This window comes from Mauremys reevesii, linkage group 4, assembly GCF_016161935.1.
Source record: "Mauremys reevesii isolate NIE-2019 linkage group 4, ASM1616193v1, whole genome shotgun sequence".
Taxonomy (NCBI): Eukaryota; Metazoa; Chordata; order Testudines; family Geoemydidae; genus Mauremys; species Mauremys reevesii.
The window spans coordinates 95,473,380-95,761,737 of NC_052626.1; the positions used below are offsets into that span (position 1 = coordinate 95,473,380).

At 42.1% G+C, this 288,358-nt stretch overlaps 2 protein-coding genes and 2 long non-coding RNA genes across 10 annotated transcripts in view; all 4 read right to left on the reverse strand.

The window, feature by feature from the left end:
• The window catches only part of LOC120404645 (alpha-1,3-mannosyl-glycoprotein 4-beta-N-acetylglucosaminyltransferase C-like), a 14,456-nt gene extending 5,960 nt beyond the window's left edge, over nt 1-8,496 (reverse strand). The window contains exons 1-2 of the mRNA XM_039537508.1: nt 8,301-8,496; nt 5,770-5,945 (exon numbers count right to left, since the gene is read on the reverse strand). Coding sequence (XP_039393442.1) covers nt 5,770-5,931 — 162 coding nt within the window. The 5' untranslated portion in view covers nt 5,932-5,945; nt 8,301-8,496. The remainder of the gene's footprint in view (nt 1-5,769; nt 5,946-8,300) is intronic.
• A 31,861-nt stretch (nt 8,497-40,357) lies between these two features.
• TEAD1 (TEA domain transcription factor 1) lies at nt 40,358-191,880 on the reverse strand. Of its 7 annotated transcripts, XM_039536324.1 has the most exons (15): nt 191,830-191,880; nt 185,548-185,801; nt 108,952-109,016; nt 105,757-105,819; nt 105,605-105,667; nt 94,962-94,973; nt 93,732-93,866; nt 93,484-93,530; nt 92,268-92,329; nt 90,132-90,256; nt 72,143-72,316; nt 48,859-48,999; nt 47,121-47,273; nt 46,266-46,367; nt 40,358-43,871 (listed from the first exon to the last, which is right to left on the reverse strand). In XM_039536324.1, the coding sequence occupies exons 1-15, from the start codon at nt 191,871-191,873 to the stop codon at nt 43,851-43,853; spliced, it is 1,461 nt and encodes a 486-aa protein (XP_039392258.1). In that variant the 5' UTR covers nt 191,874-191,880; the 3' UTR covers nt 40,358-43,850. The 7 variants fall into 7 exon arrangements, with proteins under 7 accessions (XP_039392258.1, XP_039392259.1, XP_039392261.1 ...); XM_039536325.1 differs by lacking the exon at nt 94,962-94,973; XM_039536327.1 differs by lacking the exons at nt 94,962-94,973; nt 105,757-105,819.
• LOC120404217 lies at nt 146,494-156,744 on the reverse strand. Its single transcript, XR_005597868.1, has 3 exons — nt 156,620-156,744; nt 155,459-155,550; nt 146,494-146,668 (listed from the first exon to the last, which is right to left on the reverse strand). It is a non-coding gene; the product is annotated as an uncharacterized LOC120404217 (long non-coding RNA).
• An 88,843-nt stretch (nt 191,881-280,723) lies between the features above and the next one.
• Nucleotides 280,724-282,795, reverse strand: LOC120402802. Its single transcript, XR_005597292.1, has 3 exons — nt 282,503-282,795; nt 282,016-282,082; nt 280,724-280,752 (listed from the first exon to the last, which is right to left on the reverse strand). It is a non-coding gene; the product is annotated as an uncharacterized LOC120402802 (long non-coding RNA).
• Between the last annotated feature and the right edge of the window lie 5,563 nt (nt 282,796-288,358).

Genomic DNA, 288,358 nt, shown 5'->3' on the forward strand with positions numbered 1-288,358 from the left:
AAGGCAGCCTTGTTCCGCCCACCATGGTAGGACACTTTACTTGCTACATGCATGGCGTGGTAATCAGGTATCATTGTGTGGCAAAGCATAGCAGCGTATGGTCCCGGTGACTGCTGGCATTCAAGAAGCATCCGCTCTTTATCTTGTTCTGTTATCCTCAGCAAAGTGATATCGTTCAGGATAACCTGGTTAAAAATCAGGAATTTAAGTAAGGGGGGTGGCTATTTTTCTACTGGGTTCGTGGACTGCAGCAGCTTAAAAAAAACACTTTCCTGCACGTAGCGAAGCGGGGGCAGGGGAGGAGTGAAATGCCGATGATCTTTTCTGTGTTTGGTCACGGCGATCTTCCCTAAGCTACCAGACACGCAGTGGGTGGGGGTGGGTGGGAAGGTTGTTGATTAGCAGGAGCTAGCGTGGTATTAGCCATGCGTTGGGGGTAAATCACTACAGAAGCCGAAAGACAGTGGCTTACCATGGCCGCATGCAAGCTGAATTCTGATGCCTGGACCTGTGTCTGTGAGATCTGTAACTCCAGAGCTGCAAGCACTCACTATTAAGATGAAAATGCGACCTTGTAGGAAATCACATGTGCTAGGTGAATAGTGCTGTTCACTGTGAAAGAGTATAACCATTGTTCTGTAAAATGTATCTTTCTAAATATTTATCTCCCTCATGCAGCTGCAAATTTTTCAACCATCCCTCCTCCATCCCAAAGGCTAGCACAGATAAGGCGGAGAAAAAAGAAGACGCGAGATGAGATGTTCTTGGATATTATGGAAGTTACACGCAATGAAAGAGCTCATCTGAATGAGTGGAAGGACGTGGTTTCAAATTACAGGAAAGAGGCCAGTGAACGTGAGGACAAGAGGGATGAACGTGAGGACAGGAGGGACAACCGAGATGAGAGGTGGCGGCAGGAAGACCGGCAGGAAAATCAGCGGTGGCGGCAGGAAGACCAGCGGTGGCGGGATGCAAGTCTGGGGCTGCTGCGTGATCAAACTAACATGCTCCGGCGTCTTGTGGAGCTTCAGGAACGGCAGCAGGATCACAGAGTGCCGCTGCAGCCCCTGTATAACCACCCTCAACCCTCACCATGTTCCACATCCTCCTCACCCAGATGTGTAAGAACGCGTGGGGGGAGGCTCCGTGCACCCGCCCACTCCACCCCCGTGGACAGCCCAACCAGAAGGATGTCGTTACTGTGAATTTTTTTTAATGGCCTTCTCCATCCCTCCTATCCTCCTCCCAAACCACACCCTTACTTCTCTCCCTCTTTTTATAATGAATCAATAAAGAATTCATGCTTTTTAAATGAGAGTGACTTTATTTGCATAAGTAAGCTGTACTCAAAGGGGGAGGGGGAGTTGCTTACAGGGACTGAGTCAATCAAGGGGGTTGGGTGTTCATCAACAAACACAGCAGTCACACTGTACCCTAGCCATTGATGAAGCTCGTTTTCAAAGCTTCTCTGATGCGCACCGCTTCCTGGTGTGCTCTTCTAATCTCCCTGGTGTCTGGCTGCGCGTAATCAGCGGCGAGGTGATTTGCCTCAGCCTCCCACCCCGCCATAAATGTCTCCCCCTTACTCTCACAGAGATTGTGGAGAATACAGCAAGCAGTAATAACATAGGGGACATTGGTTTGGCTGAGGTCTGAGAGAGTCAGTAATGTGCGCCAGCGCGCCTTTAAACGGCCAAATGCACATTCCACCACCATTCTGCACTTGCTCAGCCTGTAATTGAACAGATCCTGACCACTGTCCAGGCTGCCTGTGTATGGCTTCATGAGCCATGGCATCAAGGGGTAGGCTGGGTCCCCCAGGATAACGACAGGCATTTCAACATCCCCAACTGTTATTTTCTGGTCTGGGAAGTAATTCCCTTGCTGCAGCCGTTTAAACAGAGTAGTGCTTCTGAAGACGCGAGCGTCATGAACCCTCCCTGGCCATCCCACGTGGATGTTTGTGAAACGTCCCTTGTGATCTACCAGTGCTTGCAGCACCATTGAAAAGTACCCCTTCCGGTTTACGTACTGGGTGCCCTGGCGCTGCGGTGCCAAGATAGGGATATGGGTTCCATCTATCGCCCCCCCACAGTTAGGGAATCCCAGTGCAGCAAAGCCATCCACTATGGCCTGCATGTTTCCCAGAGTCACAACCTTTCGTAGCAGCAGCTTAGTGATTGCTTTGGCTACTTGCATCACAGCAGCCCCCACAGTAGATTTTCCAACTCCAAATTGATTCCCGACTGACCGGTAGCTGTCTGGCGTTGCAAGCTTCCACAGGGCTATCGCCACTCGCTTCTCTACTGTGAGGGCTGCTCTCATCTTGGTATTATGGCGTTTCAGGGCAGGGGCAAGCAAGTCACAAAGTTCCATGAAAGTGCCCTTATGCATGCGAAAGTTTCGCAGCCACTGGGAATCGTCCCACACCTGCAACACAATGCGGTCCCACCAGTCAGTGCTTGTTTCCCGGGCCCAAAATCGGCGTTCAATGGATAGAATCTGCCCCATTACCATCAGGATCTCCAAAGCGCAGGGGCCCGCGGTTTGAGAGAATTCTGTGTCTACGTCCTCATCACTGTCATCGCCGCGCTGCCGTATCCGCCTCCTCCTCGCCTCGGATTCAAGGTCCTGGTTCACCATAGACTGCACGAGAGTGCGCGAGGTGTTTAAAACATTCACGATTGCGGTATGGAGCTGAGCAGGGTCCATGCTTGCTGTGCTATGGCGTCTGCACAGTTCACCAAGCAAAAAAGGCGCGAAACGGTTGTCTGCTGCTCAGGGAGGGAGGGGTGAGGCTGTACCCAGAACCACCCGCGACAATGATTTTTGCCCCATCAGGCACTGGGATCTCAACCCGGAAATGCCAAGGGGCGGGGGAGGCTGCGGGAACTATGGGATAGCTACGGGATAGCTACCCACAGTGCAACGCTCCAGAAATCGACGCTAGCCTCGGACCATGGACGCACACCACCGATTTAATGTGTTTAGTGTGGCCGCGCGCACTCGATTTTATAAAATCTGTTTTACAAAACCGGTTTATGCAAATTCGGAATAGTCCCGTAGTGTAGACGTACCTCCAGTGATGAAGCTGAATCCTGAGCAATGTAGCTTTGTGGGGACCCCTGTGGCATGGGGCCCCAGGAAATTGCCCTGCTTGCTACCCCCTGATGCTGGCCCTGGCTTTTATATGAAAAAAAAAACAGTTATGATGCACAGCATATGGCACGGGGAGGGGAGCTCTACAAGAAAAAGGTTGAGAACCCCTGTGCTAGAGTGCATAGGGAGCAGTGATAGAAATGGGAATAGAACCCAGGAGACCTCTGCTGTAACTACTAGAGAAGACTCCTCTGCACATGTAGACCAAATTTTCATTCAGAGTTTTTGCTGCTTTATGCACTGTAATCTCATATCCAATTTGCTGTCTACAATCACCCCTAGGGCTGTGCATTACTGCTTTTCAGGTTTCTCCCCATTGAACACCTGTGTTTTGGATTATTTTTCCTCAAGTGCATTAACTCACTTCTCCAAGATGCCTCTCATTTTGGGGCACTACATAAAACTCACCGATGGACTCAGATAGCCAAATAAAAATTTATAGGTAGCTCAGCTCTGTATTTATATTATTTCCTATTTTGTGGATACAGGGAAATGCATGGGAATTATGCAGATACTGAGTAACTATATTTATTTTAGGTAAAAATCCAGCAAGGTTGTCAACAACACAACAGTATATTCTTTATTTTACCAAGACCTTTAACATTCTTTGTATTATTTCTCGCCCAGTAGCAACACTGCTGAATTTAGTATATCTAGGAAGTTTAACAATTTTCTGTTTATTCCCACTTTCAGATTATTAACAAAGATGTTAAATAAGACAGGGCATGATCTATCCCAGCAGCCCTCCCCCACGCCAATACTTTGCTTCCTATCATTAGCCTTTGTTTACAGAACTTCTGTGACTTTCCATCCCATTTGATAGTGTTTATATCCAAGCCAACTTGAATTAATGAATAAGATTATGAGAGTAGCTATGTCCAATGCTTTAATAAACTCCAAATGGATTATATCTATCTCATTCCCATCACCCACAAATTTTACAATTCTGTTGAAATAAATGTGGGTTTGTCTGACAAGATTTCTTTTTTATAACTTCGCATTTATTCCTCATGGTTCCATTCTCCTCTGGGTGTTTTGTGAGCTTTGGTTCTTGATACTAGTTCTGTTATTTCACTAGTGTTTGACGTTAAACATACTAGCTAAGAGTTGCCAGGTTCGCTCGTCTTTCTGTATTTGAAGACCAATACCATGTTTGCTTTTTTTCCTCCTTGGCAGCCACTGCAACTTTGAACATTTTCTCGCTGAACAGAGTCACATTGTCAGCCATAATACAGTGCACTATTTCACCCTGGTCTACAGGTGTGTGTGACAGGGTATATAGACTGCACACTGACAAGGAGGGTCCCAGACAGGTCCTGGGGACAGGGCTATCCCCACTCCTCCCCAGACCTGTCAGTCATGTATGCTTGGGAAGGAGCCTTTAAAAGAGAGGAAACTGCAGTCAGCTGGGGGAAAGGAGTAGGAGACTGCTGGAGCGTCTTCTGGAGCCACAGAAGGAACTTCCAGCTGGGAGCCCTTCATCTCGACCCTATGGAGAATGCAGCAAACTCCCGGGGTAAACCAGAAAGACTTAAGAAGACCAGCAAATGGCCAGGGCCCCTTGAAAATTGTAAGGAGCTGGGGCCTGACTGACTGAAGATATCCAGTATAAATAACTGGGTGTGGTCAGGTTCTCTCACCATCTGGGCAAGAAACCTCAGGGGACTCTTTTATAGTGTGTACAAACCGGATTTTTGGGCACAATTTTGACTTAGAAAGTTTCATATTTGGAGTGTGGACCTGAATGCAAACCCCTCTTTAACATACCCATGGCTCTAGCAGCACCTCTGATTCTGTGACAGATTAGAGTGGGCACTCTGATAGTGTCTGTTGGCAGTGCACACTGCACAGTCAAACAGAAATAAGGTAAGATTAATAGTGAAACACAAGCAAGACAAGGGCGGGGGGAGGACTGCTGTTATCCCATCAACTAGCAGTCAATCAAAGAACTTATTCGCACACATATAGCGCTTTTCATCTTCAAAGAGCTTTGCAAACATTAGCTAATTAATCCTCATTACTGGTAAGTAACCTAATTTTTCCTCTATTCCCCACTCTTCCACAGACACAAACACACTGTCATGCACAGATCAGCTCCCAAGACACTGCAAAACATCAGGACTGGCGTGGCTGAGGAGCCAAAATATATAAACCATGGTTTTGCAAATCTGATCAGCCTAAACAAATCTCAGTTTTTTGTTTTTTGTTTTTTTTTTAATTCAAGGAATAATGGTGACAAAAATCAGCCTGAGTTCTGTAATGATAAATTTCACAGATAGGAATCTATTTGGTAAACACTGCCAAAGCTCTCTTCCCTATAGTGGAAAGGGCCTTTTTCAGCATGAGTATTGCAAGCCACTACTGCCATTAAAGATCTGCATATTTTTTTAACTGCTGAAAAATGTTTGCATCATTGAAAAACTTACAGTGCAGTGTCTTGCCAAAGATTCAGAATTTTTCATTAGATAGATTTATATGCAATTTTTTTTCTGAAATAGCTGTTCAAAGGCTCCTCTTTTGGGAGATTTTATCAACTCATTGTATATATTCCACCAATAACAAATAACCTTATTTGAAATGAATTTGTGCCTCATCTCTTTTGTTACCTACATGAAATGTCGTTAATCCAGGCTTTCCCGTTTTTAAACACTCTTCTTTGTTCTGGCTCCAAATAATGGCAAACAATATGATGAAAAGAAATAAGAGAAAAAATAACCTCGGCAAGGTTCTCCAATACCAGGCTAGTGCCTTTGGTAAGTTCCGGGTTTTCATTGTTGCTTTTCCTCCTTTTAATACAAACAATGTATCAGGTAGGTAAGAAACCAAAATCTAGAACACAGTGGGCTAGTATGTACTGCATAATATTATTCAGTGTATGCCTATAAATTTTAGTACACAACATATATTTGATCATGCTGGATACATTCTGCTCTAGAAAGCAGAAACATATGAAATTCCTATTTTTTCCTCTTTGCACACAAAGCTATTACCTTTAACACAGCTAGATTTTGACAATAAATTAAGGATCCAGTCCTGCTCTCACATATGTGACTGCAATTCCACAGAAGTCAATGGGGCATATTCAAATCTGGTGTTAGCAGGTGCCACTCCATTGAATCAACAAGGGCTGAATTTGTACCTTTGCACATACATGTGGATTGTCCTCTCTGATTCTGAGCTCAGAAGAACTTAGATCTGTCAGTTCACTCGGAGTGGGGCATGGAAGGGGAAGAGCTGTAGATTTGTATTATTGTTCCTCCCACTGGGGCTCTGTGGAAGATCCTTTATAACAGTGGCTCTCAACCTTTCCAGACTACTGTACCCCTTTCAGGAGTCTGATTGGTCTTCTGTACCCCCAAGTTTCACCTCACTTAAAAACTACTTGCTTACAAAATCAGAAATAAAAATACAAAAATACTGTCATAGAACAGTATTACTGAAAATTTGCTTACTTTGACATGTTTACTATATAATTATAAAATAAATAATCTGGAATATAAATATTGTACTTACATTTCAGTGTATAGCATAGAGAAAAGTATAAACAAGTCATTGTATAACGTTTTAGTTTGTACTGACTTCACTAGTGCTTTTTATGTAGCCTGTTGTAAAACTAGGCAAAAATCTAGATGAGTTGATGTACCCCCTGGAAGACCTCTGTGTACCCTCAGGGGTACATGTACCCTGGGTTGAGAACCACTGCTTCATAAGAATACAATTAGTCTGTGTACCAATAGATTCCAGGGACATATGAGAGGGAAATGCAATGCACGGAGATAACTCCTTGTATTTAACAGACAGCACTGTCTGAGAACACTACTGAACCTTTCTACAGCAGTTCTTACAGCCAATCTTTTTCTCTACTGCAATAGCCCTGATCTTGGGGAATGAGGTGTATGATTTTTCAATGCTTGGGATTGGCAATACTGGAAAAGGAGTTGGTCTGATTGAAAAAATTCTGTCAAAACTGTTTTTCAATAGAAAATTGGGGATTTGACAAAACAAAACTTTGTCTGAAAAGTGTCTACTTGCTGTGAAAAATCTTTATTTTTCATCACAAAAACAAACATCCAAAAACTGAAATAGTTCATCAGAAATTATCTGCCACCAGACGTCATGGGTTTTGAAGTTCAGTTTCCTCATTTCCCCATTCTTTTCTATGGGCTGGACTTCTCAGTCAAACCATAGCTCTCATAATGCACCACAGCTGGAACTCCTATGATTCAATTGACTGCCTTCAGTATGAGGCGAGACCATGGCACATCATGGGAAATGTAATCCAACCAGGTAGCCCAACTTATAGAGGTGAATCAGAGCATGAGGCATCCAATATTCCATGAGACACCATAATGGCATGGCCTGACCATTATTTCAGTTCTTGACTTTTTGCTGTAAAATTAAAAAAATTTCCTTGGAAAAATTTAATGTTTTTATGCTTCCCCGCCCCCCCCCCCATATTTCAATATTTTCCAGCCAACACTACCTAAAACTCCTCTGAAAAATCCCAGCCTTCTGTCCTGTTTGCACTGTACAGGGAGATGTCAGAAATCCACTGGGAGCACATAGTCTCCTGAATGGGAACTACCAGGGGCAAGTTACAGTCAGTGCCCTGACGAGTGTTAGGCCACATTTAACTCTGGGTCAAAGTCACAACAAATAGGATCCCCTGTAGCTGGCAATATGTCTAGTGTTTCATCAGCCTCTGCCTAACACACTGGATTGGCACTGGGGCTCTATTGTCACTTAGTCCCTCAAGACAGCAATGCCCGGACTAACACACACTTAGCTGGCTGTGAAGTTAATCCTCTTGTTAAAAAAGCCAACGTGGGCCAGGGGGTGGCTTTTCCGCCTGAACAGGCGGCAGCCATGAGTACAGTCCTGGGGCTTTATTACTAGCCTTTGGGGCTAGTGCCGCTAGCCAGCTGCAAGGGCAGTGGGCACTGCCTGAGGAGCTGTAGCAGTCTGTGCACTCTCTCCCACATGCTGGGAGCTGCTCGGGGGGGCATTGTGCCTCCTGAGGAACAATGGCCCCCTGCACCACCTCCAAGGCTGGGTTGAGGTGGAAGCAGCTTCAGTCACTCCCTCGTCCCAGCTGTAGGTTTGACGGCCCATATGGGGAAACAGCATCAGCAGGCGCTTACTGGGCTGTCCAGGTTCCAGCTCCAGCAGGATGCTCTAGAGGTGATGCAGGCAGCCAGAGCAGCAGGACTAGGAAGGCACAGGGCAGTGGTTAGGCGCAGTCTATTTTCCTGAAGCAGCTTCCTTCAAGGCGCCATGGCATGGAGGCTCCCAACCGACAACACGTCTCTGCCCCAGACTGGCTGCCTCCAACTGCCACGGAACCTCCCACCCCTGAGCCTGGACATGGCTCCCTGACACACACCCTGCTAGCCTCCTCTGTTAGGGCTCTGCCTCTGTCCCTCCCTTTCTCAGTTTCCTCCCAAGACTTGCTCATAGACTCATAGACTTTAAGGTCAGAAGGGACCATTATGATCATCTAGTCTGACCTCCTGCACAATGCAGGCCACAGAATCTCACCCACCCACTCCTGTAACAAACCCCTAACCTATGTCTGAGTTATTGAAGTCCTCAAATTGTGGTTTGAAGACCTCAAGCTGCAGAGAATCCTCCCGAGTCTCATCTGCTGACAGACACTTCAGGTTTTCATGGGAAAAGATTTCTCCTCCCCCTGAAAGATATCCAGCCTGCTAAAGACCTGGTCTTCTCAATGCACCTTCCTTTTCCACTCAGAGCTGTCAGACCCCTACTCTCCTACCTTCTCCTTCAATAGGGGACCCAGAATGCAGGGAACAAGCCAGAACCCAGGAATAGGGGGAAGCCTACTGGTTGCATTAACAATATGGTGCTAATGGCCTCTGGGCGGCTACCCACTCCCCAGACGATGGGGAGTCTGTCACTTTCAGTGACATTGCTTGTGGAAAGGAGATTCCAGCCTCTGACTTTGTTGGACTGGGGGACGTTTTCTCACTGGAGAGGAGAATAGTGGCAAGATATTAATGGTTTGGGCTGAGTTGCAGATTGGTTCAAACCTGAAAAGGAGAGTGGAACATCGGGGGCAAAGACCAATGCAAACCAAAGCAAAACCAAAGAAATGTTGAATGACCCAAAACTGCTGAGCTTCGCAGTAGTCCTGTGCCCCTGCCATTAACCATTACAGCACAGCACCATACTGAAGAGGAAAGATACACATACACCAGGCTTGACTGCCCCAACAGCTGGCTTTTGGAAGCATTTCTTTATATGGCAGATCTCTTGATACACAGAAGTCACAGTAACATCTAGTGACTCCCAGGCATCATTACACCACAGTATATGCAGCTTGTAAACCTGTTTGCTGTGCCAATATATTATGCCCTCCGTTTCATGCCATTAGCTCGCACTGCCTCAGAAAAACACACTGCTATCACACCTGTTAACCAAAAATTCCTAATTACAAAAGCTTTACAATCACAACTAATTAGGGCTTTACATTGCCAATGGACTGTGCAACCATTAACTAATTAATCCTTCCAACACCCCTGTGAGATAGCAACGTTATTTCCATTTTAGAAATAGGGACACTGAGGTAGGCTGTGATTTGCCCAAGGCACACAGTGTAACCACAGCATGCTGGGATTACAAACTGGGGTTATCCTCACGCTTTCCTACCCCTCTGCCCATTTGTGTAAGGGCTAGGAGCCATTTACCTATGAAGCTCCGATCCAGCAAAACACATAAGGACGTGAGAATCAATGGGATTTAAGCACATGCTTCAGTGCTTTGCTTAATGGAGGCCTGAATGTACAGTAGCCAGCTCAGCCCCAGCATCAGACATGGCTGAACATATTACCAGGAGCTGGCTTTAGGATTTTTTGGTGGGCCAACCTTCCCCAACATAACTGAGTCCCATGCACCATGATCACAACACTCCGCACAAGGCTGACCTGAGGAGTTTGAAGAAGGTTAGCAAGGTGATTGTTTGGGCCATCCTTCACCCTTAGCCAGCTTGTTTTACATTAATAGCATGTGTACTTGGGTGTGAAGAATGATGATGATGATTTAGTTGGGTTTGGTCCTGCTTTGAGCAGAGGGGTTGGACTAGATGACCTCCTGAGGTCCCTTCCAACCCTGAGATTCTATGATTCTATGATCTCCACTCACCCATTCACAAGTCTCCTGCTGCAGCTGCTTATTCATTTCAGCCCTAGCACTCAATTCACAATACTTTCTATTTTCAGCATAGAGAAATGGTCTAGAAGCTCTTCTTTATAACAACAACAACAACAAAAACAACCCTAAGATCATCTGTGCTTTCAAGGACCCATATGAGATGCTTCTGCTCATCAGTGTCAGCCATAAGGTTTTATGCTGGGTTTTTCAGATCTTCTACTATATCAGAAATATAATGAGAGGGGGACGGGTGGAAACTTCATGGTTTCTGGGTTTTGACTGAAGCGTCTCCAAAGCGTTTCCAGAGGGTGACAGCTAATAAACCAAACTTTGATTCTAAATGCACAAATTTACCACACAGCTCCTGCTGAGTGCAGACTCTGGAATTTGGCATCACTGCCTGTGTCTCCCCAGGATTTAGACAGATGAAACACGTTGATTTAATGCTTAAAAAGGAACCCTGCTGTGGCTTCCCCAGCTTGTTCCAGGGCTTTTGGAGTTAGGCAGTAACATACAAACAATTTTGTCTTATAAACAACATCCAGTGTTTGGGAAATTGGGATTAAAATCAAAAAATCTTCATGACTTTTGGCATCCCCCCCATCCTCCATCTGGAGACCATTTCCCCTCTCTCTCTAGACTCTTTCCTTTTTGTTTGTGCTTGTCTCTCTTCTTATTTTCTGTAATATTTTCCCTATAACTTTATCTCTTAATCTTTGTCTTTTGCAATCTCTTAGCTTTGCATCCTGTTTTCTAAACACACACTCACCTTGACAGAATTCTTGCTGCATTGTGTGGAGTAAACTAGCTGGTGAAAGGGTAAACGCCACTTGGAATTAATAGATACTGTTATGGCCCCAATCCTATAATGTGCTTTGTGCAGAGAGACAAGGGCCTACAATAAAATCATTTCAGGATTAGGGCCTATGATTTTGTTTGTATGTTTGTGGGTCCTACACTTCCAAGGCCCACTCAGTTTGCCTACGTTAGGGGAAGAGGCTGAATCATAAAAGCTGGTAAAAATCTCTGGAAATATTTCAGCAAGCTAAAAGTATAAAGATTTGCCAAGCTCTCACTGTTTGCTTTCTACAGCTCTTGGAAGCACAGGCACACCCTCAATTGCAGGAATAACTAACTCCCCTTGCAGCTGTCTCTAAAACTGGGTTATTAGTATGATTTTTACTCAGACATCCCAAACTTTAATTTCATCCAGCTTCTTAGCTGCTTTTCCCTTTGCTTTCTGCAGTCTCTGCCACACTTTAGTTTTCCCTGCTACCAAGTCCAACCACTTTGTACCTTCATTATCCCTAGTAATATATAAAACCTGAATTCTCCTCTGTTTTTTAATTTCTCAGCTCCTTGTCAGGTTTAAAGGAAGGTTTAGAGGATCAAAATGTAGGCCTAAATTTTCAGAAGAGACTAGTGCTTTTGGAAAAAGAACAAGGAGTACTTGTGGCACATTAGAGACATGGGTAGCCAACTTAAGACACTTCAAAGAATGCTGAGCACCCAGCCTTTCAAAGTCAGGCCCACTTAAGATGTTTCAAGCCAACCTACGGTTGCCAATTTTAGTTGGGCATATTCCTAGAGGTTTCATCACATCACAGTGTTTAATTAAAAATTAATATTTAATTCCTCTATTTTACTTTCTTTCTTTTATTACAGAAATGGTGTACCACCTCCCTGTCTTTCCAATGTTAATTAATACTAATGGTGGACCAAAACAAGAACTTTGTCATATACTCTTCACGGTATATGAAGTATATGGAATGCAGAAGTATTTTATGTTAAAACATATTTTTTATGCTTCAAGATGTTGCAGAGGAATGGCTTTTGCAGAGATTAGATATACACTTTTGAGGGGTGATTTTTAAAAGTTAGGGGTTGAAGTTGCAATATTTTGGGGCAGTGAAGACTGAGTAATATTAGGTGGATATAAATGATTCTTCGGTTTTGTTTTGTCCATATCATCTATAGTTTATGAATTAGAAGACCAAGCTTTGGGTTCTGATGAAGTTATTGTTAGTAATAATTGTATTGCAATAGTGCCCTGAGGGCCAGGTCAGGTTGGTGGTTCACTTGTGCTATGTACTGTACAGACACACAGGCACAGTCCCAATGTGATGATAGAATCATAGAATCATGGGACTAGAAGGGACCTCGATAGGTCCTCTAGTCCAGTACCCTGCACTCAAGGCAGGACTAAGTATTACCTAGACCAGTGCTTCTCAAAGTCGGGCCACTGCTTGTTCAGGGAAAGCCCCTGGCAGGCCGGGCCGATTTATTTACCTGCCACATCCACACAGGGCTGGTGCAACCATTTAGGTGACCTTGGCAGTCGCCTAGGGTGCTGGGATTTGGAGGGCTGCATTTTCTTCGGCAGTGACCGCGGCCGCCGGATCTTCAGCCACCCCAGTCACCGCCGGCATTTAGGCGGAGGGAGCTGGGGCAAGGAAGTGCGGGGAGGGCCGCCTGCAGCAAGTAAGGGGGGGGGCGGGCAGCCTCAGGGCAGAGGGTGGGGTGGGGAGCTGCTGCAAGGGGGACGCCTCAGGGCGGAGCTGCTGCGGGGGGGGGGGCGCCTCAGGGCTGTGGGGGCACAAGGTGGAAGTTTCGCCTAGGGCGTGAAACATCCTTGCACCAGCCCCGCGTCCACAGGTTCGGCTGATTGCGGCTCCCACTGTCCGTGGTTCACCGCTCCAGGCCAATGGGGACTGTGGGAAGCAGTGCGGGCCGAGGGATGTGCTGGATGCCTGAGTTTTAAAGAGAGGGAAAGAGAAATTAATAACATCAAGTGAGGAAGTTCTTGGGAAGGGGGGGAAATAAAAAGAGATTGCTGCCCTAGGGCTATTTAACATTTTTAGCAATGACCTGGAAGAAAACATAAAATCATCTCTGATAAAATTTGCAGATGACACAAAAATTGGGCTAATTAAACAAAAACATAAGGAAAAATTATATGCAGACCAAAAGGAATTCCTTGAAAATGAAAGTATTGCAAAAAGGAAAAAAAGGAAAAGAAAAGAACGATTTAGAAAGCGAAATGAAAGGAAAAAGTAAGAGGAAAATAAACAACAAGCTGTTATTTTAAAAGTACAACACTCCTCTTTAGAAAAAATTCTCCTATACCCTAAACCATTGCCAGATCACCATTCAAATCTCAGTTCAGCAAAGCACTCAATCACATACTTAACTTTAAAGAGGAATGGATACACTCATGCGCTTAAAGTTAAGCATATGCTACAGTGGGGATGATAAGTCAGCTCTTGAAAAGAATTTATTTTTCCCCTAAACCAATCTCTTAATACTGACAGATCAGGATTCTATTATCTCCATGGCATTATCATTTGCCTACCCGCAGTAGCATTGCTAAAGCTACCTTCTTAGCTGATTGTAATATCATTTGAATTTCAGAGAAATCATCAGAGTATTAAGGAGACAGACTGATTCTTCCCGCTACAAGAACCATAACACCTTGTAACCTAGTCAAAACTTCACTTAGTACTTTGACATACTAATTATTTGGTACTGTCTAGATATAATGGTAGAAGGAGAAGGAGATGGTAGTCGAGCTACAAACTGGAGGCAATAATTGTTTTTCAGCCCAGTGAAATAATTACTTGGAGTATTTAATATATTTTCCCATGAAGACTTCACCTTTTGGTAGGAATGGGAAGACCAACAATTCTAATAGCTGCTTTGGACCACAAGCCAAAGATTTGTAGATGTGAGCTAAAGGAGCAATTAAGCTTCTTGGGCCTCCCAAGTTTTTGGCCGTATCTATCTATCTATCTATCTATCTATCTAGGGCAATGTCTACAGGACTAAGAGTTTGGGAGGTCTAAGAAGATTAATTTCTGTTTTGGAACATATCTGTACATATATATAACACACATGCATGTACATATATACATGCTGTGACATTATCTGATCAGAGTATGACCAGGCAAATCATTGTTCCTACCCGTTATATAATTGCAACGAATCTTACACAAAGTGTGAGACATGGCCAGAAAGGGTTAAGCAGCTTGCAGGCTAAATGACCCAGAGCCAACCTTTAAAGTCATGTTAGAAAAGTAGGCAAATGGTAATTTGGGCCATTCCATGGTAGATAGGCTAGAACTTTAAAATGCAAACCTATATTGTTAGAAACTAATTGTATATGTGTACTCATATCTTGTTAAATGTTAGCCATGTAAATAGACAGTTCCTGTCTGTCACTATAGCTATTGATTCAGAGATCAAAAGGGAATATTAACATTTAGATGAATCTTTGGTGAAATAATGTCATTGTCTATATGTCTCTTTAAAGAAGGGGTCTCAAACTCAATTTACCTTAGGGCTAGTGCCAGTCCTCAAATCCTCCCAGTGGGCCAATGTCACTCATACCACCCAGAACCCGCACCCCAAAAAACTCCCCCCCCACCTGCCTAAGGCTCTGGGAGGGAGTTTGGGTGCAGAAGGAGTGAGAGGTTGGGCTAAGGGAGGGAGTTTGGGTGGGGAAGGGAGTCTGGGGTGCAGGCTCTGGGAAGGAGTTTGGGGGCAGGAGAGGATATGTGGGGACAGAGTGGGGTGCAGGCTCTGGGAGGGGATTGGGGGTGTGGTGCTTACTTGGGGCTCCACGGCGGGGTGGGCTGGGGGGGGCCTGCGCACGCTTCTGCCCCCAGGCACCACCCCTGCAGCATCCCATTGGCCGCAGGAGCACTCAGGGTGGGGGCAGCGTGTGGAGGCACAGCCCTGCCCCGCCCCTGGCCTCAGGAGAAGCTTAAGTCACAAAGCTGAGATCTCCAGTCCTAACCTGGAATCACCCTAAATATAAACATTGGACTATAACCTATGAACTAATTCTAAAAGAATTCTTTGTATTTACAAAGCTCACCATCTCTGCTATGAATCTAATCTCAAGAATTGTACTCATGTCTGTATGTACACTGATATTTTAACCAATACTCTCTCTCTTTTCTTTTTTAATAAATTTTAGTTTAGTTAATAAGAATAGGCTGTAAGCATGTATTTGGGTAAGATCTGGAATATTCATTAACCTGGGAGGTAATGTGTCCAATCATTTGGGATTGGTAGAACTTCTTTATATGATGAATAAGATTTTCAGTAATCCTCATCATATTTGACTTGGGTGTCTGGGTGGATGCCTAAGTCTGGGTTAGTTTAAGGGAACTGTGTTGTTGGCATCTGAGTAACCAGTGAGGTATTATAAAAGCTGTTTTGGCTTTGGTAAATCTGTTTTGGCTTAGTAAATCTAAGTATTGAAATATCCGCCAGCTTTGGGGATTGTCTGCCCCATTCTTTGCAGGTCACCCTAATTGAGTGACCTCATTTGGCTCCCCTCGGACTCCGGTCACACATGTGTATTATATGCATACACATACTTGAAGCTGAAAGATGCTACATCTGAAAATTTCAAAAACTCATTCTCACCCCAGTTCAGTAAATCCTGTAATCCAGTGAAGGAGCAAATGTGGCTAGAGAGGACTGGCCATACGGGATAGCAACAGGGTTTTTTTTCCAAACAGACCAGGAATGGGGCTCTGGGTGCTCAGAAATCCCCTTGGTTCACCATTTCCAGAAATGGCCACTGTAGAGCAGGAAGTTCTTCTCTAATTTTTAGTGGTCCGCGCACATTTGTCAGAGACAAAAGGGAAAACGAAGGGACAAGAGCTGGAGAAAACAGTAAAATTGTGTTAAACTGTTTGCTTTGATTACTTGCTTTCAGATGTCACCAATCACTACTAGTTATTTCCCCAGCTCTCTCCTGCTAGCTGCACACTGAGGGTGGACTTCCACAGCATGGCATCTTCTGGGATGGTGTTACAGCGTACTGTTACTGTGGTGGGATAACCAAATCCACCAAAGACTCATCTGTGATATTTAGGTTAGATTGCCAAAATCAAAAAGGCCTAGCTTGATCTCCCTGGTATTTGCAAACCAAAGGCCAAATTCAGCTTGGACTCCAGGGATAAATTTCTCCTTATGGCTAGTCCTTGCTTCAACCTTAGTCAGAGGGACCATCTTGAAAGGTGAAAAGGTAGTTTGTGCAATTTTTCATGTCACGTTTTACTAATAAATGCTTTCTCAATGGGGAGGCACTGAAAAGGTGTCTTATATCTTTAGCCCAAGAGCAGTGTCAGCAGTTGAAGCATATATAAGAGAGGACCCGCAAAGGAATGAGGCATGTGGTTGTTAAGCCAATTTTCAATGCTGGTAAATCCAGCAAATAAAAAGATAAAGGTTGTGTTCAGGAAATAGTCTTTGGATTTTACCAACTGTAAGATTGTATTTCCTCAGGCAAAAAAAACTATTCATGCAAGGAGATGATAGTTTCTTTCATGGAAGGAAGATTTTTCTCCCTTTTCACTAGGAGGACTCAGTGTGCATTGTGTATTCAGAACCAGGAAATTACTTTTTGTATAATTTTTACACAGCTCAAGAGTTTCTGTATCTATGTATCCATCCATCCATCATTCAGAAATGGCTGTAGAGATAACCAGAAATGAAAATCTGCAAAAACAGAAAAACTAACTCACCATGGCCCTGCACATGCATCTTCCCAGGGTCTTCTGGAAATACAATTAGTCAATTAATTAAATACAATTGTTTTTCTTTTAAAAATATACGCTGCTATTACTGATGATAAATAGTGAACATGTCATTTCAGTTACTGTACTAACACTTCAGCTATATTTTATATTTTACTTATGATCTCTTTGGGATGATGCTTTATACTTGAAATGGGCATTCTCAGTGCTGCATGTGTGTGTCTGAACATCTTCCCTCACTGATCCAATAAAGACTGAGTTTGCTGACCGTCGGGGCATGTTTCAGGGTTTATCTACTTAGCTGGACTTTCAAGAGAAGGAGTGATGCCTAAACCAGGGTGAATGGAGAGAATCTCACTGTTGCTAACTCTCATGATTTTACTGGGAATCTCATGATATTTGACATTTAATGTAAAGCCCCAGTTCTTAGAAACAGGTGCTTCTTTCTCAGGAGGTGTAGACCTTGCCTTTCTCTGTCTGCTATGCTCGGTGGCCACTAATGCTTCCAACAAGCTGGGAGGCAGGTGAGAGACCAGATACTCTGACCCTTTCACAGGTATGGAACACCTCTTTTTAGCTCACTTGGATCCTGGTGGGATCCTGGTGGATATCTGCCAAAGAATCCTGGCAGATTTGAGGATTTCATCATTAATTGGAAGTGCTGCTCTTCTCAGGCCCAAACTATGCAAGATGTCCAGCATAGGCCAGTGTCCTTTGTTATTGTGAGGCTGGGCTGGGTTTGTCCCATATATGCCTTGATGAGGTGTGAACTGTCCCTCTGCTCCTGGGAAGTTTTATCCTGGGCTTGCTTAAAGCCATGAGGACACATTTTCAGCCTCATAACTATACACATGAAAATACAACCTATAACATCAATTACTATAACAACAATGCTTAGTACATCATGAGCCTTCTGAAGACACCTGACATGACAAACTTTGCATTAGATACCACACAATCATATTATAAAGATGAACATGGGGGTGTAGGGTGTTCCCACGAGGTACAGAATGTCACAGAGTGCTCAGGACTGAAAAAGAGGGACCACTCCTACCTATTTGAGGTTGATGTACGGGGGAGTCTCCCCAGTTAGAAGTTGTTCCTGTCTTTAAGGTTGCCTCCATGAGGAACTTTTGGAGCTGAAACTCCCTGGACTGATTTGTCCTACTTGGGAACAATCTACACCACACCCGGATGTGACATGCACACCCCCGCCCCCCAGGCAGTACAGACAGATGGTGTCATGGAAGTATGTGACTGGAGGAATTTATGGCAAGTATCATAGTTTGCCATAAATCACAGAAGCCAGGGTCCTTGGCGTACTCACCACAACTGTTGGAAGGCTGAGGCTTTCTGGGGTGTGTACAGAAAGGGCTGCTCACGCCAAGGGGGGAGGGGGAGGGTCCAAAAACAGGGAACCAAAACTTTATACTATCTCCTAATAGTGAAACTAGCTAGAAAACGTAAAGCCGTTTAAAAATATTTGTCGTCAGATGTTCAGCTGCGTGAGTGTGTGTGTTGTCCCAGCTCTGCGCAGACAGCTGACACAGCAGATCTCAAGCAAACCGCTCAATGACCACAAAATCCGTTAAGGTGCAAAGGTGCTTGGTTAGGTTTATTGTCAGCAAAACACGGTCCTAGCTCCCTGGACCAATGTTTACAGTTACACTAGCACATGTATGCCCGTGACAATGGATGCAGCTCAGTCAGTGGCAGGACTTTCCACTGCTGGCTGGACAAAGACATTCCCTCAGAGATACATCTTTATACAACAATACAACAAGTTACATATCACCCTTGACGTATCAGGGTGCCGCCTTCTGATGTATTAGGGTGCCATTATTCTTAAGATGGGGCCGCATGTTCCTGTTATCTTTGGGGAATGTATTTATCAGGGTGCTCTGGTACCACCTTTCTGGACTGTGCTTGCATGAGTCCTTTGTGCCTCGCATCTCTTAGGAATATGTGTTTTTGCACTATCAGCCCTATGCTTGCCAAATTCTGTGAGCAGGGCCTGCCTTTTGCTCACAATTGAACTTTGCTTTTTATCAGCAAGGTTTTGACTACTTTAGCCCAGGCCTCAGGCCTCATACCAGGCCTTTGATACATGGGCTTATGTTTCAGGCCCTCTTCCTACTACACTGTTTACATAGATAAGCTGAAGAAGTCAGCACAAACACTGAAACTCCTTCCTAGACCACAAGCAGTAAGAAGGAACTATAATGACAACAGTCCAGCAGCGCCCCTTTATTCCCTCACTGCAGAGCCTGAGGAGAGTGTGGGCATGTGAACAAATGACACGGACACTGATAGGGAACCTGAAGTGCACTACACATAGGGACAACCACTCAGAGCTGCTGCCTCAGTTTACCCTCACTGCGGCCCTGATCCCCCTGCCACACCCCACACCCCTCCTGCACCCCAACTCCCTGCCCTGAGCCCTCTGCCGCACCCCACACCCCTCCTGCACTCCAACTCCCTGCCCTGAGCCCCCTGCCACAGCCCACACCCCTCCTGCACCCCAACTCCCTGCCCTGAGCCCCCTGCTGCACCCCACACCCGTCCTGCACCCCAACTCCCTGCCCTGAGCCCCCTGCTGCACCCCACCCCCCACCTGCACTCCCTGCCCTGAGCCCTCTGCCGCACCCCACACCCCTCCTGCACCCCAACTCCCTGCCCTGAGCCCCCTGCCGCACCCCACACCCCTCCTGCACCCCAACTCCCTGCCCTGAGCCCCCTGCCGCACCCCACACCCCTCCTGCACCCCAACTCCCTGCCCTGAGCCCCCTGCCGCACCCCACACCCCTCCTGCACTCCAACTCCCTGCCCTGAGCCCCCTGCTGCACCCCACCCCCCTCCTGCACTCCCTGCCCTGAGCCCCCTGTTGCAGCCCACACCCCTCCTGCACTCCCTGCCCTGAGCCCTCTGCCGCACCCCACACCCCTCCTGCACTCCCTGCCCTGAGCCCCCTGCTGCAGCCCACACCCCTCCTGCACTCCAACTCCCTGCCCTGAGCCCCCTGCTGCACCCCACACCCCTCCTGCACTCCCTGCCCTGAGCCTTCTGCTGCACCCCACACCCCTGCTGCACCCCAACTCCATGCCCTGATGACAGGGAAGGGGCAGCGTTGGGTGGGGACTTTGGGGAAGGGGGTGGAAAGGGGCAGGGAAGGAGTGGGAAGGGGCAGGGCCTCATGGAAGGGGTGGAGTGAGGGCAGGGCCAGGGGCAGTGAGGGTGGGGGTGTTAGTGATGCGGCCCTTGGGCCAATGCACTAGATCTCATGTGGCCCGTTTGGTCATTTGAGTTTGAGACCCCTGCTCTAGGCTCTGTTCTTCTCTCAGAGTCTCCCTGGCTCCTTTGAGTCTCTACCAAGAATCAACTCCCAGGGCTCCCTACCCGGAATCTCTCTTTTGGCTCTCCACAGGCTTCTGTCTTAACCTGTCTGTCATGAGCCTTTGCTTGTTTTCTCTACCTCAGGAGATGAGCTAAGTGACACAGGTAGGACTGGACCCATTTCCCCTTCAAGGCCCAATCACCCTGGGACAGTGCTGTAATGAAACAGTTTGACATTTTGTAAAATGTAGAAATATAAAAATTAAAAACATCAAATAAAATTCAAAACAAAATTTCAACAATTTCCAAAGAAAACATTTTCTGACATTAAATTATTTTTGTTTAGAATATTTTTCCTGCAGTAATTTTAATCAAAATATGTACTTTTTTGGAAATGTTTCAATTTAGATGAAAATGGCATTTTTCCATTACGGACACTTTGACAAATGTTTCTGATCAGCTGAGCACTGGCAGAGCAGCAATGGTTCTCTCCATCCCCCATGGTAGGCAGGTACCAACTCCTTCTGCCACAGGGGGGAGATCGCTAGAGGTGGGACAACTCTTCTTTTTCCCTTTGCAAGACTTGGAGTTGGCCAGGGATCAGATACTTTATGGGATGAAGTCCCATTCCAACCCTTGTAACGGGGAAAATAAGGTCTTGGGGGCAGCATCCATTTTACTTATCAACTAAGCCATAAGATCAAGTTTCTGTGGTTCCCCAGCTATAGCTTATGCCCACATCTGAGGCAGGCTATCAGTGATAGCAAAGGCAGCATAGAGACCTCTGCACACAGGTCTTGGCTGCCTGTCAATTCACCTTCAGATTCCACTAGATGTCATCCTAGCACCATAGAAATGTGTGAAATATACTTGGGTACACTTGCTCTTAGAAACACACCACATAATTCAGAAATTATCCTGCCAGATCCACGTAATCACTAGCTCAAATATAAAACAGTTTGAATATGACCTTTTCAGTTATTGATGGCATTTTTTTTTAAATGGAACTTTCCATTACTATTTATTACTTGTTATTCAGTGACAGTTATATGTGCAGCTTCGTGCCATCTGAGCATGCGAGAAAAATGAACAAAACTAGGCAAACATTAAATTGCCATCAATAAAGAGCGCAAGCAAGTCTCCATAATTATTGCACCCCTAGACTCAAACTAGCTTCCCTTACCCAGGCAGCTAAACTTCCCCATTTAAACCGCTCTCATCTGGGCGATAGCTCACTTTCATTTTTCAACTAGGGAAACCCAAGCATGTGGTGGTCAAGTGACTGCCTAAGGCCACCGAGGAAGCCACTGGCACAGCCAGGACTAGAATCCAACCTCCTGAGTCCTCGTCATAGGTGCTGGAACTAGAGGTGCTGGGGGTGCTGCTGCACTTCCTGGCTTGAGGTGGTTTCTATTATATACAAGGTTTGTGGTTTGGTTCAATGTCTCTCAGCACACCCACTATACAAATTGTTACAGCACCTTTGGCAATGCCCTAGTCATGAGGCCAGACTGCCTCAAGGTAAACCTGCCCTGATAAACCTGCCACTACAATCAGCAGTGTTTGGCGCCTCTGTGGACAGTCTCAAGAGAGAATGGGGGGGACTGAATTATCTTTTCACCCTTACAGATGTTCCTTCCAGGACAGAAGTTATAGTGAAAGGACTGAGGGACCTAGTACGGCTCCTGTCCAGTTTGTATCTTTTGTGGCCAAACAGAGGTACCTGCCTCCATTGTCTGCTGTCACAGACACAAAATTCACTTTAAATTAACATAAGCAATTGGCTAACAAAGATAGTCTGAGTGGATTTCTGGAGAGTAACAGACAAATAAGTGGCTATTGGTAAATTAAATAATGTAATCAATGATAGCAGTAACTAAGTGAGAAATTGTTTAAAATATTATTTGACCTTTTTAAAAATGCTGTAAAAAGCTTTGCTGTTGTTACAATCTGAGCTATTATAAGTAGAAACCCAAACTGATCAACTGCATAGTAGTGCGTAAGAAGGTGAAACAGGATCACACCCTCCTCACCTTTGTGAACCTAACAGATTTCTCAGTGATGACACTACCAGTATTTGTAAGACTTTTTTTTGACAGAGAGGCGACTGAGCACTTTGCAACATGAAACTACCACTAGAAATATTCCTGGCAATAGGAATCAGTGTAGTCATGCAATCAAGTGAAAGTGTTTTAGCACAATCAAACTGCTCACCCACGAAAAGGGGAAAAGATAAACTGGATCTTCACCAGGCACTGGATCAAAACAAAGGCTTTCAACATCTGTGACGGGAATGTCACCAATTGCCATATGTTGCTCTGATATGGATATGCGAAGATGGACCCAACCAATCAAGTTTCTGCAGATTCTTATGTGACCTATGTGACCCATTGTCCTACACAATGAATGTCCTGTTGTCACCAGTGCTAATGCTATGCAATCTGTTTTGCCATACTGCAGCAAGTAACCCAGCTCTATGTAATGTAGCACATTTTGCCACAGAGTAACCCTACTACCACCGGATGCCTTGCAATCTGCTGCTCCACAGAGTGGAAACCCTGCTGTCACATTTGATGCAGCCTGTTGGGCCACAAAGGAGTAGCTTTATTGTAATTAATGCTATGCATTCTGTTTTGTAGTCATGTTGTCAGCTGCTGTCTCGGAGCTATACAGTGGCAGTCCTATACCATCCACCAACAACTTTGGCTGTTCAATATGAATAAACCACATAGCAGAACAGACCTTGTCTGTAGCAAACTTCCCAAATCTACTTTCCATGAGCGATCGTTCTCAACCTTCATCTTTTGAGTTCTGTTTTCTTCATATATAACAAGACTACCACAGATTCAGATAGCACACTCTGACTTGCACCATTGATTGAGGGGAAAATAGAGAAATAATCTGTCACCTGTTGTTACATGAGGTGAAGCTTCCCCTGCTGCATACAAATCTACTGTATGCAAACAGGAATCCAGTCGTACTCACACAAAAATCTTATTGGGCACTTAGACTTGGTGAGAACTGCTGGATCAGGCCCTTATACCTAACAGTTTATTATAGCCATGGATGATATCACCAACTTTTATTAAGGCTTTCTGACACATCCCTTTGTAAAATCCTGTTTTCAGTTGTTTATAACTTTGCCAAACTTCAACCATTTAGGTTGACATTTTACATGGCAGGCAACTGCCTCAGGTTGAATGATTTTTAGAAAATTTCAGTCAAACCAGCTGAGCCATTTCTGAGAATGAGGGTAGGGAAAAATACTTTGTTTTGTCCATTGTAAACATTTCGGACATTTTATTTGAACAACTCTAGCACCTCCATGCTTTGGTGCAGGGTCTTGAAATTTGGCAGGAAGGTGACCTTTATATCAGGGATGTGCCTTTTGCCCTCCCCAGGAAAACCTGCTCACATTTGTCTAGGCTATTAGTCTTTGAAAAATTGCAGTTCATACCTGCTCAGTAGAGATTTTGATTTTAGCAGATAAAAATCTCCACACATTCTGTCCTCACTGAACATGCGCCAGCCCCTCACAGTTCCTAGTGCTGCCAAGCCTGTGCATGTTCCATTGCCACAGAGTGACTTAGCATGCTTCCTCCAACCCAGACCTAAGCGGGGAAGCCGTACTTTCCCTGTAATGGCTGCTTCCAAATGCTTTGGGCCGGGGTGGGGCTGGGCAACAGAACTGAGAGCAGGCAGCCTGTCTCTCCTGTGCTCTCAATGACCCCTCCCCCTCGTCTGGGTCCAGTTAGCATGGAGTTCATCTGATTCAAATTAGAGGGGACAAAAGCCAGAGTGTGTGTGGGGGGGAGGGGAAGGAATAGATTGGGACAAGGCATCTGATGAGACTGGGAATGGAAGGGGTAGAAACTGGAACTGGGATCCAGGCAGGAGATTGGGACTGGGCGCCAGTGAGGAAATGAAGGGTGGGACTAGGAGTTAGTTGGCTGGGGATCAGGGGAGGAACACTGAGCTCAGACAAGGAGCTGGAGGGAGGGTGGGAGAGTAGGACTGGCTGGACAAGGAGATTGGGACTCAGAACCAGCGAGGGGGAGAGCAGGGGAGGGGAAACAGTTCTGACAAGGAACTGGGGTGCAGGACTAGGGAAAGTGAGACTGGCTGAGCAAAAAGACTGGGACAAGGAACTAGGGAGTCAGGAGCTAGGCTCTGGGGGACACAGACTGGCTGAGGAGCCGAAGGAAGAAGACTAGGACTGGGTGCCGGTGGAGAAGAAGAGACAAATTGGACAAGGAGCAGAGAGCGGAACTGTGACTGGCTGGTCAAGGTGGCTCAACCTGGGTGTAGGTAGGAGGAGATTGGGACTTGGACAGTAAACCAGGAGCAGGGGACTAGGATTGGCTGGGCAAGGAGACTGGCACAAGGATGAGAAATGTGATGAGGGGACTGGGACTGGGTAGCAAGAAGAATTGTACTGGAATGAGGTGATGGGTGGAGACAGGGCTAGGTTGGAGTGGATGTGGCAGAAGGGGTCATGCTTAGGAGGAATGGGCAAAGGAGTCTGGAGCCACCAGAGCACATTCCCCTTCAGAGCCTGGAATGGAGCCCAAGATTCCTGACTCTCACCATTCCTCTGCTGTCAGCAAATATCCATTAAACCAATGGGTACATTATTTGTCTCATCTTCCCTCCCCCCGACACACACCCCACCGCAGTGCTGGTGCATATAGAGAAGACAATCTATTACTGCTGTCAGCTACTCCAATTAGCTCAAGTGGCAGAGGGCTGTGTAGCTCATCGAAAGGTTCCAACTCCGCTTATGATGCACGTGGGTGTTAATCAGAAGCCACACAATGGAATTTCTCAGTCTGCTTTGTTAAGAACAGAGGACATTACATAAAAAGAAGTACATTTAAAGAACATTAAGGTTGCGAAGTCAAGCACTAAAAAGTGAGGAAATTCCAGAATTAGGGTTGCCCGTGCAATTTAGCCAATGACGCAGGGGAACCCTGTGGAAAAATAAATGTGATCATGTAATTAAAGGGTTGTATTATAATGCAGTGGTTCTCAACCTGTGGCCTGCAGACTACATCTAAGGGGTTCGTGAAAGACTTAGACTGAAAAGAATTCAACTATATATACAGATAATAGATTTCCAAAGAGGTCTGCACCACCATTCAAAAATTTTTAGGGATCCACAAATGAAAAAAGGTTGAGAACCATTGTTATAATGGATACGCACAACAGGGGACGAATTAAGCTTGCACAGAACACCATAGTTCTGACATTTCCTGACTTTTCAGTGCTTGACTTTGCAGCCTGACTAATCTCTTAACATTGTATATCATTACACACACAAAACTAGCTCTGCAAACCATTTGGGCCTGGTGACATAACACTTTGCATAAAATAGGAACACAAAGCCTGAGTTAACAACAGAGCTGTGTAGCATTCACGAGTCTCTTTATATTGAGGGATGTGGCATACCCTAAAATGCAAATTATCTGAAAAACAAGCAAAGGATCTTCTGCAAATTGTATGGCTAGTGCCCAGACCTGCCTGCATAGTTAAAATGGGCTGGAAAGACAGTGCTAGCAGCATGACTGAAGATCAGAAAAACACTACCTCATTTGGTGCAATTAGCTGAATTAGCTCAGGAACGGCAGCGAGATGGAAAAACCTTGATGCTGCAGGTCAGGGCTGAGGTGCCTGGGCAGAACCATTGGGGGAATTTCATACATGTGTCTGATTAAACAACTAACAATAGTTTGACGTCCTCCCCACTCCCCCCTCCGCTTTGTTCTTCCCCTTCCAGCATGGCCCAGCAGCACTAGGCTTGGGTACCTTTCAAGTTTCAGTTGCTATTAAAAAAAGCTAAATTGGGAGCTGTTTAATGAGAAGAGCCCTGCCAGGAAGGCACTTGAGAGAAAAACACAAAATGCCATTTTATTTCTTGTTTTTAAGTTTAGGACTCACAAAAGGTGCCATATTAAGAAGACTGGTGACCTGGAGGAAAAAAGCTCTCTAGTCCATTACCAAGCCCCAGCTAGCAACCCCTTGAAGGAAAAATAAATAAATAAAACCAAATGCTGTTTTAAAACTGACTACACAGGCTGGCCACTGCCACTTTGCACCCTACTTTTCTTTTAAACATAGCCTGCTAAATTCTGCTGTCAGTTACGTTACTCTGCATCCTTACTGCATTGCAACTGACAGCAGAAGCTGGCCCAGTGTCTCTTGGAAAATGAAATGAAAAACATTAATAAGCTTTCAGCCCTCAGGTCTATCAAAATGCTAGGTGCGAATTACAGACAATGGTTGTTTCTCATTGCTTAATTAAAACACACCTCTGGCAGGTGAAGGCATTGGTCTTTGATTGTGTGCCTCACAGTGTGCCTAAGGCATTTATTAATGGCTCCAGAATACATGCCCTGTCATGTCTTGTTATAAATTGTAAGGTATATCAGATACGTTCATCTATACAGGTAACAAAGGTAAGTGGGAGCCTGCTGTGCTGTTATTGTTTTAAATCCATCTTCCATCTGAGGGTCCACTGAGCATTAGGTGACACAAACAAGAGCATGCACAATTAAATAGATGTCGTTCTCACATTAACTGTTTTGCATTTCCGTGTCCTACAGACACATAGCACACCACATTAAGCAGGTGTTGCACCGCACTATATTCTGCACACAAGGGCTTAATACTGGTATTCAGCTGGGAGAAAAAGTGAGGGGAGGCCATTTTCTGGAAGTCAGAGATCATGCTATTGGATAACTGCAAAAGCCTGTTGAGTGAGAATTTATTTTTGGCTAGGTAGATAGCTGGCTGCATCAATGTGCAGTGGCCACATTTCACCCTGAGCTGTTCAGTTGTATAGAAACAAAAAGTTTCCACAAGATCGGTAAATATCTAGATGCCTTTAATTAGAGCCAACTAAAAACAATTCTGCTTTAAACCTCAGTAAGTTAAAGAATTTGATATTCACTTTGTAATGGCTAAGATTTATTTGCATGACACACTGTTGAGCCCAAACTTCTGTAAAAACAATTGCAGTTTCAAAGAAGATCTTAGATTGTTCTGAGCTGCTCACAAAATTATCCAAGCATAAGGCCATGCACTGGTGCACACCGTGTTCTAAATTCTCCTCTGAGACCTGCCCATTAAAGTGAGTAGGGGTGCAGTAGTGTGACCAAGAGGAGAATATGGCTCCGTGACAATAATTTGACCTGGTGCCTGCTGCAGAAAATGCATTCTACTACAGAGTAGCGGCTGACTACATCTGATAAGGGTTTGCTATAGACATTTCATTAGAGTAGCTTGTCTCAATCTGTTTAGCTGGAAATACTAGGTTTAATCAGGTTAGGCAAGCCCATTACTCCAGTATGTAACCTTTGGACTTTGGCTTGAGGCTCCTACTTTCCCTTCTGGGAAGAGCACATTCTTCTTCCTTGTATTACAGCTTTGTTCAGCTCTGAAAAGTGATTGTATCTTCTTGTTTGTGCCTCAGCAGAAATCGATATGGAGAAATTTTAAAGGGAACCATTTAAAATAGTGTTTAAATGAATAATAGGAATCAAGACAGCTAAGAAGTGCAAATGAATCGTGGACAGCACATTTCCCATACTGTGTATTTGTATGCTTAGAGTCAACAATTCTGAAATTCTCAAGAATGCATCAGGTTTCCCCTCTTTTATCTTTCTGGGTCTGCTCTTGATCCCACTGAGTCAATGGGAGTTTTGCCAGGATCTCAAATGAGAGAAGAACTGAGCTGTCTTTAGCCTATCGCCCCTATAGTTTATGCACATACATATGAGTTTAAGTGAGTCGAAGTTGATGGAAGAGGTGCATGTATTGCTAACCGCTAGGAGTTAAAGCAAAAGAAAAGGACTAGTGAGTTACAAAAGTTGCTGGTAAATGAGGATGTTTTCTTACCTTTCACGTTATTCTTCTGTTTTCCTGGTGGCCAGTGAATCCTCTTTGCTGCCCTATCATTTCTTGAAGGTTTGCTCCCTTCTGCTCTCTGGGTACCTGTCTAGAAAGAAAGGCTGTAGATTCCATTACAGTCACAAGGAAAGCAGCCCCCTTCTGATTCCTCTCTAGCACTGGGCCAAAACCTTCAGGATTTGGCCTGGAACTTTTTGACTTTTCTTCTCAGTCCCCAGTAGCTACAAAGTTTGAGTGAGCTCATATTGAAGAACCTGTCTCTCGACAGAGATCCATTTGATTAGACACGCACGTCTGAAAGATTTGGCTCAGTTGTTCAGCTACAAAAGAAATCCCCATTCTTCCTCCTCGCATGCTCTTCCCCTTCCTTGCTATGGTCTGTTTTAAACAATGGTTTAGACCAAAGGTTCTCAAGCTGCTGTTTGGCTGATGTAACAGTTAATATTAGTCTTCTTAACCTGTCCCTCTTTTTTATGGGACCTAGTATACTGGTGAACATAATACATCATCTTTACCGTGGTATTCAGAGCATACCCTGATACATGCAGAAAGCTGGCTCCTCCTCCTTATTGTCAGCTGCTTAATGCCTTAAACATCAGCTAAAATAGATTGACTACTACTCCCTACTTCAAGTAACTATTGTACCAATATGCATACTATGTTCATGTTTGGCTGTATTGCCTTTCACAGAGTGAGCAGCGTTAATGTCGCACCATGTTTTTTAAAACCATAATTGCAAACACCATTTTCACTTGGATGATTGCGCCACTGTATTATAGCTGCCAGTCCAGCAAAGCTTATATTAAGTGGTTTATTGGCTTGAGGCCACAGGGCCTAGCTTTTTCATAAGCAGTAACCAGCTGACATCCTATGTCACCTAGAACAGCACCTAGAATAACGGAGCCCCAATCCCTAACTGAGGCCTCTAGGTACTCCTATTTTAGTACAAAAATATTAATAATTTTAAAGTACAATTTGTTTATGAGCTTAACACTATTACTGTGGGCAAGCTGTGGAAATGATGTCTGGGCCATAGTGATGCATCTTTAGGATGCAAGATTTAGGATTTTGAGTAGCACAGGTGGCTTTTCATTGCAACTGGCTTGAGAAAATGGCCATTGTGGTCAGCCACAAAAGAGGTTCAACAGAAAAAAGCATCAGCATATCCCTGACATGCAATAGCATAGGTGCCAACTCCTTGGGTGCACCAGAGCTCAGCACCTGCCAGTCACAGCTGTTTGGCAGCTTGGGGAGGGGAGGGGGGGAGCACAAAGAGTGGTGGATGGGGGGCCTTGGGAAGAGGGTGGAGTGGGGGGGTGAGAAGAAGCAGAGTGAGGGTGGGACCTCAGGGAAAGGGGGTGGAGTGAGGGTGGGAAAAGGCAAAGTGAGGGCAGGGCCTTGGGAAAGGCAGAATGGGGGTGAAGCCTCAGGGCAGAGCAGGGGGTGGAGCACCCCCGGGGAAAACTAGAAGTTGGTGCCTGTGTGCAATAGCTTTCCATATGCCTTCTAAGTGTACATTGGAAGAGCATCCTCTCTGACTGACAAAAAAATAGGGGTGCTTCAGATAATACTGAGACCCTGATCAAAAGTGAGTGTTGTGAAGCATTGATCATGTAAGAAACATTCAGTGACTTACTCCATCATTACATCTTTTTTAACTGTCCCAGGAAAGTACTGGTCACTGAATCAACCGATTTGTATTTTAATCAGCCTTTCAAGATTATTTCCTCACTGGACAGCAGGGGAATCCAAGACCTTCTGAGTTGCCCTGAGACAGAGTGGTTGAAATCTCAAACACTGGGCACCTCTTGGCTCTATGGTTTCTATAAATACAATCACATTTCTCAATCAGTTTAGTTGTTATAAACTGGACACTCCACAACCGCCCCAGGCACAGAAGAGAGCGGTGAAAGACAGTTACCTAAACTAGTAAGTCAGCTAGGATACCTTTCGTACTAGAGGCAATACTTCTCAGACTTACTTTGCTTAGGAAAATTGTGCATTGATTTTGGTGCTGACTAGAGTGTTTTGGACAATTCTCATAGAACACTACAGTCCCGTCGGGGATGTTATTTATGGCTGAACCTATTATAGGGTGGTCAGTATCTTGAAATCAGCTGTTGCCTCCATGATCTGTTGTTTTGACAGTTACTGCATGTCTGGTATCCATCTATATATACACCTGGCATTTCTTGTGCCGTCCAGGCCAGACTAATACAGACTGAGTCCTGAGCACACAGTGTCAGCCTCTTCTGTACCCTCAGCATCTCAGACTACTGTTTTCTCATCTGGTTTAAGGCTTAAACAGTTTGGAAAGCTCTTTGCAGTTTAACCATTAACCAGCTTGTTTACATGCCATACAATGACGCCCCATTTTTCTGACTGTTAAAACAAGGCATTTCAACACACACTACAGGGGACAGGTTCGGCTCTGTCATTTGGTGCCCATGAGGGTAACACAAACCAATCACACTGTGCATAAACAATTGTGTATGTGTTATTAAATAGGCATCCCCAAATGAGCTCTAACTAATATAATCATATGGTGACTATATATGGCTGTTTAGTTGCTTGTTTCCTTCTTTCTGGAAACAAGAGCACCATGTTACAATGTTACTATAGAACCAGTTAGTCACTAGAGGTTGACAGAACATTTCAAAGTTCTTTATTGTCCTAGCTGCTCTAATTCCATCTCCTTGCTCATCGCTGACATTCCAGCTGCCTCCTGTTATCAGGAACCTGGGTCATCCCCTCCCCCGCACTTCTGTTAAAACCCTTATCCATGCACTCAGCTCCTCTGGCTTTGGCAACTGCCGATCCCTGCCTCTTTTACTCCCAGCTTCCTGAATGTGCAACGTGGTGCTCCTACTTCTTCATCGTATGCCTACGTTAAAGCTGTATCGCTGCACTCCCGTCCACTGGCGCCTCATTAATTTAATTTCACTGAGAAAAATTGCGTGCCATAGGCTTGCTCCAGCTTGGCTCTTAGGCCTTCTCTCGCTCGCTCTGTCTATCTCCAGTTGGTTAGCACAGGCCTTATCTCTGTTCCTTCATGCAATCTCACCTTTGATGGTGCAATAGCCTTCTTCTTTGAAACTCTTGCAGTCGGGAATAGCTTCCCCTATCAAGCTGCTTCATCAGCTCTCTTTTCAAATCACATCTAACTCTCCCCCCCCACACACTACCCTTTCTCCCCCATTTTGTCTCCCTTGCTTTTAACTCTTAGGGCTAGTTTGGGGAAAGGTGACTCGTCCTCTGATTCTGAGGTCTCCAGAAATCAAAATGTCTCCCACCACTGAGCTGCTCTAAATTATACCAACTGGAGCAGTTCTATAAAGGCCACTTCACCAGCCAAGGATCAGCTGAAATGCTGTCCACTATGGCTCCATGCTTACCTTCTACACCTTTCCCTACCCTGATACTAACCCTGAGTGGGGGGGAATGGGTGGTTGAAAGCAGCCCAAAGGGGCCTCAGGTAATATCTTGATATTAAGATATGACTGAGTTAGGGCTGTCAATTAATTGCAGTTAACTCAAGCGATTAACTCAAAAATTAATTTAAATTAAAATATATATATTGCAATTAATCACAGTTTTAATCACATTGTTAAAAAATAGAATACCAATTGAAATTTATAAAATATTTTGAAATTTTTTCTAAATTTTCAAATATATTAATATTAATTACATCACAGAATACAGAGTGTACAGTGCTCACATTATATTATTATTTTTATTACAAATATTCACACTGTAAAAATTATAAGCAAAAGAAATAGTATTTTTCAATTCCCCTCATACAAGTCCTGTAGTGCAATCTCTTTATCGTGAAAGTGCGACATATAAATGTAGTTTTTTGGTTACGTAACTGCATTCAAAAACAAAACAATGTAAAACTTTAGAGCCTACAAGTCCACTCAGTCCTACTTCTTGTTCAGCCAATTGCTGCCCACTTCTTATTTACAGTGTCACCTGAAAGTGAGAACAGGCATTTGCATAGCACTGTTGTAGCTGGCGTTGCAAGATATTTACATGCCAGATGTGCTAGAGATTCATATGCCTCTTCATGCTTCAGCCATCGTTCCAGACGACATGCTTCCATGCTGATGATGCTTGTTAAAAAATAATGAGCTAATTACATTTGTGTCTAAACTCCTTGGGGGAGAATTGTATGTCTCCTGTTCTGTTTTAACCACATTCTGCCATATATTTCATATTATAGCAGTCTCAGATGATGCTCCAGCACATGTTGTTCGTTTTAAGAACACTTTCACAGCAGATTTGACATAATGAAAAGAAGATACCACTGTGAGATTTCTAAAGACAGCTATAGCACTCGACCCAAGGTTTAAGACTCTGAAGTGCCTTCCAAAATCTGAGAGGGACGAGGTGTGGAGCATGCTTTCAGAAGTCTTAAAAGAGCAACACTCCAATGCAGAAACTACAGAACCTGAACCACCAAAAAAGAAAATCAACCTTCTGCTGGTGGCATCTGACTCAAATGATGAAAATGAACATACGTTGGTCCGCATTGTTTTGGATCGTTATCAAGCAGACCCCATCATCAGCATGGACGCATGTCCTCTGGAATGGTGGTTGAAGCATGAAGGGACACATGAATCTTTAGTGTACCTGGCATGTAAATATTTTGCAATGCCAGCTACAACAATATTTAAATAAATGGTATTCTATTATTGTTTGACAGTTTGATTAACTGCAATTAATATTTTTAATTGTGCAATTAATAGCAATTTTTTTTAATCGCTTGACAGCCCTAGACTGAATATCTCTAGTTCAGTTGGGCTTAAAAGTATTTATATTATTGCAGCACTTAGATGCTTCCTCTGAGCTCAGAGTCTTAGTGTGCTAGCACTGTACAACTGGAGGTGATCATTGTCCTGACATGCTACAATCTAAGCACACAAGGCAGATGGAAGGAAAAACTGAGGCACAGAGAGGTGAAGTGACTTGTCAAAGCAGCAGGTCATAGAAGAACTGCAAATGGAAACCATAGGTCCTGACTCCCAGTACAGTGATCTAACCATTAGACCTGCTGCCTCTCTATAAGTGAGTGCTTTCATTCTTATAGTTAATTCTTTTCTATCATTTATCTACAGTCTTGACATTTTTAACTGGCAAGCATGTTGGGATAAAGTTGTATGAGAAGCATGACACTAAACAGTTGTTTTCTTTAACTGCCTTCGCCCATTCCACCATCTGTTCTGCCATTGTTATCACTGCCTGGCCATCCTAAGGACTCAGGAAGGACCTTGCCACCCCTTTATCAGTCTCCATTAGCTCATCAGACTGTGGGTCAGCAAAATGTCTGCAAGAGTCAGCGCCATCAGTTAGTAGCATGATGCTCTTGTTCTTCATGGCACTTTTACTATTTTGTAACCACTCTAGCTGCCTGATCACCAGCTGTGCATTTTAATCCAGCTGTTACATCATCAGGGTTCCAGGCTTATGGTAGCACAGCCTCTTCCCTCCATGCCCCTGCTCAACCTACAACTGGAGAGGAGCCAGTGGAGCGGGAGCCCTGCGGATTAAGCAAGTGTAATAACGGGAGTAGGCAGGAACAAGGATTGGACCAGGGATTCATTAGGGTAGCAGCAGAGGGCTGGGTATGAAACAAAGCATGCAACATTGATGAGTGAAGCCTGGATAATACTGTAATTAGCCATATGCTTAGCGAGACCTTCCTGGGTCAGGGAAGTAGTAATGGAAAATACAGCCTGTCATATCTAAGGCACCTGGGCAAGTCTTAGTTCAGTTTCCAACTGAGAGACCCATTACCACAGCTGACACCTTTGTTGGCAGGCTCAGCAGCAAAATAAGTGGGCATGAGGACTGAAATAGCCTCCCATGCCTGTAAGTGGTTCCTGTGGGGAGGCTTACACATGCATTTCCCTGTGCCATACCTACTGTATTCGGGGGCTATGACTGCTTAGCTAGAGCCCATGAGCATCTCAAAGCGCCTTCCAACACCAATGAAGGCTCGCAATACCACCGTAGACAAGGACTTGCAATTAGTGTTGTTAGAGCTGGGTAAACTGTGAGCACAGGAGGATGGGTGACTTGCCTAAGAGCACCCAGCAAGTCCAAGGCAAGGCCACCTGCGTCCCAAAGTGTTGCTGTAATCCCTGGAGCAATGTGAACTTCAGCCTGCAGGTTTGTCAAACTGGCACCTTTCCTGGGATGCACGTGATAAAGCTTAACTAGCACATGGCTAATCTCAGGAAAAAGTATGGTAGTGCATAACTCTCTAATGAGCCATTCCGTACAGCATGCTAGAAGTCTGTGAGCTGCTATGCAAATCAGGCATGACACTTTGTTTCAAAATCTGGAATGAGGAAGAATCGTATATGTGAATGTATGTTCATACTCTTGCAAAGGGGAAGTATTGGAAACCATTTTATTATTCACAACGTAATCAATAGGAAGCATTGTCTATGCGAGAAGAAACATTAACGTGCAGAACATTGTTCGTGTATGGTTTATTATACAAGTGCACGTTATAAAATAGTCCAGCAGCTCAGGTGAAAAACTGAATTGAAAATGAATTTGCTACAAATGCTTTAGAAAAAATATGATTTCAGTTGAAAAGTATTAAACAAAATCAGAAAAAAATATTAACTACTTTGGTGACAGCCAAACAAAAGGAAGGAAACAAACATGTACATTTTTGTTTGTCAAAAGGCCAGCAAAGTGCAAACAGCCTCTCTTCTGAACAAAGTCACATCCACATATAACTTGGTTTTTCATGAAAAGAAAAATCTGCTGTGAGAATGGTGAGCGCCATTGTCAGATTCCCCTTTTACTGGAGTGCCTTAAAGCAAAGCAGTTACATGGGATTGTGAGGTGTTTAGCTATATCCTTTGCACCAGAGTTAGTTGGGAGCTACTCCAGTGTAAAACTGGTGTACGTGAGAGGAGAGCAAGTGAATCATGTCGCTGACATTCACGTCCTTGGTAGCCATGGGAAAGCCTCTGACCCTTTCTACCACCAGCTGTAAAATGGGATCACTGGAGACTAGTAGGAAGCCATCACACTCGTGTTCATATGCAGCTCAAGCTAAGGAGAAGTGTATCTAGCAGTCATGTTAAAGTGCTGCCTCCCCCGCCTTGATTTCTTAGTACGATATGGACACCCAGGTGTAATGTGTAGAGAAGACAGATATCAGGCCATTGCCCATTAGAGGCTAAATGATATTCTCTTGGAGAGAGGCGCGTATCATCAAGGGCAGCATCATGAGCATTTGCCAAACGAGTGGGGAAAGAGGAAATACCTGATGGTGTTTGAAGACTGGAGGAAGAATAGTAGAAGAGAAAAGAGCTATGAGGCAAAGGGCTCACAGCCTGCCCTTAATGTGTGTTCCCCATTGACTTTAATGGGTGGGTATAGGGCAAGAGCTGTCACAACTGACAATGGCATTTTGGCATGGGCTTGGGGAACAATGTGTTGGCTTCCTTTCCTGATCTCCTATAACTAACTCCTGCCTCGTCTGCGCAGACCACAATGCACAGGGCCAGCTCTAGGAATGCTGGGGAAAGCCATTAAGATCATTTTTTGTACCTAGCACATTAATTAAATCATTATGTAAAAGGATGTGTGTGAATGGGGGAGAGGGATGAATCTCTGGGACTCTGTCCCTTGAATTTTAGCAACTGTAGGGGCCCTAGCAAAGCTGCTGGGCTCTGGCAATGGAGTACAATAGCACCTGCTCAAATAAACTGAAGATACAAAGCTGTTAACTGTCTATCTGCCATAGGCTTGGGTGTTACATGCCGATGAATTTTAGGTCTTCTTCTCCCTTCAGCTATTTAGAAACCAGTGCAGAGAACAAGAACAATGCAACAGCTACCTAAACACCCCTCCAATTTCTTTATCGCCACCTTCACAGAGCTAGAGGTGGTTTCTGTAGGAAGTACAATAAAAGCAATAAAGGAGCATAAATTATATTAATTAAAAGTTGTGTTTCTTTTCCCATCTTCCAGTTCTTCGCTGCCCTTTTTCCCCCCCATTCCTTCCATTTTTGGCACATTCTCTCTCTCCACACCATTTTTCTTTCCCCTCATGTCTTACTACTGTACTTTTCTCCCCCCTCCTTTTTCTCTGCTTTCCCTCTTTCTTTGAAAAGCAACATCACCCTTATTCTCATCCTCTCTGTCATTTCAACCCAGGTTTTGCTCACCACCATTTTGCTATCGTTTTCCTTTCCAGTTGTTCCAAGTAGTCTCAGTTTCTTCCCCCCAGTATTGCAGTGTTTCTAGTGCTCTTAAAATGGTTCTTAATACTTCTATAGTGCTTTACAACCATCAACCAATTCATTGTCTCACCCCCTTATGAGCTAGGTAAAGTTATTTATGCACACAGCAAAGCTACCACCAATTGGTGTGACAGCTTGCTCCGCCCAGGGCCGCCCAGAGGATTCAGGGAGCCTGGGGCAAAATGGGGGCGCTGTGGCGCTTGTACTCACCTGGCAGCAGTCTGGGTCTTCGGCGGCATTTTGACAGCGGGGGGGGGCACTTCAGTCGCTCTGTGTCTTCAGCAGCACTGAAGGGCCCACCGCAGCTGAAGACCCGGAGTGACTGAAGGGCCCCCCGCCGCAGAAATGCCGCCAAAGACCCGGACCGCCGCCGGGCAAGGGCTTGAGGGGCCCCGGGCCTATTGCCCCACTTGCCCCCCCTCTGGGGGCAGCCCTGGCTCTGCTGATTCTGTTCCCTCAGACAATAACAATAAGGTTGCAGGTCAGGATTGAGGTGAATGGATAGAGCTGTATGTGGAAGCCATCAGCATCTGCCAGCACCATGCTTTGCTCTGAACAATATTCTGAGTCTCATTTTCATGAGCAGGAAGTTTTGTGTGATTTACATGCGATCTATGACAGGGGTGAGCAAACTTTTTGGCCCAATGGCCACATCTGGGTATGGAAATTGTATGGTGGGCCATGAATGCTCATGAAATTGGGGGTTGGGGTGCAGGAAGGGGTGAGGGCTCCAGCTGGGTTGTGGGCTCTGGGGTGGGGCCAGAAATGAGGCATTCAGGGTATGGGAGGGGGATCAGGACTGGGGCAAGGGGTTGGAGCTCAGGAGAGGTTCAGGGGTGCAGGCTCCAGGCGGCACTTACCTCAAGCAGCTCCTGGAAGCAGCGACATGTCCCTCCTCCAGCTCCTATGCGGAGGTATGGCCAGGTGGCTCTGCGCACTGCCCCATTCGCAGGCACTGTCCCTGAAGCTCCTATTGACCCTGTTTACTGGCCAATGGGAGCTGCGGGGGCAGTGCTTGGGGCAGGGGCAGCATATGGAGGCCCCTGGCTGCCCCTACATGTAGGAGCCGTAGTGAGGACATGCCCCTGCTTCTGGGAGCTGCACAGAGCAAGCCCCCACCCCACTCCCCAGCAGGAGCTCGAGGGCTGAATTAAAATATCTGAAGGGCTGGATGCGGCCCCCCGGCCTGTAGTTTGCTCACTCGTGATCTGTGAAAACTTTCCATAGCCCGCTAGTGTATTGTAACCCCTATTTTCATATATCTGCGTTGTAGTAACTTTTTCTTGCAATCATATTCACACGGAGAGAACTGAACTTTGTCCAATTAACTAAGTGCTTTGATAAGAAGCCAACTCCTTCGTCTTAAGTAACATGGGCATGGTGACTGATGTGCCTAGAATACCAACACTTAAAAGCTCAGGGAAATTTTTCAGAAATGTTGAAGATTGTATTTATTTGTTTTAAGTGGCATTTTAATTAGGGATCAGGTTGGTTTTGTGGTAACTGCTACACTTTCAGATACTGGACCCATATAACATGGTACAAAAGAGAGGCACACTAGATAAAAGCAGGTCATGTCTCTGGCTACAGCTTCCCACACAACTCCTCCTCCTTTTTCCTGCTTAGAAGTGTGCTGTGGCAGTATCTTACAAGCGGTAATAGAATGTCTATGAGACACAAAGACGAGTGCGGGGATGGCTTAGTGGGAAGCCAAAGGTCTACATTTAAAGCTGCAGCAGTGCCAGTTTTTCTATGCAGAAAGTGGGAGACTGAGGGAGAAATCCTGGTCCCATTGAAGTCACTGGGAGTTGTGCCATTAACTTTAATGAGCCAAGATTTCACCCTGAGTGTTGTTCACATATAGTATAGATTTCACATCATCATGGAGCCAGCAGAATCTTGTCTAGTCTCCACACCCTTCATCTCACCAGTTATTGCTACTAGTTTTTGGAAATCCCCATAATAGGATGAAAAAAAAGAGAGTCCTAAAATATTACTACATGTTTCCAGGAACTCACTTCAGCTCTTGGGAGAAGTAGCTCATCAACCCATAGAATAAACACCAAATTCTTGAGCTAACTAGCATGGCAGCATAAGCTGATAAGGGAACATAATTATTTATTTCAGATGCATTCATTACATTTGAATTTTGAACACATCACCATTCCTTTTGGGATCAGGGAGGCTTTTCCTTCATTGCCTAATGGCTTCAGTATTCTTTTCAAAAATTGCTCTGTTGCTTCAGGAAAACAAAATAGTTAAGGGGGTTTCCTTCTATTGCTACATCGCTGAAGTACTTGCTATTCCCTGCTGAATACTTATTTCCAGATGCATCAGCAGGGAATGCTTCAGGAGCTGATTTTCTAAGTTCCCAGTATACAGAAAGTTGGCTAGATTTGGGGAAGAGGAATTACACAAAATACATTTTTTGAATATTTTCAATGCAACAGCTGCAATTTAAGTGATACCAGGATTAGACAATAGGAGACTGTCTCCAAGCTATCAGCTGACAATCAGGCGATTTTAACCCTCTGCCCAAATAGCTTAGAGTTTTTGCTTTTAACTGTTAGATGTTTAATAGATTTATTGAGATTGGACCACTCCTGGGTTGAGATAATCAGACTTGATTATCTTCTATTTCTTATAGCCGCTCTTCAGTTTTTAGGTGCAAGAGGTCATTGTAAAACTGCATCTCGTTCCTGGGTTGCATTGGATGCTTCACACAGGCAGGCTTTGTCCCTTTTTATTATGGCACACAGTCATTTAGAACTGGGTCAAGCTGCTTCACTGGTGCAGTAGAGCATGGCAGATTGTAGATGAACGCAAGTTGAAATTTACCAAGGTTAGGCCATCAGTGGGTTATTAAGTATGTGTCAATGGAAAGCTGTTAACATCTGTTTCGGTTCAAAACAGCAGACAGAACCCCCCCTTCCCTCCCCAAGCACTTATGGCCTGCATATACATTCAATGTTTAAAAAACTTACCCATTCACCTGCAGCTGTGATCGGCGGGTAAGCGTTGAAATGGAGGATATAAATGGACAGAGAAACTATCTATGATTAATTAATATGGATTAAATGTGTTTATCAGCTCTTAAAAGAAGTAGGAGACAGAAACTGAAATACCTGATTAGATAAATAGTCCAGTATCCTGCATTAGTCACTGGCCAGTACCACATGCTTAAGAATAAAGTATTAACCCCACTCCCCACCCAACCAAGCAAACACATACAGAGACTGGACACAAAGTGCAGCTACAGTGGTTGCCATTAAAACTTGATATTTGCAAAATATTACTGCTGTGGAAAATGTAGACATTTTAATGGTAACAGATAGCCTTAATCAATTTTTCAGTTAAAATTTACAAAAACAGAGCACTAATGGTGCAGGAAAAGATTGCACAACAATAGACATTTCTTAATTGTAACCCTCAAAACTACAGATTAAGAAATAATCTCAATTTTTGCACACATAATTTTGTGCTCCGATGAATTGCAGGTGCAAATATTAAAACATTTAACTATTCATTTGTGTCCACACATCATTACTCATCTAACTGCTAAAAGTATACAACACATTTATTTTCTATCTGCGTAAATGGAGGTCGGGTTGAGGCCTGGCTGAAAACGAGGCTCAAAGGGGCAGATTTTCAAAGGCTCAAACAAATGTTAGGTGCCCAACTTCCACTGAGTTTGAGCAGGAGTAAGGTGCCAAAGTGCCATTTACACTTTTAAAATCCACTCCTAAGGGCCAGATTTTCAAAGGTAATTTATTTAAATAACCTACTTTCCTTTTTCTAAATTGCACTAGATGTCTATTAGCATCTTTAGGCCTGTAAATACCTTTCTAAATCTGTCCCTATGTTACTTTTGAAAATGGGTAGGCTTAGGCTACTAAGTCACTTAGGTACCTGGGCAATTTTACTTTCTAATTTCTAAAATATGTAAAAAGAGTGATTTCCATGCAGATTAAAATAATGCACCAAACACTTTCATTTTCTTTATTTTCAATCGATACTGTATGAATACAAAGTTTCTAGAAAGCTACAAAAATTCTACCACTTTATCAAGAAGGCATCAAAATGTGTCACGTTGCAAAGACATGAAAACACCTGCAGTAACCGACACAAAAATAGCATTTTTAGAGTGATGAAATAATTGCACTTAACTGTCATGGATATTAAAGTTATCACACATATGTACCGCAAAAGCTAGAATACATTTTTTTTTTACAAAGCACTTTATAAAAAAATTCTCTGCACACAAAACCTATAATTTTGATATTACTATCATACTAAAGATAAAGTCACTTTAAAGCCAACACTTAAAACATTTTTAAACAAAAAAGGTACCAGTACCTACACACAGACAATAACAAATACAAGATTACTGTACTGCCAAGAGGTTTGACTGAAACTCCTTTTGAAAGCTTCTGCAAATATGTTAAAAAAAAATCTGAGAACATTCACTTTTATCAGAGCTTTCCCTCCCTGTCTAATCAAGAGGTACTTTATCATCAAAAGGCAGGTTCTACATCAAAAGTTACCAGCAGCAGTACAATATTAAAGTAACCACTGACCATATATGAATATGCTTAAGTCACAAACCCAGTTTATACACATTACACAAATAAACATAAAGTGAGAATTCCATTAAGTCATTTACAAATGTGAACAAATGCACATGGCAAAAAAACCCAAAACTGTTTTACATAAAATGTACTGATATTGAAGAATTAAAGGCTATTCAGGTTTTTAATGTTATAAAATTCTTTTGTCTTTTTTTTTCAGGCACATATTGTATTTTTTGTCTGCAGTCAAGAGCCTGAAGCAAAGAGGCCCATTAAAAAAAACAAAAAGCAAACACACACATTTTGTAAGGAGGTAACAGGGACACATCTTTTCTTTGTCAGCTGAGTGCATTTAAGAGTTAATTTACACAGTAAAACTAATCACATGATCTCAGCAAGATTGACCTGAAAAGTTAGAGACCAAGATCTCCCAAGTATTTTTTGAACTCTGAATTACCTAGCCTCAATCTTTTCAAGGAGGTTAAAAAAAAACATGAAAGATAAGGGGAAAAAAATCATCCTGAGAAACTGGAATCTACTACCATGTATGTTGAGTGACTGGGTACTACACGTATTAATGTGGGTCATGCTAAACATTACATCAAACATTCCTGGGTCTGAATGATCCAGTAGAACTTGATGGAAAGCAAGCATGTCTAGCAATTAGAATGGGAAAATAAATAGAAACGAATCAGCTTGTCAAATGTTATATCTGACATCTATTTGTCAGTTACTTGCATTTAATGTTAACAGACACCCTTTTGTTCTTTCATTAAGAGCATATAAAACAGTGAGTTTGCTGAGTGTGGAGCTATTGCCAAACTGAATGGCTGTAGCTACAGCAGAAGGGGAAAGTGGGGAAACAAGCATAAGATGTGTAACTTCTTTAAAATAGTGGTACAGTACCTAAATAAATCATTTTGGAATTCAAGTAAGTAAAACTACATTTGTTAGTAGTAGTTTTTTGAACTGCCAAAAATGGTACCATTATTCTTATTTGAGCTTTTGTACAATGAGATAGTGAATAATAGGATTAAATTGACTTTGCAATAAACTATTGTTTATCACAATTGCTATCAAATCTTTCTCCCAGCAATTATATTTAATAACTGTAAACACATGTTGTACTTTTGGGGGCAAATCCTCTTTACCTTATCCCAGCCTCATTGAGTTCAACAGGGCTATTTGTGTGAGGAAGGTAAATGAGATTTAGACCTTGGGGTGGTGGTGGTGGTGGTGAGTTTTTTAGAGACAGGGCACTTGAATTATCACAATATTTACCACAGAGTGTCACAATATTTATATATAAAAAGTTAATCTTAGTTTTCATCAAATATTTAAAATTCACATTAAAATTGTATTCACAACTATATAATCCATTTGCCAGCTTTTGGTTTGGCTGATATTTGTTGTTCTTTTTATTTTTTTTTTAAATCTTGCTCCTCTTCCTGTCAATTTCACTTCTAGTGTACACTATGGCCCCAATTCACAGAATGTGTCAAAAGCAGACACATTATTTAAAGGAGCTGCCTTTCCTGCACTGAGACAGTGCTTGGAAAAAAACAGAGTTTGGAATGGTGCTGCACGCAGTTTTCCATACAGCACCTTCATCTCTCAGTGCTCATGCTTAACATTTTGATGCTAATAAGCACATGTCAAATTACATTTACTTCAATTAATTTTTCTTCTGTACTTTCATCTCAAATTTTATGCATCTGACTTTCAGAACACTTGACTTTGTAAACAAAATAAGTGCAAAATTAGGATACAGAAGAAACCTTCACAGACACTGAAATATTTATCAGAATAGAATAATAAAGTCACATTTATCCACTGTCTGAAATTCGGTCGTTTATATGGACGTCACATTACTCAGATGCAAGACTGGATGAAAAGATGAAAAAGGTGAATCACTGATCATTTTTATATTATAAACAAATCAGTCACTGGGTTACAATGTTGCAAATCTATGTCAAACAGTTAAATGGCATATAGATTATTTTCCAGCATTATGCAATCTGGTGATTTGCAAAATGACATTAGCATAAATGATGCTCTTTCGTGAATGGAGGCCTGTAGTTTTGACTTATTCCAATAAACCAAAGGCATTATGGTGATCACTTAATATTTTTGGTCTCTCTACAAATAGTCGTTATTATGGCAGCACTTTTCTAAGCTGGAATTTCAAACCAAAGGCACTTTCATGCTAGAGTGCAGAAGAGTCACAAATAGTTAAGTATTTGGTCATGAAATTTAAAAAGGCAGCGTTATTAGTACAATTCATTTTTCACAGAAAACTATGAAGTTGTAACCTTTCATTTTGGTATAGACATTTCATTGTGTAATAATGGGACTGACTTATGCTGAAGGTTTAGACCAAGTAGTCAAAGAGCTTCTTTGTGGAGGGGGAAAATATTTTTTTTAAAACGGAACCAATTAATAAAACAACATATAAAATTGATGTAAGAGGCTAAAGGTATTTCTAATACAACACTAAGGCACTGCATATTGTAATGCTTTGGCAGCTCTGAATTAAAAAGTTCCTAGAAAAAGTAACAGTAACAAGATAAATTCTTCCAGCTTACAAAAGAGCTCACAGTTTACAGGCAGCCTTTTGGACTACACACTCCACGATATACATTTGAAGGACTTAAGGCTTTTAAGAATGAACACGTGCAGGGTTTAGATAATTTACATAAGTGTAAAATAAAGACAATGGAAATCTTTCTCCTAACGTTACAAATGTGAACACCAATAAACACTGTGACTTTTTATACCCTATAGTTATGACATATGTAATGTGCCAGATTGTATAAAAAAATCTGTACCTGGTTTTGCAAATTGAATTCTATATTTTATACTCCTCAAAGAATTTGTTAGAAAAAAAATCCATCAAAACCACGATTCAAAAACCTAAATAAGAGACAAACTTTAGAACAAAACAAAAGAAGTAGTTTTTGACTTGTAACACCAAGTGCTTAGAATAAAGAGCTACCGTTAGGCTGTTACAATACAGTGCTTTTCTTGATGTGATTGTTAGTGTTATAAACGTATTAAGAGACCTTATGACATGGACATCAAATTTTATGCTTCACAGAATATAAACAACTAAAAGATTCATCAGCTCTAATATCCTCAAGTGGATAATATGACAGCTAGACATCACAGCAATCACCCACCTTTTATAGTTAGACAGATCAGATGTTTTATAGCCTAAGGAATTTCAAACCCCTCCCCCTAGATGCTGGCCCCTTCCTCTAATGTAAATCCTAACAGTATTAAAGATTAACACAATGAAAGGCAAACATTCAACAACTCATAACTTGCTGCACATTACAAATACTGATTGCTCTTCTAGCCAGTATACTGACTAAGAATATTAATCTATATTTATGCGGCTATAACTGAGGGCACTTTTTAGAATGACAGTGTCATAAAAATTAAAACTGTAACCAATATATTATACCTGGGGGCAAATTCAAGGTTCTAATTACACATAGGCACATGCCTGAAAACTGCAGCTGAGAAGAGAACTGTTGAACACATTTCTGTGCCCTACTCATGGCTCCCCAAGACTTACCGAGCCCCTGATAAATGTGGTTTTTGGATGTCTGCAGCAGCCATGCATCTTATCTTGTAACCTCTGTGTGATATGTCCTGTTAGGATCTGTGGTTTGCCAAATGGATTGCATTGTTTTAGCCTAATTATTTCCCATTATAACCCATTCCTCCTCCAAATACTTTTAATATCAATGTTGCATGGGGCAGTGAAAAGGTAGTGGTTGAATAGATGGCAGAGGGGAAGAATCTGAGTAATACTAAGGATAGGCTGTGCCAATAAGAATCAGAGAACATGGGACACGTGTGTATCCCAGAAAACTATTCACACCTACCACACTTTTAATCCTTATTAGTATTAAAATCTCTTCAATTCACTCTATAATAGAATCTTCTCTGAACTACCTACTTTTCAGTTTATTAATCAGAGGGATGAACACTGCACATCTGTGTATTCTGGATGTGAAAGGCAATCAGACCCTAAGTGGTATTGATGGCTGTCCTACATGCCCTGCCTACTAGTACTAAATGCACCATGTCTTGTTTGAGGCTGGAGACAGAACTGGGATAATACATGTGCCGGAACATCATGAAGAATGAGAAAAGGAAGAACATAACCCTTCAAATCTGTTTTGCCTGATGATGGTTGTGATTTTCTAGCATCCCTACGACATTAAAGCTGATGAGGCTTTTACTGGCCTATGTATTCTTCTCTCAACCACATTACTTTTTCTAGTTTGCAGTTTACAGATTATTTGCAATGCAGTAATAATGTCAATTGTTTCCCCCTATGTTTGTTAATTTCGGTATTGCAAATTTTTCGCTCAACAGAAAATATAGTTGTCCGTATAAAATATAACTGCACACACAAGACTACATACAATGTAAGTCTAAATTTTCAGTATTTACCTACTTATTGCAAAATGAGCCATCATTTTTTCATTAAATAATCAGATTTCCATATTAGTACAACAAAACTTTATATTTTTAAAAATACACTAGATACGTTAAGTATAAGGGTTGATGTTCTCTTTCTCTGCAATACCTGTTGGAAAGTTTAATGAATTAGAAGATTAGTTTTAACATTGAGAAAAAAAATACAAAATTTGCCTAATTTTAGGACCTGCTTGTTTCTATCAGGCATTTCTTAAGGCTATATTTATCATTTGGTTTCAAACAGAAAAAATGTTTCATTTTAAAAAATAATTTAGTGAATTACATTCGTCCATATCTTCCACTCTAATTAGTTACAAAGATAATTCTATAAAGATTATTAACTTTGTGTACTAATTTACAGTTATAGTTAAAGATTCATTTCAATTTCACTTGCATCGTAAAATAAGTATTTAATTTTGGAAAAAAACAAAACAAAACCCTAAATAAATTCTTATAAATGCTGTAAGTTTTCCCCATGGCAAATGCTCTGTCTTACATTTTTCTATCACAATTAAAAATAAGCCTCCACAGACAAAGGCATTAGGTTCTTAGATACAGTCTTCCCAAAGAACTGTCGTTTACAAATTTGAAGAACACTTAGTTTTAGACAGAATTTTTTACAACTGTACCAGAATTTCACAGCTACAATTATATATGAACACATTAAAAATGACTTCACTAAAACAGGATTTAGAAAAATGTGGGTGAAAGCCGGGCCAGAGGCACTGCCACTTAGTGTTGAGGTTTACAGTCTGTGTTTTTGATAAAGAAGTATAATGAAGTGTATATATAAATAACTGCTCAGTCCTTTACAAGCCTGTAGATGTGATGTTGTGCTCCATGTTCACTGTTCGAAACTTCAAATACACAAGCCATGCAGAGTAGGGTTTCTTGTGTATCCCTGTTTGTTACAACCTGGGGAGGTGGGGGGAGGGAAGGAGAGAAAAGGTAGACAGTCGTGTTATAAACTTGGAAAAAAGGATTTGCACTAAAAGATATTGTAGCTTGAAAAGAGAAGAAAATATAATTGTAACTTGGTGTTTCTCAAATTTTACAAAGCTGAGCCCCACTTTAGGAAAATGAAATTGACTATACCCTTTCCAATCTCAAAATGATCTTCATACTGTGCTACTCCTCTCCTTTCTTACATGCTTTCATGAGCACTGAAATAGTTAACAATATTGACATTTAAAGTATCACCACTGGCAACTAAATTAGCACCCACTGAAATGAACTGGAGACTTTACACTACAGAGCTTGTGTTTCAGGCTCTCTGCAAATTAAGGCAAACATCGCTGCACTGTTTATACCAGGGTTATACCTGTTTTGAGGGTTTTCTTTGTAATCATAACAGCTAAAAACATATGGAAAAAAGTAAGCTGGAAAACAACGGAGAGGTCTCACCCCAGCTAGCCTTTTGTGTCCTCCTACAGGACTGAGACCCCACTTTTGGGAAACAATGCATCCAGTTTTTAGACTAGACTCTATCACTCTTCCTCAGGTTGAATAGGACCTAACTCCATGAATAGTTCTACTGAAGTCAATAGGACCACTTGGCCTTGTATAAGTAAGCATTTCAGAGTCTGGTCCTTAATTTCAAAGTTAATTGACCCCTGCCAAAACAGAACATAGTTTAGATTCAGTCAGTAAAGAATAGTGAATGCTTACCAACAAAATTGTAAAATTTTCCAATACACTGTTCATCATATATTTCTCTGGTAAATGCTTGAGCTTGTGTATGAAGTTGATCATATATTCACACATTGGAGAGCGGTTTATTCTGTACACAAACCGGCCATTCTCAAACCTTGCATATTCTGTCTAAATAGAAAATGAAAAACATTTTAAGAATATTTACCAACAAACATATTTCTACAGTGATCAATAGAGAGAATGCAAAATGTTGGGTTGGTTCTCTTTGCTGGTTTGGACACAACAACATGTACGAAGTGGAGTTGTTGATCTGAAATGCTAGCCTTATCACACAAGTCTCCTTCCATAGCCTAATTTAGGGAATTATATATTGGGTATGCAATCTGGATTTATTTCCAAGTTTATAATTTTAAATCACAGAGGATGAGGCCTGTATAAGATAGCTCTCAAGTGAGAATAAATGCATTGAGAACGAAACTTCACAGCAAACTTGATCTTCAAGGATTTTAAAGCAGTTTAAAGATGACTGGGTACAAAGGAAGCAAGAGGGGGTAATTTTACCCACATCTTAATGTTATATTTTAATTACTATATGACTCGCTAAGCAGTTGTCTGCATCAGAGGAAAAGAGTCAACTGTGATGGAAGGAAGGAGAATAGACTAGTACCTGGCCCAACAGATCCCACTAAGGGGATGGGTCTGTGATTCAGTGCCTTCCTGCCCTCCACCCCACAACTATCTATTGTCATGATAAATAGTTCTCAATGGCTGGCTGGACTTCTTGGGCTGCTGACTTCAGCCAGGACTGGGATAGTGGAGGTGATGCCAGAAGTTGTTGTTCTTTGGTGGTCCCCATTTATGGGGACCACAATAGCAAAAGTAGGGCCTGCACAGCAGCCACTGCCTCTATAAATGCATAAATTACAGCTGTAAACTGGAAGTCACTGTGCAACAACTGCAATGTAGCTAACAAATGGTGGGGGGGGGTCGCTACATTAAACACAAGGTACATCATTGTAACATCACAATACAACCCGCTCACCCCCAATACCTAACCAACTAAACTATACAGTGCTGTGCCTTTAAAAAAAAAGAAAAAGCAGCCATTGTACCCCAAAGATAAAACAATGTTGCAAACTTATTTTTCATCCAAAGGCCAATGGTGTCTGTAGAAAGTGTGCATTTCACCAGGTTAAATGAATGTGGGCAGGGAAGAAACCCATCACACTACACATTTCTAACACCCAGAAATCTAGACAGTGGGAGCTGCTTGCCATCTTAATAGGGTTCCAAAGAGGTTACAGGTCTGGCCAAATGTGGGTATGAATCGTCATGAGAGTGATGCATCCAGCTGAAAATGGGAGAAAAATAAATTTCTGCTTCATCGCTCTTGCTGGGGAGATGCAGGAATCAGCACTGGCGTCAGTTCCAGGCTCCCCAGCTGAAGGTACATTGCTGTGTTGCCAGTGGTTGCCAGGGGAAGGATGGAAAAGGTACTCTAAGTCAGTAAGTAATTAGGATTTTACTTTCACTAGTGTCACCCTAAACACAGTAATTCAAACTAACCTAAGCACTATCAGGAAGGAAAACATTCCTTCAAGAAAGATTGGAGGAGGGTAGGAAAGTGAGATAAGAGGATTAAGTAAAATGAATCACAGTCAATTTTCCATTTTGTACTGCCATTACATTGGCAGAAATGTACTGTATAATAGCATGAGTCAGCAGAGTAACACCATCCAGAAGTACATCCTACCTCTACTTTTTCTACTACTTGCTTTCCAAATGAGCAGACTTTGGTGGAACAGGTGATTGTCATATTTTCTGAGCTCTCATATTGACTAGTTACTCCATAAAATGCTCCTGTATCATCTTGAATGTTGCAGTTTAAGTCAGCCTGTGGGGGAAAGTAACAGATGTTGAATATTATCTTTGTCATCTAGCAGAGCCATAGTAATGAGCAGTAAATAACTCTCAGCCTACCTCTTTTTCCCTACCAAAAGTGGGGAGGGAAAGAGGCAAGTCTATAAATATAACTACCACAGAGTTAAAGAGAGAGAAAGAAAAACTCAGGTGTTCTTTTTTAATAAGTAAAAATACATTTCTTTCATAGGTATAAGTTCAGTGTCACAGTAAAAACCTTAGGAAAGTGATTTCTTCAAACTATAAGCAGCAAAACAATTGCACACTTATCATTAAAAGACCCATTATGCCTCTTAACTCTAGGCCCACTAAGATCTTGTCTACCCTATGGGGGAGATCAAATCTACTGTACGCAATTTCAGCACACTTCAACAGTCCATCTGGCAGCCTGCTGGCAGTAGCTTACCCGAGACACATGAAGTCCAGCCCCCATGTGAGCACCTGCCCCTTCAGTTCGATTGGTGGATTCCCAGAGCATCTGACTGGCCCACTGGTCCTACTTAAGCTAGCAGCAGGAACAGGAAGCTGTGTGAACAACTGGACTTTAGCCTGCTCTGGACTGTGTGCTTTACACTTCCTACTGTCAGCTCCTGCTTCCCCAGCTTGATCTTCTGGCATTCTGACTCAGCTTGGCTCCTGGCATCTGACTTGTGGTTCCTCACCTCTGGTTTTTCCCCTGCTTCTGACCTTCCGGTATCTTGACCAGCCGACTCTTGACTTCTTTCCCAAGACAGTGGATTCTGGCTCTGACTACTAGGTCTGGCTGCACACAACTCAGCCATAGCAGCTTGTCTGGACCTCACTAACCCTGCGGGATCGAGCCCAGTGCAAGAAGGATGGACCTAGCAGCACATCTACGGCCACCAGAAGCACTAGACTTGCCCAAATGGACCTCTTGCCACTGGGCGGATGATCAAGCATTGCAGGCCCAAGGTGCACAGTTGACCTTGGACAACCAGCAGGTGCAGGACCAAGTGAGGCAGACCAGCACTGAGAACACTGGCCTGCAAACACAGCCTACAGCATCTTGCCTGAAAGGGGCCTGTGATACCCTTGCTCAAACAGCTCAATGGGAACAGCTGGTGGTTCCAGGGATTCACGAACCAGTGCCGCTGTCTGTTTCTGATAGGGCTCCAAATCTATCCCTCTGACCTGGCCAAGGTGGACTTGTAATCAGCCTGCTGGCAGGAGACCTATTACACTGGGCATCCCCCATGCTAAAAGGCCATAGCCCCATGCTGTCCAACGGGGAAGGCTTTCTCCAATTGATGTTAACTGTCTTCAGTTACCTGCACTGAGCCTGAATGGCTGAGGCCACCCTGAGCTAGGGGCAGTGGCCTCCTATGCAGTGCACTTTCACCATCTCATGACATATACAGAGTGGAACAAGAGTAGGTCACTTTCCTGTTGGAAGTCTACTGTCAGCATGGCCAGGGACCAGAGAACATTGCACCCAGACTCAAGAAGGTTCAAGTAGGTGTATGGAAGCACCCACTGGGGCAGTGGCTCTCGACCTCTCCAGACTACTGTACCCCTTTCAGGAGTCTGATTTGTCTTGTGTACCCCCAAGTTTCACCTCCGTTAAAATCTACTTGCTTAAAAATCAGACATAAAAATACAACAGTGTCACAGCACACGATTACTGAAACATTGCTTACTTTCTCATTTTTACCATATAATTATAAAATAAATCAATGGGAATATAAATATTGTACTTACATGTCAGTGTATAGTACATAGAGCAGTGTAAACAAGTCATTTATGAAATGTTGGTTTGTATTGACTTTGCCAGTGCTGTTTACGTAGCCTGTTGTAAAACTAGGCAACTCTCTAGATGAATTGATGTACCCACTGGAAGACTTCTCCGTACCCCCATGGGTGAACGTATCCCTGGTTGAGAACCACTGCACTGAGTGAACTATGGAACTCCCCCCGCAAGTATCACAACTAGGTTGACGTCTCTGAGAATAACAATGCGGAAAACTTCCACTCACATCAGGACTACGATTACCACACAGAACTACAGCGAGGGGCGAAGATACCATTTGGGCAGATATATGTAATGTCAGAAACCAAACTGTCAGTATGGGGAGAATGTCTCCAACAGAACCTGGTCTGGGGGGTTAATCTGCAAATCGACTTCACCGGCCGATGCCCTGGTCCTTTTCATAAAAAGGAAGGACGGCAGTCTCCACCTCTGTTTCAGTTATTAAGGCCTAAATCAGATAATCTGGAACTGTTCCCTGCTACCCTGATCCCTGAGTTCTTGGATTGCACGGAGCTGCCCACATATTCACTAAACTGGATCTTTAGGGAACTTACAACCTTGTTTGTATTCACAAGGGGGACGAATGGAAGTCTGCCTTTTTGACTTGCTATGGCCACTTTGAATATTTAGTTATGCCATTTGACTGACTAATGCCCAGAGATGTTCTAGCACTTCATTAACAATGTGCTACAATACCTACTGGACCAATTTGTAGCAGTGTACTTAGATGATGTATTGATTGTCACAGACGATCTGGACCAACACATCACTTATATTGGCACAGTCCTGGAGAGACTACAACACTGTGGTTTCTATGCTAAACTTGAGACGTGCACATTTGATCAGGCCTGAACTGAGTTCCTGGCATTTCATCCTGTCCCTGAAAGGAATCAAGATGGATCTGTGCAAGGTCCAGGCTGTTTGTGACTGGGCACCCCCACCCTCTCTGCAATGTGCGTGACATACAATGTTTTTTATGTTCTGCGAACTTCTACCAGATGTTATTTTCAATTTTTCTGAAAATGTCAAGCCCTTAAATGCCCAACTCTGGGAAAACACCCAGTTCCATTGCTCCCCCAAGGCCGAGCATGCATTCCAGCATGCATTCAAGCAGTTGAAGCTTACCTTCTCCACTGCTCCAGTACTGACCCACCCAGATGTGACACAAGCTATTGTTGTGGAAGCCGATGACTCTAGTTTGGCAATCATGGCAGTCCTCTCCCAAAGGCCTGGACCCAAGCAAATACTGTACCCCATCATCTACTACTCAAGGAAGCTCAAGCTGGCTAAGTGAAACTATGAGGTCTTGATAAGGAGCTGCTGGCAATTATCACTTCAAAGAGTGGTGACACTATTTGGACGAGGCCCACCATCTAGTCCAAGTGTTTACCAACCATAAGAACCTGGAGTACCTGTGCAGGGCCAGGCCCCAAGCCAGTGACAGCTGCAGTAGGCCCTATTCTTCTCCCAGATTAACTTTACCTTGACCTAACACCCTGGAACCAAAAATTGCACGGCTGACACCTCGTCTTGAAAAGACAGTAACTGGTGTTCTTCAAGATGTGTTGCTCATGCCCATTCAACTTAGGTGTGTGTGTGCTCACCACATGCACTGTGCTGGAAGTTTTTTTCTCAGCAGTATCTGTAGGGGACTGGTTCTGGCGTCCCATGGAGTGGCACACACATGCTGCGGTATATAGGGCGCTGCTGGTTCCCCCGACCCTCAGTTCCTTCTTGCCGGAAACTCCAACAGTGGGGAAGGAGGATGGGTTGTGGAATGGACATGAGCAACACATCCCAAAGAACACCAGTTACGGAAAAGGTAACTGTCTTTTCTTCTTTGAGGGCTTGCTCATGTCAATTCAACTTAGGGGACTCCCAAGCAGTACCCCTTGGAGGTGAGTAGGAGTTCACGGATGTGTAGATCACAACACAGCTTTGCAGAACCCAGCGTCATCTCTGGCCTGCTGAGTGATAGCATAGTGAGCCGTGAACGTGAGCACCGAGGACCACGTCGCGGCTCAACAGACATCCTGGATCGGGAAGTGTGCCAGGAAGGCTGCCAAAGATGCCTGCACTCTGATCGAGCGGGCGCGGATGATCAGTGGTGGAGGGACTCCCGCCAAATCATAGCAGGTCCAAATGCAAGAGGTGATCCAGTTAGAAATCCTCTGCGTGGACACTGGGAGGCTCTTCGTCTTATCAGATGTAGAGATCAAAAGCTGAGTCGACTTACGGAAAGGCTCTGTCTGATCTAGGTAGAAAGCCAGGACCCTTCTCATGTCCAAAGCGTGAAGGTGCCTCTCTTGACTAGTCTATGGGGCTTAGGGCAGAAGACTGGAAGGAAGATGACTTGGTTCATGTGGAAAGTAGACACCACCTTGGGGAGGAAGACTGGGTGGGGCCGGAGCTGGACCTTGTCCTTACAGAAGACAGTGTATGGCAATTCTGAGGTCATGGCTCACAGCTCAGAGACTTGCCTTGCTGACGTCACCGCCACCAGGAAAGCTACCTTCCACGTTAGGTCAGACAGGGAGCATAAAGCCAAAGGCTCAAAGGGTGGGCCCGTGAGCCTGGACAGAACCAAGTTGAGATCCTACTGAGAGGTCAGGGACCCAACTTGAGGAAAAAGTCTCTCAAGGTCTCTGAGGAACCTGACCGCCATGTCATGGGAGAACACCGTCTGCCCCTGGATTGGCAGATGAAAGGCGGAAATGGCCGCCAGATGCACCCTGATATAGGAGTGTGCCAGGCCATATATATATCTAGACGCGATATATCGAACTCCGAACGCGCTCCCGTCGACTCCGGAACTCCACCACCGCGAACGGGGGAGCCGCGGACTTCGATCCCGCGGCGTCTGGACGGGTGAGTACTTCGAACTAAGGTAGTTCGAGTTCAGCTATGCTATTTGCGTAGCTGAACTTGCGTACCTTAGTTCAACCCCCCCCCCCCTTAGTGTAGACCAGGCCTAAGATCAACTGCACTGAAGAATATGAAGGGGAGGTGCCCCATTCAGCCGCATAGCGGGAGAAGCTCATCCACTTTGCCAGGTAGGTCTGTGTAAACGGGTCGACTCACCCCTGCGGCGCCTCCTACTGGTTGCTCTGTGAAGTTTAGCTCAGTCCAGCCCTGGAGCACCCTCTGCAGGCTGGTGATCCACCTGTTCGTAGGCCCCCCGTGTCCCTCCCTGGACCCGGTGCCCTTTTACATGGGGTGCTGCCCCCTAGCAGCAACCCCTTTCTCTCTGGGTTTCCCCTTCTCTCTCAGGGAACCCCCACCCTCTATCCCTACCTTGCCTCAGTATTGGCTACTGCCAGTCACTGTCTAGCCCCACACTCTGGGGCAGACTGCAGTCTCAGCCTACTCATCACAGGCAAAGTTGGGTTTGGACCTGCTGCTTTGTCCTACCCCTAGGTTGCCCCCCTGCAGCCCCCAGTACCTTTGGCCCACTGCTAGGCCGCAGCTTGGGGCTTTCTAGGCCGGAGCTCCCCGGCTCCTCAGCCTTCCCCAGCCCTGCTGCACTCAGGTATCTAGTCTCAAGCCCTAAGCAGCCAGGCCCATCTCTCTCTATCGCCAGAGAGAGAGACTGTTTGGCTTCTGGCTTCCCTGCCTCCTTATAAGGCCCTGTTCTTCAGTTTGGGGCGTGGCCCCCAGCTGCAGCCACTTTCCCAATCAGCCCAGCTTTTTGGAGCAGCAGCTCTCAAGCCCTGATAGGCCACTTTTAAACCCCTTAAAAACCCCAGAGCAGGGAGTCCACCCTGCTACAGTTTGCCTAGTCGAGGGCTTTCTACTCTTGAGGAGGACCTTCTGGACCCCTTCTGAACAAGCCCGTTCCTCAGGGTTCAGCCACATAACATGCACGCCATGAGGTGGAGGGACAAGAGCTTGGGGTGCAAGAGTCACCATGATCCTGTGACAGCAGGTCTGGTCGGTTCGGCAGGGGCCACGAAGGGATCCCTGACAAGCTCTATAGCATCCCAAACTAGTGCTGGTGAGGCCACGCTGGGGCAATCATCATAACCTGAGCCTTGTCTCTCTTGATTTTCGCTAGGACCTTGCTGATGAGCGGAATTGGAGGGAACACATACATCAGGCTTGCTGCCCATGGCAGGAGGAAGGCATCGGAGAGGGAGCCCTTGCCCAGACCCCATCTGGAGCAAAACCTGTGGCACCTCCTGTTCTGCCTGGTGGTGAACAAATCCACTTGGGGAGTTCCCCACCTCTGGAAGATTGTGCCGGCTACCCACTCGTGGTGAGAGAAGTCCCTGCTTAGGTGATCTGCTAGCATGTTCTTGGCACCTGGAAGGTGACACGCTTCTAGGTGGATTCCATGGCCGATGCAGAAGTCCCAGAAACAGAATGTCCCAGCCGAGGTCTGAGGCATCTGAAACCACCTCGACTGAGTGTGGAGTACTGACGAAGGGAACTCCTTCCAGGACTTTCCCAGGGTCGGTCCACCATTGCAGCAAGGTAAGTACCGTCGAGCGAATGGTAACAACCTTTTTCAGGTGGTCCCTGGACTGGGAGTAGACCATCACCAGCCACTGCTGTGGGGGTCATATTTAGAGTCAGTGTGGTGCACCACATATGTACACGCTGCCATGTGACCTAGAAGGTGCAGGCCCTGGTCAGGGAAATGCGGTGACTTCCGCGATGTGGTCCGTCAGTCCCCTGAATCTCTCCAGTGGCAGGAATGCCCTGGTGCAGGTCGAGTCAAGCACTGCTCCGATGAACTCTATCCTCTGTACTGGAACTAATATGGAGTTTTTGTCTTTACCAATAGGCCCAGGCGATGGCAAGTGACTAACAGCATCATGACATCACTTTGGACCTGAAGCTGCCCTTGACTAGCCAGTCGTCCAGGTACTGGTAGATCTGGATACTCCGATGTCTGAGGTAAGTAACCACCACCGACATGCACTGGGTAAATACTCACTGTGCTGTCGTTAGGCCAAACAGGAGGACCGCAAACTGATAGTGGTTAGGACCTATCATAAACGGGAGGAAGCGTCTGTGTCCCTCAAAGATGGCGATGTGAAAGTATGCATCTTTCAGATCGAGGGTAGAGTATCAGTCTCCTGGATCCAGGGAGGGGATGATGGAGCCCAGGGAGACCATGTGGAACTTACAGCGTCGCTAGGAAGCGGTTAAAGTCTCGCAGGCCCAGGATCGGTCACAGACTGCTCTTGGCCTTTGGGATTAAAAAGTAGTGGGACTAGAACCTCTTGCTCCTGTACTCTGGAGTAACGACCTCCACCGTACCTAGCTGCAGTAACCCCTCTACCTCCTGAACGAGGAGACTCTTGGGAGAAGGGTCACTGAAGAGGGACGGGGAGGTGAGGGTGGGAAGGAGCGCTAAAAAGTAACTTAAGGGTGTAACCCTGCACCACCATACTGTGGACCCATCAGCTCGATGTTATAGATGCCCAGTCAGGGAGGAAAGGAGAAAGGCGGCTGGCAAAAATAGGGGAGGGAGGATCCTGGGAACAGTCCGGTAGGTTACTCTCGGGCGTACCCTCAAAATGAGCACTTGCCCACCTGCTTCTTGCAGGTTGGACTCAACTGAGAGGCCTGCAAAGGCTGTTGGCTAGGACACTGCACATAGCCTCTGGATTTCTTATGGGGAGGCTCCTGGCAAGGGTGGCTCCCCTGGCTCTGAGGCTGCTGCGGCTTGAACCACCTGCAGGCAGGGCCGGGAACATACAGGCATTTTAAGGGTTGTGCCGGAGTCCTTTAGGCCATGGAGTTATTGTCCATCTGTTCTGCAAATAGGGCTTTCCCATTGAAGGGAAGGTCTTGCATAGACTGCTGAGCCTCCGTGATCAAGCCGGAGAGGAGCAGCCAGGATGCCTGGCGCATGGTGATGGCCGAGGCCATGGTCTGGGCGGCAGTGCTCACTGCATCCGACGCTGCTTGGAGTGTCTCCCTGGCCACAGTCGTGCCCTCCTCCATGATTGCCTGGAACTCCTTCCTAGAAGCTTCAGGAAGAGAGCCTTTGAACTTGGCCATGGCTTGCCCCATGTTAAAATCATAGAGTCTCAGGAGGACTTGATGGTTGGTGACCCTCAACTGGAACTAGAGGATGAATAAACCTTATGCCCAAACAAGTCTAGTCTCTTAGAGTCTTTGTTCTTAGGGTTGACCTTGTTGCTCCCTGTGGTTAACCGCTTCTACCACTAGGGAGTTGGGAGCAGGGTGGGTGTACAGATACTCATGGCACTTGGCTGGCACAAAATACTTGTGCTCAGCCCTCTTGGAGATGGGTGGCAGGGAGGAGGGAGTTTGCCACAGGGCATTAGTGATCTTAGAGACCTCATCATGAAGGAGCAGAGCACCCTGGCTGGTGCTGTGGAGCAGAGGACATCCAAGAGAGAATCTGAGGGCTCCTCTAACTCCTCTGCCTAAAGACCCAGGTAGGCAGCGACCCTCTTCAGTAGTTCCTGGTGCGCTTTAGTGTCTTCCAGAGGAACTGGGGAAGGGGGCCCCATTATAGTCTTGTCAGGTGACAACAAGGAAGATATTGGTGCCATAGGGTCCTCCACAACCATTGGTGGCCCAGGGGCTTGTTCCCCTGCTCCCTCTTAGGGCAGGTCTACACTATGGGGGAAAATCGATCTAAGATACGCAACTTCAGCTACGTGAATAACGTAGCTGAAGTCGAAGTACCTGATATCGAATTACTTACCGTCCTCACGGCGCGGGATCGACGTCCGCGGCTCCCCATGTCGACTCCACTACCGCCGTTCGCGTTGGTGGAGTTACGGAGTCGACATGAGCGCATTCGGGGATCGATATATCGATCCCCGAGAAATCGATTGCTACCCGCCGATACGGCGGGTAGTGAAGACGTACCCTTAGACCTGCGGGGTCCTCATGTCCGAGGCTTCATGCACTGGAGGAGGGCAGGAGAGAGAGGCAGCTGGACTCTCCGAGGCTCTGGACAGCGAGTGGGCAGCCTCGGAGGGCTGGGTGAACCCCCAGGGGTTCCATGGGTACCATGGTGCCAGCCACTGTGCCTGAGGCCACAGGGACGGTTTCAGTGCTGATAATGTTCAGTGCCCGTACCAGAGCTTGTCCTGCCATCAGGGAACCTCGCTCCGAACCAGGGCTGGATCTCGAGTGGTTGCTCCCAGGTTACCAGGACAGAGCGGAACGGTGGTTCTGTCCTGACCAGTACTGGCCACTCTGCCTGGAGTCTGATCTGGAGTGGGGTCTTAGGACTGGTGACGCTCGATGGATCCATGATGGCTGGCGATCTACGACTCATGCTTGATGAGCAGTATCAGGATGACGAGCGGGCCCGGGAGTTGCAACGGGCCTTGGGCCAGGAAGTGCCCGTATGCAGTGATGCCCAGAGCTTGGGCTTGAGATCCCAACATGGGTGAAGAGTTGCCCGGCATGGGACCTTGTTCACACCCAGTCTTATCCTTTCCCTTGTGGGAGGTTGGAGACTGGCCTCACACCGCCTTCTTGGTTGGAGCCACGGATAGTGACCAGTGCCGGCCAGTGGACGGTCGCAGTGGGGTGCTGCATACTGAGGTTACGGTACTTGGTGCCGAGTCGGGGCGTTGCTCTGGTGCCGAGGTGAGGGCTGACTCCATAAGGAGTGCTCTTTAATGAATAACACACTCCTTCTTAGTCCTTGGCTTGAAGGACTTGCAAATTTTGCACTTTCGCTAATGTGCCCTTCACCCAAGCAATGCAGACAGCTGCTGTGTAGATCACTAATGGGCAAGGGCCTCTTGCAGCAATCACAGGGTTTAAAGCCTGGGGACCGGGGCATGCCCTGTCCTGAGATAAAGTCCCATTTGGGACCTACGAAGTCTATAACTATAGCTAAGGGATTTATAAACACTAACAGAAAACTATATACACTATAACACAAGAAATAACTAGTTCGTACGAACAAGCAGCAACAGCACTAGCTGAAGCAGCAACAATTACAGCACCCTGGCAAGAAGGAACTGAGGGTGGGGGGGGGGGGACCGGCAGCACCCTATATACCGTGGCATGTGCGTGCCACTCCAGGGGGTGCCAGAGCCAGTCCCCTATGGATACTGCTGAGGGAAAAACTTCCAGCATCGGTGCATGTGGCGAGCACACACACCTAAGTTGAACAGACATGAGCAAGCACTCGAAGAAGAAGATATGGCTCCGACCCACAAGGCCCCAGTTTAGAACCAGCCCACATTCTCAAGTCTCATCATTTACTTAATGTGACTTACTGCCAGCACCTGCTCCCATGCATCTGCTTTGTGTCTATCTCTGGAATTCTGTCTTATGAGATGGCTGTTACCAACAGAGACCTGTACGACACCTGGGAGCGGATCACGTTTGTAAAAAATCACACCTGTGTTCCCCAGGACCTGTGAGAGTGGCAGTTCTTCAACTGTGCCATGACTCCCACCTGCAAGATACTTAGTGTGATATAAAACCCGACAATTAACATCTCGTTTCTTCTGATGGCCCCATGTATGCCCAAGATAGAGACCTCTGTAGATTCCTGCAAGGTGCATGCCCACACCAAGATCTTATGCCAGAGAGCTTGCAGTCTTCTCCAATCTCTGGACACTCCTTCTCAGCCCAGTGAGGCAATTTCCTTGGACTTTGTGGTAAAACTACCAAAATCCAGTGGTTTCATCATCATCCTGATGGAGGTAGATTGCTTTTATAAAATGACTTACTTCATTCCAGCACGGGCTTATCCTCCACAGAGGAAACCACCTGGCTCTGGATAAACAACGTAGGCCATCTTGATGGACTTTCTGATCATGTCAGCTCTGACCAAGGGCCAAAGTTTACTGCCTGCTTCTGGCACGAGGCCCTATGTTTATTAGCAATCCATGCACAACTGTCCTCTGCCTACCATCCTCAGTAAAACAGCCCAACAGGAAGAATCAATTACATCCTCGAATAATACTTACAACATCAACCATCCCTAGGATGACTGGTCTTCACTACTACCCTATGCAGAATTCTTGTGTAATGATGTGGACCATGCATCCACAAGCCACAGTCTCTTCTTTATTAACTATGGGTACCACACCTGATTTCACCCAGAACTACCCACATCCTCCCCCAACCCATCTGCCTCAGACCTAGTACAACACATCCATCACGTCCAAGAGGTGGTGAAGGGACACCTTGAAAAGAGCAAGAACTCCAAAAGGTACGCAGACAAATGTAGACAACAGGATCCCACCTATTCTGTAGGAGAACAGATATGGCTTTCAACAGAACATCTCTGCATGGACAGACCCTCTCAAAAACTAGACTAATGGTTCCATGGCCCGTTACTGGATTCAGCAACAAATCTAACCAATCCATCTCCCTTGATCCTTTAGAGTGCACCCTATATTTAATGTCTCACTTCTAAAACCATACATTGGGAACACAGTTCCTCATAAAGCCCAATCACCGGCCCCACCAGTGCATGAACAGGGTCAGGAGAAATATGCTGTACACAAAATTCTCATCCGAAAAATTAAGCAGGGCAAATTATGGTACCTGTTTGATTGGGAAAGTTACGGCCTGGCAGAACACACTTGGGAGTCAGCTGCAAACATTCTCACTCCCATCCTGGTTTGGGCCTTCCACAGAAACCACAAGGGAAGGTGGCAGTGTCATGACTTATGGGTCTCGAATGCGGGCCAGCAAGGTTCATGAGAGCAGCTACCCTATGACCCTCCACCTTGCAGCCTGCTGGCAATAGCTAACCTAAGATCCATGAAGCCCAGATGTAGTGTGAGGCTCTGCCTCTGAGGTCTGATTGGCAAAGTCCCAGAGTGGCCGACTGGCCCTACTTAAGCCTGCAGCAGGAACCGGAAACTGTCTGAACAGCTGGGCTCACCCTGTTTGCCTTTGTGCTTTCTGCTCCCCTGACTTGATCTCCAGGCATTCCAAATCAGCTTGACTCCTGGCATTTGTCTGGTAGTTCCTGACCTCCAGTTTGTGTCCTGTCTCTGACTCCCTGGTCTCTTGACCCAGCCTAACTCTGGTTCCTGACTCGTTGTTCTGATCTCCAGTTTGTTTCCTACTTCTGACTGCCTGGTATCCTTACCCAGCTGACTCTTGACTCCTGTCTCAGGACTGATTTTGGCTCTGACTACTAGGTCTGGCCAGCCACAACAGCATGCAAGTACTAAGGGCAGAGGCTGGTCCGTGTGTTGACTGCTGTGAAGAAAAGGAGTAGAGTTTTCTTTTCCTCTTCATGAATACTGCACCGGAGGATTGGTACAATTATATTTCTTTTTCCTTTCTGAAAGCAATGACACCATCACTACAAAGGAAGACATTCGAGGTGACAGAAAAGAGGGGGTATCATAGAGAGAGGATTCCATCACTGATAATAAGAAATATGGCTTTGATTCAGCAAGATACTTAAATCCCCTTGATGGGATTGCTCCCTTGCTTAAAGTTAGGCGCATGCACCCTACTGAAATGGGGTCTACTGGAAGAAAACTATTTTAAAAAATAATTATATTTCTTTAGCTATTTCTACACAGAGTGAATATCTATCCAGCCACTCACAGTCTCTATCACCACACTATCTTAGTACAGACTGAGGCTCACAGGTTAAAGAGAAGAGAAGAGATCATGGTTCTGTTTGCCTCACTGCCAACTTTTCTTTACTTAAAGCCAAATCCTAGTCCGTGCACACAGCATGACTAAATATATTAGAAAAGGGTCATGGGTCAGAGGCTGAGTTCTCCCTCCCAATTCTTGCAGCAGCAGTGAAGCTGTTCTGCCACTGTGCACCTCATAATCTGGGAGCCACTCTTCAAGGTTTCCTCTTAATCAGCCCTAAAGCAGCTGATTCAGGGACTGAACACGTCCATGGAAGTCCTCACAGCTAGATTTGTTCGTTCTAGCAACGACACTGGCAAGGGTCACATATTTCGTGCCTGCAGGGAATGGGCAGGATTTGCCCCATTATGTATAAAGTTGTTTACTAAACCTCTCAGAAAATAATAATTTCCAGGTGTCACAACATATGGCCAACTATTGTAAAAAAAAAAAAAAAAAGCCCAAGAATCAGCTGAATCTTTGGTGGGAGTTTCAGTGGGCAGATGTACTTTCTGCCAGTTTAGCTGTTTAACTCTCAATTCCAGCTTTGTTTTTAATTGTTAACAGAGATTTAAGTAAACTACAACAAAAATCTCTCCTGGTACTTTCTGAACATGTTCAGGAAGATTGGGGACATCTTCCTTTTTACATGATTACTTTTTAAAACTCAGTTTACAAATATGTTTACATATTAGATCATGTGTAATCCACACTTCTGACAATATCAAGTCACTTGTGTCCACTATTTAATTTTTAACTAGGCAGCAACTCTTTAAATTCTACTTAGCAGCTACATTCCATTTCTGTGGAACAAACATTTGCGGGCAATATGCCGATAATGGCTCATATTGAGGTAATTAGTGGTGGGGAGAAGAAATCAGAGGTCTGATATTACTGCAGGCTTGCTTTGGTAAATTAATCAGTGGAAAAGTCACTTAAGAGTCACATAAGTAACACAAACAGTCCTTTAGTCATGTACTAACAGAAAAGAATTCTATCTTTATTCCTCCTTGTTTCTTGCACATTTTTCATTCGTTCACTGGTTAATGTTAGTGTTCGTGGTGATCTGTAAAAAATTGTTCTGAACTAAAAGTAATAACAAATTTGCCATCTTAGCTGGTCCGCAATTATATTTGAATATGAAAAATAGTGACAGCCATTCAACCATGCCAGGGCTGCTCTACTGGAATATCTTAAGAACAGGTATTTCTTAAAAAATAGTTATTTCATGGTGGATGATAGTAATAATCTCTCAAAAATAGTAATTTCTATTGCCCCCACAGTTACAGTTTTATTATCAGAGCATTTCCTTTCTCTGCTTCACTTATGTCCAAAGTAAATAAGAAGTCCTCTCTAAAATGCTCCTCACGTGTTCATATCGTCAAAAAGGTCATCCTTTTCAAGCCTAAATAACAAGTCTAGAGACACAAAATAAGGCAGAGTAATTTAGTATCTGCTGCTGTTTGGTCTGAAAACCAGCAAACAAAACAAAACAACCAAAACCTTTGATCACCATTTTTATACAATGATCTTCTGCTTAAAGTGTAAAAGCTGGATTTTTGGGTTTTAAAATGGTAAGATCAGTGAACTAAAAATATAACTTCACACATTTTCAAACTATTATTTTTAGGTTATATATAAAAAGGACACCGATGTGTTTCATTTTTGAGATTTTCTTTTATCACTGAACTGTAAAGTGCTGAACAAGTCTCAGGAGATGGACCTGCCCTGCTTGTAAGCACTTGTTTCTTTTGTACAGCAATGCACAGACAATATAACAGATTCACTTATCACTACAATTTTTTGCCAGCATCTAGCACTGAAAACGTTGTATATCAACAATATCAAGTGTTTGACATGCTGCATCACAGCACGTACGGAAACAGAACTGGCTTCAAACAAACAAACAACAACTTCACATGAATCATTGCTCTGTCTCTACAGCCAGAAGGGGATAGGTTGCTTGTGTCATAATGGGTTCGGCTAACCAAAAGGCAGCATTGGCAACAACTGCAGGGAAAGACTCTAAATTCTCCCCACCAAATGGAAAGAAAAAAGCACTGAGTAGTAACATAAGGTTATTTAGGGAGCAACCAGCATAATTTACACAAACATTCAGTAGTTAAAATTAATTGTATTGTTAACAACTTATAGGTTTAACTACTACTGACTGCAAAAAGGTGTCATTCATATGATCACATTATATCTCCCCTCTTTCTCTCGGAACAGTAATCAAAGGCAGAGATTCCAAATTGTGAAGCAATGTTTTCCAATGGTAGCATCTGGGTCCTTGGCACATAGTTACATTGCAGCTTTGGAATTGCTTCCAGGTCTGCCACATGGTTAGGCTTGTGATGGACAGGCCAAGCTGCTCCCTCCTCCCAGCTGCTCTTCCCTTTTGACTCATTATTGATTCTGAGGCACTAATGCCCTTGTATCAATTTGTGAAGAAGTCCTGCAAAAGCACCACATGAGATTGCTGTGCAGAGACGGTCCAGTTTTAAAAATAAAGGGGTGGGGGAGGGCGGGGAGGGAAAAGGAGGGGGACTGCTGCTTTCTTCCATTTCTAATTTCTTCTGAATACATTTGCATGCTGGTTGTAGACTAATCCACATCACAGATTACATTTGTGAACTGCAAATCGTTTGCCAATCGGAAGTGGTGAGTGAGCAGGGGAGATTCCAAACTTCACTTCTTTTGCCAAAAAAATAAAATAAAATAAAATAAAAAAATATCATATTTAAAAAGAAAAAACAGAAGCAACAACTTTTTTTGTGAATGAAGAACACAAAGCATTTCTATGTCCAGAAAGTCTGCTGCAAGCTCCTGGGGAGCAACTGTGGGGGGTGGGAGGCAACCATGTGGACAAGCCATTTTTGAACACTGACTACATGGGTAAATTGTTTGTTACAACATATTGCAAAGAGAAGCAGAATTATTTTTCACGCCACAGCTGTTTTAAATAAGAATAGGAATAAACTCAACAATCCTACTCATGTTACTTACCACTAATTATGGCATATATTTACATCTATAAAACAGTGATTTTTTTTTTGGACATAATTTAATGTCCCTTTATTGTGCAGATTCCTTTATTTCCATTCCACATTTGAATTTCAAAAATGTTTAGGACTTCAAAGCATCTTTAAAAGCTTGCCCTAATTATAATATGTATTACTTTCTAATAACGGCTTGTTTGCATTGCAGATTCCTGCAAATGGAGGCATTCATTAAAAAAAAAATCAATTAATATCGCCCAGACATCTTCAGATGAGTTTCATTCTCTGTTTCACAGAGTTGCACTGACATATGACCAAGCTTTCATCAGTTTGAAGCATAATGCAAACTACTGAAAGCATTTAAAATTAAGGTAGTTAATGTAGCAGAGTAAGAAAGCAATAAAGCCAGGCATTAATTTATAATGATTGTTCTTTCCTACTGTGTGACTATCCAGAGACCAGTCTTTCACTCACTTCAGATGTATTTACTCATAGGGGTTGTTCTTGTTCCTGCAGAAATTTCTGAGGGCTTGATTACTTGTTGGTATCATGTTGTATGTCAGATTAGATGTAATTCATATGAAAAAACAAACCCCTGCAGAGAAATATGGCAATTTGCTTTGTAGTTGACACTTTGCAAAGCCGAATTCCATGATGGCTAAGTGTCTTTTTATAGATCTCAACACTCCCCCCTCCCCCCCTTTTTTTTAGCAAGTCTTTATATCTTTCACAGAGAAAATTATAGCAAACCAATCTGATGTAAAGCCCAAACCCTAACTGGAGAGGTAAGATAAAAGAAACATTCCTTTATGTCCCCATGGCTAAACCACTTGTCTATGTCTTGGTCATCTATCAACTTGGTCATTCCTCTCTAGTCTTCCTGCCTTGCACCTCCCTGCCTTCCCCTGATTCAAAATACCACCACAGCTACCATCAAATACTTTTCCTCACCTGTTGCTTGGACCATGCCACCCTCTATTTGAATCCCTCCACTGGCTTCACTTCACCTTCCACAACAAGTTCAAGTTTCTGCTCTTCATCTCCTTAGGAGCACACACCAGCACCACTCCTGCCTGCCTACCTCCCCTAATGTTCTTCTATTTCCTCCCTCTTACTTTTTGCCCACAGTCCCTTGTTGTCTTTTGCCTTCACTACTCACCAGGCATTCTTCCATGCAGCCCTTATACATCTGGCTCCTAAGAAACAAACTGACCACCTTCTCTCCATTCAAATCCTGCTTTTAATTACATTAATTCAACCAAGCCTAAAAATAGCAATGGAAACGGGCAGCGTGATTACGCACCTGATCATTTAAAGTAGTGCAGCACTGACATCCTTCCTGTAGATATCCAGAGTTGTATCTGTATTGTCTTGTTGGCCTGTTTTGACTGTATACTCTCAATGGGCAAAAAACTAAGCATTCCCCCTGCATTTTGTACAGGACTGAGCAATCCGTGCTTTAATACTAAGGAGCAGGAGAGGGTGGGAGACAAAGAAATGATGGAAGGGGTGCAGCTGCTAAGAAAGGGAGAGAATGCGAAGAATAAGCAGAAATACACTGCATTAAGGGTACCTATGAAGAGTTGTATTTCTTAAAGTAGACAGAAATGGCTGATATTGACTCATAAATGAACATGGGTGTGTCTCTCTTTGTACATAAACTCACGTGTTGAAAAATAGGGAAAAAAAGAACAGGAGCATAGGAGAACATTTTTTTTTAATTCATTAACTCAAAATTCCACAAGTGTTCTGGGAAGTCAGGGTTGCCCAGCATTTACTGATGATAACCCAGACCTTGCTGGCATTTTAGTGGTAATACTTGTGAATGGGCCAACAGTTTTAGAGCAACTTCTGTATGGTTCCCATTTAAAAAAAAAAAAAGACATTAAAATAATTTTTTCTGTAGTATCATCATATCATGATCAAAATTGAGAAAAGAGATCTGCCTGTTTGGGATCTAATTCTCATGACTAATTACCTAGCTTTGTATCGTTCATTTTACATACATTTCTAGCCGAAAAGGACTGATGCAAAGTCTATTCTTACAGGAACATGCATCAAGGCTTTTGTTACACACATAACGCTGTTCTAACACTGGCACATTCCCTTCTGCCTTAGCTAAACCCAGGAAAAAGTAAATCCTCTAACCTATTAGAAGTTCATGATTCAAAAACATATCCTCATCAATATTTTTAATATATAACCAACAAGAATTTTGGTATTACATGTTCTCTAATCTGTATATTATTACACACAAAAAACTATGTTAAAATACCATTTAAGTTTGCTTAATTCAGCCCCCTTTTGCTTAAGCAGTCTTTAATTATATGATCACATATTTTTGCCACAGGTTCCTGCCGCCTCTTGTGCACAGTTAATGAGCAGCTATTCAACATTCAATGTGTCCCCCTAGGCTTTATTTACTGCATACTATTCAAATCCTGTCTCAAAGACACAATTATTATTAATTTCCTTATGGGAAAAAATGGTGCTGTCATTGTACAATCTTGGTTCTTTACAAACATTAATTAATTTATTTTCACAACACCACTGTGAAGTGAGGTGGTATTATTCCCATTTAGCAGATAGGGAACTGAGACTCAGAGAGATTAAAGCTAATTCACACTAGATGATCACAGTGGTCCCCTGGCTGCATAATCTATGAACCTATGAAAACTGCCCACTAATTTTGGTTGCCCCATCTGAGATGCCTAGGACCTGTATACTTTCAAGTGTATACTTTCAAAGCACAGCTCCCATTGACTTCAGCTGCAGCTGTGGGTGCTCAGTAACTCTGCAACTCAGATCAGATCTCAAATCAGTCATCCAAAAAATGAGGAACACACAATTAGTGGCCACCAGTAAAAAGTATGATTTAAGTGAGTCGCCCAGCATCAGGAGCACTGGCACAGGCAGGGATAGGTTCCAGTGCTCCAGGGCAGTAATCATTTGCCTTAATCATGAGACCATCCTTTATTGTTCTCCAGTTCCCTGCCTCATCCACTACACACATTCCAGCTTCTGCAACAAATGAGGCAGGTGTCATACAGACAACATTCTCCTTCATTACACCATCCCAAGAGCAGGTTCACCCTGTGCACTTAGTGAGGCATCAGTTCTGTGGAAAAATAGGATGTGATCATGTAATTAATGTCTGTTTCATAATGGATATACACAAAGGGGCTCAATTAAAGTTGCATAGGTTCCTCCCACTGTGGTCAGCGGGCAACCTTAATTCTGGTATTTACTAACTTTTCAGTGTTCAATGTTGCAACCATGAACTTCTTTTACCTGAGTTTTTTTAAATTGAATTTTAGCATTAAAAGAAAACAAACAAAAAACAAACCACCCTGAAACCCCCCCAGAAATTTCATCATGTGGAACCATATTTTCAGCTAGATGGTTCATCATAGGTGCTGGATCCTCTAGATGCACAGCACAGACCTCTGCCACCTGCGCTAACAGAGAAATTGATAGTAGTAGTAGGTTGTCATCCTCTTTGAGGACCAGCACTAGAGGGAGACGAGAGACATATTTTGCCTGTAAATTTCACAGATATCTTCTGACTGCAGTGGAATGTTGAGACCCAGGAATCTTGGGTTCCATTCTAGTTTCTGGAGGGGACTATGCGGGGGGGGGGGGGTGTCACAGACTCTCCTGTCCCTATTCCCTCAAGCCTGATCGCTTTTGCCCATGCCCCAGTCATGTCTCTACTCTGGTTCCTTGTCCTAGTCACATAGGTAGTCACAGTCAGTCCCCCCACTCCTCGGGCTCCTCATTCCAATCCCAGTTTCCCTCCTTGGGCTCCTCATCCCAGTTTCCCCTCCAGACTCCTTGACCAATTCTACTTGCCTGGCCATTCCCAGTCTCCCCATCCTGGCTTCTCCTCTGATTTCAGTTCCTCATCCATCCACATTTCCCCACCAGCTTCTGCTCTTGGTCTCTTTGCTAGCCAGCCCCTGTCTACTCATCACAGCCGCCCCCCCACAGGCTCCATGTTCCAATCTACCACTCCCACCCTTCAGGTTTGGCTCTTGTCCCCTCTGCATGCTAGTCACGCTGCGCTGGCAAGAGGGGCAGTCTTCCTGCTCTCACTTCCTGCACCTGGTGACACAGCAAAAAAACTCATCCTGAGACAGACACCTGGCATGGACAATTTCAGCCTGAATAGTTAAAGTCTAGCAAAGATATTAGCAACTGAAAACAGGGTCTTTTAATGGCAAATGTTGGGGAACCTTAACTATACGTGCACTACCATCTCCATCTATAATGATTTCACACCAACTTCTCCTCAACTGTAATTAGGACTTTAAAACTAGCCCAGTTCCTCTGGGGGTTTAAAGGTTCTTTTTGGAAAATGCCTATTAAAATATTTAAATTGTCACTGTTTGGGATAATGGGTGTATACTTCATGTACCCATAAAACCCCACATGTGTGAGTACAGAAGTGTAACTGTAAGCATAAGGTCCAACCTGCATAAGCTATGACTCTCTTGTACAAGCATGTGTTAGCACAAAGGTGGGGTTTGGTAAGTGCAATAGGGGGACCTATATTGTTGAGGGACTGTAAGTTACACTCTCTTTTGAAAGTTTGATCCTTAGAGACAATTACTCACTCAAAAAGGAGGCAGCAGAAGCAGAAGTGCTGCTGAAACCTAAGATTTAGCTGAGTAATGCTTGAAATCCTGGCAATTAACACTTCGTTTTGAAGGTGCTGACTGGGTAGTTTTATCACCCATGAATCTATCCTAGGAGGTACACACATTACTTAACATAAAAAATAGCATTGGAATTCAATTGGAATTTAATACCAATTTTCAAGACAATAAAAATCCAACCCCTCTTCAGCAAACTCTGCCCAAAACATGGCTCCATTGAAGTCAATGAAAGTTTTATCATTTACTTTAATGAGTCCAGGATTTCAGCCCTGATCTCTGCAAGCCCTAGACATTGGCAAAGAGTAGGGCACATTGTGTTCAATGCATTTTCTGGGTAAGTCTCCAATCTGAGGCATGAATGCAGGTTGTGGAGCCATATCCAAGCTAGTTTTATCCATACAGCATGGCTAAAAATAGTCATGTAGATAGGATGGTATGGGCTTTAGTATGGGCTGCACAAGCACCCTGGAGACCCAGGGCACCTATTCTTGTTTTACTGAAGCCCAAGTTACCACATCTACAATGCTATTTTTAGCCAGGCCAAAGCTGGCACGGATATGTCCATCCAAGCAACTATCACACCTTGGATTGCCAGGCAAACAATACCCTTAAGTGAAATAGTTGGGTAAAGGCCAGAATGGTCCATCAGTTTGGCAGAGCAAGACTCCCACTGGTGGAGCAGGATGAAGTCTCAGGTAAGAGCAGCAGCAGTAGCAAGAGCTATGAGGGAGAAAATAATCCTTCTCTCAGAGACATTATTTCATGCACGTTTTGCTTCCCTTTACATGACTTACATTCAATGAAGTTCTTAGCAAGTTCATTTCTGAAGCTCAGGCTCTGCTTTAAGTGGGAATGTTAATGAAAACCAAGCAGCCCTAATTTATATCTATGGACATGTTTTTAAAAACTGACATTAAATACTACACTAGCTTTTCAGACCCTGTTGATACAGAATTTCTGAAACTCACTACGGGTCTGATTTTCCAAATGCTTCCACAACTGTAGTGGTAGAAAACCTTATTTTTAAAACATTACATTTTAATTCGTAGAGCAACATGCACATGTGAAGCAGCAGGAAATGTCTAACAGGCCACTGAGGGCCTGATGCTCGGAATGACAGACCACATAAGCCACATTTGTTCATGGACAAACTTCACACGTTCAGATCTCATGATAGAGCCACTTGATGACCTCACAGTATATTTATTTACATATGCAAACCACAATATAACCATGGCAATACAATTTTTATAGGACTGTAAGATCTTAGTGGCAGGGCTCTTGTCTGTACATGCTTAACATGCTCTTGATGCTAACCAACCACAAACGATCACAACAATTAATGTCTGCCAAGTTTATACTTTCAGGGAGTATTTTCCTGGCTTAAAACATGGTTTTGTTTTGGTATCAAGAGAATGCTAGAGCAGAACACCTTTCCCTGCCCCTAATCCCCCGTCCTCCTGAGGGCAAAAGCTTCAACATAAATTATATAAAGCTAAAGCAAACCTTTTATTTCCTGTAATATGCAAATCTTGATATGACGATTTCAGATTAATGCACCTTTTAAAAACTATTGCTAAGAAATAAATGGGAACAATCTTCTTTACTTATACTTTTCAACACAGTAGTAGTAGTAGTATTGAAAGGTAACATGTTATGCTTCTGTAGAACCACATTAATTGGCACTAATGAATGACTGGGAGTCCCATTGTGAATTACTAAACTTGGCAAATTATCAGGGAAGTGGAACACACACAAACAAAACAAAAGCAAATGTTTTACATCACAAAATGCATTTTTAGAATTCAGGCTGACAATTATTTTTTAGGATTTCCCCACTTTATAATAGTTCATAAAAGAGAAAAGAACAGTGAGAAAAGAATCTTCAAATATGTTAAAGGATTTTACAAAGAAGACAGTGATCTGAAGTAGAAGAACAAGTAATTGGCATAATCTGCAGCCCAGAATATTTAGGATAGATAGTAGGAAAAACTTTTTCATCTAAGGGTAATTAAGTACTGCAGTAGGTTACCATGGAGGTTGTGGAGCCCCCATCACTGGAGGTTTTAAAGAACAGGTTGGACAAGGCCGGTCTAGATATACCTGGTCCTATCTCAGGGCAGGGGCCTGCAATAGATGCCCTCTTGAGGTCCCTTTCAGCCCTACACTTATGATTCTATGTATTAGTAAATGTTCTATGGTAGATACTGTAAAACAAATGGTGTCTTGCTAAAATGAAATATCATTATAACGTCTGCTGTTAAATCTTTTAGAAAAGCTTGGGGAATTACTGCCATTTATGTGTGTGTCTTATAGAGTGGGTGATCGATTGAAGTGTCCATTGAAATCCAACCGTATATGTACAGTGATGCACATGGATAAAGTGACACCAATATTTTAGGTATCTTTCAACATTTCTGATATCTAGCTTTTATCTTTCCTTCATTCTAATCCTCCTTCAGCCCCTCCTCACAGCTCTTTGGGCAGGTATAATTCCTCTGCAAACAGAATTCCATGCCAATGTCCCCACTGAAGACAGGTCTGCTTCAACAATGAAGCAGAAATTAAAGCAACCAAAACCATTATACAACAACACTGGAAATATCACAAACTCTTAGAAAGTTTTTTTAATACTAATTTTAAATATAACGGTGTTGTGAAAACATTGGCTGATCTCAAGGCTAAAAACTATATTACCAGCCTTCAGCAGAGTCCAACATACATAACACTCAAAAATATATACAGAAGTCTTAAAGTTGCTGATATTGCTCTTCAATCAAACCACTAGATGGCAGTTCACCATTTATAAACTTATTACCTGTTTAAACAAAACTTATTACCTGTTTGTCACTGGCAAAGGATCATGTATAACAAAGTGCTGGCAGGCACTACAATTACTACAGTTGTTTTCTAGGAACACAGACATGTTGTGGGAAACATCAATAGAAGTGGCTTTGTGCTAGTGTCCCACATGAAGGATATACACAAATGATGGAGACTCAGCTTCACGTGTTTAAGTGATGACAAAATAAATTCCTGTGTACGTGAACATTTAGAAAGAGTAGGGAAGCACATAATGTGAACACACAGTCTAAATTAACTTCTATGGTATGTTTTACTCACCCAGAATTTTACTAGGAAGAAGGCATTTTGGGGACCCTTCCCAAACAGTTCCTTTAAACCACCTTTCTTTTCAGGAAATTTGTCATAAATCTGACGAATGTCCACCGATTCAAGCAACGGGTCACTGTAAGAATGGTTGGCATGTCCAATGTGCACAAAGAGGTGTTTGTTGTACTGTAAGAAAATAAGAAAAAGAAAAAATCACTATTGTACAAGAAAAACAGAGGTTTATTTAAGCTGAACAGTATGTCTGTGTGTTCATGCTAAGATTAGGATGCTTTGGTGGATTAGAAAAACCTGCCCTCATTTACCTTTGGGACTACGGTTTATTTGCAACATGATTTCCATGAAGTAACTTTGGTGGTCTTGGCACAGTCCCTAGTGAACAAGAGTCAATATCATAAAACCAGTTCCCCTACTGTAAACCTGCTAAGCATGATTAACTGCCGGCAGGTGTTTACCTAAAAAACCAGAACAGCCAGCAAAGTGATGATCTGCCCATCCTGAGCACAGTAAGATCAAGGTCATTAAAAAGAGTGGTGATGTCTGCACCATGCAGTTTAATGTCTTAGGTACAGAGATCTTTAGTTTCTGCTAGTGCAACAGCTCCCTTAATCGTTACATTACTAAAATTTCTTTCTTTTTTTTTAAAAAGTGTGCTAATGTCAGTTGCCTAAAGGAGAGGGAAGAGATTTTTCTTTAATTCCTAGAATTATAGTAATAAGAAGGAACTAATAGGTCAGCTAGTCCATCTCCCTCCCAGTGTAGGATTTTTCCCTTTGGTATATTCCCCAATGCTTTGTTGAATCCACTTTCAAATAACCCAAGCTTCTACCACTTACTGTGGGAGGTAGTTTCACAGTTTCGCTGCCAGAATGTATAACCTGATGTTTAACCTGAATTTCCCCCTTTCTAGTTTCATTCCACTATAATTAGTTATAGCCTCCGGTACCACCCAAAACAATTCCTCTCCCTTCTCCAAGTGAAATCCTGGCTCCAGTGAAGTCTATCATTAAACCCTCTATTGACTTCAATGGGGCAAGGATTTTACCTATATTGTTTACACCCTGCATATTTGTCTGAGACTATAGCACATTGTAAAATCTGAAATGAAAAAGAAGAGGACCTGATACTGCATGACGCTAAGTCCCTCCCAGGGGAGTGCTCCACACCTCACAAGACCACATGAAAAGATGAAAGGAGCATGGTTGGTTTTTAACCACATAGATCACAAACAACATTTTGCTAACTCAGTTAAAGGGAAACCAATGTGCAGTCACTGAACAGCCAAAAACTTTGCAATAGTGGATAGCTACTGGCTACAAGGTGGCAATTTCTAACAGGTAAGCATAAAATAATGTTGAAAATGCAGAGTTGACATCTGCCTGGCTATTTTGTTCACAATATATCTGCAGACAAAACAGATTAAAATAACACTGTCATACCTAAATAAACTGAACATCCAACGATTCAGCTGGCCTATCATGCTAAACCATATTATCTCACAGTTTCTTTGTATTCCCCTGTTTCCATCTCTTGTCACTCATCTTACACTTTGACCGTAAGCCCCTGGGAGCAGGGTCTGTCTTTTTCTTCTGTGTTTGTACAGCACCTAGCACAATGGGGTCCTGGTCCGTGTCTGGGGCTTGGGATAAAAATAAATAATAATAATTGAATACAACTTTCCCTAACGAATGTGCAAAATCCAAAGGAAAAGAAAGGAGACTGACTAGATTTTTACCAACTGTACTTGGACAAGTAAACTAATAAAACTATTAAAATAATCTAGAGCAATGAAATCTGAATTTAGAATACACTTATCTGTTATAATGGGCAAATATAATCAGATACATTCCAGTCTCTTCCTGACATATTGTATTTAGTGTGTGTGTGGAGGGGAAAGAGTGTTAATACTTCAGGCTTTAATAAACCTAAGCTCAATTCGTAAGGTGTGAACATCAGTTACACAGATTTTTCCTTGGAGCACTCTTTCAAAATAGCCCCCACCATATTTCCTCAGTGTGCACGTAGAAAACTTTCCCAATCTTTGCTTATAGATGCAACAAGCCCCAAAGGGGCAGCGTAGTCAAAATAGGGTGTTTCTACTCTAAAGAGCAAAGCTCATAGGTCAGAAAAATAAACAAGTTAACGGAAGGGACTGAGTGCATGAATGAATGAATGCATGAATGAAAGTTTATCAGCAAGGCCTTACCATGAGCAGGTTTAAGTCACATACCAATCATTTACACAAGAATTAGAGTAATTATCATACTATTCAGTTACAATGAGGGATTATCATAACAATATCTGCAGAGTCGCTAGATTTGTCATTTTACTTGATAACTGAATAACTGCAGATGAAACATCCTTGCTATACACACAAAATACACACACACACTACTTCACTTACATGCGATCTATATACAGTTACACATCACTGTATTATCTTGGTGCATCAAGCACATACAAAAAATTAATATATGATATTGTTGGGAACCACTGCTATTCTAGGTTTACCTTTTAAATGTCTGGCGATCAGGGAAAGCAAGCAAGCAAGAACACTGGATTCTAGGTGGTGACTATAATGCGAGATAAATTCACAACTGTGTGAAGATAACACATGAGAATTTGGGGCACATAACTGTAGGCATAGATCTTGCTGGACATGAGTAAAATCTGAGTGCAAGGTTCAACTGTAAACAATGATTTGACAGGCTGTGTGCCCGAGACAGTGTTTCCAGGGCTAGTTGAGATAAGTGGGAACAACCTGAACTGATTAACTTGAAATGCAGATAAAGGGAGGAAATAAGCAATTGGTCCTTACACAATCTCCAAAGTGATTGGCCCTTACATGATCTGCACAATGTCCAACCCAATTAGATTCAACAAGTATAGATGTTATGGCTGGGAAAAATGTATATAAACTGTCTAGCATGTGACATGCTTGAACTAGAACTGGAATTGGTATCACACAGTACCTAAACCCCTGCATCTGGGTGGCCTCATCCACGTGGGCATAGAGCTGTCACATGCCTATTAAAGTAACCTGTGTGATGAGCAGGAGTCAAATTGAGTTGTTTGGGATCCTGAGAATGGGATAAAGTGTTCTCCCAGAACTGGGAGAGGTATTCTGGATAAGCCAAGTGGAAGAGGTCCTGGAAGGAATCCCAACATTATTATCTTGCAAAATAATCTGGTAAAACATTTCTTTGGACATTATACTATTTTATGGTCTGGAAAATAATGTAGTAGAGTCCTCAGACTCCAAACTGCAATCAAAGAGACGTTATGTATATAGGAATACAGAGCAGATCACAGTGCCTTTATGCTGCTTAAATATAAAAGCAAAGTTAAAGGCAGCTGTAAAGTTACTACAGTTGCCTGCAGATCTTGCCAAAGTACCAGATGCTGCTGCAGCAAAAATTCTGACAGGATATAGTGGGACAGATGGTGTGACATCACCTGAGAATATTCTTAGGACATAAATGTTTATTTTGACATTGCGTGTGTGATTATTTCTGCTTATGTTGCTGTAATTCATATATGAAATAAAATCATTACTAATCTAATTAGCTAAGGCATATTTCTACAGGCTCATAAATTACAACACAATATTAGGCACAAGACAAATTTGTTATATGGGCAGTCTCCATGAAAAGTGTGTATATATGAAAGCGATGAGGTTAAGTTACATGGCTATATCTTCTGAGCCTATTAGTGTCTGAAAAGCTGAAGAATATCCTCATTATAAGCAAACTTCACTATTATTTCAGGCTGCATATTCCAGAGTTATTGAAGTACATTAGTACTGAGGAATTTGCCCATGCCACAGTATTTAAAGGATTTACATTTGACATGTACATAATTATATGCTTTAAATACTGTAAACCACAGTGGGTCAAATCCCGTGCTTTTTTTAAGCATAACAACTACATCAAAGTTTACAGAATACATTCCTGAGCTATTGCATCTGCAGAGTTTGCATTACACTACATGCCCTGGAGATGGCTGCCTCTTACTGAACTCCTTCCCTTAAAAAATTCTAAATATCTGAGGAATGCAGTAAAGCCATGAAAAATGACTGTTGTCAACTAATTCCACGAGAAAAATTATAATCCACTTAGGAATTTAAAGGAACCAAGACAAATCGCCACTGTCAGAGGATGCTAACATACAAGCTGCAGCAGAACAAAGACAAATCACTTACATTTGTTCTACCATTCAATACATATACTGGCTCTTGCAAAATTATGTCCTTATGTTCTATGGTTTTGCTCTTACATTCCACAAAACTAGGTGATGAGAGCTGCTACAGCTCTCTCTGATGCATTCTTGTGCTCCACAGTACCAGGGAAGTGCACCCTGAATCTCGTGCAACACAAATACACATCTATTAAGCAAAGTTCTTTCAATTTCAGTGGCAAGATGCAGGCTGCACTGTAACTTGACATACACATGCTCTCAAAGCATAGAGTTGCAACCTGCAGCCTTCTACCATAGAACCAGTTGCTCCAACTATATCTTACAAGGCTAGATTGTGCCAGTTAGGCACAGCCCATAGAGAAAAGAAATGTGGAGACAGCACTGTCCTAGAGGATGTACTGGAGAGCATTCTGTTTACCTGAATTCCCTGGTCACAGGTGAAGCAAGCTCATTACAAAAGCCCTTCGTAGGATACAGCCTGCTCCCTCCTGATGCTAGAGCCATAGTTCCACCTCCTCTATGCCCATTTGAAATACCATGCACCTTTGGGGGAGTAGGGAGGACACAATCCCTGCACTTCCTTGAACGCAGGGTCTGCAAAAATGCCTGATCCTTAAAGGGGCCACACAAAGAGATGGCTCCTTGCACCTTCCTCCCACCGCAGACCCACATAAAGACCAGGCAGAATATAGTCCTTAACCATCAGTTGTGCAGAGGCAGCATCCCGTGATCTTGCCTCACCCCACCTGGGACAATTAGAAATATCTCACAAGCCAGGCTACTCCAGGAGATCTACAGGCTCTTGCAAGTGTTCCAGCTGCAGTGGCCCCGATGAAAGTGAAGCTCCAAGTTTTCAGGAGGAAACGGTCATGCTTGCAGCAATGTCACCAGGGAGATTGTCTATCGTTTCAGTCACAGCAACAAGGCACTCGGTGATGCTGCCATCACTAGCAGTAAGGAAGGGAGAGAACTGGATTAACTGGTTCTGTGTCTTATGGATCCAAAACAAAAACCCAACAAAGCAGCACACTCAAATGGCCCTGTACTGCATGTCTTCTATCCCCGCTGAAATAAAGAGAGGCCCTCTCTGTTCACTTTGGGTTGAATGTACTCTACATCAAAGTGAGCAATGGACTAAAATGGAAGCTCAGAGAGAAAGGGTGGGTGAAAGGCTAGTGGTCTCGCTAGGCTCTGCCTAAGACACTTGGGGTATGTCTACACTGTGATAAAAGACTCACAGCACAACGGCGGGTGGTTTGGGTCAACTGACTCAGGCTCGCGGGGCTTGGGCTGTGGGGCTATAAAATTGTGGTGTAGTTGTTCGGATTTGGGCTGGAGCATGGGCTCTGGGACCGCCCCTCTCCCCCCCGCACCAAGGGGTCTCAGAGCCTGAGCTCCAGCCCAAATGTCTATACTGCAGGTGTTTTATTGCAGTGTAGACATACTCTTGATGAGGCAGCAAACAACCTTGCTCTAGTGGCTGGGTTCTATAGATGTTTAGTGATATGCTGTAGCTGAGATAGCTATCTACAAGGTACTACTGCTTGTGTTAGGTTAACAAACTGTACTATCGGAGGAAAAAGGAACCAAGTGGGATGAACTGATTAAAAAATAATTAACTATACAACAAGAGTCTGTGTGCTACTGTAACCTGTATTGCCTTGGCTCTGCTTCACTGCCTTATCTGTAAATCTGACACCCTTTTATTTCCTGCTGATGTGAGAAAATGGCTCACCCTGCCAAGAATTCTCTTTATTTCTAATAAAATTTTAGTGACTAAAATGCTCATTCCCATAGATTTAGCTTTCCACGGAAAGGGATCAAGATAGAGTTGGCCTAGCAGTATTTTAACATAGCATTGGGAGCTGGCAGCACTGCCTATTGTTAAGGTTGCCTAGCCCTTCCCATTCTAAGAACCTGGTTTCCATTGCTTATAACTTTTTCAAACTAACTATTTGGGCTGAAATTTTCAATGTCGGGGTGTCTGGTCAGGATAAATTGTTCTGGAAAATTTCAGCCGCAGCCGGACAGCCATTGCTGATAATAGGACTAAGGAAAAATACAGTGTTTTGCCCATGTTAAAAATATCCCCCCAACCTTCTTCAGAGGAGCTCTAGCACCCCCATGCTTTAAAGCAGGGACTTGAAATTTGGCAAGAGATGGCCTTTGTGTTAAGCACATGCCCTTTGCCATCCCAGGGAAAATCTGCCAACATTTGACCAAGTTACAAATCTCTGAAAAAACGCAGTTTGCACATGCTCAGTAGAGACTTAGATTTTTAGCAGATGAGGAAGACTTTCCCTGACATTCCAGCTCTGGGCTGCTGCAGGCCATGCCAGGTTAGGGTCTGGGCACCTGAACTGAGAGCAGGGAGCCTCTCTCTCCTTTGCTGTCATTGGCTCGTTTCCTGGCAGGGGGAGGAGAGATTTGCCTGTTTTGAAAGCAAAGGGGGTGAGAGCCGGATCTGCAGAGTGGACAGGAACAGGGGAACAGAGTGGGACAGGAAGCCTGGGGGTAGGACACAAACTGGAAATGAGTGGGATAAAGAGTAGGAACCAGTTAGCGGGATGGGGTGGGGGTGTGGAGGCCTGACTAGGAAACAGGGTAGAGGGGAGAACGGGGACTGGCTAGAGACAGGGCCTGGGACGGGGAGGCAAGGGAGTACGGAGATTAGATGGGGAACTGGGGAGGGAGATTGTGACTGAGAGCTAGTGGAGACTGGGAAGGCAGATGTGGGAGGCGGTGATTGGAGGCCAGGGTAGGGGAGAGAGAGAGAGACTGAATGAGGAACTGTTTGGGGTGGTAGAGAAATTTGGACTGGCTGGGCAAGGAGACGGAGAAGGAAAAGCTGGGGGAAATGGAATGACTGTGGAAGGAGATTGGGACTGTGATGGGGAGTTAGGAGGGATGAAACTAGAACTTGCTAGGCATGGAGATTGTGGAATGAAGACAGAGACTGGCTATATGAGGACAATGGGCCTGGGGCCTGGTACCAGGGTTAGAGAAGAGACAGGACAGGGAGGAGGTGAGGGACAGAAGGGGTCCTGTTTGGTGAAAACAGGAAGAAGAGTCTGTGCCCACTAGATCACATTCCCCTCCAAATCCTGGAATAACCCCAAGATCCCTGATCCACTATTCCTCTGCCCCCTCTAGCGCTGGTCCACAAAAAAGATGACAACCTACTATTGCTACCAATTATTCCAATAGCTCAAATGACAGATCTGTGGATTTAAAGGTTCCAAGCGCACTGAAGAACCATGGCGTTAAGACGATAGCACCTGATGGAATTTCTGTTATTTCAGGTTTTCTTTTTTAAAAAACTAGGGAATTACACACAAAAAACCTCTCCTTAAGTTAAAAGAACATTATTAACTTTGAAAAGTCAAACAACTGCAATTTAAGAAACAAACTAGATCCTACTGCTGTGTTTGGCAGGCTTAGTGCATGATATAGTGCTCCCAGCTGGCTACCGAGGTATAATTTATATGCATTTACCCTCATACTGATACACTTCCCAATTCACTTCTTGACCATTAGTGAGAATCAACAAGGGTTCATTGTGATTTTACATCTCCAAAACCCACTTCCAGTATTTGCAATGCTCTCTTAGGAGTTTTTTAAATAAAATCTCTCTGCTGATTCCACTTTCCACTTGTCAACCGTCATCCCCTATGCATCTAATAAAGTCAAAATTAATATGGTTATTTTTACTCCCTGGGTTTTGCACAAGCACCAATAACGATCTCAGCAGAGCTCTGGGAGCAGTGTTTGCTCACTAATTGTGACTGCAGAGCCAGCAGGGGGAGCCAACAAAATTGATTTTTTTTTTTTTGGTGAGTTCTGCAAAAATAATTGTGATTATCATTTTATTTTGAAAATTTTAAGCAACAGTGACAGATTTTGAACAAGAATGATGTGGATGACCTTTCACACCTGGTCACACTAACTTTAAGGAAAGCCAACTTTGGAGAATTAGTTACTGCCAAATGTCTTTCTACTTATTGCCACCAATATTTGCATACTGGACACCTAATTTTTGGCACCTATGGTTGCAATCCTGCCACAGGAACTATGCAGGTAGACGACCTAGACTTGCATAGGTCCCCCTTGAAGCCAATGAGGCTCCAGGCAGCCACAGGGGGCTGCTATCAAATAGCCAGTTTCAGGATTATATCAATACTAAACCAATGGGAACTGTCGTTCTGAGCACCTCTGAAAAATCAGGGCACTTTAATTTAGGTGTCTAAATACAGACACCTAAGTTTGAAAATTTTACAGAGTATGACATATGTTCATTCCACAGTGTAGATGCATAATCACTATACACATCAACAGAAGTGAACTCCATATTTTTGGGTACTTAATTCAACTTTCTATTAAAATAACATTGAATCTAGAGTCCACCGCACTAAATTAATTCTTTTCAAAAAATGGATCCATCTAAATTTAAGTTTATTTGCTCTTCTTTTTATGTAAGAAGGAGGCTAGACAAGGAGTTTAGTATAACCAAAATGTTGACATCTTTGATATGCTGCCTATCAAGAGAACAAGAAGATAAACTTCTAAACACAGCTTAAGATGTGTTGATAATATAACATAAGAAAACTCCTGAGCCTATGTAATATTTTACACAGTTAAAATGGAGAGAATTTTAAAATGTAATTTTTTCCCCCATTTGGTTTGGTTAATTTTTTATATTTTATTGCATTTGCACAATGAGACCAGGCTAGAAGTTTCACTTTTATGATCCATTTCTAGTCAGCTTCACTTTGTGGCTCTCCTTCACAATGCTCTCTGGACTCACAATACTGCAGGGTAATATTTAAATACAAAAGCCTTGTTTAAAACAAACAAACAAACCCGGAAATAAAAAATAAGGAACATTTCCATTAAGATTTATACTTCCCCACCACAGTTTCTTTTTAAAACAAATTCTGAATTTTGTACCTAATGCTATTACCCCACATTATGGGTAGGTGGGTTAATTTGGAAAATTTGCTCTTCGTGCCATTCTTTGTAGCTGTAAGGAACTTTAGACGTAAAACTGTTTCAAGTGCTGGAGGTTGCTGTGAAAGCAGTAGTCACAGTTGAATGCTCAGAAGAGAGGGAAGAAAAAAATTTTTTTTGGAGGTAGACTAACAGATACCATATCAGATCAGTTTGGGTTGCAACTGGAGAATCCGACAGGTAAAATATATTGAGGAGAAGGTCTACTATATTGAAATTATAATAATTTAACTTTTTGAGTCTTTGCATTTTAGAAACACCTGTATGGAAGACAACAGTTTAGGTTCTCTCTAATCTGCTTGAGGATTCAACTTCTACGTGTTAGAAAACACATTTACTTGGTTTAACCATGAATAGAAATTTGTTCTGAACTTCCCAGGAACTCTTATAGTGAAATCACAAAAATCTAAGTAAAGAGATCTTAGACTGACAGTGAGAGACTGCTAAATATGATCATTTAATATGGTGAGGTTCCACATATACAGAGTTGGAATACAATTAAAGAGAGGTACTTTTTCTCTTACAAAGTGACTGATGTTTGAAGACTGGAGGTGAAATTCTATAGTTTGTTTGTAAGTAGAAAGCACCACCGAACTAATGAACGACCAGAGAATTTGGAAGAAAATGCAACAGGAATTTGGCACATGTATGTTTAGTTGTTTTTCACATTAAAGAGAGTCATTTTACTCATCCAGAGCTGCAGAGTCAATATTCAGAGATGTTCTAAGTGTGGCATCCTACGTCCTACCTTGCAATTTCCAAAAATACCAAAAGTTAAAGTGAGGCTAATTATTTCCAGTCTATAATTTTAGGAAGGTTTTTGCTATTTAAAATTTCGCCTTTAAATGGATTAATTCTGTGATTAAGAAAGAGAGTCCTCCAAAGGACAGGATTCTATGGAGCAGATTTGAAATCCACTAGAATACTGACTGATAGTTACAGGCTCTTGTACTTTTACAGGTTCATTACCAATGGAAGGGTGCAAGAAATCTTTAATGCCCCAATCCTGCAATGAGTTCTGTGTGGATACACCTTTAAAACCACAGAGAGTCGCACTGAAGTCAAGGGTATGCTGCTCAGGCAAATAAGGCCTAAGTAAGTAATTATTTATGTGAGGGTTTCTGTTTTCTGCTAATAAATGTTGGTAATCCATTTGGTTAAAAATAGTACTTCGTTTTATTTACTGCAAAATGTTACTTGTAAAAAGGTACTAAAAGACTATTTCAGGGGTGGCCAAACCACCCCACACCTTCCCTCGCCCATTCTCCACCTACCAGACTGGGGTTGGGAGGAGCTCAGATCTCGCGTTGCAGCAGGGTGGTGGGGTAGGGGCTTCTGCCCAGCAGGGAGGAGGGTCTCGGGGCTTCAGCCATTTGGAGCACACCTGCCAGGGCTCGGGGCTTTAGCAGGAGCAGGGCTGAAGCCCTCAGCCCTGCAGGTGCCTCCCGTGGGGCAGAAGCCTCCAACCCCAGCAGGCGTGCCCTGGCTCTCGAACTTCTGAAGATCGTCATATATGGTGCGGAGGATCAGTAAGTTTGGCCACCCTTGGACTGTTTCAAGGACAGAGTAAATTGTTACTTGATTCTGGTTTAAAAGCTTCTGCAGATTCTTGTTTAAAAGCTTACATATATCCATTTATTAGGTCAGAAGAGGAACAAAGGAGTTCAACAACCTAAAACTTCATGGCTTAAAATGTACATAACTGCTGTGCATTTCTTGTTTGTAAATTATTTCTATATTAGGAAAAAAAATTAACACTGATTTCCATACTAGCAGAGTCCCATAGCAGAGATAAAGAGCCACAACTATAGACACAATCAGAATGTTGTGAAGCAAAGCTAAATGAGATCAGGGTGTACGTCTAGCATCTTATTTCTAGGGGTGGCTTTGGAGTTTGTTGGAAAATTCTCTGTCACTTAAAAAACAAAATCAGAGGTGCCCAAGATAAATCTAGACTAAGTTTTATCAGTTGTATTTCTTGCAAAATCCAAAAAGAGTTCTCGGGTCAGTATGTTGCCAAGGCAAAGTGCTCCCTAAAATATGTATTTTTAGTGCTTTGTTCATTCTCCTTTTCAATGTTCTGAGCGAGAAAGCTTCCACTTTTGCCCTTGGGATCCAGTAGGATCCAGATAATCAAACCATATTAACCATACAAACCATAATCACTTCTTCGGATGCATAGAATGGAACACACAGACAGGAGATATTTATACATACAGAGAACATGAAAAGGTGGAAGTATGCATACCAACAGGCAGAGTCTAATCAATTGATAATCAAACCATATCTAATCAATTGATAATCAAACCATATTAATAGTAAACTATCAGCCACCCTCAATTGATTAGACTCTGCCTGTTGGTATGCATACTTCCACCTTTTCATGTTCTCTGTATGTATAAATATCTCCTGTCTGTGTGTTCCATTCTATGCATCCGAAGAAGTGAGCTTTAGCTCACGAAAGCTCATGCTAAAATAAATTTGTTAGTCTTTAAGGTGCCACAAGTACTCCTGTTTTTTTTGCGGATACAGACTAACACGGCTGCTACTCTGAAACCTCTAGGAACAAATGACATAGGCTGTATCTTACAGAATGGGGGACTCTATTCTGGGAGCCAGTGATTCTGAAAAAGATTCTGGAGTTACGTGAGCTCCCAGTGTGACGCTGCGGCCAGGAGAGCTATAATGCGATCCTTGGATGTATCAACAGGGGAATCTGAGTAGGAGTAGGGAGTCCTGTATTTAGCATTGATGCAGCTGCACCTCAAGTACTGTGTTCAGTTTTGGTGTCCACAATTTAAGGAGTATGTTAATAAATTGGAGAGAGTTCAGGGAAGAGCCATGAGAATGATTAAAGGAATAGTAACCATGCTTTAAAATGGCAGACTCAAGGAGCTCAATCTATTTAGCTTAACAAAGGAAGGTTAAGTGGTGACTAGATCACAGTTTATAAGTGTCTACATGGGGAACAGATATTTTATAATGGCCTCTTCCATCTAGCAGACAAAAGTATAACAAGATCCAGTGGCTGAAGTTGAAGCTAGACAAATTTACACTAGAAATACAGTCCAAATTGTTCACAGTGAGGATAATTAACCATTAGAACAACTTAATAAGGGTTGTGGTGAATTTTCTATCATTGGCAATTTTAAAATCAAGAATGGATGTTTTTCTAAAAGATGCTCTAGTTCAAATAGGAATTACTTCAGGGAATCCCTCGGGCCTGTGTTATATAAGAGGTCAGCGTAGATTATCACAGTGGTCCCTTCTGACCTTAGAGACTATGAACTCAGTGGAATTATCCTGCAGTATATTTACACTGAATATTTTATTTTTCTTAAATGTATAGAGATACAATATCTGTAGGCCCCCATCCTGTGCTCTGAGCACGTATACCATAATTTAAAAACATTCAAGAGGACTACCGATAAATATAACAACTTACTCCCCTCGTCAAGAGCCTGGGAAAAGAGATGCACCTGGCAGCATGCACAAATCCAGGCTCTGGAACACCAAGGGTGAAAATGAGTTCCAAAGTCATTGACCCTTCTCAGACAATGTATTGTCAGCAGCTTCCTGTCTTTTATATCAAGGGAGCGCCCACCCAAGTGCCTTTGCTGATCTCATTGGTGGCTGTATGTCATGAGGAGAAAGGTGGACTTTCAGGTAATAAGGTCCCTAATCATCTAGGGTTTTGTAGATTAAAACCAAATTATGTAGAATTCCATCTGGAAACTTAATGGGAGCCCCAGAGCAGATCACAGAACACTGCTTATAAAGTGCTCCTGCTCCCAATGTATAAGTGGGATGCAGCATTCTGTACTAGCTTCAGCTTCTACAACTCTCTTGGCTGCAGCAGCTACCAGGGCATCCAAGGTCCAACACCACTCCCGACTTGCAAGCCTGTTTTGCAAGTGGCAGTCACACTTCCTCAATGAAGGGTGCTGACAGCAGTGCAGCCAATGTTTCCAGCCGTTTCCCTCAACTCACCAACTTCATGTCAGCTTCATGTAGACAGACTCACAGAGAGAAGTCTCTCATTCAAGCCCCAGTTCCATCTAAACAGGTAATTTGCTCCACTGTTCTGGCTGGCTCAGATGTGATGGAGTCATAAAGCGGGGTGTCATACTGAAAGCAGCGCAGACATGGTCTCTTCATCAGTCCTTCCAGGGGCTTCATATTCACGCAACACCCACGCAAGAGAACCTTTGGCACAAAGGACAATTGCTCACAACTCTTAGTGAGATAGGAGTAGGGCCACTCCGGAGCAGCTCCAGCCACCCTTTCTAGGGTTTTCAAATGAACCAACAAAATCTCATGGTTAATGATGTCAATAGGGACTATTGTATCCCTAGCAGAGGCCAAAATTTACCGTGATGTGCTACCAACCCATAGAGTGATCTGTCAGAGCAGTCTTATCTCTCAGGACTGCCTGATAACTCATTAGTTCCATCAATCTCCAAAAGCACACCAGCAAACTAGTTCCATTTCCCTGACATTGCAAATCAAAGGAGACAGTGGTCTGTGCATGACAGAGAGGTAAACCTATCCCTCCAACATCCACACCCTTCCCAGAAATGCGAGCCAGTGTGTGGAGAAAATAAAGTCAGAATATGGGTATGTCCAGACTACCCGCCGCATTGGCGGGTAGTGATCGATCTATTAGGGATCAATATATCGCGTCTCGTCTAGATGCGATATATCGATCCCTGAACACGCTCCCATCGACTCTGGAACTCCACCAGGGCGAGCGACGGTATCAGAGTTGACGGGGAAGCCACGTCCATCGATCTCGTGCCGTGAGGATGGGAGGTAAGTCGAAATAAGATATGTCGACTTCAGCTACGTTGTTCCCGTAGCTGAAGTTGCGTATCTTACATTGACACCCCCTCCAGTGTAGACCAGGCCTATGTCACTTGTTGACCTAATTGTTTTACATTTCTGCAAGTATTTATGGAGGTTCTCAAGAAAGCCTCCTCTTAAGAAATTCCTAATAAAGAAGTATACCATCATGTAGGTTTTGTCTTCATGCGGCCTTGTAAGATGTACAGCATAGAAGTCCTTGGCTTAGTCACTGTATACCTAGTATATTAGTGACTTATGGGCTCTGGTGTACACAGAATGCTACACAGGAATAGAAGATGTTGCACATGTGTCTCCCAAAGTTGTAGGGAAAATGTATGTTTGGAAAATAGTATGTGATTGTGTAACTAAAAACAGCATCCTGATGCGCACACAGAGGGTGGCAAAGTTAAATAAATGAATTTTCTTTCCTAACTTCTGAATGGTTAAAACCATGTCATTGAAACATCCTCTTTATATTGTTTTCATAATGGAATTATTATTATTCTACATTCATGTGTAAAATTTAGTTTAATAGATATGTATCACAGTTTGGAAAACTTGTACAGCGTACAGCATTTGTATCTCTAGGCCATCTCACAGTTTCAAAAAATGAATAATAGAGCAGTACACTGACTAAGTAAACTTTGTCCTCCATCTGCGGAATAGAACGGCTTTAACCAAATATGTTTTTGCCAGATTATATGTGCTCTGCAGTCACACCACTGGAATTAATAATATGAAACCAGCTGAGTGAAGTGAATAGATTTGCAACATAATCGACCACTAATGGTCAAAACATACTGCTTTGGCAACTGTGGGTATCAAAAAGTCATGTCCTAAGTATTATTTTTACATGCAGTAGCTCAGCATGCAACCCATTGCACTAGTACAGTACATGCGAGACTAAGGCTCAGCAGAGGCCTCTGAGCTCTCATTTTCCAGGCAGGTGCAGACTCTCTGGGGAATGTAACACATACACTTGTATTGCAGAGCAAAGTTAGAGACTTGAATTGAAAAACAGTGGTGAAGAAAGCCTGGTTAAATACCACAAAGCCCTCTTTGGAGTAGCCTAATATCTTCTAGAGTTCCTGCCATGTAGGGGTGAGAACCCCACAAGCATTTGCCTTTGATTGGGAGTGCACTGCTAGGAGAGCCTACGTTTTCAATGCACTACATTGACATGAATGGTTAACTAGAGTACCAATAATATGAAACTACTTGAATCTTTCTTTTTAAAAAAATACCAGCTGCTTTAGTATTTGTATTGTACAAAAATAAGGCACGAAAAAAGTAAATTTATTGTCAGTTATAAACCAAAACTCATGTAAGTCTTTAGTCCCACTGTGGCAATTTCCTTACATGTCTACCCTAGTCAAACATTAACCCTTCATACCAGAGTTTGAATGCTCAACCATTTGTGTATTGGGCAGGGAGTCAGTGGCAATGGGAGAGGGTTTGGAAGGCAAGTGGGTAGAAGCACTAGGACAAAAATCTGTGAGGTGGAGTAATGGTAGAAGGCTGAAAAGAGAGAAGATAGAAGGGAGCCAAAGATGCAAGTTGAAGGCAGAAGAGTGGGAGCATCAAACGATCTGGGAGAAGCTGTGTAGGAGAATGACAGGAGCAGTGGGGGGGGGGAGAGCAGGGCAGATTGGCTGAGCACAAGCCACAGCTAGCTGATCGGCCTGTCAGCAGAATGTTAGGAGCTGCAGCTCTTCTAACCAGCAGAGGAGAAGGGTGAAGAGCCATCCATAAGAGGTTGGCGAGGAACCGCAAAGCCAGCCAGGGAGGGCAGGCTCTATGTAATAAAAGGGGTTTGTGCTGTGCTTCTTTGCTCATCCGGCTATTCCTGAAGCTTCACTAAATTTGTCCTGTTCTCACAGGGAATACGTGAGAGCTCCCACTTTGTTACTTGCAGTTTTGAGGGTGGCTGATAGTTACTATTAATATGGTTTGATTATCAATTGATTAATATGGTTTGATTATCAATTGATTAGACTCTGCCTGTTGGTATGCATACTTCCACCTTTTCATGTTCTCTGTATGTATAAATATCTCCTGTCTGTGTGTTGTTCCTAGAGGTATACAGTTGGCCACATTAAAACACATATTGTTTGCTTGCGGCCAGCTTACCCTGCAACCCAGATCACTCTGTATCAGTGACCAATCCTCTTCATTATTTACTATTCCCTCTCAAGAAAGTGACTCTTGATTTACACTGGGGTAAAGGAGCTCAGAGTCTGACACCAAGAGTGTATTAAAGCACTGTATTAGGCAAGAACATAGAAACAAGGGTGCCACTTTTGTTCCAAATGAATAATGGAACTGGTGGAATGCATAACCAGAGGAATAAAAAACCAGTAGTATAAATATACAACAGTTAGTGGGGTTACTCTGGATATAGACTGAGAGCTGAACTGTCCCTATCTCTAAACACAGACACTCCAGTTAAACCAGCATGCCCAAATATAATAGTTAGCAACCCAACATATGGCCATATATTTTAATATCTCACTGCTGAAATATATTGTACTTTTTAGTTTAATGTTTCTCTGTTTTAAGGATTCCTTTGATGTACAGTTGCTGTACTATGTCTCTGATCTCCATTATGCAGTGTAAACACTCCCTTGATAACATCACCTAGCTATAGCCCATAAATTCTATGGTTTCCAGAACAGAATTATAAACACCACACGACAGCTCCACTCTACTCCAAGCTACTGTATTTTACCAGCAATTTGAGGAAGAAAGGACTGTCTATACCACATACTCATGAGAGTATTTGCTTTTCTGCAATAATCTCAATAAAAATTTTCAGTTCAACAACATGTTTTTCCACTGAAAACTGACAAGCTCTTTTGACTCATGGTGTTTTGTGACATGCAGGAGGAGAGTTAAGCTGATAAGTTTTCATGGCAAAGACAAAACACAATGATTAATAATAGGAGCTACTTCATCAAATGAGCTCACTAATGGTTGGATTAAATAAGAAATATTACACCCAGCTCCATGGACTTGCCTGAGATTTTGCAGTGCAGAATCTAGATATTTTTTAAATATTGAATTTGGCATTGAGAAACGGACTCAAATCAAAGCAAGCATCACATTTAGATCTTTAAATAGGTAAGTTGTACAGACTACTCAACTATTCTTGCTCTATTCATCAGAGCAGAAATTTAAACAAGTTTAAAATCAAATTAGGTTAGGAAGGTTTACTCTCAGCAAAAATTTCTTGTCCAAATAGCTGTTCCTTAAAAAATATAAACTAGGTGGCTCAGTGGAATGATACACTTCTGGAGACTCATAGTGAAGGCAACAGAAGTAATTATGCTCTGTTCTTGGTATCTAGAGAAATTTTTGCCCAAATCTCAAAAGCCTGGGTTTAGCAAAGCACCTAAGGCATGCTAAATTGTAAGCATGTCCTTAAATTATGTCCCTGTTCCAGAAACAACTTAAGCACAAGCCTTATCTCTAAGTATCTGCTTAAAAACCATTGATTTCAACAGTAATTAAACACATGCTTAAGTACTTTGCTGAACTGCGGCCCAAATCACCATGCAACTTTGTATAACTGGAAGATTGGGCCAGCAAGCCATTAAGACTGGACCAGTGATGAGGCACACTGACATAGCTATGTAGTGCAGCTTGCAGTGAAGCTGAATGGAGGCACTGAAAGGAGGCAAACATGACACAGTCCCTCACTTTCATAAGCAATGGCTTCTATAAAAAAAAGTTGAAAAGGGAAAAATTGTACTGTAATCAGAGTAATATTACAGTGCATTGATCAATGTCTATCAGCCTTGAGAAATACTGCCTCAAAGTGACATCAGTGCCAACAGTGGAAAGCACGCGGGAAGAGACTAGAAAAGGGTAGATACAATTAAGAAGAGCAGAGAACTATTTAAGTTTACTAGGCATTTCTTTGGATAACACCTACTGATTCTGGGTCTCTCTGTTGTTCAAGAAAAGCTGAGAATTCCACCAGTCTGAGTTTGGTTGTACCAATGGATCGACCCTGCCAAGCTGGAACTGAGGGTGCTGGAGCTGATGCAGGCTCAAACCCTGAAATACAAAGTATCATTGTTATGTACAAGTCAATCAATTTCTCAACTTCCGTTTTCTATATTAAATTTAACTAGGAGCCATAGGGCTCTTCTTAATTCAGATTTAAAAAAAAATACCAAATCAACGTGGATTTATTATTTGTTAAAGGTAAACAACATGGAAAGATGGGGATCCAACCTATCGATCATAGTATTAATGTGGTTGGTCAAGCTAAGGACGGTGGGAAACAAAAGTGGAGCTTCCTTGAATTATTTGGCTAGCGTGTCACTGTATAATCTTTGCTTAAACTATATAATTAATTATTGTACACTTTACACAACATTACAACTGACATTTCACTAGCAGCATGGTCATTCGTAGGCAGCATGGTCTAATGGGAGTCAGGAGACCTGGGTTCTATTCCTGGCTCACCACTGACCTGCTGTGTGACCTTGGGCTTTCCTCTCCTGTTCCTCCTCCCACTGTTGTCTATTTACTGTGTAAGCTCTTCAAGGCAGGGCTCTTCTATGTGTTTGTGCAGAGCCTAGCACAGGGGGGCCTTTAAGCACTACTGCAATACAAATAATAATATATAATTAATGTAGGGAGATGAATCGTAACTTAAAATGAGAATAAAGGGTCAGTGATTTGACCCATTATGAGGAAGCATGTCTACCACCAGAACTGATTCACCACAATTTAAACTGTAACTGTTCTCTTGCTTCAAATTGTGGAAAGTCACAAAAGGAGAAAGAACAAAGAAGGAGTGGAGCAACTGACCAGGGGAGACAAGAGACCACAGAAGGCAGGGCAGAGATAATCCCCCAAGATTTGAAAACCAAGAAGACATTTCTGAAGTGGGTTCAGAGAGATGGACAACAAGCTAGTGAAGGTGAAAGAGGACTCAGGTAACATGTTTCTACTCCCTGGAATGGGAATCTGACTGTAATTCTTCTGCACCTCAAATTTAGATAGCGGAGATTTAGGAACCCTATATAAAAAGGGGAATTGCAACAGTCAAATGTGAATATGGATTTCAGTAATGCTGAAAATTCTGGCAGCGTTCTAACAGTGGCAAGAAACAGATTCCAAAAGGAGATGTGAAAGACTAAAAGTTGAAGATGACTCATAATTTCTGGCTTTGGGAGCAACATTACGTAATTTAGGAAAAACGAGACGAGAGTGAGATATGCAAGACCACAAAGGAAAGTTTTTACTCAGAAAGACGGCTAGCGTCTTTCAAGTAATCTGTAGTAGGAAATTATAATGTAGAGAAGAATGGATAGAATCGAGTATAGCCAATAAATGAGAAATAAAGGGCTGAGGAAGTTTGGTTAGGGACACAATTTGTTGTCATTTGCATAGAAATAATGCCCATTATTGGAACTAGCAATGAAATGCACATGAGATGACAAATAGGGGGAAAGGTCACAGACATAGTTTTGGGCAATCATAGCCTCTTTTGCTCTGAGGTATAAGGCTTCTACCAGACTAAGGAATAATTAGTAGAGGAGAGTTCTGGTGGCACTGACTTCTAACCTGAGATGCTCTGGAAGAAGAAAAAGATCAATAGTGTATACACTGGTAGTGACATGTTTTATACTTTGTAGGACTGAATATAAATTATTTTGCTATAATTTTAGCTCCAATTTTAAGTAAATACAATGTACTTTGCATGAGTGAGGGAAGCAAGATTTAGCCCTTAAATTGCAATATGCAACCCATCATCCATTCTGTTCTTCACAAGTTATTTTCTTGCATCATATGAAATACCACCAGATGATATACTTTAGTGCCATAAGAACTGCTGGCACATATGTGCTGGGATTAGGAGTCCTGTTTTCCTATCTAAACAGTGACTTTTCTTCATAATTAATCAATTGCTTGTCCACTGACGTCTGGAAGGGACATATGAGACTCTGGACACAGATTAGTGGGCTCTGTGGGGCTCAGAAACTAACACAACACACTCATTACTTTTCCTTATGCAATTCAGCTCTGTTTAAAGGAAGCTAGAAAATGAAGTTACCTGAAATGGGAGCTGCGACTGTTGGCTGAATAGGATAGGCCTGCTGAACGAATGGCTTTACACTGGAATAAATAGTTACACAAAATCACAAACTATACAATTCACAGTTCATTCAGTTAGTTATATAGCACAAGGAAATACATTGTTAATAATCTTTATGCACACAGATGTCTCTTTCCTAGTAGGCATATTTAAAAGATAGTCAACAAACAGGTTATGATGCAAGAAGGGGTTACCCCAAATGTAAAACAGAGCCTGATTCACAAGTTATTGAGCTTGACAGTGTTCACTTAGGTCAGTGGTTCTCAATCTATTTGCCATTGTGGGCCACAGATGCAGCTCTCTGTATGTTATGTGGGCCGCATCCACATACAATGTATATACTACCTGTATGGCCCTGAGGATGTCACATGAGCCGCAGTTGTGTGCTGATTGGCCTGCAAGCCGGTTGAGAACCACTGACTCAGGTAGTAGGGAAGAATAATTCCCTCCACTGCAGAAATTACTGGATAACAGTAACAGAGGTCAGACTAGATGATCATAACGGTTGCTTCTGGCCTTCTGTGAATCCAAACCCCACTGAATCCAACAGAAAGACTCCCACTGATTTCAACGCACTTTGGATAAGGCCTATAATGAGAGCTGGGAGGAGGTATTCCACAGATCACAGATCCTGTAGGGCTGGGGCTGAATACGTCAGGTTTACAAGTCTCTTCTCTACATGAAGTGCCTGTTACCAAGATGCCATGCAGCTTCAAATCCCACTGAACAGGGCCAGGCCTTTCATCTAGTTGTTGCTCACGTGAAGTGGTCATTCCCTGCCCTACAGAAAAATAGATGTCTGGGCTATCTTCCCCTACAACTCCCCCCATGTCCTGTATACATTGAAATGAGTGAGGTAAGATTTGTATTGGAAACACACATATACATACACACAACACTATCATATACTTGCTTTATAGTGCAATTCTATACGGAGGTGGGGTGGGGTGATTATTGTCCACAGTTAATATTCAGCTTCTGTCTTACGGAGTGTTATCACTTGTAATGTTTTAACAGGAGCCATATGAGCTATTGTGACTGAAAAGGTTCCTGTAATTGTCTAATCTTCTATTTTCATCTTGCTAAGTATTTGCCTGAATAATATCCTCTGGCAGCGAATTCCACTGACTAGTTATATACTGCATATAAAAGCATTCTTATTCTTCAGACTTACTCTTGCGAGGATCCCGGCTGCCCTGTTTGTATCATTCCTGGCCAAAACTAGAGGGGGTGGGGAGAAAAAGAACTTTGTAATTGCCTTCTTTGTAGAATAATTTCATACATTTATACACAAAATTACTTATTCATTTTGCAAACACAGAGGTAAGTACAATTTGCGCATAAATCCATTGATCTAGCCTTTATTTCCTACTGATCGTTGTTAGGAAATAAACTTTGAATTGGCATCAGTTAACAACTTACCCCAGGTGCACCAGGAAATGTAGGACGGGGAATTCCTGGCAGGCCCAACTTGTTGTGTATAGCAGTAGCTGATACTATCTGAGCGGATGACATTGCTGCCATGTGCTGAAGTGCCTTGTCCTTTGCAGTCTGATCCTTTAACATGACAATTATATGGATTCTTAAAACATTTGGCACAGCAAATCCGGTTAAATAAGTGCAGCTACAAGCAGGTAAGCCAAACTTAAAAGGCCACAGAAAACAAAAAACAGAAAACCATGCAGAAAAATATAGCACGAAGGCTAAAATACACTCGAAATTCCTCAAAGCAAAAATCTCCTCTCAGAGATGCAGGGCAGACCTGAACTCTCTCCGTCTGCTCTCCTGACATGCAGGGAACTCTGGAAGAGCAAATTGTTCCCCAAGTTCTGCAAATCGGATCCTCGTAGGCAGATCCCTTTGCAAATGTAGAGCTTCCCTGACTTCATCTAAGCTCTGTCTTCAATAGAGGTCTCCCAGTATGACTCTAATTGCAGGACTGGGACCTATGAGAGTTGAGCTCAACCATGCGGATCTGAGAGAATTTGCCCTTAATGAAAACTTTTAAAGAGAACACAGAATTATAGTCACTTGTGAACAGGGCATTATTTCTCTTCATGTTTACAGACAAACATTTCAAATTCTGGTATCCAATATATACCATCACAAAAACAAGGAAACACATTAGATAACTTCCAATTTGAAAAATTTCCATGAATAATTTACAGTGCTTCCAAAAGAACAAAAAAAACCCTGCTTTCAAGCACAGAGACCTGGCTTTTAAAAAAACCCCAACTGTTTGATTATAGATGTAGGTAAGTGGATGTATTAGGACTATAAAAATAGGCACACATCAAATTTTGTTACTGTATGGCCAGATCATGGTTCCTCGTTTGTAAATATTGTATTAATAAATGATAATGTTTAGGTCCATGACTTACAGTGAAGGAACACAGGCAATAATAGGCAAGTTCATTTTTACAAGCAAAGTAGCATGCATGCTGGCAAGGGCGCATGCTTTTATATATGGTACATGAATGTGCATATATGTTCCCTTTAAAGCTTATATGTAGTAGTATTATAGGTGAGCAGTTTCTTCCTTTGAATAGCTCCTTTAGAAACAGCACAGGCTGAGAATACAGTAAAAGCTAGCCAAAAAATCTGCCAAGCACAGCTAATGTACATAATACTTGGTTTAGTTAAAATACTTACCATGCTTGTTACCTGGATACAACAACAAACAGTTTGTTAAAATGCTTGTGTATAACAGAAGATTTTTAGTAAAGTGCTTCACAGTGTAATAAGAGACAAAGGAAGAGCGGTTTGCCCAATATTACATATAAGGTATAAACAAATCATCATTTTCACCAAGGGACTGATTCATCAAAAGATAAAAAAAAGTAAAAACACTTGGGGAACTACGCTCTTCTCCACAGCAGATCTTGGGTGGCGGGTACTGGCCCTTCAGCATGTTTCCATGGCCTTGGTGGGATCGTATGGAAGCTCCACTGTTGGATGGAGCTCTGTATATTTTGGCCTCTGCTGGTTTATAAGGGACCTGACGGCAGGTGGAGCAGGGGAGTAGCTACTCTCAGCAGCATTCTCCCTTCCACAGCCTGCAGGTTTATAGGCAGAAATCCAATCAAATGTTAATGCTTCTTGAAGCAGCATTAACACCTGTGGACCCATCCATAACTGTTCCTGCACAGCCACAAGGGAAGCACCTGAGAGCAACAGGGTTCCCGTAAAAGCCAAGCTGACAGGGAGAAAAGGACAGTGGAACGGCTGTGTAGGGGACACAGGGACTCTGAGGCTCCTGAGGTCTCAGGAGATCTGCTGATTCAAAAGGCTGACTTCACTAACAGTCCTGCATAGTAGGAAAGAATCTTCTGACTGAAAACTCTAGTAAAAATATAATATGGCCCTCAGACAACATGTGTGGTGTCCTTGATTTCTGACTTGGTGAATTTAGATTTAGGGCCTAAACCTGAAGCCTTTACTCAGGCAAAACCACCACTGAAATTTTGAAATTAGTTGGTTTGAAAGAACCAACAATTTCCTGCACAGCCTCCTCTCTAGGTATGATATATCCAGTGCCTTCACATAAACAGAGCAGCCAATTCATGGGCCTCTTTTTTAATTCCCAAATATACATTGCTCTGCTGTTATATGGAATTTGCTCCTCTGTGAATCTAAACTCTACTGGGGGTTAAATATTCAAATACTCTGTTTGGGATATAAATGCCTATGTGGGCATTGCTCAAGCCCACAATGAATTATGCTCTTACAGACAACCAACCAAATACATAAATAAATAAATAAAGCCTTTAAAGAGTTCTATTTTCCTACAGGAGTCGCACTTCAGAGGAGCAAGTCCAGAAATAGCACCTGTGATTTGCCTTGGAGGTAGCTACCCTTTACTAGTGATACATCTGACACTCATGAGTTGCAGGAGCTGTCATAGGAGCTGTGCAATGGAGAGAAGATTTGTTTAAATTATCGTGGGGGACAAGAAAGGGTAATTTTAAACAAAATCTGATTGTGAAGAGCTAAGTGTGTGTGTGTATATATAGAGAGAGCATATATATATGCGTGAATAAGAGAATGTACTGTTGCTATGTGCATTTAAACACACTGCATTTCATCCCAGAGGCGCATGCCTTTCTGTAGTAGCAATACATTTCAGTCTCTTTAACTGGTTACATTTTGAATTCTGCAAGGCTGGAAGAAGACAAGATCAGCACAGGCAATGCAAGAATAGCCATGAGGCCAAATGTCTCAGAGAGTTATAAAGATCTATATAAGTTCTTCGACTGGTTTCAATGGAGCCACACAAATAAACATAGGCTGAGAGTCTGACCTAGTTTAGGATTCTGAGTCTCTGGTCTGGCAAAGTTTTTTAGTTGGTCAGAAAGGAAGTTTTTTCAGAGTTAAAAAATTGCCTGGCTTAACTTCTCTTTCATTTCAAAATCAAATACAAGCAGACAAGAGGCTCTGATTTCCATTGGCCCTGAGCACACATAACTCTAGCGGAAGTCAGTGAGAGCTGCAGCTGATTGACACCTGTAAAACTGGGCCCAAGAAACTAGTCTTCCAAAAAACTGGAATAAATCTCCATTTTAAGGTTCATTTTTTACTTGGATCAGAAAATGAAGCACTGGCCATATTTACCTTAGCTCACTTAAAAATAAATAAAAAATTGCAACAGCATGGATAGCCACATCAATGGCTAACCAATACAAAAGTGATCACTTTGTCCATCAATGAAATGCAGACATTTCTAGGGTGAAACACAATAACTGATTAATAATACATAGCAACAGTCAGAACAGTTTAGGCAGAAAGTGAAGAATACTATATCCAATTAAAATAGCAGGGGGAATTTAGGCAGGCAGATCACAGTAATTACCCAAACTGGAATTTGGCCAGGACACATGGCCTACTCTAACAGAGAATGCCATGGGATCTTTAATGACCACAATGCATCAGGATCTTGATTTTACTTCTTATCAATTTGAATATTGGTTATCAATTTGGAATAGCCCTACTGAAGTCAATGAAGTTACAAATATTTACACTGGGGTAAATGAGAGTAGGATTTGGACCAGAATAACCAGTGGTGCAGTTTCCTTCAGTGCTATGCTGGGATATTGGTTCAGCGTAGACTCAGAAGAAGAGGTTCCCTACAGCATTATTAACATTAATTCCTGCAGCAGCTTAAGGTATTTCTTGGATGAGTCCCATCTGGTACTGACCTGCCCTGACCCTACTTAATTTATGAGCTCTGATGGGATTACTACTGCTCAAGAATGACACTGAAGTAAATCATGGATTTTATTTTTAAAAATCCTCTCTTCTTTTTCTCCCATTACCAAATTCTTGTATTTTGTGATATATAGTTAGAAGCACTAGACTAGATTTAGAGCTCAGTCATACCAGTAAAAAATCTGGAATTCTATTGAAATCACTAGATTTTCCAATGAGCTCAGAATTGGTCTTGCAATTTTTAGCTCGCTGTCTCCAATTTGCAGTTATAAGCCTTTTGAAAGATTTTGTGTAGGTGGGTGGGTGTCTGTGTGTGTGTGCGCGCACACACACACATGGACAAGGGATAAATTATCAGAATCTAACAAATGGATTATACAACTTTTAATGAATCAAATCCCTGGGGTTTATGTTACACACATTATTTTGGAATGTAGATCACTGTCACATTAGCAGAGAACAATTCTCCAGAATCATCCATTTTACATCCAAATTACAAATTTAAACACATTAAAAGAAACATAGGGTAAAACAAGTTTTACATAACCAGCATTAGGATTTTTGCTTGACTTTCGTTTAATCCAACATAAACAGCAGAATAATCAATCAGTTTACTGTAGTTCTACTAAAAGAAAAAGGATCTGTTATCCTAGAATGATAAATGGGGCTTTCAATCCCACATTGACTAGATGGATTTTGAAAAAATATCTAAGACATAAGAAAATTAAGGGCAACAAAAGATCATGTGCATTCAAAAAGCCCTAAAACCTATCAAATGATTTTTTAGAGACAAAACTTTTCTTGTAGGAGAAAAATATGATGTGGTGAAAAAGAAACAGCAATTTGCTCACAAAATGGATTTTACAGTATAGCATAAGACACTGACATAAAATAGTTTCCTAATAAGTAATTTTGCAGATGTTATTTCTGCTCATATATTGTATTGATTCAAATAACCTTTGCAATTATTAGCTGTAGCTCCAAAAAGATAAACAAATCGTGAAACTATACAATTGTTCTGGACAAAAGATAGAGAGCACTTGAATGTTTCTAGCCCTGCTCTCCAATTTGCTTATTATTAGAGAAGACAGTAGTAAATACAAAAGCTGGCTATTTCAGCCAGGCAATAGCTAATGCCAAGAAGAGAATGCGCATTCAAAGCTGTCCCAACTTGCTGCCTAATGAGTAGCAATTAATCCATCTTATTGTATTTCAAAATGCTGAAGACTCCATTCACATCAAAGGGAATTTTTCAAGGCTTTTATCATTGTTCATTTAAAAAGTATAGAGCTATCTTTAGCATTCTATAATTGTCAACAATATTTTTTTATCCCTCAATGTGGAATGTAGAATAATGGATTTTAAAACATGTAATACGTGTGAACTGTAGGCATTTTAATGTTTCTTTTTTGCTTCTCTTTTAATTAATCTTATACTATGAAAGAATATCTAAAATCAAAGTCAAAGATGGGAGTGGATACTGGTGTATGGACTTTTTCTTGAATTCTGTATCCTTGCTCTTTATTTAGGCAAAACTCCCGCTGGCTTCAATAGTAGGTTGTTTTTTTTAATGTGGAGGAAGGATTCAGTTCACCATTAGTATGGAGAAGGGAACATCATTCTCCCACCCTGTCTTGCCTCTTTCTCCATGAGGCTTCCATAACCTTAGAAACATTTTAAAGGTGGGGGTGGGGAGGCTAAGATCCCTAAAAAAAAACCTACAATATTTGAAATCCTGGCCTAAGGAAATAGGATGCATTACCCTCCCTGGCAAGATCTGTGGGACATTCCAGATTGGTGTATTTGAGATGCAGTAACAACGTTTACAGGTAAAAAATTTTCCTGCGCGCTAAGATCCACCAATCCAGAGCGATTCCTGGCATTGTGCCTGGTAAATTATTACAAAGACAACCATACTGCACCCTCAAAAATACTTTCCGTTGAGGCTTTCCTCTCACTATTCAGGAAGAGGATGCTGACAAACAGCCTTTACAAGGAGTGGGTAAGAAATATTATCTATCACGTAAGCTTCAACAATATGCCAGCCAATTCCTAGAGTAACCATAGCTTTGTGATCTTTACATCCAGTCCTAGAATACTGCCAGAGGATGAACAGCTAATTGGATTCCTTAAATTCCTTAGCAGGAGTGCCAAGTACTCTCTCTCTCCATCACTGGCTGGATTCAGGCAAAGGCTAGGTAGGCAGAATGATCTCTTGGTTTAAATTAAACCCTGAAGGTATCTTGGGAACAAAAGTTAGTTATTGCCTACTTTACAATAGTAAAAAAACAGGAACTAAGGTCACTGGGACATCTCCCAGAAGTCCAACACAATGGTTATACGCAAAAATAATTATTAGCTGGGAGCGGGCCAGAGCCAAGACCACTGGATCCACCACTACCAAGTTCTAGAGGCCTGAAGCTCTGGATCTTAGATATCTACTATAGACCACCAAATTAGGAAGATGTCTATAGTAGACATCTAAGATCCAGAGCTTCAGGCCTATATAACTGTAGTGGTGGATCCACTGGTCTTGGCTCTGGCCCACTCCCAGCTAATAATTTTTTTTGCATATAACCACTGTGTTGGACTTCTGGGAGATGTCCCAGTGACCTTAGTTCCTGTTTTTTTACTATTGTAAAGTAGGCAGTAACTAACTTTTGTACCGGGTCCTCGGCGGCACTTCGGCAGCGGGGGGGGTTAAAGTTCCCCATTATTACCAGGTCTTGTGTTTTGGATACTTATGTTATTTGCTTTAGAAATAACTCATAAAAGAAATATCCAAAACACAAGACCTGGTAATAATGGGGGACTTTAACTAATAATATGGCAAAATAGAACTTTTTTTTCCAGAAAGTGGAGAAAGTAACCAGGGGGACAGTTACTTTAGACTTAATTCTGACCGACAGGGACAAATTGGTAGTGAATCTGAAGATGGAAGGCAATTTGGGTGAAAGTCATCATGAAATGACAGATTTCATGATTCTAAGGAAAGGAAGGAGAGAGAGCAGCAGAATAAGGACAATGGACGTCAATAAAGCAGACTTTAACAAACTCAGTGTACTGGTAGGTAAGGTCCCGTGGGAAGAAAAATCTAAGGGAAAAAGAAGTTAAGGAGAATTGGCAATTTCTCAAGAAGACAATATTAAAGGCACTACTACAAACTATACCAATGCGAAGGAAAGATAGGAAGAATAGTAAGAGGCCAAAATGACTCCATCTGGAGCTCGTTAATGACCTGAAAATCAAAAGGGAATCCTACAAAAAGTGGATACATGGACAAATTGCTGTGGAGGTGTACAGAAGAATAGCACAAGCATGCAGGAACAAAATCAGAAAAACTAAGGCACTAAATGAGCAAGGGACATAAAGGGAATAAGAATACATTAGGAGCAAGAGAAATAGGAAGGAAAGTGGAGGTCCTCTGCTTAGTGGGGAAGAAAAGCTAATAACTGATGACATCAAGAAAGCTGAGGTGTTAATGTTTATTCTGCTTCAGTCCTCACTAAAAAGATTAATAGTGACCAGATACACAACACAATTAACATTAACAAATAAGGGAACGGAATGCAAGCTAAAATAGGGAAAGAACAAGTTAAAGAATATTTATATAAATTGGATGTAGTCAAGTCAGCAGGGCCTGCTGAAATATATTCTAGGGTACTTAAGGAATTAGCAGAAGCAATCTTGGAACAGTTAGCAATTATCTCTGAGACCTCCTGGAGGATGGGTGAGGTCCAAAAGACTGAAGAAGGGCAAACCTGGTACCTATTTTTAGAAAGGGGAAAAATGAGAACCCAGGTAATTACAAACCTGTCAACTAGCTTTGATACCTGGAAAGATACTGGAACAAATTATTAAACAATCAATTTGCAAACATCTGGAAGACAATAGGGTTATGAGGAATAGCCAGCATGGATTTGCCAAGAACAAATCATGCCAAACCAATCTATTTTCTCTTTTTTACAGGATTACTGGCCTAAAGAATGATATGGGGGTGGAGGGAAGCTGTGGACATATGCCTTTATTTTATGGATTTGATATATCTTGACACAGTCCCACATAACGTTCTCATAAGCAAACTAAGGAAATGTGGTCTAGATACAATTACCAAAAGGTGAGTACATAAATGGTTGAAAACCCGTATTTAAAGCATAGTTATTCATCGTTTGCTGTCAGACTGGGAGGGCATATCTTGTGGGGTTCCACAGGGGTCAATCCTGGGTCTGAAATACTATTAAATATTTTCATTAATGACTTGGATAATGGAGTAGAGAGTATGCCTATAAAATCTACAGATGACACCAAGCTGGGAAGGGTTACAAGCACTTTGGAGGACAGGATTAGAATTCAAAATAACCTTGACAAATTGGAGATTGATACAAATTCATCAAGATGAAATTCAATAAAGACCAGTGCAATAAACTGGGATGCTCTAGGTTTACTGGGTTCTGCCACAACACAGAAGGCTGGACTTGATGACTTCTTGAGATCCCTTCCAGCCCTATATTTCTATGATTCTATTTTCCAGTTTTCATTTCAGCCCCAAATGCCTATAGGAATAGCAACAAAGCAACTACACAGCAGCTCCTCAACATACTACCAGATTTTTGCAAGGGAATTTTGTAAGTGAAAGAATGTTTAGGGAATAATCTTGTGGCAAGGCAAGAGAAAAGGAGACCTAGGAGACTAAGGCCATCAGCCATCTCTGGCTGAACTGATAATTATGGACAGACAGAAGGGATATTTGAATTCTTTCCAAAAGCAAGAAGATTTTCCCCTCACACTGTAGTTGAGAAACGTGATGCTCAGACACAGGTTGTCTTAAATGTCAATTGGTCTCCTGAACACTACCCATAGCATATTATATAAAAGTTATCTTTGGCCTTTGCTCAGTGCTGGACCACTTGATTCGCCAATAGATAGCACAGCTGGATAATATAGGTGTGAGATACAGGATAACTGCATTCCCTTGTTACCCCAGATGCTCTGACACTGGCTGTTTTTCATGTGCTGGCTAATACAAACCCAAAAGATGATATTACACATGATGATCTGGTTATAGCAAAATACAAGTAACTGGTCTTTACTGTAGCATGGACAAACAAATGTAAAATCAGGGCTGCCAAGAAGTATCCAATCCTTCTTCCACCCCAAACAAATAACGTTTCCCTAAGGTAATTTTCAGCATATGTTGGGAAGCATGGGTGGTTAGATATAGAAATTTTAGTTGTTCCATAAGTCAGGTAATTCCACTAATACAAATTATCTAGAGGGTTGAAGTTTCTTCTAAGGTCCAAAATAATAAGTTTCTTCCTTTTCTGAGTGAGTGGTTTCAGCTGCATGAGGAGGTAGAGCAGTAGATGTGTTCCTCACTGAAATTGTATCATCTTCTTTTAAAAATTTCAGCTCCTCCATTGTGGTGGCGGGGGAGAGGAGGAACTGGCAGCTCTAATTTGTCAAGAGATGATTGTGCAGGTAGAGCAGGAGCCAGGTAACAGACACAGAAATGCCAAGTGCAACAAGATGGCAGTGAGGGACCATCTGCTTGGGCAGAGTCTGGGCTTCGCCCCTCTCCCTCTTCCTTCCTTTCAATGTGCTGGACACTCTTCTGAACAAGGAATTTGAAGAGAGGTGTCAAATTGTGTCACTTCCTCCTAAAAGCCAGTCATATAAGGACAGTATTCTGAGTACAGTATAAATACTTCCCTTGAGGCAGTTAGGTGGGGAAATAGGCAGAGTCTTGGCATTGCCCCTTCCCCTCAATGTGCTGGCAAGCATACCTGATCCTGCATGTGTTAGTAAGAGGGGGCTGGTCACAATTTGCTGCTGGTATTGGTTAATTCCTCCACCATGGAGCAAACAGAGAGTGCAGGGAACTGTGCCTCTCAGGGACACATTTCCTTCCTTTTGCTGCCCCTTTCACAGGGCTTGTGAAAATTGAAATTGCCCTTTTAAAAAATTCCTTTCTCCATCCTTGCTGTGTAATTCTTCCACAGACTTGAAGTGAATGTCTTCTGTAGAGCTGCAGGGATAGTGAGACCTGAGTGTGGAGGGAATTCTTAGCACCAGAAGGGTGGCCTAATTTTCACTAGTCCATTGCTTGTTACTCAGCTGAGGTAGAGCTGCAATCCATCAATCTGCACTGATGGATCTGAGAGTGTAGGAATTAAAGAAACCATTACACAATACATTGTTGTACTAGCAGACTGTTCCTTCTTTACACAGCTCCTTAAAACCAACAGTCTTAGCAGGATACTTTTTTGAGCTCAATTTATGGTAAGTGCCTACAGAAAGGTAACTAGGAAAGGGGACTTTTAAGTATCACTGGAGTTTAGTTTTTTGCCTTGCTCTGTGAACAGCTTCAGTAGGAATCGAAAAGCAGGTGCAGTAATAAAGAATATTTTTGTTTTAAAAATAGTGTCTTTTCATATTTGATATGAAAAGTGGTCTCCAAAGTGGGGTGCGCAAGAGGATCCTTCAGGGTGCATGGAAGAGGGTGTGTGCTCAAAAAAATTTTTTACTGATAGGGGTGCGTGATTGGAGACCACTGCTTTAGGGTATGGACAAAAATATTTTTTCAAGTTTTCCAAACACTATGGCCAATTTTTTAGTTAGGTTCTTATTTAAATACCTAAATACAGAGCTAAGTTTTCTGATTTTTAAACTGCTGAGCATTCACAGCTCCTATCTATGTCAATGAGAGCTTCAGGTGCTCAGCACCTCTGAAAATCAGGCCACTTATTTAGATGATTAGATATAGGTTTAGATACCTAACTTTAAGCACTCAGTTTTGATCATGTTGGCCTAAATTGCTACATTTCTCTGTATTATTGCACCCATGGTTAAAAAGCAGTATGTTTAAGTTGCCTTAGTTCTTCATCAAACCCAACTGCTTAGCCAGTGCAGCTAAAAAGCCAGCCACCACAGCCATACAAGCTTGCCAGCATGCTGCCCACTGCACACTGAAAACCAAATGCTTCTATCAAGTAGGCCTGTTATAAAGCCAGTCTGTTATTTACATATTGCAGTTTCAAGATTGTGGTAAGCTTCCCCAGCACTCACCACTTTGTATTGTGAAATTACTTTCTGAAATATTTTGCTTTTCAGCTAGAACAAAAACATGATTTGTTCTCATTCATAGCCGGGGGGGGGGGGGGGGGACAACCCACAACAACTCAGCAAAAAGAATGGGGAGGAAAGGGGGAAATAAAAGATTTACAAATTTCTTTGCTTTTTATAAACAAAAAAAAAACCCCTAAAACCTACTTGCATTTCTAAGTAATGTCAGACAACTTTAAAGTAACATAAGATCTCCCTTGGAAAATGTGCAAAGACCTTTATTAATAATTTCCAAGAGGTTCCTTTTAGTTTTGGTAGATCTTTCATGGAAAAATGGGAACATGTACAATTCCATTAAGTCAGATTAAACAAACATATTAATATTCCCCCAACATGATGCTGATTGAGAATCTCCAAAGATTAACTAAGATAAATGTAAATATTTTACTTTGAAAGGAATATATCTTCGGGGAATCATGTACAGTAGTTAATTTAAAGTTATATTAGACTGTACTGTGGAAATTTCAGCTTGCAGTTTCTAAAGCAATCCTAAAAACTATACTGTCTGGCACTTAGAGTAAATAATCTATTTTTAAGTATTCTTGAAAGCATTTCAAAAGCACAGATTAAAAGCATTTTGGAATAGAAAAGAAGCATCACAATCCCAATTACCGCTGTGGAAATGTTTTTTGTGTACAAGTGTACAAAAGAAAAAAAAACCCTTCTTTTATTTAAATACACTAACAATCTAGTACTAAGCTGTTAAAAAACTAACAGGTTAAAAACAATCATGTTTACGTGCTGAGTAGTTACAAAGAGTAGCTCACTTTGTATCTGGAGAGTGTTAAAATTTTTAATATGGATGCTAGTGCAGAAATCAGAGATTAAACACAAAGAAATGTAAACAGCTACCACATGCAAGAAAACTAGGTTACAAGAATCACAGCACCAGGCATTCACCAATCACCATGGAAAACAGGAAATGAAACGCATAGCAACCACAAGCCCAAAAGCAGAAAAGCGCATACCTTCAGCTTGGAATGAAAATCACGAGATTTCCTTCTGGCAAGAACCTGAATGTGACTAGACACCTGCAGGGTAGGGGAAGGGAGGAAAACAAAGGAAAAGCCTGTAACCATGGAGATGAAAAGCCCCCTACAACTGGGCAAGCCAAACGTACCTTAATGGCGGCTTGAATTTCTCGAACTTTCTTTCTTGCTAAGACCTGTATGTGACTAGACACCTACATTGTTCAGATTTATAAAAAAAAAAGAGAGAAGAAAAGAAAAAAGAAAAGAAAAAGAAAAACAAAAAGGAAATCAAATTTAAAATATCTTTTTAAATTACTTTTTTTCGTGGGGGGAAGTTATTTGCATCTTCAGTAAGCTCTGCTGTTAAAGATACTATATTCCCAGCCAGATGCCTAGCTCTTAGCACCAAGCCTTAATAACACAGGCCATCACTGCAGTGACGTGACTAAGGAGAAAAAAGTTTAATCTATCAAGTTATATAGTCTTTTACAGGAGAGAACCAATTAGGTGTGGACCACTTGCTCTTTTGTTAAAAATCCTACGACCCCTATAGACAGCCAAAGAGTCCTTACTCATGCAAAGAGTCAACTGGACTTCTTGCATGAATAAGACTAACCATATTCATAGGGTTTGCAGAATCAGGCCCTTGTAGCATTAAGCATTGAATGAGAGACTTTATTTGACAAAGCATCAAGAAATAGTAACAATAATTTATCGTGTTCTATGACTTCAAATGATTACACCAAGGCTGTGTTTTGAGCTCATTAATAGTGCTACATTTGTTAATAACTGATAAAATATTGACATACTATAGGTCTTAAAGAAACATGAAATAATGCTGCAGTTCTTTATAATATGAATATCGGTCATGCTTCTACCACATTGATAATAAGTGCAAGCAACTCCTTTGAAGTCAATTTATACCAGGTCTGAATGTGGCCCACTGTCTTTACATGCACTATGTCAGTGAAAAATATGTGCAAGCATGAGACCCAGTCCCATACTGGATCAATTGTACTGGAAGTTTTGCCTGACTGATGAGGGAGGGATTGGGGGCCATGTTTTGCATTCATGTTTTGCATTCATATGTATTAAAATCCATTGCGATGATGGGTTAAAGCATAACAACGTAAGAACGGCCAGGCTGAGTCAGGCTAATGATCCCTCCCGCTCGGTATCCTGTCTTCCAACAATGGCCAGTGCCAGATGCTTCAGTGGGAATGAACAGAACAGAGCAATTACCGAGTGATCCATCCCCTGTCATCTAGTCCCAGTTTTTGGCAGTCAGAAGTTTAGGGACACCGGAGGATGGGGCTGACCATCTTGGCTAATAGTCATTGCTGGACTTATTCTCCATGAACTTATCTAGTTATTTTTTGAACCCAGGTATACTTTTAAATCCTGCCAAGCTACTGAGCAACCAATCTAAACAGAAGCTGAGGGCACTTAGAACCTCCAGGTGTTGCTCAGCCCCCTGCAGGCCCCAATATGATTTTCTCTGAACTGCAACAATAACAAAAATTGCTAGAGAAACTTCTCTACCACCATATTGTTTATATTAGCGTAACATCTAGAGTTCCGAACTAAGATCAGGGGCCCTAATGTGTTGGGTGCTGTACATATACATAGTAAGAGACAGCTCCTATCCCTGAACAGGTTTGAAGCTAAATAGACCTGATAGATAAAAGGAGGGGGAAAGGAAATATTACTATCATCACTCAGAAAAATCCTTTTGTTGTAATATCTTAAAGCAACACATGTTTGTTACGGGGAAAAACGTATTGTAATATGTAAACAAATTCTGATCCCTGAGGGCCAACTTTACTAGGCTTCTTAATGAAGCAGCTCAGGAATGAGAGTCTGTAGTTATTCAGACTAGTAAGCAAGTTGATAATTCAACATACATACATAATTTTCACAATGGTAATTTTTGTTTTCAGTTTCGCAAGATAATGGTGTCAAAGGTTACATGGTATGCACAATTCTGCAATTTCAATTTTTAATTTTAATTTGTTGAGAGATTCTCAAAAGTAGTGCGTCAAAATATTCATGATGTATTTTATTTATATATGGGGTGGGGGTGGGGGTGGGAGATTTCTCTATTGATTTAAATAGAGCTGGGCTGATTTACCCTGGCTGAGGATTTGGTCATGTACTTGAAACCACTGAGTTGTAATGTGCTCTTAGCTGCACCTGTGCAACCCCAAGTTCATGGGGGTTGTCCAGGTATAACAAAAGAGAACTTGGAGCTTTAGTCCTTTGCTATGGATTTCTTTGTCAATGTGGTGTTTGTTCCGTCTCTAGGAATTGCAGTTTCTCTCCTTCCTCGTGGCTTTTTTTCATCCCTTGTACTTTATATTGCTTCCTAATTGACAAAGAACATCACCCGGGGGAAAATGTCACCCAATTCAATGTGCTTTAAATATGAGCATTGGCAGCAGGCCATCTTCGTTTGTGCTGACTCAGCATTACTTTTCACCACAGTACAAAACACTCATTGCGTGCCTGAATAAAAGCCTCTCCCCCTTCTCCCCATTCCCCCATAACACACACTAATAAGGAGACCTGGAAGCTCGTGCTCAAAGCTAAAGAAGGAAAGGGACTGTGTAATCTGCAAACTTTTTACACTAGTGAACCAGTTTAGTAACTTCAACACAAACTACACAAAGGTTATGTGGGCATTTGTGAGATGGCTAATCACTGTGACTATAACAATTAAAGGATCTAGTCATATGTGATAACTTAACTGATATGTGATAATCTTCTGAAAAAGATTAAAGACTGGTAGAGGTTTATGCTGACTTACTTATGAACAAAATCTTATTGTGGTTACAGAACAACAGCACCCATAGCTCTTATGGAAACAACTCTATTTCACCCACTGACCATGAATAGGGAGCATGAGTAGAACGAGTCCTCTGAATACTCATTATTTATTATTTTTCATATCCACAGCTAGTAACTTTCTTGTTTAGGTGAAGTGGCCAGACATTTAATTGTTCCATTATTCACCATATGAAAACAATGGTTAAATTCTATATTTTCTTTATATGCAAATGATGCAAGAATGAATATGGCTTATGTTAGTTTGACTTATGAAATGCTCTTTTCACTAAGAGGTAATAGCTACATATGTAGAGAGATTAATATGGAATGTGCCCAATAAATGGTCACTGAAATGATGAACAGATCAAACAATGAATTTTTAAAAAGCACATACTTAATCATAACAGTGAAATCAATGCATTATCTCAACAGGGCTGAATCACTGATAGTCACTGCAGCCAAAAATGCCACGTTTTGTCATTCGCTGACATGCACACTTTCCAACTGGGTTGTTTTACCTGTTTCCTGGTCCGTGTCTTCCCTGTTCTAAGTTTGATGTATCTGGCTATCAATTCATTCCTACCTGAAATGAAGAAGAATTTACAATGAGGGCCAAACAGCCACAATTCTGTAAATGGAGCTATCAAACAGCATGATTTAAAAATATAAGATCTACAAATGTGAGGATAGTCTGATTTTTATATAATCTGATTTTCATTTATAGAAGTGGCATTCATCAATATTTTTATCATTTACTTTTCTTACCTTGTCTGTAATGTTCTGTATTAAGGAATGTGTATATAACAAACAAGTATATGTATATAAATAAAATATAATCCTACTTGAGTCCTGCAAACACATTAATGGAAACCTCAACTAGACAGTGAAAAGTTGAAGACACATGTCCCAGTGACTGTGCAGCTCCTTAGTGGCTGTAATCCTTGATTCCCACTGTTTTAAGAGAGGGTGGCTGCTTGCTGTGGATTTCTCAAGTTCTGCTCTGTGATTTTAGACAGACACACAGGCCAAAATTTCCAAATGCCAGTTTATAAACTTGGACATCTAAAGGAGCAGATAATTTCCAGAGGATCTAATGCCGCTACAACTTTCAAGCTGAAAATCTGGTCTCTTCTTTAGTTAGGGTGACCAGTCAGCAAATGTGAAAAATTGGGACGGGGGTGGGGGGTAATAGGAGACTGTATAAGAAAAAGACCCAAAAATCAGGACTGTCCCTATAAAATCGGGACATCTGGTCACCCTATCTTTAGGTCTCCTACCTTTGGAATTCTGGTGCGAACATTTTGGCCTTAACTACTCTGTGTCTGTTTCCCATGTTTAAAATGAGGCTCAGAAAATATATCCACCTTGCTGAGGTTTTGAGATGATTGGATAATTACTTTGTAAAAGTGCTTTGAGATCCTCCAATGAAAGAAGCTCCGATCCTGATTCAGCAAAGGTACTTAGGCACATACTTAACTTTAAGCAAACAAGTTCTTGCATTGACCTGCTTAAATAACTTGCTTAATAGAGGACTATAAGCACACTTACTTATTTTAAAACTCTAGTTCAGTTTTAAACATACTCTTTGAACACAGGATTTCAAAGTCTAAAGTTGGTCTGCTTTCTCAGCCAGAGAGCATGGTGTTTAATGCAACTAAAATTTTCTTTAAAAATCTCCCTCCTAAACATTACTGACATCAAGGTTAATGAAGTTTCTATGATGTCCTATTCATTTTCACTTTATATTATATAATATAATCTCCACATGATCTGTATTATTCTCACCATGTTGAACAAATGTTATGCTAATTTAGAGTCATGTTTGTGTTAAACACAAGGTAAAATAAGCAAGGTACCAGTGAGAATGAGAGGACTTAAAAGAGGTTTTTTTTTAATTGCAGGTTGAAGACTAAGGTACTAGTCTCACCACCCACTGGGTCACTTTGAAGTTAGCTAGCAGGGTGTCTGACTAGAAGGTGCAGTTAGTTGTTATGTCCATATCAGACAGATATCCAAATTTGTACTGGTTTGCTGTTGTGGGGGCAGATACAGACATTTTTAAATAAGGAACCTACACTGGAAGGGGCACCTGTTAAATGGAGCATGTAACCAGGGCCACACACAAGTTTTTTGGGCCAGGGTAAAATCTAAAACTAAATCACCCAAACCAAAAAATTATCAGTGCAAAAACACTGAGGGAAGGCTGGTGGGGAGGGAGGCATGTTGGAAAGACATGCCTGCCCCACACTCAGCTACAGGCCTGAGGGGCTGGGCCTGGTTCCACATAGGTGTTGCAACCTGGCACATGGGATCACAGCACCACTCATGATGGGGGGTGGGCAGCCAGGCCAAACTCGAGTGAGTGATGTTGTGACTTGGTGCATGGGGTTCGGCTGAGCCAAATTTGAATGGCTCTGTGACCCCCTGGCCTAGGTCACAAGCCCACTTACTCAAATTCCATGGGCTTGGGGGCCCTCTCAAATAGTGAGTCTAAGGCAGTGGTCCCCTGGCAGGCGCCAGACGAAGGACCACTGCGGCAATGGAGCACCCGCCGAAATGCTGCCGAATTTCGGCGGCGACGCTTCTCGATGACGTTGCTTGCCATCGACAAGCGATGTCATCGAGAGACGTCCCCGCCGAAGTTCGGGAGTGACGCCTCTCAATGACGTCACTTGTCGACGGCAAGCGGCATCATCGAGAGGCATCCCCGCCGAAATTCGGGGGCGACGCCTCTCGATGACATCACTTGTTGGCGACAAGCGTCGTCATCGAGAGGCGTCCCCGCCAAAATGCCGCTGAAATTCGGCGGCATTTCGGCGGGTGCTCTCCCGGGGTCCAGGACGCAGGCGCATTAAGATGCCCCCACGGGCACCATGGCACCCGCGGGCACCGCGTTGGGGACCACTGGTCTAGGGGAAACTGCTCCTTTTGCCCATCCTCTCTGGGAGGGCCTACACATAACACAATTATTTAAACTAGGCTCCCCCCCGCCCCTGCCTTCCCCACCACCTTCCACTCTAAACCTAATTTTACATCTTTTCTGGAAAGTGTCACCTCCAGCAGTGGAACACTCCCGTCCCTTTTGTAGTTTATTCATATTCTCTGTGCATAGATAGATGAATGTGAAAAGTGGATCTGCACTCCCTTTGCTCCCCTTCAGTTTGGGCCTGGACTACATGTCAGAGCTACCTGGAATAAGTAATTACGGTGGTGATGCAAAGTTAGTGACTACATTACAGGACATTTAAGGCCAAACTTCAAAAACCAAATTTTATACGTGCAAATAGTTACACAATAGCCTAAATCTGCATACACAAAATCAGCCAAATGAGCAGTTAGCTGTCTAATTAGATGCAAAATCTCATCATTAGGCAGGCTGAAAACAGATCCCTGACAGCAATTCTGCAACGCACTATGTCAGGACGGTACAACCTATTTTCAGGGAACAATAGCCCTGTCCTATTATCCTGAGTAATTCTCAAGTATTCTTTGGTGTTAGCCAAAATATAAATTAAAAATTAATTAAATATTATTAAATTAAAAATTCTGGAAGGAGATTTTAAATGTTACACTACCAACACAATCAAATTGCAACAAAATCAAGAGTAGCAGCACTTATACGATACAACAAAATGGACAGTCCTTGTCAATCTAGCAGTCTTCACACATCTTATATTACTGAGCAAGTTAGCAAAAGAGTAAAAGTCCTGCTAATAGTTCTGTCATTCAGAGCCCAAAACATCTCCTCTATGTTGGTCTCCCTATGTAGGAGATATGGACAGCTTTTTTTTTTTAACAGCTACATTATTTTTATTTAAACATTATATAATACTACCCAGAGCCTAGAGCCGACTGCAGCCTGCTTTCTGCAACCCAGAGCCCCGCCTTCCAACATGGAGGATGATATTTGGTTTCTGTAGCAGCATCCCACGACCTTAGATAACACCAGATACTCCAAATAACAGAGCTAACTGCACAACTGTTCCATGATTGTCAGCCAGGGAAGGAAAATGGTCTAGTTTTGCTCTGAAGCCACAATTCATGGAGAAAACAGCACTAACGTGGTAAAACAGGGAAAAGATCATCTAGAAGTAAAAGGTGGGTGAATGGTCAAGAGACTGAGGCCTGAGCAATGGGAAAGGGCAGGGAAAACACAAATAAAACAATGTCTTCAACACACTATATTGCAGATACACCAGGTCAGCAGCTTCAAGCAATCTTCCCACAATGGTTTTGTACCCCTACACATCCACATTGTCCCTTTAATATGTATTAGGGTAATACAGTGAGTGAAAAACTGCTGAGAAATGAAAAGAGAACAAGGAGGGTGAAGGATTATCACGGTCTTTAATTAGGGAACATGAACAGTGCAAAGGCTCTGGAACCTGGCAAACTTCAGGGAGCTGTGTATGGTTTATCTGTTTGGCCAGGACTTAACAGAGTTGATGTGTTCTTCAGTGTGGCAAGCTGTGAGGAAATTTTACTTAATTTAAGTGCACCTTTTGCTTAAACTAGGGGAGGTGGCCTGCTGTGGAAGCAATGGGAGCCACTTATACATCTTTCAATAAATACATGAATAAAATACTCAGGCCCAGTTCTTCAGTGCAACAAGGTATAAAAAGTTGCCTTAGAGGGAAAGCTGGTGATTCCCATCATGTAAGAAAATCCTTAGTGTAAAGGCAGCATCATCAGCTCTATAGCCCCACATTTTGCATTCATGACAGGCTTGGTGTGGGGGTAGAGTGCTCTCATCACTCCTTAGCCAATGAAGTAGTCCTCATGAGATCATGGCAGTTGGCCTAAGTCACACTTGAGGAAGGAGCTGATAAACAACTTCAGAATATATATTTGTACCACTGTGTGTAAATATATTTAAAACGTGGCCCTTTGCTGATACTCTGGAAGATTACTTATCTAGAGTGAGTTTTATATTAAGATTAGGCATACCAGCTCAAGAACTAAATCTATTCATCTGGCCTAAATTCACCAGCACCCCAAGTCATTCCCCCATTCTAAACTATCACCACATTTTTGTCCTTGGTCAGAGTCAGGGTAAAGGGGAATGGAAAGACAGCTTAGAGCCACTGAGCATGAACTGAGCAGAGCTGATTGAGCCCAAGCTGCCACCTGCCCTGAGGAAAATTTCACTAATCAATAAGCATGAACAATAACACGTCTTAATACACACAAATTATACATTCATTGTGGTATTTAGAATCACAACCCCCTCAATATTATCCAAACTGTTGAAGCTGAGATGCAGTAATTCACCTGAAAGAAATTTTAGGCATTTCTATTATTTCATTTAAAACACTGTTATGATCTGTACATAATTCTCCTCTGATCTAATACTGCCACACCCAAGTATTAAAAAATAAGATTTTTTTTTAAATTGTCATGATTTTTAAGTCAAAGTTGGTTTGACCGTTTAGTGGTCATGTTTTCAAGCTTTTCTCCTCAACCATGAGGGCTAGACACTTTTTTTTAATGAAATTTGTGATGGTCATATAATCACCTGACAGGAGCTGAAGCTTTTAAAAAACCCACCAAATACTGCAAGGCTAATATTCAAACATTACCCCTAATCTGACTCCCATCTGCACACAAATAGATAGCTTGAGTTAAGTGGTGCTCAATACTCAAGCTAGCTGGCCCATCCTGGGGCATGGGTGACTAGAGTGCTGCTTCGCAGTTTGGTTGTTCTCTCTCATGTTAGGATAGCTTGATTCTTGCATGAGTGCCATTACTTGAATGTAGTAATGTGAGCTAACAGTTGTAGTGAGACAAACCCTAAGCAACAGAGCATACAAGATAACCAAGACCTTACAAATCTTCTAATGGCCATAGTTTTCCTTCAGGGGAGAAATGAGCCCCAAGTCTAATCAGGGAAGAAGATACTTCTGCCTTAGAAGTCTCAATAACATACCAATATCAGTCTAGCCAGTGTTATCTGAGAAGCCTTAACTAACTAAGCCTTTCTTAGACTCCACCTGTAAAATAAACATTGCCTAACACATGAAAGGAACTAGAACTCTCCAAATAAAAGTTTAGGGTCTTTGTGTTATCTGCCAAGCAACACATTCTCTCTTTTTCCAAAATCAGACTGGGTCAGAAACTGACCAAACATGGAAATGGAGGGAATTTTAAGGAAGCAAAAAAGGCAAGACAGGATATTCCTAAAACACACCCTGTCTTTTTGAAGTAGCAAGAGGCTGAAACAAAATGGGACTCAAGGAACCACCTACACCAGATATTAGAAATCCTAGGAGTTGCACAGTGTCCCTGATTAGATATGTATGTGCTTCTCCAAGAAGAGTATGTTTGTGGTAATGTTTTCTCCACCCTTCTCCTAACGGGTAAAAAATAATATTTATGGAGATTGCCAAGTGGAAAAGAAACCTCACGCTCATGAACTGGAAATGTTCTATTCCTTCTTGTCTTTTGTTATGAGAATCAGTCTCCTACTTGGAATTTTTTGGTTCAGGTATCAGACAGTCTTGGGAAGGTGCCCAGTGAGATAAGGCACATCTCCAGAGCAGAGGAATCTTACTGAGCCTATTCCAAGGGATATGGAGACTGGAGGAAAAGCCTCCCTTCCTCAGAAAGGGCCAAGACCATGGGGGATTAAATTTCATTTTTTTAAAAGAATGTTTGATGTGGGTTTGTTTAAAAAAAAGAAAATTCAAGTTTGTAGGCTTCTTCCAGACCCACCTGTAAAATAAGCTTTAAAAAAAATTACAAGTTGTCCCTTGGTTGATACAGTGGAAGATACATTTTAAAACTAGAGCAATATTTTGTACTCATTCTAGAAACTACTTGGAAAACAGTAGCATATCAAACTTTTCTCCCTGCAGAGTTAGGAAGACATCAGTGTATTAGTTGTATTTGGAACAAATTTGAAATATTTCTTTCACAGCCATGAGGGTTAGTGACTTTTTTTATTTAAATGAAAGATTAAATTACATGGAAGTTGACAGCACTCACTCTGAAGAGATTTCTATTCTCCACGGGAAAGCAGAATTTTCAAATCTTTCTGATATAAGTATGCTATACAATGCAAAGAAAACTCTTAATAATTGTGGCACTAGCAGACACTATTATTATGCAGCATATATCTACACACACAAATATACCACACGAATGGAGCAACATTCTGTTTTCAAAATATTTTTATCTTCAAATAGTTGTGAAAAAAGTATTTTCCATAATTCACACTTCACGATTCAGTTGAAATTCACACACCCACACTGAAACTATGGACACTCAGCTGCAGAGCCTCAGCTGGGGTAAATTGCCACAGAGTTATGGCAATTTGTACCAGTGGTGGATCTGCCCCATAAGCTAGCAGGCCAGGTTTCATTCCATTCTCTAGGCATGATCTATCATTCCAGTATTATGCTGAAATCAGTCGAGTTACACCAGCGCAGAACTGGAAGAAACGCAGGGATGAACTGTGCCCTCTAGCTTTATAGCTGCAGGGCAGTGTGGAGTTTTGCAATCTCTTTATTTGGAAAGTTAATGACACAAATTAAAACATTGCACCCAAAGCCCACGATAATAGCTGCCTTCAAAATATGTGTGCTAATAATAAATAATATATTAAGTATAGAAAATTAAACCATTTTAATAACTTGAAAATGGCTAGGGAATGAAAAAAGTTCTCATATTCAGTAGCAAAATACAAATAATTAGAATGAAAAAATAAGCAAACTTGAGATTCCTCTTTTTATGTAACTATATATTGTTAATTTCCCCAAATAACAAATGGTATTTCAGATATATGCATGGGTATTGCTCTGTGTTTAGGACCTGATTACAAACATTTATTTACAAAGATTTCATACCCAAAACAGTATTCTCACCATGGCCAAGATTTTCAGTAGTATCTAGTGGTTTTCGAGTACCTGAATTTTTGACTGCCCAACCAGAACCCCCTAAGGAGGGCTGATTTTTAAAAGTTCTGAGCACCCAGCCTTAGACCAAATCTTGTTGTCAATGGGAATTTTCCTTGACTGAGGACGCAAAGCCAAATCCTTATGTGAGACCTCTTACAAACTTCACTTGGACAATTCATGTAAATAAAGGAACCAGGATTTGGCCTCTTTGTTTTGTCGTGCAGGAGGGCCTGCTCCAGATACCATTGAAGTTACTGGGAGTTTTTTCCACTGACTCCAGTGGGAGGTGGATTGGGCTCTATTTGCTGTTTTGCTCTACAAGAACTTGATTCTGAGTACACCTCATTGATGGCAGTGGGAGTTGAGGGTGCTCAGCACTTCACATGAGTAGTCAGCACTTTGCAGGATTGAGCCCTGAACTTTTCCACTCCATTTTGCAAGCATAAAATGCAGCTCTTGGAGCATTTGCCCAAAAGTGTATGTGGTGTTTTCTAAAGACACTGTAAAGCCAAATTAACTAACAAGAAGCGTCTTGTAGATAAAAGAGCGCTAAAAGTCAAGAACTGGTTAAACAGTTTAAATGCGCAAGTAAGACATCCTCTATTTAAATGTTATGGGCAAATCTATTTTAAGCTTTTAAAAATATTAAGGGCAGGTGTTTAAGTCATCCACATACTGAGTTTTAAGAAGGCTTAGGGTAGGGGGTTGGGCTCTGCTTCCTATGCAGGCAGCATTTTGTTCAGACAAGCTTACTGCAGAAGGTCACATGACATAGGCCAAATAAACAGCATCTGGGGATTTTCAATTACAGACCTTCACCCAGCATGCCTGCACTGTAATCTCTACCAGATGAGGCTCAGGCCTCACTATTTTCAATAATTCACACACTGTGTACACATAACATGACAATAAGGGCATTCATGCAACCGCCTGATTCGCACATCAAAGCTCCCAAATGGCCAGCTGTAAGCATGCTTACTGCTGAATAATTCATTCTTTTCACAGGCTTGAAAAAACGCTCAGCAGGAGTTGGCAAGCTTGTGTTCTTTCCTGTGTGGTATGCTAAACTCAAATTTTGAAAGAGGTACAGGCCCACTAAAAAGAGTCAGAGCTCCAGCCATTTGAATATATATTTGTGAGCATTCAGATGGTCGCTTTAAAAAAAGCAATCAACTAAACAAGCTAAATTTCCAAGTGGAGGAGAGGGAGATAAGATGAAAAAGCGGACACATTTCTGGGGCAGGTGTTTATTAAAAATAAAACAGCTATTTTAATGTAAGATTTCTGTATTGCATAAATTATACGAACATGAATATCTCATACTCATCAGATGCTTAACAGTTTACAAATTCACCTAACATTTCCATGTATCTAGCATAGTTTTTTCTATTGTATCACAATATGGGTTTTATTTCACTCGTATATAAAATATGAAAAATGCAAAAACACAGAAGCCAACCTTGAAAGTCCTGAGTAGGGTTCTTATACAACTGGACATAAATAAATCCTTTCTCTGTTTGAATTTTTAACAGCATATTTGGAATTTTGCAGCTATATATTTCTAAGCATTCAGCTCACTATGTTTTTTGATAATAGTGACAAATTACTGCATAAAATTTCGCAGATTCTAATTACTTTTTGTGCTATTTTTCTATATACTAAAGCACTATTTCGTAAAGAAATAGCCTGCTCCATAGTATCAAGTTTTCTTATCTGTCAATCAACTCCAGAACCAGCAGGATCAGCTAGTCGTGACCTCCCCTCATAGCAAACACATGCTGCTTACCAGCTGTGGACTGTGTATTTTTACACCCTTTTCTCTATCATTCAGAATGGTTTCCTCTTAATCACAATAATCCCAAAAGTGCTAAAACATATCAATCGTCCTTTAAGCCCTGCCTACAAAAGGCCAGCCGTCCTGCCTTTATGGGCTTGTCCAACAGCAGCTGATACTTCATTCAACTACAAATCCAATTTAGCAGTTACAAGAGGTTTAGCATCACTGGAAAAATATTGGTGTTGATCCTGTGCTCTTAAGTCAGCAAATATTCCTTTGCCATATTGTTTTGCTTTTTCTGTCATATTTGCATTTCAGATGAATTTCCCTAAGTGACTCCAACAGAATTTAACCTCTGAGCTGACAATATTTACAGCCAATCAAATAGAGATTTTTTCAAATTCATTTACAACAGTTACAGAAATATAAAGCTATTAATATTCTAAGTGTTACCCAAGTTGTAACATAATTATTCACTCAAAACCACAAATCACATTTCATATAGATGAACTGTACAAAAAAATATTTGCTATATTCCTGTGGTGAAGTTGCGAGTGATCTTTCACTTTTACATGGAAGATAATTTGAATTTCCAAATTATCTGATGAATACAATCATTTAAATTCCCCGCTTTCATTTGTTATTTAAAGAGCACCATAAATACAGTGCTTCACAAAACAAAGATGGAGTCCCTGTCCAGGGAGTTTACAATTAAAGGGCCAGATTCTGAAAAGCCATTTTGCAAATCAATGGGATCACACGCCTAGAGCTTGATTAGCACTTAACAATGTGAGTTGGGGCAGCGCATAGTTGTGCTGCCCTAGGAACAGAATAGGGGCCTGCTTCCCCCTGGTTCCACAGGGACCGTAATCTGCACCATACCTATACCTGGCAGAGAATATTCCTTCCTCTGTGCTCACTCATCATTGCAAGGCTGAAACCAACGTTCTGTCCATGCCCCTACCCATGTCCTCTCTTGTGCAGATGGGGGAGAGTGGATCAATGGCTGCTTTTTCCCCTAAATTGTGACCTGTGTAGGCTGCCAACATAGGGAAGTAATGGGATGTCTTACATACCCTTATTCCCTCCATGGACACACAAGCCAGCTCATGAGTGAACTCATAAGGATGTGCAGAATGTGGCCCTAAATTTATACAGGAACAACAGGAGGAAGAGATAGACATAGGAAGGAGTTGTGAGAACACTATGATCATGGGGTACTTGAGGTGGGTGCTGTTTGTGTCATGAGAATCATCTGAGTTAGTTTTATATTTTTAACAAATAAGATTATAATAAGCCTTTAAAGTTTAATTATATACAAATGAACTGCTAGGAAAGTGTACTGTAAAAATGGGTACCCCCGCAAGACAGGAAAAGGACAAGGCCCAGGAAACAGAATAATATAAACAATTCTCCTGGATGTTGATGGACTTATATTGATAACTTATTGAAGTTATAATACAATTATGTTCCTAAAGAAAAGAGCCTTTTATGGTTCTTGGTTATTTAAAAAATAGCCAAAACCCTAGTAATCTCAGATTTAAGCAGTAACACAAAATAATTTACAAAGCAAAAGGGAGATGACCTAACAGGATACATGGAATAATTATCCTTTTAATATTAGGCCTTGCACTCAATAGCTTGTTATTTATCCCAGCTTCAGTTTTAAAGACTTTTTTTTTTTAAGTAACCACAAACACATCTGGTTCAAAAAGGTCTTCAGTGACACAAATGAGATGCATTGGATTCTGCTTGGCATGTTTTCAAATCATGGAATATTCCATACAAGCAATTTCATGTGGGTTTCAAATTTTATTCTTTTCTTTTGGGTCTTTAAAGGACACCCAGAATAAATATTTCAAAGACAGCAAAGAATGGTATAGAGAAGTTTGAGCTAGTTTAAATGACAATTCATTAGATTAATATTTTGTCAATGTCACTCGTCCCAACAAAAGACGCATTTATAATTTACTATTCGCCTGGTTTAATTAAAATTCAAACACGACAACAAAGCTATATTGAATTTCATTTGCCACCTTGTAATTATATAGTTTGCTACATACTATAAACTGTATTTTATTATATCCATAAAAATGCATTTAAAACAAATGGCAATTTATAGGTTTCAGAATATCCAATGAAAGAGAAAGAAATTCCCAAACCTGCCCTTTGCACCTATCTGGATCAGCTACAAGATGTTTAACAGATTATATAAAACATACATATCCTTAATCTGACATATTAAAGAGCTATTATTGTTTTTGCTACTATGATAGGAAATCTTAGCAACCTAGTTGTGAGCAGCTTAAGTGATATTCATGTTACCTTAGTGTATATAGAATTATTGTATTACTTTCTGTAGTAGTGCTAATATTGCATGGCACAAACAGGTTAAAAAACAAGAAGACTTTTGCCCAAAGCCACTAGTAAAAAGACAGAAATCTTTCAACTACACAGACAATAGACTGGCTGAACTGTCATGCATGATGGATGAGTTAAGGGGATTAAAACCACTATTTGCATCACAATAGATAAAAATTAGCAAAATAGAATTTCTCAGTAGGTGGTTTCAGTTCTGTTTGTTCCCTTGAGGAAAGAGAAGGTCCATTTTTGGTGGAATTACAGTTGATTTAAATAATATTAACATGCAGAGGTTAAATTTTAGGTGCTGATTTTCCTTCTTTGGGTAGTCCTTAAGAATGATGAAGTAAATGTCATACTAACAGTTGAAAAAAAGCAACATTTTTAGTTCCATAAGAAATATTTAAATTCTGGGATTTTTTTACATGACAAAATGTTTTAAGATTACATTTAAATTGTATGTGTTGGATTTTGAAATTCGCTCTTTAATTTTTGCACATATATAACCTGCATATGCAAGAAAGTAAAAATACCGAGGAATGTAAACTAACTATAATGAAAATATATTCATTTAAGAAACAATCATTCAGGTGTTGTAAAGTTTGCACACAGTGCTTTCTTGAGTTCCAAATCCGTGATTATGACTCAGCAGCTGAAAAGGTGAGATGTTCAAAATAACCCATATGTATTTCTTTCAATTATATTTATAGCACATGGTGGTAGTGTCTAGAGATTCAAAAGCTCACAGCACAAAACAGAATAATGAAAGGCTTGCTCTTCGCTGTAACTTTAAGAATTAACATTAACAAAAGAGAAAATATATATGGCTAAGATAACAATGAAAACACATATGGTATGGAAGTGCAAAAAGTGTTGACACAACAAGAGAACACACCCACTTGGGTGAAGTGAAGAGTCCTGCTGAGGCCACTCCTACAGAAGGGAGTTACAACAGAGGAACTCAGGCCTGAACTAAGGTGGTTGTGAGAAATCTGTCCTTCCCCTGAGATTTGTCTGTTAAATACAAGCACACATAGTTTCGAAAGTAATGGAGCATGGATGACGCATACAAAGGTTTAGCAGCCAGTGACCAGCATGTTTGAAAAATAATGTCATTGCACAGCCAAATATGTCCTTGCACATATGTTTACACCCCCAGTGGTGATCCATGGTCTAATTGGTAATACATTCTGCTGTATATTATAGTGACATTAATGCCGAACAGAGCCATGGCATTATGGAGGTAGATTTCTTTCAAGGACGATATTACAAATGGAAAAAACTGACATGATTTTTCAGTTCAGCATTTACTATAATGAGATTGTAAGAGAGCTGGTCACTTCCCTTGTTTAGTGATTCCAATTCTGACCAAATTCAATGGGTCTTTAAACAAGGTAAATATCAGATGCCTCAGCAAAGGACTGTTATGCCTATCTTATTGCTCTGGGCGGGGGATTAATTTACATAAGATTGATGACGGTGTGAGCTGCCTTCATTTCCAGCCCCTCAGATTCTATAGTCCTGGCTGTTGCTCACAGTTGTTTGCAAAAGCTGTTTATTTAGCTTATGAATTATTTGGTGTAGTGAAGATGTTTTGTGTTCACAACAGGTGCAAATAGATATTTAAACATATCAAGTGCTTTGGACTCCGTTTACATGTGATGACAGGTTCTGACAGCATATGGGCCAAGTTGAGAAACATTTGACCAAGGTATGAAAGATACTGAGAATTATCCAACCCTGGTTTTCTAGTTATTTCACAGACACAGAGTAACAACTTGTAGAGATTTTATAGCTAGAAATATAGTTCTAGCTTCAGTATAAAAAAATATTTGCTCCTATTTATGAACACACACAAGAGATTCACAAACATACCTAAACTAGGGAATATTTCATCCCTTTTATCCTAAAGAGAAAAAGATTAGACTTGGTCTCTACTTCCAGGTACAATATGAGCCTTTCCAGGATCATCCTCTGTGTCTGCTTCCTTAATACCAGCCCTACACCATTAACCCCATCCTGTGCCATTTGATGTAAAATAAGCAGCTGCAAGGTATCCCTAGATGTACTGCAGGATTCCATCCTGAAGGGAGAGGGAAAGCATGATCCTTTTGTTACTTAGGTAGGGCTGTTGCAAAACTCAAGATGCTACTCCTTACTGTAAAGTATGGCTTTGAGAGTTAGCACTGCAGAGCTAAGTAAAGGACAGTTACCTGTTCCGTAACTGGTGATCTTCGAGATGTGTTGCTCAGGTGTATTCCACAGTAGGTGTGCGTGCACGCCATGTGCACCGGTGCTGGAAGTTTTCCCCTTAGCAGTACCCGTAGGGTGGAGCACTGCTGCAACCCCTGGAGTGACGCCTCTATATCGCGCTATAAGGGGAGCTGCGCACTCCCCTCACCCTCGGTTCCTTCTTGCCAGACAACTCTGACAGATAAGGCACACCTTTATTTTGCTGACTAGTACATGCTTGTAAATTACTTTGTCAGAAAGTATAAGGGTGCAGTTCATTCAAATAATGTGAGTGATTGGAAAAAACGGTTACCTACCTTTCATAACTTTGAGATGTGTTGCTCATGTCTATTCCATGCTAGATGTGTGTGCGCCCACATGCATAATCAGAGATTTTTGCCTTAGCAGTATCTGTAGGGTCGGCAGTGGCGCCCTCTGGAATACCGTGCTCATGTGTCGGTATGTTAGGCACCGCTGGCCCTATGCCCTCTCAGTTCCTTCTTCCCAGCAACTCCAACAGAGGCGCAGGAGGGCAGGTAATGGATTGAACATGAGCAACAGATCTCGAAGAACAACAGTTACAAAAAGGTAGGTAACCCTTTTTTCTTCTTCGAGTGCTTGCTCATGTTGATTCCATTCTAGATGACTCCTACGCACTATCTATGGTGGTGGGCTACGAGTTCACGGCTGTGCAGCTCGCAACACGGCTCTAGCAAAGCCAGCGTTGTCACAGGCCTGCTGAGTAAGTGCATAATGAGACAAACGTGTGGATGGGCGACCAGGTAGCGGCCCTGCTGATGTCTAAAATCGGCCCCTGGGCCAGGAAGGCAGGCAACGAGGCATGCGCCGTGGTCGAGTGCGCAGTTACAATCACCAGTGGAGGCATTTGCACCAGATCATAGCAGAAATGGAAGCAGATGGTGATCCATGATGAAATTCTCTGGGCGGACACCGAAAAGCCTTTCATCCTGTCTGCCACCACGACGAACAACTGTGTCGTCTTATGGAATGACTTGGTCCTTTCTATGCAAAAGATCAGCACCCTCTTGATGTCCCGAGGGTGCAATCTGCACTCTTCTTCTGACTTATGAAGTCTTGGAAAGAAGACTGGTAAGCATATGTCCTGGCTTGCATAAAAACCTGTGAAACTACAATCTATGTACAAAGCTAACAACAACGAAAGTTAGAGAGAAAATTGCTATCCACGTGTAAGGCAAGGGGAAGGTGCTCCGACCAACCATAATGGGCGGTAAGAAGGAACTGAGAGGGCATAGGGGCAGCAGCGCCTAATATACCGACACATGAGTGCGGCTCTCAAGGGGACGCCTCAGCAGCCCTACAGATACCACTGAAGCAAAAATCTCAGGTGACTGTGCACGTGGGCCTGCACACACCTAGAATGGAATGGACCTGAGCAAGCACTCAAAGAAGAACCTCCCTTTTGTTTTGTTTTTGGTTAAACAGGCAGTTGAATTACCATGTTATACCCTACGCAATTTATAAACAAACCTTATATATGCATGATGTGACATGGGAGAAATTAAAGAAAGAATGGTTTGGGGGCTAAGGTATTGCTGGCCTGGGATACAGGAACTTGGGTTCAATGCCCAACTCTGCCCAACTCTGTGTCTCCATTTCCCATCTGTAGCAGAGGGATAAGTACTTCACTACCTCTCCAGATTACTGTGAGATTCATTAATATGTGAGATATTAGTATACTATGGTGACAGGTGACATAAGAGAACCTAGACAGAAATGCAGGTAGGCACAGAATGCAAGGATCAGTACATACATTTTTATCCATAAAAAGAACAAGTAACTAGTCAATATCTGCAATGAAAACTGGGCTGTAGGTAAATGAATATTAGAATCCTCTAGTTTGTGGCTTTCTCACAGAGACCTACTGAATAAAACACGAACATGAAAGATCAATGCTATTTCCCACATGATGTATCTCCCTTCCACTTGCGTTCCTTTCAGCATGGTTATCACACTAAATGGTTTTAGCAAACAGTAACTAAAAATCCTGACAGCAACAACTGATGTTTCGAGATGAGCGGAAGGATTCCATTTAATAGTTTAGACGTGCCTTACTGGGGATGGGGTGGGGGCTGAATCAGATCGAGGACAGAGGATGAAATGTTCCAGTATAATCACCCTCATTATGATCACCAGAACTATAGTAGTTATGCTGGCAGGAGCTGCAAACATGGTAACCTTATGTAGCAACAATATCAACAATAAAGAGGAATTTAAGTATAAATGCAGAGATTTGGAATGGCATTATACATCTATTTAGGTCAGTTACAGATCTTTTGCCCCTCTCAGTTTGCTCCTGTAATCTTACTGTTTACTTACTTAGTCAAATAATATAGTGACTTGCACCCTTTATTGCATATAGTGATGGGGTTCTGTTTGTTTTTTTCCTAGGTATTTTTCCTCTTGGAATTTGATACTTTTTAACCTCAAAACCAGTTAGTAATCAAACACTCTAGACCAGAAAAACTAATCCTTCCACTGCCTTCCCTGCTACACCCGTGCTCCTGCGGGATAGTAATCTGTTACTTGTTCCTCTATTACACACCAATTCAGCTCTGCAGAACTTTGGCTCCACCCATTCTCTTCCCCTCTCTCCACCCCCTTGTTTACCCTTATGCACCACACCCAGTGAGGTTGTTTGGGGCCAGGGAGGGTGTGTGTTAGTCCCACTTATGCCCCTGCATGGCTGCCTAGGCCAGGGCACAGTCTAGCTCCTTGATCTGAATCTTACACATTTTAGTACCAAAACAGAAGGTCAGAATGATAATTATTCTAGTTTCACTGTTGTAAATCCAGAGTAGCTCCATTGACTACAGCAGAGTTACTCTGGATTTACAAGGAGATTGAAATCTGCTTCATACATACCAGATTAGTATGCAAGTCTGCAAATACAGGAATAAAGATCAAGCTACCTTGCCATGTCCTAGCATACAAACCAATGCATAGACTTATATATTTTAAGATTAAAGTATTCACTTAGCTTTGCAAAAATATTTGTCTTACAAACATCTATACACTTTATCATATTACATTTCAATCTTTATTACTGTGGTTTGTACATGAGTCATAAACAGAGCTGCTCTTTACATTTCTCCACAGATTCCATAAGAATCTTACTGATGTGTCCATTCTCTTCAGCCTGGAAACAGAAATCTATCCTTTAAAAATAGTGTGTTGTTTGGCAGAAAGAGCAACTGATAAAACCATAGATCTATCGTCTACAGCTTAAGAATGTACTGTGCCAGCCACCACTTGTACCTAAGCCATTGATGTACAGTTCCTAACATGACACATTTTAGAGATTTAAATAAATAAATATTTCTATCCATAGTTCTCCCAAGGCATCCTATATGATGATGGGTAGAACTATCATAGTATACACATATAAGTGGTCTGAATTAAGGTTGCATAGACAACCTTAATTTTGGCATTTCCCAACATTAGAAGGCTTAACTTTACAATATTAACATTCTAACACTGCATGTGTACAAACACACACACTAATTTGAACCATGGTTTGATTCTCCTTAGGACATAAAAATGACTGAAATAAAAACATGCTTAGTTACCTTAAAGGCCCACAAAAGCTTATATAAAGGCATTAAAAACAAGAGATTTAAAACAATATATTTATTAAGAGCAAAATGAAAGATAGTTTCTGGTGCTGTTGATACAGTGATGAGTTTTCTGTTGGGCAAAACCCGTTATTCCTGTCAAGCAGGTAGTGAGCCACAAGGATTTCCAGATGCCATGTGTGAAGTTTCTCATTTCCCCAACTGTACTGAAGTATGTTGTCACACTAATGCATACAAGCCTTTAAAAAGTACCTATCATTAAAACACGTGTGGCTCGGTTGCCTGGACTTCAGAAGAACCACTGCTTTCTTTAGAAAAAGTCCTCTGGGGGACTGTACAGCAGTGTTCTCATAGGGCCTAATCTTGATCTCACCGCTGCAACACTTCAGGATGTGTCATGTCCCGTAATGAATGTTTAAGAGCACTGGTGAGAAAAGTTTGTCCTAGTGAATGGATTTAAAAAGGTTACCTCTGGCTTTCAGAAAGTCAATCAAAAGGATGGCGGGACTGTAAAAATAATTCATAGAACAAACTGCAAATACGATAATGTGAGTTTAAAAGGGACCAGCCAAAGATATGCTGAAAACTGTGTTTTAAAAATCCCTTCAGACCTCAGCTTTCAAGTCTCTTGTCATGTGTGATTACAGTTTGCCACCCAAGAACAGAACTACCGGGCACTTCCCAGAATCACAGAGACACTGTAACTCCAGTGTACAAGAGACTGAATGAAACGCACAGGAAAACAAACAAGCAATGAGGCAGCGGAAACCACAGGCCCACAAGAAATGGATGTTCAGAAGCAAAAACCATCTCCTCCTTACGAGGAGACACACCCAAGGAAAGGTTCTTCCTTAGGACTATTTGGGACAGCTACACTATCAGCCATGGAGCTCACAAATGAGCAAAGTAGCTACAGGATCACTGTAATCAATGACCTTTCCAACAGCAGATGAGAATTTGCCTACCAAAGCCTTCAACATGAATGTCAGGAAGTCTAGGACAATGTATAACATTTTATAGTTTCCCCACATTTTTAAACTATATTAGTTTCATGTATTTAAATGTCTAACACAACATTTCTAAAGGGAAGGGACTGATGAAGGGCCACAGAAGAGTGAGGCCATATTTCAGTACTGGTGCTTATTAATGCAGAATGATAGTCATGCCCTAGAAGCAAGTTTAAAATGATGTTGAATTGTATGTTTTGCGCAAAAGGAAAGTTAAAATGGGAGGAGTAATTCAAAACTGGAGCTATCCATTGTGACTCCCATGTAGGAGGCCAGCAGCAGTCAAAGATGGAGTGAGGGCACGAAAACCTGACCTGGGAATAAACAGAGAATAAAACATAGGAGCTCATGGGGGAATAGGGAAATGATGGGGCCTTTACTGTGACTCTTCCTCCTTACTGAGTTAACTGTCAGAGGGTCAGAGAAAAAGGCGGTTACTCACCGTAGTAACTGGTGTTCTTCGAGATGTGTTGCTCCTATCCATTCCATGTAGGTGTGCGCGCCGCGCGTGCACGGCATCTCGGAACTTTTTTACCCTAGCAACTCCGGCGGGCCGGCTGGGCGCCCCCTGGAGTGGCGCCGCTATGGCGCTAGATATATACCCCAGCTGGCCCGTCCGCTCCTCAGTTCCTTCTTGCCGGCTACTCCGACAGTGGGGAAGGAGGGCGGGTCTGGAATGGATAGGAGCAACACATCTCGAAGAACACCAATTACTACGGTGAGTAACTGGTGAAAAGTGAGCCTTTTCTTCTTCGAGTGATTGCTCCTATGCATTCCATGTAGGTGATTCCCAAGCCTTACCTAGGCGGTGGGGTCGGAGTGAGACGTGGCAGAGTGCAAGACTGCTGAGCCGAAGGCTGCATCGTCTCTTGATTGTTGCACCAACGCATAGTGTGAAGCGAAGGTGTGGACGGAGGACCAGGTGGCCGCTCTACAGATGTCCTGGATTGGAACATGGGCCAGGAAGGCAGCAGAAGAGGCTTGTGCTCTTGTAGAGTGGGCTGTCAGGCGACTAGGTGGTACACGAGCAAGCTCATAGCATGTTCGAATACAAGCCATCACCCACGAGGAAATCCTCTGTGAGGAGACCGGTTCGCCCCTCATACGCTCCGCAATTGCGACGAAGAGCTGGGTCAAACGCCGGAAGGGCTTCGTGCGCTCTATATAAAAGGCGAGGGCCCTGCGGACGTCCAGGGTGTGAAGCCGTTGCTTCCGAGGCGAGGCGTGCGGCCTTGGGTAGAAGACCGGGAGGAAGATGTCCTGGTTAATATGGAAGGCCGACACGACCTTAGGGAGGAAGGCAGGATGCGGCCGAAGCTGAACCTTGTCTGCGTGGAAGACAGTATACGGGGGGCCAACAGTTAAGGCACTGAGTTCAGATACTCATCTCGCATTTGTTATAGCGACGAGGAAGGCCGTCTTCCACGACAGGTGAAGCAGGGAGCAAGTCGCCAGAGGCTCAAACGGCGGTCCCATAAGCCTGGCCAGAACTAGGTTCAAATCCCAGACCGGTGTAGGGCGCCGTAAGGGCGGGTACAAACGGTCCAGGCCCTTGAGGAAGCGAGAGACCATGTGGGTGGAAAAGATGGAGCGTCCTTCAACCGGTGGACGAAACGCAGAAACGGCTGCCAGGTGCACCCTCAAGGAGGAGACCGCGAGGCCTTGCTCCTTAAGGGACCAGAGGTAGTCCAGGATAATCGGAATAGGGACGAGAAAGGGGTTCAGGCCTTTCTGGTCGCACCAGATAGCGAAACGCTTCCATTTCGCGAGGTAGGTGGAGCGCGTTGAAGGCTTCCTGCTTTCAGTTAGGACTCGCTGTACCGCCTGCGAACAGTCACGCTCCGCTTGAGTCAACCAATCAGGTACCAGGCTGTAAGATGCAGGGAGCGGAGGTCCGGGTGGCGAAGCCGGCCGAAGTCCTGCGTGATAAGGTCCGGCCACAATGGAAGAGGAATGGGTTCTCGGACGGAGAGCTTGAGCAGCAGGGTGTACCAATGCTGTCTCGGCCAGGCCGGAGCGATCAGTATGAGGCGAGCCTTGTCCCTCCAAAGCTTGAGGAGCACCCGATGAACGAGCGGGAACGGAGGGAAGGCGTATAGGAGGTGATCCTTCCAGGAGCAGAGGAACGCGTCCGACAGGGAGCCGTGGGAGCGTCCCTGGTAGGAGCAGAACCGGTTGCACTTCCTGTTGCCCTCGGAGGCAAATAGGTCCAGTTGGGGAAATCCCCACCTCCGGAAGATCGTATGCACCACGTCTGGGCGAAGGGACCACTCGTGGGTAAGGAAGGACCTGCTGAGGCGGTCGGCTAGCGTGTTCTGTATGCCCGGAAGAAACGACGCTGTCAGGTGAATTGAGCGGGCTACGCAAAAGTCCCACAGGCGAAGCGCTTCCGTGCAAAGCAGGGAGGAGCGGGCTCCGCCCTGCTTGTTGACGTACAACATCGCCGTCGTGTTGTCCGTCAGCACTGTAACACAGCGCCCGCGGAGATGGGCCTGAAAAGCTTGGCACGCTAACCGTATCGCCCGGAGCTCCCGGACGTTGATGTGCAAGGAGAGCTCCGGAGGAGACCAGAGGCCTTGGGTGTGGAGGTCGCCCAGGTGTGCCCCCATCCCATGTCCGAGGCATCCGTGGTCAAGGTGACGGAGGGACACGGCGGGCGGAATGGTACCCCTGCACAGACGACCTGAGGGGCTAGCCACCAACTGAGAGTATCGAGGGTAGGCCTCGGGACTGTGACGATCGAGTCCATGGGGTCGCGATGTGGGCGGTACACAGAGGCCAGCCAAGTTTGGAACGGACGAAGGTGCAACCTGGCGTAAGCGGTCACGAAAGTGCACGACGCCATGTGGCCCAGGAGGCGAAGGCAGGACCGCGCCGTCGTCGTGGGAAAGGATTGGAGATCCCTGATGCAAGCTACCAGTGTCTGGTGCTGAGTGAGCGGAAGGCAGGCCCTGGCCAACTGAGAATCCAGGACTGCTCCGATGAACTCCACCCTCTGAGCTGGAGTTAAAATGGACTTCTCGAAGTTTATGAGAAGGCCCAGTTCTCGAAAAAGGGTCAGGATATCGGTCACTTGGTCTGCTACCAGCTGACGTGATGGGCCGCGAATCAACCAGTCGTCGAGGTAAGAATATACGTTCACCCGACGACGACGGAGGGCCGCGGCAACAACCGCCATACATTTGGTGAAGACCCTCGGGGCGGTGGAGAGGCCGAAGGGAAGCACCGCAAACTGGTAGTGTCTGTCGTTTACCACGAAGCGGAGGTATCGACGATGGGGGGGATAGATCGCGACATGGAAATATGTGTCTCTCATGTCGAGGGCGGCAAACCAGTCTCCTGGATCCAAGGAGGGAATAATAGTCCCCAGGGTTACCATGCGGAACTTGAGTTTTAGCAGGTACCGGTTGAGCTTCCGGAGGTCCAGGATTGGACGGAGGCCTCCTTTTGTTTTGGGGATGAGGAAATAACGGGAATAAAAACCCCTGCCCCGCCGGTCGGGCGGTACCTCCTCTATGGCACCCAAACTCAGCAGAGTCTCGACCTCTTGTAAGAGGACTTGCTCGTGAGCGGGGTCCCTGAAGAGGGACAGGGAGGGTGGATGGGAAGGAGGGGGCGAAACAAACTGGAGGTGGTACCCGGATTGGACCGTATGCAGGACCCAGCTGTCCGATGTTATGCGGGACCATGCTGGGAGGAAATGGGAGAGGCGGTTGGAAAACAACGGGGAAGGATCCAATGGAGAGACTGATGGGCCGTCCTCGGGCGTCCCATCAAAACGCCTGCTTAGGCCCTTGAGGGGCCTTAGAGGGCGCCTGGGACTGGTTGCACCTGCTGCCTGATGGTCGGCGGCGAGTCAGGTTGTTCCGGCGGCTATTATAGGGTCGGGATCTGGCCTGAGTAAACGGCCGGGACGGCTGTCTACGGAACGACTGCCTCTGGGTCGCCGGCGTGTGCATTCCCAGGGTTCGGATAGCCACGCGACCGTCCTTAAGGGTCTGTATTCGGGAGTCCGTCTTTTCGGAGAACAGCCCGTGTGTTTCAAACGGCAGATCCTGGAGGGTGTACTGCACCTCCGGGGCCAAGGTGGAGGACTGCAGCCAGGAAATACGCCGCATAGTCAACCCGGAGGCGAGGGTGCGGGCTCCAGAGTCCGCCGAGTCCAGCGCAGCCTGGATGGAGGAGCGCGCGGACTTCATACCGTCCTCGAGGAGGGCGCTGAACTCTTGGCGGGAGGCTGCTGGGACGAGTTCGGTGAATTTAGAGAGCGAGAGTAGCATCTCGTAGGTGTACCTGGCAAGCAATGCCGACTGATTGGCAATGCGGAGCTGCAGGCCCCCCGCCGAATAGACCTTACGGCCCAAGAGGTCCATGCGCTTTGCGTCTTTGGACTTGGGAGCTGCTGCTGATTGACCGTTACGCTCTCGGTCGTTCACTGACTGGACGACTAGGTAGTCCGGAGCCGGATGAGTATACAAGTACTCGTACCCCGTGGGGGGAACCGAGTATTTGCGCTCTACGCCTCGGGCAGTGGGCGGGATGGACGCTGGCGTTTGCCAGATGGTGGTGGCGTTACGCTGGATCGTGCGAATGAAAGGGAGGGCCACGCGCACGGGGGCCTCAGACCCAATGACATTGGTGACCAGGTCATCATTTTCCACGACCTCTGCCACCGGGAGGTCTATGGACTCCGCGACCCGACGGAGCAGGTCCTGATGCGCTTTTAAGTCTATCGGTGGGGGGTCTACCGTCGACGACCCTGCGACCGCCTCGTCAGGCGACGAGGATGAAGACAGACCCGGGCCCGTCGGTTCTGGTGGAGCGGCAGGGAAGTCCCAGGCGTTGGCGATGGCGGGGGCCTACTGATAGTCGCTTCTGGCACGCGACGCTCAGAACCCGGAGGCCGCGAGGGCAAGGGCGGGCCCTGTGTCTCGTGTTGCGCCCACGGAACCCAGAATCCCCACTGTTGTGGACCATAGGTTTGACCTGGGGTGTCCGTCCTGAGACCCGCTCCGCTGCCGACCTGGGACGTGACGGAGGGCTGGCGTGACCACTGGGGGGTAGAAGCGCTTAAAGAGTGCCCCGTCGACGGCCGGCGCGTGTCTGCTGGCGGCGCCGTGGGTCGATGCCTGTCTTCGTGGTACCGGGAGCACGACCGGGACCAACGGTCACATTGGTGCCGGGGCGGCGACCGGCTGTGGCTTCGGTGCCGGGAAGCGCTGCGGTCGTGGCGTCTGGAGTGGCTGCGGTCCTGGCGCCTGGAGCGGCTGCGGTCACGGTGCCGAGAGCAGCTACGGTCACGGTGCCGGGAAAGACTGCGGTCGCCGCGGTGCCGTGAGTGGTCTCGAGAGGCGGACCTCCGCCGGTACCGGCGACTGGGGCTTCGAGATCGGTACCTCGACGCCGAGCGGTACCGTGAGTGAGACCGGCGCCGAGACGGTGAACGGTCCCGAGGTGTTGATCGGCGTCGGGATCGAGGTCGGCGGGACAGTGACCGGCTGCGAGAGCGGGACCGACTGAAGTCCCTTGCTCGATGATACTCGGCGCCTGGGCGTCTCATCATGGCTGGCTTCCCCGCAGAGGGTACAGCCCGCACCGGCGGTGCCGGGGGCCGGAGGCTCGGCGCCTCTGTCAAAGAGATAAGCTCCCTCGCCTGCGAGTATGTCTCGGGCGTATTTGGGAGTCCAAGCTCGACCTCGGGTGGTGCCGGGGAGCAGGGGGTGGCCGGGCTCAACGGCTCTTCTGGTGCTGGAGCTGCCGGGCCCGTGCACTGCGAGTGCACTATCACAGCCGGAGCCGCAGGTGTTGGCAGTGGCTGGGTGATCGGTCCCGAAGCTGAGACCTTAGCTGTCGCTGGCGCTTTCTTCTTGCGCTCCGGAGACGGGGAGCGGTGCCGGGACGCTGGTGCCGGTTTCGGGGGACGGGACGCTTCTGAGCTGTGTCGGCTCGGTGCCGCCGGTGCGCTGCGGACCGAAGACGATTTCGGCGCCGCTGGGATCGGTGCCGGTGGGCGCAGCGCCGACTCCATCAGGAGCTGTTTAAGCCTAGAGTCCCGCTCTTTCCTAGTCCGCGGCTTAAAGGCTGCACAAATGGGGCACTTATCTGTGCGATGAGATTCCCCCAGACAGCGAAGGCAGGAATCGTGAGTGTCCCCAACGGGCATGATCCGCTGACAAGCCGAGCACGGCTTGAATCCCGGTGTCTGGGGCATGAGCCCACACCGGGTGGGGAAAAAGGAGGGTAAACCCCCCCTAAGTCCTTAAACTACCTTAACTAACTAAACTATGATCTAAACTGACTAACTATTCACAAAAAACGGAGAAAACTGCTAGGGGTGTGGAGGACTAAAGGAGCACTCCACAGTTCCAACTAGCCGTCACGGGCGGGAAGAAGGAACTGAGGAGCGGACGGGCCGGCTGGGGTATATATCTAGCGCCATAGCGGCGCCACTCCAGGGGGCGCCCAGCCGGCCCGCCGGAGTTGCTAGGGTAAAAAAGTTCCGAGATGCCGTGCACGCGCGGCGCGCACACCTACATGGAATGCATAGGAGCAATCACTCGAAGAAGAACCTAACATGAAAGGGTTTTCATAGCAAACCAAGGTTTGGAAGAGTTCTGCACAGACAGACAAGCACTACCTGGAAAAGTGACTCAAAGTAACTCACTGTTATTGTAATAAATCCTGTTCAGCATCCCAAGCTTTTCTGCACCTGCAAATTCTTACCAATGCTCCTTCCATTCAGAGTGCAACTTAAACCTCAGCTACCAAAAGGACATGAACTCTCCTCAGAGCATTATAATAACTGGATGCAAAGTAAATCCCGTAAATGATGTCTTTTTAATCATATCTCCTATCGAATATATTGGTTGCTGTTGGTATATAGATGTTTCTAAATGAAATATGTATATAGTAAGTAATAAAAAGGAAAAAAAATCCTAAGAAATTCCCCATTTCAGATTAATACTTCAAAAGAAGGGGACTGATTCCTTCCCTATGTGTGCAGGCACAACTGAGAACAGTAGAGGCGTTCATGGTGTTTTCCATTAATTATGTCTGTGGGACCACGCACAGTGCCCATATCTTATTTAAAAAAAAAAAGTATTGCCAATTGCAAACGTTTCCACGCACGGAAACAAAGGACCACTTGTGTGGTCAAACACCCTTTTAATATGCAGATAGTGCATATTGTTGCCTTGTTCTGGCATTATGGGTCAACATAACTAGCCATATTGAGTACCTGGAGCATTCTCCTACCTAGCAAAGAAAACTCTGCTTGATTAGGTTTAAGTGCTGCCTATACCACTTGTCAGTACTTGTTAAACTGGTTATGCTGACAAGCTGACCTAATAGGGTGAAAATAAAAGTATATCATCATCAGGCTTTGACCATGACCATTTTGGCTTCTCTTTTCTTGTTTCGGTGTATTTCAATTTCCATGGGATTCATTAAATATATTGACCAAAATGTAGGTCAGTTTATCAACGTTGTTTTAATATATATAAAAATAAATTTAGATTTTTCCATTTAATATTGTTCCTGCTTTATTATCTCCCCCTATTATGAGTAGTCCTCTTGTTTGCTCCTGCTCTAATCTGGGCAGATAGGTCTTTTTATTCTCAAGAGAAAATTTTAAATGCAGAATATTTACATCTGCAGAACTGAGATCATCCAGCGATGAAAACTACATCAATCCCTTCATTGCCAAGTTCTTTCTGATTGCCTGAAACATGAGTATGTTTCCCAAGGATGGGCCCTCTTATTCCCTATGCAAACAATGTGACTTTCAACTCAGAGTTTCCTTGGTATTTTTCCCTTGGGGTTTGAGTTTGCCCACCCAGCCACGGTTCCCAAATCCAACATGGCTTTGATGAGAGCTGTGTTACTATGGCCTCCCTTGAACACGGTCTGAGTGAGAGGGTCCATAATACAGAGACTAAGTTGTGCAAATTTCCTCTAACTCTGTATGGAACTATTTGAACTGCTTTGCCCGGTAGGTTTGAGAAGAAGAGTATCAGGAGGATCCTGACTCCCCCCACACTAGCCCATCATCTTCCCACCCAACACCCACAAGCCAGGCGCTCCTCTCTGCTTATAGGAAGAGAGAGAATTGTGAGGGCCTAAATATCCAGATATTCAAAAGACATACAAAAGTATGCTGAAGAAATTTAGACCAGTATATCCAGGACCATAAGCAAAAATCTACTGGTTACCAGTCATTTTGTTTAAATAACTTATGAGCACCCTACTAGAGAGGCATAAGAGAATGTTATCACAGGATGTCTTCTACTTAAAAATGATAAGTCTCCAAAAATGTCTCCGTTTGGTGTCTGCATTTACCTAGCAGCAGAAGACAATTATTTTGTGCCAACATTCCATCCCATTAACATTATCTCTTAATTTAACACTGATTTGTCACATTTTCTATGGCTGAACTGTATCATAGCAGATAGTAGCTTTTAAGAAATATTCTTACGTTTTTGATGAGCCATGGTGCTCATGAAGGTAACAAACCAATATCACAGCACACATGTACAATCTTCCTATTATAGCTTGGCCAATGTGTCTCAATATGGATCTCTTCCAATTCTGTGATCTTCCTCTGCAGAAACTTTTGTCAAATTGTGGGTTGGTCGGAAATTATTGACAAATGTTCAGTCAGCATCAGTTCAAGACAACTAATCATAGAGGTAAGATCAAATTTGAACATAAGACCCAAATGTTTAAAACATGTATGCCTGAATCAGAGCTATGGATGAGTTGTGTTTGTGTGTGTGCACCCCAGCTAGGCCCATCCTGAGTTGTCGCTGCTTCTCTTATCCTTGTTGTACAAAGAAGAATAAATGTAGTCCTGCTCACGGATTATGGTCTTTTATATGATGGCTACAGACTCTGCATAGAGACCTCTCTTACTTTATACTAAACTATAATATTTGGGAAGTGGAAAATACGAATCATTTGTACTTAATATCAAAATGCTTATAGATGATGTGATTAAGATAATGAAATTGTTGGCCTTAAATCACTAAATAAATGTTTATCTAACTTAGATGGGGAGGGAAGAAGAGACAGAAAGACACATACATTCAGGGGAAAGTAGCATTAAGTTAACCATCATACTATATTTTAACCTAAAAACCAGTGCAAATTATACAGGGTAAGGATTCAATTAATCCTACAATTATAACATTCTTGTGAATTTACAAGTCCCACTACAATTGAAGTCGGTGGCATTTTTGATTGTGTAGAGAATACAGAATTGCACCTGAAGAGGGCATGTTATACAAAAATCACTTCCATGAAAGAAAAAAAATCCTGCAAAAAAGGGTATCTTTTTTATACTGAGTGAAACATTCTTTATCTCATGTTATTGACTTTCTGCTATGATGTACAGAAACATAAGCCATATTAACATGGCTATTGTTGTCAATGTGGAGAAGAAAAACTATCTTAACACTGGTTATTGGAGGTTCAGAACATGTCAGTAAATAATCAGTGGTATGTAAGTCTGCCAGTGCAATTTATAACACAGAATCCATGAGATCCACTAACATATTATGATAACCTTGACCTTACCAGTAGGCAGACCTCCTTATCCAGGAATAACATCCTATTGCAAAAACAAGTTACTGTAGAGAACCAGATGGTAATGTAGTATAAGGAAATGTAAGGGCTGTTGTATTCCAAGGAATATTCCCAACTTAAGTACGGGGCCTCTCATATGCACATCCAAATGCGGCAGAAACTGACACTGATCCAAATAGGAATAGCACCCCACAAGTATGATCACCGAAAATTCTCATCAGTATAAGAAAGGAGTGTTGACTTCTTGGTCTAGGAATAAAGTCTGATCCAAACATGGGACAGTTTGTAACGCTTTCTTATGAAACAGACATACTTTCAACCTTCCAAAATGCCCTCTTTAGACAAAAACTAGCTTCTTCTAGTTATATAGCTCTAATGGGGCTGCAATAGTACCAAAAATATTGACACTTCAGAGACAACTGGCAGAAGAACAATAAAATTATTAGTGGGTTCTGAAGAAAGATTAAAAGTTTGCCTAAGTAATAACTAAGAAGAGACATAATAATTACCGATGCATATCTGGATAGTGTAAAGACCAATGATCTGAGCCTACAAGTTCTGAGAATATCCTGGGAAGCAATGAGTGCCCTCACCTCTCACTGACAAAGTGAAATCAGTGGAAATTGAGGGTGCTTAGCACTTCATAGAAATTAAAGATGGGCAGCAATTATTATTATTGTTTGTTTCTAGCAGTGCCCACCCATGAGCTAGAGGCTGAACAAACGAAAAAGGAGCACATAGTCTCTGCCTTGAGGAGTTTGCCATTTAAAAATCAAACAAACAGGGAAAGGGTAGTGGAAAAAGATACGACATACAAGTAAAGTAGTTAAAGGTGATGACTGTCTTTGTTTTGGGAATACAATAATTTTTTTTGCTAATATGTATAACATTCCCAGTTGCCGTTCAATCTAACTATTATTAGCACACTAATTTCTTGTAAGTCATGGTAGAAGTGGGTCTTCTAAGGGATATAAATGTTGAGAGGGTCATGGATTAGCTCAGGAAGTGAACTCTACACACAGAGTGGCATGGAAGAAAACATGGCAGCCATAGCGTGTGGGGCATACAAATGATCTGTTGAGGTTACCATTGTTATAGGATGACAGGGACCGGAGGAGGGTAGAACATCACAAAGATGCATGGGCAGCTAAGTAGGTAGGGATAGAGTTATGTAGGGCCTTGAACATGTGGACGAGATGCCTGAATTTGATGAGGGGAGAGGGGAGGGGAGAGAAGGGATTACTTAATGTATTATCAGGGGATATAATTAAATAGAATGGGATGATGTTAACAAAGAAAGTGCTAGATATAAATATTAGAGAGAATTTCCTTAAAGATCTGGACTATGGAATAGTCTTCCAAGTCAACTGGGGCATGTAAAACTAGACAGGACAACACGATATGAAATGTACTGTAGCGAACAATCCTGCACTAGCAGGGGGATGGGTCCTAATGACCCACGAAAGTCTTTTCCATCTGCAATTTTAAAAAAATAATTCTATAAATTCTTCCCTGCATGTTGGTTGGTATATCAGCTTTGGCCCACACTGTGGTATATTCAAGTCATAGTATCATAGCTGTCCTTTGGAGACTCCAAAACAGGAGATAAATGCCTCTAATACTATTTTTTTATGAGAATCCCACATAAACAATGCAACCCCTCTGTAATACATCAATGTCAAATCCCAGCATACTCCATTAGTGCGAAGAGTTATCCATATTGTTGATAATTCTATGGCTTCTCCAAGAGAGGGGTGGGTAGGATGACATTTTCTGGAGGAAGTCCTGCTGTACCAGTTCTGCCATTCACTTTTTAATCCTTTCCAATCATACACCTCTTACTCTGCCAAACCCTGACTAAGGCCCACATCATAGAGAAGTTCCTTCCCTCTTTTATTTCAGGCTTTATTCAACTGAATATGTTTGCCACCCACAAAGAGCAGAGAGAGAGTAGGAGATGCTAAGGGACTTTCTTTCTAAGTCCCTTTCCAGAAAGCAATAGTGCAAGCCAGTATTATACCAACAATATATTCATTGCTTTTTTCACTTGTCCTGACAAGTCCGCTTTTTTATTCAGGTGCATATTCTGCTGTCCTTACTCATTCTGAGTGATACCTTACTCCACAATTAATCGCATTGGTTTAATGGGACTACTGATGGAATACGGCACTGCTTAATGTGAGTAAGGGAGGTAGAATCTGTTGTCTTTTCATCCTTTGTTATCTTTTTAAACAAGTTTAACTTTATAACGATTGATGCCAGATTTAAAATGCTCTATGTAAAAGGCCTGGAAGCAAAAACATCGGCAGTCTTTTCATCTGCTTTACTTTACACATTAAACCACGAGCAACCAAGTCCATTAAGGCATCTAAATGTGACTTTCCACATGTTAATTGGAAGAAGAAAAAAAACCCACCCAAACTTTGAATGTGGACATTGATGTATTTCCATTACTTAGATCCTACTGATGCCACAATCTCCCACTTTTATAGTTTATAAATGTTTGATTTAAAATATAGCCATTTTATCATTTGTACCACATTTACCTCATCTTACCACTATTCTGACTGGATAAGAAGCTAATGTAGCCTACACCGTCTGGTCAATTATTGCGTGGACACGAGGGACCAATTAATGCCATCCATAAAAGCCTGAATCATTCTGTCAATTAACTAGAACTAACTATGTCATCAGATATATTACTGGTGAGCAAGTCTATTTGGTTGCAATATATCTTGAAGGAGAGCAGTATCAAATGAATCACAATTGACTTGGACAACTGCTAGCATAATTTCAGAAGATGAAAAGACAAATGTGGTAGTTATTAGTGGTCCCCTGAGGAATTACAGCCAAGCAATTGTAATGTGCTAAGACTGTACTAGCAGGTGCCCACAGCACAAATCAGGCAGAGGGTTAAATCAATATTTTCAATTTCTTAGGATCAATCCAGTGTTTGAACGAGATGGAAACTTGTTAACAATTGGTAGAATGTGTAAATGAAAAGTCAAACTTCTTATTATTTGTTAAAAAGGAATCAGTGCACTGCATCATGCCCTTGGCACAAGATAATGCTTTCATGATCCAGTTGCTTGGGCATTCACTGAAAATCAAGCAGTTCTTAAATTTTAATAGAGTGCAAAAGGTTAGTTTTAATACACGTTGAACATTCAAGATCTTTAAAAACGATTGAAGTGTCAATAGAAAAGTTTCTGAGCTGTGACAACAGTATAGTTATTAATGATTAGTGCAAGAAGGAGGAAAAAAATCCTTGATCGCTTTGGAAAAAAGTCCCACCAGGAATGCAGCTTGACATCTTATTGACATTTATTCTGTTTCATATGGAAGAGTCCTAGGATCACTAAGTAGTTCTTTTTGACAATTAAACATTAAAGGAAAAAGAAACTTTATATAAATTGATTCCATTAAGCACTGCTGAGTTTAAAGTCTCATGTACAAAGAATCAAAGACTTTGCATCAGATTCTTTAATTTTAACACCAAGATATACAACTGACTCTATACTCTATTATTGTTTCACAAAGGAAAGTGTAAAATTATTCTGACAGTCAGGTGGGATTTAGATGAACCTTTTTTTAAAAATGTTTTTGGTAAAGAAGTGTTTGAGGAAACATTCCTCCATGCCTACCCTCTGACCACACCCTGAACATATAGAATTTTAATGCATACCTTTGTTAAAATCAGTACTAGCGAATGACATTATTACTTTCACCACAAAATCCACAACAAAATGGGGTCGAGGAAGGCTACTTCAATTACATACACCTAAAAATAGATACATACCTTAACCCTTTATGCCTACAACTTTTTTAGATGAAAAACATGAGTCTTAAGTTTGTAAAACCAAAACTGTTTTAGTAGAAAAATAAAAAAAAACATGGTAATTAAAAAAATGGAAATTTACCAAACTACAGTTTTAAAATATGTTACCCAAATTTCAAATAGATGTATGAAAACACATTTATTTGATACGGTTCCCTACATATTTGGCTTGCAGTAGGAATTAATTGAAGTTTGAATACTCTCAGTGCTGTACCAGATGCAACAGTAACAATTATTTTCATGAACAGCTGAGCTGGAGGGGCATGAACGCCACACCACCCCATACCACCTCTACACTGACACAGCCTGAGTTGAATTACTGTCCACGTGGGCTCCGCAGTACAACACAGAGAGCCCATTTAAGGGTGGGAGGAATTGTGATGCAGCCTTAGTAGGGCAATTTCATTGATGCAGCCCTGCCAGGAAATGAAAGGGAAGTATCTGAGGCCTTGGAGACAGTACAGAGATATGATCTGTGGGGTGTCCATTCCATGAGGGGTGGAAGATAAACAACTCTCCCTCCATCCCTGGAATGATTATGGGGGAACTATACAGGAAGACTGTTGCAGAATTCCCCTCTCTACGACTTCCTACTTAACTGTCTGCAGCAGTGTGATCTAGCCCATATCCAGTCGCCTTTGAAATGAATGGGAGCTCGTCCACTGATTTCAGTGGACATTGTGATTGGGCTCAAGGCGTCTTGAAAATAATCTCCAGTCACCTAAATGACAATGCCCTGGATCATTAAAAACGAACAGACTCGACAAAGTTATTTTTTCCTCACCAAGTGTCCTGAACTCATTGCGGACAGTGAAAATAGATGGGCCAGGTAAGTCAGTTGTCACTTTTTGATTCTCAGACCTTAGGTCGATGCTTTCGTATTTGAGTTGCAGAAGACATTGCAAGATAGTGTGTACATTTAAAAAAAATACTCTTCATTAAATTAAAAACAACATGGAACCATCAATAAAATATTAATTATAATATGAGCAAAACTGGACATTTAGAGAGTGTCTTTCATTTCCAAGGTTCCCAGAGGATATACAGAACCAGTTAAGGAAAATACTTCTTTACACAGCACGTGGGCAACCTGCGGAATTCGGTGCTATGGGTTTTCTTAAAAGTCAATAGAAACCAGCGAAGAAATTCTGTGCATATTACTTTTAAATGAAATTTGTTTTTATTAACTCACAACTTGGCTCACTAAACATTATATATTCAGCCCAGTTGTATTCATAGCATAATCCTTTATGCATGAGAAATGTTACCTAACTTTACACCATACAGATTAAGAACAACACAGACTGTATACATTGCCTTGTTTTGGACTCAGGGAAATCAGAGAACCGGCACCTTTAAGTTCAGCTAACAAGCGCAATCATTTGAAACCATGGTTCAAAAAAAAAAAAAAAAAAAAAGGAGCCAATAAAAATGGTGTAACTTGAAACCAACCCACGCACTGCCCAAGAGAAATCTACTCCTTGTCTCACTCTGACACACCCTTGTAGCTATTCTAGAAAAGCAGTGCCCTGTTCACAAGACAAGAAGCTAATTGATTCATTCCTCTTCTGTATGAGCAGCTATAAAATAAGTATATAAAGAACAATATGAACATACAGTTCAGTTGACTACACTAAAAGACTAACTAACAATGTACTGATCATAGAACAAGTGCAGCGATTGTTTAAACCAGATGCCAGAGTATGAAGAATGCATAATTTAGGAACTTGTGAATCATACATGCAGGAGCAAAATGTATCTGTTGTGGAACAGCAAGCTGGCTTTATGTTCAGTTATCATTAACATTGTCACTTGAAATCTAAGGAGTTGTGCAGCAAATATAAAGACTGGCTAGTCTATATGCCTCCACCTCATAAACAACCTTCTGCTACCCCACAATCCCCCTGGCTTCACACTACAAATAAACAGATTTTGATCTTTAATAAACGTACTTTTTGTGTCCTACCTAGAAATTTAATTTCTGCAAGTTCCTCTGTACCAATCATCTGCAACTAAGGAGTTTACTCAACCCTGCCAACAACAGGTGGAAACAGAACAAATCTTGTTAGACTGAAGTTAGTATACTACTTGCTGGTGCCTTTTCCTCAGTTGGATTTATTTCAGAGCTGGACAAACCCTTCTGGTTTTCACCAAGTTACTCACCAGACCTAATGGAAAACATCACTGTGACCGAAAGCAGTCACCAAGGTTCTATACAAGAATTCTCAGAGGCCTACAAAGGAGGAATATCTACTACATAAACATAGGAGAACATACCTTTTCTATACTGTGCCATTTACCAATCCAAGGCTAGAGGACTAAAGAATGCATAATTTAAGTACTTGGGAATTGTACACCCACGAGTAAAATGTGATAAAGTGGAGTGGGAAATTTACTATCTGTTACATGCAAGACTTAACTTTCAACAAGAAGAGCTCCTTAAACTATATGAGAAAAGAAGAGAAATGTTATGTTTGGTTTTTGAATCTCTTAGAATGGGAGCTCACTCTGACAACTCTGAATTCTAAGACTATTCTAAAGACTACATGCTGACTGTTGAGAAAAAAAAGGTTTACTTCTTACATAAGGAAACCACCTAATAACTAAGAAATGGGTGTACTGTAGACAGGGGCGGCTCTAGACCCCAGCGCACCAAGCAGGCGCTTGGGGCGGCCGTTTCCCGGGGGGGCGGCATTTGGCTCCGGTTGAGCTCCCGCCGTCATGCCTGCGGCAGGTCCACGGCGCCGAGCCGACCTGACGCAGCGGCCGCAGCGCGTGACGGCGCCGCCCCGCCCCCTGGCCCCGCTCTGAGCTCCGCGCCGGCGAGCGCCGGTCTGGTCCCCGCGGTCCCGGACCTGCCGCAACCTGCCGAGCGGCAACGGAGACGCGAACCGCGACACCGAGGACCCGGAGCGGACGCGCGCCGCCGGCGCGGCGCAGCAGCGCGGCGCTCCGGAACTGTAGATGGACACTAAGTATTCTAAACACCAAATCATATGTTTTTTCCCAGAGAAAACAACATTAAAAATACATAGAACACATATTTTTGAAAGATTCTACTTGAGGCTCCAAAAATATAGGAGTAATACATAGCAGCAAAGAGATTCTGAACAAATTTCTAAAAGATCATTGAGGCTAACTCTCCTCTCACTTATGCTGGTGTGAATCAGGAGTAATTCCACTGAAACCAATGGACTCACAGTGACGTAAAATTGGCGTATGTGGGAAGAGAATCAGGTCCAGCATCTTTATCATACTTCACAAGTGTAAGGGCACGTAACTCAGATTCCCCATAATCAAAGTTAGCAGAAACCAGGCGTTCTTTATCAGGTACTCAAAGAGTTAACATTTTGATCAAATCTGAAAAACAAGTACATAAACAAACAAACAAACTTACTTTCATGGAGACACCCACAAGTCTAACCCTTGGACAGATCAATTTAGCAACTCAGAAAGATGATGACAAAAGAGAATGATCCCATGAACTTTACTGCTGGATTTGTCAAAAAGTAGAGGACATAAATAGCAAGGGTGAACTCTTGGCTCCACTGAACTCTCAGGGACATCAGTGGATACAGGATTTCACCTCAAAGTCTCAATTCTCCCTTCACAGGAATTTTGTGGAGTGGAGGGAAATCAGCCACAAATATTTTTACATTGATGAATCTTTGGGTCAAATTCAGCCTGGAAAAAGTGAGTACAACTTCCATGGAAGTCTACAGATCAAACTTGATACCGAGAAATATATTATTACACCTTGTGCCTGATTCTGATCTCACACTGGTGTAACTCCATTGAAATCAGTTTGGCACAATGCAAGTGACATCAGAATCAGATCCTGGATCTTTTATTCTCCCTTTCTACTCTAGCTTAAAACTCTGTGCCACAGACGGCTATTTACATCTTTCCATGTGAACAGAGAATCAGGCCCTTTATATGCTTCTTCCAGGACACTGTATTATTCTTCTATTTGGGGGAAACATTTATGTCCCCCAACAGGCTATCAGCTTGGAACACTAGACTGAAGAAAGAGAAAGAGAAAAACAGAATGATCAGAGCTTCACAATCATTCCTTCTTTCAAATTGATGACTGTGACCAAGTGTCCTCACCACACTCCTATTTCCCTTTCAATCAATCTTGATAACCGACTTCTTCTGGGCTACATTGGCTTCAGCATGATCCGTCTTGATCTTTCTACACCAAGTTACTACAGTGCTGATATAATCAGAAGTTCAGGAGGAGGTAAATATAGGAAACAGAAATCCCTTTTCAGAGAAAGATGTATGGTACATAGCGCTTTTCCCAGTGTCTTAAAACAAGCACTGTGCAGCCATATCATAAGCTGAAAGTTCACATGGGTCAAACAAAATACCCAACTGACACATCTCCATATGAATAAAACAAGAAATATTTGAAAATAAAGTCAGAAAATTTTGAAATTCTTGAATCAATTGGTTGAATACTGTCATAATCTATTATTTGCCACTTATTATTTGTGCTTCCCACCATGCTACCAATACTTTTACATGAGATAAAAAGAGAGAGAATTAAAATATATTTTTCCAGGATGAAATGCTTTGAAAAGCATAGCCATGGCTCCACAGAATTTCTTTCCCTACCATCATATTAGTGTCATGTTTAAGTTATTTTGCCATGCTGCACCTATTGTTTTGGTTGCACATGGCGCTGTAATAAAATTTGTAATGAAAATGAAATATAGTAATACTTCTGAAAGCCAAAGACTACACAAAGGACATGAGTACCCAATGAGGTTTTAGCAAAGATTTCCTGCCTTGTTTATTGTATAAAAAATTGCAAAAGAACCATAACTAATATCAGTACTATATTAACTATGATCTCTTCATGGCAAGTTTAATGCCCTACATTCAATTAGGGCAGCCTTCAAAATGTCTTTATAATTTAGATACAGTTTGTGTCCTGCATTCAAGATTGAAATGTAGCTTTATATATTCTGAATCCCATTTGTGGGGGCGGGGGGTGAGGAGAAATGTAAGGAGCCTGTAGCTAGACAGGCTCTAAATTTTTATGTCAACTTAGAAGATTTTCATATTCCTACACAACTGGCCCTGAAAATTGCTCTGTCCTGACTCTTGGTCATATAATGTGCTGAACTAATAGGGTGAACATACACATGCCGGTTAAATATCGATTTTGTCTGCAAGGCAACGTAAACTTTCAAAAATTCACACTGCAGATTGCTGTATGTTGTCGATGAAGATGCTCTGTATGACAGCTGTAGCACACAAAGCATGATCCAGCACATAGCATGATAAATATCAACTTAAAATGGAATATTAGAGTAAACCAGGAAAATCCATTATAAACAGATATCAGTGAGAGATGTCATCTCCTGACGCTCCTTCACAGAAATAAGTAAGCTCAGCAGCTTACACTTGGGGACTCACGCAATCTGTACATTTAAAGCAGATGTCACCTTTTCTGTATAAGCTGAACTTTGAACAAGTATACTCCAGGGGAAGTCCATATATTATTGTGGAGTAGAAGTTGCTGAAAAACAGAGCTTTTCAAATTTAAATAGAAACCCTAAATACACAGCGCATATACTTAGCTAATCGGATCAATTGCAACTCAGCAGCAAAGCACATTCTCATTATCAAGAACGATGAAATTTTGTCACCTCTCAGCAGTGTGAGACCCAGTTTCAGGTGAAAAGTAAGAGAAACCAGTCAAGGATGTCTTCCAGACACCACACAGCAGCAAGTTTTTGTGTTTTTATTTTACAGAGACATCCCGTGTGGATTTTGATGCGCTAAAGCTGGTTTCATCTCACCGATTCTCTCTCAAAAGACATCCACTCTTCCAACGATGTCAATCCTTTTTAGATAGGGTCTTGCTGTCCATGCACCAGCAAGGCAGAGGCTCAGTTCTTCAGAGCCCCCAAACAACCTGGCAAGACGTTAATGTGTTTTAGTGGGGGGAAACCAGGCTCTCTCATAAAGAGCTATATGGATAAATCTCAAAATAGCCTTTGTTTTTATGCTACTCTTAAGCAACAATTTGCTGGTTTTACTATAGAACACTTGTAAAGAGACAAAGGTAAAAATCTTTTTATTTAAAGAGACATACAGATAACATTATTTATCTACAATGATCATTTCAAAACCATGTTCAGGGAACTCAGACATAGAGCTGGGCCAATAACTCAGATGTGCATACCAAGGGGGAGGACCCACTTAAGAGTTTATGAAACTGAGCATTTACAGTCTGTTTGAGGCATCATACCTAAAGATCAGAGAATATTGGTTCTCATCCTGGTGGTTGTGGACTCCCAGGGAGGGGGCATGGGAAATCACAAACAAGTCCATAGGGGTCATGACCACCCTCCCTTTCTTTATGGCTAGACAGAAGGTGGGTCCCAAAATGATATTTGTAACATGGGGCTGAAGTATGGAAAAGGCTGAAAGTCATGTTTATAGCAGGAGACGATACTCCATACTGTAATCTGTGTAGGTATATTAATATATCTGTACATCTTACTTTTGCCCTCATTTAAACCACACCAGTCACATCAATGGGACTGATTGTTCTCTGTGTAGCTAAGGCAGAACTGAGCCCAAAATATCTAGTTTGTAGCTGTTAAATTAAGTACAGCAACTGATCTACTGTATATGTAGAAATTAGCACATACAGTAATTGCCAGATAATTACATGATTGAATTTCCTTTTATTGTAAACATTATCATAAAAGCTGCGGATGACTCAGCAGTTATATTCCGAATTGCTTTCACAGTGTAACATTTATGCAGTCCACACAACATATAATCACGGCTTGCTCTATGGCCGACATAAACGCACTCTGAAAAGGAATCAATTAAATGGTACCACATGACAATTACATAACTCTCTGTGTCCTGTGAACCATGGGGTAACCAATATTTGGACAGTTTTTATCAGTTTTGGCACATGTGGGAACAAAAAAAAGTCTCCAGCATTGAAGATCGAAAGGGTGACATGATTGTTAGCACGAGGGCAGCATTCCCAAAGCGTGAAACTTGTCTCAGTGCCGACAGCCATACAAGGCCACTGTGCCACTGAAGTCCTACTGGAGCCTAGGCCTTGTGCTGGTTCTCTGTACTCAAGTGAAGTTGTGAAGTACCAAAACAGCTGGTAAACTCTGGACATACAGAGTATCCCTACCCACTAACTAAGGTGGGAAGTTCGGCGGGGGTGAGGGGAGAAGCAGGATAGGGAACATGAGCTAAAAAAATAACAGAGGGGTCAGGAGAGTACGCCATAAAGCGAACCACAAGGAATAAAAAAAGTGAAAAAAACAGATAGGTAGAGTCAGGGGGCTCTAGAGAAAATCTGCCCCCAAGCAGCGCGCGCGCGCGCGCCGCCCCCTTCCCGCGCGGGTCCCCTCTTCCTCGGCGCTCCGGTTGAGCTCCTGCCCGCTGCCGGCGGGCGGAAGGGAGGAGCCCGGACGGCCGGCGCCGGCGGAGCTCAACCGAGCTCAACCGAGCGGGAAGCGGGAGGAACCCGCGGGACAGTCGCGCCCGCCTGTCCCGTGTCCGCGCTCATCCCGGTGCCCGCCGGCAGGCGCCAGCATGCAGCCGCCGAGCCAATGCCGCCCCCAAACCGCCCTTGGCGCCGCCGCGCCCGCTTGCTGGCGCTGCTGGTGGGTAGAGTGTTCTTACTGAAGCGGCTGAATCCATCTATAGTGATCTGGGGTCGGGACTGGACAAGCTAGACTCAGACTGTCTTCTATGGCACAAACAAGTACTCAGGCATTTTCTGTTTATGTTCGGGCGAACTCAGATATTCATTTACCATGCTATAAATTGAAACAACCACTCCCATGCAAAAGGGTGGGCCAAGTGTTGTGTTGGGTATGGGAGAGATGAAAATGTACCTTATATGATGCTTCTTGGTAAGGAGGATTGAACCTAACTATCAATATTAACAAAAATCCAAGATCAAACCATGTAGAATATGTTCAAAACAGCATGAGATATACGGTGCCTGTATAAAAGTTTGGAACAGCTTTACAAAACTGTCAGTAAAGTTCACTAATGCAAGACTAGAACACAAACAGCCAGTCAAACCTCATGTGATAGTAGCTGTATCTAAAGTGCAGTGTAACAAACCCGAGTGAGGAAGTTCAGTTCACCGTGAGAGATCTTGTAAGAAACTGTTATTGAAGACTTGAGTTAGTTGCTACAAACAGAGCATTCTCTAATTTGCATTAGTTGAATCTCTGTGGCTCATCCATGGAAGTGGAATCACTGGACACAGGACACAACCACTCAATATACCCAAGCAGATACCCAACTGACTGCTACTAACCAGATTTGCCTAATTTTGGAGATCAGGCACTTGAGACTCCAACTGCAACAATATTCCCAGTGAACTGAACATTTTATATTTGATTGAACTGAGGAGAACTAAAGTTTCAGCTTCAACAATCTGTAAGTTTCCACAGTGCACAACAAGATATGATCCCAATGAGTTAGGAGAAAAGTGGAGTGCTGACTTGCATTGTAATATCACTACTAAAGTGGAAGAGAGAGATGCAGTTATCAGTACTTTGGTTATGACACAAGCTGATTCAACAAAAAAAACAACAACAATTCACTGGACTCCATCAAGGGTGGAAAAAGTTAACATGTTTTAAGATTATAAATGCTGGAATTCTGGCAAAGACAGAGATTAGGTCCATATGTTGTGGGAATGTAAATGGGTTAACAGATCCTGGAAATTAGGAGTGTAGAGACTAAATATGATACTTAAAATCGACATACCTAAAGATTTTAAAATATTTATTTTAGTTGATTTAGACTTGTTAGTAGATCTAAGGAAGCCACAAAGAAAGGTTTATTACTTAGAAAGACTGGTGGCAAAAAACCCTATTACGTCTAAAATGGAAGAATATGGAATATCTTAGCATTTTAAATTGTGTGATCTCCTAGAAACATGGGTATTGCTACACTGGATTGACCAGTGGTTCACTTAGTCTAATATCCTGTCTCTACTAGTTGCCAGTATGAGATGCTCCAAAGGAAGGTATAACAAACCTTGTAATGGAATAAATTGCCTATAGGGGAAGTTTCTTCCAGCCCTCATCATTTTATGCCCTGAAGCATATAGGTCTATATCCTTTATAAAATGCTTATCGTATGTAACTGGATGCTCTCATTATCCATATAAATGTCTAAACCATTTTTGATTCCCACTTAGTACTGAAAAAAGGCTCATTGGTCTATAAATCTCAGGGCAACTGCAGGCTCCCTTTTAATAGATAAACCTGCTACCTTCCAGCCCTCTTGGCTAGGATGAGCACTGATCCATAATGGGGTGGGACAGTCATGAAATGTAAATTTCAAGACCCAGTCCTGGTCTGAATGACTCTAGGACAGCATCTGTCCTGGACTCCCTGTAGCCCTGCTCCATGCCTGCTCAAAGCTCAAGGGTGGTGGCAGCCTTAGCGCCCCCCCGCACCCCCCATGATGCCCCAATCCTGCTTCTCCGATTCCCCGAGGCTCTGCCCCTGGCCAGGCCAGAAGCTGGAGCCTGGCAGTAGTAAGAGTACTTAGTGCTCCCCAGGGAGCAGGGACACGGGCCAGGCGGATGCTCTTAGGACCCCCAACCAGGGCAGGTTGAGAGTCCGGGTCTCCCCACAGCAGCCTGGGCTCCCTGGGCGCTCTGACTATTGCCCAGCTCCAACTTCTGGCCTGGTAATGGGGCTCCTGCACCTGTCCTGTATTTGCATTTTGAAAAGGTGGTTACCCTACGTCTGCCACAGTAGCCAAAGTTTAAAAAGAGATTGCATAGTTTTGTTAAGAGCTAAGCCACTTCATTTTCCAGTTGCTTCAGAACTCTTGCATGTAGACTGTCGTGGTGATTTGCTACTATTTCAAGTCAAATTCTGCAAACATTTATGCACTGGATCAACTTTATGCATTAAAATCAATGGGATGACTTGTATGTGTAAAGCTAAATGGTCACCTGAATGTTTCCAGGACTGGGGCCTAACTGATTGATTTGTTCCAGTGCTCCCCCTCCTTTTTTGACATTTCATTTTCTGACAGTTCCTCATCTTTATCATCTCACTAACCTATGGCCAGAATGTGGCCTAAGCTGCATACCAGTGCAAGAGAGCAAGGGGGTGTAAGGAGCCTCTTATTCCTTTGTGCTTTATTGATATTTCCTGTGCGAAGAGGGTACCAGGTCTTGCAGAGCCACTTATGCCACCTCCGCTCCCCTGCACACACACAGATGAGTGGGAAGAATGAGAAGGGGTGGAGCCTCGAGTTCACCCCATAGGTTGGTCACAGCATACTCCCTCCCTGGAGCAATTGGGAGACTGGGAGGGAGAATGTCATAATCACATACCCCCTCCCCCGAACTGCTCCAGAGGCAGCTGTGCTCCTTTGGAGTAGCACCAAGATGAGTTCTGGGTGGCTCATGTAAAATTCCTCCTGGGCCTCTCACTGCATGATAGTCCCTCTGCTCAAATGTGCTTTCAAGGCACCGCCTAGCCCTTTATGGCGATCTAATGTATGTTCAACCTGTAAGCATTTTCTACATTTACCAGGAGAGACCTGTACTCAGAATATAAAAATCTTCATATTCTAATCTGCTGGATCACTACTAGCTGCAGTTACAATATACAACAGGTTTAGGTCCAGTATGGAGGCAGTAGAAATACTCTGGGAACCAATCCAACCCAATGAACTATATATATTTAAAGTAAGGTAGAAGTGAAAAATGGGTGTTTAGTGCATTACACACTAGCCTTTCAGGCATGAGACAGGTTTATGTTGAACATTAATTCTGAATGGAATGAGGTTGCAGTTACAGCTGTCTTTAATAGTCTACATTATAAAAGCACCACAGATTATATGCCCTAATCAGTGATTTCTGATCAAGAGAGGCCAAGAAGTAATTGGGATACATGTATTGAGGGAGGTGGGAACTAAACTACCTTGAGAGGCGGTTAAAAACAAACAAATCAACAGAGTGGTCCAGGCGTGTCAAGAGAACACAGTGGCAAAGCACAACTGAAATGGTTAGGATGACATACTCAAATCAGTGACAGACAGTTAGCCATACATCTTCCTTTAAAGTTAGCGACAAAATTCCAAGCACTGTTCTGGAAAGCTCAAACTTAGAATTTTCACGGTGTACACATCTTTTACCTCTACTTGGCAACAGTTACACCTCCACTCCAGAAGAGTAAAAATATTCCAGGGCAAATAAATTATTACTCTTTAATCTGCCTGGTGCAAAAAGCTGTTAGAACGAGCAGTTCAATTAATATTAAAATCAGTTCAGTTAGGAAAGTTTACACTTCAAAACTAGGATATCTTCTTATTATTCATTTGTGAAGCACACACCATGTGTTCATTGCTGCACTAGAGCCTGATCTAATATGGATGAAGTCAATGGCAGTCCTTCCATTGATTTTATGGCCCCCAGACACACATTTCAGATAATCCTAGTTTAAAATCTAAACAAGACAAACACAAGGGACGCACTGGGAAGCCCAGAGGAACGAATGACAAGGATTTTTTTTCATTTATTATTAATATTATTATTGTTGACTTGCTGGTGACACACAGGGCTGTGTGCCTGAGTGACCTGCTGGAGATGGTTTCTTATCAGATACCTGGATAGGAAGATGCAGAGGGGAATAATCCTATGAAGTGTGAGTTTAAATACTATAGGGCTTTTGAACAGTCACAAGGGGGGGTTTTCATAATCACAGTAGCCTAAATTGTTAACAGCTCCATGTGGCCACACAAATGAATACAAGGGAGGACAAGGTGCCCTTTACTACCTTGCATGGGATACCTTTACCACAGGTGGGAGCATGGCTAGGGAAGCAGACTCTACCGTATTGCTACTTCCCCTTACCAGCACAGGTGGTTGAGGTTGAGTGCTACAGGGTGCCAAGGCTCCATTCCCCAATGCACACGAGGTATAGGATATAGGCCTGGCCTAAGTTACTTCCTCACCAGAGCAGGGGGAAGCCAGGTACCAAGTCACAATCTGCTTCCCAGGGTAGTGCAACTAAGCACTGCCCCTTGTTCAGGACAGACTGCAGCTAAAATAGCCACTTTGGGTACATCTACTCTGCAGCTGGGAGTGACCCTCCTATCTTGGAGAGGCAGCTTTCTGCTAGTGGGGCTCAAGCTAGCACCCTAAAAATAGCAACATGAATTCTGGCTCAGGCTGATGATTGGGCTCTCAAGCCTATCAGGTCCGGTGGCTTGAAATCCTGAGTTCCCTCTCCCACTGGAATGTCCACATTGCTATTTTCAGTGCACTAGGTCAAGCCCCGCTAGCACTCGTCTATCTGCCTAGGTTAGGAGACTTGCTTCCAGACATACCTTTTAGGGCTCGCAGTATGTTGTTGTGCAAATTATTGCCCCTAACTGTGCAGCTGCAGCTTTTAGTCTTGTGCTGACAATGCAACTCAGATATTATGCCGGCTACCTCTGTATTGGAATCTCACTGTAAAATAGTTGTAAATGTTTATCTTTGTTATGTCATGCCAGCATGTTCATTCACAAGGTATTTAGATTAGTATATCACTAAGGCTTAGTGTACACTGAAATGTTTTGCTGGCATAGCTATATCGCTTAGATGTTTGAAAGAAAAATCACACTACAAACAAACAGCTCTAATGGAGATATAGCTATACCAGCAAAGAAGCTCTTTTTGCCAATATAACTGATTTTGTTTAGGGAACTGGTATAAGCTACACTGTCAAGAGAACGCTAGTATGGACTGTGTCTCCACTAGGAAGGTTTGCCTGTATAGCTATATCAGTATACCTACACTAGCAGCTCCTTTCTAGTGTAGACAAGGTCTAAGAGTAACAGGGATATACTTCCATCCCAGATCTCAAAAAGCATATTTATTCCCTTTCAGGGGTGACAGGCTCTGACTGTGACTTCATACTTAACATTTAGTTGAAAAATGGAGGAAAAGTAGGGATTTTGAATTTGTAAGAAAACAAAACATTTGCTCCCTAATATAGGGAAGTGCAGAAAAGATCGACCCAATGAATTTAATGTATCATTTTTTGAAATGGTACAGTTACTGTACCACACCAGCTGGGAATCTGGTAAGACATGTTAACGCAGTTTGCAACTCACTGATGCTAGTAAGAACATAATCAGTAATTTACACATCTGTCCAAGTAGCACAAGTACATTAAAGTATGCAGGACACAACACTCATATAGGTAGCACTTAAAAGGGTCTGAGTGGCTACTAAACAACTGTTAACACATGAGGCCTCGTTGCCCACTACTTTGAATCTTGTGGAGCAGTACACCTGTGCAAAGTGGGTATAAAATGCTACAGTTCTGATTTGCTAAGCAACAGAGAATCAGGCCCACGGCATACTCTACAATAGTAATCGAGATGAGCCCCATCTCCCACTCTTGACCTTGACTTGAACTTCAGTGACTGTGAAGCCAATACCACCAGATAAATCAAGAATTCTTAAGTCTCTACATCTGGCCACCACTTCTTAAACCAGGCTTATCTAGAAAGCCTCTTGAATCCACAGGAAATGCTGACAGAAGAATCAATCAGTGTATGTTAAACCAGGACCCAGTCAGGATGGCCTGAAAAAGATATGACTTAGGAAATTTCATGTGTTACTGAAAGATCCCAAAAGCATAATCTCTTCTCTCTTCAGTCTGCTGCAGTCTAATAGATGGCTAAACTTTTCCTAGCAAGCTGTGGCTGCACAGTTTAAAACAGGAAAGATTTTCTCCCTCACCAGCTTTCTACGCCTAATGCAAGTAATCAAAATGCATATTTGTTTTTAATATCCTTTGGTGAATCGTAAAAGTCAGTGAGGACATAGAAATATTCCTTTCTTTGGTCAGCTGTCTGTGATTTTACTGACCCTTAAGTTATCTCCTAAAAAGCCACTTGTCCTGGCAGCAGTGAAGTAGTGTTGGTGATTAAAGGACACAGCCACCCCTGGCTGTCAATGGCCCCTCACTTTTTGATGCCCAAATCCATAATATTCTATCATTTTTTGAGCCAATCAGGACTGCCTAATTCCCAGACTTCGCCAAAAAGACATGGCCGCATGGCGAGCCACTGTATGGGCAGCCAGCAGGCCTCAACACCCGTATCTTGTGTAACTCAGATATGTAATAGCACTTGTGCGCCCTTGTGCACATCATCCTTATGCTAGTGGAGCTGTGGCAGGCCACATTTTTATTGGCCTCTCAACACATAGTTGCTATTTGCACATCTGTATCAACTATGAGAAGAACTGTGCACAAGCAGAAGACGTGGTCTGTAGGAAGACCGTTGCCTTACACAGAATGGGGGAAGAGTTGGGGAAGAGCTACCTCACACAAAATGTTCACCCTTTTAGACTGATGTAACTAAGCCAGAAAATTCTGTATAAATTCTGTAAACTCCACTGGCATTCTGTATGGAGGAGGGTCACCACAAGCCACCAGGGTACGGAAAATAACTGTGCTTCCAATGTTGATGATGACTGTGTGGGCTTGTGCGTGAGTGCAAGGGAGGTCAGAGGTGGCTGTGCAACACAGGTTAGTCCAGGGTGACTGAGACACTGTGAATTTGACAACATTCAACCATGCCCCTTATGTACCATCAAGAATTCAAGGCTATAAATGAGGGAATATGAAAGCTCCAGAATAGTCAGGTACAGCACAGATCAATCCAGCTCACTGCTTACCTTTAAGGAAACAAACCTCATATACTCTTAAAAATCCTTCTTCATTTTACCCTGTATCAGTACAAGTGTTGTTATTTCTATTATGGTGGTACCTAGGATCAAAGACAAGACCATCACGACGCTAGGCATTATACAAATACAGAACAGAGACATGAACGCTTCCCAAAAGAGCTTACACAGAAGCATAGGGTGAAAAATCTTATTATTGACAGATTAATGACAACCTGGCACCATAACCACTCATATTCTGTGTGGTATTGTGCAGAATGGGAGCATATACGCCTTTAAAATTAGCCTAGAATAGCTAATATGTTGTTAAAATTACATAGGTAAAACTGTGGATTTACCTATACTGTAGTACTACATAAAAGCATGCTGTGTATGAAATGAATATTTAAACACATTTAAACTTTGCACCTCCTAGAATAAATTTTACCCTACGATGTGCAGACAATTCCCACAGAAGCCATTAGCAGCCCTCTATATGCATTTTCTGCAATTTACAGTCAAACTATCAAGAGTTTTCGTACTCAGACCAGGCCTTTTAAATAGCATCTGTAGATGTATTTTCTCTTTTGAAGCCAGGATTACAGATCCAATTTAGTTTACTATTAATATAAAAAAACCAACCCACATTGCTAGGTTACAGGACTTTCCTTAGCAGAGTAGCAATACTTATTTTATATATTTATGTGTAAAATAAGATTTTCCTCAAATTAGTGCTTCTTTTGTTTGACCGTCCATAATTTAGTCATTAAGTGTTGGTCAAACACAGTTCTAAACTGAGTCACATAATTTTTATAATTGCCACAGGTTCGTATGATAAAGGTAACAAGTATTTTACTCTACATGAATAAATTACATCTGCATATGTAGCTTTTAGCTGCCAAAGGACAATCCCACACTACTCTAGTTCAATGTCTCCCAGTGGCCATCCAAGCTTGAGAAGCTTATTGATATTCAGTACAATCTTTTGATAGTGCAGGCACTGACATGATCTCTATGTACAAGTCAAGAAATAAAACTAGAAAGGGCTATGAAAAGAAAGGACTATAAGCTGGATGCTCAAGTGGAATAAATAAGCATGGCTCCATTCAAGCCAACAGGAGCTACAGTAAGTTGATTTACACCAGAGTGAGGATCTGGCCCTATATATTTTACCTGGTGATTTTGATTATAAACTTGCAGAAAAGTTCTTTTAACGGTTGTCTACTCTGGCTGCTGTGCCTTCAATACCTCTGGTTAATGATCTAAAGTGCTACTTTGTATGCTCCATTAGAATCTCACTCATAGAATCATAGAATCATAGAATTCAAGATCAGAAGGGACCATTATGATCATCTAGTCTGACCTCCTGCTAGATGCAGGCCACATAAGCCGATCCACCCACTCCTTTAGCAAGCGACCCCTGCCCCATGCTTCGGAGGAAGGCGAAAAACCTCCAGGGCCACTGCCAATCTTCCCTGGAGGAAAATTCCTTCCCGACCCCAAATATGGCGGTCAGCTGAACCCCGAGCATGCGGGCAAGACTCTCCAGCCATACCCTCTGGAAAAAGGTTATATCATATCATTGACCCATTGTACTATTTACCAGTGTGGCACTTAATTGACCTATTGACTAAGCCTGTTATCCTATCATACCATCTCCTCCATAAACTTATCTAGCTTAATCTTAAAGTCATGGAGGTCCTTCGCCCCCACTGTTTCCCTCGGTAGGCTGTTCCAGTATTGCACTCCCCTGATGGTTAGAAACCTTCGTCTAATTTCAAGCCTGAATTTCCTGACTGACAATTTATATCCGTTTGTACAGTTTCATATTCTTTATTTTTCTTGTCTGAATTTTTACCTATTGTGAACATCTTTACTGTTTACTAGATGCTTACCATTGCCAGACTGCATATTGATCTCATTAGATCTAATTCTACAGTCTTTATCCAAAGAAAAGTCCATTCACTGAATAAAGAAAGCAGGATTGATCCCTTTACTGGATTTCTGTAAAGCATGTCTAAATTCAAATTTCACAGAAGCAGGAAAAATTGTGGAACTGATTTTTTTTAAGTATTTTTATTAAGTTAATAAAAACAAGGTAACCAGTTCTGAAGACCTCAGACAATCAATGGCATACAATGCACTAAAAAGACTTTGAAAAGAAGAAAAATTAGTCTTACAATAAGTGTTACAGGTTGAAACTACTGCAGCAGGTGTTTAAGAATTCCATTTATGGTATATGCACTCAAATGAAACTGCCATAAAAATAGAAGGAAACTGTCTCCAGATTTCATATAGTTACTGTATTTTACCAGTTACTCTCGATTTTTTAATCTTTGATGTTTTCATTGACATACACAGGTATACATTATGTCACTACAGCAAATGGCAGCTTTGTTTGCAGCTAATAACTACAATGCGAGCGTAAAAAAACAGTTCCCGCAAAAATCCCTAGGGGCAAAACCTCATTGTGAGCATTAAATGATCATTACAATGTGAAATGAGTCAGAGTTTTGTCATTTAATATCTCTTTTTTACTTCAAGTGATCTGGGGCCTGATCCAAAGCCTATCGGCTTTCTAGGCTTTGATCAGAATTATGTTCTTCAAAAAACAGCCAATATGAGGCATTTCACATTTAATTATTTTATGATTATTAAAGGGACGCCATCAACTTAAATAAAAAAAAACGATTGAAGTTTTTTTATAAAGTACCCTTTAAATAGGTACCTAATTTTGTTTTTAAACCCTTTTTAACATTATTATATGGTATTTCTTCTCCTTTGTTTAAATTCACCAGGCTCTTTTTCTGTAAAGGAAAATCTGACTATATGGGAGAAAACAGAGCAACTTCTGATTATACACTAAAAAGTGTCAAATTAACAAACTTGGGAAAAAAGTAGTAGAATGTTCTTTTACTAAACTGTTTTCCTAATCTAAAGTCATTTCTGATTCCTACGTAACAGCAGGTACCACATCTTCTGATACAAATTGAATCTGCAAATTAATGGTGTACCTTTAAATAATGCTTACTATTTAAAGGCTGTTCTCTTATTTTGTTAAAAGAAACCTGTTACCAGCTAAGGAATATTAATGTATCCATGAAGCTACAAAAACATCCATTAATAAAAGTGCTGCCACAGATGAGTCATCTATGTAACTGTATTATTAATTATTATTATTTGTATTCCAGTAGTGCCTAGAGGGCCCAATCAGGGACCAGAGCCTCTTTGTTCTAGAAGATAAATAAATAAATTGCAGCAGGGTCACAAAAGGCAAGGCTGTGAGGGCTAATTGCTGCCAACTCCAGCCTTGGCTATCACCAAGTAGGAAACATCCTGCAGACAACTTTCCTGTTTGACTTGCCTCCCACAGCCTGCTCGGTTTTTCCCTCCTGCAAAACAGGTCCCCTGCTCTAGGAGAGGCAGCAGCATTCTCTCTGCACTTCGCTCCACAGAGCATATGCAGATCCAAACTGACGACAGCTGAAATGTGTGTCATTATAATACATTCTGTCATAACTGTGCAAAACACAGTAATGTTAGAAAGCATTTATCAAAGATATGAGAGGGCTTTCAAATTATGCTGCCTTTCAAACCACTGCTTAATAAAAATGTGTGAAGTGATGGAACGCTCTATTTAGTTTACACCACTAGCTGCAGTGGACTTGTTTTCTTTGGGAACAGTTATTCGAAAATTAACTTTTGACTGGTGTTCAGATTTATAATTACAGAAAATACAGCTGATGGATTTTCAAAATGGTGCAACAATATAAATATATGAATCTATTATCCTTAAACAATTTTTGTCACTTGCTTTCCTTTCCAAAGAGAAGCTAAAATGCCTTTATCCATTCACTCCTTCCATTCAGATTGAATCTAATGGGAGTCAGGACTGCAGGAATGAACTCTTAGTGCAAACTACGGTCATTGTTAAAATATTGTTATTGTTCCAAGGGCAACTCAGCTGTATATTTACTTAGACTGCAGACTCTTTAGGATAAAGACAACCTTTGTTGTGTGTTTATGCAGCACCTAGCACAATGGGTCCATGACTGTGGCTCCTAGATGTTATCCCAATACATAATAAATAATAAAAATTTATGCTTTTGAGGTCTGATTTAAAACCCACTGAAATCAACGGGAGTTTTTTCAATAACTGTTTTGGGCTTTGAAACAAACCCTGAGGCTGGAATCTAGTCCCACTGAATTTAGTGGCAAATTCCTACTGATCTTAGTGATAATGGGATTAAGTCCACTGCTGCTGCTGCTGTTGTTGTCCTAGTACTAAGTCTAGGCCTCAGTTCAGCAAGGTGCATAAGCACATGCCTAACTTTAAGTGTCCTTTTAACTAAAATCTATCTATAAAAGCGAAACTATCTGTAAAGTGCCAGTCACTGAGGATACTGAATGCAAAACAAAACAAACAAAACCAAAAAAAAGTATGTTTTGCAGTTAGATTAACGATGAAGGACTCCACTATTTACCAATGTGTTTACATGTCCTTACTGAGAATTAAGTGGATTTTTGTGTGTTCTGTTTTGTTTCCTTTTTGTTGTTGTTGTTGTTTCTTCTTATGAACGGTCTGCTCATTTTTCTGTCTGTACTGTTTACTGCCTCATCAGAGTTATGAATATATTGTTTATATTTTGGTTCCACTGATTAATCCCCATGTGGTTTAAAGTTCCCATATATTTGGTACCTTATTCCATATTTTCTGTTTACAAGAAATGAATAAAGTCAAAAGTCAATCATACCTTAACTTCTGAAGTTTCTTCCCCAGCCCTCTATTTATTTCATTCCTATATTCTGCTCTGGGTACATGCAGTTTCAGATTTCACAACCAACCTTGATATATGAAACCCTTTCAGAGCACTTTAGAAAATCCTGTGACATATGCACTGCCACTACTGACCTTCCCTATAATCTCTTCAAAATGCATGTAGGATCACAGATGTCTGTCACTTTTTAACCTAGACTGTCACTTGCTGGTGTCTAAACTCTTAGTTTTTCCTCTTTCTATTGCTTATCTTGTTCCTCATCATATATAAAGCAATGATGGACTTTTACCAGCTACTAAGTATTCTGCATGCAGAAACAGTGTAAACCAATTGTGAATCTGTTACAACGATCACAGGGTTGAACTCACCCAACATCCACCAGCAGTGATGCTGCAGCAATGGAAAGAGGCACCCTCCATTTTGCTCTGGCATCTGAAGGAACCAGAGCATCATGGAATGTGCTGACTTAGCACATTCCCCACTGCAGCTTCCACTTGCAGGGCTCTAGACAGCTAGACAGCTGCCCCTCCTGGTAGAACCCCTCGGACAGGCAGGAGGGAAGCCTGGAAATAGGCCCATGAATGAATGATGACTCATAGTGTAGGTAAGTTCTTTTTCATTGTGGGATATGAGGGGAACAGAACTTGCAGCTGACGCAGAGGAATAAGAGTTGCTGAGAGAAGCCAGTGCTTAGCACCTGTAAAAGCCTCATGATTGTCATTTAGGAGCCTAACTTTAGACACTCAGGTTTGAAAATTTGGGCCTTTGGTTCTATGTCTAAGTTCTACCATAGATTTCCTTTGTAACTTTTGGCATGAAGTTACTTCATATCTGTGTTTGTGTGACAGCTATTATAGACACATGGAATATCCAAAAACAATTACATCCACTTTATAAATGTTGTATGTCTCTTATGTGCGAGGGGTTGCATTCTGGCTCCACAGGGGAGCTAAAGAGTTTCCTGCTGGAACTTAAATCACTGGGATGGGGATTAATACAACTCCCTAGGTAGGTAACAAGTCTGGAGAAGCCTCAATCCCCTTTGGGGGAATTGCATAGACTGGTTTAACCACAGGCAGGCAGGGAGATGGCTCACCATCACCTGACCCAATAACTGACAGGAGACTGCGACCCAGAGGGACAGGCCCTGCGAGAGTGCCTAAAGTACTTTGGTCTGCATGTGGAAGATGGGTGACACCTGGTAAGCCAGGCATATGCTGTTTATTGCTTTTAAGATATATTTTTTTCTGAATAGACATTACTCTGCTTTATGGCTAGTCATTGGTTACTCCTGTCATTGCACCTGAGAGAACAGGGCAGCAGGTGCTGAACCAAGTCAGACTTGCTGAGGTGATCGCAAAGAACTGCAGGAAGGATTACAGTCTAAATCCCTGGTCTCAAGGGAGAAAGTCATGGGAATCTGCTCTGAGAAAGATGGCAGCTAGAGGCCCGAAACCCAAGTGGGATGCCTTCAAAGAGGCCACAAAGTGACCAAAGGTGTAGTTACCTCAGAAATTGTGACCCCTCAGTTTCCCCATTTGTAAAATGGGAATAATGATTAATTCTCCTCACCAGGCTGTAGCACAGCTGAATTTATAAATGTCTCTAACGTGCTTTTTAGATGCTAACAAAGAAAAACCTACACACTACTTGAGCCCTAGAAGTTAGTGAGTTTGTTCATACCAGAGTACTTACACCATTACTAATATCTCCAATATAGACAGGTGCTACTTGGTGCACAGTCCGTGGTCTGCCTCTCTGCATAGGCTTGAATTTCTCCCCAAGTGAGGCCTTAGCAAGCATAGAGGCAGAAAGCCCAGAAGGAAGTAAATATATCAGACTCTTTTCCTGTGGTTTTTAGTGACTAATTTGTCTCCCCAGATATCAGTTTTTAATGTCTGTAAATCATCAGGTTTACAGAGCCGGGAATTCACTTTTTGCTTTACCATGGTACCTATATTTACAGATAAGGGCTTGTCTACATGGAGACCCTCAGGAAAGTTAAGTCAAATTAACTTTTAAAGAGGATTAGTTAAACCACATCAAACCCTTGTGAGGATGCTCTTATTCAGAATTGAAGTGACTTTAATTCAGTTTAGCATAATTCACTTCAAAATGAACTAAATTATGGTCACTTTAATTCTGAATAAACACAGGGTCCACACAGAGTTTAATGCAGTTTAACTACAGTACACTCCTGTTTATCTGAAACCCTATTATCTGAACCTCTACATTATCTGAATCCCTTCTTTGTCCCTCAGCATGAGATAAATGCCCTCTGCAGCATGTATCTCATGCTGGGGGGACAAGGAAGGGATTCAGATAATGCGGAGGTTTGGATAATAGAGTAGAAACCCCTATCCAGAACTGAGAGAAGGATGAGTTCCAGCTGCAGGGGAGGCCACCCAGCTGAATGGCTCCTATGGAGTGAGTGAGCAGGGACGTGACAGCGGAACTGAAGAGGGCTTCCTTAACTGCTGCGGGGTCGTGACACCGGATCCCTGCAGGCACAAGGTACAGGGAAAGCTGCAGTCCTGGCAAGGCAAAGCAGGGCACAGTCCTGGCCAGGGGTCTCTGCTCTGTTCTGCCTTGACCTCAGCTAGCCTCCCTCCCGCACCTTGCACCTGCAGGGATTGGCTGTCATCAGCCCCCTGGCAGCACAGGTTGCTCTCTGCAGCCCTGCTTTCACAGGAGTGAGTGAGCAGGCAGAGTGGAGACCCTCAGCCAGGACTGGGAGGAGGAGGATGACGAGCTCCCAGTTGCAGAGGAGACCACCCAGCTGCTGAATGGCTCCTGCCTTCTTGATTATCTGAACTCCTGATTATTCAAATAAAGTCCGTGTCCCCCATGCTAGTCAAATAATCAGGAGTATATTGTAAATCCCCTTTAAATGTACAGCTTTAGTAATCTGGATTAACTTTTCTGAATGCCTCTCCGTAGACAAGCCTTAAATATCAGGGCTTGTCTATATGGACGCTCAGGGCTTGTCTACACAGTCAGGTAATGCGCTCTATGGGGGTGTGATTTCTAAATCGCACTAATCTGTTGCAAATTAGTCTGTGTAGGCTCTGCTGCTGCGCACTAAAGGTTCCCTAGTGCACTTTAACATAGTACTATTTCAAACTGCTCTACATTAAAGCTCACTAGAGAAAATTTAGTGCACCAGCAGGGTCTACATGGACCAATTAATGAGCAACACATCAGTGCCCTTTAGAAATCACATCCCCGTAGTATGCGTTATGCCCCCACGTAGACAAGCCTTTAGTTTGTGGCAAGCTGGGTTGTAAATTTACCTCACACTACCGTGCTGTGAACTAACTGTCTGTGTGGACCCTGCTGCCACACACTAAAAGTTCCCTAGTGTACTTTAATCTACTCCCATTTCAAAGCAGGGTAAATTAATCCACACTAGAGAATTTTTCATGCACAGCAGCCGGGTTCACACAGAAAGTGCAAAACAGATTTACACCCCAGCTTGCTCAGACTAAATGTAGGTCTACACAAGCCCCCAATCAGTGTCATTTATTGTTCTTTCTGCTCCTTCATAGACTATTATCTTGGATTTTGTGTCAAGATGGCAATGCTGTGAATAAAATCAGTTGCTGCACCTGTTTTCCTTATTGTCTTCTCCCATGACCCCAAATAAAATCAATTAGAGTTAAACTCCCCAGATAAATATATAGACAGAGAAAGAAAGAAATTATGAAATTGATGACTCGTACTACATTATCAGAAGAAAGCTATAAAAGAAATTTCAAAATTAAAATACTTAACTAGCCCTTGTCTGCCCCCAGGATTCAGAGTGTAGCCGGGAAAGTGGTGTTACAGTATGACCATCCCCTCACCACCACTTGTGTGCTGAGCAGAGCTGTGGCATACCTGAGGATGTAGCCCCTTGTGGGGGAAATTATTTAGGACAAAATATTCAAGAGGCCACTGAATTTGTATGCCTCACTTCTGGATGCTCAGATTGAGACAACTTGGGCCTGATAGGTGATGACTAAGGCTAACATTTTGTCACGAGTATTTTTAGTAAGTGTCATGAACAGGTCGCAGGCAATAAACAATAAATCACAGAAGGCCAAGCCCTGTGATGTGGGGCTTGAGCCGAAGCCCGACAGCACAGTGTGGGGCTGACAGCCTGAGCCCAGCCGCCCAGGCCTGATGTTGCGGCGGTCACATAAAAATCATGGAATCCATGACCTCCATGACCAACTCAGAACAACTACTTCAGTGAGAGTAGTGGCTGCTCAGGCAACAGGGCTGATACAGTGAACTGTGGAAAGAATGTTGGGTTTGTCACACGTAACATATTTTGGGACACACGACAATGCACCCAGAATTAATTTTGGGGGGACTACCATTAAAAATGAACCGTAAAAATAGTTGGCCTCAGCTTCCAATATTTTGTCAGAAAGTGGTCTCGGATACTCAGATGCAATAAAATAAAAATAACCAGCTGGCAAAATTTCACATAAAAGCTAAAATCTGGAATTGTGAACTCTCCCAAAATGCAACCGCAAGACTATACGCAAAAAAAAAAAAAGTCATCACTTTCACACAACATAAGAACAGCGTTACTCAGTCAGACCAATGGTCCATCTAGCTCAATGTTCTCTCTTAGTGCATGTGCCAGATACTTCAGACGGAACAAACAGAACAGGGCAATTACTGGGCATTCTCTGGTGTACAGCCCCAGCTTCTGGCAATTGGAGGTTTAGGGACACCCAGAGCATAGGGTTGCAACCAGGACCATCTTGGCTACTAGCCATTGAGGGACCTGTCCTCCACAAACTTATCTAATTCTGATTTGAACCCAGTTATACTTTTGGCAACTTCAGAGGCAGTGGATTAGATGTCTCATTATGTAATTTCCAAAAAGAGACGGTTCTCAGGACAAAAATCTCACCTTAACTTGCACTGTTGAAACTCCATTGGTTTCAATGGCGCTGCACTGCTATAACTTAGAGGATAAGCTGGCCCTTTCTGTGTAACCTGGTATAAAACAATTTTGTCCAGTCAATTTTGCTCAGTATTTTAGCTTCATTCTTTTTAACAACTGATAAGACAATTTTCTACAAAGAAAACTCTATTAGGATTTATATCCACTTACTTTAGGTTATCTTTTGAAGTTTAATCTAAACAAGCTTTGAAATCAAGGTTTGCCTGTGATAGCCAGCCCACCAATTCATTCGATTGTCCGGTACAACTTTCAATTCTCACAGGCAATTTCACAATTGCAGAGTATTTCACACTACATGTTTCAAAGTCTAGTGCTGTAAGAACACTGAGACCTGCATTACAGCATATAATTCCAACTCCACTTGTTTAACCATGATTTTCAGGTAATTTAGATGTTTGGATAACAGGAATTCTTTAAGGTAACCTGTCTTGTTATTTTTGTCTCAAAAATGTCAGAAACACTGCATCTAGCTAGCATACATTCAGACTCATGTAAACACTCTACATATTTTTTTTTTACTAATTCCCTAGTACTGTAGTTAGAAAAGATACCATACATGGTTTTGTAAGTAAGTAAATAATGAAGACATACCAGCTACTAAGTAACACTCCATAAGCATTTATTTAATCTTGCAACTCCTTGGTTTGTGACTGATGATTCACCCTTGAAGGTAAACACAGAACAGGTAAAATGGATCTGGATCAAACGTGATCTCTATCAAGAGCTGATTCTGCTCTCCTTGACTTCAATGGAATGACTCATGATTAGATGTGAGAGGTGAATCAGGCACCCAGAGTTTTGTTATGGCTCCTGTAAGTCTGAACCATATTAGAGGACAGGGAGGGGGTTACCAGCCCTAGCAACAGTGTATGGCGGCATTATATCTTTAACTGCATAAAGTGCATCCAATAAAACACCTGCAGCTGGCCCGGGTCAACTGACTTGGGCTCTCAGGGCTCAGGCTGTGGAGCTATAAAGTTGCAGTGTAGACATTTGGGCTCAGGCTGGAGTCCAGGCCCTGGGACGCTGAAGATCTAGCCTGAGCCTGGACATCTACACTGCAGTTTTATAGCCCCACAGCCCGAGTCAGCAGACACAGGGCAGCTGCAAATGTTTTACTGAGGTGCCTGTACGGGGAGGTACTCCCAGCTTTGTAAAAAGAGTGCTTCCCCCGAGCACTGATCTGACAGCACACTGAGCAGCAGGGCTATGGTCCAACCTTCCTGCCCAAGCCACCCTCACAATGAGAATGCTAGCACTGCCATCAACACAAGCTAGGATTCTTTCCTCACTCGCTAGTCTTGTAGCCATTTGCCTAATTATTGCCCCCCCACACACACACACACACCCACACACTCACTCTAACCTCTAAGCTGGAGTGGCCATAATTTTGCCCTAAAAGTGCAACATCAAAACCAAGAGTGTGAAGAGACTTAAAAATGCAATCTTTACTAATATTCTTAGCCCCTGTTACTGCTTTATTTAAAATTTAAAGCTGTACTTCATACTGTTTTTATTTGTGTGGTTAATCCATAGCTTGGAATGAGTACATGTAAAAACCTTATGATTTTCTACAGCATGCGGTTAATCTGCAATATCGTCTTTGTTTATACATATGCTCTACTTCAAAGAAAAATATGCAAGCACAGAAAAGCCAGTTTGAAAGCAGATTTTAAACATTACTTGCTTTTAGCAAGTTTGATTAATTTCTGATTCTGATCAATTTTATCTATAAGAAAGGACTAATGAAGCCACCGTGCTGATATACCTAGCAAGATAAGTGAGCTGCCAACTTTGTAATTCAAGACTTTGTTCTTTTCTTTTTCATAAAAAACAAGCAAACAAACAAATGAACATTAAACAGTTAATGGAAAATGCAACAGCTCTGAAAAAGATGGTAACTTCTATTTTAAAAAGGATTTTCAGGGGACAAGATTTAGGTGGGACCACATGCTTTCCATCAAAGCTTCCTTTATTTCTAAGAAGCTGTGTACCATAGGAGGTTACGGTTATCACATAATAGGTGACTCTGCACAGCTTTAGAAATTGACAATATATTACTATAATGAATTATTGATGTCTTATTCTCAAAAATGTATAACTCAGAAAAGCTAGAGTACAGAAAGTTTTAATCCTGTTATCCCTGCAGACTCAATACAACTCTGGCAAAGAGAGTTGGATTCTTTTTCTGTCTCACACATCAACAACCCAATGGTTGTTAACCATTAACTTGAAATCCAGTCGGCTTAAAAAAATGAATTAAAAGTAGTTTCAAGCACTATACCTGCCCCTGAATCCCCCTGCTAATTTGTGTGGATTTACAACCACTTGCATCTGTTTTCAAAAGTTTCTCTCTCCCCTAGTGATGAACAAAAGCTGATTTTGTTTCATTGGCACTATACCAATTTACACCAGCTGAGGATGTGGCCTTTATTTTTTAAAACATAGACCCTTCCCATCTGTCAAGGTTCATTTTAATGGTGTGTACTAATGGAGTAATGATGAGCTTTAGCAGATTCCCCGCCTCCCTCCCCGGTTATTAGAGACTTCTACTTCTAAATACTGTACTTAAGATACCCAGGAAGTCTCTTTAGGGAACTGAGTCATGGCTTCTGAGCTTCTGCCAACACAAAGTAACTTGCTAAAATTCAGACTACATCCTCAAAATTCACTGTCATTCTCAGCGGTTCCAGACCAGTGTAAGCTCTGTGGAAGTGAGTAGTAGGGTCTTACACATTTAGAATTACTTGATCTTTGAGGTTGTCATCACATATCCCTTTATCAGTGTTTCTGATTATTCCCACTAAAAGTCTGATTACCAAGTCAAATAGCATGGCAAAGAGGGGACAAACTCATGTGGTGCCCCATGACAGAGTGAAGGGAGTAGACAGTTTGCCATTGTTTACCAATGAGGCTCTATCATTTTAAACTGGTCCCCTCTTCAGTAACTCCAATAAAGCTAACCTTGGTCGCCCATTTGTCCAGTTCTTGCACAACTGCCTTTGTTCTTTTCTCCGTCCTATCCCTGAAGCATAGACAACACTCCCTGGATTACACTAAAGAGACACTGAACTGTCCTCCTTCAAAATTCCTTCTTGACACCCTTTTCTACTGACATACCTACAGTGAAATGCCTGCTGCTAATGCAGCAGGGATTACTGACAGCAAAATGTATTTTACTTTATATTCTATAAATAAAAATGTTGAATGTCTCAAAGCCACCATAATGTGCACAGTCAGTCTATGTAACCATGGGTTTCTATCACTATTACCCTCACCCTTCCTACCTGCTTTCTGTGATACACCCGCTTATGCAACTTGCTTTAAAGCTGTAAACTGTTGGAGCAGGGACTGTCTCAAACTCTGTCTATAACAGTCCCTAGCATGATGTGGCCCTTATCCTGACTGTATTCTTTTGGCACTGCTATAATGCAAATAGTACTGCTACTACCAATAATAATAATAATAATTAATAATTAACCTGAAATAGCATTAAAGTAACAGTGATATATCAATGTGGCTGAAGAATAATTTTATGTCAACTTTTCTTGAGAGGCTGTACACAAACCGCTGAATAAATAATTAATATCAGCTTGCATTTACATAGTCTCTTTCATCTCAAAGGATCCCAAAACACTTTACAAACTCAATTGAAGGATCACTTCACCCACCACATCTAGGATGAAATGCAACAGCTGCTTATCAGTGTATAGCAACAGTACACAACAGTTAAGGCAGGAAGTGAAGAATATAAGTCAATTGAAACTGCAGGGGGAATAAAGTAGCCAGAATGCAATTGTAGGAACAGGAATTCGTCCACGACACGGTACAACTTCTACAACAAACTGTCTCACATTCTGTGAATGACAAGATGTGAAATACCTCAATTTAAACTGGCATCTCCTCCACCACAAATATTGCATGTTCAGGAAAAAAACAAAACAAAACAAAAAAACCAACAATCCACAAATAGATGTCCAGTACTAACCTTACTGTACAGTTTCCAATACTATTAGCATTTTGAATACATTCCAGATTAAAAAGGTAGATCAGTATTCCATTAAGCTGTAACTAGCCTTTAAATAACATAATTTCACTTTTTCCAATTAAACCTTGTGTGTGTGTAAACTAACAACTTGATAACCAATCTGGATTGAAATACTTAAAAAACACATTAGCACCAAACTGAAATCCGTTTATAACATCTGGGTCATAAAAATATATTTCCATATCTTTTTGCCTCCATTTTAATGGTTAATATAAATATCCAAGTCAGCTTTCAGTCTCCCTAGTAATCAGCTATACCCAGCTGAGATACGGATCGTCTGGTTTTTAATTTACTGTATGGAACCAACACATAGACTTTCTTCTTAATTATGCAAAAACAAAGAAGAGTATAATGTTCAAGGAACAGCAGACTAATATATGGCCATACTCTCTCAATGAACAAGCTAAAGTCTTTTGAAGTGGTCTGACTCTAAAGGAAGTGAAGTCTCCTTAAACAGTATGGAAGGTTCTGTAATTATAAATCACCTTTGGCTTGGAGATTACTAATGAGAGTGTACTATGAAAAGGGGAACATTAAATAGGTTAGACTACATACCCTAGAAAAGGTTCATGAATAAGGCTGTATTTTAGAATGCAGACTATTACTGGTTGGTTATATGCTTTAAAATTAAATGTAAATTATGGTAAACATCAACTTTTGTTTCGGCAGAACTTTTAAAATGTTTTGGTTTCACACAACAGGGCCATGTTCAGCATCTTGCTGCCATGGTGTTTTTCTATCTTGACAATTCACTTCCATGAACAGGCATGCAGCCAACTCAAATGAGACTCAACGCAGTGAAAAGCCCTTCAGGTAAACAGTGTGATAAGCTAAACTGCAAAAACTAGACAATGTTTTTGGACTATGAGGCAGTTGCTATGGAGACAGTTGCTAATTAACTGCATTCAGCCAAGAGAACAAAAGGTTTAAGGGCAGACAGGACTCTGTATCTTAGAGTGAGCAATGCATAACATCTTATGCAATCTGCACATCTCTCATAGCTGGAATACCTGAGGCCTTTGCTTAGGTTGCAAAATACCTTAAGAAATGACAAGTGTGTTTTATTCATTTTAATCTGAATTAATTCTGCAATAGCCATGCTCTATCAGTATTTAAAAAACAAAAAGAGAATCCATACATAAAAGTTATGGATGTCATGAATCAAAATGTATAAAGTCAGAACTATATTTAACATTTACACTTTTTAGGTTCATTCAAAGTTACTTCTTTCCCATCTAATAAAAAAGGTAAATGAAAATCACTTCTAAGATAACATAATGCACATGATTTATTACTCTCTATTATGTGCTAAGAATAAGTTTCAAGCTTAGTGCTCAAAATAATGAATTCTTCATTTCCTCCCCGAACTAAACTGCCAGCAACATGCTGGTCGGAAGGGAAGTTGCCTTGCCTCTACTTGATCTAAAGCATGTATTTATATTATATCTTGTATTATATTTTGGGGTGGGTATTTCTTATGATTTATTATTTCTACATTTCCAATTAGGTCTATATGGCACTTTACAGACAAAAGGACAATATTTTCAGAAGTGCCTAAGTGACTTAGGAGCATATGTCCCATTTTCAAACATGCCTAATTCACTTTTTAAATTGCACTTTTGTACTTTTGAAAATTTTACCCAGATACAGTAAGACAAAATTTCAGCCCCAAAGAGTTTACAATCGAAGGACCTCATTCTCATCTCAAAATAAATAAATAAATGACTTCAGTAGAGTTACACCAGTGTAAAACTGGGGTGAGTGAGATGAAATTCAGACCCTAAGTAACACAATATGTATAGGGTCAAAAGAGTTGGGTAAGAGTCCTTTAAGCCTACCATTTCAGTTTCTTCCATGGACAGAAGACTTGGTACATTGTAAAGAGGAGGCTCAGTCAGCTGTTAGTAAGACTACTAGATTCTTCACAATCGATAACCTGGAAAAGATATCCTTTACTGCTTCATTCTTCCCAGAAATAGTCTTAATTTTAAGATCTAGACATTTGGATTGATGGGTCAACAATACACTGCTGCCACACACTGCTGACTCATTTTCATCAGACCCAAACAGGGTAGCATCTTTGCTTTCCCATTGTCTGGTTGAGATTGGTACTTGTCTGAAAGTGAGCAGACTGAAGCTTTCCCAGTTAGAGAGAGGTGGTTCTGGTGTGGTGGGAAAGGATCTTGAGGTTCACCTGGTTCACAATTTAGGGATGCTTTTGGGTCTTTAATCATTTTCCATTTATCTCTTGCTGGATGTTTATAAGCATTCCTCTTTGATCTGCATCTTGCCTCTATTATCTATGCTTTTGTGCACTCCAGACTGGATTATTCTAATGAGCTCTATGTAAGGCTGCTTTTGAAGACTACTCAAAAACTTCAGCTAGTGTAACATACATTTTGCCTGATTTAGTGGTGTTGTCTTACAAAAGAATGCATTACAGCAATTGTGCATCACCCAATGAAGTTCTATATAGTTTTCAACCTGCATTTCAGAGGAACCATCTTTCTTCTCATGCAGCCCCATGACAACTGAGATCCTTATTAACAATCCATAGATGGTTGGGTATTTTCAGGGGAGAGCCTCCCAAAGTGGAAATTATATTACTCTACCCCCATTTTGAAACAGACAGATATTTCATTTAAGGCGTGATGCAAGGCCTATTCTTTTCTCCCTTCCCCCTGCCTTTGCTTGGGGGATGCAGATTAGAGTAGTTGGGAAGGTAACTGTAGTAGGCAAATCTCATTTTTACTTGATATACTGGCTTTAGAAGCCATGTTATGCTGAATGAACATGCAACCAGAGATTTATTTAATGGGAGCATTTTATATATCTATATATAATTATAATTTAGTGTAAATCCTTCAAGGCAAGGATTGTCCCAGCACAATGGAGCCCTAATCCCAACTGGGATCTTTGGGCACTATCATAAATAAAAATATTTTCTATTACTACTACTACTAAGGAGAGAAATAAGTTGTTTACTTCCTTTGATCTTTAACAAGTCTTTTAAATGACAATTTATACATACACATAATATTATCCGCTATTATACTGCACCTGCTTCCATGTGTTTTGGTTTAATTTATTGAGCTAGCACTGTTGTCTTGTGTGCAGGTACCGAGGGGATACAGATGGAGTTGTGTTTTTAGCACAACTCTTGTAATTGAAATCTGAAACTATACCCGACTGTTCCCTGTGATACCTAGTTCCAGTGATGTCTATCCTAAGTGACTGCTCAAGAGACCAACAAAAATCAATGAAAGTGACTTTCTAATAAAGGTGGAACCTAAATGTACTCAATATATATAAATGCGCGCTCTCTCTATCTGTGTGTGTGTGTGTGTGTGTGTGTGTGTGTGTGTATATATATATATATATATACACACACACACACACACACACATTCTCTCTCTCTCTCTCTCTCTCTCTCTCTATATATATATATATATATATACACACACACGGTGGGATGGTTTCTTAAAAGTAAAAGTAGCATGTTTTACAGCTTTCATTTTTATGACATTTCAGGAACTCACAACAGGCTTTTTTATGATTTGTGTACTAGTGCTAGGATTTGAAGTTAACTCCTTCTTACGAGGAATGGAATAAGTTCACACCTCATCTGACACTATTATTTTAGCCGGTCTTCTTGTACTCTGCACACTGAACAAGTAAGCAATGCACTAATTTACTACATGAGGGCTTAAAAATTTTTTTAAATGGCATTTTAAATTATGGGGCATCTGCAAACAGATCCTAAATCTGCATGGCACATGGATTTTCAACACCAGCCAATTTGGATTGTCCCTCTACATCCCTCCCACCATTAATCACTAGTCCACATTACTGTACCTCATATTTCTTTTACATAAACAGAGGTCTTCAACATTTTTAAACTCCTGCCTAGCAGGTAGAAATTATTAGTTATTATATGGCAAACAGAATTTTAAACATAGGGACCCAATTCTGCTCTCAGTTACACTGTCATAAATCGGGAACAACTCCATTAGATTTACAACAGTGTAACTGAGGGGAAATTGAAACCAACATATTTTCTAAACCAGTAATTAAAGATCAGAATTTTAGCTTGGCACGTGCCATAGAGACTTGAATGCGCCATGCAAAAAGAAAGTAAACTATTTTCACTACTGCATAGTTATAAGGAAACAATATACACTCCTCTTCCAAAGACTGCAGGCTACTTTAACACTAGGAGACATTTTTTTAAAAGGAGACTGAAAGGGGGTAATCGATCTAAATTACGCAACTTCAGCTACATGAATAACATAGCTGAAGTCGACGTACATAGATCTACTTATCACGGTGTCTTCACTGCGGTAAGTTGACAGCTCACGCTCTCCCGTCGACTCCGTCTGTGCCTCTTGCCCTGGTGGAGTACCGGAGTCGACGGGAGAGCGCTCGGCGGTCTATTTATCACTGCCCGTTGATCCAGCGGGTAATGTAGACATATCCTATGTCTCTCTCGTCTGTTTAGACTGCAAGCTCTTTGAGGCAGAATCTGTTTTTCCCCCATGCATAGCACCTGGCAAAATGTTGCCCAGATTTGGCTGGGATCTCTAAATGCTACCATCCTATGAATTATAGATGATGATAACAATAATGGAACTCAACACATTCCTTTCATGTCATTTTAAAAATTGCTCATATTAAAATACTGTTAACAAACAATAAAAACCTGATACAAAAGAAGAATACCATGAATAGAGAGTCACAGAAATTAACAACTAAAGCGACTTATTGGCTATCCAGCCCATCCCCACCTTGTTACAGATTGTTTCCTTCTTTATAGTCCCCAGGTCTTTGACAAGATTAGTTTTTAAAATATCTCAAAACAATGGTGATTCCCTCACAAGTTTATTCAACATTCTAATAGATAGAGCCCTGTGAATTTTTTTAAGGGGAGCAGTGGGCTGCCCTCTGCCATGGCTCCCACTGCCATCTTGGCTGGGCTGATCCGGGCTGAAGTCCCTTCTCCCTGCCTGCCCATGGACCTGGATAGAGCAGTTCCAGGGTGCTATCGCTGCTCTATCACAGTTGCTGCCCAGATGTCAGCAGCAATGGCAGCTGTGGTTGTGGAGGCCAGCACGGTGGGCTGTGAGCACTGTACTTATTTAGTTTTTTCCACTGTTTTTGTTTTATTTTGTGTTATTTTGCATTTGCAAAAAACACACGGATCCACTACTAGATAACACTCAGTAAATTCTCTTATATTTAACCTAATTTTACCTTTACTTAACACCACCCGATCACTCCTACCTCTATCTTCTCTTCCCCATTACCATGCTCTTTCACAATATCCATTCTCCTACCTTCATTAGTCAGATTCCACCTGGTCTATGCTGGGCTTCCACCAGCGTCAACCTAGCACAAGTCACTGGCAGTTTAGAGCTATGGAAAGTGGCTACAATGTTCCCTCTGGAAGGTGGACTAGAAGAGGCCAATACAGCCTCAAAAGTGGGCAGGACTGTCCTAGGAACCTACTAAATCAGCTCATCTCCTAATCAAGCTTCACTGGCAATCTTACAATGGAGCTTCAACCATAACTTGCCACTCCTTCCCACAGAGGAAAATCCTAAGAGAGGGCACCTCCGCCTGCTCTCCAGGAAGATGAATTCTCCTGGGGAGCAGCGAGATGCAATTCCCTCTACCCATATTTCTACATATAAATACTTGGCTTATATATTGGAACATTTTCTTGTGGATCCCTTTCACAGCAGGCCATATGACCAGCCACAAGAGCAAACAATCAAGGGCTCTGTGTCAATGGTGGCATTGCATTTGCTTGTTGAGGGCTTATATCTGATCCTCTGTGTTTGACATTTTTTTAAATTGTTTGCTTAGGTAAAAATGTGCCAGGGAGCAGAAGAAGTTATATATTTATTAGTCAACTTTGCATTTCACATTAGTTTTACTAAGAAGTTCATTATGTACTTCATGCCAGTAGTTTCCTGAGGCTGCATGAACAGATGTAAATACAGGCTTTGCCTTAAGGAGATTAAAATTTTGAAGTAAATTTAAAGTTCCCAGAAAGATTAAAGGCATCCACTAAAAAAATTAAAAGACTATTTTTACTATGAAAACTGTTTGTTATACTACCTATCCATAGTTGCCTGCAACAGCTGTGAATGGGGGATGGCCCCACTACTCCCTACTGGATGGAATTGGACCGGCTCAGGTTTACATAGCTCTTCCCTACCACCTGAGTTCATTCCGCTGCTTTTTAGTTTAGGGGTACACGCCTATGGTTTTGTAGGCAGAAGTCTCAAAAGGTCTCTTCTCCAGCTGGCCAGGGATGGCTGTGCTGTCATGTTTTTATTCTACCCATCTGGAATTATTTGTATTAATTCTATTAGACAACTTACAGTGTGTTTTTCTTTTATCTAACCAAATGCAAGCTAATGTTGAAGTATAAACAAACAAAAATAAAAAGATTTCGGACAATCAAGTCTGAATTGCTTCAGGTTTGTTAGAATGAGTACAAAGAATTCAGTCTTGAAAATAGTGTTCAGGGATTCCTTACTTGAGAATTTAGTTTAATTTAGTTCTCCCACTTCCAGGCAGGTAAGTAGGGATATCTTTTGTATCTGCTGCACGCTGTAGTGCCTCTACTCCCAAAATTATCATATATCCAGTCTAGAATGCTTTGCAAAGGGATGCAGATGCCCAGGATTCAGCCCAGCACAATTCCATTATCTCTCACTTAGCCTAAGATGTATCCCTAGATCTGACAGAACATGTTTTCACTATGCTGAGAGAAAACTCCTTAGCAATAATGTATCTACTTTGATCCATTTGGGGTTGGTAGCTTTAGAAGTTGCTTGCCCTCTCTGGTTTGATCCAAGCAGCACAACTGAACAACCTGAAGTTAGATCCGAAGAGTACACCAGATTTCCTGTTTTCATGGCTCATTATATAATGTTGAATCTCTGCACAACTATGTCTTTGACAGTGTTAGGAGCAGGATAAAGCAAATTTGGCACCAATTCCTGGCGTATATAGCAATAATACAGGCAATTAAAACAAAAACAGTTTAATCCTAACTACTAACCTCCAAAGGCTCCTATAAATTTCATTTATTCTCCTTACTATGCAAAACAGCCACAAAGATAACTTGGGCTACATCAGACAACAGAGTGGTTTGGCAGAGTAAAGGTTTAAAGGAGTTATTACTATTAATAAAAATCCGACACATAGCGCTGTAAATTCCACAGAGCTTTACGAATGTTGGGCCTAGTTCTGCGCTGACTTATGCTCTATGCAAACTCACTGACATCCATGGGGTTGTACAGGTATAAGTTCTGATGAACTAGAGACATGAGTAGTCTATAAAGAGGCCACCATAAAATACAAACACTGATTATACCCAGGAGACTCCTCAAAGGCTTGACCTATACAGTGGTGGTTGTGGGAATGTGCTAATTGCTACAGGAGCATCTCTGAGCCTTCTGAATAGAGGATTCAAGTGTTGACTGGAGTCTTCTCTGTGTAAAATCCTGATAGACTGTTTTACTGCCACCCTTAGGTGGTGCTGCAGAGAATAGAAGGAAAATTGACTATTCCCTGGGGCTTTCTATTTCCTTGTGAATTCAGGGGCCACCACTCTGCCCTCTACAACCAACTTCATTGGTAAAGCCTGAGCCAAGACAGTAACATTTTAAAAGTGTATTCAGTTTGGCACCTGCATATTTATGTTCACTCTCCCCCATCCTCTCCCCCACCCCCCGCGACCAGATTATTTTTCTAACAAAATATATCCTTTGCTTAAACTGATATAATAATTTTAGAGTGCCCAGGGCTAGAAGAGACTTTTGGGGCTACTCGTTCCATTTGAACACGCTCCAAATTGTGTGGATCTAAGAAATGTTTAACCCCTTAATTTAAAACATACATTTAGAGTAAAATCAACTGATGCTGTCCACTCGTCAGTGTTGCTTTCTGCTGTTCAAGACTGACTGTCCTGCATTACATTATGTGTGTGGTATTAAAAAAATTCACACAATAGTATGATTACTGCTGCTCCGAGGGCCTCTCAAAAATCGTGTGTGTATTTCATGAGGAAATCCCTGTAAGCAATATTTAAAATTAAATATTAGTTCTGTGCAACATGGCCTCAGGAGCCAATGCAAGAATCATCTGACCACTGTGGCATTTGCTTTGGGAAAGTTTTGTAGAGCTCTCTTACCCCAGAGCATCTGAGAGAGATGTGAGGTGGCGTAGGTCAGGGGAAAAATCCCATTTCTCTGAGAGACTGCGCATCCAACAAAGATCAGAGATTCTGTGAAAGCTCTTCACTTTTCCATTTCCCTTTTTGACCAGTAATTCTGTTTGTGGCCAGTCTAAAATCAGGCAGGTCCAGTAGGAAAAGCATTCAGATGGAGTTCTCCCATCACTGTTCTACAAGGCACTGGTGAGACCTCATCTGGAATACTGTATGCAGTTCTGGTCTCCCATGTTTAAGAAGGATAAATTCAAACTGGAACAGGTGCAGAGAAGGGCTACTAAGTTGATCCAAGGAATGGAAAACCTGTCTTATAAAAGGAGACTCAAAGAGCTTGGCTTGTTCAGCCTAAGCAAAAGAAGGCTGAGGGGAGATATGATTATAAATATTCCTCTATAAATATATCAGAGGAATAAATACCAGGGAGGGAGAGGAATTATTTAAGCTCAGTACCAATGTGGATACAAGAACAAATGGGTATAAACTGGCCATCAGGAAGTTTAGACTTGAAATTAGATGAAGGTGTCTAACCATCAGAGGAGTGAAGTTCTGGAACAGCCTTTCAAGGGGAGCAGTGGGGACAAAAGACATATCTGGCTTCAAGACTAAGCTTGATAAGCTTATGGAGGGGATGGTATAATGAGATAGGTCTTTGACTATTAGTGGTAAATATGCCCAATGGCTTGTGATGGGATGTTGGATGGGGTGGGATCTGAGTTATTACAGAGAATTTTTCCTAGGTGTCTGGCTGGTGAGTCTTGCCCACATGCTCAGGGTTTAGCCGATAGACATATTTGGGGTCGGGAAGGAATTTTTCTCCAGGGCAGATTGGCAGAGGCCCTGGGGGTTTTTCGCCTTCCTCTACAATGTGGGGCACGGGTCACTTGCTGGAAGATTCTCTGCACCTTGAAGTCTTTAAACCATGATTTGAGGACTTCAGTGGCTCAGACACAGGTTTGATACAGGAGTGGGTGGGTGAGATTCTGTAGCCTGCGTTGTGCAGGAGATCAGACTAGATGATCATAATGGTCCCTTCTGACTTTAAAGTCTATGATTCTATGATCTACAAGGTGCAGGTGCCTGTGTTTTGGCCAATCATCTCATCGGTCAAAGTTCCATGTTACATGAAAGGCTGGCAGTGCGCCTATTTCCACAGTGCCCCCTTGATTACTTATGTAAGCCATAGCAGTGGTGTTGTCAGGCTAAGTTCTGACTGGTTTTCCTTTTAGCCAGTCTTGAAAGTACAACAGTGCTCTCTTTGCTCTTCGCGTCTCTCTCTTGTTGAAAGACTGAGTCAGGCTCTCCCACCCCTATCCCCCCTTTAACACTCATTAGAAAGCATGTGCCCCTAAACTGGGACATTCGTGTCTACTGCAAAACCAAATCACTCTCCACATTCCAGTGGTAACACCTTCCCAAAGAAAGGGGTTATTGTAGCCAGGTCTAGATTTTGCAAGACAGGTTTGACCAATATTTGAATCTGGAGGATGCCAATGCCAGCTGATATGAAAGGAGAAATCTCCACAGCAGTTTCATATAGAGGTTATAAAATTGCTCCTCATCCAGGTTATCTGTTACAGTCCTTAAAAGCCTATGGGGCTCACACTGTGGCACCATTGTTCCTGAATAGTCTTCTTCTGGACTGGAAAAGATTTCTGACCTATAGCATTTTTAAGAGGGACCCTAGTTATTGCAACATATGATCTCAAAAGGAAGAGTGCATTTTCTACTACAATCACTATCCCTCTGGGTTTTTCCACATATCCATTCAATCTCATGATCTTTTCGAAGCTAGGCTACTGACTCCCCCGGTACAGCAGACCTATCTATTTTAGCTATCCAATGCATGCCCCTCCCAATGTTGCAAACTAATTTCTTAAGAATAGCTTATTGCAAACAGCTATGTGCAGTTACAGGATCTCAGGTTAAAGTAATGACATCAACCTTGGAGGGAAAATGGACTGAATTTGTGTAAATCACACTCAACAATCTTTTAACAAATGTCCTGGATGTTCTACTGAGCTCATATTATTCTAGTTCTGATACATTCCGCTAAGCCAAAAAGGAATTCCTCCCATTCGCAAAATGTGTACATTTAGGTCAACCCATTGTTAATATTTACATTTGCACAAAGAGAAAAATTGCTCTGATCTCCATTCTGCATCACTAGGAATGGCTGTTGAGTGATGCTAGCCTCTCAGATTCCTGAGATGAACATACCATCTTACCATGCAGAAAGTTAGTCTCTGATGGTGCAGTGAGAGAATTCAGATGGAAACTCTGCTCTATAGGTGGGTACCAAACATTGCAAAACCTGTTGAGAGATTGCACAGAGCTGACCTGACATTCTGCTTCACAATAAAGGGTTTATATAGAGCTTTCTGCATCTGCTTTGCATAACTAAGTAGAGAGGGAACAGTACGGCAAAAAGGGATAAGACTTCTAAAATTAACTCTCAAATATTATCCTGCTCTTGCTTGGTGCACAATTCTGTAGCAGCTCTCCTCTGGAGTATGTTATTCCATATTCCTGGTTCCATATATCCAGTGGAGGCACTCAGCATTTATGTCATGTATGATTCTTCAACCCACAGATTCACTTCTTCCCACTGTCTTCTCCCACCTGCTTCATAGGTAGGAGCCCTTATCTTTTAAGGCAGTGCTCTTTAGGCACTGTTCACACTGTCCTTGAAGGTAGAAGTTGCCAGCAGAGAGAGAGAGAGAAAATCTACCTCTCTGTCTCAATTCCTGCTTAGAGAAACATTTAATCCAGAGAGAGCAAGGTACAAAAACTAAACTGGTCTTTCATGTGGCAGAACAAAGCACTACTACTACTGAGGTAACAAAGTCAGCTCCACTCGCTTCACATTTAAGAACAGAACTTACATTATGTAACCTGCCTTCTTGAATACGCAGTATGATGATGCAATAACTAATGCATCATAGAACAATCATAGAATGTCAAGAATGTTTCTAGACAGATTTGTTTACAATCTAAGTAACCTAAATAGTAACTTTCATAATAGGTGTCCTATCTCTGGTGCATTTTGTGTATGTTGCTGTGAGACAGAAAATACAAGAGCACATCTTTGCACAACGATTGCAATAACAGATGAATAAACATGCAACATGACACCTCACACCTGCTATTTCATCACTCTAAATACCTTATGCACATTCAAATATATTTAATAGAGTGGAAACTTTATACGGTAGTAATATCTTTATGGAAGCAGTAACTGTTTTGGAAACTTTCAAATTAAAAGCAAAAATAAAAAATAATTGTTAACAAGTTAGTATTGTTTCATTAAGCTATTCACCTAATAGTTTCCTGATAAACACCTAGACAGAGCAAGGGAAGGGTATTGACCTACAATGTCACATAAGCCTTATAGAATCGGAATTTTTGCTGGTGTATTAGCTGTGAGAAGTTCCATTTGAAGTTCCATTAATATTAGTATGGTGCTTTGGAGATGAAAAGTGCTGTTATGAATCTTGTAATATTCTATTTGCCTAGGCAGAGTATTTTTATTTGATGAGTGAATAAGATACCATTAGTTTTTTCATTACCATCCTGGTAAGGACAGGCCCATAGCTTTTGTGCCTACTACATTTATATAACAGTTTTGCAAGGTTGCAATATACTCTTACACCTTTGCATTGGGCTTATTAATCTTTGTAGAATATGTAAACAGCTTTGTTACATTTTTCATAAAACTATTAATAAATTTGTCCAGTAGCTTTGTTTCCCACACAGATACATTTGCTTCATCACTCAAGAACTTTTTACAGGATAGTTGATTTTTTTTTATTTAAAAAATTAAATAAACTATTTTCCCTATTATATACACAATAGCCGTCTTTGCTATCTTGAGGATAAGTTAATAATATTGTTAGTAAAGTATTTGCAGGTCTACAGGCATTATCACACTTAATGACTATTCTGAATTACTTTTATATCATCCCCAAAGTGCTACCAAAGATATCTCTTAATATAGCTACATTTTATATGAATGAAAACAAACACACTGGATCAAATTAATTCCCGCTGTAACGCCACTGACTTCAGGGTTGTTACACCAGGGATGAATTAGAGATGCATTTCACTTCAGAATCTCTGCAGCCTTCATTCTTCTAATCTTTCCATAACAGTCTTTGCAGGAACAGAGACAAGTGCAGGCAAGTATCCTGCCAATAAGTGAGTTAACAGGAATCGCTACAAGTAACAAAACTGTCAACTGAAAAGGACCAACAATTTGAACTAAGTACAAACACAGCCAATGCTGTGTAATGGATTATGGGTTTTATAGAGTTTTAGAACATAAAGATACAAATTCATGACTGTTTATTTATGGGAAGGGAAATAAGTCCTGCAGTGTCACACTTCCTATTTATAAATAGTATTTGTATTTTGTCAATACTTTTCTTAATGCAATTAAAGACAAAAACAAAAAATCCCTCACACACCGAAGGCCTTGCATGGCAAATTTGAGTAATGTGGGTATAAAAGTAACCTATTTCTTCCTTACTTATTTCTTCAAAAAGTGAGCAGCAGGTGCTCAGCAATTTTCAGGATGAGGTCCTCCATCCTGGGTCAAACTTTCATATTCACTTCTATTTTCCGACCATAGTCAGTCCTTTATTAGTAACAACAATAAAACCATCATTGAGGGGGAAAAGATGGAACTCTGGGTGGCACTGTTCTGCAGAAACCATCTTCTCTATTCGTTTGGCTATTACTGGCCACTCTCTTTCTTTTAGGAATTTCCTCACCAATATTCCTGGCATGAATACTAGCCTAAAATAGGTAAGTATCTTTGTTTTTTACCCAATTATTTCCCTGAGTCAAAGTTCAGGAGTTTCCAAATTCTTTGTTGTATGGTTTCCATGATGGAGTGAGGGGCCATAAAGCAGCTAAGAGAAGGCCACGGCATAACAGAAGACATCACTGTTTCCTTGCATCTCACATTTCTTTTCTCCATGGATCCTCTGGATCTGCAGTAGTGGAAGGGCAAATCTTCCTCCCAACCCAAACCACATAGTCCTCAAATCCTTCTTCTTTGTGGGGTGCAATGCCCAGAAAAAGTCTCTGAGCCTCTTGATACAGTCCCACGGATTACTTTTCATAGAAGGGCTGGAGTAGAGGGAGAATGACCTGGGCCGAAGAGGAAATGGAATGGCTTTGTCCTACTCCTTCAAAAAACCATCACAAAAGTGTGGAAGAACAGCTGAAGAAAAGCTGTCACATTCACAAAACGCAGAAGCCAGAGATATCCCTCAATGCCAGAGGTAGAATTGACACAGCAGCCCACATTTCCTTCTTCAGAGAGGACAACACACACACACCTTCACTGCAGAGATGGGATTTACAAAAATCCCAGTAGTGCCTACACACCCATGAAGTCAAAAGTAAGTAAGTAAGTGAAGAACTCACACCTAACCAAATTAATGAGCTCCACTCCTAAGGACTGTTCAAGATAATCACAAAATGAGTTGTGAAGGAATTCTGCCTTCTGCTGAAACTAAAATGTCTTATTAAATCTACAGTGGAGACGTTTAAAAACCTTTCATGAGAACAGATTCCTCTCTTCTTCAAAATATCCCTTTTTTGAAAAAGAAAATCACAATTGCCCTAACTTGAGCCCATCACAGAGAGATCATTACATTTGTCTTTATAGAAAATCATATTTATTCTAGTGTCTACATTTAAAGGTAATTTCAGTCGGAAAATGAAATGGTGCTATCTTGACCTTTGTCTTGCATGGTTCATGAATTACCGACACATTACAAAATGCCCCAACCCTGCGGAAGCTTTGAAATATCGTAATGTCTTTCTCGTAAGAGAAATAAACTTGGTATGCCACTAAAAGGCATTAAATTATTTTCATTCTGCCACACAGAATCTAAAACACTTATGCTGTTTTGATTTCAAAATCCTTGGAGAACAATTATGCTCTTAGGACCATAAGACTCTATTATAAAGTCCTCAGAAACCTAGCATGACTTCAATAAATCCTCAAAACACTACAAAGCAGTTACTCAGCTTGAAGAATGAAAACATGAGTTCATCCACGAAAAAGTCAGGATGTAAATACTACTCATACAGCATTCTGCATTTCCTAATATATTTCTTCTTCAAAATTATGGCAACATTTTAAATCAAAGTTGCAATACTATATATGTACTTAATTTTCATATCAAATTAATATTAAAACATTTATTCAGGGTTTGTAATTATATTCAAAATAACACTTCTGTGTTTTATATAATGACATAGATGCGGCAGATATGGTTTACGGCATTTATTGTCAATTAACTATGCATATTTATTGCATAGATAGTGTTATATAAATATATATACATTTAGGATTCAGTACAATTGTCTTATTAAACCTACAGTAGGAGATTGTTAAAAAGTAAAATCCTTACATGTACAAATGTGTGAGTTTTCATTAAAACACAAAAATTCACATTATGAATACATTACTTACTGCAGAAGGAGATCTAAAAAGAAAAAAATACATTTCAGAAGTCATTACTGTAAATTACCTATGGATTATGGGACTCAGACTTAAAAAATTGCATCAACATTATTTTTGGCAGACAAGAATGTCCATGTATAAGTACAGTCTTTCACTATAAATATATAATAAACATGTTTGCAAGTATATCTCTAAGTCTTTCCAGAAAAAGCACAAACTATTAATTAAACTAATTTTTCATCCTTTTTTAAAGAGTAACAACAAAAACATTTCAATCAAAATAGAGGGAAATTACAGGGGAAGGAGGAACAACGAGAGAAAGAAAAAAGACCTATATTCTCAGATATTAAAAAAAAAAATCAATCCAGCTGGAAAACAGGGCCTAGAAACTTTCTGCCAACAGCAGCTGAGAAGCTTCATTACAAGTCTATTTTTCCAGACATTATGTTTCATTTGGCTGCAAGGGTCACATGACAGCTGCAAACTAACGCCTTAAGGTTTGTTTCTGCCTCGCTGTGACACTGACAGGCTGTGAGAGACTCCCAACACCACAGAAAGACATTTTTTTCCTTGTTTCCATTACATCATCCAACCAGTACTGGGGGAGGGGGCACAGCTGGTGGCAGCTGCAGTACCATCTGCTTTCTCCTTACAGTGCCTGCTCGTTTGCTCTGTAGGTTCCTACTGATATTGACGGAGAAGGCACTTTGTTAAAGACACAACATGCCATTATGTGACATATATTTACAATTATTTAGGAACAAATTACTCTCAAGATCAGGAAAGCTGCATCAATGCATCAGGTAGACTCCTGATCATTTTTAATCATAACAGTACAAAACCACAAACACTAAAACACTTCATGATTAATAGAATCAAAGTGCAAAGGAACAACCCACCATCTGCCTTTTACAACGTGAACAGTCAAAACTAAAACTCTACAGTCAGCAATATTTGCAAAAGTTTAAAAAAAAAAAAAAAAAAGAACTCTCCAAAATCAGAGATTAGCTGGAGTAAACTGGAAAGACAACTAAACAATATTGGGATAATATGTATGCGTAGGTGTCTGTATTGTTAAATGGACTCAGAACATGATATAATTTAGTAGTTCACAAAGAGAAAAAAACCTTGCATCACTCACTGAGAGGACTGTGCAAGTGACAAGAACTTTATCGCTTCTTTAATAAAGTGCTATACATTTTATTGTGCTATCACTGTACTTCCAGATGATGGTTCAAGTTGATTTTATTTTACTGCACCGTTTATTGAAAAATGAAGGGTGCTTACATATTCTTTATGCACAAAGAGTCACACATTTACAAACCTTCTTTTAAAAATACTTGTTCAGCCACACTGTAGATACAGCTGAAGAACTGTAAATTTAATGATTGTATCTTTTCTACCAATCATGAACTGAGGTCTGGAGAGATTGGTAACTGAATGCTCTGGAACTCCGTTAACTTCAGAGTTCTATCTGTTTTACACTGGCGTATCTGGAGATAAGTATCTAGTCTTTTGTCTAGATACAGGTTTGGCTGTGTGCATCTCATCAGACAATTATTTCAAAAGGTTAAATTTGCACTACTTACCATACATTTTGCCTTCATCTGATAAGATGATTTTCCTCCTCCCACATGGTGGATAGATAGCTAGAGCCTCCTGAAAGCTCTGTTCAATGTCAGGGCTCCAGACACCTTCTGCATCATTGTCAATAGGTTTATCTGCAGAATCACTCATTCTTTCAATGTCTTCGGCAGGGCTTTCGCTGCCGCTCCAGCTGCTGGGCTCAATGATGGTGGCTGGGGTCTCCAAGCCTAAGCCTGGAGTCTTAAAGAAAATAAACCTAAAAAAACAAACAAACAAACAAAAGATATTAAAGATATGGAACTTAACATGAACATTCCTTGGCTACTCCCAACTCGAAAATAACTTGCACAGAGCTTGCCAGCAATGGGCACAATGTGAAAGTGCTATTGTGATTAATGAGTTTGTAAAAACCCAATAAAAAGTAAAATACAAACACAATTCCATCCCGAAACATCTGCAGAATGAGTGTCTTGAAACAAAAGCCATTAGCCACACTTCACTTTTTCTGCACCACTACATATAGGAATAGGGTATCAAGTTACTTTTTAAACACAGTATAACTTGGTGAATACCTAATACTAGAAAAAAAATCAGTTGAATGTAATATATTCAATTTGAATTTTCATTGGAAGACTTAAAATAATGGGGCAGATCTTCAGTTGGTACAAATTCGTGTCACTCCACCAACTTCAACGGAAGTACACTGGTTTACCCCAACGAGGATCCAGCCCATTAAATCTAAAAAGAAACATGTTAAATAAAATAAAACTACAAATTTATCCCAGATATCAATGGAGTTAGTAGAACTGCACCAGGGATGAAATCAGCCCAGTATGGTTAATTGGGAAATATTGAGATGCTTAGATCTTACTAAATGAATAACACAGAGTCTGAACTATACATAAGGTGAAATCTTTAAAACAATAATAACAAAGAAAGGAATAACTACAGAAGATATTACACATTTAATCTGTTTTAAAAAGTCTCTGCCATGGAACTACATCAGAACAAAAATTACAAGCTTCAAGTTGCTGAATCAATTTAATAAGAAATAATTCAATATAGCAGCACCTGCTAACACCACTACAGCTACAGATCTGTCAGTGTTCCTTTTATATTTTTGAGAGAAATACAACTCTGCTATAAAGGTTTGCTTCAGGCTAAAATTTGCAATACCTGACCAAATTCATCTCTGGTGTAACTCTTTGGAAGTCAATTATGCAACACCAGGAATGAATTTGACTCAACATGTCTAGGCATACCACATTTTTATTAAGGAAAAAAAAAGACATTTGGTGACTTTCGTTACATAAATAGGAAGGGAATTTAAAAAAATGAAATTAAATGAAACCAAACCTCTCAACTTCCAAACTCATTTATTTGATTTATTTTGAAATGAAGGACCATGATATGCCTTCTCCACATGAAAGTGGAGAGAGGGGAAATCAGACACCTCTACAGTACAATCCTAGTTCCCACAAACCCTTCTGCAGGCTAATTGCAGATGAGGAGTATGGCAGGCTAAGCAACATTCATCTTCCCGCCTGTATCCCACAAAAACAGCAGGGGAAAGTCAGTATAACCAGAGGCTTTAGCAGCTTTCCTGAGGACACCCTTCCATTTTGAGGAACTCCCTTACAGAGATGCTACTGACAGCAAGCACTGTTTGGGGAGAGTCAATCTGTAGGACCCAATCCAGCCAGAGGTAGATGATGCCTTGGAAAAATGTGGAGTCAAAACTAGAAGTGGTCCCTCTATCCCACATTAAATGGCTGGATTTCCAAAGGCACTGAGCATCTGCAACTTCCTCTGATCCCAGCGAGAACTGAGGTTGCTCGGGATAAGGATCTAGCCACAAGAAAAATGTTCCACACCCATGTTCTTTTCTACCTGAAGGCCTTATTTACCCCATATTGGTTTTAAAAATTTCATCACATCAAAAATGTTTGTGACTGCCTACCATTAATTTCAGGATTAATCTGTACCTAGAAAACCTTTTAACAAAGCAGTATTACAGGCAAAGCAGGCAGGAACACGGAGGTTAGTAGCCAACTGAAAAACAGTATACTGCACAGCAGCGGCATGTGAGAGTGGAAACTTCGGCTAACAATACCAGGGCAAAAACCTACTCTCAGAAAAAGTACTATGGGAACTTTGTCATCCACAGAAAAGAGATGGTTCCTTGATTTTTATATGACATCCAAAAGAGAAACACACACAAACACCTCAGAAGGTTGAGGGGCTGGTTTTACCCCAAGAGGACTCACACTTTGTGCTCAAATCACTGAACTATTCCCTATATCAGCAACATCTACACAAGATGGGCAAGAACTGAAGAATAACCCAGCTGCAATGCCTACTAAGTGGGGAATTTTAGGTAAGTGAGAGTAATCATATTCTAATTAGGGTAATGACATTCTTCTAAGGACAAGAGTTTTTATTAAAAAATAATAATAAATTGCATCAGATCCTTGATGGCCTCTAACGATCAAGAACTCAGGTTTATATTTCATCCGAAGAAGTGAGCACCTCCAGCAGCACAGCCCTAATGACATACTGGGGCATTTCTTCACTATAGACTCAGAGGGGACGCATGCCAACTACTAGAGCACCAATGCCATTTCCTGAAGCATGCAGGCAAGCCATGTAGGTCTCCCATTCTAGTTCAACTGTGCTCCACAGGGTCATAGCCCAAAATCTTGAGCACTCCCATATAAAATTATTCTGAAGAAACATCTAGGAAAACATTAGTGTAGGCTCCAAAGTAATTCATGTTACTTGATATTCATGTTGGACCTCACACTGTGTAAAATGATGATATTTCAACTGACTTTCTGTCTCCCTTTCTCATCCCTTCCTACCTACTTGGGTCATCTTCAGGTAAAACTACAGCTTCTACAAATCAGTGTTTAGCAGCCTCTAAAGCGTAGGACAAGCATGTGTTTCTTGTCAAATGTCAGTATGGTGGGGGAGGGGAGCAATCTGTTGGAAATAAGCTCACATGTACTGAAGGAAGCTTTTAGTGAATTCCATTTTTGTGAATGCTGACACTGCAGATCAAGCCAGCAGACACAGAGGGGAAAAAAAAACAACTTGTATCCCAACTAGTAAATGACTCCCTCTTATTTCAGGAGAATAATGAACTACTCAGTTAAGTCACTTATATTTCTACACCACGTATCAAAAGGCCATTTTACTTCAGATTATAGTTTGAATTCTAAGGCCTCAACCATGATGAAACAATTCAGTGTTAATGTTCTAGAGTTCAAAGTGACTATGTGAGGGATTACAATTTATTTGCCATTAGACACGCTATACTACACACTTATTAGGTGCTCTAAAGCTAATAAAAAAATTGGAATTTTGCACCAATTCCTGTGAAAAACATATTCCATTCATGCACTTCTTTGACATGTGTACATTTCAACACTCAAAGTAACACCTTTCTATGAGAGAGGATTTAATGAACTGGAAACAGGAAGAAAAAAAAAAGATATATATGTGTACGCTCACACACACTCTTAAACCAGGATGAATGGTTCCACCATTGTTCTCCAACACATTACAACTTATCTACCTTACCCTTTAAATAATACCCATCACTTTCATGTGCCTCATTCCCTGCCAAACAAAACAAAAATGTAAACCCTCATCATTGATCCCCAAATCCAGACAAATATGTTCTTTCAATTCTCCCTTTTGTAGCTCCTGGGGTTGTTTTAGATGCCTCTTTTCAGATTTCCCTTTCAGTTGCTGTGTCCTGTTCCCTGCACCCTTTATTCTGTATTTCTGTTCAATTCCCATTGTGCAGATAACCTTTTAACTGCAGGCCATACTAACCTCTGCCTGACTATATCTTTCCTGCATTTGCTCTCCCTTAGGTTTGTCTGCTTCTTCCTCTCGCCTGTCAGTCAAACCTAACCATATTGATGTCTTCATGTAGTTACGCTCTTCCTGCATGAGAGCTAAAGTATCAGCAAGGCTGTAAATTTGGTACCCCCTCACTGCCTCAGAAGGAATAAATTAAACAAAATAGAAAATCTCAGAGGGCCACGTTGAATTTTATAAACATATTTTAATGGTCATTATCAACCCAGCAATGCTTCATAAAGACATAAGAAATGGTTTTAGTATATAGCTAAATGTAACGTATATCCATTCATATTTAGCTTGTTGGAGCTTTACTTAGAAAAATTCCAAGAAATGAGGGATAACTTGTATAATACCTCGTCAAAAACAATCCATCGACTTACATTCTGGAACTTCTCACTAGAGGAAAGGTTTTGTTCAGCTGAGTACAGCACATCAGACCTAAATTCTCCATTTTTAGGCCCCTGCATTTTGAGCAGTACAAACATAGGCCTGGTCTTGCAAGCTGCCATTCACAGGTAGAAAACTAAAGTCAATAGAGCTCCATAAAGGTGCAGAATGACTTGCAGGATTGGAACCACAATGTGCAAAAGATCTTTCAGCATTTGCACGGAGGATTGGTCAAAAAGAAGTCTAAAACACAGGGTTTGTCAGAGCTGGATAATCTTTTACACTAGCCTGGCAAAATTCAATTGTGATTTTTTTCATTCAGTCGAGCTGATGTGAATTACCAGCATATAGATTCTAAATTGTGCTTTTTCACTGGCATATTGTCCCCAAAACCTGCTTTACTGAAACAGGACTGATCCTCTCTCAAGTACCAGTATGGGGAATCTGGAAGGAGTAAAAACTTGAATTACTTCAGAGAACTGTATAACTAAGCTGATAAATATGATTATACTGCTCCTAAACTACTGCTCACACGTAGTCCTCCTAAATTCTCATCTCTACCCACCTAGGATGTTTTATTGAATCTTTTTGGCACCACCTACAATGGTGTCTTCACAGACCTTTAACGTGAGAAAGGACCATTATGATCCGCTAATCTGACCTCTTGAATAATGTGGGACAGAGAATTTTACCCAGTAATTCCTTAATCTAGCCGAATATCAGCCCTGGTCAAGCTGCCCCTTTTGGATACTCAGGCTGCTGTGCTGGGGTCCCACCACAGGCCTGTGTGCTCTTAAGCTTCTGTTGGTCTGATCTGAGTAGGCTCCAATGCTGTCTCCTTTTGTGGTCTCTTCCCGGGCACAGACTATCTGTTAATCCTTCAGGGAAGTCAGACCTCATGCTCCAGCTGCCCTAGGACCAGTGCTGATCTCCCAGGGCACCCCAGTTGCTTAAGCACACCCTCCATAGAGTTCCAGCTTTGTGGGCTCTCTGGTTTACAGTTCATCTGTCCACAGACACAAGATGAAAAATCGGGATGGGGTGGGAGGGTAGGCGCCTATATAAGACAAAGCCCCAAATGTAGGGTGACCAGATGTCCTGATTTTATAGGGACAGTCCCTATAACTCTTTGCAAAATCTTCTAAAACCAATCACTTTACGTTAGACAGCAAAAGAAACATACAGATCTAGACAAAGCAACAAACAACGATATTCCATTCCTTGTTTCGCCACTCAACCCCTCTGCTGCAACTCTCTTCTTGAGTTCGCCCCCGGAACATGGAGTCTGTTCTTTCTCTCCTCTCACCGGCTGGTCCTGCAGTCAAAAAAACTCTCATCTGTCAGGTGACTCCTTGGATCAGCCTTGTCAGGTGATTGTGACATTCCCCTGGAGTTATCTGGACCAGTGATCTGCTAGGTCACTCCAATCCTTGACTCTGGGAGCCAGCCTTACCCTGCTCTGCTGTGAGAACCCCCACTCCTGGGCTGTTCACACACAGCCTCTGGCATGTAAACTGCTTGGATTGTGCAACTGAATGACACTAGTCAATATCTCCAGTCCCAGACACAACCCTAGGAACCTCTGTCTTGCAGCTGGACGCCGCAAACTTATATGAGTTCATCAATTTAACAAAGAAATTGATATGTACCAGGCTTGTTATCCAAAGGGGAGTCGCTGACATGTTTCAAACTAAACGCACTGCTTCAGGTAGAATAAACAAACGAATGTATTAACTACAAAGATAAATGTTAGTCAAAGCACAACAAGTCGGCAAAACACATTCTAAGCTGATCTGAACACTTTCAGTGCCATTACAAACTCAGATGCTTCTCACCACAGGCTGGCTGGTTGCCCTTCAGCCAGGCTCTCCCCTTTGATCAGTGCTTCAGTCACTTGGTGGTGGTCTGTAGATGGAGGTGGAATAGAGAGGAAGAGTATGGCAAACATCTCTCCCTTTTATCATGTTATTTCTTCCCTCTTGGCTTTGTCCCCCCACTCCACTTCAGAGTCAGGTGAGCATTACCTCATCGCAGGCCCAAACTGACCAAGGGAAGGGGGGTGACTCATTCGAGAGTCCAACAGATCCTTTCTTGCTGCCTAGGCCAGTGTCCTTTGTTCCTGTGAGGCTGGGCTGGGTTTGTCCCATACATGCCCTGATGAGGTGTGAACTTCCCCTCTGCTCCTGGAGAGTTTTGCCTGGGCCTGTTTTAAGCCATGAGGACACATTTTCAGCCTCATAACTTTATGCATGGAATTAGAACCTATAACAACAATGCTCAGCGCATCATGAGCCTTCCAAAGACACCTGACATGACAAACTTTGCATTGGATACCAATCATTTTAAAAGAATGAACATGGGGATGCAAGGTGTTCCCCCGAGGTACAGAATGTCACAGTGATAAAAGTTTCACATCATGTGATGCATTGATCAGTTCCCAGCCCAACTGGCCAGAACCAGCTTTCTTGATTTGGCCACCTTCTTTAGCATACACAGTGCATTGCCCTGGAAGACTTATTCAGATGTCAGAGTCTTGATAGTCCAGTCACCAATCCAGATATGCAGGCACCACTCCCATGTCTCCTTAGCACAAAGTATGAAGCATGAACACAGTACAGATAATCATAAGGATATACTCTGATTTTTTTCCCTCAAGCCATTTCTGAGTTGGTCAGTCCTCCGCAGCCCACTGAAATAAAGATTCTGCCCCACAGCAAAAGGTCAGTTTAATGTTTTCAGTGACACTTGATGACAGTGAAAATAATGCAGCCTCAGTTATCAGTACAAAGTGTACCTCTTTGGTAGGTCAGTGCATCATAGCTTACTATTTAATGAAGAAACCAGTAGCAGAGTTGAGTACTGACAACTCCCGCGAGATACAGAGAACCCCGAGCGACTATCTCAAGCTGTGAGCCTCGTGTACAACACTTGGACAGGGAAGGATGCTCTAACACAGTGGTTTTCAACCTGTGGTCCGCAAACCCCTGGGGGTCCACATACTATGTCTAACGGATCCGTTGTCATTACCGTAGAACAGTGGTTTTCAACCTGTGGTCCGTGGGCTATGTTTAAAATTTCCAAAGGGGGTCCACACCTCCATTTGAAATGTGTTAAGGGTCTGCTAATGAAAAAAAGTTGAAAACTACTGCTCTAACAATCCAATGTTTCCCTCTCAAAGATGGAGTAATGTCTAAACTGTGCTTCTGGTAGACCTGATTACTAAAACCATGTACACAACGAGGTACAGACTTATGAGAAATAAGCCAGTGTTTATACATCATTATTAAAAATGCCTTTACAATCGACCATGTAGGATTGAAGCAAGTTTTAAAACAATATGCACAGGCCTTTTTTTAATACTCTATTTTGCTTTAAAATGGGAAAAAATAATGCTTACAGCAGTACAAATGGACTTTTCCTACTCTTTGAAACATTCACATGGCATTGCTTTTAGGAAAATACTAAATACTCCAATAATAAATATCTGATTATACATAATTTATCTTTATGAGGAAACGTTATAATGACGAACCAACAATAAAGATGTAAATCATTTACAGAGCATCCAAGGGTGAAATCATTACATTAAAATGACTGTATTGTATTTCTGTTACCGGGTCCATTTATCAGCAATAATTCCTTCCAAGGAGAAAGAACACCAGGAGAGAGCAGAAGCCTGTCTCCAACACAAAATATTCATTTTAAACCCAGCCAGACAAATTCAGCAGTTCACATAATGTTTGCCATTAAAATGAAATACAAAAGTTCTTCCTTGAATGCTCAAAAGCTGTAGAGACAGCAGATGAATTCATCTGAAGGTCTAGAGCTTACACCTATTTGGTTTAGACTGTCAGGGTGTTCCTGGGGCTTATTTACACTCAAAAAGTGCATCACGCTACCAATGGAATAAACAGGATGTTAAGCACAAATCAACACTCAATGTTAAAAAAGATTTTGCATATTGAACATCGTGTTAGTAGGCCATAGTCAGCAGCTGATAAGATACAACACAACACAACAGTCCCCGTCCACACTCGGGGTGAAATTCTGGCTTCACTGATGTCGAATGTAGTTCTGCCACTGATGTCAAAGGAGACAGGATTTTATCCTGAAGGTTAATCATGTAAATTACCACGTGTTCAAACACCATGTCATTTTCCGGTGTAAGCGAATGCATGGTGAGTAGTCCTTTCCTCTGGAATGCCCTGATACCCACCCCCAGGCACACTGTGTACCCCAAACTCCCCCTGAAATCCAGGGGAGACCTGGGAGTGCAAGAAATAGAGAGTCAGGCCCAGTAGACATCTGCCTTTTGGAAATTTAAAATAAATCAATAAATCAGCAGATACAGGAAGCTGAAGGACAAAATGCTTATTTGAGTCAATTGCAACGTACTATTAGGCTGCAGAGTGAAGGATAAGATTTTGAATTGCTAGAATATATTGTGACTTGAATATTTTACACCCCTTTCAAATAAAAACAAAAACTGAAAGCTAAGCCCAGCAGCTGCTCACTCTTTCTAGCTGATGCGATCTTGAGTGGCCTCTCCGAAAATGGCAGCACAAACAATGGCTGCAGGACACAGGCTCAGAGCCCTATATCTAAAGTGTTCAGTTGGGTGTCATCTGCAGAGATGCTTGACTGCCCCTTGCAAATGCTGTCGCTTCATCCACAGTACTGTGCCTGTCCTAGCTTGCGTGGCAAATCAATGGGAATGACAATATTTAATTCATCATTCGTTCTAGTATTTCTTTGGGGTTGGAATAAAAGTGAGATTTAAAAAAAAAAATTCTCCTAGCCTCCTTCTAGGAAGCACTAGCACTAAGAACAGCAAAATATAACACCGTTTTACGACTGACTAATGACTGCAAAAAGGCGATCACACAGGTCACTTGACTGAGACTAAATCCAGCCTTTGACTGACTGCAGTGCTCTCTGACCTCTCGCTCTGTTCTGGCTCCTGCACTCCTGTGTACCCAGCCGCCGAACGTTTTCCAGTGGAAATTCACACATAGCCAGCAATCCAAATAAGGGCTGATTTTAGTGCAGTTCAGCCAATTTATCTGATTTTCAAGTCCTTGCTGATAATTACGCTGCGAGAGAAACCATTTCTCCTGCAACTCTGTGAGGTAACCTGAGGGCAAGGCTCAATTTAGCTGCTGCCCTCTGCAGCGGAAGCAGACCGTGCACACATGCCATCCATTGAAAGCTTTGGCTTGTGAACAGTGATGGTAACACCCATTACAAATGTAATACCATGACATGTTAGCCCCAGCTGTATTCCCTTTTTTAAAAAAAAGCAAACAGTGCTACACAGTGGAGCTAGGATTATTTTTATAAATATTTCTACCTTTTAATAATCACCCCATTTTTAGAAGAACATACATTTTGCAAAAAATCTACTTTCAGTCCTTCAGGATCATGTCTTCGTTTGCTTCTTCCCTATGGCTGACTAATTGGCCCTTCACTCTATGACCAACCTTTTTCTTTTTCCCATTAGCTTGTCTTTAGGTGGGAACGTATTTTCAGCAATAGCTGTAAAAGGTGTGTGCCTATTGTGAGTAATGGTGTGCGTGTGTCGGTGGGGAGGGATTGCAAAATCACCTGCTTGAGCAAGTTTATATAAGGTCAGTCATGAAAGGGAGAACGATCGCTATTTGAAGGGTGGTCCAATGTCTTACCAGTTCACATGCAACATAAAACCCTAGTCTATGTAAAACATTTTATACATTAAATATTCTGTAAAAAAAAAAAAAAGTTACAAAAGAGGCACAGGGAAATAAAAGGTTTATACAATTTACCCAGGTACCTTTTTTTGTAAATAGGACATCGACACAGGATTAACTCTTCTCTGAAGTTTTTCATGCCTAGTGACCTGGTTTTATAAAACAATCAAGCTGTGAGTTTTGATACCAACTCACTGAATGGGCCAAATTCAACACTGAAAATTGGAGAGAGAGAGAGAGAGATGTGCATACTTTTATTCCTGGTGTGGTTTGACCCCTGCTTTCCAGATGTTACCACCCATCATCATTTCTTTTAGAAAGGTAAATTGTAGATGAAAACCATAATTGGCCACATCAGTGCAAAAGCTTAAAAAGAAATAAGGTTGTGGAAAAAAGAAACATGCTAAAGAAATGGAAACAAAAATTCACGTAAGTCAAATAAAAAAGCAACAGGATAATAACAACTTGATCTAAATTGTCATGCACCTAAATGTCTCTCAGCAGGTCATTTTTCCTCAACATTTCCTAACCAGAAAATATACCTGAGCAGGCTGATTATTTGTAACAAAGGCAGTGTAATGTAACCTAATAAAACTTTATAATAGGTATGCTGTCCAACACAGCTAAAGCCCTGTCCAGTCAAACAAGTTGGAGGAAGCTAGAATTTCTCATCTCCCATCATTCTTCCTCCTTTCTTCTGTTTCTCCAAGCAAGCGATTTAGCAGTTTCAGCCACTGTAGAGTTCAAGGTAGTTTTTTGTGTGGAGCCACAACTAGATTTGGCAGTTGGGACACCAGTGGAAGGGGGGCTGTATAGCTGGTGAAGAGATTCCAGCAACTGTCAGAGGCAGGTGCAGTCTGGATTGGCAGCTGGGGAGGGAGTCAGGTCATGCTTGGGAGGAGGGGGAGAGTTCAGTCTGGCAGCTAGAGGGGAAACTTGGTCAGGCCATCTTGTGAATATGTTGTGGGTGATGGGGAAGAGAGTCTGGGATCACTCATTAGTGCTGTGCACATGAACAACGTAATAGTTTATCATTCTTAGCTAATCACAACTGTAGCATCAACATAAAATACAATATCCTTGAGTTTTGCTTTTTTCATCATCAAAATTCTAGCTCTTTAATTTTTGGAAAACCTTTTGCTTATTTCCCCAAAAGTGTGATTTTATTAGACATATTTGACATTGACAGGACCTTGCACTCCATAATCTTGACATGAACCATAAAGTCAATACTAGGAGAATGGTTATCTGAAGTGTGCTGCTAGCCAGCATAGATGTCAAGCCAGTTTTAATGTTAACCATCAGAAAACGTGTGTCCCAAATAAAGAATATTAACATACAAAAATTACTCTGCAATTAAACATTAAGGGCTTCTTCAGTCTCCTCTCTCACCAATTTCATGTAGGGTATAAGATAACTACACTCACTTGTATTTGAGACAATGTGATCTAGAAAAGGGGTTCTCAACCTTTTTCTTTCTGAGGCCCTCCCAACATGCTATAAAAACTCCATGGCCCACCTGTGCCACAACAACTGTTTTTCTGCATAGGAAATCCAGGGCCGGCATTAGGGGGTAGCAAGCAGGGCAACTGCCCGGGGCCTCACGCCACAGGGGGCCCAATGAAGCAAAGTTACTCAGGCTTTGGCTTCAGCCCCGGGTGCTGGGGCTCAGGGCCCCGGGCTTCTGCCCCCCATGGTGGAACTTCGACTTTCCACCCTAGGCCCCAGCAAGTCTAACGCTGGCCCTGCTTGGCTGACCCCCTGAAACCTGCTCATGGCCCCCTAGAGGGCCCAGGACCCCTGTTTGAGAACTGCTGATCTAGTGCATAGGCTTCTGAATTGGGACTCAAGAAACTGAGTTGTGTTCCTGGTTCTGCCATTGGGTTGATAGTTATCCTTGTGAACGTTGCTTTACTTCTCCATGTGTCAGTTGCTGCATCTATAAAATGTGGCTAACACTATTTCCTGCTTTTGTGAAATACTTTGAGAGCTATGGATGAGAAGTGCTATGGATGAGCGAAGTATTATTATTATTACAATTACTGACCTCTGTGGAGTGACTTCTGATGGACATTGGATTGAGAGGAGAATCAACGCTTAATACTAAAAATGAACAGAAGCACAGAAACTTAAGAGAAGGCTAATGATGTTCTAACTTAACACGAACAGACCTAAAACTCCTGCAAAACTGATCATAACTTGGTATAATAAGGATGTGCGAGCTCTAATGTGAATTTCCTTGCTTATCAAGAACACACCTCCAGTGAATGAGTCAGTGTATCAAGTGGAAAGGGGAAATGGCAGCACATTTATTCAATAAACAATTCAGCAACTGTACATGAACAGGTAGCCCGTGCAGCTCTATAACTTTATTCAACCCCAAAGGACATAAATTCCTAAGAAGCAGTGGACAAGCTGGATGTGTTGTCCCCAGCTGTCTACAAATCCCATGCCACTTTTTGTTCATGGGTGGGGAAATCATTCCAGCAGCAGGTGCAGAGAGATTTCAGGGCCCCCTCGTGCACTGGATGGCTATATAAAACTCTTCTGGCAGTCTACCAACCACCATCCATAAGGCCTACTGTCCTTTAAACAACCACCTGATCCAGCCTCTCAAATAGGGCACTGTAACTGCCTCAGACCCACTTGAACCAGCTTATTGGATCATATGCAGAACCAGAAGGACACGTCTCTTTTTTGTGGGTTTTTGCTGTTGTCTGAGTTACAACCCAACACGTATGCATACGAGTAATTTTACATGTATGAGAAATCCCCTAAGTTTAATGGGACTGCTCACATTTAGGTTTTTGCGGGACTGAGACCTTAAATATTACCTTATGGAGAAGTTTGGGGGAAAATATTAGAAACAATTCTGCCTAGAGGTTGATATTGGAAGAGAGTGTGGCTTAGTGGTTAAAACACAAGACCATGAGACAAAAGTGCAAGGGGTGAAATCTTGGCTCCGCTGAAGTCAATGGAAAAACCTTCAGTAGAGCCAGGATTTCTATTACCTGCTCTGCCACTAACTCTACATAGAAACATAGGAACTGACATAGGATCAGACCAGGGGTCCATCTAGACCAGTATCCTATCTCTGACACTGGCCAGTACCAGGTGCTTCAATTCATGTTATTTCTAAAAACCACACAGTAACTAACTATAGTGTGCGCACAAGTATAGTAGTCACTTATCAAAAGGAACAATACCAGCTGGTTTTGTTTTTCAACTGCTAAACGGAAATAGGCAGTGTTATGGGCTAATTACCTTCCAAATTTTAAGTCTGAATTGTTTAGTTGTACAGTGCAAAGTAAGCCTTCTACACCAGAAACAACAACAACATTAAAAACTCACTGTTTTTGTATTCCAAGCTGTGCTCTTACCCTTTAATCATGTCACCCCTTCCCTATGCACCCATCCATTCTACATGCAGGAAATATTGTGACATCATCTTGACTCCATAAATCAATTACCTGAGATTAGAAATGATATGTCTATATATTCTGTTCTTCCCTAATACAGGCCAATTCATCTCTGACCTCATAGGGTGCATTCATCTGGGAAACAAAAGAAGAAATTACTCACCTTGTGTAGTAGCTGCAGTTCTTCAAGATGTGCATCCCTCTATGGGTGCTCCACTTCAGGTGCACATGACTGGAGATGTTTCCACTAGCAGTGCCAGTTGCCTCCTTGTGCTGGACACCGAGGCTACAGAGGGATGCACGGTCAAACCAACCTCATTTCCTTCTCTACCCAAATGTCTCCACAGAAAACAGTTTGAAGCAGAGAGGAAGGAGGAGCAGGTAGTCGAGCACCCATAAGGACACACATCCTGAAGAACTGCAGTTACTGTACAAGGTGAGGAACCTCTTCTTCTTCGAGTAGTGTCCCTATGGGTGCTCTACTTCAGGTGACTTCCAAGCATTTTCCCCAGAGGGAGGAAGGAGCTTCAGAACTGAGTCCAGAACTAAAGATAATACTACAATACCTAGTGCCGCATCAGTTCTGACACCATGGATTCAAGTGTAGTGCTTCAAAAATATATGTACTGAAGCTCATGTGGCAGCCTCACATATCTCAGATAGCGGTATGTTCTTACGCAATGCTCTGGATGTTGCTTGTGACTTGGCAGAATGTGCTATCACCCTTTGAGGAGGATAAACCCCTGTGGTCTCATAACAAGTGACAATACATCCATATATCCATTTTGATCGTCTCTGAGCAGAAACTGTGGATCCCTTGGATCTATTCGCGAAGGAGAGAAACAGCCTGGGTGATCTTTGAAATCGCTTGGTCCCATCCAAGTAGAAGGCCAGAGCCCTTCTAACATCCAGATATGAAAACAGGACTCCTGCAGAGTTATGTGGCTTCAGGAAAAACACTGGTAGATGAATAGATTGGTTAAAGTGGAACTCAAAGATACTTATGTAAGAATTTAGGATGTGGGCATAAAGAAACCTTATCCTTTAAGAATACAATTAAGGTGGGGGATCAGCCATCAAGGCACCATTCTGACCAATTCTATGTGATGTAATGGCTACTAAAAAGATGGTCCCCATAGATAAATGGAGTAGAGAAAAGGTTGCCATTGATTCAAATGGATGTTTCATAAGACAACTGAGTACCAAGTTGAGGTCCCAGGTCAGGGTGAGGTCTCTATTCTGTGGGTAGCAATTCCCCAAACCGATCATAAACCTAGACGATACAGGATGAGCAAATATGGAAAACTCCTCTATAGTCAGATGAAAGGCTGATATTGTGGACAAATGGACCTTAATTGACCTAACTGATAATCCCCAATTTCTTCAAATCCATCAGATAATCCAGGATGACTGAAAGAGGCACAGATCCGGGTAGGAAGCAGTGATGTCAGCACCAATGGGAGAATCTCCTCCATATCTGCAGGTAAGTAATACAGGTTAACTTCTTCCTACTATTCAGTAACACCTGTTGCACTTCCTCAGAACAGGAAGATTCTAATCCCACTAACCATCGAGGAACTACACCCAGAGGCAGAGAACCCCTAGACTGGAGCGAAGTATGCGACCCACATCCTGTGAGAGGAGATGAGAAGTGGTTGGGAGCTTGACCAGTGGATGGACGCACAGATGAAGCAGATAAGGGTACCACGCCTCTCTCAGCCAAGCTGGTTCTATAAGGATAACCCTGGCCCTGTCCTGTATGATTTTGTTCATCACCCTCAGTATCAGTGGAGCTGGAGGAAATGCATGAAGCAGTTCCTTCTTCCAGTTCAGGCCAATCCCATTTTTGGAATATGCTGTGGGACTGAGCCTGATGGTACCAGACCAGGGTGCTTACGCTTGCCTGCCTTGTCATTGGTAGGGACTACCTAAGCCCTGTCAGAGCTATGTCTCTCCCTCAAGCTCCAGGGCTTTCCGGCTTTGCTTGTACTGGAGGAGTCCTTTGATACAATGGCACTGAGCCAAGAGATCGAGGCTTTGGAGACCACAGATTTCGCAGGCTTTTTCAGATGAGAGTCCGTACTTCTCTTTTTTGGGAGCTCTCTCAGATGCCTTCAGCAACCTCCCCTTCTTAGGGGAAGGGGCGCTAGACCTGTCCGGAGACAAATGTATGGAGGGGAGGAAGAGGCGGGCCTTCTAATCAGACTCAGATGTTGGTAAAAGTAGGCATTCTGTCATTAACAGTTGAGCTTAATATCCCTCTTCTTCCTTGCCCTCAACTTGATGGGTAGGCAGAAATTGCTCTGCTGGGAGATGTAGGAGTCACCCAAACAATGGGCACATTTAGAATGGCCATTGCTCACAGGTATAACCTCGCGGGAGGAGAGGCAGTGTTTGAAGCCTGGTGAGCCAAGAAGAAAAGGAAGAGGAAGAAAAAAAAAATTATCCTCTTACTACAAACACTAACTATAACTACTACTAACAATACTAACAAATCCTCACAAACAACTATAAGAAGAATATGAAATAGCCAAGGTACACTCCAGAGGGGCACACTAGAGCTTCATCTCAAGCAGAGGTGGTAGAGCAGGAACTGAGGGCGGTTTGCCCGTGCATCCCTGTATAACCTCAGTATCCAGCATGAGGAGCGCATATGTGGGCTGAACAGACACTGCTGATTAAAAATCTGCAATCTAGGGCTCGAGAGGTGCATGCGTGCCTGAAGTGGGTCACCCATAGGGACTCTACTCGAAGAAATGTCTGTTGTTCATCAGGACTTGGGTCCTGTACATGCAAGTGGAAAGCACTGTCTTGCTGAGATACCAAAACTATCCCACACTGTGGGCATCTTTAATTGCTAAACATTTTAAATAAAAGCTACAATGACCAACTATGGCATTTCCAAAACCCAGTATAATAGTTATGTAGTTAGTCTGCACTTCTGCTGTTATTGCTTGCTGGTGAAGCAATTGCTGTCTCAAGCGCTGACTTATGTTTCCCATCTATTTCATCTCCCTGTTGCCTGTGTAGTTTTGTCCTGCTTCTGAAGTGTCAATTTACCATAAAAATAACTTTGCTGGCATCCACCAGGACTGTGAATTCACTGGACCCTGGAATTAAAAAGGAGACAGCACAGAGTAGGGAAGGCACAGATTTGCATGTGAAGAGCCCCACTTTTGGGAGGGGGAGCAGGGATTAAAAAATAGTTCTGAATTCTTCATGGCACATCTGAGACACCAGATTACAATAGCCTCGTTAGGTGGGTGAAACCACATATACATCTAACCTAAGAGGACCCATTCCTTGTCTGGGTCGCCACTGTGCGTAGCTGTTGCGCCTGGAGCTAGTTCCTGGAAAGGGAGTGTTAGACTGCTCCTTACCTGAGAGGGGAGATCCCAGGGGTTAACTGTGCTGGGGATTCTCAGTTCTGGCTGTGGGGTGGGTCTGCTCATTCACCACTGGAACTAGCCTATAACTCTGGCTGGGCTTCCCCTAGGTGTTGCAGGGACAAGGCTATCTGAAAGAATGAAAGAGTCCGAAGGCAAATAAGCTTTGTCGCCCCTTCTTGTCCTCTGCTTGGCCTTCCAGCCCCATTGTGTGTTTGCTATCCTCCTTCTGGATAGAAAGCTGGCAAGATCATCGGGCTCAATGGGTAGTGATCAATGGCTCGATGTCTAGTTGGCAGCCGGTATCAAGCGGAGTGCCCCATGGGTCGGTCCTGGGGCCAGTTTTGTTCAACATCTTCATTAATGATCTAGATGGCAGGAGCAAGTTCAGCAAGTTCGCGGATGACACTAAGCTGGGGGGGAGAGGCAGATATGCTGGAGGGTAGGGATAGGGTCCAGAGTGACCTAGACAAATTGGAGGATTGGGCCAAAAGAAATCTGATGCGGTTCAACAAGGACAAGTGCAGAGTCCTGCACTTAGGAAGGAAGAATCCCATGTACTGCTACAGGTTGGGGACTGACTGGCTAAACACCAGTTCTGCAGAAAAGGACCTGTGGATTACAGTGGACAAGAAGCTGGATATGAGACAACAATATGCCCTTGTTGCCAAGAAGGCTAGAGGCATTTTGGGCTGCATTAGTCAGAGCATTCCCAGCAGATCGACGGAAGTGATTATTCTCCTCTATTCGGCACTAGTGAAGCCATATCCAGAGTATTGCGTCCAGTTTTGGACCCTCCCCCCCCCACACACAGAAAGGATGTGGACAAATTGGAGACAGTCCAGCAGAGGGCAATGAAAATGATTAGGGGGCTGAGGCACATGGCTTACAAGGAGAGGCTGAGGGAACTGGGCTTATTTAGTCTGCAGAAGAGAAGAGTGAGGGGGGATTTGATAGCAGCCTTCAACTACCTGAAGGGGGGTTCCAAAGAGGATGGAGCTAGGCTGTTCTCAGTGGTGGCAGATGACAGAACAAGGAGTAATGGTCTCAAGTTGCAGTGGGGGAGGTCTAGGTTGGATATTAGGAAATGCTATTTCACTAGGAGGGTGGTGAAGCACTGGAATGGGTTACTTAGGGAGGTGCTGGAGTCTCCATCCTTAGAGGTTTTTAAGGTCAGGCTTGACAAAGCTCCGGCTGAGATGATTTAGTTGGGGTTGGTCCTGCTTTGAGCAGGGGGTTGGACTAGATGATGTGCTGAGGTCTCTTCCTATCCTAATCATCTATGATTCTCTGGCCTTGCAGACAAAGGGGTGAACTGGATGAATGTGCTCTGGAGCACAATATGCCTTTGATGTAGTTAGCACAGGCTCCACTTGCTTGGGCACTATCTGATGTTTTGACCACGTTTGCTTTGTTCTTCTTTTTCTAGTGCAAGGGATTCCACCGCATATCTCTCTGCTGGGGATATTTTTCAGGCCTTGGTCCCTGTTCTGCTCTCTGACCCCATCAAGGGAGGCCTACATGCTCCCTGCTGTCTGGTGCTGACACTTCGCTGAAGGTCCAGGCTTCTTTTATCAGAATAGGCTTAGCTCTCTATCTAGGCATCTGTTCCTGTCTGCAGAGCTGCAAGCCAGCTGAAACCCACTATAGGATCCATGCATGTCTAAGCAAAAGTAATAATAGTGCCACCATGGCCAAACGATGATTTCAGCTTTCTACTGAAACTCAGTTTGGAGTATGCTTGCTTGGTTATATAAACTCTGATCAGGCTAAAGAGGATTTGAAGTGGTTAAGTCAATTTGGGCCCTGTCTACAGTACTGTTGAAACTGTGCTAGCAACAAACACGTAAACATAGTTGCTTGTAACTCAGTTTCTCTGACGAATGTGGCAAGGAAATTTTCTGAGGACAATATTTTAGAACCTGGCTACTTAGACTGCAAGCTCTTTGGGGCAGGGATTATTTTTGGGATGTGATTCTACACTGCCATCCCCAATCCTCATTGGGATCCCTGGAAGCTATGTTAAAATAAATATGAAATGCTTCTTAATCCCTGAGGGTAGTATATATAGTATCAATGAAGCTCTTGGACAAAAGAATTGCACATGATGGCCAGCGATAGTGCTAGAAGTGGCTGTTGATAGCATAGTTTCAATTGTAGGGTGGACAGGAAGCTTTTAATTGAAACTTCTTTTAATAAAACTCTAAAGAACTGAGATTTAAAAGTGTGTAGGTTTGGAAAAATGAAAGGTAACATTTACAAAGTACACTCTAAAAGGAAATATTTTTGGCAATCTTAGTAGAAGAAAAGAAATAGTCTCTGATTACTAGCATTTCTGAATTATCTTAAATTGCACAACAATTTGTTGTTGAAAATTACCTCTGTTTTTCATAATGTCCTCATTTACACAAAGCTTCCATTAATGCAATGGAAGTTTTTATCATTAGGGAACTCTTTCAGTATGGCTTTTATAATATGTTTTAAATTATAGACTATGGGTGGTTTCATGTTGATAGCTGAGATTTAACTTTTCAATTTAATTCGCTACCACAAAACACCATTAACTGTCCCATCCCCACTTTAAAATTCAAGATCTCAGTCCTTGAAGTGCAGGGCTTCCATTGAAGCCAATGAAATTTCTGGGCTCATATGATCAGTCAGCTTGGCAACACTCAGGAACACCTAACTACCAATCCTGCTAAGTATCAATAAGGACTGGGAACAGGGTCTCCTAGAGTCTACTTCTTGCTCTGCCACTGACTTGTTCTGTGATCTCTGGCAAGTTATTTAACCTCTCTATGCCTCTATTCATTTGTGTGTGAAAACCCAACAATATCATCATCTTTCTGAATTCCTGGGAAGTTCAGGGCATAATCCTGTGTCCTTGAAGCCAAATAGGAGTTTTGTCACTGACTTCAATGGAAGAAGGGGCTCTTAATGTTTTGAAATCCCTGGATGAAAAGCACTGTGGAAGTGCACATTCTTTATTTTTATTATTATTAATTAGTGTTAAGAATAGGAAGTGAATGACCCCAGGGAAAAGGTATTGGAAAGAAAAAAGTCTGATTTTCTTAATCAAATTAGCATTTCTTTCTGCAGCTGACATTTTTTAATTTCATCTGACTATATTACATCTACATTAAAGTAGAAGCAAACTTGGCTGCTGGTAGAAAAGTATTATTATCTAGAGCCAAGAAGGACATTTTGGTTTTTCACATTTTTATTATTTTTTAAGATCATATGGCTCAGTTGTCAGTCAAAAAACATAACTGCCAAAGACGGATGGGGTGGCGGATCCGAGCACAAGATTTTAGATCAACAGGTATGTTTCTTTTATTTAGATGTAATAAATAAGTAAATTTGCATTCTGAACTCAAAAGTGGCAGATTTCCACAATGTCTATAAGAGGTATTATACACGTGTCCAACTGAATGCTAGAGTTCAACATTTAAACGGAAGAAAAAATTAATACATTTGATAAATTTTCAGTTCAAATTACATATTCACTCATAACCATTTTGTACCAGTAGCCCTGCCTGCCCTGCATTTATAGTCCTCCTCTATTAGTATAGTCAAACATAACCCTGCCCCCTTCATCATGTACATTATTTATAGCCCAGCTACTGTAATAAGTGCTTTAACTGCACAAGTTTAATTGCCAACCCCAAAATAGTCTGCCAAAAAACTAAAACGGCCACTACCATAACTGGCACCAGAAAACCTTAATAATACAAATGTTATCCAAGATATAACACAACGCAAATTAATAACCAAAACCAGATCAAAACAAAGCGGAACAGAGAACAAACAGTAAAAAAAGTTAAACCAAAATAATCAGCAAAATGCTAGAGAAATGTAATGAGCCTTTCATTTGCCCTGTTACAACATGCTCTAGGTCTGTATATATATATAAAAATGAGGGCTTGTCTACACTTACAGCTCCACTGTAGCACTTAGGGTATGTCTACACTATGAAATTAGGTCGAGTTAATAGAAGTCGATGTTTTAGAAATCAATTTGATACAGTCGATTGTGTGTGTCCCCACTAAGCGCATAAGTTGGTGGTGTGCGTCCACAGTACCAAGGCTAGCATCGACTTTCGCAGCGTTGCACTGTGGTAGCTATCCCACAGTTCCCGCAGTCTCCGCCCCCCATTGGAATTCTGGGTTGAGCTCCCAGTGCCTGATAGGGCAAAAACATTGTCACGGGTGGTTCTGGGTACATGTCACCAGGCCCCTCTCCGTGAAAGCAACGGCAAAAAATTGTTTCTCGCCTTTTTCCCCGGGTTACCCGTGCAGATGACATACCACGGCAAGCATGGAGCCCGCTCAGCTCACTGTCTCCTGGGTGCTGCTGGCAGATGCAGTACTGCAGTGCTACACAGCAGCATCCCCTTGCCTTCCGGACGGCAGACAGTGCAATACAACTGCTAGCTGCCATCGTTGTCCCGTAGGTGCTCCTGGCCGACCTCGGTTAGGTTGGTTGGGGATGCCTGGGCAGACATGGAGGCGCCTGGTCAGCCTCGGTGAGGTTGGTCTGGGGCACCTGGACAAAAATGGGAATGACTCCAGGTCATTCTCTTCTTCAAGTTTCATCTAATGGAGTGCCTGGAATATCATGCCAGCTGGAGGCTTCTGCCTCAGGCTGCTCTCCCAGTCGGCAGCACTGCGCGGTCGCACCTACCCCAGCCTACCCCTTGCTTCCATGGCTCATGAAGCCTGGACAGTAGTAAGGAGCAGTTCAACTATAGGCTGAGCTAGTGCATAACAGTGGTAGAATATGCCTTTGGACGTTTAGAAGTTCGCTGGCGCAGTTTACTGATTCGGTTAGACCTCAGCGAAACCAATATTCCCATCGTTATTACTGCTTGCTGTAGGCTCCACAATATCTGTGAGAGCAAGGGGGAGACGGGGTAGGAGGTTGAGGCAAATCGCCTGGCCGCTGATTACAGGCAGCCAGACACCAGGGCAGTTAGAAGAGCACAGCAGGGCGCGCTGTGCATCAGAGAAGCTTTGAAAACCAGTTTCATGACTGGCCAGGCTACGGTGTGAAAGTTCTGTTTGTTTCTCCTTGATGAAAACCAGCCCCTTGGTTCACTCTGCTTCCCTGTAAGCCAACCGCTCTCCCCTCCCCGCTTTGATCTCCGCTTGCAGAGGCAATAAAGTCATTGTTGTTTCAAATTCATGCATTCTTTATTAATTCATCTCACAGATGGAGGGATAACTGCCAAGGTAGCCTGGGAAGGGTGGGGGAGGAGGGAAGCACAGGAATGGGGTAGTTGTAGGGGCACCCCCTAGAATGGCATGCAGCTCATCATAGAAGCAGCATGTCTGGGACTCTGACCCGGAGCCGCCATTCACCTCTCTGGTTCTTTGATAGGCTTCACATGGCACTGCTGCGGGTCCCTGTTATAACCTCTGTCCTTCATGCCCTTGGAGATTTTTTTTCAAATATTCTGGCATTTCGTCTTTTGGAATGGAGTTCGGATAGCACAGATTCATCTCCCCATACAGCAATCAGATGCAGTACCTCCTGTTCAGTCCATGCTGGAGCTCTTTTGTGACTCTGGGACTCCATGGTCACCTGTGCTGATGAGCTCTGCATGGTCACCTGTGCTGATCAGCTCGCCACGCTGGCCAAACAGGAAATGAAATTCAAAAGTTCGCGGGGCTTTTCCTGTCTACCTGGCCAGTGCATCTGAGTTGAGAGTGCTGTCCAGAGCGGTCATAATGGAGCACTCTGGGATAGCTCCCGGAGGTCAATACAGTCAAATTGCATCCACACTACCCCAAATTCGACCCAGCAGGGTCGATTTCAGTGCTAATCCCATCGGAGTACAGAAATCGATTTTAAGAGCCCTTTAAGTCGACAAAAATGGCTTCGTCGTGTGGACGGGTGCAGGGTTAAATTGATCTAACGCTGCTAAATTCGACCTAAACTCATAGTGTAGACCAGGGCTTAGTGAAGACGCTACCTTCCCCGAGAGGCTGTAGTTATGGCGAGGGAGAAGCCCTCCCGTGGACATACCGACCTAGTCCCCAGTGTAGAGAGTGCTATAACTAAATACCTCAGGGATGTGGAAAATACACACCCCTGAGCGACGTAGTTATGCCAACATACATTGGTAGTGTAGACCAAACCTAGTTCTTAAAGGACCATTAAAGCTAGTTTCTGTGTGCGGCAAATGGCTTCCTCTATACAGCTCTTTACAACAACCACCATCAAAGTCAGAGTCTGGCAGACCAGCCAGGGGACTACATTCCAGACAGCGACTCTCAACTAACAACATCCAGCTACTGGCCATGGAGAGATAGATGGTGATTATACTTTCAAAATGCCTACTAGTTAGAATGTTTTTACGTGTTCTTCTGTTATTGTTCAGTATGATTGTTGTTGGAGCCCCAACTAAGATTGCCCCCCCCCAACTGGGAGACAGTCCCTGCTCTGAGGAGTTTACAATCTAATTATGCAAGACGGACAACAGGAGGGAGAAAGGAATCATTATTAGCTCTTCTAGCACTACTAAGCATTTCCAAGCTGACAGAAACAATGTAAGTGCAAACTGTGTACCATAGGGACAGGTTGCAAGAGTATCCTGGACAATCTTAATTCCAGTTCAGGTGATTAGGCCCCTACAGGAGGTTTCTCCCTGCTCACCTTTCATTCAATTATGTCTCCGGGTGGAGTTCCTCTGGGCGGTATCCATTGACTCCTTAAGACACCTTTGAGGAGCAACGGGCACTGTCTGGGGTTTTTTGCTCAGTGTACCCCTCTGGCTCCCTCCTTTTTAACCTTTGACCTCACTCCCATTCCTGTTTTCTCCTTCGCTGTCCCAAGTACACAACTGCAGCCTGGGCTTATTGATTCCTCCCCCTTAGTTGAGGAGGCAGGCCTTTCGTTTTGGCCAGTCCTAGATTTACCTGTCCCAGTCCTGCAAATAGCACAGATGAGTGGGTCTCAGGTAACCAGACCACAAATGATTCAGGGCTTTCAAGGTAATCACCAATACATCCATGAATTTGAGTGAATAGGGAGTTAGATCCTGCTTCAGCAAATCACTTAAGCATGTGCTTAAACCCATCCTTATTTATCAACATGTAAGTATGCACTTGAATGCTTTGCTGTCTACAAGACTCAATTCTGAGCCTTGGAGCACCTGTGTTGTGACCAGCCTCACTAAGGAGCCTGGCAGCATTCTGTAGCAGCTCAAGTTTCTAGGTGGAATTCAACAGTAACCCTACATAGGCTGTCCACTTAGCCTGACGTAAATCCAGTCTGGAGGTGAGAAAGGTGTCACTGACTGTTTCAAGGTCTGCACGAGAAAGGAGGTTGAAGCTTCACTTAAAGTTGCCCCAGTGCAGGAAGCAAACTGGAGGTCGGGCTGGGGCTGGAAGGGGCAGGGCTGCAGTGGATCTGAGGACCACAGACAACGAGGAACAGCCTGCTGTAACTTAGTCAGGCCCCCAGGACAGAATCTAAGCTTTGCCGGGCAGGGTCCCAGAGGAGCTCAGGATCAGAAGGGTGCAAAGGTGGCTTAAAGCCCTGCCTCCTTCCTCTGGGCTGCAGACAAGAATCTCACCTCTTAGGTCAAAACTACTCCTCTCTGCTACATGCGATCACTGGATCCAGATGCATGTGAGGCTCTGTACTCTCTGCAGCCTGCACTTCCATATCAAAGAGCATTGTAGACCTCTGAGATTCACTTTTAGCACCTTTGCTTTAAAGCATTCAATAACATGTTAACTGAGACTTAATCTGCAATGTTTCATATTGTTTTGCAGGTAAGAGTTAGGCCCTGATCACACAAGCTGCACAGAGCAGCTTGCAGAGTTAGGGCCTCTGTTTGCCCATTTTTGCAATTATGAAAATCAGTCTGAAAAGAAATTTCTCTTCCAATGTCCCCTTAACAGAGGTATTTTGCTAGTAAATGGATATTTCCTTCTACAACAGTACATCATATAACTGATTCAGAGTGTGAAAATACACAAGCCACATAAAGCCATTTGTTTTCTTGGAAAAATGACATTAGACTACAATTTAATAATTTGACTAACTAAGTGATTGGTAATTTCTTAAATCAAATTGTTGTGCAGTGCACCAGTCCCCATGAGATTATGTTTGCACAGCACCTCTACTAGTTAGCATCATGACCCACAAGTCTCAAACCCAGGTCCACAGGGATCTGGGGGGTCATCACATTTCAAGCCTCAACCCAACAGCTTACTGGTATTAGCTTGAACTGGGACGCCTACTCAGCCAGAAGGCTTCACCATCTTGACCCTGATGTGTGGAACACCAGAGCACTTGCTTGGCCTGCTCTTCCTACTTAAACAGGAAGGAGGCATAGAAAACCTCTGTACAACTGGGCTTCACCCTGCTTTGGGTTCTTTGCCCAGTACTACCTGTTCTTGTCACCTGACTCTGCCGGAGTCCTGGTATCTGACTTCTGGCTCCTGACCTCCAGCTTGTCTCCTGACCTACTGGTTTCTTAACTCTGCCTGACCTCTGGTATGTGACTTTCAGTTCCTGACCTAGGGGGATGCAGCACCCTGTGCCAGGAGAATTCTCCATGGGGCCATTGCAGTTCCTTTACGCTGTGATAGCTAGCTGCTGCCTGGAGGGCTTGCAGGGACCAGAATCAGACAGAAGGACTCTAGAAACCACTTGGATAGGAGGATTAATTTTTAACTCTGATTCTTGCTTGTATTCACATGAATATATTCACACAGACATACACAACCCTGAAGATCCCTGGGAGCTACAGTTTGGTATTCCATGTTCCCAAACAGACCCTATTCCATGGACATGGAGAGGGGGGTCTATAACTAGGCAGGGTCTGTAATCCAGGGACTCAAAATGTAAACACGGCCATTGTTTTGGTGTAATCACATGGCTTGGAGGTATAGGGTTTGCAAGAACAAAGCAGTCGGAAATCCATTTTGCTATTAGAAATGTCTCAGATGTGTTGTATCAAGCAGGCAAGGTACTAACAAGCTTTAACAGGACTTTATTTACAGTGGAAACCCCTTTACCAAGCTGCTGCTGCACACTCTGTAACTCTCACTCTGCCTCCTCAACTCCTCCCCCCTCCTTCCTGTTTCCTGTCCTTTCAGACTCCCAACAGCCAGTGCTACCAGTTCTAATAATTACAAGCACATCTAAACAACACAAAATGTTAATTTAGTCAAGATGATTAAAAACTGGTTTACAGGGAGCTGGACAATTAATCACTTAGGACTCAATCCAACCTCTCTCCCTGCTGTCCTGCAAAGGTTCTGCAAACCCTCCTTTGCTCCACCACCACAGAATTAAATTACAGGTCAGTGAAAAACACTTCAATGGAACCCCCAGTTAGTCATTTCTGGCTGCCCCCTTGTTCCCAATTGCAGTCTTTGGTAGGACTGCAATCATAGTGAGGCTTTTGAGAACAATAAAAGGGAATATTATGAGTAAGGCTAAGATTTTGTCATGGATATATTTAGTAAAAGTCATGGACAATAAAGAAAAATTCACGGAAGCCCGTAACCGGTCCGTGACTTTTACTAAAAATATCCATGATAAAATGGGAAGGGGCTGCAGCTGCGGGGTGGCTAGGAGCTCCGGGGCCTCCACCACCCACGGAGGCTCAGAGATCCAGGGTCCCCCGTCTTCCCCATCACCACCACGGTGGCCGGGGAGTCCCCCTGCCCCACCACAGCGGGTTGGGAGCTGCAGGGTACCCTCGCTGCCCATAGTGGCTCAAAGCTTGGGGGCCCCCTACCTCAGGCAGCAGGGGTACCTCACAGCTCCCTGCCACTGTGGGAGGCAGTGAGACCCTGCAGCTACCAGCCACCGGGGCTGAAGTCATTGAGGTCTTTGGAAGTCACAGAGCTGTGACAAAATCATAGCCAAAATCATAGTCTCCACCTAACAGACTAGCTGTTTCTCAGAGAAACCAGGAAGGGTCAAGATGGACAAGAACTTTGAAATTCAGCCATGCCCTGTTCAAGGTTACGCTCTTCCCTAGGTATTGAGTGGATTTCTGAAGTCAGCCAGGATTAAGTTTCTAATGGCCATTAGACTCTACCACTCTCTTTGGAAGGCAATGATTAATATTTGGATTAAGTGTCTCTCTCATTAAATTTGGGACAGACAGCTCAGTCAGGAAAGAGCAATAAGAGGCCCACATATGGCTTGAAGATAGACTGAAGGGGAGAAAATGTCTAAGCACTGAGTCAAAGAATTAAAGGCCTGATTGTGACATTTCCTGTGGTTTGTCCACAGGCGAAGAAGTGGGGGACAATTGATGGTAATCAGTGAGGATCATATGGGTTGTTCCTCCACATGGGTCCACCCACAGGCTAAGCAGATGTTTTGTAGGAGGAGGAGAAAGGGACTTTGCAAACTAGGAGAGCATTAGACTTAATCCCTCCCCCCATAGAGGGCAATGGGGGAATATATTGGCCCAAGCCTTTTACAGCGATCTAGTTTATTGAGATTAAGGAATTCTAAGAACTTGTCTACAGGCTGGGGTAACGCGCACTATGGGGGGTGTAATATCTAAAGCACACTATCATGCTGCACATTAACTTGGCTGTGTGGACCCTGCTGGTGTGCCCTATATGTTCCCTAATGTACTTTTACATAGTGCTGTTCCATTAATTTAATAATTAATTTAAAAATATTTTAGACTGTACGAGGAGAGAGAGGGGTCCTGTCCCCTCTCCTATTCAGTAATGATATTCTGCTCGGTCTTGTGCTATTCTGACTGCATAAAAAAATGCATCCCTCTGGTACCATTTGAAACAAAGCCTCCAGGTGGTTGAAACTTAGGGCTTTGGTAATCCCTCCCTCTTCTCCTTACTCTGCCTCCAGGCTTCAACTTCTTCTTGCCTGTTACATGTTGTTTATTCTGTCTTGTTCTTATGGGTTTGGACAGCTTCAGACTGAATTATGGTCTTAAAGCTCAGCGATGTGGACCATTTTGTTCGCAATCTTATCCAGTCCAGTAATGAAACTGAGACTACAGACAATGTTATTTGTGCTAAAAAGATTTATCTTGCATCTTTTAAAGCTGTCCACATCCCTCATTTCAGAACTGGGTCTGAGGTGGTGTCCCACACTGGGCTCTCAGGAGCTACGGTGTGGTTTTAGATTTTTGCAATTTCTTGTTAAGCTCCTCTGTACACAGTAATATTCCCACTTCATCTCAGTAGGACTGATCCTGTTGCTATTAACATTTATAGCAGAACTCGATTGACTTCAGTGCTCCTGGATGGGGCTCCAGGTGGGACTTTGCTCTGAAAAGCATCTGTGAAAATGCCAATGTGGAGGTCCTACGTTTGTTGGCTCTCAGTAACTTGCATATCAGATCCGATTAATTTACTAGTAGAACACTGGTTTCCACTAATAAGTAGTACCAGAGGCTTAGAATGGGATAACTTCTAGATCCTCAATCAGCAGCAATAAATATGTAACTTGAATTTACTGGATAGTTAGCAATTCTGTAGCTACACAAGACACAACAGATTCCAGCTTCCTCTGCCGTAACCAGGTTGGCTCTGGATGACATAAAAAAGGATTATGGTTACCTACAGTAGGTAGGGCTCTGAACACACACGGAACAGATACAGTGCCAGTCTGCTTTACAAACAAGACTTGTAGCCATTTCTAGAGCTGTAACTTTACTTTCATACTTTCATCCCACTGAGAGATCTTATGACAAGTGTAAGTTACAAGCTGCACATTGGGGCTGAGTGACATAGGATCAGGAAGCTACAACTGGTTCCCTGCACTCTCCACTGCATCCAAACAGAGCTAGGACAGGGTAGAAAATCCTTTTCTCTCTTTCCTTTATTAATCTTTCAGCAGATTCCATGCTGAGCCAGGGTCAGGGCAACTTGCCTTGGCACATCACATGCCTTGCCTGCTCCCTCCCCATATATGGATCACTAGCATGAGGCTCTCTGCAGAATTCAGAATCAGGGGGGAGTGGTGCTGCAAGGACAGGACCTGCTACCATGCAGGCAGAGGGAGACGTGTGCATGAGGTTCCTTTCCGCTTGGGATGATCTGGTTCCCTTTTATCTTATTGTATTTCCCCTGTACCCAGAATCATAACTTGTAATAAATCTTCCCTGGTTTTGTAACCACAATCTCAGAGTTTGGGGTTGGTTTGTTTGTGGTGGTTGTTTTTTTGGAGAGTGAGGGCCAGCTAATTATTAACTTTACATTTTTGAAGAGCTAATCCAAGTCTCCTCCAATCATTTATACTTTGAGTGCTTGAACATAATTTTAAATCGATCACCTGGGCTGGCATATGCCGCCTTGAGTCATGCCGAGTAGCGCATTCACATGCGAGCGGTCCCACTGAAGTGCTACTCAACATGTGTAAGCGTGGAAGAATCGGACCCTAAGTGATTAAAAGAGGTGCTGATCATGTATAGCGCCCATCAGCTTCAGCTGCTCACCACCTCCGAAAATCAGGTCCAAGACTAAAATGATATCCTGTATGAATGGCTCCAGTATGACCGACAAATCACAACCCTGCTTAACCACAGCTTTACAATGAAAATGCTTGCTTAGTCTCATTGAGCTGGCAAGGCATGTATATATATATTGTTTAGGATATGTATCACTTCAGCAGGGATACAGAATATAATAGAAAAGTATAGTATACACACAAGGGGACAGCTGGTGGTAGAAGCTTGTTTTAATTCCTCAAACTAAAGAGCTTTTTCAAACTTTGTTAGTGATTTTTGTTTCCACTGTGGACCATGAACATTTAATCTCTGCATCTTATTCCAATAACACTGCTCTGATTTTCAGGGAGCTTGGCTTCTACAGTGGGCCCAACATGGTTATGAATTATTTGCATCAGGCACTTTTCCAGGCATGCTTTAAAAAGCTCACTTAAGCCTCTGAAATTTTGCCAGCCTTTTCTGTCTCATACTAAAACATTAGATTTCTTTCCCAGTCACCTGGGACAACCTGCTCAGTAAGTATTTTGTTATTAAGTGAGAACCTCTTCTATAAAATCCATTCCAACATTTGAGTAGCTAGGTCTCAAATCACACGAGTTTAAGCTGCATCTTTTCCCTTTCTCATCAAACAGTGTCGTTCTTCCTGCAATTTTAGTATTATAAGTTCTGCAAGCAACTATTCTTGGAGCTAAAATTAGGAAATGTCCTTTCCAGGCATTTAGCACTGGATCTCTGCGACTGTGAGCCACTGGCAGTTTCAGATAGGTTCCAGTTGTTTTTGTACTCCATTCCTTTTTCCATTCTTGAGGCTGGTTGTTGCATAAAGCACTTCAGGATTTTATTTTAGTTTTTACTTGTTTCTGGTATATAAATTACCCATTCCAATCTGATACTCCCTTCCTTGAGCTCCCTCTGAAAGGTTTGCCTGTTCTAGGGGAAGCAAATTTCAGATCTTCAAGTAAATGTTTTCTTGGGCTATTCTTTCCAATCGTCTATATAATTAAAAAAGATGAGCGTCAGAATAAAGGGATATTAACATGCTGATAATAACTGTGTTTCTCTCTAGATATATCATATCTATGGCCATTGTAACCAATAGCGCAACATCAACTTATACCATCTCAGGCTGTCAGATTCTATTGGAGATTTACCTGGGGTCCCCACTTTAAAACCTCTGCTGTTAGTTTCACTCTTGAGAACAGAAGTGATGGATGTTGTAATGTCTAACTTTTCTTTTTTTAAATGAGCGAACATTAGGTAATGGCCTCAGCAGAATCTTAAGGATGTTTTTGTTTCCCATGCAAAGAGAAGACAGTGATGGACATGATAACACAACATGCTCAGCCATTTTACAGATAGCTCAGAAGCAAAATCCACAAGTGATTATTTAAACCCAGAAAGAATCTCATTTCTGAGTATGAATGACTATGATGGCCTGACTGCTTCTATTCTGCTCTATCATTTTTGTTGCATCATCCTATTTCAGGGGTGGGCAAACTACGATGTGGCCCACAGGACCGTCCAGCCCAGCCCCCGAGCTCCTGGCCCCGGAGGCTTGCCCCCGGCCCCTCCTCCGCTGTTCCCCCTTCCCCACAGCTGCCGCTTGCTCGCTCCGCCACTGGCGCAATGCTCTGGGCGGCAGGGCTGTGAGTTCCTGGGGCAGCACAGCTGCTGAGCCCGGCCTGACCCGATGCTCTGTGCTACGTGGTGACGGCGGTGGCAGCGTGGCCCAGCTCCAGCCAGGTGGCATGGCTGTAGCGCCGCCGGCCTCTGGTGCTCCAGGCAGCGCGGTAATGGGGCAGGGAGCAGGGGCAGTTGGATAGAGGGCAGGGGAGTTCAGGGTGGTGGTCAGGGGGTGGGGGTGTGGATGGTGGTCGGTGGGGGAACAGGAGGTTGAATGGGGGCAGGGGTCCCGCGGGGGCAGTCACGATGGAGGGGGGGGTTGGTTGGGGTTGCAGGGGGCAGTCAGGGGCAGGGGTTCCGGGGCGATCAGGGGACAGGGAGGGGGTTGGATGAGGCAGGGGTTCCGGGGAAGGGAGCATCAGGAATGAGAAGAGGGATTGGATGGGGCAGCGGGGGCCTGCGGGCAGTCAGGGGACAGGGAGCAGGGTGTATGGATGGGGCAGAGGTCCCAGAGGGGCCGTCGGGGAACAGGGGGGGTTGGATGGGGCAGGAGTCCGGGGTGGGGAGGGCTCTCCACACAATTTACGAAACCCGATGCGGCCCTCAGGCCAAAAAGTCTGCCCGCCCCTGTCCTACTTGGACTCTTATCCGAATATCTGAACAAATGCTTTTTAGCTACATTGTCCAAAATCATGTGATTAGTTGATACTGACCTATTTTGCATGGAGAAGCTGCTAGTTCTGATTAGACTGTGCCCTATTCTAAGTTTCTACAGTAAGTACAGTATGTTATACTATTGGTTGGATAATAAGGTAGTGTTTTTACTAGCCAACTACACTACCATTTGTGCTGAATTTTGGGGAATACATTGATGGGATCTGGTTTACCTCTCATGTTGGTGCAAGTCAGGGGTAACTCCAGCTCAGTCAGTTTCATCATCTTAAAAAGCTAACAGTGGAGAATCAGGTCCTTCGATTCTCATTAGATTCTGAAGCAGCATAGCATCGTTTTGTAGAGCGCGCTTACCCAATAGTAATACCCTGGTCTATTCACTTTTCTGGAGCAGCAAAGTGAATAGACCAGGATTTACACCAATTTCACCCTGCTGTGACTGCTAGAGTATCACTGTGGGCCTAATCTACTGCTTTGGACCTCATGTAGTCATTAACACCTGGGCAATGAGAGTTGAAAGTGAGCGTTGGGACATCAATGTCAGTGAATGAAGGATTCTAATCCGGTAGCTTCTGCGTCCGGTTTGCACAGGAGTAAGTGATTACTAACGGTGCAAGCTAGTGGAGAATCAGACCCCTTAGTACAGGAGCAGTGACCCAGGCATGATCTTGGGAGAACTACAATCATGATAAAGATTTTTTTATGGTGAAAAGGATATGCACATTCAGAATGCAAATCTATCTTTAAAAAAAAAAAAAAACCTAGGGTTAACCTGCTCTCAAAAAAGTTTATAAAAGATCAACACCTCTAATACTATTAAGTGATAGTTTATGGTGAGGGGCAAAAAGAGAGAAATGAGTAATTAGTTATTAGCATACTAAGTGATCCAAACCCCCATTAACTGATGTTTTTCATGGAAATTCTGGCTAGATTAATTTTGGCAAAGGATGTTAAGACTATTTTTGGAAGCATTAAAAAACACGCACTGCCTCTCCTTTTATCCTTAAAACAATACAGTTCTTTCTATTTATTAAATAAAGCAAAAGGGATCTGCTTAATTCCAACTAGCTTTAACGTTACAAAGGCCAGGGTAAAAGCAGCCAAGCAGGAACCCTATTTAAATCCAACACCAAAAAAACCTTTCCTACATCTTACATCAGTTAGGATAATCGGAGTCTTTTGATGTGAAATCCCCAAGAATCGTATGGAAATCATAAAAAAGCACAGCATTTAAAACAGACAGAAAAATGATTTTATCAGCATTTTCTTTCTTAATACTTCTCATCGGGGTTGGTCACACCAGGGGTTAACCAAATTCTCTGCAATGATTGCGTCACTTGTAACACAAACAGTTTTCACTTTTGTCTGGTAGGGAGAGGGAGTGGACTGTCTTAAAAGTAACCTATCTCCAGAAGAATAGCTGGACTGAAACCTTAGATACTGCAAGGGTTCACAGGATACACACAGACACTATAGTCAGTACTTAAAGCAGCATTTAAGGCGGAATACAGAACCTTCCACTCCAGCACAGGACTCTTATCTGAGCAAAAGGAGAATCTCCATTAGATGCACCTAAAGCACATTAACTGTAGGCTGACCTCCAGATTTTATGAATTACATATGCTTGAGCAACTCTGGGTGGTACAAAGGGGCTAGCAATGACTCTCTCTTTTCCATGTGCGAATTTTACCCTCCAGACATGTGACCCTCCCATTAATGGGAGCTACACACATAAAAAAGAAAACACCTAGAGCGCTTCAACTTTGTAAACGGGCATTCCCCCTCCAGTTTGACCTGTTTCTGCAAACATTCAAGATTTTCTTCAAAATGTTTCACCTCTGGGAAGTTAAAGCAAAAAAAAATAGGTATCTATCTTTGACATCCCTCAAAACACAAGGCAGCTTTTCATGATGCATTTACAGTTTCAACCATGTTACTTTCCCCAGTGAAGTCTCTTGTAAGTCCCCTGATTACCTAGTCTATATGATCAAGAGGTCCAGGGCAACCATTTTTACTTGGTATAACAGTGGGAAAAGGTTGCACTCCAAGAGCTAATTAAACAAAAGACTACCCTGTTCCCAATCCAATTCTTTGTCTGTCAGATTACAGCAGGCTAAGGCATAGTAGCTTCAGGGCCGTCCTTACCCATACGCAAAGTACGCAGCTGCATAGGACACCAGGAAATTTGGGGCACCCCATTTCCTGGCGCCCTGTGCATCTGCATGCTGCTTCAGCCCCTGCTCTGGCTCCTCCCCAGGACCCCTGCCCCTGCTCTGCCCCACCCCACCTCTTCCCCACCCCCACTGCCCTGAGGACTCCAGAAGCAGTCGGGCCTGCGCTCACCTGGAAGTAGAGCAACCTGGCCCCAGCCTGCTCCACTCCCCTGGCTCCCAGCTGCAACACCGGTGAGTGCTGGGGGGGTGGTTCCCCCCTGCCCACAAGCCTGGGAGCCAGGGGAGCAGAGCAAGCTGGGGCCAGGTCACACTCCACTTCCCGCAGGAAGTGGCCAGCCCCCCTCTCCCCAAAGGCCTGGGGCCAGCCGCCCCACAGAGGCCTGGGGCAGGGCCCCACACAGCCCCCTGCCCCCCGGGGGTCTGCGTAGGGCACCAAAATAGCTAGGGACAGCCCTGACTAGCTTGTGTGTTCTCCACTTAGAGAGAATTGATACCCCACCACAGAGGAGGGCCTTGATTGTGGTCTCACACCAATGTAAGTCAGGACCACCTTTACACACATAACTCCACTGATTTCTGTGAAGCTGGTGCAAGAGAAGAATGGGCCTCATTTATGATGCAAACATTTGTCTTTGCTGTCCCTAGGCTGGCACTACTAGAACCTGGAATTCCTTCCATTTTTACTTAATGGGGAATGCTTATTAATGTAACGGTATTTGAGATTCCCTGGTCTCAGAGTAAGTGTAGTTTCACAAAGGGATGGTCTTCAAGCAAGAGTTTAGTTATTGTGTCACAAATGAGTCTAATCTCTCTGGGTCAAATCCTCAGCTAGTGTAAATAAGCACATCTCCTCTGAAATCAAAGATTTACACCAAATTGAGGAAGCCCTCTATGGGTATGTGTACACCACATTAAAACACCTGCAGCTGGCCCAGATCAGCTGATTCAGGATTGGGTTGTAGACTATGAAACTTCAGTGTAGGTGTTTGGACTCAGGCTGGAGCCTAAGTTCTGGGACACTGTAAGGGGGAGGGTCCCAGAGCTCAGTCTTCAGCCCAAGTCTGAACATCTACACTGCAATTTTATATCCCCAGAACCAGAGAGAGCCAAGTCATAGAATCATAGACTATCAGGGTTGGAAAGGACCTCAGGAGGAGGTCATCTAGTCCAACCCCCTGCTCAAAGCAGGACCAATCCCCAGACAGATTTTTGCCCCAGATCCCTAGATGGCCCCCCTCAAGGATTAGAACTCACAACCCTGGGTTTAGCAGGCCAATGCTCAAACCACTGAGCTATCCCTCCCAAAAAAGTGATTTGTCTAAGGTGTCAAGACAGCCTGTGGCAGACCTGGAAATTGAACCGAGGTCCCCTGACTCCCAGCCTAGTGCCTTACTCACAAGCCTATGCTTCCTCTCAGCTGACATGGGCAACACTCACTCACTTATGCCCGTCACCCCAATCGGGGTATGGGCCGCCAACCACAGATCTCCAGAGTCCTCTATCCTGGGCCATTCGCTCTAGCTGGTTCCAGGTATAGCCCATTTTTTTGCTATCAGCCTGAAGGTCGCATCACCAGGTATTTCTTGGACGGCCTCTTTTCCGCTTGCCTTGGGGGTTCCACCGCAGTGCCTGTCTGGTGATGTTGGTTGGCTGCTTGCGTAGTGTATGTCCTATCCAGCCCCACCTTCTCCTTCTAATTTCTTCCTCTGCTGGGAGTTGACGGGTCCTCTCCAAGAGGTGGATGTTACTGATGGTGTCTGGCCAGCGGATCTGGAGAATCCTTCTGAGGCAGCTATTAATGAAGGTCTGGATCTTCCTGGTGGTTGTTTTGGTTGTCCTCCAGGTTTCAGCTCCATACAGTAGGACTGATTTCACGTTGGAGTTGAACAGTCGAATCTTTATTGCCAAAGACAGCTCTCTGGAGCTCCAGATGTTCTTGAGCTGTAAGAAGGCTGCTCTTGCCTTACCAATCCTTACTTTGATGTCTGCGTCTGTGGCACCCTGCTGGTCGATGATGCTACCTAGGTAGGTGAAGGACTGCACTTCTTCCAGGGGGCTTCCATTCAGTTGGTCTTGTCCTTGTGGATGCTGAGGCCAACCTGTGATGACGTGGCTGCCACTACGTTGGTCTAGCCTTGGTGTTTTTATTGCAGTGTAGACATACCCTCACTGCTCCTGACAATGGCCTACGCTATCATTAGATGCTAGCTCTACTATCTGAAATTCCTCACCTAGGAACTGATTATTTTATCATTTTCATGAATATCTCATGAGCTTTAACATCAGTAAAACTGTAAGCTCTCTGGGGGAGGGACTGTCTTCTTGTTCTGCTTGCACAGCACCTAGCACAAATGGGGTTCTGGTTCATGACTAGGGCTCCTAGGCTCTACAGTAATAATAATAAATAGCAATAATAATCTTCAGAAAATGTAGACTGTCTAGTTTAGCATTGGAAACAGAGGTGGTCCTACATCTGATGAGGGAGCAGGGAAGGCTCTGGAAGACTAGTCTCATGAGAAGGGCAGCAGTATCAACCTATGGCTGAACACAGGGATGGGTCTGCACAGCTTCATCAGCATTAGTCAGTTCCTAACAATGCTGCAAACCTCCGAAAACAGCTGCTTGAAATTTTATCTTTAATGTCCAAGCTACCTGAACTTAGTAACAACTGGCTGGGCACAAGTCCGAGCCATTTCACCAACATTCTGCTATGAAAAATGAAATGGTAAAAATGCACAAAATTTCAGGGACAAATTTTTACCATGTTCTCACAGCCCTACAGATACCACTTTGCATAGCAGAACAATGCAATGTAAAGGCTAATGCAATTTCTCTTGCACTGAGGGTATGGCTACACTTACAAATCTGCAGCGCTGGTAGTTGCAGCGCTGGTTGTCCAGCTATGCAGGGCCAGCGCTGGTGTGTGGCCACATTTGCAGCGCTGTTGGGAGTGATGCATTATGGGAAGCTATCCCAGCATTCAAGTGGCAGCAACGGTGCTTTTCAAAAGAGGGGAGTGGGGTGGGGCGTAGTGTGACAGGGAGCGGGGGGAGAGAGAGAGAGTGGATTTTTGGAGCCAACACTGTGTGTTAGCTTCCTGCCTTGAAAAATCAGAACATCTTCCCGATCCCTTACCCTTAACTCTTAACTGCAAACAGCCTGCAGCCAACGGACTCCCTCTCTCCCCTCTGCCCCGTTTCTGTCAAGCAAACACTCACTCCCTGCCTGCCTGATTATCTCATTTGATTGTTCACAGATTGATCACAGCAAACAGGAGCTGTGTATGTAGATAAACAGCTCCGGGATCAACGGAGCTCGGAGTTAACAACAAAACCAAGAGAGGCTGCATAACAAAACAAAGAGTAATTTATAAAAGCATTCTGGGATACATCCTTATACCCTGGAGGCCAATCACAGCACTGGTGTGTGGCCACACTTGATGACCAGCGCTGCAGCACCAGCGCTGGAATCCTTATTCCCCATGCTGAGTGAGGTGTACGGCCAGCGCTGCAGCCAGGGAGTTGCAGCGCTGGAAGTGCCCTGCAGGTGTGGCCACTTACTAATTGCAGCGCTGGTGGAGGCTTTCCAGCGCTGCAACTCGCCAGTGTAGCCATACCCTATGTAACACCAATAGAACCTCTTAAGGGAATTGGTTCTCCTCTTACCACTTGTGCATAAGGTGATGTATCAAGGAGATGAAGAGGAAGAAAAGAAATCAGACAAAAATTAGCTTTAGAACCTTGTACTGTCATTTTAATAAACTGAAAAGTAAGCAAAACTGTTCATGTTTATACAAGCAACTTGACTGCACTGTAACAGAAGACAAGGGTATGAAACTATGTCCTTATAAAGTAAAGCTCATCCTTTACTTATCTAACAAAGAAAAACAGAGAGTCAGAGGCTGCTGAAGGCAGGAGGGGGAGCCAATATTAATGCCAGCAAAATGGAAAACAAAGTTTTACAAAGATAAGAATATTTGCAGACTGGATAGCACCAAACTAAACACTGCTTATTCTTCTGTAAGAAACAAGAGCACATATTGCATACTAGTCATTCCTAATGTCACACACAGTATACATCGGAGGGAAGCCAATGCTGAACACGTCAGTATGAAAATGTTTTAAGTGATATTAAATTAGGATGAATGTTTCTGGCCTTGAACATTTTTAGACAAAAAAGTAGTGACACCCAGTAACGTAAATTCAGTATTTACACCTCATCAATCTGGTTTTCCGATTTTTTGCTTCATTACCAGTACTTTAAAGAAGTTCCTTTAATGGCTTAAGGTTTAGTGTAAAATAGTAATTAATATTAATGAATTAGTTAATTATAGCTTCCTGACTTTCAAAGGTCAGAACTTCTAGATATCCTTAGTATTTTTGTGAAACAAATCCTGTAGTTCAAAGTGCAAGAAAATTCTAAGACTATTCCTTATTAGTTTTGCTGATGAAAAATCTTCAGTCTGTTACAGAATCCACAGAGGACTTTAAAGAAGACTTGTGCACACAGACACACACAAAACAACCACCGAAAGCTAAAAGCAAACTTACAGCAAACTTCTGGATCAGTATTGACATCACCCACTCAAATGAAATCAGACACCAACCAATCAGGCACCATTAGACTGGCAGTACAAAACAAACAAAAGATGGGCCCACTGCTCCACAATGAGGGAGGGAAGTGGAAGAGACTATTGTTCCAAAGGCTTTTAAATGATGTTGCTTTAAATATTTCTTTTGACAATGCCTGGTGCAAAGCCTTTTAAAGGAACAGGACCCTCCCCATACATAGTCTGTTAAAAAAGGAGAGTTGGGGTTATTCTCGTTGCTTTCAGTTTTCATTTACTTTTTTATTGTAAAACCTTTAAAGAGAATAGTACCCTCCCTGCACAGCATGTGTTAGAGGGAGCATTCTTCGCAGAATTTCCAGAAGGGCTCAGCACCAGCAGTCAGAGCCAGATTTTCAGAACAGTTCAGCATGTTGGGTGCTGAGCTCTTTTGAAAATCTGGCCTTTATATAGGCACCTTCATGGGAGTTGAGGTCATTAGAAAATCTGGCTCCAACTGTGGGTGTTGAGCACTTGAAAATCTTCCTCAAGGACTGTTCTGTGGTGAAACCACATTTTTATTTTTATTTTTTACACACACACACACACACACACACACACACACACACACACACACACACACACAGAGTTATATTTTAAAAGACTATTAAATAGCAGATCCTCTGATCTCTCCAGCTGAAAAGCATCAGCTCGGTTTTTTGTTTTGCACTGTTGAACCTGCAGGTGTTAAAATTCCAGTGCAAAATCCTTTTCGCTTTATTCATACAAGTAGTTCCATACTCAGATAATTATGGTGAGTAGGACTGGATCCACTGTGTGACATCACTGCTGAGGCTGATATACACGCCAAACTTCCATTGAACTCAGAGTTCAGATCAGGCACATACTTCACCAAACCATGTGTGCTTTTAGTTTTAAAAAGGTTCAGCTCAATTGTGTATGAAGCTAGTTGGATGACTTCAACTCTCCCAATATTCCCCTGAAGAAAAATGCAACATGTGTCTACACGCTACAGTTTGGACTGGACCTAGCTGTGGCTTTTCCATTGCCAACTATGCTGTACAGTGAAGTATACTAAGACAGGTAAACACATTCCAGAGGCAATGAATAATTTCATGGACCTTGGCATTCTATAAGTAAGGAACATTAGTCAGTTACATGCCTTACACAAAATCGGAATTTTTCTATCCTTGCTGTAAGAACCAATCCTAAAGTGCATGCAAATAACGAGATATTGTGTAATAGATTATTATAAATGCCACAGAACTCTCAACTCTGGGCCAGATTTTTAAAGGTTTTGAATGTGTCATAGTTTATGGTTTGCAACAAAACTCTTGTCAAGCTACCCACACAGTACACCATATACTGTGTAGTTTTGACACATGGTTATAAATTTTCTTTTTGCAGGTGTTGCACTCCAGAAATAATTTCTCCTCTTACAGAACATTACTGGAATTCTGCATTAAAAACAGTCACGAAAAAGGCAGATCTTGTCTCAGAAGAGAGTCCCAAGCCAGACATATACATTCATTTGATTTTTTAAAAATTTTGTAACTGTTCATCACTTACAAGTCAAATATCCATTTTAAATATTTTACAGATGTCAGATTTTCTGGGAACGCACACACTGGCAAGTTTGCTTATTTACCTCCACTGCAAGAGCAACTTGCAGGGTTCAGTATCAGTTTCTCTCTGAAATTGGATTTGCTATTTCAATGCTTAAAATTTTTACTCAAGAGGCCTAATTCTTGAATCCCTGCTCAGAGCCCACATAAGCACGCCCTGTGTAGGAGATCTCTGCATGGTCAGGGGGCAGAATCATGCCAAACCTTAAAACACAGAGCACCGGTGCAGGTGCTACTACACCATATGGACTGCAATAATACCATCTGTGTCCCCTCCCTTCCCTATATGGGGGTCTGAGTCAGTGAATCCACATAGTTGTGGAGCTGCTGATCATTCCCTCAACTACACGCACTAACACACTTCTTTGATGGTATTGTTACCCATTGCAAAACACTACTCTGTCACAAATACTTCTGTAGCATCTGCACTGTCTGCCTCCCACCCTCTTTGTGCAGGTGACCGGTTGGGGACCAGTATGAAGGCTGAATGATAAAGGTAGTTTTCTTGCTCAACATACTATTTTATTTTGTCTTTTATGACTTCATAATTCTATATACTAAAGAAATAGGCTCCATATAAAAACCCAATATACATAGAACAGCTGCAACTCTACTGCATTTATGGTCTTCCTTAAAGTTAAGGTTGGAAGGGACATTCGGAGTTTAACAAATCCACTTCTTTTTTTTTAAATATAGACACAAAATAATATCAGGCCTAAAAATTATTCCAATACCAAATACAAATCCTGATAAATAAAAGCTCTCTCTTGGCAAATATGGAAAAAAGGCAATTTGCTCTGATTGACTTCCCAGGTATGTGGACTAAGTTCTCATCCAGGACAGAAAGAAATTTAATTTAAAAGATGTCAGGTTTCAGAGGGGTAGCCGTGTTAGTCTGTACCAGCAAAAACAACAAGGAGTCCTTGTGGCATCTTAGAGACTTAACACATTTATTTAGGCATAAGCTTTTGTGGGCTATAACCCACTTCATCAGATGCATGGAGTGAAAAAAAGTTGCCAGGTATAAATATACAGCATATGAAAAGATGGGAGTTGCCTTACCAAGTGGGGGTTAGTGCTAAATTCAATTAAGGTGGATGTGGCCCATTCCCAACAGTTGACAAGAAGGTGTGAGTATCAACAGAGAGAAAATTAATTTTTGTAGTGACCCAGCCACTTCCAGTCTTTATTCAGGACTAATTTGATGGCATCCAGTTTGCAAATTAATTCCAATTCAGCAGTTTCTCACTGAAGTCTGTTTCTGAAGTGTTTTTGTTGAAGAATGGCCACTTTTAAGTCTGTTATTGAGTGTCCAGGGAGACTGAAGTGCTCTCCTTCTGGTTTTTGAATGTTACAATTCTTGATGTCTGATTTGTGTCCATGTATTCTTTTGCATAGAGACTGTCCGGTCTGGCCAATGTAAATGGCAGAGGGGCATTGCTGGCACATGATGGCATATATCACATTGGTAGATGTGCAGGTGAATGAGGCCCGATGGTGGGCTGATGTGGTTAGATCCTATGACCGTGTCCCTTGAATAGATAGGCGGACAGACCTGTCTCCCAAGGTCTGAGAGAATGAGGGATCGTCCTTCAGGATAGGTTGTAGATCCTTGAGGATGCACTGAAGAGGTTTTAGTTGGGGGCTATAGGTGATGGCTAGTGGTGTTCTGTTACGTTCTTTGTTGGGCCTGTCCTGTAGGTGACTTCTGGGTACTCTTCTGGCCCTGTCAATCTGTTTCTTCACTTCCCCAGGTGGATACTGTAGTTTAAAGAAAGCTTGATAGAGATCGTGTAGGTGTTTGTCTCTGTCTGAAGAATAGGCACAAATGCAGTTGTATCTTAGGGCTTGGCTGCAGACAACGGATCATATGATGTGGTCTGGATGAAAGCTGGAGGCATGTAGGTAAGTATAGCGGTCAGCAGGTTTCTAGTATAGGGTGGTGTTTATGTGACCATCGCTTATTTGCATTGTAGTGTCCAGGAAGTGGATCTCTTGTGTGGACTAGTCCAGGCTGAGGTTGATGGTGGGGTGGAAATTGTTGAAATCCTGGTGGAATTCCTCAAGGGCCTCTTTCCCATGGGTCCAGATGATGAAGATGTCATCAATGTAGCGCAAGTAGAGTGGGGCATTAGGGGACGAGAGCTGAGGAAATGTTGTTCTAAGTCAGCCATAAAGAGGTTGGCATACTGTGGGGCCATGCGGGTACCCATAGCAGTGCCCTGACTTGATGGTATAAATTGTCCCCAAATCTGAAATAGTTGCGGGTGAGGACAAAGTCACATAGCTCAGCCACCAGGTTAGCCGTGATGTTATCGGGGATACTGTTCCTGATTGCTTGTAGTCCACCTTTGTGTGGAATGTTGGCGTAGAGGGCTTCTACATCCAAAGTAATTTTCCCTCTGTTGATATTTACCCCTTCTTGTCAGATATTGGGAATGGGCCACATCCACCCTCATTGAATTGGCTTCATTAGCACTGACTCCCCACTTGGTAAGGCAACTCCCATTTTTTCACGTGTTGGATACTTATACCTGCCTACTTTTTTTCACTCCATGCATCCAATGAAGTGGGTTATAGCCCATGAAAGCTTATGCCCAAATAAGTTTGTTAGTCTCTAAGGTGCCACAAGGACTCTTTTTTTTTTAAAAGATGAGATGCCAAAGAATTGTCAGTCCCTGGAGATTTTCCCCAAAGTATAACACAATTGGAACTTTAGACAAATCAGAATTAATTTAATCTACTTTCTACCTACATATTAGATACCTCTTAGTTATAGTTACTCTACACGTAAAGTAACTCTACAAGTAGGGACGAAATAATTAGAAGAAACAGATGGTGGCCTAAACCAACTAAACTCCTATACTTTCTGTACAACTTCTTTGTTAATAAAATGCTTGCCAGTGTAATCCCCAAATTCTACACCCTGGATTCAAGATTTTAACATTCCCCTTAAGGAAAATCAGTGGTAGACAGCTCTTAAATACCCCTTTGGAGCATGTGCTATAGACTTCCCAGTTGGTTTTCAGTTTTCACAGGTCTACATTTACAATGATCTAAAATGTGATCATCACTCACCCTCACTCATACATCGTGTACAGAGCTGTCACTATATATGCCAACTAAGACCCACCAATTCATACATTCCAAGATGACCACTGACATTGTTTAACCCTTTAATCTATGCGAACCCACCACAGAACCAACTTTCTGGCACTAACTATATAGAACACAATGTCTATAGTGGGCAAAGTGCTCAAAAATCTACTGACTGTGCCCATTTCATATGTGGCAAAGTGAAGTCTGAACCCATTTTAAATAACTCCAGATCAGCAGAATTTGTAACATCTTCTATAAACTATGGGGCACATATATAACCATCCTTTACTAAATGGTAACTACTGACTACCTCAGCTAGTGTAAATTGTCATAGCTCAACTGAAGACAATACCAGTGTTGTTCAAGTCAAACTGTTGCCCAAAATGCTATTAATATTTATATTTAAAATTAAAATTAGATGTGAGAGAAAGTTTAGCATCAAGAATTCTTAATTACCAAGAGACAGATGAAGATTATATACATCTCCTTATATACATCGGGAAGCATGTCCCTGCAATGCCCCAGGGCAGCTCAGAAAAGGAACTGTGACTCAGATAGTAAAAAAGGGATGAGGGGGTTTGTTAACTGGCACCCTCTCCTGCCCGGATCCTCCATCCTCCATCCTATTGGGCCGAGATAAAGCGGGGGAGGAGGGGAACTGCATGGGTTTACAAGGGCATGTGCGTGCATAAAGGCCTGTATAGGAAAACTGAGGTGAAGTGATATTTTTATTTCAATAAAAATAAATATTTTGATCCACAACATGTAGAGAAAATAGTTGACTCAGCCTCCAGTCATTCTTGTTTATTTTCATGGAATATGCTCCTCAAGCAGCCATTCCATGTCACCTGGTAAAAATTCCATTCTAGTGCTTTCTACCATAAACTACTCATATAACTGATATTATCATAGGCTAATGTCTCCCTTAAGTGGAAAACAGTATTTAATTTCATACTAAGTGTGCATCAACTTCTGCATTTGGACACTCCCACCACTTCCACCAACTCAGATATTCTACTTACCTTGCTATCTGACAGGGCCACCTATATGCCCAGGAGTTGAGTAACCCAAACCAACTGGTACATAAAAAGAATGGGTCACGTGTCTGTACTCTAACTTACTGCCCAGAGGAAAAATACTTCCACTGGACTAGATATCAAATGCATTGCCAACAAATCACAGGTGTACAAAAGGCTAGTGCAGGTGAAAACACAACTGCATGATGTATGGCGACTGAGAACATAATTCCCAGCAGACTAACTCCAATTGCACTGCAATATCTATTATTTATAAGGTTCTCCCTCCCCCGACACCTGCTATTGTTTTAGACATTTTCAACAGAGGACCATTTACACCTAAAATAAATCGAAGTGACTAAGTCTCACTTCCTTTCCCTCCACAGCTTGCTTATAAGGTATATGAACTATTTCAGAATGGTTTTGCCCACTTTAATAGGGGCTAGTTTTCTTTTTGATTTTACAAGAAAGAATTTTACAGTCCAGAGAGGATGAGTCATCAGTTAATCTTTGTCTAGTTGCCAAAAACCTGCCCCTCTTCATTATGAACATAAAGATAAAAGCTCTTACACTACATTAGCAGGCATACGCCCACACAGACAGTACAAATAAATTAATTGTGCCTGGCCTCAAACATCCAAAGAGGTGTAGTAGGAACTCACTCCATCTTGTTTCATTAACAAATTAAACTGAAATGGAGCTTCAGCAGTTCTCTTATGTACATAAACTTGGCTGTTATACAAAAATGTTTTGGAAGTGTATATAAATATACACTATATAAATACCATTCTTCTAATATTTGTTACTTTGCATAGCAAATTATATGAACGCCAACAAAAATCTTCAGCAAATGCTGAAAGACAGTCTAAATGTCAGGTTAAACCCGGGGTAGGCAACCTATGGCCCGTGTGCCAAAGGCGGCACATGAGCTGATTTTCAGTGGCATTCACACTGCCAGGGTCCTGGCCACCAGTCCGGGGGGCTCTGCATTTTAATTTAATTTTAAATGAAGCTTCTTAAAGCTTTTAAAAACCTTATTTACTTTACATACAACAATAGTTTAGTTATATACTATAGACTTATAGAAAGAGACATTCTAAAAATGTTGAAATGTATTACTGGCACGCAAAACCTTAAATCAGAGTGAATAAATGAAGTCTCGGCACACCACTTCTGAAAAGTTGCCAACCCCTGGGTTAAACCCTTTGGGCATTCCTATAAAACTACTCAGAAACTTTAAAGCTATGTACACTACTAAACAACTACATCCAATGCTGGGGGTTACTTAGATGCTTTTGAGAGAGATATATACAAGTCACTATTTTGATATTGATAATTCAGCTCTACAAAATTTCTAATCACCCAGTTGCACCTGGCAAGTGAAAGTATCAGTCATAAGGGTAACAGTGAGTAAAGAGATTTTGTGTCTGAACAGATACATTTTCAAGATACTTTAGCAAAGTGGCATTATTACTTAAGAACATCAGGGCTAGTTTACTTTTTCTCCAAACATATATTAAAAAAAAAAACCATCCAAAGAGAATATAGACTAAAAATCACTATATAATGTACCAATAGCTGAACTAGACCAGTATTACTGGAATAAGTCAACATTTTTCATCATCAAACCATGCTGCAGACAAACTGTGCTCCTTCTGGAATGCTCACAATCTTTAGCATGAGAAAGTTATACAAGAACAACCTGAAAAACAAGTTTAATGCTACTTAGCCACAAGCTAGGATTACACTCTCAAATACACCTTCTAAGATGTCTTAGGAGAGCTTTGCCTGTGCAATCCAGTTAAAAGCAATTTGTTAAAATTGCTCTGTGATTTTCTTCACCCTTATACTGTATAATTTAAGCAACCTGCATTTTATAAGTTCAAAAGAATCTGCTTTTGGTAATTACATACTTGTGTCTGTCTTTATGTCCTGAAAAATGAAAACAGTACTGGTGGAGGAGGTGCTGGGGGTGTGACAAAATTGCTTAAAAGCCCACAGCATGTTTATTATTTTACGGAAATTGCCCCTAAAGCACCAATGAGAATAAATTTAAAAAAACAAACAAACAAACAAAAAAACAACACCAAGGCCTATAAGTGATCTTTGATATTTTATTGTTACTGCTACTGCTGTAGCTTCTTGGGCTCTGATTTCAGGGTTGGAGCCAGGAGGAAAAGAGGGCAATGGTGTTCTTATCAGACCAGCACAGAGCTGATCCCATGTACCAGCAACCTCCATCTGGCAAAACTCTCAATGACTTCCATAGTGTCAGGATTTCACCCTCTGTATTTTGGATGAGACCTAAAGCAGACGTTATGATCACTTGTGGCCATTAAAGATCACCTGGCATTTTTCATAAGAGTAATAGGGTGCGACTGTCACTTTGATATTCTGGCTAAATTTTAATCTGGATAACTACATTCTACCTACCCCAATTCCCCCTGAAGTTTCACTTCTTATCCCAAATTAAAGACAATATTTCGCTTCACTTCCTGTCCTGAACTACAGTGTTGCTATAATGCTGCACAACAGGTGCCGAATTCCACAGAGCTGCTTGTCAGAGGCAGCTGAAGAGGTTCCAGTATATGTCTATATTATGGGCCAAACTCTGTTCTCAGATGTGCAGATGTAGCTTCACTGACAAATGGGGCTGTGTGTATGTATGTGTGCAGAATTTAACCCCTAACTCTCAATGAATACATATTTTCAACTACAGAATAGTTGTAATAAGCTGCTGGTACAGTGGTGACTTACTGGCAATCGCATGTGCCGTCTTCTATAAAACAATGCAGGTTTAGCAGCTCGCGGTATGGACAGCTTGCCCCCAGGAGAATGGCAACACGTGTCAGATAAAGTAATACTAACTCGCTTCTCTGTACAGTATTTCAATCAATAAACAACTTTCTTACAAGCCTGCTGTATTAACGATTGCTTTGAGGCTTGCGAAAAGGGCTATATAAATCACTTTGTCAACTTGTAGCCCACAGGCCAAATCAGGCCAGCCACTGAGTGGGTGTCAGCTGCACAGGCTGCCAGGGCTTCCCAACTGAGGTGCCAGCCACTCTAATCATGAGGCAGAAGTGCCCCCTCAACAATGGATGTGGCTCTGCGGCTACTCAGCTCCTTCCTCCATGTCAGAGGCTCAGAGGCAGTCTCTTTCCCTTCTGCCACTTGGCAGTGGAGTCGTGGGGAGTAATTTTAGGAGACTTGGAGGCAGAGGGGGAATTACTCTCTATGTAGCAGGGACAGGGTATTCTCTGCAGAGCAACAGATGGTACAGGAACCAAGTGGCTTGAAGACTGGATCCTTTCTTCTGTGGGCAGAGACCAAACACTGTCTGCCAGAATTTAAGAGAAACTGCTCCATGTTTCCTTCCATCCCATCCTCCTCCGTGGGTGGGTATGTTCTGGTCCACAATTTTTATAAGCCGTAAGCTGTCTTTTTATGATAAAACCTCAACTCTTTCCTTATCATCAAATTACATGGGCAGATACACAATATTGTGGATTAGCCACTCTGCCTGGTCATACAAATAAATTAAATACAGTGTAAAGATTGTCCCTTTGTTAGTAAAATAAATCCAATTTTAAGTTGTGCAGCCACCAACCTCTTGCTGTAATGAGGCACCATCCTCAACAACACCCAGCCGCAGCCCATTACGTGTAGACATGCAGTGTCTGATGTGTAACTACAGATCTCCTTTCCTTTATGAGGTTAACACTTGCCCTAGGGGGTAACTGTACAGGACTTCAGATGAGTGACTCCCTTTAAAAGGCAGTAAGAGTCACCCAGCCGAAACCACACATAACTCAGACAATTTACCCCTTTGCATTATTTAACTGCAGCCTGTAATGCGAAAGCATCAGTTTAAAGGCACAATACTGCAAAGTTACACTTTTTAGTCATCATGTGCTGCATAGACACACATTTATTCTTTGAACTAATCCTGTATCGTAATCAGATCTTGCCAGTGCTCTAGGCTAGGCTGGACCAGCACATCTCTGGTGGTCAAATCAGTTTTTGCAGAATTGAAGTTTGCATTTGTTTTTTAAAAAAAACCTTCTAGGTCTCTTGGTTGATTGAAATGTGACCTAAGGCAGCATAGTCTTGCTGATGCTACACAGGGAAGTGATGGGCTGAGTTCTCCACTGTAGTCAGTGGAGTTAAATCTAGTAAATCTGGTCTAGTGTAACTAAGGTCAGAATTTGGCTCACTGCCTCCAAGACAGATGTAAAATGCCCCCATTTATCTTAACCAGGTGTTGACTCTAGAGTCTAATGATAACATCGTTGATGTTTAAATTGCTGATAATTTTGGAGGAAATGGGGGAGAGGGGGGCAAATCTTAGGTTGACCACTAATCCCCTCCACTTCTGCGCCCCAGAAAAATTTGGCTTCACACTCCTTTAATTTAGGAGTAGCCCCAACTGAAGGAAAAGGAGTTACACCAGTGTAAGACACACATAAGTACACAGAGAATCAAGCTTATTGTTCTGAGCCAGCCAATCACAGGCATTTCCAGCTCTGCCTTTCCATTTTAAGAGAATAAGGATATAAAATTCTCAATTCTGTCCTCTTCAGAATCCAACCACCTCAAAGAAAGTTGGGGAGGTTACAGTTACAAGAATTAACCAAGTTTAATTATTGTACTATTGTAGGGAGAGATGTTTCATAAGAAATTTTTGTTTTTATTTTTGAAAATATGCAAACGAAGAAATAAAACAGTGAAGTACAAATCAAATCATTTAGTACATAGAGATTTCCTTTCTGGCTGAAACATGCCAAGTAATGACATTTAAACCTAATAATTGGGATTAGTGTATCCACAGAACAGTAATTTCTCCTTTCACCACAGGCTACAAGTGTAAACTTGTTTCCTGGTCAAGGAGAAATTCGTGCTGGGGGAAAAGTAATTCCACTGTCCATTCAATCCTGGAGTGTCTCATTTCCATAAAGCATGGACTCTTTGTCAGTCAGGTTACCTAGGAGTGAAAGTTATGTCTCATAATCCTTAATTCAATTGCATGCTATACACCATCTGGTGACAAAATCAAAGCTAATCTGATTTTTCTGTTTTAAAAAAAAATGTATAGTCATATTGTACCCTGTACACAGAATGACAGAGGAATCACGTATTCAAATCTGATTACTTATATATAGTTTACAAATCAATAGGAACTCTCAATTTGTTAACCTGGAAGAGGTTTTTTAGCATATGTTTTAGCACAAGGTCAAATCCACTGATCGGGTTTTCAATTAATGGTTACCACTAGAATGGCACATTTAATCCAAATAATGTCCACCTTTTTGACCCTCTTCTTGGAATTTCATTGAACAGTGAAATGAATGTATGACAACTAAAATAAGCTAATGCAGTTGCATGCCCCAGATATAATGACCTTCTACTTCAAGTGGCTTTATAAGGAAAAATCTGCTAGGATTTGGTTGAAGTTCTCAAACATTTCCTTAGAGCATAGGGGTCTGTCCATGCAGAACTCACTGCAGGATTAAGACCAGACACTGCAGTTTCAGGGTTTGCAGTAGATTTGCTTTGGCCATTTCATTTTCAGTCTTAAAGTAATAATCAAAATAGCTTCACAGGGTTGCCAAAAACCATATCCTTGCAAGATAGGTTAAAACAAGAATCAGACCTGCTGGGCAAAGCCAAAGCTTTAATACAAAGTACATATCCAATGAACCTGATGCAAGTACAGAGATCAATCTCCTATACACTCAATCTTTGCCAAACCATTTTAGTGACTCTAACTTCTCCATTAGCACAAATTTAAGAAACCTCAGTCTAGCTATACACACAAGACATACCCAAAACATTATCAAACAGGGTGGGGAGAACAAATTAAGATTTCTGCAAAAGTCATATTTTTTTGGAAAGTCACATATTACCAAAAGAGAATAATATACCTATACATGCATAGTACTTCAATACGTTCACATAATCATGCTCACCGCTAAATAGCATTTTTCCTCCATCCATATGTTTGTATTTTATCTACCAAGAATGACTAATAACTTAAGATTTTTTAACTTGGGAGGGGTGAGGTTTTTTAGCACTTCCCCAGCTCTTCATCATGAATTTTAAATATTTCCCCATTTGTCTTGCAAATCCAATTTTAAAACCAGTTTTACTCCAACGTCAGTTAGAAGAGTGTTGGAGGCCAGTGCGGGCCAGACTCTCCCCAAAGGATCACAGAAGGTCTCCTAACACATGGAGGGAGGGAAAAGAGAAGGAAACAGTGAAGGTTCAACATGCTCTGTCCACTGTTAGCAATCTTCTTTTTTGCTTTGAGAGATTTCATTACCACCATCATCTCTCGTCAGGACAATGGCAGGGCTTCTTCCGACAGCAGCTCAATGTTGATAACACTCCACAAATAAATCAAGAGAGGTTTGTAAAGGCTCAATTAAGCCTTTAAGGCACAATCCGAGGTTTGCGGTGGGGGGGAGCTGCATACAGTGTACAGTGGCAGTTTACGTGGCCCTATATGCCTTCACAGGCTGCAGCACACATGCACCCAAGCAATCAGCCAGGTCAAACACTGTGTTGCAGGGCCTTAGGAAAGCAGCAGTCCACAAACTTCAGAGAGCACAAGGATTGAAGCTGTTTTCCACCTCTGCAAGGGAGAGGAAAGTGGGGGAGCCATATGTCCTGCCCCTCCCTCCTTGCACATGTGTGGAGCAACAGGGCACAATCTGACCCTAGATAAACAAGATACCACTTCACAGAGTGGGAGGTTTTGAAGTGTGGGCTCCATCTTCACAACCTGAGAGTGTTTCTCCTCTCGTTTCCCCGGAACCGAGTCTGCCATGTGGCAGCTTGCTGTGCTGTCCACTACATGCTATTACTAGATTGGCTTTGGATAAAGTATTTAAATATCTGGCAAGCTTTTTCTTCAATGAAGACAATGCATGAACTAGGCAATTGTATTTCCAACTGAATTGCCTGCCAGAAAAGTACACAGCTTCCGATAACAAAGAAGTGAGGTCATCTTGGCCAATTACCAAAACCTACACACTTTTTTGTTCTGCATGCTGCACCTCCATGCTTTGTCCTCGTGTACGCTGAACTCTGAGTGGGAGGTGCATCCTTATCTCGACAAAATTTAAACCAGTGGACACTATTAAAAATGAAGGTAAAAGGGATGGGGAACAAAACAAAGTATCCCTGAGTTTCTTCACATTTTGGACACTATAATTAATTTGAGTCCAATATCGTCTTTACAGTAAGAAAGCAGACCTTATCATGGTATTTTAGGTATTTAGCACTCCCTGGTAAATTAGATTTATGAGAGTTAGGATGCTCTTGAAGGTTTCAGGAAAGCCAAGTTCAAATCTTGATTCTGCCACAGGCTTCCTCCGTGACCCTGAGCAAGACACTTAATCTCTGTGTGCCTGAGTTGTGTTCCTGAGTTCTCAACCTCTGCTTATATATTCTATCCCTTTCTATCACCTTTGCTTGTCTTGATTATTTAAAAAGTAAGCTCTAAAGAGCTGACAATGTCTCTTAACTACAGTTTTACACCAAGCCTAGCACACTGGGCCCGATCTTCACTCTGGATGCTACTGTAGTACAAATAAAATGATAACAGTAATTGTCATTATCTCCCACTCATTGTTCTTAATCAAGAATCTGGAAAAATAGTGTTAGAAGTTTCTCATTGCAGCAACCACCCTTTTGATATAATTCAATTAACAAACAGGTCATCTGATCACTTCAAGCTGGTTTTTTTTAGTTTTCTCACTTTCTACTGAGAAGCCTCCCCAGTGACTCACATTTACTGGCCTAGCTCTGTACAGAAAAGCACCTGAGATCTGTTCTCCTCTAATTAAAGTTTGTGTTACCAGCACTCACTGGACCCTTATTTTAGGCTCTTCAGAGTCAAAGGTGCATCACAACTTTCCTATTTAAAATGTGAATTACTTTTCCAATGTAATTGCAATCAAGTAAGCTTTGATCCTGTGCACTAGATTTCAGCTAGGGGGAAAAGTCCTCAATTCACAGGATGTCCGAATTTATGGTTCACTTCAAGTTGAGTAGAAAATTTCTACTTTGACCTCAGGTCTAACCTACCAATTTTGTGGCTGACATGACTTTTTGCGGGGAGGGGGAGATTTTATAATGGGACCAAAATAAACTGGCATATAAGGGGGACTCCATCGCATCTTTACTATGGAGCAGCTGCCACTACTTCACAATAAGCAACAGTTCACTCTAAACCTGTGCTGAGAGCATCAGAAAAGGAATAATGTGTTTATCCTGCTTATGTTATAGTAATTTAAGAGCAGTGAAGGCTCTGCAGAGTATACAAGGGGTGCTCTTTACTTCTCACTTTTTGAGTCAAATGCAGCTTTACCCACTACTGTAGATTGGCTGTAAGCATAATTGGCCTGCTCTCAGATGACATCAACCTTCACTGTTTAAGAGTTGAGGCTAGGAAGCCAGCTCACTTTCTTTCCTCCTCAGGGGGCTTAGTTGGCCGATGTACTTTATTGAAGACAGAAAACTTATTAAGTATGAAAAATTTACCATTCTCTTGATAAATCCAGTCCACCAGCCCTCACTGGAAAAGGTAGTGAGAGAATAAGAGTACACCTCTACCCTGATATAACGCTGTCCTCGGGAGCCAAAAAAATCTTACTGCGTTATAGGTGAACCCGCGTTATATTGAACTTGCTTTGATCCACTGAAGTGCGCAGCTCCGCCCCCCCCCCCGAGCACTGTTTTACCACATTATATCCGAATTCGTGTTATATCGTGTCACGTTATATCGAGGTAGAGCTGTATTACATTCCTCCGCCAAACTTTACCATACAGTTCATGTACACACAACACTTACATTTACACTAACCGAATCGCTACCAATAGTGCTGCAGCTGCAGGAGGCATATTCTGAAGTAACTTTCCTGTATTCATTATTTGAATTAATTCTGAGCATCACTCATTGAAGTTAACAGGCAAATACACCATCTCCTCACGTAAGGTAGGCAATGACAAGAGTGATGGGAGTTACAAAATGAACAGTTTTACAATCGTCTGATCAGTTCCCTGACTTATCTTTCATTGAACACCTCCACTAGCCGCTCCAGTGATGTTATCACAGACCACTTATGATCAAACTTCATTCACAGCCCCCTTGGTCAGGGATGCTGTTTCCTGAGCAACTGAAAGGCTGATTTCTCAAGTCCTCTTCTTCTGTTGCCTATGGGCCTGCCCCTGCTCTAACCTGAATCTCTGCAACTTTGCCAAGGCTGGTACATTACAATCAAAGGGCTAATGAAAGCACAATATAGGCACCAGTTTGGATTACTTCTCATTTTCAGTTGCTCAATCGCTACAAAATTCAGTGGTTCACTAAAGAACTTTGCATCCTGCAAGTTTTGCTCTACTCTTCTACGGTGCATTCAAAACTGTTTCCCTGATGCCACTGTCCTGGCCGAAAAGTTTATTGCCAGTAATACAGCTGGTATAGCTCTTCCACAGGATGTCCATTGCACTCCAACTCTTTATCCCTCTGCTTGTCCTTACAGGTGGCATCACACCATGAGAAGCAGTGCACAGGAATAAAGGGAGGCCTACACTGCTGTATTGGAGACTTCAACAAAATATTTCCTTAATTGGTTTAGAAACCTTCATTTGCACTGATCTGTGGAGGGACTGGAGAGCGGGCAGAAGGAATTGTAAAACTTCAATATACCTTTAAAGAGAAGAAGTTGAAAGCAAGGTTCCTGATGCCAACAGGGAGGCCATAATCAACTGCCTCACTTTATCACCAAAGACCACTCTCCCGGTGACATACAGCTATCATTGCAGGCAGCAGGGGCGCTAGAGTGAGATTACCTTCATAAATGGTTTGGGACTTTGTTACTTGAGAGACCACCTCTTTCCTCTTGTCATATGGCCCCAGCTGAGATCAGCAGACGTGATCCACTATGAGTGAGAGAGCGCTGCTGGCAAGGTGTTCTCTCTGTAAGGAGTCATTCATTTTTCAACTCACTCCTCGCATTGTTCCACCAAAGTCCGCATTTGTTAACCTTCTAGACACACTGCAAAGCCCATCTTTTCTCCATAAAGGATGGTGTAAGCTGAGGTGGACAGATATATGGGCAGTTTATATGGTGATGTTTAATGGGATATGTTGACACCTATACTTGAATTTTAGAAGGAGAGAGAGAGAAAGGGAGTTCTTAATAAAGGCCAGGGGACTCTGAAACCTTGGGCTGAAATTGCCCCCAGCTTGATAGCTTTCTGTGCACACTACAAAAGCCTCACAGACAGGGTCCTCTGATTTATGGCTGCCTAAGCTAATTCATTATTTGTATATAATTATTTTTCCACTGAGGGGTCATCAATTGTGACTGTAAGTTTAATTAATTGTTAGGGAACTTAAGAGCTTTTTAGTATGGACTTTTTTATTGTTTAAATCTAAAGAAATAAAATAAATACTTTTTTAAAATCATAAATGAAATCCTCAGCAGATTCTTTGGAATAGGAAACGCTGATGATTCTATGAATAGCCTTTGATAGGGACTCTAGGGTATCTTCCCTTTGATGCTGCCCTGATAGGCAGTTTCTGTTTGCGCTCTCTGAAGACTATCAACCCATCTGTGAGCACTAGAAGCCAGCCTTTAGCTCCAGAAGGACTATTAGTTTCATCCTCTAAGAATGGTTCTTCACTCAAAATAATCATCAGCATTTATATAATTTTGATAATTAACTAATTAATCCTCACTACATCTGCGATATAGCTCAGTAAGTATTACCTACTCCCATTTCACAGATGTAGGAAACTGAGGCAGAAAGAACAAATGACTTCTCATGGTCAGAGCTGGGATTAGAATTCAGGAGTTCCTGGCTTCTGACTCTGCACTCAAATACACTTTCATTAATCAGAGCTCTTTGGTTCACAAGACCAAAAGAATCATGGAAATATTGTGGGGGGGGGGGGAAGGGGGAGGGATTTGGGGAAATTTCCATTCAAGAGACTTATCTGCATTTACAAACATTTTCCATCTGGGAATATCAAAAGACTTCACAGATATGAATGAATTCAACTAAACAACATTGCTGTGAGATGGGTAATACTGTCTCTCGGCACACACGTCCCGTAACTTGCTCAAGGTCACGTACATCTGTTCAAGAAATCAGAGCAGGACTAAGGTCTCTTTACCCCCAGGTCAGTGCCCTACCCGTATGGTCATCTTTCTTCTAAAGAGCAGTAAAGAGAGATGTATTCACTATCATAGAAAAGTGAGACCATGAGACCAAGATGATGTGTCATCTACTAAGTTTAAACACAAGTGAGAAGAACCGGCAGGTAGACACTGACTTTTTTTTTTTAACTTACCACTTTTTCTGCATCTAAAGCATTTTATTAACTTAAATGTTTATTTTTAGTTCTCTTGCCTTAACACAGGAACGGTAAGTACTCCAATGCACCGATTAAAGAATATTGTTCCACTGAAGCTTCTGTGAACACCTCTGTATCCTCTGCTGACATGTTATTTCATTATTTCCCATACTAGGTTCTGCATGGAGAATCCGAATACACATTTCCACGCCTTTGACAGCAGCAGTACATCACAGACAACAGTTCTCCTTCCCCGTTCCAAACCGTGACGGAACGGAACTCTAAGCCAAGTCACTGGCTTTGCTAGACTGACACCTGTGGCTCCTGCACATAGTATGCACATTTAAAATTAAGAGAGAAGCAGAATCTGTTATCTTTTTCAGAAGTCTGTCTGAAATGGATTATGGTTACAAGTAGAGCTAAGGAGTTGAGACAGAAGCAAAGACTTGATCTGATCAAAATAATGGGCTGCGTTCTCCCCTGCATCTGAGCTCTGCTTGGCAATGATGGGGATGGAGGGAGTAGCAACCTAGTCTAAAAGTTGCTCTATGGGACCTTATGTGAGTGGAGGATCGTTGCTCTGACATGCCCAGGCCTGCACCTCGTATGCCGAGAGGGAGGGGCAGCTAATGGAGAAACTGTCTCAACCTTTATGCCAGCTGAGAGTTCCCCTACACTAGGGGAATTCTCTGCTGGTCCTATACACCCAGAATTCAGCTTCTGTCCTCTACCTGAAGAGTGCAAAGTGACAGGAGCAGAAATGGGATATTGGCCCAATACATAAGAACACAGAGATTAAGGCTGCAGAGGAGGATAAATCAGATTCGCTCTTAGACAGCCATTTGAAATACAACATACGGCCACATTTCTGTCTCACCGGCATCAATGGCAAAACAGGATTTGGCTCGCACCATCCTAAGCTTCAAGTGTGAAATCCTGGCCACATCGAAGTCAAAGAAAGTTTTGGCATAGACTTGAATGGGGCCATGATTTCACCCCAAATAGTCACAGATAAAAAAATTTTTATTCAGTCTAGGTTATTCCACCCAAAGATTTAATCAGTGCAACCCACAATCAAGGTCTTGCTTCCAAGCTATTTGTTACATATGCACCCATAAAAACATTTCATGCACAGGAATCCCTCATATTTTAAACTCTCCTATTATTTATGGCAGCTTTAATGCCGTGCGGAAGAATTACATACAATAGGGTCTCACTTGCATAGCGAAGGCCCCACTCAAATTACTATAGCTGTGACAAGGGCAAATCAGACTTTAAAACTATAGCTTTTCAATATGCTTATTCTGTAATAATTTAGTAAAATAAGGATGCCTGGTCAAAATCTGACAAAGGGATACATTCTGAAGTGTTCTTAATCAAACATTTTCTTTTAAAAACTACTTTCTATTTCAATAGCCTTAGCGCCCCCAACCCCCGCCCCTGCAGCTCTGTATATTCTCTCTCTCTCTTCTATTTTAAATCTACAAGAAAATGCTGCAGCCCAGCATATCCCATAGCTATTCCCTTCTAGTCCTTTTCAACAGGGATAGCCTGAGAATTTCCAAACTCCTTTCCAAAAAAATCAACTGATGAATGTTTCTTTAGTCCATAAGATGGTGATGGCTGCATTTTTTTTTCCACATAGGTCAGGAAAACAGGTGTCAAATCCCCATCTCTTAAAAAGGAGACTACACAATCCAATGCACAAAGATAAATTCTGCATTCATAAAAACTAAAGGATTTACACCAAATACGCTTTCCTTGAATATGCAATATATAAATATTGTTTTCAAGTGTTTTCTACACTTTTTATAATAGGCCCTTAGCTTAATTATACTACATGTAGTGTCAAGGACAAGAACACTTCCTACACAGCACCTGTCACCAGTCCACCAGATAATTACATACCACTGACCTTCATATACAGCACCATGGAAATTTTGTTACTAGAAACTGACTTGCATTTCATACAATACTGCACCGTAACTATGACTTATTATAAAATGTATGGTTACAAAAGGAATCATTGATCCAACTGAACTATTTATCATTTTTAGGACAAGTAAGAACCATTTCACAGTGTTTGCAATACGCACACAAAGGCAAATGTTTGATACAAGGCAAATGTTACTAAGATTCACAATATAGACAAATGTAGAATTGAAAACATGCCCTGAAGTCATAACGGCAGGGTTATGCAGTATGCCATTTAAAAGCTATTCACCAACAATGTCTTCTTCCTTTTAGCCAGAATCCTACTGTATAAATTCAACTGAAGAAAGTCAATTAATTGAACTTGTGGTTCTCAGTAGCCTAGAACTGAAAATGTAAAATGAAGTAACTGAAGGAAAAGTCAGTGCACTTTCTATTTGTTAGTAAACATTAGAAGAGGCCTGACTCCCCGCCTCCTTCACAGTTCTACACCATTCTATGCCAATGACTTTCTACGGAGCCTTGGGAAAATCTGGCTGGTTTACTACCGCAATTGAGCTTAAGTGCCCCACTGCTAAACTCCACTGCAGCTCTGTATATTCTCTCTCTCTCTCTCTGTCTCTTCTTCTGTTTTAAATCTACAAGAAAATGCTGCAGCCCAGCATATCCCATCGCTATTCCCTTCCAGTCCTTTTCAACAGGGATAGCCTGAGAATTTCCAAGTTCCTTTCCAAGCCATAGAGGTCTCATAATAATAAAGAATCGTAATACGTATGTATTGTGTGGGTTTCCATTTTCAAAGCAGTGTACAAACAACAGCTAATTTATCATTCTCCGGGGAGCAAATTATCCCCATTTTTACAGATGGGAAAACGTGGAGGTTTATATGATTTGGCCAAAGTGAAACAGCAAATCGAAATGCTGGTTTCCAGACCCAGGCCTAACCCAGAGAACCATAGTGTTATCTCTGTCTTAGTTTTCCCATGGTGATCCCACTCCACACTGACCCTAAAGCCTCAGTCCAGAAACCCAGCAGGAGAAAAAGGAGCTGCTCGGCCACACAGCTGAGAAATTATATGCCTGATGTGGGTTTTGGAAATTGTACATGCTCACAGAGGAATCCTGCCGGTTGTTGTCACTACCCTCTTCAACCTCTTACTGCTTCTTCCTGTCTTCCCACTAAATTGACCCAACAGCTGCTGGTGGGTGGACATGTCCCCAGGACTGTTGTGAAAGGAATTATCTTTCCTCTCACATTTCCACAAGTGAAATAATGGGAATACCAGCAAAATCAAGAGCTAGTGGTCAATTACCAGTGAGGATCCTGGGCCATGCACTCTGGAGAGGTAGGTCAGCCAGTAAGTGGGACACTAATGAAAAAATCCCAAACAACTTTTGTGATTTTCCTCAAACAATAAAGAACCGTTCTACCCTGGTAAAAGATCACATTTGTATTATTTCAGGCAGACAGGTTTCATTTTGTCAACAAGTGATCAAAGTTGGGTTTATGGTGGAAATATAGTTTCAGAATTAACCACAAAAAGTCTAGCTCCTCTCGTAATGCAAATGACAAGGAAGCCATGTGACAGCCCTCACTAGCACCATTTGGTTTTAAAGAATCACTAGAGGAATAATTTCCGTGAACTATTTCCAAGTTACATGGCGTTGTTGCTTTAAAAAAAAGAAAAGAAAGAAAAAAAAACCAACAACAGTCATATAAAACTCAGCTAGCATCAACAATTTATTCCTATCTATTAGAACAGACATAGAAAAGAGCTCCAATACATCTGGTGGAAAAGAGACTTTGGGTGAAATCCTGGCCCCCTGAAGTCAATAGGAGTTTTGCCACTGATGTCAACGGGGTCATGACTTCACCCCTTAACTTCAAAGGAACAAGAGGGATAAATTAAGGAGAAAAGTTATAAAGCGAACAGATGCAACACTGAAGCAAGAGCAGTATGAAGGGTAAGCTAGACTGGAGAGAACAGAGACAGTCGGCATTGCTGAGAAGTTTCATGTAAATCAATCACATTCTGGTCACAGTTCCATCCCAAATGAAGTCAATGGCAAAACTCCCACTGATCTCAATGTCAGCTGAGTTGGGCACTCTTGAGACTCCATCACAAGAAATAAGAATCTATCAAAGTACACCACTGCCTGGAAGGATGGCCTAGAGATCTGGAGGTGGAAAATCGAATTTTTTAAAAGTGAGGTTCTTGCCAAAAGTTGTAGATTTAATTTAAAACTAAAGAAAAGTTGGGTCCTCCTCCTAATAAGGGAGCCTTTCCTTGCTATCATGACACCACTTTCACTGTTGCCACCGTTTCTCTCTATCCACGTTGCCCATCCAGCTTCCAAAGCATCTTCCCTAGACCCTACTGCTGAGCAGGCATATCATGGATTAACTGTCATTAGATGTTCTTTCTGAAATTTTGTTTTCCAATAACTTTGAAATGATTTTTGTTGTTATTTTTAAAAACAAAAACAGAAAAGAAAAACATGGGCATGTTTGCCTTTGCTCTAGAAGAGTCTCTGCAGGAATTTCAAAGACCAGAATTTGTCAGAGGCCAGGTGATACTTAAAGTGTCCTTGTGGGTATGAATACACACACAAGCACACATACGCACACAGGTTAAGATTAAAGGCAAGTCTTTTGGAGGAGACTCACTAAAAATAAAAAACATGTTCAACAGGAAGAGTCTGTTTAATGTAGGATTTAAGCCAGGCTCTTTCATTTGCATAGATCACTTAAGGCTGCAGAAATTCATGAAATTCTCCCATAAAATCATGTTACATTTTGTCTAAGGTGACACATTCCTTGCAGATCACACTGCCTTCCTCTATGCTGTTAATAAGATAATCTGTTACACGAGGCTTACAAATCCATTTAAATTGATTTTAATTAATGAATCAATCACTGGCCAGTGACGACTTGGTCTACAGACAGTAAGCAATTCAAAGCCCCAGGCCTCTAATCCCAAGCTGAAATTCACATTAGAGTTGCTTCTCAGATCGATACTTTACACATAAAATGTTAAATTTAAAACACATATAAAGTGTGAGGGAAAAAGTAACCTGAAAGCTTATGTATTAAAACTCTGGTATGTAAAACCTTTAAAATAGGAAAACGATACTAAATCATTCTAATTTCCTTAGAACTGAAATAATTAATGACTGACTTGCTTCTAAACTTTTAGATCATAATAGGAACACGATCCTTATTCCATTTTAAGGGGTTTTTAAATTATTATTTTTTAAACAATCAGTTGTTTAACACTGAATGATAGAGAAAAAAAATTGCCTATCGTGTGGTCACCAACATGAAGAAGGCCTTTCGTGTGCTCTTTGATCCTGCACTGTGCAAATGCACTATTATTCAGTGCTGCTAAAACACGCAATTTTAAATTAAAAATAACCCAAAGCAACATTCACTAGTGGAACCATGAGCATGTTTCCTAGCATAGTGCATAGCTTTACTGTAAGTTAAATCCAGGGTCCAAGTGATTTGACAGCATTACTTTAATTGTCATCAGACAAATTGTCATCGGTATATCCATAGCAACAGAGCTGTTTGTTTGGGATGTTCTCTGCAACTGTGGAAGTTCCCATAAATCACAGGCAGGAATCCATGTCTACGCCAATCCAACCACCCATCAACAGTAGAACCTACTGACCACTGGGCGGAGACACAATGGTAGCACTGCACCTCCCTGGGAACGATGCCAAGTTCCTTCTGGGTTTCAATCAGCTGGGAAAACCAAATGGGCTACACTGGCCTACAGCGTGACCACCCTGCGAACAGCTCAAAACAGAGCCATAAACCGTGCAGACCATGGTGGGCATCAGGGCAAAGAAACTTACCTACCATGAGAGACTGCTACACCTCACGACCTTTCACCATCCCTCAAAATTATTTATATATGGGAAGACCCCTATGATAAACCTCCTCCTCATTCACTGGGGCTGCAGTAACTCCCAGCAGAGAAAATGGCCCATAGAATGCGTTACAAAATAAGCAGTTTATTCACATGTTACTTAAAGCAAAAATAAATAAATAAATAGGTTAATTCTTGGATAATCATGATGCCTATTTAAATGCAGAGATCAATATTTCTTAAGCTGTTGAAAACTCTAAATTGTTTTTAAAAGATTACTTTGAAAGGAAAAATATTAGCTTTGTAGGATTATTTTCTTACGAATTACAGTACTTTAACTTTTATTTGTTTTTAATCAGTGCTGCATTTGATCATTTCTTTAAATTCCAAGTAGCCATGAGACCATTCCTATTCTCTATACTTGCATTATATGTTTGTTATGGCAGGACAATTATTTGGAGAGAAGAAGAAAGAAGAAAAATTAAAGATAGGTAGATGCTCGGGGGTTGGGGCTGCTAATTATTTCCATTACAGAGTTGATGACTAAAAGCCAAAATATAAAGATACCAAGCCATCTTTCAGAATATTTAAGAAAAATATAATAGTCTGGAAAGGTAAAAATTGCTTTCACCTGAACAGATGTTGAAGTGTCTGTGGTAGTGCAGACACTTCATATTCAAAGAGATGGATTCTGTAGCCAACATGGCTGTACTGAGATAGAGATAATCAGTGTGTCCTTGGTTATGAGGAAGCAAACAGTTTTCACAGCAAAAAGACAGACCGAAAAACAAATCATGTGTTTTTGTTTTACAAGTTCCAAGTTTGTTTGGCTGGGTTTGTTTTTTTTTTAAAGTTCCTTTCGAACACTGAAGCAGCATAAAATAGTTTGTTACAAAAGAATAACAACAAAATAACTTAAATAAACATTTCAAATGCAGTCTTTAGTGTTCAGCCTGTCTGCATTGCTGTTTGTTATTCTTCCGATAGCACTAAAAATCTTCAGAACAAAGATTTTTGAAAAAATGGTAGTATGCTTTTGTTGAAGAATTTTGCCCACTGCATTTTACATTCTGAATTTTACTGCTGAAAAAAAATAAATAAAAAAAAGATTGCTGCACATAATCTAGTATATGCCAATATATCCAGACATCCAAATCAAGACCACAAATTATAAACAGTTTCAGCAAATTGACTCGAGTGCCTTTGTTCCTCAGACATACATCTTCCGATTGCTTACAAGAGCAGCATATACTAACCACTAACACCGCCATAGCCAGTACTGGGAAAGGAAGTTATTGAAGCCTGGATTTCCTGTGTTCAGTTGTAGCCAAGAACCATGAGGCTTGTATAGTGGTTTCAGGAACTGACTCATCTAATGATTCATGGATAAGATACTGGTTTTAATAAGTTTTTGATCACAAGACTCATGAATTAAAAAACCAGTCTAAATGATGCTTAATTTCTATTTTAAAGGAAGAAAAATATTTTAGAGGAAAAATATTATCTAAACAATTAAAAATGGGAGTATAATGAAAAACATTTGTACTTTCCTAACAGTGACCCAAAATACATGTACAAAAAATGCCTCCCAAATTAATTGGAAAAATGTAATCACCTTCCAAAAGAATGCAGACAAGGAATTCAAAAGCCACACTAATATCTTTGCTACAATCCTGACCCATATAAACTTCCCAGAAGTGGAGGACAGGGGGGGATACTAGATGTATTTTTAGATCTCATCCCCCCACATATAAAAATATCTACAGCCATATTTTAATCAACAAACTCTAGTGTTGCTATTGTTGATACATGATTTATGTAACCATGTATAATCGGGGACCAGCTGGTGACAGTACATTGGGGAAAGTTCCATTTTCATAGCACTGCAATGATCAATCTGAAAGTAATGGCTACAGTGCTAGTCTACTGGATCTTAAGCTCCTGAAATCATTTGTGCAAATACAGAATTCACAGCAAGTCATCTTTTTATTTCATTATTTATTTCATAGAAGAAAGCATGCTTGCTAAACTATCAAAAACATTTTTGCTTGCAACAGAAATCTCATCAGTACACTGTAACCTGAACTGCCAGCCTCTTACCTAAGAAACAGCTTGAGAGGGAAGCTTAATTCTGCTCTCATCATGTATGGAAAAGTACTGGATTACTTTTTATTTTTGAATGGCAATCTGTACCTACACACATGCGGCTGTATAATGTCAGAGGGGGTGTTCCTTTGCCTTTGTACACCTTCAACATGCACAGGACTTGCACACAAAAAGAAAACAAAATGCAAGTTGCTTTAAAAAAAAAAAAAGCAGTTAAAACAGTTGACAAGAAAAGGCCAAAGTGCGCTCAGTGGCTGGCAGTCATTTTATGGCTGTAGTCCTACAGCAGATTTACTTAGATGACGTCAGTGGCTCCAATCCAGCTTTTTCTTTAGTAGCATTTACCACTTGCCTCTTGAAGCCTCCACTATGCTACAGAGCAGTAGACCATAATCAAAATTCCCTTTGTGAAATAGAGTTTACCTCAGGGCACAGAGGCCTTGCTAGCTGAATTGCAGGCTCTTCACCCCGTGCTGCATGCCCAGAAATAAATAACCTTCAATACTGTACTTTCCTTAATACAGAAGAACCATTAAAAGCAGCCTGCTACCTATTAAAACAAGGATTATTTAAGTTGTTTCCAAAATATCACAGGCCAGGACATTAGTTAATTTTCCAAACATACCATGAATGATAATAATTCAGTTTCTCTTCGGTCCTTTTCTGTATTGTTTCTAGAGGTTTTGCGAGATTGAGTTATGTGGCATTGTTTTGCTAACAAAAAAAGATGACTGACACTGCAACCTAATAAATAGGAACTGGATATGTAAAGATGCATATTTTAAACCCTGCCTTTACAATACGCCCTTTCAAAGGCATATTTTGTAATTGATCAATGGACATGCACTAAACATTCCAAGAAGTGATGAAAGAAATTACTATACATAAATCATAGTAAATTTACAGAATGAAATACATTTTATTTGGAGCTACGGATTTGTTATTGCACAACAAAAACTGTATCTAAGCAAGGGTTGGGGAAACCCACTTAAGTAGATACCAAATTAACTCAAAACTTCCTGGGTTCTAAAATTTAACCACAAAAATCAAACCTTGTAAAGACTTGTCTTACTTGTTTAGAAAATAGAGATGTTACATTTTAATTGTTCCATCAGTCCAACATGGGATATGACAAGATGGGTCAGTGGACTGAAGACTGGATAGCAAGCCTTTCATCTGTAAGCACTCAGATACAAAGGGTGATTCACAAGGGGGATTTGGGCATTGCAACACCCAGTGTTGCAATTCCTAACTTTTAGGGGCCCTGCAACCTCACAGAATCCACAGTCCTGAGTTAGGCACCCAGGCTCCCTGTACAATCAATAGGGAGAGCTAGGCACAAATGGGGATTCAGAAAAGCCAGCAAGCTGATTGGGAGCCACCTAAGCTAGCCAGTAAGAAACACTGAAAAGGGGGGGAGGAGGTATCCTAAGCCCTGCCCCCTCAAGGGGAGTTAGGTGCCTATCTCCACTTGGGATTCACAGCCATGAACCTCCTCCTGGAGTTAGGTGCCTAAGCCAGGCCAGCCCTTTCTCAAGAAAAACTGAGGTGATTCACTACCCCCTTATGCCCTGATAGTTAGAATGTGGGAGAGCTGGGTTCAAATGCGCACCCAGGATGTGGGAGAGCTGGGTTCAAATCCGCACCCAGGATGTGGGAGAGCTGGGTTCAAATCATTACTATATCCTATAGATCAGAGGTTAGGGTACTCAGCTGGGAGAGACAGGTTTAGGTCTCTGCTCTAAATTATTTACGAGGGATTTGGACCGAGGTCTTCCACATCCACTGGCCATTTGGTATAAAGGGCAGGGTGTTTCCTAACAACCTTTGAAAATCTGCCCTACATACATCAGCTCAAGTGAGGGATCACTGATCAAATCTGTACCATGTTGGAAGTTCCCAAAAGTTGTTACTATCTGATCAGAAAACATGCCATTTGACCAGACTACCTGAGCTCTTTGGTGGCCCAGTCAAAATGATCTGCTAATTTCCAAACCAGGTTCCAAATAGAGAGTTCATAAATCTCCCAGCACAATTAAACCCCCTTGTTGGCGGCCTCAGCAGAGAGGCCAACGGCAGTGAATTATGCTTTTACTACTAAAGGTGTCCCCATCAAGTTAGTACTCAGGCCACATTGACAGGGATCAGTCAGGGGTCGCTGATTGATCTACACTTGGTCTGTAAATATTGTCCTGCTTCCTGCATTGTCAATCTACCATATTCCCTGAGAACTATTTTAACTTAGAATTGGTTGTACAGTTACATTGTTTTTAAACTGCGATTACAATACAGTGAGCTAGATGGTGTATCCCTTCTCTTTGACCCCTTCTAGTCACTGAAGGGCAGAATCAGTGAATTGGTTAAATGTAGGGTGTAAGTTCCTCTGGGCAAGAACCTGATCCTCTTACTGCTCAGTAGGGAGTGGTGAGACTGACAGCACAGGAAAAATGGCATCCCAAGGAGAGGGTGCCTAATAAAGAGAAGCCCAAGAGCAAAGAACTGTATGTAGAGAGAGAGAGAAGAGGAGCCAAGAAACAGAAGATAGAGACACGGTGCCCTTTAAGCAAAAAGAGAGCTGAAGCCATAGAGGCAGAAGCAGGAGAGGAATGTGTGACAAGGTCAGAAGCAATGCAGAAAGAGCCAACCCTGAGGACATCCATCCAGCTTTGAATGGATGACTCTGTTAGAACTGTTATTTTCCTGCTACAAGAGGCAATCTGATTAGAAAAAAACTGGGAATGAAGGAGTTTCCACAGAGCCTTGTAGAAAGTTTCCAGTCTATCTTGAAAGCAATATTCAAAAGATCTAGTCAGCCCCTTGATATTAAACAAATTTTGCCAGGTTGATTTGTTTTAAGAATAAAGATGGAATCAGGGATGTGGAAAATGAAATGATTTTCAGACGTTTATATAATACTTTAAAACTGCAAGTTAGTTGCAGGACACAGCTGTTTTTTTTTTTAAAAGGGAATTGTTCATAATAAAAGAAAAACATATTTCCTTTCCTTCGTTACTAAATGCAAACTTACAAATACTATTTTTTTTAACCGGGGGTACACTCTACATGCTCCTGTATTTGTCAGACCTGCGTGAATTTACTTCCTATTTTCTTTTAGTCTGCCCTGACATTTTCTCATGTCAAGACTGAACCAGCATTCCCAAATTATAATCTCATGACTGAAAGCAAGGACAACAATGTAAAGAATGTACTGGCTAATTCCAAAAACAAGCACTATTGTTCAACAGCATCACTGAGATGAAGAGATTCCACCAAGGGAATAATTGCAATGCCTATAATGTTAAAGAATAATCTGGCACCAAAAACACCCAAAGCCCATAGTGGTTGGTGATTCAAACATGAAGCATATCAAAACGCTATTGATAAGCTAAATTAAAGATAGCTTATCTGAAGCATATACTAGCCATATGGTGCCACAACTTCTGTTGCCTGTTGCTGGCATAACAATAGGCTACTGCAGATTTAGACTGGAAGCACTATTTGACAAACTGTCAACAGCATTTTTTTAAGAGCTCTAGGGCAATGGCTTGCTCCTCTATTTGCATTTTTTTTAAACAGGTGAACAAAGAGTAAACCAGATGTCAACTTTAGAAATCCACGTTGTCTGGTTTGGGAGATTTAACAGAGGCAGACATACTGCTACAGCTCAAATCTAGACAATGAGCTTTTCTAAAAAACACTCTGGCCTAGGGGAGTGGCTATTTAAAACACTTGGCTTCTTTTATTTCAGCACTATGGAAGTGAATTCTGCTCTTAAGTGCCAGCTCAAATGAAGTCATTTTGTTTCACTGGGGTTTTCTTTGCATTTTAGCAATGTAGCACGTACTGTAGTAAAAAGAGTAAAACGTGATTTTTTTTTCAGACTTGCCTTTCCCTTTTTAAGCTTGAAACTTGATAAACAGACAAACCTAATGCTTTGGTACTTACAAAACAAACAAGCAAAAAACATGTGAAAGGATCATTCAAGTTTAAGTTAAATGTAAGTTATTTTCCCCTCATTTAAGAGCTTTTAAAGACATTTGAAAGAACTGGAATTGTTACAACCCTGTCAAATGCCATAGAGGCAAGGTGTGAATAGTGATAGATAAGGATGATTTACAGTGGAGCCATAGTATAAGCGACAGATTCGCATCTGGTTTACACTGAAGAATCATGAGGATCTCTTACTCTTCTTTTTTTCTTAATGCTGCAGTTATATTTCTTACTTCTGCATTGTTTCAGAAAGTGTCTTTTTAACAATATGGTTATTCGCTTACTTCATTTATCATTTCAAGAACTGTGACAAAATAAAAAAAATACTGTTTACCAATATGAGGTAGAACAACCTATGGTACCCAATTATGAAAAGGCGTTTTGAGTTATGTTTGTATGTGTGTGAATGAGATAATGAGATACACAGAGAACTATCTGTTCTAATAATCTTATTTACTTTGGTAGTCAGTTATAGGAATACATGTATTTATTTACTCATACCCAGCTAAGTATATAGCATTTTTAGATTATCTTTTCAAGTTGTTCTTGAACATTCCAGTTTTTAAAAAATCTCCTTTCATGTTAAGTTGCGATTGCACTTGAACTCCTTCCAAAAGCCAGAGCTGTACTGAATTATGATAATTAGAAAGCTGTGCGCATAAAAGGCAGCACAGTTGATGCACTTAAAAAAGTTCATGCCAGAGAATATAAGTTCAATATGTTCTCACATAATTAACATTTCCCATCATTAGCAGCAGTTTTCAGTTTATGTATCTGCAAAAACAACAGCATTCGTCATTGTTTTAGATTCTCGGTCAATAGCATTTTAATCATTTTACACAAGATCTTGAACTTTTTCCCCCCCAAATACACGGAGGTTCCAAATTCTATCTTTTGAAACCAGGGATGTGCTAGCAAACAAACTTTCATTTTGTGTTTATATGCTTCTGCTACAACATACAGTACACCTCAGACTAAAATGTCTAATGAAGACCTAAAAAGAGCTAGAAATCTAAGAAAGCCACTTGGACCCATACAACGGGATGTAGAAGTGAGACTCATGTTGCTCCAGTAAATGAAGACTAAAATACAAAGAACAAGAAGTTGTAGACCTTTTATTGGACTAGCTCCAAAATAAAATGGGCTGCCTTTGGGGAACCATCATATAATTTGGAGGGGCAGAGAAGGAAGATCTGCTTCTCCGCAATGATTATGGAAGTTTCCCTGAACATTTCAAACTTTAAATGGATTTTCATATTGATCTTAATGAGTCTACAAAAATGCATGCAACAAATAAATGCATATAGTACAAGATTCGTGGTTCAGTATCTGTGAGGCATACATACTCTCCCTGTGTAAGATATCTAGTCAAATAAGTTTTTATGGATCAGCCTGTGGCAAAGGCTTGTAAACAAACAGACAGTTCTGCTTCCCAAAGATGACATGGTGGCCTTTTCTCTTTGACAATATATGTTTTTTAAAGTTGCCTAACCTGTTTTACACAAAAGGTGAAATCCTGGCTCTCCTGAAGTCAGTGGCAAATCTCCCATTTGACTTCAGTGGGATCAGGATTTCACACAAAGACCTATACACATCAGAAGAATTAAATCAGCAGAGTTCTGTCTGTACTTCTAAGTGATTAATTTGGGTGTTGGAATTTGGAAATGCTGTTTCAGTGCACTGAAGTAGGTGCTTTTTATGTTTTGGAAATGAGCAATCATAAAATCCAAACACAAAATTATTCAAGGAAATAATATTCCATCCTCGTTCCACATACAGAAGTCAAAGGGAGTTTTGTGCAAAAACTGAAGTAAGGGATAAAGCCCTAAGTGGGCGATTTATTACAGATTTTTTACTTTCCAAAACATGTCATTAGTTGTGGCCTAGAATCAGTTGGCTTTACAAGAAATAATGTAATTGATTCATTCAGGTGGCACAGGCTATATCATTTAAATAGTACGGTATTTGTGTAGGCTGCAACAGAACCTCTAATAGCACTCTGCAGCTTCCCCTTAGCCAGCTGATTGACTTCTCAAGTCTGGCACTCTACTAAAAGTTTTTCAAGCATAACTAAGCTTTACAATAGTAAATGATTGCAGTTTAGCAATATACAACCTTCATACTCAAGGCAACTAATAATAATTTCCTTGCAAATTACTGCAAAGTGACAAAATGGCAATTAAATCCCAAACCCTGTATATTTAGATCCACAAATGAGTTATTATTTACTCATATAAATAAAGGCCCCTTGCAAGGTTGGTGATTTCAGTGGTATGTTTGGCGGGCCAAACCATAGTCTCAGTTACATGAGTGTAACTCATATAAAGCTAATGAAGTTGGTGGAGTTACTGTGAATTTACATCACTGTAAAAAAGTCAAACTTTGCCTAGAATCTGTATTTGCTGTCAAAACAGTACTGACAGAACTGATTTCTAGTCACTAACTGTGACTAGAAAAAAGAACAGGAGTACTTGTGGCACCTTAGAGACTAACAAATGTATTTCAGCATAAGCTTTCGTGGGCTACAGCTCACCTTATGCTGAAATAAATTTGTTAGTCTCTAAGGTGCCACAAGTTCTCCTGTTCTTTTTGCGGATACAGACTAACACAGCTGCTACTCTGAAACCTGTGACTAGAAATGCATCCTGCACATTTTATAACTAGGTTATGAAATGAGGGTATCACACTTAAGTCACTGCTGATTAATAAAGATGTAAAAACATAACTATTACTTTTTGATTTTCCATTTAGACATCAAATATCATACTACGCCAATGTACATAAAGCATATGCTGTAAATATCTTAGCATTTGAAACTTGCGTGAGTCGTCCCATTGACTTTAACATGAGAGAGGGCCTGAGTGATTGTACAAACCTTTAAATTCTAAAATAATAGAATAGCTTTCAAAAAATGTCTGTGTTCTACCATCTTATATATAATATTAGACATAAAATAAGAATGTCAAGAAGAAGGCTGGAGTAAAAAATGGTGTGTGTGTATGTATATATATATATATATATATATATATATATATATCAAAAAAGGTAAATTCAGTTCTAATTTTTGAAGGACACAAATTTTAAGGCAACACTCTCTCCATAAACAAATACTCTGAAAACTGCATAAAGAAACTTAATATTTTTTAAATTATCCCATGTAATAAAAAAAAAGTTATTTCTACTGAAACTAATCTGACTGCACAGTCATCTTGATATTTGGGTTTATTAATGACAATTATACTATATTACAAAAAATGAAGTTATTTTTAACCTTCATCTTTTCATTAAGTAAAAGATATCTCTCTTACACTTGTGCTTCTCTGAAGCATTAAGGGTCTATAATGAACTATTTTTAATGTACTGAGTCTTGAGGGACACTTTACAGTTTTGCTATAATCATTGCTTTAAAAAAGAAATCTAGGATTCTTTCTTCCTCTAAGTATAACTTAATTGAGTTTGACTTTTTTCAGTCAAAGACCACCAAAGCCTATGAACCCACTCTAAGAGAGAGAGAGAGAGAGAAACAAGTTGCAAATTATACCATACATGTTGCACACAAACACACACCACAATACAAACAAGCTCAACTGGAAATTCACTGAGGGCCCAGTTCCCACTTCTGTTTAGATTGTTCCTTTCCACTCTAACTTAAACCTCATTAAGCATATGCTGTCCTTACTAAGGCTCACATGAAATCAAAATTTCTCTCTGCTTTACGCCTTGTGTACATTCTATTTTAGCCACATTCTGCACTCTGACAGAGAAAGAAGTGTGCATAATGTCAAGCCATATTCCAAATCTGAAATGATGTTGTGGTTTGCTTTTTGTGATGTGAAAATATAAATATTTCAGCTAAATAGACCATTTGAAATTGTCGTTCAAAATATATTTTGTGTGCGTTTAATAATAAAGTACTACTATAAAGAAAAACTATGAAGTACAACACTTACAACCAAAATATCTTTGTTTGATCAGCTGATATAAACAGCATCAAATAAAACACATAACTACCCCTAATGCGATAAAAAATACATTAGGACCTCACTCAAAATCAGTACAGTAGGTAAACATACATTTAATGAGCAATAATTAAAAATAAACATATCTGATAAAAATTTTGGAAGTTTCAACAAAATTCTTTCAAAAGGGAAACATTCTTTAAGCAGTTAGCAATTAAAAATGTGCCCCCCATACACAAAATCTCTAATTTCACTTTTCAAAGAATGTTTACTGGATTAATAATTCTCGCATTTCTATTTGAAATCCATATATATCCTCCTCTAAAAATAAAGTAATTTAATCCTGGTCTCTATATCATTTTTAATAGTTTTAGTGTGTACCACCAGCACAGTCTAATGCTCCTGTAATGGTATTCCCCAACTATTTATAGAGATGGCAATATACTATATACTACAGACAGGCATTCCAAATTTAGGATTATATGAAAAATCCTGGATTTGGGATTAAATCCCAAAGCAATTATAATTACTAACTGTGTTATATTGCATTGTATATAATACTCCATGCTGTTTAGCTGAATTTTTCCAAAAGATGCATTCAAGTTCATAGATTTACATACCAAGATGGACTGCGTAATATCAGAACTTTCGGTTAAAGAATAGTGTTTTTAAATTATATAGCTGCTATCTGTGACAATCCAGATACAGGAAGCATGTATCACTATAAAAGCTACTAATAAGCAACACTGTTTCCAAACTTTATCAATATAGAAGGAAAGGTATTTATTCTTTCTAGACAGGAATACAGCTGTATAGCTACTTTTTTTCAGGAGCTGTACCATCTCAGCTTGGATTTCATATCTATAACATTTTACACCAGAAAAATGTCAGTGACTTCTGACATGCTTCCTGGCTCTTACTTTGTTAGATGGTGTTCTGTAAGAAAGTTTTAAAAAATTGAGAACCATTTATATTCAGAAAATATAAAACACAACTGCTCCCTAATATTCCAGCACTTACTGAGGTCACTTTTCAGTTCTTCAAATCAAAGGCAGGCACTTGTTTCTAATAAGTTAACAACTCTCCTGAGAAACAGGGGTGGCTGGTATTTCATTGTTTCATAAATATTTTTATACAGTAACTCCATTCAATTTAAAACAGATTTCAAGAGCGGAGGGGGGGGGGAAATCATGAATGGGATTAACAGAGGTAGGAGCTTTAACTTTTCTGATGGATGAATACAGATCTCTTTCTCATTTTTTTTTGTTTTGTTTTAATTTTGTTATAAAGGCTGTAATATAACTTTTCCCCTCCCCCTTAAAAGTGTACTTCCTTTGCAAATTTTACTTCTGTGAACAAAGGCTGCCTTTGGATCAGCACCGTGGGCATCTGTAGAACAGATCTCTTTAAAAGGTTAAGGATAAATAAATAACCCTATGGGTCCTACCGAAAGGAAGTTTTCCAGGGACAATCTCTTCGGTTTTGTTGTAACTGCGACTTTGTCTTTTTTGGATACAATATTTCTGCTGACTCCCGAAAATTTTCCACTTGAATGTGCAATTAACCAGCAGCAGCAGCAGCTCTGGAGAAGGAGAAGAAGCAGCAAAAAGGAACATTCCTTCTTTCATCTTTTAGAGGAAAAGAAAAGGGGGGAAGGAAAACAAAACTCGAGGCACGAAACCCAAGAGCTCTCTCGAGTCAGAGCGAGTCACTTTTGCAGAGCACAACGCTGGGAGAGTTTGGATTATTATGAGGATTTTATTTTGCAAGCCCCGGGCCGCTCCTAACTTCTTCCTTCTTCATGAAAAATGTGAAAAATGTCAAAGATTTGTGTGTGTGTGTATGTGTGTGTGAGTGTGTGAGCGAGCGCCAGGCTGCAAAGCAGTGACTCAGGCAACTAAGTGAAAGCAGCAGCAAGGAGCAGAGAGGGAGAGAGAGAGAGAGAGAGAGAGAGGAACAGGAGCAGAGGAGCAGCCGCCTGTTGCAGCTCTGGCTACAACCCCAAAGCAGCAAAAACTCCATTGGAAACAACTTCTTCCCCCCCGCCTTCCCCAAGTCCCTTTCCTTACCCTCCTCCCCAGATCACCTGCAGGGATTGGAGGTGGGGGTTAGGAGGAGAAAGAGGGGGGCCATAGCTGCCTATGTAGCTCTCCAAGCAAATAAAAGAGGAGACCCCCCCTCCCAGCCACACAAAGCAAAGGGAGAGAGATGAGCATAGCAGCAGCTCCCTCCGAGCAGCAGCGACCACATACTCGCACATACACACACAAAACTTACCTCCACTCCACTCCCCACCTTTGCAACCACCACCAGCTCTTTGCAATGCAATTGCAAACTTCTTCCAGCTCCCCCTGGGCTTGGGTTGCTATTTATAGCCCCGTGTTTATTTTTAATCTGCAGTTTCTCTATTTATATCTAGGCTATAGCGGGCTGTTTGCAGGATTATTGAATCCCTTCAAGTGATTACTTACTGCCCAAGCCGGTGGTGGGGCGGGTTGGGCTTTCGAATGGGCTTGTGCGGCGCGAGCGATGCTAAGAATGTTCGGAATGAGAGAGGAATGAAATGAACGCGAGGAGCGGACTCGCTACAGGGAGGTGGAGTCTGGGCCCGCATCATGCAGGGGATGCAGGGGGGAGGAGCCAGGGAGCAGCTGGTGACCTCATAGGAAAGTCCAGGAGGGGAGGGGGGTTCAGGAGGGAGGAGCCATGGGGAGGGGAGAGATCACATGGGGAGGGGACTGATGGGGAGTCGCAGGAAAAACCACCTGAGCAGTAACAGCAGCCGCCTGAGGAGCGGACACTCTGCAATGGGATATCGCACCCATGCCAAGGCATTTGCAGCCACCCTCAAGAGCTCGGGGCTATGCACTGAGCAGCACAGAGCTGGAGCTGGTTTGCAGGGCGGAGGACTGCTCCTAAAGGGGGGGTCATTGCTGCCTGGATTGGCTGTGGGAGAGTCCAGGCACTTTGAGTTTTAAGAAGAGTCCCTGCAAACTTTCTCTGGTTGTTTGTGCAGGGTTGCATCCCTTCAGTGTTGCTTACAGCAGAGATTAGATAGGTACCAAGTGAAATCAGGACCTGAAAAAGTTTGCAGGAAGATCCCTTTCAAATCGACACCCAAATGAATGAATTCAAAGTTACAGGGCAAAACTCAGCCCATCGTTTTGGGCATTGCTGGAGTTTGGGGTCAAAACCACTGTTTTTTTCTTTTTCAGACTTCGTCTAAAATAATAAAATTGTCCCAGTTTCTGGTTTTATTACAGAAGTTTTGCACAGCTTTAGTTTTGAGGCCAAATGCTATGACTGTCTTTATCTTTTCCATAATAATGCAATGCATTCCTCCGAAATGCATTCCCTGGAGCATTATTATAATATATATCTTTCTTTGTTAACAATTTGAGTTCCTTATGGAAATAGTTGCTGAGTGCAGGCAAAACTGTTGTGCTTGTGAAAACTTGTATATGCATAAATAAAGTGGGTAACTGGATGCATCAGTGACTGTGAAAGAAATTGCTTCTTTTACATGTGCAAATACCATGTATATCCACCTTTGAAACTGCTCAGCAGGGCTTTTTGAGAATAGCCAAGATGAGTAAGAAAAATTGCATTAGGACATCAGAAACATTGCAGTGTGGCGTCATTGTGCAGCACCAACATGTTCACGTCACCGTACAACATCTTGGTGTGCTGGTCTGCTGGTGGGTGGAGTTCACTTTCTAAATTCCATCTGTTATATTTTAACAATCTGTATGCAGCTGTCCTGTAAAATTCAGAATGGATGACAAGTTGTTTCTCTCTATATACACACACAATGTGTAGGGTGACCAGATGTCCCAAATTTATAGGGACAGTCCTGATTTTTGGGTCTTTTTCTTATATAGGCTCCTATTACCCCCCCCCCCCGTCCCGATTTTTCACATTTGCTGTCTGGTAACCCTAACAATGTGTCTTTTTTTCCCCCTTTAAATCATTCTATATTCCTAACAATGACACTCCAAGAGAGCCAGGCTGTTGTGACAGGCACTGTTTTAGCCACCATTTGCTCATGACTGAACCAGGGACTTCCAGAGCTAAAAGCATGAGGCACTATCGCTTGAGCTGAAGAGCCAGGCTCTCAGAGCGAGAGCTGTAACTGGTTCATCACATCCTCTGTAGATCAGGCAGAAAGGGGGATGCAGAGCAGCTATTGACATGTGGGTTACATTGGCAATACCAGCTCTAACCTATTAGAACTCCACTGAAAATCAGTCTTGTAACTACTAGTAAAATCCCAAGCAGAGCTGATTGGACATTTCTGAACTTTTCGAGATATTGGCAAAAAATGGGGAGCAGGAGGAAATTGCACAATTTGGAGGGAGGTGTTCTATTTTTAACCAACTCCACAGATGGCTGGAAATTTTCACTAAAAAAAAGAAAAAAAAATAAAATTATGTTGAAGTTTTCCTTTCCCCCCCATTTTCAATCAGTTCTATCATCAAGTTGCTTGGCTGGTTAGGCCCAGATCCACAAAAGTAGTTAGGCATTTAACTTCTATTGATTTCAATGGAAGTGAGGAGCCTAAATACCTTTGTGCATCAGAGCCTTAGTACCTATACAAATTTAATGATTCGTAAGTGCAGTGTGACTAAGCTAAAAGCCTCTTTCCAGGCCCTAAGTTTATTTTACTAGCTGTGTCCTGAAGCCTGAGTTAGTCAGAGTGGAGTGCTAACTCCTAACATAGATATGAAAATGTGCTACCCTTTCTCCCCTAACAAACCTGACTCATGAGTTGTTTACTGACTGTTACCTAGTTATAGAAATTACCTCAAACCAGAGATGAAACAATTGCTTCCTCCATGTCCACTGGATTTCCATGGATACTTCTCAGAAATATGTCACCGGTTCAGACAGGTGTGACATTTTTCTCAAATCGAGGCGCTTACAGATAAAATTCCTAATGTACTGCTCATGGTGCTTCTCCATGTCCAAGGCCCCAGAAAAGCATTGCAGGTACATATGGAAGGGAGATGGAGAGGATTTGGATCACGGATTATCAGAGCTTGAAAACTCTATGCACCTATAGAAGCTCTCCTGGTTGAGTGCAATCTGCTTCTGCAGCATCTAAGCTCTGTTTGGGGGTGGGTATGAGGCAGGGGGGTAGTTTCTTACCCTTATGGTTGTGGAGATAACTACCAAATATAGACCAATTCACTGTAATTTGCCTGAGCCTGCAGACAGACCACCCCAAAGCCTCAGCTGTAAGTGGTTGGGGGGGGGGGGAGGAATCCCACTAAAAATGTTGCAGAATTTCCTTTCTAATTTTCTTTGAAATTTTGAACTTTTCAACATTTCCCAGCCAGCTCTACTAATAAACACTTATATAGTATGGCACATCTTCTGTGCAGTTTAGGCCAGATTTTTAAAGGTATTCTGGCCCCGAAGATGCAGATAGGCAACTTGTGGAATTTTCAAAGCACGTAAGCTTTCAATGGGAGTTAGGCACTTTTGAAAATCCCACTAGGCACATAGCTGCATATTTAGGTGCCTAAATACCTTTAAAAATCTGGCCCTTTATTCCATGCCATTTTAGAGCCTCATCTCGGAATCTGTCATGTAGACTGAGTGGCCAACTTGGAAGCTTTTCTTGTCCTGCTCTAGCCTTCCCCATCTTTCAACCTCCCATGCTCTGATACACGAGGTCCTCAAATCCTTCAAATGAAATTAATAGGTGGCAGGTTTAATATAAATAAGAAGTACTTTTTTGCACAACATGCAATTAACCTGTGGAACTCATTGCCATGAGATTTTGTGATCACCAAAGTATAACTGGGTTAAAAAAATAATTAGATATGTTCACAGAGGATAGGTCCATCAATGACTATTAGCCAAGATGGTCAGGGATGCAATGCCATAGTTGGGGTGACCCTAAATCTCTGACTGCCTGGAGGATGACGGGGTGGATCTCTCTAAAATTTCCTTGTTCTATACACTCCCCCTGAAGCTCTGGTACTGGCCACTTTTGGAGACAAGATATTGGTTGAGATGGACCATTGGTCTGACCCAGTATGGAAGCTCTTATGTTCCTCCTTCTCCCAGCAGAATAACTTATGGATGATGGGATAGGATTTGATCTTTAGGTGTTAGTGATCACGATGAGCCAAATCCAGCCAAGTCCCTACTTGGTCACTACTCCATTGACTAGGCCTTATTGGCCAAGTAAGGATTGCTGGATTTAGCCCTTTATTTGTAAGCACAGAGACACTTTGCATAGGATTCTAACACACTATTTCTCTTTACGTCAGCATGAGAAATACACAGAGTACACATCATATAGAAAACAACAAACACCCTGAATGCAAAGCCCCTCACTCTAGCTTAGCCTTCCTTTGGGGGTCATTGGAGGACCATCTGTGATCAGGTAGGCAGAGTTCCCCCTACCTCATTAAGCTCCTTCACCAACTTTCCTCATCTTGAGTTGGTAAAAATGGCTGAAAATCCCAAATAGATCCACTCTTAACCTTTATAACCTTCTTGTCCCTCTCTCAGGTAACTCTTGGATCTGCCTTCCTAGATGACTTCATTGTCAGCAGGGCTGGCTCTAGGCACCAGCAAAACATGCAGGTGCTTAGGGCGGCACATTTCCAGGGGGTGGCATTTTGGCCATCCCTTTTTTTTTTTAAACTCACTTCCTCCCCTCTCACAACCCTGCAGAAGCGGAGCCACGGAGCAGCTGGGGATCCAGCAGGGAAGCTGAGAGCCCACGGGACCCTGGGAGCTGTAGTTCCTCGCCTAGCTCCCTGCCTGTAGAGCCAGCCCTGGAACAGGGAAAGAACTACATTTCCCAGCAATCCCTTGGCAGCTATCAACAGGAAAGGGAGGGGTAGGGAGTGAGGTGGCTGAGCCATGCTGTGAGTCGAAAGGGGTGGCACTGTGAATGGGGAATAAGTGTGCCCAAGGAGTAGAAGGCTTTGCCCCAGATATCCCCTTCAGAAGACTTCCCCAGACTGCATTAGGGATACTGGTGTGACCTCACCTTGCAGCCCACAAAGAAGGAATTGGGTGGACTAAATGGACAGTGCCCCTCTCTATCTGAAGCCTAGCAAGGGAGGTACGTGGATCCCACTAGAATTTAAAATGAAAAGTAAGGGAGGGGAGGCTCTGCAAGGGGACTTCGGCAGCTTTAGATACAGTACCAGGCACTTAGGAGGATTTCTACTTCTGAGCCAGGGAAACAGAAATTGACTTTTCCTTTCCAGATTTAGCTAATATTCAGAAAGGGAATCTAGCACCTGCTTTCCAGATTTGAACATCCTCAAAATTCAGGAGTGCTCAAGCTCAATTTGGGCAGCTGTTACTTCATTTCTCCCAAATCAAATATACTGATCCACTGTAACTTGCTGTAGAAAAAGTAGGATAAGAAATGAAGAAGCAAGAAATGCTTCCCAGTGGTTTTTAGTACTGGAATTGCTATTTTCATCAGTTATTGCCCTTTTTATTTTTATTTTTTTAAGTTTTATTTGTTTAAAAGGAAGACAGTAATATTGCATTGGCAAATTCCCCATAGAAAGAAAGAGTGGAACAAAAGAATAACAAAGGCACCTCAACTTTTCCTCATTTATGGAGGACAGTCTTATAATATGCATCCAGATAACCTCCAATCACACAAGCTGAAAATTGTTCCACTTTACTGCAGTTCTGTAACCACATGGGAACCAGTCCTGTCTGTGTTCTGTGCACATCCAAAATTCCTGCTGAATGACCCGTCCTGGGAGCAAGTTACCAGTGACCTAGGGCTGGGACAGCAGGAGGGTGCAGATTGCGGGGGAGAGCCCAGGGCTGCGGCGGCAGGGGAGTGCGGGTGGGGGGGAGGGCACTGGTCAGGGGGAAAAGAGGGAGCCCAGCGCTGGGGCAGCAGGGGAGTGCGGGGGCGAGCCCAGGGCTGGGGCGGAGGGCAGCCAAACATTTTTTTGCTTGGGGCGGCAAAAAACCTAGAGCCGGCCCTGATTGCCAGGCACAGGGCCGGCTCTACATATTCGGCCGCCCCAAGCAGTCATGCGCGGGAGACGCCCCGGAGCCCCGGGACCAGTGGACCTCCCGCTGGCTTGACTGGTGAGGGTCCGCTAGTCGCGCGGCTCGGCTGGACCTCCCGCAGCTGCGGACGGTTGGCTGGTCCGGCGGCTCCGGTTGAGCTGCCGCAGTCATGCCTGCGGGAGGTCCACCGGCGCCCCGGGACGACCGGACCTGCCGCAGTCATGCCTGCGGGAGGTCCAGCCGAGCCGCGCGACCAGCGAACCGTCCGCAGGCATGACTGCGGCAGGTCCGCCTACCCAATCTGCCACCCCTGACGACAACTGCCGCCCCACGCGCGTGCTTGTCGCGCTGGGGTCTGGAGCCGGCCCTGGCCAGGCAACTTCTTCTCAGACAAACCAATTCTCCTGTGGAGATCCAGTCTAATGTCTCGGATGTTTGCATGTGAACAGAAGATCATCCTTGGCTAACAACCCTTTATTGTCAGTCCTGTAGCACTTCACCTTGGAACTTCAGTCCAACATGGAGGCAAAGAGACCACAGAAAAGACAACTAGCCCCCATATTCAAAAATGGAGTTTGCAGTCTGATAAAGACACATACTGAGAGGTCATAACCTCACATGGAATTCATAATTAAACAGACAGATTCCCAAATCATCACTCCATGAGGCTGAATTTCAGTCTTGGGGTTCTGACTGTTAGTATTGAGTTAATCCTACTTCGAAGGTGGAGCAGGCAGGGTCCGAATGATGTCCTAATCTACTTGTATTACAGGAGACTGTGAGTAAGAGAATAATTCTCTTCCAGAGAAGTCTGGCACTCAGTAGAGTCCTATTGTTAGCCCCCACTGAGGATAGAATTGCTAGCATTGAGTTTGGCACTGCAGATGGGAACTGTTTACCCACCTCACCCAGTATTTCTTTATGTTGGTCTATCCTACTCATCCCATCATCTGGTGTTCTCTCTATTCAGTGGGCACAGACAGTCACCCTGAGTAAGGTTACTTCACTAGAATGACAATTTCCACCCCCATTCCTACACCCAGGGAACATCCAAAGTGACCTCAGCAGTTGGATCTGTTGTCTGGAAACACTTCCAGGTGAGCGCACATCTGGCCAAATCATCCCTGCAGGTGAGTTCTGCAGAGAGAGAAAGAAAAAAGTTGAGTTGTTCAAAACAGGTAATCATTTCTGCTTATGCCTTTTTTTCAAATGTTCAACGTGAAATGTGAAAAAAAAAAACTGCTCCTGGTTTATGAATTGCGGGGTGACATTTTTCATGCTGTTTGATTAGCATACCACAGAGGTAACACAGGCAGCTTTTTTACCATCTGTGTCTGGCTAAGAAGATGCAACCTTTCCTTGCCAGTGTGGACCTTGTCATTATAAAAGAGAGGGGGTGGCTAGCAGGGGGGTCTTTAGAACTTGCTTCCCCAGATATGGTGACCTTCAGGGAACACAGCAAAAGCCATCTGTTGGAGGGAGCGGCGGGCTTGCTTCCCACAATGATGGATTGAGGAGGAGCTTTTTTTGTAGGTGGCTCACTGGCAGAATTCCTTTTTGAATGGTTTTGTTAATGCTGATAGGATTTTGTTGTAGTACTTGTTATATGTTAGGGCCCCTAGGGCTTTGTACAGGTATCTTTTTATTATTATTTATATTGACAGAAATAATTAAATGTTCTAAGCAGACAGCTTTACCCCTGCCCAATTTCAAAGGCCTGTGGCAAATAATGGAGGTGTTACACCTTTTCAGAAAAGGTTGCAAGAATCGGAAAGTGTTAGGTAACCTAAGTAGAGATGTCACAACCAGCTCCCTCTTTACTGAACCAAATTCTGCACTCGCAACTGACTTCAGAGCAATCACCTGGGGTATAAAGTAGTGCAGAATTTGGGCCTATTCGTTTATACCCTACTTAGTTTGGATTCGTGAATGCAGTGTAATAAGAGTGTGACACAGAAATGCTTGTAAAGGATTAAACTTTATTTCCAGCTGCTACTTATCTGACCCAGGTCAGGATTCCAAAGGTTAATTCTCCTATCACAAGGCTGAGGTCAGTATATATTGACTATAATGGTTCCTGTTACACCCAGCTCCCATAAAGTCACATGCTGATGGCAGAACTCACCCAGGTACTGGGAAAGGCTACTGACCCATGGAAGTCAGCATCAGTGGAGACAAGTATTCTGTGTTCTGCAGAACCAGTTGACTGGAAAGTAAAAACCAAAGAAGGAAAGATTTTTAATCCTGTTCCATGCAGAGGTCAAAGTTACATTAGACATCTAGATACACACACAAAAACCTTACTGTGTATATGAAATTATATCAAACACATAACAGAGGCAGATAGAACAAATTGAACACTGGAGGCCTAGCTAGAATATGATCTGTATTATTTTGCTCTTACTTATAGCATTCTCCATTCATAGCACAGCACAGGTGCAACCACACACAGTAAATAACATTGGGAAAAACCAGAAGTAAGAAGGAGACATCAACAGGAAAGTGAAAAGTCAGGGAAGATATGTACTCTCATCACCCCTTTCCCTTAAAAGACTCAGACAATGACGTCTACTAACCAGTAGCGAGGCTCTGCTGGCCATCACTTTTCAGAGGATGTTAGTTGAGGTTTGTAGTATTGTACACTAATTTGTTCCAGGCACCTGAAAAGTTTAGGTTCTGACCCTGTGAGGTGTTGAGCTTTCATGAGGTGCACAACACCTGGCAGGATCTTTAAAGGAATACACTGCCATTGCTTAATAAGCCAGATTTCACAGATAGTTCTGATCTGATCTGTGTTGTGAAAGGAAGTTTGTGGGGGGGAAAATCAATGCGTAAAAGATTCTGGAGACACTGTGGGCAGGGCTGGCTCCAGGCACCAGCAAAGGAAGCAGGTGCTTGGGGCGGCATGTCTGGGTCTTTGGCGGCAATTCAGCAGCAGGTCCCTCAGTCCCTCTGGAAGCGAAGGACTCGCCGCCGAATTACCACCGAAGAATGAAGTTGCTCAGTAGAGCTGCCACCAAAGTGCCGCCAATTGGGGAGTTATCTTTTTTTTTCCCCCCCGTTTCATTGTTTGGGGCAGCAAAAAAGCTGGAGCTGGCCCTAACTGTGTGGGCCAGATTCTGATGAGTTATTCCAGATTTAGAAAAAGGTAACTGATCAGAATCTGGGCTACACTGTTCATTTTACTATGAGGGTCTCTTCTACTACTGATTTTCTCCTCTGATCACAGAGTAACACATTACATTTAAATTTACATTATCATTCGCTTGTCTTTAAAACAATTTGTTTAGTCTATGGGTCCTCTTTTAAACAAAAACTCAGAATTATGTGGCTCTGCAAGCTCCAGTGAATGGACTGGCTGCCATGAAGCTTCATCTGATTGCAAACTGGCTTTTTTGCTCATACGCCTATGATTCATTATATCCTGTATATATACAGGTCAAAACACAAGCCTCCCCCAAGCAGGAGTATGAAGTGGCTTGCACAGATGATGAACCAGTGATCCTAACAGATATGCATCAAGAAAATCAATGTTGCCAACAGACGGGGAGAAGCAAACTCACCCATTTTCTTTAATAGCAGTACAGGCTTTACTAAGAGGCAATGCCAGAAAATGGATGGTGATGACTGCAACTCGAACTACTGGATAATTTTTATCCTTTGCCGGAGCATAGCATAGTGCAACATTTTCTACCCTCTGGGCAGCTTCCAATGCTCCATGTGATCATGACACCTGTAAAGACAGGAATCTCAAGCTTCTAAACAATCATGTAGGGCTGTATCAGATAGCATGGTGGTTTGTGATGTAGTAGTGGACAAATGTCTACCTTAGACTGTGAGACCTCATTTCACTTGTGACCAAAGGCAAGATTTCAACCGCGTGAACTCAGTCACTCAATCACATACATAGCCTCAGATGTTGACTGTTTGTTCTCTTAATCCTAGAGAAATTAATTAATTAATATGTAATTGTTTTACCACTTGTCCATGATGCTGAAATTTGTCAACAGACCCTAATTGTTATAGTAATATTTAACATTTCTGAGGGATTGTCTTTGCTCAAAGAACAACATGCTTTAACCAATGAATCCTCACAACATCCCTGTGAGGTAAGGATTATCATCTCCATTTTACGGGCATGGGGATTGATGCAGAAAGGTGAAGTGACCTCCCAGGACCTCACAGTAAATCAGTAGCAGAGACAGGATTAGAACTCAGCACTGACTTCCGGCTCTGGGCTTATTTCTCCAGGCCACCCTGCCTTCCTATGACCATCCCGCCTCCCACACTACCATACCCATAGGTCCTTTTTGTCTTATTTGTTTTTAAACACAAATATATACAGCACTTCACACAGTCATCATTTCTTGTCACTTTGAAGTTTCCAGCCAGACCTCAAGACAACTTCTACTTGGGTGGATGCAGTTTTTTGCTCATACACCATTGCATCCACAGTGAACTGCAAACATAATCGGGAGCTTTAAACATCTAACTGCCTATTAATTTAGTCACCTAAGTCCTGTTCATTCATTCACCTCAATTCATTGTTGGTGCAGAATTGCAGGCTCAATTCATTAACCATCATCACTGAAAATCAGGTCCTAAGTGAGCCTTGAGTCTATGGTGAGAAGCACAGTACAAGAATCTGAAGAGAATAGAACAAAATGGATGCATTTTAGTGTAATTAATTGTCTAGTGGAACAGAATCATTTCAGAATCCACACCTCTGACCGTTGGAAAGAATTGTAACCTAGAATGATTGTACTGTTAGCTACAATAGAGCACTCATCAGCATGAACATTATTCCTAGTATGTAGTTTGATTTATTAATAATTGCCTCATACATGCAGTCATAGATAAGTGAAGGCTTTCGAGTCACTTTTAACTGCCAAAGGCAAGCAGAAGAAGAAACACTGGATTGTAGTTAGACAAAATTAGAAATCAGTAACCTGTATTCCCTAGGCAGTGTTTCTTCATCTAGTCTTGGCAAATGGATGAGCTGTGGCACAGAACCAACACCTGCTAAATACCGTTGCAAATTCTGGGTTTGTGAATATTCCAGTGAAGCCCGTGTTCTGTAGGAGTTTAGAACTCAGATGCAAAGATTAACCATGGTAAAAACTCAGCATAAAGTTTCCACTGAGAAGAATTCCATATTTTTTACTGACAGTGGTTTACCTGATCCCAGCGTTAATACTGTTAATGATTATAAAAAAAATCCAGGACCTACTCTATATGCTGGGAATGTAGGCTGGTGAAAAGTCACCCCAATGTGGAGAGGCCAAGCAGTGTACTTACTGGCAAAGCAGCTGTGTGGGAATCTGCAGAGCAGCAGAAGGCATCTCCATGCTGGTCCTTCATAAATCATTCCTGGAGGGAAGTGATGGGTGAGAGCCAAGGGAAAGGCCTGGAGAATCCATAATTATGTGGTTCCAATGTCACTAACACCCAACACGAGCAGCACAGAGGAGCTGCAACTGTTGTTTTATTCCATAGGCAGCCCAGCCATTGGATGGGGAAGTCCACTACTAACATGACAGCCAAGCACACTTCACTCACATAAAGTCACTTTAGCTGTATCTGGGGAGAAGGCAATTTGACCAAGAGTAATAGTTTCTCAAGCACCTAAGTGACTTAGAAGCCTAAGTACCATTTTGAAAAGTGATTTATGAGCTTAAATGTCATCAACTTTCAGTGAGATTTAGGCTCCTAAAGCTGTGATTTTCAATGGAACTTAAGAGTTATTGCTCAGCTCCCTGAGCAACTAGACTTCTTTAGGTTTCTCTGAAAATCCCAGCCTAAGTGTCTCAGATACTTTTGAAAATAAGACTTAGAATCCTGTCACTTAGGGAGTGCTTTTGAAAATGTTACCTACTATTTTCTTAATTCACTCTTGCTCTTATTCTTAATATTGATTTGCAATACGTTTTAGCAGTGTAGCAGTTGTCACTTGAAGTCAATTTTTTTCTTAGGAGTGTAGAGAACTATGGTAATGATCCTTTGTCCAGTCTGCACAGCTGATACCTCTTTTTCAGCAGTACAGTTCTCTGTTGGATGTTCTGTAGATATTGTGCTACAGGAGTTATAGTGACATAAATATGAATTCGCTATATGGAATATGGATAGGCATCCAGAGTGCAGCACACACAAGAGAGTTTTGCCTTTAGCTACACACCTTTCAACATCCAAACCTGCCAATGTATGACATAAGACATCAAAAATGTGTGGCAAATGAATGAACAGTGTGACATGTTTATTTTGCACCATAATTGTCAATTTATGATTTATTATTAACTAAAAACATGTTTTAAGGATGTTTTCTTATGGTGTGACTCAAATAAACTGGTTTTGCTTTCTGTAACTGGTGAGGGGGCTGAGCAGGACAGAACCTGTAACAGATTGCAAAACTGGTTTATTTAATTCACAGTGACAGAAAACAGGCTTAAAAATAGGTTATAGTTTAAAAAAACAGGCTGCTAATTTGGCAACAAAATATAAGTGCTACATATTTTGGCCAGTTGTGGCCGAAATGGGATTTTGGTGAATGGTCTTCTCCCCAGACTAGTTTCAAAGTCAATTCATCCACTCCCCATCCCAACAGATACATTCTACCTACCCACATTAACCTCTCCCTTCACTTCCTGCAGTCGGAAGAAAAATTCAAAAGGGAGGTTTTTTTTGCTTGCTCGTTGACACTGCTTGAGTGTCCATCAACAAAAGGTTTGGACAAATGAAGCACCATGAAAAGATCTGGGGGGTTTTATATTATCTTCGTAAGCTGCCAGCAGACAGGAAAACACTCTTAAACAAATGTATGGCCCTTCACCGGATGCTGACACATGGGGAATGTTTGGATGTCAATGATAAAACCTCTGTGTTGAAATGGACCACATCCAACACATTTTGCAACATGGGCAGCACTCTCCACTCCAAGTTCTGCAATTCATTCATGATGCAGAGCTGAAGGACGCTTTTTGTAATGTGTGGCTAGTGTTGAGGATTCTGCTTACACTGCTGGTCACAGTCATGAGTGGTGAGCGGAGTTTTTCGAAGCTCAGGCTCATTAAAATATATCTTCGATTGATGATGGCCAATGAGAGACTGACATCGCTTGCTATTTTATCACTTGAAAATGCCCATTGACCAGTCTTTGGATCTCTCTGATGCCATGCTTCAGTTGCACGGACAAAGATGAGAAAAGCGACCTTTTGAACTAAAGGACTAGGATTAACATTCTAAGGCTGGCACCTATTGTAACATGATTTAATAATGGCCCACCCAATGTTGGAGAACGGTTCAATTTCTTGATGTTAGTATGTTCCAGTTATTCTTAAAATTAAAATGTTTCTATAAGCTTAGAGAAAACAATTTTTTTATTTGCTTATGTAGAATCATAGAATATAAGGGTTGGAAGGGACCTCAGGAGGTCATCTAGTCCAACCCCCTGCTCAAAGTAGGACCACTTCCCAACTAAATCATCCCAGCCAGGGCTTTGTCAAGCCTGACCTTAAAAACCTCTAAGGAAGGAGATTCCAGCACCTCCCTAGGTAACCCATTCCAGTGCTTCACCACTCTCTGAGTGAAAAAGCTTTCCTAATATCCAACCTAAACCTCCCCCACTGCAACTTGAGACCATTGCTTCTTGTTCTGTCATCTGCTACCACTGAGAACAGTCTAGATCCATCCTCTTTGGAACCCCCTTTCAGGGAATTAAAAGCTGCTATCAAATCCCCCCTCATTCTCCTCTTCTGTAGACTAAATAATCCCAGTGCCCTCAGCCTCTCCTCATAAGTCATGTGCTCCAGCCCCCTAATCATTTTTGTTCTCTCCACTGGACTCTCTCCAATTTTTCCACAACCTTCTTGTAGTGTGGGGTCCAAAACTGGACACAGTACTCCAGATGAGGCCTCACCAATGCTGAATAGAGGGGAATGATCACATCCCTCGATCTGCTGGCAATGCTCCTACTTATACAGCCCAAAATGCCATTAGCCTTCTTGGCAAGAAGGGCACACTGTTGTCTCATATCCAGCTGCTGGCCCACTGTAACCCCTAGGTCCTTTTCTGCAGAACTGTTGCCTAGCCACTCGGTCCCCAGTGCATGGGATTCTTCCGTCTTAAGTGCAGGACTCTGCACTTGTCCTTGTTGAACCTCATCAGATTTCTCTTGGCCCAATCCTCTAATTTGTCTAGGTCCCTCTGTATCCTCCAGCGTATCTACCACTCCTCCCAGTTTAGTGTCATCTGCAAACTCGCTGAGAGTGCAGTCCACACCATCCTCCAGATCATTAATGAAGATATTGAACAAAACCAGCCCCAGGACCAACCCTTGGGGCACTCTGCTTGATACTGGCTGCCAACTAGACATGGAGCCATTGATCACTATCCGTTGAGCCTGACGATCTAGCCAGCTTTCTATTCACCTCATAGTCCGTTCATCCAGCCCATACTTCTTTAACTTGCTGACTATGGAAAATTAAAGATACTGAAATGAGATTGCCCATGCTGCATAGTTTTTGGCAGAACTATTGAATTACACTCCTGGTGTGCTGCTAATGCAGGAGTCGGACAGTGACTGATTTAAGCAGTCTTATGGTAAGTAGTGACCCTCATATGCTCTCTACACTTAAAAAAAATGGTTTTTTTGGGGGGGGAGGAGGGAAGGTGGGGAACATTTTACTCCATTATCATCCTGGATACTTAGAAGGGGAATGAAGAAGTTGAAACATTAAAGAACAGTGGGGTTTTCCTAGGATTACTTAGAGCAAATACATTAGATTTCCTTGACAAAAAATTTGAGAAAATATAAGTCATGAATACTTGATTTGGAATGACATTATGGCCCAGATCCATGGGCCTGGTCTGGCAGCTCTGCGCCAACTTTGCAGCCATAGAACCAGGAGATCTATCTCCCCTTTGAGCAGGGGAATCCATGGGTGATGCAGAGCCACCATAGTGGTTCCCTATGCCACCCCCCCCATATACAGGGGCACATCCCTATTCCCAGGAATCCACTGGCTGCTGGAGGGGCCTGCTGGGGATGCTTTAATTTATGCTAGTGACTAGACCAGCACCTGTCTGGCTCTAGGATCCAGGCAGCATAAAGTTGGCTTAAATCTTTTCACCATCCCCTCCAGTCTTGCTCTCAGCCAGATCAGAGGATATGGACTCTGTGATTATGGCTAGTGCATTGCACAAACTGTGCAGGAAGAGTTACAAAAATATTACAATAATCTGAGAGTGATTTATAACTTGATTTCTCTGTGCATCTTTTACAGAAACTAAGTAAACTGTAAGTTATTCATGGAGAAAGCCCTAAGTTATGAATGAACTGCCAGCTGCTGTGCCAAATAGCTTGTACCAGTCATTTTTCATAATTGCATTTAGCGAATAACAAATTTCTTATTAGGACTCTTCCATGTGTTGCACTGTATGTATCTGTAGCTCAGAAACAATTATACAAAATACTAATTCCCATACACTTGCATGCTTACAGGGAGGACCTCTGATGTGCTGCGATTACAACTGCTGCAGAACTGTGTTTCAGAATCTCAGCTTTCATTAAAAAATAAATAAATCTAGTGCTCATGGTTATGGAAAACCCCACCCAAAACCAGAACTGAATGTAAACTGAATGTAAAATGTCATCCTCCTGAGTCTGCAGACAACTTGAACCAATGGTTCTAAGTGTGAACTGCTCCTTTCAACTCATTTCTGGTCCCCATGGCCTCGGAGTCCTGGATTTAGCCATTTTTCAAAGTGCCACAGAATTGAGCATTTTTTCTGTGGAACTTGCCATTTTGCTGCTGCAAGGCACCTAACGTTTTGCCTCCCTGCCTTGCTGGGACTTTTCTGCAACTGCCTCTTACTCTGCAGTTTTCTTCGCAAGGGGGACTTGGCTGAATTACAGACCATATTCCCTGTACTCTCCATTAATTTGAGCAACCTGCATAACTCATTTGTGGATTTGCCCTTACAGTAATGTGGCTATACTAAAATTAGGCCATTAAAATTTGCATACCTTACCATACCTTCATGTCTTCTCTATGCACATCACATATCTATTGCTGTTACCATGTGATAAATTGCATATCCAAGTGATAAATGGCATTTTTCAAGCACCTTCAACCACCATGGCTATTTTTTAACATTCTCTGAGCAGCTTCAAACAGTTGCCATTAAATACACAACCAAGCCCCAAGCTGCCTAAAAATGCATCTTCCAAATGAGGACCGCCCCACCCATTACATTGTTCTAAGGTGCAAGATGAGCAATATTCAGCCCTAGCTCAGTGATAGAGTTAAGCTTTGATATCTCATGATCCACCAGGGATAGAAAGAGGAGCCATATCCCAATGGAAAAACGAGAGTCCCAACTTTGTGTCTTTCATTGTTGGGCCTCAGTCGCAGATTGTTTCCCATATTTGAGCCTTGGTTTGTTGAGAGTCATGTCAAGAAGGAACAAATGAACACCCACCCCAAGTTCTCCTAGCTCAAAACCAGGGCTGGCTATTGGTAAAATATCTCATTACATATTTGAACAAGGGCTTCCAAAATATGATTAAAATATTATAAGCTATTTTTACAAGAGATGCAATTATATAAGATTTATATTCAGGTATTGCAACTTTCATGTCAACTGTACTATGCTTAAGGCTATTGTATCTGCTTTCCGAATTTTCTGAGACAGCTAAAGACACAAGCCCCGGGAAACAGCAAGAAGGACAAGTTCTCGTCATTGTATATGGAAAATGAATCCTTCTGTCAACTCCAGACCAAGCTCAGATTAATATGGATTTACAATGAACATCACCAGTGATTCAAGCAGAGTTGTAATTGTTTTGCAGCTAATCCAAAACTTTCTTCTGCACAGACATAACCTAATTCTAACTTAGCGAGACAGAACAGCTTGACACATTTGTTATCTAAAGACCACTTCAGCCAAAGAACATAATGAAAAAGCATGGGAACTTGACTCAGGAGCAAAGACTCTTCTTTAATACTTGTTCCAAAAATAAAAATGAAAAGGAGCCTCTATTCCCTCCTCCCCCTGGTTGCTTCTTATTCTTGAGGCTGTAATTTTGCCCCAAGGACGGCTTCAAAAAACAAAAACAAACAAAAAACCCAACCCACATTTTCTTCTATGGGATTGGCTAACACATCTCAGCCTAGTGGAAATACAGCCTGCTGGAGAAAGGGACACACTTCTTATTCTTTTTTTGCTCAATTAGTGCTAATGACTTCTAGCAACCTTAGTAGACAGTTAACACTCACCTTGTCTTAGTGGCTATTAATAGCTAGACTGTGCTTTTGCTGAGTAGGGAGTAGCATGTAGGTGTGCTATCACATGAGCTTCCCCTGGGAGGAATTGTGGGTGAAATCCTGACCCTATTGAAGTCAATGACAAAACTCCTGTTGAGTACAGTGGAGCCAGGATTTGACCCTGCTACTTTTGCTCATGGTTAGGTGGGGGTAGTATTTGCTATTCTATTCTATTCCATTCCTTTCCATATCAGCTCTTTCACCACCCTCATCACCATAGTGACTGTCCGAGCACCTGCTATACACCTTTGCCAAGCGTAGCATGTTCCTCCATCTGTCTCACTGGTGTGTATGAGGAACCTTAGCCAAGACCCTGCCCACTCCCTGCTTCTCTCCACCTTGTGGGCAGAGCAGTACCAAACATGGAGCCCCTGCTCTCCCCAGTCCCTACCTAATGTAGCTCTGCAGGGGTTATGGAGATGGAGTTTTTTATCCCCTTCCCTCCCTGTATTAAGGCCAGGCACAATCTGTCTTTCTATTGCTAAGAATTCCTTAGATAATCATTCATAAGAGTTATAATTGTAAACGTCTTTATTTAAACCTATAAAAACCATTAGTGAGTAAACAGGTCTGGCTACTCATGTTATATCATGATAAATACATTTAAGAGGCCCTCCTTAATTTGAGCCGATTTCAAAGTTAAAAGTTAAAATCAAAGAACAAAGCCTTGCATCCTTCAAGGTTTTCCTTATGCACTGCATTATGAATCCACCGTGGGCTTCTGTGAGTATTTGAACAATGTGCAGTCAGGTCAATTTCCCTGAATCAAGAAAACTGGCTTGAATCTACAATCCTTATTAATGCAAAACCAGTATTGCTGACCTACAGGGTACAAAAATACTGAGTCAGACCCAAACAAATCATGAGCTTGGCTTAAAACTCATGATTTTTTAAAAAAATAGTCTACGTGGGATTCTTTTTCTTTGCCTTCCGGTTTCTGAACCTTCAGGATGCACTTGCTTCATGTTTCCAAGCTTTTCTCTGAAACCACGAGGGCTAGAAATGTACTTTTTAAAACAACTGAAAGTTGAGGTTCCCAGGCAGTCTTTATTTAACAAACCAACCAACCAACGTGAGACATGCAATAATATAATGGGAGTTGGCAACACTGCAAAACTTCCCTTGACCTCAATGAGGATTGCTCCTGGAGTTTGTGTCCAGTACAGTACAGGAGCAGCCGTGGTCGAGTGATATGTGTGGGAGTTTTGCATTTGGACCAAGGGTAGAGAATATGGCCTGATGACTATTCTTCCAATTCTTCATTTGCTTTGCTGTGTTTGGAGCAAAGCTGTTTAAGAGTCTCAGGATTTCAGTTTAAAAAATAACAACAGACTTTATGAAGAGCAAGGGATTAATCAGACTAAGTTACACAGAAACTAACGAGGGAGTTCTGTGGTTCCCAGGATTGCAGCCCGCCAGCAAAGCTCTTCAGCAGCATATCAAATTACAAACTCATCATCAGAACAACTAGCTCATTGGCTGATCCCTGAGGTCATGACACTATTGCTGACTGCTTGTGAAAGCAGTAGCCATATGCATGCTAAGAGCCAGGTACAACTACGTTAGCAGGATTGCTAGGAGTAGCAAGTCCGATTAACCTACCAGCTCATGTATTTGTAGTATTATGCTCCAACCCTGCACACTTACCGTGAATTTCAGCACAATGTTTTAGAGGGAAATGAAGAACATAAAACATACACTCAGGTGCAGCAAGAAGTTTTAAGCTGGTGCTGATGAAGGAAGCTATTGCTTCATTGCATGTATTCCTGCCTTCTGATGGCAAAAGATTCATTTCCTTCTTTAGCCAAGCGTCTAAACCTTGGTGACAAACACTGAAAGAGGATTTCACCATGTCAAAATGTATATACTCTTTTCAGTGCTGCCAGGGTATCCCTTATTGAAATTGTGGTTTCCCTCTGGGCAACTCAAGGCTTTCACTTGATGTCACAGTTATACTGACATAAAGAATTAACAATATAGTTCTTAGATTAGGGCCAAAGTTTTCACTTAAATGAAAGCAGATAGATCAAGTCCAGCTGCAGTTAATGAAAACCAGTTGTCTGAGAACAAAATTAGGCCTTCAGTGTTCATTTGTATTGTTCACAACTCCTTATGAAACTTGTTGCATCATTTTAAATGTCCTTCCCAACCCCGGAAATGCTCCAGACCCCTTGCAGCGGTACCCATACTGAAGCAGAACTCTGCAAAACTCCCTGCAGTTTTCTCAGAGGATGACATGTTGCCATTTTCACTAGCTGCAGCGATTATTTTCACACAGTTGTAACTGTGAGACTTGTGAAGAGAGTGATAAAACCTTGGGGATTACATAGGCCTATCTGGCACTTCAAGGAAGATGCTCCACACCCCAATTTCAACCTCCGGACCAATCCCTTCAATCCATGTACAATGGCAGTGGCACAGGAAGCCAACTTCTGCTCCCAGGGAATTTGTAGGCTTCATGGTGATTCTGATCCAGATCCTATTTAGGTGTTCTGAGTAGGTCAGAGTGGAGCTCATGGGAAGTGGGTGGCCAGGAGTCACTACCTCTAATGCTTGTCTGAAGCTCAGCCATGAATCAGCAGGGCAGACATCTGGACTAGTGAAGCTCACAGGATCAGGGTTAGCTTATTAGCTATGCCCATGGGCTACTCAATACAGCCAGTTGCAGCTTCCTGATTCTGGGCCTGGTTCTATGCTACCTCAGGTCCTGCTGTACTTAGATCAGCCTTAAGGCTGCTCTAAAGCATGCTAGATAGCTCTGTTCATACACCCCTCCACTATGCAGGGGTGAAAGTAACTTACAGGACTTACCGGTACTGCTGGAGTCCTGGGGGGCGTGGCCTCATCCAGAAGAGGCGTGGCCTCAAGTGGAAGAGGCAGGGCCTCTCAAGATTTAAAGGCTGTGGGGCACCGGCTGTGGCTGGGAGCCCCAGGGCCTTAAATCAGCCAGGGGCTCCCAGCTGAAGAGGTGGCTCACGGGAAAATTAAAATTTCCCTGGGGCTCAGGGGAAAATTAAAGGGCCCGGGGTTCTGGTCGCCACGGGGAACCGCGAGCTTTGCCAGGCTGGGGCCGGGACTTAAAGGGCCCAGAGCTCCTGCCGCTGCAGGGAGACCAGAGCCCTTTAAATCTCGGCCCCAGCCCGGCCGCCGGAGCTGCGGGTGGGATTCAAAGGGCTCTGGGATGCCTGCAATGGCAGGGAGCTCTGAGCCCTTTAAATCCCAGCCCCAGCCTGGCCACCGGAGCCGCGGCCGAGATTTAAAGGGCTCTGGGCTGCCTGCAGCTGCGGGGAGCTCTGAGCCCTTTAAATCCCGGCCCCAGCCCGGCTGCCGGACCCGCGGCCAAGATTTAAAGGGCTCTGAAATCCCCGCCGTGGAAGCCAGTGCAGTCCGGCACGGTGTACTGGCTCTTGCTGGTATGCCATACCGGACCGGACCGACTTACTTTCACCTCTGCCCCCCTTTGCTGTATGTACTGTGAGAATAACTGGAATGCAGCACTGTTCCCTACATGCTAGGTCCAGAAGCACTGGGTGGAATAAGAGGATAAAAGCCAGATGTGCTTGCTATTAGCCCGGATGAGACAAAGAGGACTCTCTCATACTGGTAAACGGCCCAGATTTTCCAAGAGTATTAAAATATATGGTGCCTGATTCCCCACTGCCTGGGCACCTTGTGTAGTCATTTACACCTGTATAAAATAAGTGCAAGCGAGTGTAAAAAGCTACCATCAGGGAGTGGAGAATTCTGATTAGGTAGCATTTTACACCCACTATATACTCAGTGGTCTCAGTCTGCTGGGCACAGCTGGGTTTGTTTTCTGTATGTTATACAATACTAATCGCACTTTTGGTATTCAAATAATAGTAATAATATATAATGAACAAAAATAAATAATAACGTGCTAAGCCAAATTGCTGAGAAATGAAGGCAATGTATGAACATTCAGATTACCCTGTGAATGCAATTAACTGACAAACGGCAATCCGTCCCAAAGTGACGTATCAAAAAGAAGCAGGCATTTGTGTAAGAGACGTATAGCAACTGAAAGAAAACACTCAGCATTTTAATCTGAACAATCCACTTATGTTCTCATTTTACATTAATATGCTTCTTGTTACCTAGTCACCAGGACTGATAGCATCAGATACATCAATTTAAGGGATACAGACAATGTTATAGGCCAAAAAGGCATATATACTTTAAAGTTACCTTGTCAATTAAACATTTATTAAAATAAACAAGGAAATAAAACCTTTATCAAGTCTGACTCAGTTTAAAAACAGTATGAAACTGGGGGCTTTGGCAGCTGAGCCAGGTTCTGTAACTTTATCCAGTCTTGACCAAAAGAAAGGAAAAAAAGTCACTGAGACCATGAAGAAACTAACAAAAATACAATTGCCAGAATTGTTACTGCACAGAAAATAAAGTATGAGTCCATCTTCTCCTTCTTTCATATAATAGCAATGAGCATGTAGATAACTTTTCATCTTCGAAACACTTTACAAACATTATCTAATTCAGGGGTAGGCAACTGATGGCATGCGTGCCAAAGGCAGCACACGAGCTGATTTTCAGTGGCACTCACACTGCCCAGGTCCTGGCCACTCGTCCGGGGGGCTCTGCAATTTAATTTAATTTTAAATGAAGTTTCTTAAACATTTTAAAAACCTTATTTACTTTACATACAACAAAAGTTTAGTTATATATTATAGACTTATAGAAAGAGACCTTCTAAAAACATTAAAATGTATTACTGGCACGCAAAGCCTTAAATTAGAGTGACTAAATGAAGACTCGGCACACCACTTCTGAAAGGTTGCCGACACCTGATCTAATTAGTCCTCACTATACCCCAAAAGGCAGGGAAGTAAATGTTACAATCTCCACTGCATAGAATCATCCAAGGCTACAGAGCTTGCCATTGGCAAATTTAGGATTGAAACTCAAGACTTCCTGATTTCGAATCCTGTGGTCCTCCCCTCTCATTAGTTGCCATGAAATTGGTGGTTATGGAAGTTGCCTCATTAATAGCTGTGGACATTTATGTCCATAAGAAATGGTAAGTGGTTGTATACGCTTCCCCACATTGCCCAGCCTACGTGCCTCAACCCTAACCTAGTGGGACCACATCTAGGTGTGCGAAAGTAGCTTAGTTTCCATGTCCATACAGTTCTAGTGAATTAGTAGCAATTGTGATGGCATTTGTGTATTGTGGGTCGGGTGGTTGCAAACGTCAACATTTGCCAAGTTACCACATAATGATACTGTATATGGAAAAACCATATTACTTGACCATTTTATGTAGTAACTGTTGGGAAATGTGACTTTTAATGGTAACGACTCTGCCTTCAACACAAAAATCTGTCTAAGTCACTTATTATATATACTAATGTCCTACAGCATCCCTCTGAGGTAGGGAAATATCCCCATTTATCCCTATTTTACAGATGGAAGATTGAAATCAATGGAAGTTAGCAGACTAACTCCTTTTGAGCATTCAGCCCTAAGTGACATGCCAAAGTCACAGAAGAAGTCTATGGCAGAGCAGGGAATTGCATTTACCTCCCAGAGTCCCAAGCTAGTGCTCTAACCACTGCTCCACCCTTCCTCTCTAAAGCCACCATCAATCACAACTGACTGGACTTAACCAACCTAACTTATTTCTAAACATTTCAGTGATATTAACTGACTTGACTTCTCAATTCTGAAACCAGGAACAAACCTGAATGAGAAAAATATCTGAGCTGATTGACACTAAGATTGGTGCTGTAATTAAATGTGGAGCACAGTCTAATGATGCAGGTTTGGCTAATTAGTCTTGCTAGTTTTAATAGTCTGGGTAGGAGGGAGTAGAACTTTGTAGAGGCGGGTGTCATACGTACGTTGAGTCTCTGATGCAAAGGTTTGTCTCAGTAACTGAAAACCCCATAAATCAGAAAGGCTTCTTGTCTGAAAAATATGAACAAGTGAGGGCAAGTGTTCCATGCAGATACATAGGACAATAGTGATCATGTCAAGGATTTTTCTTAAACCAAGCCATTTATGTCTGTGAATACCTGCACATCTATATACACACTGATAAAGGGCTGCACTGATAAACTTGAGTTTTGAATGCTCTCCAGGGTATCTCACAGCAAAACAGTATAATCTGCATTACAACACATTGTCATGCCTTTGCAAATATACTAGAGTATAGACTGCAAAAAAGCCAGCTGTCAAATGGTCACCACGAGATGCCAAGTCACCCAGTAACCGGATTCTAATATTCCATCTGTTTAAATGCCTATCAACATGTATCTGTTCTCCCTAGACATGTTTGTAAAGTTTTATTTTCTCTTGCTTCTTTCCTCCTGTTATTCTTAACCTTACCTTTTTAGGGCATACTGCCCAGAACGAGTCTGCTGCAGGCTCATACTGCCGAGTCCCATTTCAGATGATGTTCTGACTCACTCTGGAAAGATTACTCTGTTCCCCTTCTCATCCAGTAGCATGTGCTCCTTTTTTCTTCTATTTTGTGATCCAAAGCCCTGGAGCCAAATCCACCCCTAGCGAATTCCATTGAAGTCCACAGAATGACATCAGGGGTTGATTTGTCCCTTAAATTTAATATAATTGAAGTCCCTTATCCAGTATGAAATAGTAAGCGTCATACATATTATTGTTGTTAAATGTGCCAGCCATCACGGAGAAGTATTGGTTCTTCTTATTCTGCATATTGGTACATTTGAATCTATATATTGCATTTATATTATGCAAAGAAAGAAAATTCATTCTGCTATTCAAGATAGCTCTCTACCGAGACAGCAATCAGCATACTGTAGTGTTGCTAATGTCCTGCTTTAATGAGATATCCAAACTTATAAAAACATTCACCTCTTAAATGATTAACTAAATAGTCTAAAATACATGTAACTACCATGTACTATTGCCATCTAGTGGAAAGGTAAGTAAGAACACAGGTTTCCTTTAATTTAATGAATAAAACTTATTATCCATGATTGTCAATGATGATTATTTTAGATAATTAGGACACCTTTGACAGACATACTGTAAAATTAATAAATTTCCTAATGGTTACCTTGCTCTTTTCTAATGGAAATCAATAGTCCCAAGTCTATTTCTCAGTATGGTTATAGGAAAATAACTAACATGCAGTTTGTCATCTCAAACTGCAGAAACTTAGCTTGTCCTCCTCTCTTTGATTAAATATAGCATTCACTAATCCACGGATCTAAATTTAAATACAGAATGTTAGTGGATTCACATGGTCTCATGGATGTATTTCAAAAATACAACTATGCAATAGGGAGGTGGTTAGACAGCAAAAACAGAAATCACATTGTACCTGTGCAGTTTCTCACTGGTTAGTTAAAAAGAATAAAAATAATGCAATTGTATGGAATTAAAAGCATATGCAGGATTTAGGAAGGGTGGTGGATTAAGCCTTGATAGGGAGTTCTTGCACAGTAGAAAGGGGGAAAAGCTGCTGGTCAGGCTGAGATATTGTAGTTTGTTGCTGCAGTTCCTTTAATGAAGTTGCATCTGCTGTAACTTTCAAAGAAGCCAGCAAAACTCAGTAACTTAACAGCTGTTCTTTGGATGCAAACTGCCATCTTCATCACAGATTTTAGATAAAGAGATGAGCATGTTACAGATATATTGTATCCTATATTTTTACTAGATTCTTGATCATTTACAGTTTACCCTAAAACTCCCACACATTTGTTTCTTAATGTCCATCGTGATCCGTTAAACCTCACTGCAGCAATGTTCCCATAGGAATGTGGCCTTTTGCCAGCCTTTCTCATGAACATTTCATTAATCTTCTTGGCTCTCATATGAATTACAAAACATTATTGGTTAGCAGTTTAACTGTTTTGCTTCCACATGTGCTAAAAATGTGAGTGTCACCAGGCTTTCATTTTTTAAAAAGTGAAGCAAATTATATAGTAACTAAACTGGGATTTTACTTTTAACAAGACAGTCACAAGAAAGGTAAATAGGTAGAGATATCTTGTTGCTGAGCTGAATGTATGTATCTATTCTCTCTGACTTCTTTAATACTATAGGCCATATCCCCTACCCTCCTCAGAGGAGCACTTTTTATAAAATGTCCAACACTTTTAAGTTCTACTGCATACTATACTCTGGGCCTGATCCAAAGCCCACTGAAGTCAGTGGAAAGACTCCAATTGACTTCAGTGCACGTCGGATCAGGCCCCTTGTGAGGACGGGCTGGTTGGGATGGGGACATGGCTGGCCAAGCAGGCGGAAGAGATGGGTTCATCAAAGAGCTCAATTCTAACTCCAGGTACATATGCTCAACCCCTATTGCTTTGGGGGTTGGGGAGCATCACAGAAGTATCTGGGGGCAAAACTTGGTCCTGTCAATGACATGATATGGCCATATATGTAGGTGAGTTACATTACTATGATACCCTTAATGTCTGCATTGCCTAACTTTTGAGTGTGCAAAATTGTAACCTTGACAGTGATCCATGTCTTCGCAGCTAACCTACATAAAAAGTTCAAGTAAATTTTCAACCCCCCATTTTGAAATGTCACCTGTTTTCTTTGTTGCTACAGCTAGCCATATGAAAGTGAGGTCTTTATACCCTGTCCTTTAAATTCCTAATGAATTTGAAGCACATTCTGGGAGTCGGGGAGAGATGAGGCAAGCTCAGCAAGACAGCATGGCCAACCAGGGGTTCGTTGAAGATGAGTGAGAGGGAGCTGGCTCACATAAAGGGAAAGATAGGCCCAGGGGAAGGGAGAAAGTTGGTTGAATTGAGAAAGAATTAAGAAGGGTCAGAGGGAGAAGGCTGCAACATGGAGAAATGAGAAAGGAACGGAGTGCACATAAGTGATCAGACCCTTTGAAAGGCAGCCAAACTCCTGCACTTTTGAGGTTTTTCCAGCACTAGTCTGGTTTGAAATTGTTCAAGAGTATAAAGGGAAAAAAGATGAAGCAATAATTTCTAGCGATTGGGCAGTCCCTAGCTGGCGTATCTGGTTGGGAGCGAGGGTACAAATGTTTGACCAAATACTGACTAACGTGGGGTCTCACAATAGATAGTAGGCTAGAATTTTGCTCTTTTCTTAAATAAGCCTGAGGAGAAGAAAATCATCATGAAAATTATGTTGCAGAGAGTGGTGCTTGTAGTAGGAATACATTAATTTAATTCTGTCTTTAAAAATGGTGGTATAGAGAACAGTGGGGGAATGTCACTGGCTTGTCTGTAGGGTTGTGACAGCTGGGAGGTGGATGATGACAAAAGGAGGGCTGCCAGCTCAGATGTGTAGCAAGTTAGGGAGGCAGTGGAAAGGTTTTAATGTCACTGGAAAAAGCATAGCAGTAATGTCTTTTGCTGGGATCTGATTGAGACCCTTTTTTGGGAGGGTGGGCGTTGCTGTATGAGGAATGTGGTTGGGTACTTCTCCAGGCCTCTAGAAAGTGAGGCAGACCAGAGTGGTGATAGGAAGGTTTGAGCCTGTAGCGGGTTTGGAAACAGGGTTTGTTTGGGGGAGGAGGTGCTGGAAGCAAACAGGAGAGGTTTGGTGGAGTTGCTCCCGGAGTTAGCAGGGGGGCTAGCCCAGTGAGAGGTGGGAAGAGTCGAGGGGTAGCAGGTGGGTCTTGGCAGCTAGGGAGTGGGGACCGTCACTCAGAAGGCAATGGGAAGATTTAGGCAACTCTGTCATAGCTCTCTGTAGGGGTTAAAACCAACCACACATTAAATATTGTGTCATTTGAAATCAGTGTTCTGCATGTAGCTTGGAAAGGATGGTAAATGGTAGTCACAGCGGTAAAATAGGAAATATTAATTTAGGTAAAGCTATACTGCTATATGCACTTGCAATCTGTGTGATTAGGAGGAGTCATTGGAGTATAACTGACCTAATTTCTTATTTTTTACTTCATAACTGAAAACAACTCAAGGGAGTCCCGAACACACAGACCTGCTGCAACCCACACCATAATTGGACTGGCTGGTTAAATTGGTGGTTTGCTAAAATTGCATTCTGATTAATTTACAGACTTTTTATTTCCAAATGGGCAAAGCCCTCTTTACTGTAATGCACAGAGCCTCTCCCTGAGAATTATGGCATAACAAGAAAGTGTCTCAGGCAGCCACTACTATCCCCAAAGCAAGAAGTTATAAATAAACATACAACAGGACTCTGCCAGAGTGAAAGCCAAGATCAAGGCCGAGTGTCAGAATACTCCCTGAAAGGAATGATGGTATGCAGTACATCCTGCATATTCCATCAATAGCGACGCTATATTGAAGGTAACAGGATACCATGTACTGGGTATGCTAGTGCAGGCATGTTACTGAATCCTAGGACAATCTAATTTAATGTCATGTTAATTAGAAAATACTGAGTAATACTGGACTAACAGAGAAAGGTAAGTGTCATTTGATAGCAATGTGGCAAAAGATTAATAAAAGATAAGCTGTGTTTGAAATAACAGGGATGTCTCTATTCCCTGGGACAAATCTTGTACTTCTCACTCAGGGGAATTCACTTAATGGAAAATTTTGCCTAAATAAGGATAGAAGGATTTGGCCCTAGGTGTTTTGCAGTTTTCATTGTTGGTTGTGCTTTAAATCCTCGTACCAGCAGCCAGGAGAAGAAGCTGGGTACTGAGAAAACGAACAAGGCTGCCTGTGTGTGGGAGGGGGGCAGGAGTTAGGGGCTTGATGTGGAAATTACTGGGTGAGGTTCTTTGGCCTGGGTTAGGCAGGAGGTCAGACTAGATGGTCACAGTGGTCCTTTCAGACTTTACAAATCTATGAATCCTAGTGGGATCCAAGTGCATGGAGCAGCTGTGGGGGCAGGCTAGAGACCAGTTCGGCATGAAATTGCCCCTTAATATGTCTTCTCTAGGAGGCAGACTCCTAAAAGGATCTAAAGAGTGATAGATCCCCTGAGTCCAGTCCATCCCTGCCAGGCCCACCTCAAGCAAGGCACTGTGCTGTACCTGGGGGCATGAACCCTCTTTGTGGTCTCCCTAATCCTAGCTCCTGCCTTAAAGTGTAAGCACATGGGACCGCTATGACCAGCGAGGAGAGGACGGAATCAGAAAGCACCCTTGCTATTAAGTGCACGCTACCAGAAAAACAGCTGCGGGGCTGGATGAGAGGTTTGCCTGTGGCCCATAAGGAGGCAGAGCTGTCTCAGATAAACCCATACATCATTATCTTCTATTTACATAGTGCCCTTCACATAGTGCTCTGCAAACTATACATTACATAGGGAACCACTTCCCGCAGGCCCAATTCATAGGTTGGCCATTCTTTAAAATATAAAATAAAATATCAGCATGATTTCTAGGCAACTTAGACAAGCAAGCCTTAAACAGCTCAGGGGGAAAAAAATCCACTGCAATTAATAGAGAATGAAATGCAGGGTCTAGTTAGCAGCGCAAGGAACTTCAGAAATCAACATTAACATAATCAAAGTACACGTACCTCAAAATCAGTGCAAGTGTTTGAGAGACCACTGCACACATGGGCCCCACTGCACAGAGATGTCTTGCCTCTGGACGAATGACTCTGCTACTTTTGGTGGTGACTGTGAAACTCTAATTGTAGTCAGTGCTGACCGACAGTAAGGCTTTAACATATACACTGGAGGACTAGAGAGATCCTGGCTCTGAGACACAAAGTCTCTGAAGAGAAGCGCTTGGAAACTCTCCAAAGGAATGATGCTAAATTCTGATATGCACCTCTAATTTTTTTGTTTTGATGAAAGATCTGTAATGTCTTTAATTAGGCAGTGGGGAGGATAGTTAATGTTTTTATTAGAAGCAGTCAGGCAGAGTTCTAGGAAAGAGATCGTGATTAACTATTCCGCGTGGCCAGTGTTACATGTAGGGCGGGGCGGCTCTAGACATTTAGCTGCCCCAAGCAGGGCGGCATGCTGCGGGAGGCGCTCTGCCAGTTGCTGGTCCCACGGCTCCGGTGGACCTCCCGCAGGCGTCCCTGCGGAGGGTCCGCTGGTCCCGCGGCTCCACCGAAGCCACGTGGGACCAGCGGACCCTCCTCAGGGACGCCTGCGGAAGGTCCACCGGAGCCGCTTGCCGCCCTCCCGGCGACCGGCAGAGCGCCCCCCGCGACATGCCGCCCCAAGCATGCGCTTGGCGTCCTGGGGTCTGGAGCCGCCCCTGTGTAGGGGCTCTAGATTTTGAGAGCTAACAGCCTGCACTCAGCTTGCATTCCT

Bases quoted from the DNA above. Each gene is read 5' to 3' on its own strand.
- TEAD1 (XM_039536324.1), bottom strand. From the start codon at position 191,873: ATGAGTCACCCCCCTTCCCTTGGTCAGTTTGGGCCTGCGATGAG. The intron at 105,820-108,951 runs GTAAAACAACCC...TGAACAATGTAG, and splicing joins AGACACGGACCAGGAAACAG to GTGTCTAGTCACATACAGGT. The intron at 93,531-93,731 runs GTAAGTTGTTAA...CACCCCCTCTAG, and splicing joins CATTTCCTGGTGCACCTGGG to TTTTGGCCAGGAATGATACA.